General features: G+C 42.8%; 3 protein-coding genes across 4 annotated transcripts; 2 read left to right on the top strand and 1 right to left on the bottom strand.

The window, feature by feature from the left end:
- Positions 1 to 96,135: 96,135 nt before the first annotated feature.
- LDAH (lipid droplet associated hydrolase) lies at positions 96,136 to 216,384 on the top strand. The gene is made up of 7 exons (XM_063078711.1): positions 96,136 to 96,172; positions 111,894 to 112,049; positions 121,358 to 121,501; positions 138,361 to 138,530; positions 172,469 to 172,703; positions 201,476 to 201,558; positions 215,478 to 216,384. Exons 2-7 carry the CDS (start codon positions 111,896 to 111,898, stop codon positions 215,667 to 215,669), a joined length of 978 nt encoding a protein of 325 aa, XP_062934781.1. The 5' UTR covers positions 96,136 to 96,172; positions 111,894 to 111,895; the 3' UTR covers positions 215,670 to 216,384.
- A 14,768-nt stretch (positions 216,385 to 231,152) lies between these two features.
- Positions 231,153 to 235,295, bottom strand: GDF7 (growth differentiation factor 7). Its single transcript, XM_063077579.1, has 2 exons — positions 234,914 to 235,295; positions 231,153 to 232,114 (listed from the first exon to the last, which is right to left on the bottom strand). The coding sequence occupies exons 1-2, from the start codon at positions 235,293 to 235,295 to the stop codon at positions 231,153 to 231,155; spliced, it is 1,344 nt and encodes a 447-aa protein (XP_062933649.1).
- A 14,809-nt stretch (positions 235,296 to 250,104) lies between these two features.
- Positions 250,105 to 277,589, top strand: HS1BP3 (HCLS1 binding protein 3). Of its 2 annotated transcripts, none has more exons than XM_063078289.1 (7): positions 250,105 to 250,187; positions 253,368 to 253,533; positions 257,320 to 257,527; positions 259,686 to 259,905; positions 269,331 to 269,491; positions 270,812 to 270,947; positions 275,398 to 277,589. In XM_063078289.1, exons 1-7 carry the CDS (start codon positions 250,156 to 250,158, stop codon positions 275,654 to 275,656), a joined length of 1,182 nt encoding a protein of 393 aa, XP_062934359.1. In that variant the 5' UTR covers positions 250,105 to 250,155; the 3' UTR covers positions 275,657 to 277,589. The 2 variants fall into 2 exon arrangements, with proteins under 2 accessions (XP_062934359.1, XP_062934360.1); XM_063078290.1 differs by lacking the exon at positions 250,105 to 250,187 and adding an exon at positions 250,737 to 250,756.
- The last annotated feature ends 10,769 nt before the right edge of the window (positions 277,590 to 288,358 follow it).

The raw sequence follows: 288,358 nt of genomic DNA, 5'->3' as shown, positions 1-288,358 counted from the left end.
GACCACTGTGACTTCCCAGCAGTCAGGCCAAAGTGAGGCTTCCACGGGACAGTCAGTTTTCTGCCCAGTCCTGGCCAAAGAAACCATCAAGGCAGAGAGAAGATGAGCAAAGGTTATCCATAGTGTGAGTGACCTTTGAGTTCTAGAAGGTTCTAGAAAGTGTTACAGCAACTCAGGACCAGTCATGATTATAGGCCCCACCCCCATCTACTCTACCCACACTTCTTCCTTTTACTCGGTCTGCCCAAAAATCTCCCCAATTAGAAATCAATTCCATTTATCAATCTCTAAACATTAAAAGGACCGTTAGGATGAGTGAGGTAGGCTGTCTGTCCTTCCCTGCTGAGTGTGAGTTTTCCTTATCAAATGTCTAGCTGGGACTTGTTGACCTGAAGGAACAGAAAATGTGCAGGTTGATTGGGAAGAGGTACTTCCGGAGCTGAAGCACTTGGGGAAAGAGGGCATGACTTTGGGTTTTGAGCAGCCAGAGGTCAAAATGAATGGGAGAGACAAGTGCGAAAGAGAGACCCAAGACAAGGACAAATGTCACCAACTAAAAGCCCAGGCCATCTAAATTCTTACGGTAGAGACAGACATGTCTGGGAAAGGGAAGTGCCCACCTGCTCAGAGTGAACGTATCAAAGCTAGAATTGAAGGGCCTTTAGGCCCACCACTTCCTGACTGTTCACTTCCCAGCTCCTGTGGCAAGTGTTGAAATTGCCCTCCCATCCTACTGGAATCTGCAAAAAATCACCCTGGGAGGAAACCACAGCAGAGAGAAATAGCGCCTGGTGGGCCATTTGTCAGTGGGAAGCTTCAGTCTCGGAGCTCCCCACCTGGAACTGAAGACTGCCCGGAAAGAGCAAGCCCAAGTGGAGCCCTGGCAGGAACAGGAACATCCCTCATGGCAAAGGAATCAGATGGAGCTGCAGAAGGAGTCACACGGCGTGCAGCAGCATGGCATCTGAACTAGGGGTGCATCCGCGTGGGCACATGTATATGCATGTGCATGAGAGCACATATGAGGGTCTGCACAAGGGCTGTCACTGCCACAGACTCTTCTGGCTTCTGGTATTTCTGCCTTGAGCACTGGGAGCAGCAGCAGCAGGAGAGAGGAGATGTGGCCTTACCCCTACCATATGCACCCCAGAAATGGCTTCACTGATTCAGTCGTCCCCCCATCAGAGATCCTTGCACTCATGATGCTATGTCCTCTTCTGTGCAGTTTACCTCCCTAAGAGACCAGAAGTCAGGAACCTACAAAAAAGGCCCTACATAATGAAAAAAAAAAAAATTCTGTGGTCACCGGGATTTCAGGGGATGAAGGAGGGAGGGCAGCACAGAGGATTTTTAGGTCAGCAAAACTGTTCTGTAGGACACCACAGTGGTGAATACATGACCTTATGCATTAGGCAAAATCCATAGAGCTGTACAATAGAAAGAAGAAACCCTCATATAAAATTAAGTTAATAATAACATACCAATTTTGATTCATAATAGTAACAAATGTAGCACACCTACAGGTCAATAATAGGAGAAACTATGTATGTGGTGGAGGGAGGGTATGGGAACTATCTACTTGCTGCTCAATTTCTCTGTAAAACTACAACTGCTATAAAAATAAAGAAAAAAAATTAATAAAGGCCCTACAGGGGTCTGGCAGGTAACATAAATGTCTGAAGTGTGACTATCAAGAGACCGTGGCAAACTGGAGAAAGCATGCACCCCATTGCACACACTCAGATTTGTGTCAAACACCATGCCGACAAAGAAAGCACACCTCGTGCACCCCCTGCAGGTGTGAGGGCTCCAAGGCTAGTTACAGTGAAAACTAAAGTTCATATAAAAATAATGGCAAATAATAGCACTGCAATGAATAACCAGGAACTTCTCTAAAACAGACAGAAATAGAGACAAAAAGAGAGAGAGAGAGAATCCTCACAACAATCCCATGAGGCAGGTGCTACTATTACTCCTTTTATAAGTGAGGAAATCGAGGCACAGAGATATTAAGTAACTTGTCCAAGGTTACACAGCTAGCAGTACCAGAGTCAGAACTTGAACTTAAGTATTCTGTCTGCAGAGGCACTAAAATTGGACTTCCTGTGAATTCAAAGGGAATTTACTACACAGAGGAACAATTATTTATGTCTCTGGCCGTGTCCCTACAAGGTGGCCTGGAATCCCAAGCACACATCCAGGGATTTCCAATCCCTACAGAGACTAAATCTCTGCCAAGAATTTCCTCTTTTCTCCACAGGGTTTGCTTGGTGGATTAGCTGGGTAATTGTGTCTGTTCTCTGCCTTCCTCTGTGCAGATGGATGTGGTGACCAGTGAAAGCCAACGTCGTTCTGACTTGAGGGCCAAGACTTTGCCATGGCAGGCCACAGACATCATGGAGGCAAGTCCCCAAGCCTTGGGGATCATCACCAAGAGGTTCAGGTTTCGGGGAGATGATCACTCAGGTTCCTCTGGGACTACAAGACAAACTAAAATTAGGGTCATAGGGCTTGTCTTAGTCAGTCTGGGCTGCTATAACAAAATACTATAAACTGGGTATCTTAAATGACAAGCATTTATTTCTCACAGTTCTTCAGGCTGGGAAGTCCAAGATCAGGGTCCTGGCAGATTCAGTGTCTGGTGAGGTGGTGACGGCCCTCTTCGGGCTTGCAGAGGGCTGCCTTCTTGCTGTGTCCTCAAGAGGCAGAGAGAGAGCAGGCTCTGGTCTGTTCCTCTTCTTATGTAGACACTAATCCCATCAAGGAGGCCCCACCCTCATGATCTCATCTAAACCTAATTACCTCCCAAAGGCCCCACCTCCAAATACCATCGTACTGGGGGTTAGGGCTCCACCCTATGAATGTGGAGAGGACACAAACATCAGTCCACAGCAGGGATGACAGTTGAGTGCAGCCCACAGCCTCACGGCCACTGAACAAGGCATCTAGAAAGAGCATCCATGCTTATCACCCCCTCATGACAGCCCCCTTCCTTTCTGTCCAACCACCTGCTTCCTGGCTAAAGGCCTGTACTGTAATTCTGAGGAGCCTCTGTCCTTTCTTCCAAGTCTCCATTCCCAGACCATTGCGTAGCCTAGACCTTCACACCCACTCTTCAGGGAGTGTGAGGACTTTGAGCACAAGCCAGAGGGTAACTGGAAACCCCTTTCCTCTTGTGGTTCCCAGATTCACCCCCTGAGGACCCACATATTCTAGCTTGTTATTGAACTCATTTGCTAAAAGCCAAATAAAGAACTTGCACCTGAAAAACACTGAAACTTATTTGGTACTTGGCGTTCCAGGGTGTGAAACTGGGGGTTAATCCTCTACTCCTGCACCAGGGAGAGTGCTGAGGAGCCAGGAAGCAGCTTTCCAAAGCACACAGCTGGCCCTGGATATCTTCCCAGCACCGCTGGAGAAAAAAGGGTGGATCACTCCACAAGGGCCAGGCAGCCATTGCCCCCCTCCCCCCGCCTCCAGGCCAGGGCTCCAGCCAGAGTGATCTGCAGCCCGAAGTCCCTGTCACTCCTGAGGCCTGGCACACAGGTTGGGGTGGAAGTGCTGCTGCAGCCTGAAGCCACCACCACCACCAGCTTGCAGTGGCATTATTTAATCCTTTCCATGGGGCGTGGCTTGTGGCTATTATGACCATATCAAGAGCCAAAAGAGCTGTTGGAGTGATCAGTGATCCAGGTATCCATTGCTGCTCAACCAGCCACCCCACCCTGATAGTACTAAGCAACGATCATTTATTATATCTATTTCTCACAGTTCCAGGGATTGACTGGGCCCAGCTAGATGGTTCTTCTCCAGATCTCTCATGCAGTTGATCTGGCAGTGGCTGGAGCAGTAGACATCCCAGAAGCTCCCTCACTCACGTGTCTAGTGGTTGAGGACACTGGGACCCGCGCAGTGGCTGTTGGCCTGAGCACCCCAAAACAGCCCTTCCACATGGCCTGGGCATCCTTACTTTAGTCTTTGTATGCTCTGTGGCAGGAGATATGGGGGAAGGAGGTTTAGGCCATGATATCCACCCTTCACCAATTCAATTTCACTCAGGAGATGGTGCCTCCAAAATCCAAAAAAACGAAAGAAGCACAGGAGCTAGCACGAGGCAGTGTAAGCAGAGGGGATGAGCTGAGTCGATTTCAGCAGAGAAGGTTGATGCACCGAGACAGTACACTGGGAATGGGACACAAGCTTTACACCGTGGGCGCCATCTCTGGTGCTGCTGTTCTTCCCACGGCTGTTAGCACGTGAGTTTGTTTTGTTTGTGCTTGTTTCGTTCTGTCTTCATGTCAGACTGGTGTGAGTAGAGCAGGTAATGAAAGTAGTGTTGGCACCCAGAGTAGGAGCAGAGAGGAAAGATCCAGGATGAACTGACTTCCCCCTCCCCCCTTTTCATCACTTATTCTTTCCATGGAGGGGTGAGGTTGGCCCACCCGAGGGTGTCTGAGCAGACCACAGCTAGTATTCGGGATGTAGGGAATAGAGCTAGCAGAGGAGACTCTGTCTAAAGCATCAGGAGCTGATACAGCCAGCAGGGAAACCAAGCCAGATCCTTAGACTGTGTTGAGGGTCAACCAAACTTGGCAAACCAAGATTGAGCCCAAAGTGTGCGAGCTGGCCTGAAAGTGATGGACAGCCAGGAGCCAGAAATGGCTGGAACTGGAATTGAAAAAGGCTTCCATCAGGAGAAACATGAGAGGGTATGGAGTGCTCGGCTTTGCCTTTGTTGTACTTTAGTCACTTTGGCCATGTAGTGTTTGGGTAAGTCGCACTACAAAGCAGCCTGGTCTCTGCTTAAATAATAACAATAATAGTAGAGATTCACTAAGGACCCACTGTGTGGCAGGTGCTCTGCTAAGCTCTTTCTGTGCCTATTTCCATTAATCCTCTTAACAACCCTATGAAGGGTTTTTATTCCCATTTTATAGATGAGAAGGCTGAGGCTCAGAAAGAGGAAATTGTTTATAATCAAGTTAAGTAGCAGAGCCAGGACTATGAACCCCAGCAGCCGGAACCAGTCTTCACCTCCTGTGACACCTACAATGAGACTGTGATGTTGGTGTCTTTTTTCCTTTTTTCCCAAGGAGAAAATGGAACATAAGTGACTTGCCTAAGGTCAAACAAAGCTGGTAAATGGCAGAGGAAGGATTTGGACCCATTCTAGAATGTTCCCCAATCCAATCTCCTTCCACTGCTCCAAATGCTCTTATCGGGGGGGGGGGGGGGCGGGGTGTAGCCTCCTCTTCAGCTCAGCCTGACCTGGTACAAAGTGAAGGAGGAAACGAATATAAAACAGAGCTCAGCATTGCCCCAGAAGGGGGAAGAAAGCAGATCACGGATGGAGGTGAAGGGCAGGGCAGGGAGCAATGCTAACTATATGCCATCTCCCATTTTTCACTAAGGAAAAGAAAATCACCTGTCATTTTTTTAAATTACCTGTCCTGAAAGGGGAAGGAGCAGGTACTCCTAAGAGCTAGACACCTGCTTTCCTCACCGTCTGCTTCCAATCTGCTGTCTGGCCTGGAACATGCCTCCTTGTTCAGGGATGTTTTAAAGGGGCCTTCCTCACTGGGTCCAAAGAAAACATTCGTTTTGATTACAGAAAGAGGCGCATCTGCTAGCCTGGATGTGTGGGAGAGCCCATAATCCCTGCATTTTACCTCCTATTAGCCATCTTCTCCAGGAAAGAAATGTCCTGCTCTTTAAAGTCGAGGCCATAAAATTGTGACAGCTCGCTTGCAAACAGAGCTGGTTTTGGAACATGAAACAGCCCTTCAGATAAAATATACAACTCAGGTGTGGGAGTGAGAGGACTGGGGTCTTAAAACTGAATCAGTTGTTAGTTACATTTTGTTTTATGGATCTAGCTGGGCAGTTCCCTACTGTAGAGTATCACTAATTCCAACATTTTGGACATATTTCCCATTAGCCCTTTATTTGAAATTTTATGCTTCCCCTCATAAAAACCTTCAGCAGATTAATGTGCTTGGGATGTTTATGTATAAGTACAGCTGGTCTCCCTTCAAGTTGTTTTTATTATTGGGTTGCCTGAGTTTGCCTTTTGTGTAGCAGCAAAAGGGTAGGACTGCAACCCACCAACCAGCACTGTCTTAAAGAGATGAGGAGACACACAGCCAGGTGGGGTTGGGGCTGATGGAGGACATCTGATGGCCTCTGAAGTTTGCCATACAGTGAGGCACTTGGGAGCTCCCTTTTGCTGACCGCCATCATACACATTCAGAAGGGGCTATGTGTGTGTAGGGGACCTGTGCCAGCCTTCTTCATCCTCCAGGGCACCTGTCCTGTGGACCCCTCCTTTCAACACATTGGGACGGCTCAACTGTGTTCAACCAGGAGCTAGTCTCCTTTGAACTGGAAAAGAAGATCACATTCTCACCAAGACTGCAAATACTACTGTAATCTTGAATGAACAATCACCACTTCTTCTGCAAGATACGTGAAGATACAATGTCTTGTAAATTTCTAAATTTGTACTTTCTTTTCTCCATCCTCCTGCTTCATTATTTTTGCACTAAAGATGAACAATACCATTATATTTTTAAGGCTAGGTCTTTATCAGATTTGTGTGTGTGTGAATTTACTAAGGGTCACCAGATTGCATGTTTTTATTGTACATTTGGCTTCTTAGTTCCCATGCATTATAGGAAAACTCTTTTGCAACATCACTGATAAATATTTTCCCTCTATTATCTGCCCCTGGGACTGGAGAAACACTGCCCTTTGGTTGTTAGAAAGTTCTGCCATTTATTGGCTTTAGATCCTTCTCTGTTCAGTCCTTCTCCTGCCTTCTGGGGCCACATGTTCTATTTCCTCTCCTTTTTTTCCCATGGAGCGATGAGAGGACCATGACTAGACCCCCAAATTATTCTTTTCCCCAGCCAATATGTCCTGGTGCCCTCCCATGCTCTGAGTGAGAACACAAGTGAGTACTTGCCAAGTTGAATGTTTTCCATCTTCCTTGGAATGATGGGTTCTTCTGTCAGTAAGATCACCAGGCACTTGCCAACCGTGCCAACCATTAAGCAGTCAGGTACTCTCAGCTAAGGCCATCTTTGAACTCATGCTTCTGGGCTCCAGAGAGAAATATTTCTTATCACTCAGATGTCTTTCAATTACATAGGCAATTTCTGAGACAGAAGACATTGAAACCAAAGAAAGAGGAGAAATCTTCACACTAAACTGCAAGAGATTGATATTTACCTTGCTCTTGCTCTCAAAGATGTTTTTGATGTCCAATAGCACAAGAAAATACAATCCAGGGGTTACATATTATGTGATCTGTGGAGAGACAAAGGCCCCATCACCCCTATATTCTCCATGAGCCCCTCACCTCCCTGCTTTGTCATTGGTGCTCAAAGGCCATCTGATTCTGGCCAGTCCCTAAAATCCTAGAGGACAAAGGGAAGCAGAGGTAAAAGCAACTGTGGTCATGATCTCAGGTCACTCAAGAGAAAAGATGAACAGTTGTTAGTATAAGTGATATCTTTAAAATATTAGTGATTTTAACAAGATATATCCCTGGAACCTTAGAGTTTCTGTTAATCATGGCCAGGCCGAAGGCCCTGGGAGGTTGGGAAGGGCACAGACCCATCTGTCCAGCAGCTGGGTCCTAGGTCACTCCATGTTTTGGGGCACTCACTGGGCCAAGTCAGTGCTGCACTCCTGATAAGGTATTCCAATTCATATACAACCTCACCTCCATCTGCCCCTAGTCAAACTCCTGGGTCCAAGTCCTTTGTTTCCCCCAAACTGACCAAGCTTCCATATGGCAATTGCTTAAGAAAGAGCAGAACTTCAGCAGGAAGAGTCTGCAAGCAAAGCTAGGCTGTTTCCCATGCTGGCCACCATCAAGTTGGGCGCTCAGACAGGTGAGGGCTTGGGATGGCCAGGCAAGACTTTCTGAAGAAGAGGCCTGAAGAGGGAGGCTGAAGAGGCAGTGCTTGGGGAATGGTAATGGGAGAAGACTGCTCACCTGCCGGCAGCGTATTTGCAGAGGGAGGGAAGCGCAGGTACGGAGGGCTGGTCTCCATGGCTCAGGACTCCAAAGCTCCCCCCCGAAAGGCTGGGGTCTGTGCTGATCTGTCCCACCAGGCACCATGCACACATACTCAGCTTGATGTGTCCCAAGAGCATTGATACTCCTTGATCTTACTTTAGGGGAATTAATCCTCTTGCTGAGTAAAGCTATTTGATGCATCTCACTTATGAGGAAGATGCTAAGTAAAAAAAAAAAAAAAGCCAACCATCCTCCCATAAAGATTCCCGAAGCCAATACAGCCTCTGTGAGTACTACCAGGTGAATAGGTGTGGGAGGTGAGCACAAGGGAGGCAGGGTGACAGCATGGCATGAAGTCCTGAGGGAAGCAGGATCCAAACAGGTCTTGGAACTGTATATGTCCTGCATGACATGCGCAGGCCAAATTCTAGGGCTTCCACTGCCTCCAAGAGGGTGTGGACAACAGGCTGCTGGCACGAGACCAGGAGGAAGAGAAGGGAGGAACAGGTATCCTTGGGGTCTGTTGAGGGTGGTCACAGCCCTGGAGGTGGCCTGGTAATGCTCTGGGGGCTCAGGATCCTGACCATCTTGATGTCTCTCTCCTTCAGGGAGGGGCAACTAACAGCTCCGGACGTGGGTCCAATGCAGTGCATCCTCCCCTGGCATTATCACCTAGGGACAGCCTCCTGGTCCCTGGTTCAAGCTCCTGCCACCTCAGACTCCCAGGTCTGTCCTCATAACCTTTTCTTTATGCAGGACATTCCTGTTCTGATTTTGTGTAGTCAACTTTTAAAAAATAGGTTGTGGCACAGTTAACACGACTGTTTGCTTTTTGCAAAACAGTGAAAAGCACCCATTATACTGTCCCTTTAACATAAACAGGCCGCTAGATTTATCCTTCCATCCCATCCAAACAGACTTTTTTTCAGATGATCTTTAAACTATACACAACAGTTAATGAAATGTGGGGAAACAGTGTCAGCTACAGAGGAGCGTGGGGGAGACCAAATGGGATCACAAATGAGAGAGCTTTGTAGAGCATCACGTGTTGGGCACGCTGAAGTTGTTGTCACGATTATTCCCACCAGGCCCCTGTTCTCTGCAGTCTGGCCCACCATGGCACCCTTTCCTGCCACAAGGGTCTCCTGCCTGGACTCCAAATTCTTCCCACAGAAAGCTGACTATAGGAGTACCACCGAGTGCTGTGAGGTTCGGGGAAAGTTACTTCACCTCACTGGGTCTGTTTCCCACCTGCTCAGTGAAGGGATTCCAGAGCTGCCAAAAGACAACTCTGAGTTCCCTTCCAGACTTATCTTCGACAAATTATTGGTCCTGCTTTGTCTATTGATTCCCTAGGGAGGACAAGAGATCCTACAGGTTTTCAGGTATAGCTGGCCGGACCTTTCAGGTCACTGCAACTAGATCTAAATGGGACATATAATATTCACACATGTGAAAACAGTCACCAGGCAATGAAAAGGACCTAGAGCACCTCACTTTGAGTTTCTGGGTTGCAAAAGGTGAGGGGAACTCCATGAATTCTCTAGCTCGTGTTTCCCTTCAGATTAGCAGAAAAACCACAGAAAAATAAACCGTGTCAATCAGTCCTGCTGTGTAAACAAATGGTTGATGATAAGTCATGAGACAGTTTGCATTTCTTTATGAAATGGCAAGTGACAAAGATCCAAAAACAAACCTCTTTTATGGTTACTTGGAAAAGGAACAAGGAAAGCATTTGCTTTACCTCTGGGAGCTGCTACAAGCAGCCTCTGGCTCCCTGAACAGCCTCTCTAAGCAACAAGCCTGTGGCTCTTCTACTGCCTGAAGCCAGCTTGGAATCCAGCAACAGCCTGCAGTGGGCAAGGGTGGGGCCACTTGAGTCCTGGCTCTCCAGAGGCTTCCACCCTCAGAGGCAAGACTGGAACCTCCTCCTTAGGGCACTGCTAGACCTTAAAGCACCTTTGGGAAATTAGAAAAAGACACCCCTATATTCAACATGTAATCTGACTTGGCAGAAAAAAAGAGGCTTTTGCAAATTAGAAAAAGGTGGCTCTACCTCTAGATCAGTTGTATGCAAACTTTTTCCGTTGAGGGTCTGATGGCAAATATTCTAGGCTTTGTGGACCATAAGGTCTCTTTCACATCTACTTGACTCTGTCATTGTAGCACAAAAACAGCCACAGACAACCACAAATGGGCAGAATATTTTTATTTCCAAAACCAGGTGGTGGACCTGATTTGACTCATGGGCCATTGTTTGCCAACCCCTGCTCTGGATGGATGCAGCCCTGCACCAGGGCTTGGCAAATGGAACGTAGGCTAAAACTTGTCCACTGCTCATCCCTTTGACTAGGTACCCTTGTGCATAACCAACACAGCCCTACATGTTGGCCCTGCCTCTGAATCTCCAAGATGCTGGGAACCTAAGGGGACAAACTTCTTAGACCTGGAATGGATCACCCCAGTGAGTCTCAGCATCTCATTCATTCCCCCATTCTCTCTTGCTTCTTGCTCCAACAGCCTCCAGATCTTGGGGTCATACTGGTCAGAATGCCAACTCCTACAAACCTGAACCCTTTCCTCACTCCACTGAGTAGCCCCAAGCCCGTGAAATGCACTCAGCTTAGCTTTTAAAGCCAGACCACTTCTATTACTTGAGGAGATAAAGACAAGGTCTGCAATGACAGGAAATCCAACAAAGCCAAGTCACAGGAATTCTCAGAGGAACAAAGCCGTCTGTCTCCTGAGGCCTCTTCTCTGGCAAAATGCTGATTAACCAATGAATAATTGGTTGGGGTAGAAAATTAAGATGGTTGGCAGACATGAGTTATTTCTGGACATTTTCCAGTTTTTTCCCCCAACCAGTCAGCCAATTATAATTAAAATATGGCAGTGGTTTTGTGCATACCCTAAACAGCTTACAACCTTGCAATGCAAGCACGGTCTACAGAAAACCCATCTCTTACAACACCGAAGAGCAGCAGCAGCAGCTCCCAGGACCACTGGTCTGACTTTAAGTGGAATATTCTGTTATACTACTCACCCTTGATTTGACCTTCATAAATACCAAAACTTTACCATCCTGCATCCTGATATTTAATTCTTTCCTGTCGTCTAATGAGGCATTTTGTCAGAAGGTCGCTTTTCATTTACAGCTCTGAGACAGACATATCATTTTAATGACGCTTCTAACTCAGACCAAGTAATGAAATTGTGGACAAGATTACAACACGTGCTGGCCTGGAGACAATGGCCACCCTTAGCCTTAGCCAGGCCTTTGCCGGATCACAATAAAAGAATGACAAACAGCCAAGGGGGCTGGCATTCCTGCGTAAGCAGCAGACTCTGGCCGATGTCACTCTAAATTCAATTATCCAGAAGAAAGTGTGGATTCATGTTAATATATTTTACAAGGTCCTATAATTTATCATCCCTTGTTTTTCTTTATGAATAACAGATTTTCCCTCAGTTAAAGAGCACAACGGGGGGCTGGTTGGATGAGGGAGAGACTAAGAGTCACTTACTTTTTCGTCAGTTGAACACGAGGGCATACAAATTCTTCTCCCTAAGACAGCATGGCAAGGGTCCAACAGGAAGAGGTGCTGGGGAAGTACATGGTGGGGACATGGATTGCAGGTGCCCACCCACTTCACACTGGGAGAGGGTAATGAGGCGAATGGAACAGCTCTAGTTATCAGGGATGGTTGACGGTAATCCCAAGCCCTGCCCAGGCCCACAGGAGGGGACAGCATTTCTGACCTCAGCAGGAGCTGTTAGACACCACCCAGAATGCAGCTCAGGGAGACATGAGGCTGGATGCAGGGGTGAGGATTCCATATCAAAGACACAGGGCTCTGATGTGGTCAGGGAAGGAAAAGCCCTTTCAGAGAGCTCGCTCACAGCACATGCTGTCCTTGGACATCATCTAGGAACTTGTTTCTCTGGCAGGGGCCAGGGTTTGCCCAAAGACCTCGGACAGCAATGCTTCCTGCCATGCCACTGTCCCTTCTTGCCAACACATGTGGGGAGAAATTTCACACAGGCCTCTTTCACACTCCTGAGGTCAATATCACACGCTGGTTTGACAAGGAAATGGAGCATCATGTTGTAGCTGATGCCAATCTGGTCAAAAGTATCCGTGGAGGCCCTCGGTGTAAGAGTGTGAAGAACTGCTGGTGGCTCTTTTCTTGGATGGAGAGGTGAGAAGTAAGGACGGGGCTCTCCAGAGAGGAGACGAGTGTCTCCCGTCCCAGCTGACGGTGACCTGTGGAACTTCAGACAGACCGAGTGCCAGCCCGGTGAGCTCTTCCCACAGTGATTGGGACATTGTATCTCCCAAAGACGAATATCTTCCACCCCAGTGCTCCTCCCCAACATGATCTGGTAACTCTCCCACCCCCTTGAATCTAGGAGGGCCCTTGACCTCTTTGACAAGTAGAATACGGTGGAGATGTCATGAGGCCAGTTCTGCTTCCTGCCTGTGGCACGCTGGGTCTTGGGATGCTCGCTCTGAGAAATTGGTCACCCTGCTGTGAGGAGTCTAAACTCCTTGGAAAGCCCAAATGTAGAGGAGGCTCCTGTTGACAGCCCCACTGAGCTCCTAGCTGACAGCCAGCATCAACTGCCGGCCATGGAAATGAGCCATCACGGATGGGCAGCCCAGTCAAGCCTTCGGATAATTTCGGCCTCCACCATCTAAGTGCATTCATATGCAAGACCCCTAGGGAGAGCAAGCCAGCTGAGCCTGGTCAATCTACAGAACTGCGAAAGACAATAGTAAATGATAATGAGTTTCAGTGTAGTTTGTTGCATATCAAGAGATAACCAAAAGAGTGATATTCAAAATATATGTTATGATATGGGCACTGATCAATCAGAATAGATGGTGACTGGCAGCAGGGCCAAAGCAGGTCCCTTGGAGACTTCCTGCTGTGCCAGATGTTTATCTTTTTAATTTCTGGATTGTGAGGAGGTCCAACAATTACTGGGGGAAGGACCAAGCTGGCAGAAAGGCACTCAGAGACATTGGGGCAGCAAGCATTTCCACATTTTAATAGCAGTTACAGACACACTCACAAGCACCAACTGGGCATCAACCCAGCAACCCCTACCCTGCAGTTCATGCCTGCATCCTTACTGGGCTGTATCAAATATGGGACAGCAACCTACAGCTGCTTCCAGGAGAGGACACAAAAGTAGGTGCCATTCCTAGAATCCGAGAGTCCCCTGAGAACCCAATACTGTCGTGTTTTTTAGAGCCTTTTTCTATCCATGATTGCATTTGATTTTTATAGTGATCCTGAGAAGTAGAGATTACTGGCCCCATTTGGCAGGTGAGAAAATCTGAGGTCCAGAGAAATTAAGGAGAAATGAAGGCAATGATGGAAAGTGTATAGGTCAGGACACATTATTTCTAGTTCTGGTTTTGACATCACTTCACTCTAGGGCCATAAATCAGTGCTGTGACTTTCTGGTGTCTACCCAACTCTAAAGTGGGAGAGATGGAAAGATGCTCCTTGGGGATTCAAGTTACATCTGGCATCACCATTCTCTGGCCTTGTGACTTGTTCTAAGGTCACCAGGAAGGGGACGGCAGAATCAGGACATGGTCTCAAGTGCTTGACTCCTCATCCCATGCTCCCATGACTGTCCCCATGGCTGCCTGCCTAGAACACCTCTGCCTCAAAGTACAGTGGGGCAGCCAAACCCTGTCCCCAGCTCCCAGACAGGAAAATGTCTCCAGGTTCAAGCCCAGAAAAGAGTTTCTCTGCTTGTGCCTCTGCCCCGGCACTTCTGTCCTGATATCCAAAGACTGAATTCCCACCCTCATGCTGTGAGCAGCTCTGAGCCTGCATTTTAGGAGCTGACTATGGGAATGAAGAAAGAGGAGGGGTAGGGGAGAGGAGATGAGGTGGGGCGTTCTCTCTGACTTTTAGTCAGAGCTGCCCAGGCTAGCTCTGAATAAATCCCACAGCCACCACACAGGAAGCCCTTAATCAGGGCAGACACTATCTCATTCAGGGGTCCAGGGCCCCTGTCCTGAGTTAGTCCAAAGGCAGCATCAGGAGGTGATGAATCTCTCCTGAGCTTGTGTGGTTTCCAGTAAAGCATTCCAGAATCTGAAACCGGCTTCAAAGGAATATGTATCTGCTCACTCCCTCCCTGGCTGGAAATCAGCACAGGGCACCTTATTCTTATTAGGCTGGAGATGTCTTGGACACTAAGCTTGAAAAATGCACCAAGGATCCTGACACAGATGGGGAATGGTGTGGCTGTGCAGAAAACCCCATTGTTGGCAGCACCAGACTTTTCTCTGAACGATTTTTCTGAACAAGTAATTTAATTCCTCTCCATCTGACTGTTTCCAGCTTTGAAATGGAAATGAGAATTTTTCCATCTTATAACCTTTCCATACCTGTGAGGCTGGATGGAATAGAGGGGGAGCTGAGGCATCTGTTACCTGCTGCAAGGGGCAACATGTCCATCACCAGAATCAAGTGTGAGGGCAATGCCCAGGGAAAGAACAAAGAGTGTCCAAAATGGGGTGTCAGAGGACAGGGGTCTGAAGTGGGAATCAGGCTGGAGAACCTGGAAAGACCAGGTTGGTATGAGCAAATGTGATTGGCTAGGCATGTGGACAAATTCCTGAGGAGGTACCAACACACCTGCTCCTTCATCCCCAAGTGCATGTCTGTGGTGAGCAGGACATTAAAGTGACTAGGAAGGGACAGGTGGGTATTATTTATTTATCCACAGCTGACCCAGATGTGACCAGGCTCCAGCAGGTGTCCCACCTCATGATGGTTAATTTTATGTGTCAATTTGGCTACACCATGGTACCCGGTGTTTGGTCAAGCTCTAGACTAGATGTGGCTATGAACGTATTTTTTAGATGTGATTGACATTTATATCAGTAGACTTCGAATAAACCAGATTATCCCCCATAATGTGGGTGGGTAATCTCATCCCATCAATTAAAAGCCGTAAGAGAAAAAAAGACTGACATCTCCCAGGAAGAGGGAATTCTGCCTCCAGACTATCTTTGGAGAGTATTGACTCTCCCCTGTGTCTCCAGCCAACCCTGCAGATTTGGGGCTTGTCAGCCTCCACGATCACATGAGCCAATTTCTTAAAATAAATCTTTTTCAATAGATAGATAAATAGATACACAATATAGAGATAGAGATATGTAATTTTTTTATTGGTTCTTTTTCTCTGGAGGAACCTGACTAATACACACCCCTTGGGTGTATCAGTGCTGAGCTTTCCCTATGAAAAGAATAAGGAATATCAATGCTAGGAAAGACCCAAAGGCAGCAGACTGCAATGCCCAATCCAAAGACCAAGTCCCTCTGCAATGGCCCTGCTGAGACATAGTGAGAGATGAGAGCTCACCCTTTCCATTTGCAGACAGCTCTTACCACAGATGTTCTTTGTTCTATTGAACCAAAGTCTGAGTTCCTCTGACCCGTCCTGGCACTCATGGCCAGATGGGTTCTGTGATGACATTTGTATCCACAGCATCCCAGCTACCAGGAGGGAATCATATCAACAACTTCCTCTTCTGTCCATACTTACACCTACCTACACATTTGTCCATATTTACACTAATTTTTATCTTCCTCCTTTTAATTTCCAAGTTATTTTAATCTCCAAGGAATCTCCTTCCTCCTTGTCAGAGACATCTCAGTACTCTTGATTCATCCTCTTCTCCTCTTCACTCCTTCCAGGACTTCACTCTCTTGATTTTCCCATAGACCCCATTCATACTACCCACACAGCTAACTCTGGCTCTTTCCTCAAGGCTCAGCTTCCTACAGGAAGCCTTCCATAATCTCCAGGCTCTACAAAGTACCTTTCCTCTGAATTCTCACAGCTTCCGGTATTTGTTTCTCTAGTACAATGTCTCTTTTCAAAAGTACGTATTCATATTTCTATCTCTCCCTTTGAACTACAAATTCCTAGATTATAGGGGCCATGTTTATTTATTGGTGCCTTACTTATGTAATCCAATTCCTGACACAAAATAGGTGCTCAATAAATGTTTATGGACCTGAATCTCACACTTTTCTGGTTTTCATTTTCCATATAACACCATTCATTCATTTGTTCAACACCTACTTATTGAGTAGCTGTTATGTACCAGGCACTGTTCAAGGAGGTGAGGGTATAGCAGTGGATAAGACAGACAAGGTTTCTACCCTCAAGGGACTTATACTTTGGTTGGGAAAAACTGATGGTAGAAAGCATACAATTACAGAATACAATCTTGTGATGATAAAAGTGCTATGGAGGAAATACAAAAGGGTTGCTGTGCTAGAGAGGACTTAGAGGAATGACTGCTCCATAAATATATGTGTAAGGAAAGTCTTCTCCTGAGGAGGTGACATCTCAGCTGATACATGAATACAGAGAAAGACCAGCCATGGGACGAGGTGTAGGAAGAACTTTCTGGCCAAGGAAAAAGGAATGCAAAGGCCCTGAGGCAGACACAAGCATGGCTTGTTGGAAATGTAAGGTCTCTGTGGCCATGGAGAGTGAAAGAGAAGTGGCTAGAGTGGCGTGAGGTTGAAGAAGTAGTCAGTGAGCAGGTGATAAGAGCCCAGTGCCAGGCTCTTTATCAGACCTCTGCCTCAGGTCACCCAGCACATGTAGACATTCACCCCCACCCCGGTTCTGTTCTCTGCCTTCCTCTCCTCTCACTTGACACATTTTCCCTGCTTGATCTCTTCTCCCATCTCCTAAACCGTGTCCTCTTCTCTGATGATTCCCAAATCTCAGCCCAGACCTCTCTGCTGAGCTCCAGAACTGTGCACTCAACTCCCACATGTGAAAACTGAATCTGTCATCACCACCACCGCCGCCCCCCACCACCTTGAAAACTGCTACTCCTCCTGATGAATGGTATTACCCTCCATCCAGTTCCCCAGGCCATTAACTTGTTGTCAAGGATGACTGCTTTCTCCCCCTCCCACCTCCACATCCAATGATCACTAAGTCCTACTGCTGTGTGGCCTCTTAAAATTCTCTCAGAGATAAGGTCACTGCCCTAATTTAGTACTTGCTTCTGACTTGAACTACTCAGACGGTCCCCACTGGTTTCGCTGGTCACGTCCACAGTCTATCGAGAGGATGCTCCAAGTAGCCACCTCCCAACCCATGTTTAGACTCTTACTAAAAGCACTATTTTTCTACTTCTTAGAGGTGATGAGAATATACTGGTGTAGTTGACTCTAGGGCAGCTTCTTCCAAGGCTTTTCCCAAGCCAGGCTCCTCCAGGCATCTCTGGGATGCATCATCCTTACAATCTGAGGTCTGCTCAGAGCCTTAGTAAATCTTCCCATACCAATCTGGAGAGCCTAAGCAACACCTTCTTCCACTCAAGCTTATCCAGAGGATCCTCCTAATCACTAGAATGGAGGCAAAGAAAAGTCCCCCAGGTGGCCTGGATGGGCTTTCAGGCATATTTGCAGTGTAATGTGCCCTCTGGGGGAGTTGGCCTGAGCCATCAGCACCTTGGAGAGCTCCAGCTCTGACCTCTGTTGGGGAGCTAATTGGACCAGAGTCCTGGATTCTTCTGGGAGTGAGGGGGAAGGGAGAGGGAAAAGGGTTGGTGCTGAGCACCTCCATTAGCCAGATACCCAGCCTAGCGATTTCAGGGATCTCAGAAGTACAAACAGCCCTGAAGTTGGCCCAGACTTGGGCTTCAGAAGCTCTGCAGCCTCTCCTTAGGTGGTCCACTAGAGGTTGGTGGTTATGATGCTGAGCCATGGCCAAGCCAGTTTAACACTGAAGATGAGTGCTCCCCAGGAATTGGGGCCCATAGTGCACAGGATTAATTAGCTTTTATTATTTTATTTCAGGGTAATTGCCCATGAAAAGACAAGCCACCTTTGTAACTCACCCCATCTTTCCTGCCTGCTGCTATTTGTGCCTCATGTGGTGGAGCTCAGCTCTGCTGTTCTCACTGTGGATGTGCCACAGGGTGAACTGGGCAGCAAGTAATTTAGGGATGCAGAGGCTTCCACTGACCTCTGGGTCAACACAGCAGGGCCTCAGCCATTTGAGCGAGGGGCTGTTGCCTTTTGTCACATGCTCGGGGAACTCTGGGGAGATTAATACACTGGGTCTGTCTCAGCAGCTGTTTTTTATTCCTATTGGATCAGAAGACTCTAGGGCTAGGACAGAAGGGAGGCATAGGCCTCCAAGTGAGGAGTATACATCTTCAGTGGAGAATGAGAAAATGTCCTTCTCTCTGGAGTTACTTCAAGTGTTCCTGTGCTCGCCTTCTCTCTTTCCTCAGATCTAGCCCTGCACTGCCTCATTCTCTCTTCTGCCCCTCTCTAACCTGCCCTGTGCCCATGTCACAGCCCTCCTGGATTCCCGCTGCTTAGTAATCGCAGCCTTCTATTTACTTACAAAGTGTTTCACATTCTCCAATGTCCCATCCAGTTTTCACAACAGCTCAGGGGTGTAGGTCGGACTTTTTCATATCCCAACTTAAAAATGAGCAATCTGTGGGTCAGACCTTAGGCAACTTGCCCAGACAAACAGGGCTCCTGCCTCCAGGTGACTGTTCTTTATAACTTCTTAAAAACTGCCACCAATGCAGGACCCCACTGTGGTGCCCTGAAACACTTCAGCCTGGGCTTGTAATGTTGCCAGTGAAAAAACATTACACAAAAAGTATGAAACCTACCTTTTTAAGATTATACTCATCTGTCTGAAATATGTCAAAGTCCGTTTGTTATTCTCTGCCTGCAGAACACAAACAAAAAACCCAGAGCTCTGGAAGTTTGTCAACAGCTTCCTCTGAGGTTTTTGAGATTTCCTGGGGACATTTCCACCCCCTCACACATAAAGGTCAACCAAGCTCCAAAAGAAAAAGCTAGTTTAAAAAAAAAACTAATTCATTGGCAAACATTTTGATCTCTGTTTATTCTATCAGGCTTGCCTTTAACTCTTCATGTAAAATCTCCTCAGAAAGAAGGTTCTGAATCCAATAAAGGGAGAGGTATTCATCTGTGCCCTCATGTCCTCATGCCTGAGGGATGTGGCCATACAGGGAAGATGTTCTTAATTAGCCACAGAAATTGTGGGTGGGTGGGGGAGAGGGTTCACATCAGAAGCAGCTGTGCTGATGCACATGTTGGTCTCAAAGGATAACTTTTTCCTTTAAGTTTGGTTACAGTATGTCACTTGAATTGTAGCTTTAGCCATACTGGACCAGCTGAAACTCAAGGACACATGGGGTACCCTGAGTTGAAAACCAACAAACTCATGGTCATCTCTCTCTCTCTCTGTACAGGTCCCTGGATCTTTAAGACAAATGCAACATCATCCAGAATTGGCAAATATTATTGATATGGCAGGAACACCTTATTCTCTAACGAGGAAAAAATAATCTAATTTTTTTGTTGGATTACCTTTGAGGCCCAGTTAGAATTCTGCTTTGAATAACAGATGTGTTCTTGGAGGTATGAGGGTAAATCACTTTCTGTGTATGTGAATCAAATCCTATTTGACATTTGCTCTTTAAGAAAGCTCAGCTCTGAGCCTTTTTACAAAGAGAGGATCTCTGTTGCAAGCTAAAAATCACTCATAACCTTTATTAGTTAAGGATGGTCAGATGAAGTGTTTCCCTGACCCAAGGAGCAGAAAATAGCCCACGGGGTTGGGCTTCTTCCTGGCCTTCTTTTTCCTGCCCAGTCAATCTGAACACCTCAAACTTCCCTTTGTTATTTTCTCTCCTCTGCTTTGAGGGGTCCTGTCCTACAATTCCAGCCTCCCAGGGCCCTCATGCTTTCTCTACTCTGTAGAAACATCTGCTCTGAAGGAGGAAGCAATCACAGTCACTTAGCCCAGCATGACAGTCAGACCCAGAGATCCATCTTCTGTGTATCAACATCTCTACCCTACATTCTACTGGGGCAGGAAAGCCTCTGTCTCCTGAGAAGGAGTTTCGAGGCTCCTCGGATGAGCAGGTGGAGAAAGAATGCCTGGGGACAGAGGAATCTCATGGGGACCATTAGCTTATTCTCTCTACAAGTAAGAACAACCCCAGAAAGGGCTGACTTCAGGCAAGAGGGGTCAACCTTAAAATGCCACCAGAAGTTGGGTGCTGAGCTCACCAGGTGGAATCTGCAGTTAGGAGTGAGAGGCTAAAGGAAAGACAGCAGCAACTGTCAGTGAGCACACACGCACAGGAGAGCAAGACCTTCTTTTGCCTTCTTAAGTGAAGAGAGGGCAAACTGAGCTCCCTCTGTGACTCTCACTCAGTGACACTTAGTGATACTCACTCAGTCATGGCTCACTGGGGAGTTGCCATCTGTGAGCTGGGAATTCACAGAGGTCACTCCTGCCATCTGTGGGAGGCACAGAGTGACATTGGCCAGCCAGGAAAAGTAGGAGTTGGAAAAAGAGGCTGCACGGCTCTTGATATTCAACCTAAACACTTGGAAAATGACCCATCATTATTGCCCTAAACTTTCCCATACGCTCAACATTATTAGAATTTCTCCTTAACAACACAAATCATTCTCAGGATCTGGGACAGCTGTATGAAAAAATGTTCTGTTCCCCACCCTTTCCCTTGAGTTCTTATAATGAAGGTGCTTAGTTAATGCAAATTACCAGCTTTGCTTTTTACTTTTCTAACAGATGAACAAACATAAAATCATCTTTACAATACAGGCCCTGCTGGCCAAATCCATTTCAATTATCTATCACCAGCACAGATTTCTCTCGGTGCAAGGGAGAGACACTGATGAAGACTTCCGGGTCATGCTATAAATTCTAGTATGCAGCCTGTTTCATGCTCATCACTAGAATATGAGAAGACCTCAGATATAAACCAAACTATAGAGCTGGAGAGTCTAACTTATTAAAAAAAAATAACAACAAAAACACATTTTCACTAATACAAATTAAGAAAAAGTGATAAAGAATATAATTGAAAGAGGCCCGGAATGGGATGTAGGAGGCCTCAGTTCTCACCCCATTCCATCACTGTGTGGCCATGATATGTCCTTGTCACATGCCAGGCCCCAAATTTCTCACCTGTGATGTACAGCGGTGGATTCAATCAGCATTTTTATATCATGTGCTTCAGACCATAGAGACCCAAGAAGTTACTTTATGGGTTTGAGAAATTTTTTATTTCAAATTTTGTATATAAAACATAGTTTTAGCCATTGATAATACTATGATTTAAAAATATGATAGATGGCATAGCCATTCCTAATACTGTGCAGGGTGACAACTTACGTGATAGAATAACTCATTTTTTGTGGCAGTCTCAGTACAGGACTCCTCCCGCCACTTGTCTCATTAATGGAAGGGCACTGAGTCTACAAGACAAACGGGCTCTAAACAGTAATCATTTGCATCTACTCAGCATTGTGAATTAGGACTTTCTCCAGACTGTGAAACAAAATGAAATACAGAAGCAAATTGGATTCTGAAACCTAAATAAGACAAGGATCACCAGAATACCTAATTTCTAATTTTTGTACGGTTGAAAAAAGCCTCACGTTGTGCTTTTTTTGTCATAAGCTTCAGATTATAAAATAAGTATATTAGTTTTGTTTGTGGGGGGGTTTTTGGCAGCTGGCCAGTATGGGGATCTGAACCCTGGACCTTGGTGTTATAAAACTGCGCTCTAACGAGCTGAGCTAACTGGCCAGCATAAAATAAATATATTAGTAAAGGTGGTTTATTTTATTTATTTGTTATAATCTTGAAATTATAAAATAACTACCTTTGTCAACATGATTTAATTAATTTATTGTTAATCAATAATACATATGCATATATTCATAAAACAATGCTTTGTTTTTGTAGCTTAAGTTCCATATAAAAGTTCATTTGAAAAAGTAGTTCCAGTCCTTTACAAAGTTTAAAAACCACTGGACTAATTATCTCTAATTTTCCCCCCAGCAAGAGGATACTTTATTCAAATCCTTCTCTGGGGATAGGAGAATTGTATGACTTCAGAAAGTTTCTGGATTAATCAGAATATTCATAAGAAAAACAAATAAACAAACAAACAAACTTGATTCCCACATCTGCAAATTGCCCTGAACAGCTTTGCTCTTCCATGGTAAAGTGTTACTGCTGAGGCAGGGTTCAAGGTGGCCCTAGCGGTATGAGCTCATACTCCATGCCAGTTATTGTGCTAAATGCAGAATTCCAGAAACGTGGATTCCACCCCATGGATCTCACAGCCTGAAGGTGGCTGACAGTGGCACAGGCAGAATGTGCTCAGGACAGGGAGGGCACCTAGCCTTGTGTGAGCATCTGCTCCCTGCCATACTGTGCAGTGGGCATGTTATACACATCATTTCCTTCATTCTATTTATTGCTACTCAAAACTCTTTGCAATAGTTTCTCCCTCTTACAAAGAGGTCATTGAGGTGGTTACCCAGGCAGTGAGTGGCAGAAGCAGGTCTCAGGTCTTCTCCACCCCCACCAAAAAAACAAGCTCCCCGTGAGTGGTGCACAGCATCTCCAGCTCTTCGGTGGGGGGTCCCGAGGAGGGGTAATTCATGTCAGGGAAGGCTGCAAGGAGGAGCTGGCATCTCAGTGGGACCTTGAAGGCGGAGTAGAAATTCTCCAGGAGGTAGAAGAAAAACTTTCCAGGTGGAGGAGACTGTGTGAGAAAAACACAGAGAAAACAGCTTTAGGAGAATGGCTGTTCAGGGCGTGAGAAGCATCTTAGATGGCAGGAATGAGAGGTGAGGGTGAGGACACAGGAACGAGCCAGGCAGGGTGGTGATCTTGAATCAGAGACTGTGTCCCCTGTGCGAGAGACTCAGCCTGGCATTCTGGGTCTCAATGCCACCTCGTCCTCCCAGCCTCATCTCCCCCCAGCCTGGCACAATGGCCCTGTCCCCCAGCGATTCAGACCAGAGATTCAGATTCAGATTCTGTGCCTTTGTGCCCAGTGCTTTGTCCATGCAGAGAGCTCTCCCTAGCCCGCTTCTGCCTGGGGAAGTCTTACTGTCTTTACTGTCTTTCCAGCCCCGCCAGATCCTACCTCTTATGTGCAGCCATCTATGCCTGATCCCTTTAACCAGATGTGATCCTCCCCACCTCTGAACACCCAGAGTGCTTTTATTGGTTTAAAATAGGACATCGGTGGACGATCTCACAGAGAACAAGTTGTCTTGGCAAGAAACATTCTTGGGGAAAGATACTGAAATGGAGGGTGGGCATCAGTCTCAATAACATCACGATGTCGACCTCACAATCTAGTCAACATTTCGAAGCCAACAACTCCTGTCCCCAGCTCTCCAGCCCCTGACCTATCCCTTGTAGCTCTAGACACTGGAATCTCTACGCTTGAAGATGAGCAGGACCCCTGCAGAGCTGGGCACAGACCCGGGAATAGCACGCTCTGACCCTCCTGTCTACATTGTTGGGACATTTCCTTTCCCAATGGCAGAGATCCTAGCATCTAGGAGGTGCTTGGGAAATGTTTGCTGAACCCAAATGAACTCTAGTCCCAGCTTTTCCAAGTCCCATAACACTCCTATGTATTATTCATCTTTTCAAGCAACTCAAGAACCTCCAACTATGATCATATTTGTGACTTGTAGAAAACATTGTCATCTTCAGATTAAACGTTAAATTTAGTTTTTCTAACATTCCTCCGAGCAAAAAATTATTTTCTTTGCTGCTCCGATTTCTAGGCCATTATACAATGGCTTCAGGCTGCACTCAGGGCCCAGCTCAGACCACCCAGCAGGGCCACACTGCAGCACCACACAGCCAGAACTATCCTCACCGGGGGCCTCTGTTCCTGTGATTCCCTGGGTTCCCTCCCCAATTGCCCAGCCACTGAGCATGTACCCCTGTGAGACCAAAAGGCTGTTCAAGTGCTCTTAACTCAAATGAATTCAGTCTTCCTGGCCAAATGTTTTGCATGAACTCTAGCCCTGAATAGGGGACTGAGGGCAGAGTGAGTCCCATCTCCTTTGCTCAGATCCCTATGGCCTGGCACAGAACTGGGCACTTAGAAGTGCTCCAGAGAGACTCATTCTCCAAGCTCTCTCTATCTCCGGTGCAGACAGACATGGAGCTGGGGCCCAGAGCTCTCTTTTACTGGCCCTGAGGGAGGCATTCAGAACAACCCTCCAAAACAAAGCCTGGCCTTGGTGGCCAGCTCGGCATGCACAGAACATCAAATGGCTGGACATGAAAGGGCTGAGGAGGATGCTTGCTGGAGAGGCACTTAGCCCGGAAAACCTGAAACCATCCACTTGACTGAGGGCCGCTAACCACAGCCTCAATGAATGATTAATGATTATGGCCAGAGCTTATTGCAAACAGGCATGTGACAGCAGAGCCACTATCCACCACAGGACCTGCCCATGTGATTGATGAGCCACCGAGGGGTACAGAGGCACTGCAGGGGGAATGGGCCAGCTCAGACTGCAGCCGCCACTGAGCACCCACCCTTGGGGGAAGCTAGAGAGTGACCAGTGCCCATGTTCTGGGCAGCAGCTTATCTCAAGACTGCCATGTAAGTGGACCTGCACTACCTCCCTGGCAATGGTGGGAGGGTGCAGGGGCCTGGGCTCTCTCCACTAATGAGGGGAGAGGTGCTAAAATGGATGCGATGGGAGCTGTGCAGGGGTCCGTACATAGTGCAGGGCACTGGGTGGTATGATGATAGTTCTGGAGCTATGTGGAGGATGCAAGGTGCTTTGAGAGACAGCTGAAATGCTCTGTGTGAACAGAGCAGGCTGCAAAAACATGCTACCTGGCCTGAGACACCTCCCCTGCACTCTCCACCACTGCTGCCAGACAGAGGCAACTTCCCCCAGACCTCATATGCCTTTTCAACAGAATTTGCAAAGGAGAGAAGAGGGCAGTGAAGTGAAATTCCCACTCTCACACCCTGTCTCTCCCTCATAGAAACAGTCCTCAGCCAGAGAGACACTTTAGCACTATGTCCTCAACCGCTCCCAACCTGATCCCTCTAGGATGACTGGCCAGGCTTTCTGTTTCTCCTTCCAAAGCTGGTTCATCAGGATGCTGGCCCTGGCTCTCTGGTACATAGATTTGGTACCAACCAGCTGAATTCGTGGGGCAGGGATTGTGGGAGATGGAGAAGGCACAGCCCTTGCCTCCAGGGGTTTGAGGTCTCGTTAGTGAAACAAGCTTCCCTCGTGTGAAACAAGCTCAGACAGAACAAAGCATCAGCCCAGATGTGCTGCTAAGAGGGACAGTGTTGTTGGGTTGAGAAGCTTTTGGGGATGACTGGGGAACCTCAGAGGAGCCCCCTGCCAGGCTGCAGGCCTCTGCCTGGGGCAGAGCCTCTGTCCAGTTTGGGCCACCGAAGCATCCAAGGCCAGCACTTCCCATGTGGGCCTCCAAAGGTACCTCTGAGTGGAAGCTGCAGCAAAGTAGCTCAGCAGGGACCCAGACCTGGCCCAGGACTGGGGCTCTCAGATGACCCACAGAGCCAGCAGGAGCCCAGGAACGACCCTCGTGGGGACCCGGCTGCTCCGCAGACTCTGGCTCTGTTTCATCTTAATACACTCCTGCGTGTACCTGATATCTGATACTCATCCTAGAGCATGCAAATCTAATAAATTCTTGGCTCCTGCAAGTTTCTTTAAAAAATATAAAAGAGGATCATATATAAAGAAGTTGATTAATATACACCCTGCTAAAACAGCCTGGAACATCTGTGTATTAAGTTCATTTATTAAATTACACCAATCTGTATTTTAATGAGTGAAAGATACAGTACTTATTCTGTCATCCATCAAAATAAACTCAGGAAATACTTAACATTATAATCATTTTTCTTGTTTGAACACGAGTTATGAAATATGAATCCCACACTAAGAATGCTGGACTTGCCATCGTGATCAAATATGTTTTCACAGGTGCAGCAAATATTCAGTTTTCATTTCTTTCTCCAACTGTTGAAAATATAAACCATGTTTTCTATTTCTTCACTGGGTAACATTGCCTTCCCTCCACATGGCACCCATTATTACAGACTTATTACCCCACCGTCTTTTTTTCCCCCAAACACACTCCTAAAGTTGCTTAGTAATGAAAACACAAGCTTCTGTGGGGCCCTCGGCAAAGGCTCTTCCCCAACAGGGCTCTCTGGGCTCTGGCTGGGGCGCTGCCCTTTTCTTCTATCCTGGTGACACCTACATCCTTTGGTTAGAACCTGGGTTTTGAAAGCCATTTGAAGCAAACAGTGCATTTGGTAGAAACACTAAAGGCAACTGACCCTCAGCTTCACTGTTGCCCTCCCCCCAGCCAGAGAGTTTCCATGTCCACTCCTTGCCCCCTGGAGACCAGTGCATTCAGGGGAAGGGCAACTTTAACATGGGCTGAAGCCTCAGGGGTGAGTCCATGCTTTACCTATGTCCAGTTGTCCTCAAACCTGAAGTCCTGGAACCCTTGGAGCAAAATTCTTAACACATAGCCAGTTTGCAGGAGCTGAGGAAGGCCAGTCCATCTGCCCACTGTCCGTGGAAGCTCACTGTGACAGAAGATTCTAGAGAAAGCCTCCACCTGTGGAATCTGCTGAGCAGCGCCAGCCCACAGAATGAGGCTGAGGAACCAAACTGCAAGCTGGCTTCTACTGAACTCACTCAGCAGCCCCCCCTGGCCAGAAGGTAAGTCTCACACTTCCATCGCATGGCTCCTGCCCTTCTCTGATTTCATTTCTGGCTGCCCTCACCTAGTCCCTTGACACATGCACAACACACACAGCTCACTGTCCAGCCTCCTGAACTCCCGCCTGCTGGAGCACAAATCCTCCACATTCGCTCCAACCCCAGGCTTTGCCCACACCATTCCCTCCGCCTGGAACACCCTTTGCTGTTTTCCCTTTTCTTCACCTGCTTAATTACCTAACTTTGATGTCAGGACTTACCTGCTGGAAAAGCCTCGTGGAGGGAGCCACTCATTTTGGCCACTAGGAGTCAGGGAAACCTCACAGAGGAGGTGGCAGGAGCCCACGAGCCAGAATTGTGCCGGAAGGGAAAAATGGGGAGGTATCCTCGGGAAAGTCACCCATGAACAACGGCGAAAGCAATTCTGTGGGTGGTGGAGGGACAAAAGAGAGATGGGGGCAGGGAAGATGGGGCAGAGAAGAGAGCCTGGGGCCCGATTAGGGAGAATCCTGTGAGCTCAGCTATGGGATTTTATGTTATAGGCAATGAGAAGCTTGTGAAGGGTTTTAAGAATTCAAGGGATGTATTTAGATTTGCATTTTAGAAATGAAGGCAACACAGGATTCGGTGTAAAGAACAGGTGTTTGCAAGAGAGCCCGGAGCAAACAGAGAGGCTAGTGGGACACTGTTAGAATAACAGAGGCAATGCAGAGCAATGCAGGGACAGCACACAGGAGGTGTGCAGTAGGACTTGTCTAGGAATGTCACTGATCACCAGGCTCTGGTGAGCACCCTGTTCTTCTGGTCCCAAGGGACCCAGTCTCCTCAGTCTGACCTTCTAGGCCCTGGATCTATCTGGCCCATGGCCTGAAGGCCTGCTGATTCTTTCAAGATGCTAGCCTAGCGACACTTGCTCCCATCCCACATTCCCACCCCCTCCCACTCCACTCTCACCACCAACAAAGCCCTGAACCCTGAAACAACATCCTACTAGATGAGTTGAGAGTGGGGTTTAGAAACCCCATAGAGAGATGGGGAAAGTCATATATAAACAATTTACAGAAAGGGAGCTGCAAATAGCTGGTACTCGGTGATATTCTGAGCAGTTACAACAGATACTGCACAGGCTCTGACCAATCAGAACAGACTCTGGATGAATCACTGGGGCAGAGTCCCCTGCAGTGTTAGGCACGCTCTGGGTACTGGATTATGGAGAAGCCCACCGGGTCCCAGTAGAGGGACTGGGTAGCAAGGAGGAGCACTGAGGGGCTCAAGCAGTGGCTGTTTTAACAACAGATTCCTACTGGCTGAATATCAGCTTTAGTAATGAGCACATAAAGAGATGTTGAAACTCACCAGTAATTGAGGAAATGCAAATTAAAATAACAAGATACCACTTTCTTGCATCAGGTTGTCAGGGAGATGTGCGCAGATTCCCATTCAAGGGAGGGAGCACAGCTAGCTGGCAGCCTCGCTGGGGTTGCCAGCTGCAGTGGAGACAGTGGGATAGAAAGGCCTGGCCACTTTGGCCCCATGCAGGACATTGTAACGATAACACTCACTCCAGACCTTCCGGCTGGGTCTGCCCAGGTTTCCTGTGCCTGCATCATGGTTTAACTTCTCCCTCTATCCAATCTTACTTCCTCCCTCTTCTCCTCATAGGTGTTGATCCCTCATTATCACCTTTTTGCTCACTAAACACCATCTCAGTGTCTATTTGTGGAGATCCCAGCCTGTGACCCAGAGAAAGTCAACTCTCATGCTGGTGGGAGAATAAACAGGCACAACCACTTTGGAGAGAAGTCCAAACTAAGTGAGATTAAGTGTTCCTGTACCCCACAATCACATGCCGGAGTGTGTGCCCAGAGAGCCTGGCTCACCCACCTCACCCACCCTCATGGAGAGGCAGCCCGTACCACCAGCCCAGCATCGTGTCTGGTAGCAGGCAGGGTATTGCAATCTCGGTTTGTGTCATGGGGAAATGGGTGAGTAACATGGAGTGATGAGCACATGTGGGGATTCCATGCGATGGTCAGACATAGAGAAATGTGTTTACATACAGCAACATGTGGAGTCTTCAAGTCCAAGGTTGAGTGAAAAACAGCAGAATGCAGGACCAGGAGTTGAGTGCAGCCAGTCTGCTCAGGCAGTGGCCTCAAAGAGCCCCAGTAGGCACAGGCAGAAGGGAAGAGTTGGTAATGAGCAGGATACCCTTGTGGGCAATTGGGGTCTGTCCTACTGGTACCTCTGGGGGGCTGCCTAGAGCCTCCCCCAAATTGTGAGAGAGCTGGGATCATCATCACGTTGACTGAGGGAAGCCCCCAGGGTCATTAACTGCCCTGCACTCCCTGCCTGCCCTACTCTTACAACCAGAGAAAGCCCTCGGAAAGTCCCAGGAGCACCATAAGAAGCCACTGGCACATCCAGGAACTGTGAGTGACAAAGGGACTTGGGCAGGCATTGAGAGCAAGTGATCAGGTAGGAAACAGTGAGATTCATAGCACAATTCCTTATGCAAAGCAAAAGTATGTAAGTACATGCATTAAAAACACTAGAGCGGTGTTCTGTTCAGCTATTCTACAGCCCCTTGGTGAAGGAGGCATCCCAACACTGGTGATACTGACAGCCATGACTGGTCATGTGTGGTCACAGCCCAGGAGAGAAGGACACTGCATACCAGGCTGGGCCACTCGGGGGTGGCACTCAGGAGCAGAGAGAGCCAGCAGGGGCTGTAGGAGGCAGACTTTGTAGTAACAGGAGGGTGGGGTGCCCCCTGGTTCCCTCAGGAGGAAGTGATATTCCACGGGCCAGCAGGGAGGTGAATCCCAATAGGATGAGGACCCGGTGGGAAGCAGCTGGCCCAGCTGTCAGGGGAAGTAGCCAGGAATGGAGTCTTTCCCACTGCATGGGGGCATATCTGGGCAAGCAGGGGAACATGCAATGGAGCCCTGGGAGGCTCAAAGATGTCAACGCAGCACATGGAATTGCAGACCTCACACAAGAGTGGGTTCCTACGGAAGGAAGAATGGGATAGAGATTGGAAAAAAACAAAACCAAAAAAAGACAGGTTTTGCTGTTCGTGTGACCTGAGCCTCAGTTCTGTACATTTGAGGCTCTCAGAAGTAAACAATAATATTTAAAAAAAAAAAAAAAAAAAAAAAACAGGAGAGAGGAAGAATGAGGCCCAGGCTAGGGTAGGGGCGAGCTCTGCTCTCAAATACAGCCAGGCTGCAGGGGGGTCTGTGCCCTGCAGGCCAGAAAATGCTGTTTGTTACGAAATGTCCTGGGAGCGATTGCACACTGAGATAGCAAGCAGAGAGGGAAGTAAAACTTCAAACGAGTTTAATGGCTGAGCTAAGCCGGTTGGGTGGTAGGCGGACTTGCTCCTTGTGAGAACTGAGCAGGGATGGAGCAGGACAGGAGGCAGTGTCAGCTGAGGGCTCAGCAGGCTTGGGACTTGTCTTCTTTGTCACTCGGACACCTTCCCCTAGGAAAACGGTAGAGTTGCCTTCCAGAGTCCACAGGGAGCAATGTGAAGACCTGGACACCTAATAAAACATAATGAGGCAGGTTATAATCATGAAGAGTCTAGGCATCAGGACTTTTCAGAAACTTTGACAGGGACAAGGCTGAGGTCAGCCACTGCAGATACTTCAGCCTGGCCTGTATCACTGGGATGCGGGGGAGGGCGGCAGATAAAAGAAGGCCGTGTGTCCTCTGAAATCCAGCAGGAAGCCAAGGTCAGGCTGCTGTACCCACAGATCTAGCACCCCCAAATCGAAGCCTGCTTTTCTATCAAGGGAGGCCACCAGTCACTAGTCAGATAAGTAGTTCCCTGTCTCCACCCTCCTCTTCCACCATGGCATGGAGTCTCCTGGGCTAGAAAGCCCCCCAAAGCCCCAAGGAAGTCTTTCTGTGCAGACCTGAAAGTGTAACACCGCTGTCTGTCTGTCTGTCTGTCTGTCTGTCTCTCTCTCTCTCTCTCTCTCGCTCACACACACACACACACACACACACACACACACACACACACCCCACCCACCCAGCCACACACACTCACAGAGCAGTGGCCTAAGGAACCCTCAGAGCACACACACCTGGTATAGCAGAGAGAGCCTTTCAGACACCTGAAATCTGGAAGAAATCTAAATTCCAGTCCCACACCCACCTCTGTCTGTGTCCTTGGGCAAGTCACTAGGAGACTCACTATGTGGCCTTGGGCAAGGCACTTCTCTTCTGAGCCTCTGTTTCCTGACAATGAGAACACAGTTCACCTTGCTCAGCTTCACAACTGAGTGGAAATCCAGCAGGGTATTGGATGAGAAAGAACTGGAAGTAGGAAACCCTGGACAACTTCAGTACAGGCAGAAGCTACAGGCTCCCTGGTCGTGGATTCTCACAGAAACTGAGGCAAGGACTCCAGGCAGCCGAAAGGAAGAGAGCCCAGTTCTTCTGTGGATCAGACAGGAGCTGGGGTTCCCCCTACAGCTCTCAGTTGCCCCATCCACGGGGCCCACATTTCCCGTAGATGACACCTCCCACTGCCCCACAAGCTCTCGGCTGATCTCACTGGCAGTGGTATTGACAGACATTTGTCCTACTCTCTGCTTTGATTTGGAAGCTGCAATGATGTTCATAATTGCTCCCCAAGCCACTCAACCAGCTCCATGGTGTTTCCCTAAAACGGGATTTGCACATGTCATGAAACAAAACCATCTTTGAAATCAACTCTCAGAAGCCACTCTCTGGAAGTGGTCCAGTTCATTTCTTTTTTCCTACAGGGTCATGGACATAAATCAGACTTAGATGTGTCCAAAATGAATTGACATATACATTATTCTTGAAATATACAGTTCCAGATTGTGTTTTTTCCACATAGGCAGCAAAATGCCAAAGTGGAGGCACCAGAGTCTGATCTTACTTAATTCTAGCCCAGCAGTTCTCAAAGTGTGGTCCGTGAAGCTCTAGGGTCCCCAACATCCTTTCGGGAGATCCATGAGGTCAAGACTGTTTTCATAATAATACCAAGACAGTGCTTGCCTTTTTCTGTGTTAACATTTGCATCGGTGGTGCAATAGCAATGGTGTGTAAAACAAACAATGGTGTGTAAAACTGCTGGCATCTTAACTTGAATGTGGGCAGTGGAACCAAGTGCACAGGCAGTCATTGTATTCTTCACCTCCACACGCTCACAGGACATTTTTTAAAAAGAAAGAAAGCTTTGATTAAGAATGTTCTTGAAAAGCCCGATTCCTGCCCTGTCTAATATGGTTGCCCTGTGTGGCTATTGAACACTCTGTCTAGTCTGAATTTAGAAGTGCCATGAGTGTATTTCAAAGACAAGGCAAGAAAACAATGTAAAATATCTCATTAATAATTATTTTATATTGATATACATGGAAATAATATTTTGGATATATTCGATTAAATAAAATACATTATTTTTTAAATGTCTTTGCTGAAGCTGTAAAAATTACTAATTTTATTAAAGCTAATCTTTTTAATATTCTATGTGATGGAATAACTAGCACTTCTGCCATGTCCTATAGTACCATGTGGGTTGGCTCTAGAAAAAGCACTTGTTCCATTGTTTGAGTTGGAAACTGAACAAGCCTTTTCTTTTCTTTTCTTTTTAATGGAGAACCACTTTTACTTGACAGAGAAACTGACTGTGTTTATTCAGAAATGGGTACTTGGCAGATATTTAATTGAAAATGAATGAAGTGATCTTGTCACTTCAAAGAAAACTAACAGTTTTTGTTGATGATGATAAAATTCAAGCTTTTAAGTGAAAATTAGAACTTTGGAAAACTTGTATCTGTAACTATGAGCTTGACAGCTTTCTAATATTTACACACTTTTCTGATGACATGGGTGATGATATTAATGAATGTGATTATTTTATATGAATAAAATGTCTCAGTTAACATTTGGGAGATCTGCATAACTCATTGAATCAGTGTTTTTAAAATGACCAATCTAGTATGTTACAAAATCATACATGGGTAAAATTTCTATTCAAAGGGCATGATAAACCTGTGGATGTTCATGTAACAGAGTACAAAAATTTTATTAATGTGGTTTCAGATTTCATATCGTAATTAAGTCTTAGATATTTGGTATAGAAACACAGAAGAGTGTCCACAATGACCAGAAAAGACTAATAAAATACTCTTCCCTCTTCCAACTATGCTCATAGATCTGTGCGAGGCTGGATTTTCCTCACCAACTTTAACCAGAACGATATATCTCAACAGTGTGAATGTAGAAGCAGATATGAGAACTGAGCAGCCTTCTATTAAGCTATATCATAAAGGGATTTACAAAATGTAAAACAATGCCACCCTTTTCCCTTAATTGTTTTCATAAAAATATATTACTTTTGTTAATATGTTGTTTGTGCCTGGTATTTTTAAATAAATTGATAAATACTTTTTAAATTTCTCAGCGTAAGTTTCTAATACTATAAATATTGATAGATAGAACCCACATAAACAAGAGCCTTCAGGGCCCTCAATGATTTTTAAGTGTATAAAGAACTCTTGAGACCTCTAAAGGTATTTTGTCAACTCATTCTTTCATTCCCCAAATATTTGTGGAACATCTATTCTATGGAAGATTTTCAGCTCATGTTGGGAAAACAGAGAGTGATAAAGCACAGACCTTCTCTCAGGAAGCTTGCAGTGTGGTAAAGAAAACAGCTAGTTATGACACAAAAAAACTAGTCTAACAAGCAGCTCTGGGAAGATTCCATAACCCAGCTTGGGTGAATGCAGATGACTTCCCCAGGGGAAGTGGTGCCTGAGGTGGGTCTAGGTCGTAAAGGATGAGATCACACAAGCAGAAAATAAAGGCTCAGATGAGCCAAAGGAGACGGAGGGGAGGTGGTTAGTTCACCAGAAGGAGGTTATTTTAGGGCGGTTTAGGTAGGCAGTGGGGAACAATGAAAAGGTTTAAGTGGCAGAGTGCTATGGTCATATCTGTGCTTTTTAAATATATATGTGTATACTCCTGCAATGGAGAGAATGAATTATCTGTGAAGAGACCAGCCACGGGGAGGTCAAAAGGCGACTACAATAACCCAGGTGAGAGAGGATGAAACTTAAACTGGCCTCAAGAAATGTTGAGGGGTAAAATAGACAAGAATCAGAGAGTGGTTGGCTTTAGCAGTGAGGGAAAAGGAGGAATCGAGGATATCCCCTGGGTTCTAATTTTAGCGAGAGAGGAAGGGCTCGACCACCTGATAAAAGAGGGAGATCTAGGGGCTAAGATGTTGAATATTTGTTTATGTTGGTAATGAGGTGCCCAAGAAACATCTAAGGAGAAATGTCCAGAAGGCAACTAAGGTCTGAAGCTTAGAGAAATACAGGCTGGAGACCAGAAAGCCTTCAGGACACAGGCAGTAGCTAAAACTATGGGCATGAATGAGGTTGTCAAGAATGTGTATTGATGGTCAAAAGAGAGAGTAACCTGGGCTAGAATCCTAAGAAATGAAAGAATTGGGGAAGATGAGTTCATGAGGAAGATCCAAGAGGGAAAAAGCAAAGAGCCCCCAGGACAACCAAGAGATGAGCTGTCATGAATGAAACTGAGCCTCAAGAATGAGGGAGTGAGTTAGTGTCAAATGTAGTGGAAAAGTCTAGTAAGACAAGGACCAAAAGTGTTGATTGGTTTTGAAAGTTAGGAAGTTGATGGCGACCTCAACAAGAATGGCTTTAGGAAACTGATGGAAGCCAGACTGCTTTAGATTCAGAAGTTCACAAGAAGGGAAGAGATGGAGGGTGTTTCAGTGCTCAGAAACGTGAGTGAGCAGGGAGAAAGCACCCAAATGTCAAAGAAAGGAGTCAGGGTTGTCGCTACTTATTCTTGTGGAGTTTCGTTGGTCTGTTTAATACCCAAGAAACTTGGACATGTCTATAGACTGAGAAAAAGAACCAACAGAGAGGGAAAGAATGAAGAACCAGAAAAAATTGAATTGTACCAGGTCTCAGAAGTGAAGGGAGGGATGAAATACAGAAGGCAGGTGGAGGTGATGCCTCAACCTGTCCAGCTTCAAGGAGGTGGGTGTGAGGGTGGGAGTTTGTGCGGGTGTGAGAATAGGGGTGGGTGTGGGCATGGGAGTGGGAGTGGGTATGGGAGTGGGAGTGAGTGTGGGTGTGCATCTGGGAGTGGGTGTGAGTGTGCATCTGGGAGTGGGAGTGGGTGTGGGTGTGCATCTGGGAGTGGGAATGGGTGTGGGTGTGCATCTGGGCATAGGAGTGGGAGTGGGTGTGGTTGTGGCTGTGGGTGGAGATGCATTTGCAAAGAGTCCAGGTCAGGGAGCTGGAATTGCTCATGCCTCACAGCCTCACTTCCCTAAAAAAGGAGGTCATATACTTAAAGTGATAGTGGAAAGAATTGTTAAAAGTATAATGAGAACAATAAAGGTTTGGAACAATTACCTTGGGTAATACAAATCAAAGCCAATGTTTCAAAGCCCTCTTAGAATCAAAGGGTCTGAGCTAGATCCAAGGGGAAAACATGAAATTTATTACAACCACAGAAAGCACACCTGTCTGGACCCAAGCGATGGAAGAATGCTTTTGTTTTTGGCAAGGCCGGTGTTACGTAGACAGCACAGCCAGCACTGGTGGTCTACTGAAATGCTCATTTGCCATCAGTTCAGCTGGCATGCAGCAGACTGGGCATGGGTACTGATCGTAGCATTGTTGCTGTGCTCTTTCTAATCATCTCCTGTTGGAGTCGCTGCAGAGTTGATTAACTCAGCTTCTCACTTTCCTTTTCTGATAAATGTCAGGAGTAAATCCTACCTCATGTGTTGCCTGCGTCGGCAAGAAGATATTTCTAAGGTACCTGGCACCTAATGAGCATTAAATCAATGGCAGGTATACTCTTCTTCATCATCATCATCAAAGCAAGAAACTAGGGCTGACTCCACAGCCTTATCAATTCCATAGACACAGACTCATTTCCAACATGTCTGCACAGTTCATTGCATTTCACATCCCCACACACACTGGGCTGCTCCCTTCCCCCTGATGCTTCTCTCTCCTGCATTTCCCCAGAAGGCTGAGGGTCTTAGACGTTCTACTTCATTTCAGAAAAGGAGCAGGGGAAGAAAGAGGTAAAGAAAGAAGCTTAGGACACGTGCAGGAGTGAGGTGAGAAGGAAAACAAATATTAATTTGTTTTATCTATAAAAATAATTAGGTATAGAGAAGGCAGAAATAGAGGCATTTCTCACTTTACGCAGTAGGCGAGCTCCTAAAAAACAAGTACTGAAAAACAAATCCTATCTCCTCGTGGAATTACATGTCTCATGGAACAATAACAGCTACTTCTAGACATGTCATCCCACTGCCACTAAGATCCCATCTCCCGCTGTCTGGATGCAAGGCTGGGTGAGTGTCTAACTTCTCTACATCTGCTTTTGTGGCTTGATGGAGCTAGAGAAAAGCTTCTGGCACTGACGGCAGAGGGGAGGAGAGGAAGCCAAAAATACCAAAAAGCAGGTGGAAAAGGTTAATCTTCTGCTTGTTTGTCTCCTGTCCCTTACTATGAAACAGAGTCCATCTCCCACCCAGCCTTGAGTTAATGTGAGCAAAAATAAAAATATTTTAATATCTCACCCAGGAGGCATCTGGCATAAAGAAAAGGGGATGGAGAGGAATATCCCACATTTGTATGAAGAAAAAGTTGGCAGAGCATGCACTCACCCTAACAGTGCTTCCTGCCGGGGGTGGGTGTTCTACCTACCTATGAGAACCTTTCTAATATACCCACATTTTGCATAAATATATATGACATTTGTAGTCAGAAGAACAGTAAAAATACTTTGTGTAAGTGGAGGCATGGAGAGTTGTTTAAAGTGTGGTCAAAGACATTTGCTTTGATTCCTAAAAATGCACATGGGAGTGTGGATGAGAAAGCTCTTAGAGGACCACTAAGAGGGGACTGGGTGACCATGTGCCCTGGGCAAACACAAAAGCCTTCAGAAGAGAAAGAAGTAGAAAGCAATCACCAAAGAGAAAGGAGAGGAGAGAGAAGAGCAAGGGGTATCCGTGATGGCAGCCCTGAATGCTGGGCTCGCAAACACAGATTATGTGGCAATATTACTGTTCACATGGAAGGGGTTGCTGTTGTCATTATTATTAGAGGAGGGGGATGGAACCCTCTAAAAGGCCAGGCATATAAAAGGGACATCCCCAAATCAGGAAAAGAGGAAATGTTAACAATTGTCACAGAGTTATAGAAACTGAAGAGCTGAAAGAAATCTTACAGATTATTCTAGTTCAATCCACTCATTTCCCAAGGAAGAATCAGGGACTCAGAGAAGCCTGGGGATGTGTTACCGTCAGGCTGCAAGCCAGTGCCAGAGCCAGGACCAGAATCTCGGTGGCCTGCTCTAGCCCTCGGCTTGCCTCCTCTCATCCTGAGTCGTGGCTGGTACGGACCAGCCTCGGCGGCCACGAAGCCCTACAATGCTGCGAGTGAACCTCACTTCGAAGTCAGAGGGTGGGCCTGGATTCTAGGCACAAAAAGGCCTTCTTGCTCCGACTGGAGACAGGCTCAAGTCTCAGTGGAGGGGATGCATGAGACAGCAGGGGCTGGAGAAACCCTCGCCCCATGCTAGTGGGGAGCCCCCGGCTCCCTGACCACAGGGTGAAGGAGTGTGTGAAGTCTGAAGCTGACTTGACCCTCCCAGATGCTTTTCCTTAAACTGGTTTTACATTCAGTGACATCTGGGCTCGGCCTCGCAGCCCCTCACCCCACCCAGTAGCCTCACGGCATTCACTGGCTTCTTCCACAGCATGCAGGCGCATGATAGAATCACAGAAAGGGGAATGGAGGGTTGGGGGTAGAGAGATATAGGAAGAAAAAGCAAGAAAAGGGTCTGATTTGTACCTCCCTTCTCCTACTGGGGGTGTGGAGACCCCCAAGCCCTCAGTCCACTGTTGAAATGTGCAATTCATCTGTCTTTTTATTACTTCCTGTCTCTTTTGAGTCCCCCTCCACTGGGGTGGCAGAGGTTTAGTCTCATGCATTCCTTACCCTACCTGCTTTCTCCAGGACTGTGCCTATGCTCTGGGAATCTCACTCAGTGCTAAGGGGCTGGGTGAGGAGGTAAAATCATGCCAGGAGGGCACTGCTCCTCAGTGCCCAGTCCACACAGGTCCTCAGCAGGATGTCCCCCACTCCAGGCATACAACCCTTTAGACTGACTATCCCCTTAGCTTTTCTGTGCCATCCTTAAGGTCACCAGACTCACTTTATGCCATGGTGAGGCAGGGGAATCATCTCAGACAGATGGCCAACAGGTGACACAGAGCCGTCTGCCAAACCTCCTTCGCCCAGGTGGACGGAAGTGGGAATCTCTGCTCTCATTCAGAATGTCCCCCCCAATCTTGTCTGTACTTGAGGTCTTCGTTATTGCTCTGAGGGTATCAGCTTCTGGAAATGTGCATCAAGACAACTCTGTTTTCTCTGCCTCCTACTTTTCCCATCTCTTTCCTGAGGGAATGAGCATAAAACAGCACAGTCACTTAAACTGGCTAAGTAGAAAGAGAAGAGAAAAATATTTAACTATAGGGGGAAACCCCCACATAAGTTAATATAGCAAAATGTTGTCATGCTGTACATCACATTTTTATAGGGTTTGGATGTGCAAGAAAATTCTTCATGTGTGCTGAGTATTTGTGGACAGGAATGTCACAGAAGAAGCTGAGAATAAATAGGGGGTTCAGGGTCTTGGGGGAAATGGTACTAGGGAGAAAATCCTCCACCTCTTATCTTTTCTCCTCAGGAGGCCATAGAGAAGCCTGGGAGGCTGTGTCCAGGGGTTGAGGGCACCAGAAACACCAGACAGGATGAGGGGCATGGAAGCCTTGCTGCAGTGCCTCTGGGCAAAAGGTTGACCCTCCGAGGTGACACGTTACAACAAGATATCCCATCCTCTGGGCTGACACAGCCCAGGAAAAGAGAGAAGGACTAGCAAGCAGAAGGGCTGCTTTTCAGCCCGACAAGCCCCCTCAGCCAAGCCAGCTGAACACAAAACTCTGGACCCTAAGTGAGAACCAGCTACCTTTCATTACAAAACATACTGTATTTTAGATAAGATTACCAGTCAACCTGCAGAAAGGCATGGTTTCATACTTAATAGTCACGGGTAGTTAGAGAACTCAAAACCCAAAACAACGAGGTAATCAGACATTGGCTCTGCTTCTGAGTACCTTGCTTTGGTTGGTTAGTTGGTTGAAGGGATCTCCACCTCTCAGGTAATAAGCCAAAACTTGAGAATGAACCATTCAGAAAGCTCTGTGCTCAAAAGCGTACTTGCTACTGCTCTAAATGCTTTTCACATGCCTGGGTATCTCTTCTCCTCAATGTAAATGTCATGGGACACTTTCCAGGCAACACAGAGCTTCACAATTCACCTCTCAAGGTTAAAAAATGATAAACAAGAACAGGGAAAAGAATAAAGAAGTTAAGCCAACCCCTCCCGCACATGCTCAATTTTCTGGTAACACAGATCATATCTGAAGCAAAAGCTGCTTCTAATCAAAGGCGGTTGCATAGCTATTATAATACTTTCCACATTGGATTTTAACCAGTGCACAGTACATTTGGAGGCCCGCACATAAACAGACTGGGAGCTTGAGGAGGTTTGTGCTCTCGAAGCAAAGCCCACGTATACACATGGAAAGATAAACTTCTGAGCAACACCTCCTGCCCCTGCTCATAACAACCCAGTGCAAAGTGGCCATGCAAGTTGCCAAGTTCACCTGCTTCTAGCCCACTGTTCACACTGGGAGATGAACTGCTCAGCTGAGGCGCTTTCCAATATCGGCTTTGGGAGGCACCGGTGGCATGGCCCAAGGACTCAAGACACTGCCGAGGGAATGCCCAATGGGGCATGTCCTTGAGGACTCAAGTTTGAAGTTCTCTGGGATTCATATGTCAGGGAGATGGTTTGCTTCCAGGGGAGAGGCTATCTGAGCCAGAGTCCCCCCATCATCCCAGAGCCACAGAGGGCTCCGCTGCATGCCGGTCTCCCTCGAGAACCTGTCCTGGGCAGCAAACCACTTTGTCCCTCAGCTGCAGCTCGTTCCTCAGCAGACTCTGAGAAGAGCGGCCCATCGTCATCCTCAAGAGGACTATGCGTGTGCCAGATACGGCTTCACTTTCCTCTTCCAGAGCATACAAGATGATGACATTTTCCAGCCTCCTTCACAGTCAGAGGGAGGCGTGTGCCTGAGTTTGTCCAATGGAATATGGGTAGAAGTGATGTGTGGCACTTCTGGGTTAAGGTAGTGGAAGGCCAGTGTGCACTTCTGGGTTAAGGTAGTGGAAGGCCAGTGTGCCTTCCCCCGGGTTTCTCTCTTTCTTTTCAGAGTTTGCATATTTAGGATGACATCATCATAGGTGCAGGGAGCCAGGACCCCTGAGTTACCACATAGAGTATGGCCAAGAAGAGCCATTAACATCCCATCAGATTCTGTAAGAAATCAACTTGTGTTGTGTTCAAGCAACTGAGTCTGCAGGATCACTTGTCATAAAAGTTAGCAAAGGTTACATTCAGTAGCACAATGACTTTCTGAGGCCACTAAAACTAAAGCTAATTAGCGCTCCTTTACACCTGGCTCTTCTTTCTGCAGAGCCCAAGAACGCCTTGGACTTGATGGTCTGTAAGGCTGAGAGGGCGTTCTCTAAGGAGGGGCTTCCTGAGATGGAAGTTTTCAGAAAATTCCTCTCTAGGGAGTTATTTCTTTTTCTACTTCCTCCTCCTCCTGGAGGTTAAAAGGGGGACTTGGGATAACTCCGTTTCCATTGCCAGACAGATAAATAAATATGTTACACGTCAGGTGGTGACAGGGGCTCTGAAGAAGCATAAAAGAGAGTAGAGAGGAGAGAGTTATTGTTTTATATGAAACAAAATTCCTCAGAAAAAAGTGACATTTGAGCAAAGATCGTAAGAAAGAAAACGAGCCATGTGAACATCTACAGGAAAAGTGTTCGAGGCAGATGGAACAGCAGGAGCAAAGTCCCTGGGGCTGGGGCATAATCTGAGGAAAACTGAGGCATCCGGGGTAGCTGGAGCAGAGTTAAAAAGTGGCAAGACAAGGGCTCAGAGGGCCGACCAGAGGCAGATCGTGCAGGGCCTCGAAGGCCGGGAACAGGACCTGGATTCTCCCTGAGAGAGCTCTGGCTCTGTTCTTTCCCTCTTCAGATTCTCTGTGTTACAGTTTCTACCCAGCAGCCAGAGTGACTCTGCTACAACCAAGTCAAGCTGTGTCACCTCTGTGCTCAAAAATCCCCACTGGATCCTCACTTCAGAGTAAAATCCAGATGCTTTATGAAGGCCTCAGGGCCCTCCTGCCTGCTCTGGCCCCCACTGCCTCTCTAACCTTGACATCCTCTCACTCTGCTCAGCCGTGGTGTCTCCTTGACATTCCTCCAAAAATAAAATAAAATAAATGCTTTCTGGGGGATAGCACACCTCCTCCACAGATGTGTCCTCAGACCTGCCACACGGTATGCGCTCGGAAATAATGACAACTCACATATATTGGGGGCTAATGATGTACCAGTTACTTTTCTAAGTGTGTGACAAATTTTAGCTCTTTTAATCCTCACAACAATCGTAGGAGGTAGATATTATTATTAATATTATTATCATTTTAACCATAAGAGAAGTGAAGTAATTTGTCCAGGATCACACAGCTAGTAAGTTGCAGAGCTGGGGAGACTTAAGTCAGGTCTAACTCTAAATGTTGGAAGGGTGGGTGGATGGATGGTTGGGTGTGTGAGTGAGAGAGTGAGTGATAAATGGATAGATGGACAGACGAATAAACGTATATAGTGTTTACTGACTCAGCCAAGGTGACTGAAGTTTTTCCTTCCAATAACCCCATGCAGGCAATGACTTTATCAGATGAGGAATTTCAATTCTAAGAAGTCAGATTGCTATTAGAACAGAAACAGCTGGCCTTTAACTTGACCTAGAAAGGAAAGGAATCCTCGGAAAGGTCTGAGATTTACTCTCTAATAATTATTTATCTTTGGTGTTAATGTCCCATTTCTTGCCTAGGAGGGGCAGAGTCTGCATCAATGTTTCAGATCCCCTGTGATAGTCTAACACAGCTTAGGGAACAGAGCAAGAACCAGGCTTTAAGGTTTGAAGGCTTTTCGATTGGGAGGGAGAGGAAGGTCCCTTTAAGAAAAAGGTTTTTGTAGTAGGAACATAAGATTAGGCAGAGTGCCTTGGAAGGGATCCTGCGCAAGTGAGGGACCACGATAGATACGTAACTTTCATCAGCTTCCCGGCAAATCCTCCCCTGCTGCATGCAAGGAAGGAGTTTAGTCCCTGTCCTTATGGATGAGGATGATACTGGGTGGGTCAGTGCTGGTCCTGCCACTGGTAACCCCAACTTCTGCCATTGTTTCTCACCCAGAGTTGCTCATCTGAACCACAGAACATGAAAAATTATTTGGGTGGCCATTTCTCCATTCTTCTGAGGATGGGATATGTCTAGTACCATTCTAAATGCATCCATCTGACAGAAATCGGTTCATTATATAAATTAATATATAGACCCTCAATCAATGAACAAGAAGGTATAGCCTGAGTGTTAGGGAGCATGCGAGATACAGAAACACAGGCTCCTGTAGAGTTTACAACCTGATTGAGAAGGCTCTGGTTTTGCACATGTAGCTGAGAAGGGGAAGTTAACTCTGCCTCTGCAGATTTGGCTCCTGGATGGCTGGGCTAGCTGATGGCGCCCCACAGACAGGGCAGCTTCCACGTGAAGGATGCTGCTGCTGGAGGACTGCTCAGCTGTAGCCTGCCTCCAGTTACTCCAGGATAGAAGAGACGAGAGGAGTAAACAGCATGTAGAAATCCATGCAGAAGGAACTGCAATTTAAACCCTCTGAAAAACATAACTAAGAAATTTTGGAAAATGTGAGGGTGGGTTAGATGTCAATGAGGGATTAAGATAATTTTCATGACACACAGCCAGTCATGCCTTTGAAGGAAAATGTGATCAGTGCCTGGCTATGGATTATTTCCATGTGTTTATTTGTCAACAACCTAATAAAATAATACAAAAGCTATGAAGATATCCCAGCCCTAGATCTGCCAACCTGGGGTGCTAAGCAGCCCACCAGGCTTGAGGAAGCTGGGGTCTGTTTCATTCCACTGCTCTGAGACAAACCTGCCATCCTCAGAGCCACGATGACAGGGATTCACTTCATGGAGACTTTGTCTTTTTCTCCATTGATTTTTTTGTTTGTTTTAATGAATATTCATGAGACACAAAGCTGATTTTCACGCCTTGTGCCCATGATGTGAGGGCCAGATTCATACTGGCAGCATACTCATTACCATAAATTGCATTTGTACCCCGTGTCCCCCACCCAATCATCACCAACCTCCCTCCCTCTTCCCCTTTCCCCCCAACTCCACTTTGTAGCCCAAGGAATGTTCCCTCCCTCTACAAGAACAATGCCCTACTGTGGTCGTTCTTTTCTTCCTTCTTTCTCTCTTAGCTCCCACATATGAGTGAGCACATGTGCTATTTATCCCTCTGTGCTTTGCTTGTTTCACTTAACATAAGTTTCTCCAGGCTCATCCATGTTGTTGCAAATGGGCATATTTCATTCTTTCTTAAGGCAGAGTAGTATTCCATGGTGTATATATAGCACCGATTTCTTATCCAATCACCCATCGATGGACATTTAGGTTAGTTCCATGTCTTGGCTATTGTAAACAGAGCTGCTATGAACATGGGGGTGCAGGTATCCCTTCAACAAGATGATTTCCTTTCCTCTGGGTATACCCAGAAGTGGAATTGCTGGATCGTATGGAAGATCTATCTGTAGTTGTTTGAGAAAACTCCATACTGTTTTCCATAGTGGTTGTACTAATTTACAGTCCCACCAACAGTGCAGGAGTGTTTCCTTCTCTCCACACCCTCGCCAGCATTTGTTATTCACCGTCTTTTTGATTATAGCCAGTCTATCTTTTTCTCATTCTTCCCCAATGCAAAGAGACCCTGAATACCTTCTTCCCTTTGCTGGGGCCTCCTTCTTTTATGTGGAAAATGGCCCAACTTTCCTATCACTGTAAGGATTATAGAGAAGATTTGTTGTTTTGTTTTTTAGTATAAAAACAACTGATTTGATAACAATTGAAAGACCTGGTGTTCCATGGGCTGACACTCTGAACCTTCAGTACTGCAGGGGAATGCTACATGGCACTCCTGGGCTCTACTCCAACGGGGTAGTGGTCTGACCCAGGATAACTGAACTGACACTGGCTTGCACTCCCTGACAAAGATTTGTACTCATCTTCTAAATGTTTTGTAGTGTTCAGTAGGTTATAACGATACTTTTATCAGAGATGCTCTACTTAAGGCCATCAGTCTCTTAGGGGTAAAGAAAATAGTAAAATTATTTAGAAAGACATAGAAAATAACAAGTTTGTCTGTCCAGCTCAATGCTTAGGTGTGTCTGGGCCATATATTGGAAAGAGATCCTCACTAGATAGTGCCTAGTATTTTATATCATCCTGATATTTCATATAGGACATCTGGCAAGATAATATGCTCGTTCTCGGAGCCCTAGGCCACACAGTCCCCTGTGTCTCATTTTGATGGCACCTCCTGATGCTCCCTAATGGTCCAAGGCTTCACACACACCCAGCAATATGTGGGCATTGTTAGGGAATGACTTCCCAGTCTGGCTCTGAGAACCAGTTACTTCAAATTTAATTCATTCCTTCATCACTCATTCATTCATTTATCCAAAATTTTTGGAGGCTTTCAATATGCCAGGCATGACAGGAAGCCTCGGAAATAGATGAGCAACCCTCAGGAAGCATGCAGCCCAATGGATGAGACAGAGGGGTCAATAGATGACAATGACAAATGTGAAAAAGTATTGTATGACGGGAGGGTATACAAAGGCAGCACAGAGGAGGGGCTGGGAAATTCAGCCTGTCGGAGATGGGAAGAGCTCAGAGGGCAAGACACTTAAGCAAGAATTGTCCAGAGAGAGAATGTGATGGGAGTTCCCTGGAGAGGATCACTAATCATTGCCAGGTGTCTTGATTTTCTTGTTCTTTGTGGGACCTGACCATACAACAGTTTATAATTATAATTGTGTTAAACCCTCAAGACTCCCTAAAACACCAACAGTGACTGCCAGAATTGGCTGTTTGGAGCCACGGTGTCTGGCACTGGGTGGCTGTCCCTGGTTCTGCAAGCACTGGGCCCTAAGTCAGCCAATCCCAGAGCAGTACTCTCCCAGGTCCTTCTCATTCTAGAAAGATCTCTGAGCACCCAGTGTGAGACAGGGCCTGTGTATTCCTGGTCCTTGTATGGACATGTTAATATCAGTTATTGTTCAATTTAGAAAATAAGCTAGTGGGTCTCTAGGGCCCTTTCGCCTGCTCCTGCACTTGCCCATGCCTGCCCTGAGGCTCTTTCCTTTCCCTCTAGGGTGCTACACTCTCTCACTGTGCTGCCCTGAACACAGTGACCCCCCACTCCTGTTCTCTAGTAGAGTGAATTTCAAGGCTGGCAGCTGGAGAACTGAGGCTTTGCATGCAGGAGTCAGGGAAAGTTTTGAGGATGGTGTGAAGATGGGAGGACAATGTATTTTCCCACACATGCAGGCCATCTGTTCTACCTGTAATTACTTCGGGATTTAATTCTTTGCTTTATAAGGACTTCAAAATTAACTTTTCTCTAGTCTGTGCTGCCAGTCAGCAACTCTCCCAGCTTGCTCAGGTCCTCCACCAACCAGACACTTCAGTTACTTGCAGCTATTGGGATGTGGGTTCTTGAGAAGCTCCTTAGGATAGAGGCAGGTTGCATAACATCCTCTGGAACTTGTCTCAGCTGCAACAGGCCTTGGGCTCAGGATGTTTACCCTCAGCACAGGAGTGTCCCATTGTGCCCTTCACTGCAGAGGCCTGGCCAAAGCACTAGGGAATAATTTGCCTGTGATATGAGGACCAGAGAGCTGTGGATGGATTCCACAGGAGATGCAATATCTAAGGCAGAGGATGAGGTTCCCATGATGGAGAGTGGATGTGGCCAGATGGTTGGAGGGGAATGAAAGGACCAAAGGGCCACAATGCAGTCATTCCAAAAGGAAGCAGTTGCGCCAAGCACCAGATGCCCCAAAGAGATCAGTTAGACAAGACTGAAAACGTTCGATTCAGGAGTCAGGAGGCTGCGAATGAGCTTAGCAAGAGCAATTCCAGGAAAGTGGTGTAGGCGGCAGTCAGATTACAGTCACTCAGAGCAAATGAAGGTGGGGCTCATGGCACACAATGGAATTTACTAGTGCAACTGAAATGTACTCTTAAAAATGGTTAACATGGTAAGTTTTATGTTATGTATATTTAACCTCAAAAAAAAAAGAATAGGACAGTCAAAAAAGAGAGAACAGGAGATAAAGAAAGAACTGGGATGGAGATGGGAGAGAGATGCAGTCAGGAATCTCTGCTTTGTTTGAGAGAGCTCCTTGAGCATATTCATAGGCCAAGTGAAAGGAGCTGCTAAAAATACATGACAGAGGACTCGATGGTCTCAAACTAGAAAGAATGGGGAAAATGAGGTCAAGGACAAAGTAGAGTGACTGGCCTTGGAAAGGAAGAGGATTCATGTCATCCTCCAAAACCAGAGGGGAGGAAGGGAAGACAAGGAGCAGGAGGGTGGAGGGGTGGTAGGAAGGAAGTCTGGGCTCCTGAGCCTGCCACAGGCGATGAGGCAGCCTGCAGGGCTGAGGAGCCAGCATGGCGGACAGTGTTGGAACCACCACCATGGGCTGGATGAGGCGTTTACCCAGAGACATGTGAAGGGGCCTATAGTTTTCGTGCTGAGCTTATCAAGTAACAAAAGGAAATGAGAAAATGCTTTTTCTGGTGAGTCTTTCTGTCTAGTCTTGGTCACTTGCTCTCAACTGTGCTCTCAGGTCCCTGGTCCTGACTCCAGCTACCAGAGTCTCCTCTGGAGGAAACCTAGACAATTGCTCCTGAGCCTTCTAGGTCAGTGTCTCCTAGAAGGAGGATCCTCCAGGCTAACTTGGCTAGAGAGACACCAATGAGACTCAGACTGGACTCCCAGGCTCAGTTCTGGTGCAACCAGACACAGGCCTGAGGATGATCCCAGGAGTAGACTTGTCAATGCACCCAGCAGAGCTGCTGAGACCAGGACACCTGCAGTCACTGTGCTTCCTGTTTATCAACGAGGATGACAAACCCACTCCAGGCAGGGCCAGACCAGTATCTCTTGTTGGTTTCTGCTTTTTCTCTGTCACTCAGTTTTGTGATTGCTACTATTGCTGTTGTCATCATCACTATTACCATAGCTGAATTCAACCCAATGGGATTTGAAATCCAACATGGAACGCTAGTGCAGCACATATACGCCTGCCTCGTATATTAAGTTTCTGTTTTATAGGATTAAAACCAGCTGAAGTCTGAGGGCCTCCTAAGGCCCACTTGACTACCTTCAGGCACCCTGCTGTGGTTTGCCACCCACGGCAGAGAAGACCCTTCTGGGATGCAGACGGCAGGGGCTTGGAAAGGCTGGTGGGCGGGTGGTCCAGAGAAGCCTCTAATTAAAACTCTTCAGACCTGTAGCCATGGGTCCTAACCTCTGCTTCTCAGAGTCAACATGGCTCAAGTCCCAGACCTTAGGCAGGACTGACAGACAAGAAGACCCAAGAGGCAAAATCCAGGGGATAAGGCACCTGCACTGAGGAAGGGCACAAGAACTAGTGCTGGGGAGAGGGCCAGGCCTGGTTTAAGGGTGAGGTTCACTGCCATTTGCAGGCTGCAGACATTCGCACCAGCACAAGAGAGGGGCAAAAAGAGAAAAAATTGAAGATAGCAAGAGCCATCATCATGGTGTGGGTTCAATCAGCAGGAATGACCTCTGGGAAAAGGAACACTAAGTGCCCCCACCCTGCCCCTCCCTCACTCCCCCTCCCATCTCACTCCCCTCCCCCCCCCACGAGATTTTCTCTTTGGGGAATTACAGCAGCATCCTTGGGGCTCTGGGCAGATCTGATGGACCTTGTGGCTGGAGCACTGGAGTTCACTCCCCTGCTTGCTCTCAGAGGCCACAGCAAGACTTCGTACGCTGAAAGTCCCTCTCCATGGAACAATTCCCTGTCAGAAACATCCATTCATTCAATAAAGCAGATTATTGAATTCTTAAAATGCAGGGCCCCTGTAGAGGTTTTACTCCAAGTGCTCTTTAGAGATGGTTTTCACACTGTGCATGGGTTTCAGATCTCTGTCTGATAACTAGTGTCTTAGACCCTTCAAACTGCTATAACAAAATGCTGTAGACTGGGTGGCTTATAAACAACAGAAATTTACTTCTCACAGTTCTGGAGACTGGGAAGTCCAAGATCAAGGTGCTGGCAAATTTGGTGTCTGGTAAGGGCCCACTTTCTGGTTGATAGATGGCACCTTCTTGCTGTGTCCTCACACAGTGGAAAGGTGGGCTAGCTCTCTGAGGTCCCTTTTATAGGGCACTAATCCCTATCATGTGGGCCTCACCCTCATGACCTAATCACCTCCCAAAGGCCTAAAACCCTCACCTTGGAGGTTAGGTTTCAACATAGAAATATTGGGGGTTCATAATCATTCAGTCCACAGCAGACAGAGAGCTAGGGGTGTGTGGTGCTGGAGTGATGAGTAGAGAGCTCCAACAGGATGAGGGCCTTGACAAATGTCTCACAGGTATAATGATTTTAACTTCACAGCAGACTCCAAGAACATTTTAAGACCATTTTCAACTTCAGCATTCCAGAGGCTATGATGAGTGTCCCTAGAACCAGGATTCCAACCCAGAACACCCTCGTTCCAAAGCATGTGCTCCTCCAGCTTTCCTTCAGCCTGCAGTTCTCTCATACATGCTCCTCTAGGATGGCTCCCAGACAGCCACATTCCCTAGTTACCTTAAGAGATGTGTGTTCTCACTGTCTGTGCTTAGATGTAGTAGGTGTCACCAGATCTGCAGAAATGAACAGAGAGGAAATCAAGCCTCCTTGCTGCACAGGTCCTCGCTCTCCTGGATCAGTTTTTGTTCTTTCCTAGAGGAAGGATCCAGACAGAACACAGGAGCCAGAGGGCAGAGTGTTTTCAGAGAAGCTCTTGCTGATATCATGAGAGGCTGAGTGGACAACTGGGAGAGCTGGACAGAGACTCCAGCTCATCCCAGCGGAGTAGCTGAATGTCATTGTGACATTCCAGAAATAGGAATTTGTTTCTTATAGGAAACACAGACTTAGAAATAAGAGGAATAAACCTTTATATGGAAGACATAGAAATTTAAGATCAGAAGAAAAGAGTGGCAAAAAGAGAAAAAATACAAGCAAGATATTAGAAATGAAGAGAAATCTTATGAAGATGGTAGGAAATGAAGAAATGAACAATGCATGAGAAAGAGGTCTCTGGAGGACACCTAGACTCCAGTTTGGGTTTTCTCCAAGATTAAAGAAACTCTAAGGGCTTCTCTGAGATCTAAGCCTACTTTGACAGGCCACAATTGAAGAGGGTCATCCAGGCTTCTAGGAGCATGTGCACTTGAGGAAGTTTGGTGATACTGAGGAGGAGTGAGTATGGACTCAAGTCTAACTGTACTCCACTGTACAAGACCCTCTCATCCACTCAGTTAATAACTGCGTGGGTTCATGTCATATTTGTGCAACTTACAGCCTTGTGACTTTGGACAAGTTTGTTTAAACTATTTGGATCTTTGTTTCCTCATCTATGAAACGGATCTATTACCTACCTCATTTAATCATTGTGGAATCTACATTAAATATGCTATAAACACCTAGTAATATACCTGGCATACAGTAAATCCTTAATAAATGTGGTCATTCTACTTATTCATCTGAATTTCCAGCACTTAATTATGTTTCCTGGAGCAAAATGTCAAAGACACTAAAAAATAAACTCAAAAACCAGGCAAAGGCCAGTTAACATCTAGCGAGGTCCAGCTGAGCTTCCTTACAGTGGTTTGACAAGCTTTAAAATGGCCTGAAAATAGATACCAGTGCCCCCAACCCCCACCACCATTAAATAATGTGGTGATTATTGTTTTAGCTTACTATCCCCTTCATGTGGGATTCTGCCCTTGTGAAATGGCATGCTGTAGACTGAGTATTAGTGAATCCTGGCTTGTTTCTCCATTGAATGAGCTGAACAACTGGAACATGGCGTGTTACACTCTGGGCCCCAGTGTCACTGTCATTTAACCTCCATAGTCAGAATTACCTCAGTGGCACAGTGTGCAATGTGAGTTTGGGTTGAATATGCAAAGAACATGTGATAATCTCTTCATTCGATTGGCTTACAGTGAGGAAGACAAAGTGTTCCACAGAGCAGACATTCAAATTAGTTGTTTACTGTTCTTTGCATTTTTATTGGGGCAAATGAATTTCCAGTGGTATTGCTCCTCTGAAGAGATCATGGAACTTAGAAGGGAAATGCACATTTTTACTTTGCATTCAATTTTCATAACAAATATAAGTAAAATAAGGTCAATATATACTTAATGTGTGTATATATATATAACATGCTATATTAAATACATAATGGGCTTTGTGTATATATATATATGTATTATATATAAAATATTACGTGTGTATAAAATATTACAAAGAGCACACAGTAACTGTAGCAGAGGCAATAATGCTCAACACATGGCTCATTTGTTCTGTTCCTAGCCTACTTCTGCCCAATGGACTCTGGTCAGAAATGAACTTGTCACTCTCAGACCCAGTCATAGAAAAGCAGATCTGATTTCTCTATGCTCCTCTCTTCTCCTGCATCTGCAAATGTGGAATGTTCTAAATGGATGTAGCTACAAGATAGTGGAGCATTCACCAGCTGGATCCCAGACACAGAGGCCCCTGTCCCACCCCATCCCACCCCACCCTTTTGCTGACTAACACTGGACAGGTAGCACAGGGGGTGATCCTTTGCTGTGTTAAGCCACTGGGATGTTGCAATTAATTTGTTATCACAGCAAAACCTACCTTATCCTGGCTGATATGGTAACTATTCCTTGGAATTCTCTAAACCAAACGGCAACCGGAGCTTTAAATTCAGGGTCAAGTATAGTAGGCTTTAGGGGCAATAATTGCATTCTACTGCTGTTTTCTCAAATTTATTTCTAAAATCAAGTGAAAACTTTCAATTTTATTAAAAATACTTTAAGTATTTTCCTCTTAAATCTAGACTATTTTTTTAAAGTCTAAACTCTTTAATCTGGATGAGGTTTACATAATTTTAAAACCTTCAAAGTCCTCTTATTCTAGACTTTCTTGCAAGCAAAGGGACTTTCTACAATAACTAATAAAGACATCCTCAAATCTCCAGAATTAGAAGGCAGAGGACTTGGAGTTGAGTTTCACTTGTATTACAGAAGAAACTCACCAGATATTTTTGTAAAGTTAAGATAGTTGAGCTAATGTTTATAATGTAAATAAATAATAATAATAATTTTAAAAACAAAGAAGTTCTCTGCCAGCTTGATGGTTTACATGAGACAAAATGGAATGGGGTAGGAAGCATTTTTCACAATTCATCGAATCCAGCTGGATCCAAGTGTACAGGAGGAGGCAAACATGTTTCTGTGGTTAGAGTTCAAGACCATGAAGTGAGAGAAAACGTTCTGCTTGCTGATTCCTTCCACTACACAGGTGTTTTATGAGGTTTAAACAGTTAAAACACTTTGAAGATGACAAATGCTTAAATGTTAAGCATTATGATTACCTGAAACTATTATTACATCAATTTCTAGTGTAATCAAGTATTGTCATTGGAAACTGCAAGAAAATCCAATCTTTGGAGATTTTCAGCTCTATTTGCAGAACAAAGAGGCATGGGTATCATTTATTGTAGGTACTTTAGACATGTGAACCAAGAGTACTTAGACAGTGAGTGAGTATTTCTCGTTTGCCCATATTTCAGCTAATGAGAACTTTGTATTTATTGGCAGGACCCAAAAAGCAATATGGTACTTTGGGGAGGAAATAAAATACAAGATTTAAATTCTACAATAAGGAGAAAGTAAAATGGAACCTACCCAAACATTTCAGCTGAGATTAAAACCCCTCTTGGCTATTTGAATAAATTGCTCTTTAAGTAATTAAAACTGTAACCTATGATCTTTAGTAAATTCTGGTAATTTCTATGTACTCAGTTTCAAGTATTTTCTGACTGGCTTCTTTCCAAAGAGTACACCTGTGTGTTAGTTGAACAATGTCTTACTGAAAGATGAAATTAACTAATTTTGTTTGATTTGGATCTTGGTTAAAACTCTAAAGTTAGACATTTATATGCAGAACCACATAAAGAATACTAGCTTAAATTATTCCACCAGGGACTATAATAAGATTTCCATTTAGCTAATAGAACATTAGAACATGCTTAGCTAATGAAAATGATTCATCTCTGTTTTTCTACCAAACGCAAGAGTTAAAGGGGGAGACGAACCATTATTTAGGTGTAGACCTTCTAGTTTTTTAACTTTCTTCTCTTCCATGCTACGTCTTCTCCTTAAATTTATTCACTTTGTTTTTGAACTTTGAAAAGTCCTTGATCTATTTTAATTCATGAAAACCCAATAAAACATTGTTTTGATTTTAAATAATTAGTCTTTAATGCCTTTGATCCCCTTCTTCATGTGAAATAAAAGCCTAATGATTCCTATTAAATGAAAGGAATAAAGTTTATCTCGATAACTATTTTCATTTTACGAGGGCAATTTAAGTTTTCACTTTTGTCCATTAATTACATAGGGATGCCATAAATGTTGGAAGATGGGACTTGTTTCTTTCTAATTCTGATTGAAATTGCAGTTATCACTTTGTACAGAATTAACAATGACTGAGCAGTGGGTGCCACCGTCCACCCCTTCACAACCCTCAAGAGTACGGGTTTGTTCAGTAAGAATCTGAAGCCCTTTACAACTGTGCTGCAATTTCTGAGCAATCGAGCTTTCCAGTGAGACTTGGTGCCAGAATGGCCTCCAGGAGCCCTCATCTTGCTGTCAGAACATGCAGACTCTCCTGACAGGTCGACGTGGTCTTTACCCCGACGTGACAGAAAGAATGTTGCTGGCTTCCTCTGCCATGATCTCTGGGGCCCTAGACAATGATCTAGTCAGGACTGGGAGGGAAACCTTCATTTAAGAAAGGAGCCTTTCATTACACCTAGCAGGCCTCCTAGGTGCTTCTCAAATGTTTTGCAAACTGCCTCGAGTAATGTAATGAATGTCTGTGATTTTTTAAAATAACTATTTGATTCTAAATAAAATATTAGGAAAAAATAAGAATAGATGAAATTAAGTGTAGAAGTAGTTATCACGAGAGAAACATTAGACAAAAAAGAAGTAGCGCATGCATAAGTGTGCTAAACATGCATCGGAATGGAAGGAAGGACCAAGTAGGCACTAAATATTTACTGGGCATGCTATGGGTCAAATTTGCGTGAGACACTAAATATTCATGAGATCTCTAATTAGCCATTTGGCAGTGGGACCCATTTAACCTCCACTTTTTCTCAACCCACTACCCAGTTTGGGGTGCTGTGTTACTCAGCAGCAGTACGAGGGGTCTTCAGAGAGTTCATGGAAAGATTTGTATTATCTTTTAAGTCCATTTTTTCACAAACTTTTTGAAGTACCTTTGTATTCATGGCTCGCTTTGACCCAGAGGACACTAACGCACTGCAGAATTGTCGCCCAAAGAGTAGTATCTGCATCTTTGAAAGTCACATGTCTCCAGTTCACAACACTTTAAACACATGCATCCACGAAGTGCCTAATTGTTTTTACATACAAGGGTACTTCAAACAGTTCATGGAAAAATGCAGTTTAAAGATAATACAAATCTTTCCACTATTTGGCTATTTGAATAAATTGCTCTTTAAGTAATTCATTTCCACAAACTTTTTGAAGTATCCTCCATTATATACACACATATATATACCTATATATATAGAGAGAGAGAGAACTCTTATAAATCAATAAGAAAGCATAAACACAATAGAAAGTTGGCAAAAGTTATAAACTTATAAACATGCATACTCACAAAAGAAATATATGTTAAAAACACTTATTTTAAAAAGTGTGTAAGGTGGAAGAGAGAGAAGTGGAATGAGGGGACAATCTGGCCTTCAGATATTCCCACGGCCGCTCCAGCACTGGCTCCTCCAGCGTTAAAGAGGGAAGAGGGAAAGGAAAGGCAGAAAGATGCTGCTGTCCCCTCTGTGCAGGTTGCTGGGGCAGTGGAGGGGACTCAGTGCTGGCTCCCCCGAGCAGCACAGATGTGGTTCCTTGGAAGGCCACATATTTCTCTCTTATTAGGGTCACCTATATATATATATGTATATACATGTGTGCATATATATATATGTGTGTGTATAGACATATATACATATATACAGGTATCTCTAGGAGTGTCTTATGTATGCTCAGTTACCCACTGAGATTCCATGTGGTTTCTCCTGTTCTAGCCCTTTCCTTGGAACACTAGAAATCCTCTGCTGCGAGGCTTTCACAATCCCGAATGATGTTTCCCTCCCCAAAACAGGGAGAATAAACCACTCCAACATTCTGCGTCACCCTTTGTCACACAGATTCTAGAGAAGCAAACGGCCACAATTTTTATGAGGGAAATCTGTCATGGACCCTTCTAAGGAGATTTAGTTGGCAAAGACTCTAGAAGAGCTCGCCTGGAAGCAGCCTCACAGCATGACAGGTGGGGAAAGTACTCGGGTTTACGACCTTCTGCCTCCTTCGTTTCCTTCTTGATTCTTTTTTTTACCTTATCTTCAATTTACAGTCTAGATACTCAATGTACATCATGTCACAGGGGAGCTTGGTAGAAATGCAGAATCTCAGCTCTACCCCAGACTAACTTCATCAGAATCTGAATTCTAACAAGATCCCCAGCTTATTCCTAACACTGAAGTTGGAGAAGTAATAATTTACAGGGCAGACTTTGTGGATTCTCTGCTCCAGTTATTCATATCTATGTTCATTCCTGGCTGGCAGCTCTAGGAAGAAAAGCCCTGTTCTTCCTCCTTCTGTCTCCTTCTTCATTAGACGCCACATGTACAAAGCTGTCCTTGGCAGCATTTTGCTCCCATACCCATTTTTCCCATTTTCTGTTACCCTTCCATGTGACCTTTGCTGTTCCCCGCCTGTTGATAACTGTCTGCACAGGCTCCTTGGGTTTGTTTACCCTCCTCCCAGAAAGACTGAAAACGCACCCCAGGGATCCGCTGTGGCCAGCTCAATGGGCTCTGCCCTGCCTCTTCTCATGCCAGATGTAATCATTCCCAGAGTTCAGAGGTTTATGACTCGTTTCTTGTAGTTCTAAATGTGCGGTCAAGATGCCCTGGTGTTGAGTTGGCAGGACAAGTGGCTTATTTAAATATTTTTCCAATTCTGCTCAGAGCACTTCCCCCATATCACTTGTATGGGAATATGAATGTAGTGAAATCAAGAGGATCATATCAGGCTTGTCTTTAAACTTTCATACTAATTAAGTTACTATATACTGGCAGTTTCCACAAATCTTAAGTCTACTCTGAAAGAAATTGTACCTGGAATTAGTCCCCCAAATCTTTCCCTAGGTATTTAGATATATGCTGGGAGTGTGATTTTGCTTCTTAGGCATGACAAGAAATTGTATTTGAAGTCCTGAAAAGGCAAAGATGACTTTTGACATTTCTGGAGTACTTGGAGAATCCACCTGCATCCCCAAAGTTTAAATGCTTTCATCTGAATGCCCATGTGCACACACACACATACACAAGCACACACAGCTCCTGTGACTTATTGTGCAAACTTATCTTCCCCTTCAGAGATAAAAATATAAAAGAAACACAAATATTATCTCTTGGAGGAAAAAACTAGTTTTAAAACTGGTGATGTTATGCATCTTATAGGCAATAGAATAAATACCAAGGACAATTCAGCCGACATCACTGGTTATACAGTTCAGATGATACCCTCTTTATCATACCGAAAACAACAGTTTTAATTAAAATTGATAAGGAACATAGAAGATTAAATTTGACTGGTGAAGAGTGAAATAGAAAGTAGCCACTGTTCATTCTCCTCTGAGAAGGTAATAAGCACAGGATAAGAGAGAGTATAAAAAGGTATTATAAATAGGTTGAAGACAATGTCCTCCCATAATCTGGACAGCCACCCAGACAAACTGAGGCCATGTGGGACTCTGATTAAAAGAATAACAGTCCCAAAGAGCATTCCTTAATAAGACCAAGGAGACATCTGGGCTCTTTCTCCAGACTCTTATGTCACCCAGAGTGGATGTCTGTGCCTTAGATCCAGCTCCAGAAAACAAGTTCTCTAGTCTAGCCATGAGGACAGAGTTACTCAAAGATCTAAATATTCAACAACACAAACCCACCCTGCTTATCTAACATCAATAAATAGTCACTCTAAAAATCAAAGCCAACATTCATACAGGAAAAAAAAGAAAAAAATAGATAAATTGGACTACATGAGAATTAAAAACTTTTGTGCATTAAAGTACACTATCAACAGAGTGAAAAGGCAACTCACAGAATGGGAAAAAATATTTGCAAATCATATATCTGTTAAGAGGTTAACATCTAGAGTATATAAAGAACCCTTACAACTCAACGACAAAAAGACAAACAACTCAATTAGAAAATAGAGATAGGGCTTGAATAGATATTGCTCCAAAGAAGATATGCAAATGGCCAACAAGCACATAAAAAGATGTTCAATATCTTTAAGATACCACTTTATACCTACTAGCTTGGCTACAATTTTAAAGAGAAAAGAAAAGAACGTGTGTTGTGAGAACGTGGAGGAACTGGAATGTTCATGCATTGCTGGTGCCCCCTACCCATCTCTATTGGCAGGGAAACAGTAAAAGCAGAAAACTCACTCGCTTCCACAACCCTGTATTCCTCTGGAGCACATGTCAGTTTCCTAGGGCTACCATACAAATTACCACAAATTTGGTGCTTTAAAACAACAGAAGTTTATTCTCTCAGTTCTGGAGGCCAAAAGTTCACAATCAAGGTGTCAGTAGGGCCACACTGCCTCCAAAGGCTCTAGGGGAGAATCTTTGCCTGCCTCTTCCTGCCTTTGGCGGCCCTGGTGTTCCTTGGCTGTGGCAGCACCTTTCCAGTTTCTGCCCACATCTTTGCATGACCTTCTTCCTTGGGTCTCTATGCTTGTGCATCTCAAGTGTCCCTCTCCTTTCTAGAATTAGGACAGCAATTATTGGATTTAGGGCCCACTCTAAATCCAGAATAATCTAATATTGAGATCCTCACCTGCTAAAGGGACACAAAAAATGATTACATTGTATAACGTTGAATATACCAATTATCCTGATTGAGCATCACATATTGCATACAGGTGTTGATATTTAACTCTTGTTACAATAAAAATAAATTAAATAAATATGTGTTGAAGGAGGATAAAAAGAGATCCTCAATTTAATTGGATCTGCAAAGACCCTGTTTCCAAATAAGGTTACATTCAAAGTACCAAAGGTTAGGACGTGGACATATCTTTTGGGGGGCACAGTTAAACACACTAAAGAGGGTATGGTGGTTTTAAAACATGGTCCAAACTTCTTCAATTGTCTTTCCATCAAGAGGGCTGCTATGGTCTCTCTCTATGAATCTGGGTGACCTTGTGTCAGCTTCAAACAATACTGTACAGAGGAAGTAACACAATGTGGCTTTCAGGGCCAGGTTATGCAAGGCATGCAGCTTCTGCCTTGTTTGCTGGACACTGAGCCACTGTGCGAGGAGTCTGACCACCCTGAGCAGCCACGCTGGAGAGGCTCCAAAATACTTAGGGAGCAGCATGCAAAAGACACGAGAGGAAAAGCTTCCATCTGATCCACCAGCACAAGATGTCTCATTAGCACCTCGTGCCCCACTACAGTCCTCACTGGCCACACGTGGCTGTTGAGCACTTGAACTGTGGCTGGAGCAACTGAAGAACCAAATTTTAAATATGAGTTTATTTCAGTTAATCGAACATTAGATTTAACGTAAAATATGACATTACTAACTTTTATACTAATTGCATGTTGAAATGATAGTTTGGATATATTGAGTTAAATAAAACATATTATTAAAATTAGTTTTACCTGTTTTTTCCCTTTTCTAATGTGGCTATTAGAAAAATTTAAATTAATTATGGCTCACACTCTATTTCTATTGGAAAGCACTATTCTAGCATCATCTCCAAAACATTCTGGAGCCCAGAGCTGGTGTGACATTGGGCAGTTGTCTCCCACCTGGGCCAAGTTATTACTTCAACCAGTAACCTTCTATGGGCTTTCCAGGACTCTATTCTGCACCTGATCTTGAAATAGACCTAAAGTTCACAAGGGGTCCTAGTGGAATTTTAAGGATATTTTGGAACAGAAGCAAAGGCTTTTCTTTGCCTGATGCTCCTTTGGGGCACTATGGCATTTTGGAGAGATTTTAGTTAACCCACCTTTAAATACCAACTATGCTAATTATTAGCTGTGTGATCTTAGGCGTGTTTCTGAATCCCTCTGAGCAATGTATTCTTCATGTTTAAAAAATAAAATGTTTACTGCGAATACATTTAACCTGCCCTGCTAGACCTGTGAGTTTCTTAAAGACGTGATATGATCCCTGCCTTGCAGAGCTATTGTGAGGATCAGGGATTAAATGTAAGTGTAAGTAGCCCAGCATTTAATACTAAGTAAACAAATTTATTTTTAATTATTATAATTTAATAATTATTAAATTATTAATAATAATTAAATTATTTATTTAAGTAATATTTAGTGACCAAGAGTTCTTACAGGACAGGAGAAAAAAGCCCTGGAGAAGACAGTAGTGACTAAAGAGCTCACATGTGTGTGTGCACGTATGTGTTGCTGCCGAAGGTGTGGGGGGTGCAGAGACAGACAATAAGCAAATAAACAAATAAATGCACAACACAGGACACAATAAGTACTGTGAGGAAAAATAAGGCAAGATAAGCAGCTGGTGAGTGACAGGGTTAGAGAGACTGGTTTGGGAAGGCATCTCAGCTAAGGGAGCCTCCACTGAAGGTAAACCATGTCTATAACTTAACTTTATCAAGTGCCAGGCCTACAGGCAATAGTCTTTCGATGGAAACCCAAAGTGTTTCTTCTTAGTGTCCTTTGGCACTGCCTTATTTCACTTTTTTCTGTATCTACCTATATTATTGCTTTTTTTTAATCCCCCAAAACTGATCTTCCAACCTCAGAATGAGCAGACCAGTGCAGTTTCTAAGAAAACAGTTTAACTAAAGCCGGTTGGCCTAAAAAAAATTCCCTCTAAAGCCAATTTGCATAGAGCTAACTTGCTCAGTGGTCTCTTTACCATAAGCTACTTTCACCTACCTTTCTCTTAAATGTTTCACTTTTAGAGCATTTCCTATGGAGTAGGTCAGCATTAGCCTCTTGTGAAGCTTTATGTTTTTCTAAAAGTTCTTCTGTTAGTCACTTGCTAAAGGTAATTTCTGCCTTATTTTCATGTTTCTAAGAAGCATTTATGCAATTATTTGCATATGATTTATCAGATTGATTCCTTTTATGATTTCTTACCTCTCTTACCATTTTCTTTGTTTTTTTCATACCTATGTTTCTCTACAAATTTAACACAAATTAGCCTCACCTGTACTTGATGCAATTCATGAGATAATACAATTTTGACAGAGGCAAACTACTCTATGGAAAGCTTCCTAGTGGTAACTTTTTACTAGGTGTTTCTAGGTTTATAACAGTGGAAAAATAAAACTACATTACCTGTAATAATGTACCAAGTGACCACATTAAACCCATTTGGATCTTAAGGCTTAGAGAGGTTGAATTGCCATAGCCCACACGTGTGGATGAGACTTGACTACAGGTTTTTTGATTCCAAACTCAGGCTTCAATTAAGCACTCTACACTGCTTCTACCAACAGTTTAGCAAATGTCCTTATTATACTACTAATGAGTTTTAAAAGGTACTGTTTATCTACCATTTGCTCAAGCACTATCTGATTTGAACTTCCAAATTGTCATTCCTTGTTACCATTATCACTTTAATGAGGAGGAAACTTGGTCGAATGAATGAACACATTAATTATGTGAATCGAGGTTTAAAAACAGTCCAGTGATGAAAATAAAAATCGAAATCAGGAAATAGTTGAACAAACAAACATCCTGCGTTGGGACATTTAAGCCAGGGGTTCTTGTCTGGGGCCTATTTACACCCTCACTGGACATCTACCAATGTCTGGAAACATTTTTGGTTGTCACAGCTTGGGAGAGGGTGCTACTGGCATCTAGTGGCTAGAGGCCAGGGACGTTTCTCACATCCTACAATGCACAGGACAGCCCCACAAGAAGAAACTATCCAGCTGCAAAATGTCTATAGTGCAGAGACTGAGAAACCCTGTTTTCAGGTGTAGGGAAAGTGAAGATAAATGGTTAGCGTCTCTTGGGAGTTCTGAATCTTGCCAAGCATTTGATGTAAATGATAACTGTGTACATGCACCCAGGTGTTCCTTGGTTATTGTCTAATGTAATTGCACATGTGCACCCAGGTGTTCCTGGGTTATCAGACTTAAGTACAAAGGACGAATGGCTCTGATCTACAGTGCCCCCCCCGTGGGGGTGGGGCAGGCCACGTGGGGTCTGCTACTGCAGGCTGTTGCTGCCACCGCCACCTCTGCTGCTGAGAAAACTGAGGACTGAGCTCTGTCATCTGCAAACGGATCCCGGTATCTTTCCCAATTACCTAGCTCATGACCTGCGTGTGAGAGGTCTGTCACACAGTCTGTACAACGGGTTTGAAGGGTCTGTGGGCCCGAGCCCTAGCAGTACAATTGGCTATATCAGCAGGATTCGGACAATTGCCTTAGCCAGACATAAGGGCTGCTTGTTTGAGTTACTCTGAAGACTGAACTTAAAGGAAATACTCTGTCCTGTATGATCTATTCACCAGCAGGGCTTTTGCATGTTTTGCCATTTATACTCATGCTCCTATTTCAGAAGGAAATCTACATTCCCAGATTGGCTTTCTCTGCCTGAAGTCTCAGCTGAGGCTTTGTTCTGTTTCTCTGTTCTGTCTGGCACAGTTCTCTCTCCACTAATTCTCACTATGAGCTTGACTCTAGCTCTCAGTGGAAAGAAAGGCCATTACTGCCTCAAGTTTTGTCTTTGCTCTGAGACCCATTGCTTGGGTGAGGCTCCTAGGTCAGGCAGAGTAGGCTCAGTCTCTGACCCAGCCTACTTCTTCTCCAGGCCAAGGCCAATCAGGAACCAACAAGGCAGGGGAGGGTTTTCTGTTCCTTCTGTCTTTCCAGCCCAGTGCTTCTAGCATCTCCAGTCTTCCTCTTTCCCCTCCCTTCCCCCACCTTCAGACAACTAGTGGAATCCTACCCCATCTGCCAGACAGGCCTGCCCCACCTGCTGCTGGGCTTCAAGACTCATTTCTTTCAATATTCCCTTCAAACCCCATTCTCTGAGAGGGTCACTCAGGAAAGATTCAAACTGTTAATTACTGCTAGTAAATGAATGACCCCTTCCAGGCTGAGCTGCTTTTTAACAAAGAACCCTGCCTTAGCTCAAAGGAGTAAAGTGCTCACTGTGGGGAAAGGAACATGGTGATACAAAGTGCTTTGCCATCCTTTCCATCACTGGCTTTTAGAGCTCCTCCCTAAGACTGAGGCACAGGGCATTTCTAATGCCTGTCAGAATGATGGTGAATCATGCTCAGAACTCCAGACTACCCAGTTGGTGGCTGGTGGTACCTGCATGAAACACAGGGCTTCAGACACTAAGCCCAATCTCTTCAGTGAGACAGCCTGCATGGTGGGAGGTGTAGAAACCTTGCAGCCCACCTCAGACTCTTCCTTATGTGTGAAGTCCCTCTTCTGCTTGCACCAAAATATAGCCAGGCCAGCAACCCAGAAGAGGAATCCTGTTCCCCACTTTGGGGAAGGCACTTTATCTCCTGTCCAGTTTCCTGGCCTTTGGAACTGTACAGTTTGACTCAGTTCAGAGTCCTGAACAGCTCTCTCTTGTTAAACCCTGACTTATAATCATCCAGCCAGCATCTTCCTTCCTAAGATCCTCAGCAGATGCTTTCCCCTTAATAAAGGACAGCCAAGCTTTCATTTGTTTGATGTTTCTGTTTCCTCCCATTCCTTTCTGGCATGGGAAGATTCCAGTTGAAACAGCTCACATTCTTCCTCCAAGTGCTTTCTCTGTTCTCTTTTCTCTTTGAGTAAAGGTAATTATAAAAAAGGCAAAACAAAACTTGGAATTTCACTGAATAAAGTGCAAAAACATTTAAGAAATGTGCAAAGATCCCTAAGGAACACGCAGTCTAGAGGGGACACAAACCACAATTAAATAGTCTGAAAACTGCTGTCATTGAAATATGCCCATGAGACTGTGGGAGAGACTACCTGGGCAGGGTGGCAGGGGAGGCAGCGACAAGTGCACATAGCAGGTGTCACCTGACTTCATAACTAAATAACGTCTTCAGGTGAGAAACATTTGCTTGTTTCAGTGGCACCACTAGTTTAATGAATGATGGTTTTATCTCTCACTGCATGCGTGACTTCAAATATCAGTGTTACTTGTGTGCATTACTTTACTAGAAAATCAAAGTTTTGAAGTGATTTTCCATATATCCCAAGAGATAAACTATAACTGAGAAAACGTAGTTTTTGTTGTTGTTTTGGCCCCAATTATGCCCTACTTTATTTTCTCAGTTTGTTGACTTTCACCATGGATTAAACCTTACCTGAGCCCAGATGAAGTTCTAACACTCCCTACAGCCACTACTGCCTTCATGTCATCATGTTTTGCATGGTAATCATTGCCAAGTGATTGGCAAATGATTTTTGTTCTACCTGGGGCAAAGTAGGACAATTACCTAATGCACCTGCACAGATGGCATGAAAGTTATTTAGGAACCTGCCTTGATATTGTCACTGCTATCCTCATTCCATTTTATTATTCTCTCCAGCTCAACCTCCTTAACCTAGTTAGCCACTCCCTGCTTTCCCTTTAAACTCCCACATTGTTTCTATCATACTTAATACAAGGTTTTGTTTTGTTTTCACAGGACATTTATGTGTCCCAAATAACTCTTTCCCTTTTAACTAAATCAAGCAGCAAAGCTCCCAAAGTTCCACTGGTTTGGAATGTTCTCCACTCACACATTCAGGGTGTAATACTCCAAGATTATGGGGATTATGATCAATCATGTATGGTCCTATTTTAAATCAGAAGTGGAACCAGACAGACTGACTCTAAATAGAGCCTGTCTTCCCTAGCACTTCACACTAAGCTCTCCTGGGTGGCCTTGGCCACCATAATACAAAGAAAGCCATCCAGAAATGTAAGGGAGGGAGAGGTTCCTACAGTCTGAGGAGATATCAGCAAACTGGAAAGATAGGGGATGGAGCTGGACCTTTAAGGCTGGCTAGAATTCCAAAAAGTGTAGAACAGGAGTGTTGGGCTAGGGCTCACAGACCCTACAAACCTGTTGTGCACAGACTGGATCACAGACCCCTCAAACCCATTCTGTGCAGACTGGGTCACAGACCCCTCATATATGCCATGCAGACTTAGTCACAGACCCCTCATATGCAGGTCATGAGCTAGGTAATTGGAAAAGATCCTGGGAGCCATTGGCAAGGTTGATGTGTTCTATTTGAATGCGAACTCAGCCCCCAGCCTCCTCAGCAGCAACAGCAGCAGTGGTGGTGACATCCTAAGGGCCCTGTGGATTACAGCCGTTTGTCCTTTATGCTTAACTCAGATAACCCAGAGACACCTGGGTGCGAGTCAGATAACCAAAGAACACCTGGACGCACATGCATAATTATATCAGACAATAACCAAGGAACACCTGGGCACAAGTGCACAATCAACATATTTACATTAAACAGGCTAGGTCATGCTCTGCAAGATTCCGAACATCTGAGGGAGGCTGACCAGGATTTGGAGTATAAGTGACTGGTGAGGACATTTACTGGGATAAGGAAAAGAAAATTGGGTGTTGGAGGAGGATAACAGGTAAGCCATGGGCATGTTGCATTTGAGGTGCTTTAGAGACATCCAGGCTAACTGGCATTGGACAAGCAAATCTGGAACTCAGTAGAGAGATCTGGGATAGAGGTAAAGTCATCAGTGTTTACAGCATAGGTGAGACAACAGAAATAAATGATCTTCCAAGAAGAATGTATAGGCAAGAACAGAGGCAAGGGGGAATCCTTGGGGAACATCAAAGTTTGCTGCTAGAACCCATTGTGCCCATTATGATTCCCAGTGTACCTCCAGAGCCTAGCACAGGCCTGGCAAAGAGCAGGTACTCAATAAATGTGTGTTAGGTGATGGAATGAATGAATATAACAAGGCAGGCTACTTTGTCACAGGAGTGCACGGAGATGGGTGAGACCTCACCTTTTTTGCTCATCAACTAATACCTGTCAGGTTCCTGCTTCTCTTGTGGTTTCCCCTTTCAAAAAATAACACGATGTCACCCAAAGCATTACAAAGCTTAAAAGCCTTCCTTTCAAGTGACCTCAACTTCTGCAGTGTTTGCAACTCCCACGTCTTCTTACTGACTCTTCCGCAGTGCTTTTGTGTTAACTCTCTGCTTAAGGAGGCAAGGCAGGGCAAAATGAAACTCCTTTGAACTCCAGACACTCTTAACATTCTCTTCCACCAAGAGAATGCTCAGATAACCAAAAACCTTCGGGTTCTTCTGGGACTGTTGCATTGGTTCATTTAATTGATTAATCCATTGTTTTCTAAGAGCTGGCACAGTACAGCATGTGGGAAGAAGACATCAGGGGGTGAGGGGGGGACTCAGCCCCAAGAAGCTCACAATACAGCTAAAATGTGTGTATGTGTGCACCTGTGTGACTGTTCAGTCACAATATAACCTACAAGTAAGCACTGTGTTCTGTGGGCCCACGTAGAAGAATAAGCCTAATTCTGTCTTAGAAGTAGAGGTAAGGATGGAAGATTATGGAAATCTTCACAGAAGAAAAGATATGAAAACAGAGCCTTGAAGGCTAAGTAGGTCTGTTTGGTGGTTTGTTTTTTCAGGCAGAAGGGGCCACATAAGCAAAGATGTAGAAACACAAGAAGGCCTGAAAGTGGACTGTTTGAAACATGGGAGATAAAGCCAGAGCAATATCCCAGAAGGGTTTTAAATGCACGTGACATGATTGAATTTATGTTTTGGGACGACTGTTCTGGCAGGTAGTGTGGACATTGGAACAGAGCCTGGAAAGATGCCTGAACAGAAAGCTTTATGCCAAGTGTCTCCATTTCACCCTCCTGCCTCACAAAGGCCTCAGGAGGCTGAATCTCGAAGACTGACATTTGTAAATGGATGGAACTATTAGAAATGGTTGTAGACCTAAGTGCGCACATGAATGTCTTTGCAACCACCAGAATGCAGGGAAGGCACTTAAGGCAGGAGAGGGGTGTCAAAAGGAGGCTGCTCAAGAGGCAGGAGGGAGGGAGGTTTTGGTGATGGGGAGCAATAATTAGCCACAATGTATATCGACAAAATAAAAATCAAAAAAAAAAAAAAAAAGAAGGTAGCTCCAAGATTGGGTCTCACTTGTACTTACAAGTTTTGGTTTGTCATAAATAAAATTTCTTCTAATCACGCTTAGATTTACACTTAACTCCTTAAAGCCACTTCTGTGTTCTGGGAAGTCTGCCTTCTGTATCAGCATTGGCCCTGGCTCCATCCCCAGCTCCAGAGAAAATGCAAAGCTCTCTTAACCTCAAGGAACCCAAAGGAAGAGTGCTTCTACTTGGCATAGTTCTTTCACCAGGCTTTACTCCTAGTAACCTACATTTAACAACTCGGTTAACACACAGATAGACCATCATGCTGTGAAATTCAAGTGGGATTTGCAAAGAACACTTATGGCCTGATGAAGTCCCTAAATTATATCTTGGGATATGGGTTAACCACCATATAGAGATTCAAGAGTCTTAACTGTCCAAAACCATTTTTTAAAAATACTGATCTAATTGCTGTTGGATTTAACTGGCTTTTCGTGGATGTTCTTTAAGCAGCTTGCACATATAGATCTAAATAAACTAGAGATTAAATGATGGAATTTCTAAAGTAATTTCTTAACAGCCAAGATCTGAGAATGGGAGTTTTATTCTACAGTTCAAGACGCACAACCCTCCCGTGTCTGGAAACAAGCACAGCTGTGTAAAGGACTGTCATTTGCAGCCCTGGGAAACTTCTTCTGCTTGTTTATTTTCTCTCAGGCTCAGAGAATAAAAACACATTGCTAGATCAGGGCTTTGGAAAGTGACTTCTACCCCACAGTGGATGATGGTGTTGGGTCAGTTTCTGCATCAGGAAATTTTCAAACAATGATGACAGCCAGGTGTGTGCCTCCGAGTCCCACCTATGCTTTCCTTTATTCTCAGCATCTCCTCTCCCCTGGTCTACAATGAAAGCTCCAGGGGGAGAATTCAAAAATTTCTCAGTAAGCAAAAACCCCCACTGGCTATCCAGAGCACTACCATCAATCCATTTGGTGCAGAGTGAAGAAGAGAGGTATCTCCTCTAGGAAAGCTTCAAGGATTTGTAATTTCACTGCATATGGGAGCATATGCTAAGCATCTCTCTGGAAAGAGATGAAAACTCATTAACTGGTAGAGCCAATGTTACCACTTACTTCCATTAAGGGTTTTATTATTCCACAAAGCTTATTTTCATGTCATATCTAAACTCAAAATTTCAAGTCATTTCCCCCCTCCCCAGGAAGTCTCTTCCAATGTTCATCAAATTAATTACATTTTAAAATATTTTTAATATAAGCCTATCATTTGTAACAGCCTATGAAATTGAACTTTTTTCCTTTTTCTTCTTATGCTTTAAGTTTTATTTTCTCCTGATGTTATAATGAGAAAGAGCACTTGATGAAGAGTCCAGAGGGCAGTGTTTCAATGCAAATAATGCTGGAAAACCTTAAAAGGCCAATTAACCCTTCTGAGGTTCAGATTCCTCACCCCTCAAGGAGAAAGGAATTTTCTGAGCTGCCTTCCTTATAAGACTGTTGTTTCAGACAGGAACCACTTCTGTGAATGCAATCCAAAACCCACCATGAGCCAAGGCAAAGGGAAGGAGTTCAAATTTTTCATAGATATTTCATATCAGACATTATGTAGTTTTGATATATTTAGCTTCCTTTGATATTATCCATAACTTTGGTCCTCAAATATTCACATGCTTAGAATTAATTTAATAATAATCTGGCACTGCTTTCTACAATATTCATAGCCAACTATGTAGACAGTAACTTTTTCACCTGAGAACTAAAGACTTAAATGGCGGGCCGGCCCGTGGCTCCCTCAGAAGACTGCGGTGCTGATAACACCAAGGCCACAGGTTCGGATCCCATATAGGGATGGCTGGTTGGCTCACTGGGTGAGCGTGGTGCTGACAACACCAAGCCAAGGGTTGAGATCCCCTTACCGGAGATAAAGACTTAAATGGCTATTGCTCCATATTAAAATCTATTTAAATTATAAATTATATGATATCAGATCATCATCTAAACCATTTCAGATCTAAGAGATTTGCCAACATTTCCTCATATACTGTCTACCACTGTCTGATTATGTTTTCAGTCCATAAATATTTATTAAGCAAATACTCTGCAGCGTGCTAGCTGCAGAGACCCACACAGCTGCTGGAAACTAGGAAGTAAGTTAAAGAGGAAATTAAGGAGGAGCACACATTATAGATTGTGGATTTTAGGAGGATTTTGTGGGGAAATTTTTCCTTTTTTTTTTTTTTAAGCAAAGCTATGTCTTCATGCTTCCACACTTAATTATTTAAAATTACAATGATTTTCAAAATGTATTTTTGGCAGCAGAGATTATGTTTGGTCTGGTAATGATCCCATCACCTTTCTCTTTTAACCAACAGCTCATCTAAAACCTTTTACGAAATCCAGAACATAGGAGAACTTACAGTGAAGTCTGAAGGATAAGAGACCCAAAATCAGCTGATAGAAAACTAAGCTTTTCTGGATAGAGCCTGCATAAAATCTTTTGCACTTATGTAGAGACCTGCTCAGTGCAATGTCTGTGGAATTGACTTCAAAAGCTCCAATTGCCAGAAATAACAACTGCACTAGATCAAGTCCAGGAACATATATTGGGACTAGAAAGAGGGATTTTCCAAAAATCCAAGTTTTACTCTTATCTATAATATTGCTGATAAATGACAATGCTCGCATGTGAAGTCCTGGCACGTTTTTGGCTATAAATGAGCCATGTGGGGGATGTAGGGGGAGGGGTAGTGGAGGGAAAGAGGTAGATTAGCGGGTACAAAGTTACAGATAGGTAGGAAGAATAATTTCTGGTGTTCTAGGCTGACTATACCTAATAATATTATATTGTATATTTCTAAATAGCTAGAAAAGAGACTCTTGAATGTAATCACAAGAAAAGATAAATGGTTAGATATGGATATGCTATCTGCCCTAAGTGAATCATTATACAATGTATGCAGGTATTGAAACAACACACTGTATCCCACAAATATGTAAAATTAAAATTAAAACTTTTTTTAAAAGAGTCATGCGTACAGTGAGTATAAGCTTTCATGCCTTGTCAAGTCTACAGAATGGAGACAGCAAAATGGGTACCTCATAATGGTTAATGACCTCCTAATGAAGTTCATTTGTGCACTGATAAGGACTATATAAATGTTCCTAATTAATTAATGAGATTATTTAAATTTCATTTCTCTGTTAAACAAATATCTCTAATTCTGAATAGTATGCTTCTGTTCAGGTTTTTATCTTGAGAAAAATTGGAATTGTTAGCTAATCACATAAAGAATTCAAGCACCATATTTTCAAATTAAGCCTGCTTTTGCTTAAAGTCTTTCCTTTAAAAATATAGATTCAACTAAGTAATCTATATTTTATTGCATTTTAAGCTAGTACAGAAATAATCTTAATAAGTAAAAGTTAACATGCACCATTCTGTAACACAAAATTAAATTCTTTTTCTCTTTGATAAATCTGGTTTTACATATAGTGGCTCACTCACTCTTGAACTTAAAAAATAAACAAGAAAAAAAAAAAAAAAGATGGGAGGAGAAGCAACCTGCTGGTGCTATGAGTAAATTTGTAAGGCAGCTAATTCAGACCTCTTCAAGAATGCACCTTATTGCTTTATGGATCTGCTTTTAGCAACACTAGTGAGTTAAGTGGTTTACTGATCATAATGTAGTGATCATTTTCATTTTCAATAGCTTGAAAAGAAAATACTATGATCAATAAGAATAGGAGTGAGGTGGAGGTGGGACACCTGACACTGAAAAAAACAACTACGGAAGCACACTGAAAGGGGGCAAAAAAGAAGAAAAGAAAGATAACTAACCCACATAACTTAGGAGCACAGTGTTAGATGTCCAGTCTCAGGAAGAGCTGAGTGTGGGAGAGAAGGGCAGAAGCGCACGCAAATCCTTCCGGTTTGCAGTAGGTTTGCTTATTGCAAAGGTATCCTAACTGTAACAGAGGATTGAGCAAATGAGTAGATATGCCAATGTTGTTAGGAGACAAGTTTCTCCCTACGGAGGAAGAGAGTCAAGATATGGAGGGGTGAAGGGAGGCCAGAAAACACCCTGTGGGCATGGGTTGGAATTGGAGGTATTAGATTGAACTTATGATTTCTAAAATATGTATATGTAAGTGTATATCCATCTTTATACTTGTATGTGTACGTATGAGTATATGTGTATATACATGCATATGTTTCCTAGCTCTGTCCCCTGAAAGAACCAGAAAACAAAGATACTCCAGTAGCAAGGAGCATACCTTAGCACCCATGACTTGGTCTCTAATATCATTCTCCACTAAAATGAACCAGGACTCCCTGAAGAAAAGGTTGATTTCAGGGCAGGTACAAGATAAGCCTGAAACAACTTATTAAGCCAGAAAGTGCTGAAAAATATTATGGAAGCATGTCACGAGGGCACAGCAGCCAGCTTGAAGGGGCTCCCAATAGTCAAATGTGGGCCAAGTTGAGTACTCAAATAATTAACTACAGTAATTTTAAACCATTAAGAAATAAGATTCCATGCATTCATAACAATAATGTGTAAATACATAGACAAGGGAAACGGAAGTCTCCTGCTTTCAATAGAATCCCGGGGACCTACTAGTCAATGTCAAAGGAGTCCTTGGTTAGGAAATCATTATTTTACAACCATGGTGGTAAAGAATCATCAATGGATGGTAAACTCAGTGAGAAATTTTGATGAGGAGCAGGGTATTGGCATGGTTTCACAGACAGGATGCTTACCAGTTGGAAAGGAGGGGAAAAGCAAAAATTGTAGCATTGTAAAAGTAAGCAGCACCTTAACCAGGTGATCAAAATTAACACCAGCAATGAGGGATGGATGGAAAGTGTGCACCTCCAGACATGATACCCTGAGAAGGAGACATCACTTATCCAGTATTCTGGCAGAAATTCATAACCTCCAATTAACCAGGAAGAAACAACACACAAGTACAAAATGGGAAATGTATTGTTAAAAAAAGTTAGGGAGGCCTTCTATAATCTTCAAAAATGTCAATGTCTTGAAAGATAAAGAAAGTCTGTTTAAATGTTCAAGATTAAGGAGGCTAAAAAGATGTGACAACAAAATGCAATACCTAACCCTAGGCTGGCTCTTGCTTTGGAGGGGCAAAATGCTCTAAAGGACATTATCCGATCAACTAACAAAATTGTAATATAAATGGTAGAATAAATAAAAGTGTTGTATCAATGTAAATTTTGAAGTTGACAATTGTGCTGCGGTTGTGTAAGAGAATACTCCTTTTCTTAGGAAATATACAATAGAGTAGCTAACAGTAAAAAGGCCATGATTCATGTAATGTAATGATTCCGGGGAAAAAATAATGTATACCTGCAGAAAAGGAAAAGAGAATGAAAGAAAAGAGAGAGTGCAAATAATAAACCCAATTGGGTTGAATACTGTTCCCCAAGAATTCATGTCTTTCCTGGAACTTCTGAATGTGACCTTATGTATAGATGAGGTCATGCTGGAGTAGAGTGGGCTCTTAATCCAATATGACTGCTATTCTTACAAGAAGAGAGGAAGAGACACAGGGACAGATATGCACAGAGGGAAGACACAGGAGGAACACAATGTGATGGATGCAGAGCTGGGAGTGATGTTTCTACAAGCCAAGGAAGGCCAAGGATTGCTGGCAACAGCAGAAGCTAAGAGAACACAGAACAGATTCTCTCTAAAGCCTTCAGAAAAAGCATGGCTCTATCAACATCTTGATTTTGGACATCTAGCCTCCAGAATTGTGAGAGAGTAAATGTCTGTTGTTCTAAGCCACCCAATTTGTAGTGATTTGTTATAGCAACCCTAGGAAACTAATATAAAAGGCAAATCTGGGTAAGGGCTTGTACTGTGGTTTTTGTGTTTTGTTTTTGCAACTTCTTGTAAGTTTGAAAGTATTTTCAAATAAAAACTTTTTTTAAAAAAATGTAAGAGCAAACAACAAAAATGAAACAACAGGGTTTCTAGGAATCTTAGGGCCTTGTTCCGTTTCAGTCTCCCAGGACTAAGGCTGAGAAAGGCTTATCTAGAGATTTGTGAGTGTGGCTTTTGTTTAAAGGAGAGGATTACAAATTGATACACAGAAAGCTCACAACATTTCCAAAGGAATTATATCAATGCAGACTGAAAACAAGAGATGGTGCAAAATGAAAATAGGCCATTGAATTCCCAAACTCCCACAGGCAGGAAACAGGCTTAGGAAACTAGTAGGCTTCAAACACAGGCCATTTCTTTTGGAAAAGGAAACGTGACTCCGAGTGCCGAAACCAACAGCCCAGAGCCCTGGAGGTCAACCCCCAGACAATAGAACAGAGCCCTAACCAAGGAATCTGCAGAATATGCTTAGCCAAATCTCAGGATTGCTCTGGAAAGTAACTGCTATGTGCCTCTCATTTTTCCTATTTTTGAATGGGAGTCTGTAGCAGCTCTCTTACATTTGTCTCACTATTGTATATCAAAGGGTAAGGGACAGAAGACATGCCTCTTCTTTTCATAGGTCTCTTGATTAGAAAGGGGTGATACTCAAGGAGTTGTGCCCAAGGAATGGTACCATACCAAGGAGCCTCGTTTGCATCTGCAGCTGATCTGGAGGATGACACTCTGGATTTCAAGCTGATTCTTAAAGGGAAGAGACTTGGTGGTCCCGGGCTTGAGTGTATTTTGCATATGGAGGGTTGGAAATTGTTGTGGCCAGAGGGTAGACTTGGGCAAAGGGTATTTTTAAAATATAAACACAACAAATACTGTCATTCCACGTGCTCTTATTACAATGTAACTTTGACCTTTCTCCCATCAATAAAGGAGGTCTGCAATAGGGTTGCCAGATTCAGCAAATAAAAATACAGGAAGTCCCAATAATTTTTTAGTACAAATATGACCCAAATATTACATGTGACATACTTAATACTAAAAACCATATTTGTTATATTCCTGAACTTCAAATTTAATTGAGCATCCTGTATTTTATCTGGCATATCTAGAATTCCTTCCCCTTAAATTAGGGTGGGCTTGTGATTACAGCAGAAATGATGCCTTGTGACTTCCAAGCGTAGGTCATAAAAGGTAATACAGCTGCCTGGTTCTGTCTCTTGGGTTGTTTGCTCTTGGAGTATAGTTGCCATGGTGTGAGGAAACCCAAGCAGCCTGTGGAGGGGCCCACAAGGAGAGGAATAAGGGCTCCTGGCCAGCAACTCTGGCTAAGCTCTCAGACAACAACCAGTACCAGCTTGCTGCCCGTATGAGTGTATGAGAGCCATCTCAAAAGTGGATCTTTCCTCCAGCCCATAGTTGAGTTGTTCCACTAAGTTCTGCCCAGTTCACAGATCTGCGAGGATAGGCTGGCAGGCTGGAGACCCAGGGAAGAGTTGCAGTCTGATTCCAAAGGCAGTCTGCCAGCAGAACTCCTTCTTGCTTGGGAGAGGTCAGTCTTTGTGCTATTGAGGTCTTCAACTGATTAGATGAGGCCCACCCACATTACGGTGAGCAATCTGCTTCACTCAAAGTTTGCCTATTCAAAAAAAGAAAAGGAAAGAAAAGAAAAGTTCACCTATTTAAGGGTTAATCTCATCAATAACATCTTCCTAGAAACATCCAGAATAATGTTTAAACAAATACCTGGGCTCCACGGCCCAGCCAAACAGACACATAAAATGAACCCTCACATACATCAAAACCTCACAGGTCAGGACTTGTCTAAACCAGAACTTTTCTTCTGGAGAGGCCTCGACACTTTGTAATGTACAAAATCACAGGAAAGCACAACAGAAGATGCTCTTTGCTGCCAAAATTTACCAATAATTGGCATTGATGCTAAGTACCCAAATCGCAATGCTGGGAATATAACATCCATTTAGATGCAGAATGGAGTTGAAAACTCATGTTAAAGAAATGCCTACTTAGCTCTTTTGCCCATTTTTTAATTGGGTTGCTTGTTTCTCTAAGGAAGATATACAAATGGCCAACAGACATATGAAAAAATGCTCAACATCACTCAGCATCCGGGAAATGCAAATCAAAACCACACTGAGATACTATCTAACCCCAGTTAGGATGGCTAAAATCCAAAAGACTCTGAACGATAAATGCTGGCGAGGTTGCGGAGAAAAAGGAACTCTCATACATTGTTGGTGGGACTGCAAAATGGTGCAGCCTCTATGGAAAATGGTATGGAGGTTCCTCAAACAATTGCAGATAGATCTACCATACGACCCAGCTATCCCACTGCTGGGAATATACCCAGAGGAATGGAAATCATCAAGTCGAAGGTATACCTGTTCCCCAATGTTCATCGCAGCACTCTTTACAATAGCCAAGAGTTGGAACCAGCCCAAATGTCCATCATCAGATGAGTGGATACGGAAAATGTGGTACACCTTACACAATGGAATACTACTCAGCTATAAAAACGAATGAAATACTGCCATTTGCAACAACATGGATGGACCTTGAGAGAATTATATTAAGTGAAACAAGTCAGGCACAGAAAGAGAAATACCACATGTTCTCACTTATTGGTGGGAGCTAAAAATTAATATATAATTCACACACACACACAAACACACAAAAAAAAAAAACCGGGAGGGGGGGAAGAAGATATAACAACCACAATTACTTGAAGTTGATACGACAAGCAAACAGAAAAGACATTGTTGGGGGGGGAGGGAGAAGGGAGGGAGGTTTTGGTGATGGGGAGCAATAATCAGCCACAATGTATATAGACATAATAAAATTTTAAAAAAATTTTTAAAAAAGAAAAAAAAAAAAAACTCATGTTAATGCCATACAAAAACTAACCCAAGCGGCAGGCATGTTTATCAGAACCCCATGAACTATAAGGGGAGGGCAAGTTATACACTTGATAAAAGTTACGCATGCTTTAATGTTTTGGTACTAATGACCAGAGTGTCCAGGGATGAAAATGGATGGGAGGGTTAACTAATACTTCCACTTCCCTCAGTACGTTCACTGCTCCCTGCCATGTGGAGAATGGAGAGAACAGACCATGCAGGGCTGCTCTAGCAGGATTTCTGGAACATACCAAACAAGGGATGGGCTAACAAGAGCATCTCTTCCTGTCTTGTGGGAATCACATGGAGGGAGAGGAAGCATCTTGCTTCCAGGGAGGTCTTCCCACAGCTCTCTCATCTCTACACTTTTATGCCTTATGCTGGTCCCCATCCATCATTTTGCTTAAACATATTTTCCCTTATTAAAGGGAAAGGAGGGGAACTCCTTATACTACATACCAAAAAATACCCCAAAATAATCAGGGTAGAGAGTGACCAACACTTTATGTCTTAAAATATGTCTGTTTTTACTACGTAGAAGCCTACTTCAATTTGGATTGACTCTAGAGAATCAAGTGCCAGATACCTGGACCTATAATGCTTAATTAGTTCATGTCCAGGGACCCATATCTCACACGTAGAAGAGGACTGACCATATCCACAGGTCCCTGCCTCTTTTAAACACCTTCTACATGGTATTCTTTCCCCCTCACTTCTTTCTCCAACTGAACACTCATTTGTCCTGAATTCCTATGATGTTTGCACATTATTTTACCCACTTCTTTGGTCAAAAACATAATCAATGTTGTGCCCCACATGTATGTATAATAAATTATCTTAGGGCCGGCCCGTGGCTCACTCGGGAGAGTGTGGTGCTGAGAACACCAAGGCCACGGGTTCGGATCCTATATAGGGATGGCCGGTTGGCTCACTGGTTGAGGGTGGTGCTGACAACACCAAGCCAAGGGTTAAGATCCCCTTGCTGGTCATCTTTTTAAAAAAAATAAAAATAAAAATAAATAAATTATCTTAAAAATGTTTTTTTTTAAATAATAAATATATGCATTTTTAACTTTAAAAAAAAAAACACACTCAGTCCAAATTGGGCCACCTTCCAGAAGTTTGAATAAATCATTTAATCACTTAACATCCCTGAGCTTTGGTTTCTTCTTCTGTAAGAGTAGCAGTGATAAGATGACAATTGCTATGTCTGCTTCACAGATTGTTGATGACCAAATGAGACAAATTGGGGGAAATGATTCAAAACATTTTTATAAAAAGAAAACCATGCAATATAAAAAAATCATATTGTCAGATCTGCCTTATACTGAAAAAGCTCAGAAAACAGAAGTTTTGTCTGTCCTTCCCTCTCTTTCAATGACTTTACCCATCCATTTTTCCAAACTCCTAAGGTTCAGCCCCTGTCCTTCAGGCAGCGACCTCCAAATTCAATCCTTCTGACATATTACTGTCATATCCCTCTTCCTAAGCTATTTATGTTTAGAATGACATTCCTCTATTCCAGAATTATCATCTTGCTTTTCTGTAGGATAAATGTCAAAGGCCTCCATTTAACTTATCCATCCTTATCTTTCACTTTTTCCTCTTAAAATTTTCAGTCCAAGCAGAATCTTCTCTCACTTTTAACCATTCCAATGCTCTCCTTATACTATTTTTCTATCCTGGATGGCCCTTGCTTTATCCCATTGTAATAAAAAATCAAATGTAGTTTATAGTGCTCAGCTCAGGCATAATCATTAGAACAAGAAAGTGATGTTTTTGTCTGCTCTCATAATAATACTATTTCCGTTAATATCTATGAATGTCCAGCCTCCCTGTACACAGGAATCTGGGCAAACTGCTTTGTTAGATTTATAAGCATACCTTTTCCTTCAGTACTAAGCCCAAAAGGGTAAAAGAATTTTATTGATCAAAAATGTCCAGTGACTTAAAAAAATTAATACTTGACTAATCAACCAAATTGCCCTCCATTTACATCTAATGTTGCGACCACTTAGAGCAATTGAAAAATTTTTGTATATTTTCCGTATGTGTATATATATATATATATAGAATATATATGAATACTTCAAAAAATTTGTGGAAAATCGAATTAAAAGATTATATGACTCTTTCCATGAAATTTTTGAAGACCCTTTCATGTGTGTGTGCATATGTATGGGATTTATGTATCTAATATATAATTTGTATGCTGAAATCAATTTGCTAATAGATATAAAACTGATTAATATTCTATAGCACAAAAAGATATTAATGTTTAGGTTTCTCTTTTCTATAGTACAGAAATAGTTTATCTCTACCAGACAAAATTAATTTGCATTGCTATGGACGACAATCATATGCATTGCAAGTTAACTTCTACTCTTACAGAAAGCTGATAGACAGTCAAAGGAGCACACCTGTTTACAATCAAATAATCCCCCCCAGCGTACATAAGATAGCATCCAGCACTCCATTGAAAGGACACACATCAATCTCTTTTGCCCGTTTTCATGTCTTGGATAATTTTTCCTGATGATTCCCATGGGTAACATTCCACAAACAAGTATTATGGGAGGAAAGAAAACAGAGGTGGTCTCTAGTTGGATGGACCATAGCCACAGAATAAAAAAACAAGAAGAGCAGAGTTAAAGCTGAAAGAGCTGATGCCCAACTAAAGTGCCATGAGTGGACACAGGTGATCCCCTTCCAACTTATGACTTTCAATCACCTGCTTCTAGGACACTTCTATCACTGCAAACAACGCTGACTCCTATCTGCAGTTCCCTAACAACTTCCCGACATGGTCAGACAATTGAGGTGTGCTTTACCACACTCCAAGATGTGACAGAGATCTTGAGCTGATCCTGTTCAGTTCAACCTAAAACTAAGGTCATAGAACTTTTTCTCTGACTTGCCACCAAACTTACAGACCAGGACTCTGCTTTCCATTTCAGAGGGATTATGAATGTCCTAGGACATCAAGTAAGAGCTAGTCCCACACAGAGTAGGTTGGGTTGAAATCAATCAAAAGCTCTGAAGAAAGCCATCACTACTTCTGCTGAGGGGCATGAATGGCATGCCAACTGCTGCCAAGGAAATTTCTCATTAAGAAGTTAAACCCAAGAGCAGGTAGCATAGCTCTTAAATCCAAGGAATATTCAAAAGGAGACTATATAGCCCATGGGCATTCACTTAACTCCTTTATGACTCGTGGGTAGTGAACACCTTGGCTGCTTGCTCAAGTGGGACACTGAGTGGACTCCGGTGCCATCTCTCTTCCTTGCCCATGGTCCATCCCAGTTACATCAAGCTCACCCCTAGTCAATTGCATCTCCTTCCTTCCTCTCTGAACCTTCTCGGCCTATGGAACTTCCCAAGTTTTCTCTTGCTGTGTAGTCTTCCAAATCTATAGTCTAGTCATTTGATTTGCTCCCCTTTCACTGAGGCTTAGAGTTTTCCAACACAAAAGCAAGGATCACCTTCTTTCTATTTCCTGCTGTGTCTTTCCTACCCTGCTACAGGGAATGTGGAATGCCCACTTCACTGGGAGAAGGGCCAGAAGGACACATCAGTAACAAAATTAGATTAGCTCTTATTTCAAAGCATTATGCCACAAACATTATTTCAAAAGCATGAAGCAGATATGAGATACCAATGAACGAGTCAGAACAAGTGGCAGTTTAACAACTCCATCTGCAGATGCACTTAGAGTGAACATTTCTCTTTTAGAATACTGTTCATTCATTCACTCAATGTTGTTAACATTTGGAAATTTTGGAAATTTTAAGTTCGATAATTGCTTTGACTAAAAAAAAGTGTGATGCATAAAATATTAAATAACAAAACAAGTTAAAAAATCATTTTGGAAATGAACACATGCGAGTCAACATGGGTCAGAATTCACAGTGGATAAACTAGCTTCCAAGCTCAAATTGTCATTTTGAATTGAACAAACACTTGTGAAGAACAAAAAACTATATATCAAAAAATATATATATCAAAACTGACTAAAGAGCACTAGGCCTTTCAATGCATTCAATGCTGATGGAAACAAACTTTCATTTCTATGCAGGTAGGATCAGGTACAGAAAATCCATATGCTTCTTAATTGAAAAAGGTACTTTCCTTTCAGATCCTTAAGTACAAGTAAGGTGAGACAGCAAAAGAAGATATCAGTGAGAACAAAAGATACTTTCCTTCAGGAGAAAACTGGTTGGTAGATGGAGTTGGAGGGTGGGAGGGACTTCTTTGTTGGAATCTTATTCACAGGGGCTTGGAAAAACAGATGAAGAAGTTTTAATGAAAACTGTCATTCTCCCAACATTCACTACTTGAAACTATGGCTCATGGACAACCTTGTGAATTTGATTTAAAAAAAAAAAAAAACTGAGGATTTCTTCTCCATAAAAATACACAGGCACATAATTTTTAAAAATTTATTTTATTTCATTGAAAATTGATTGGGCTCTGCCCCTGACATAGGCAAGTTTATGTAAACTCTGTGGATCTCTGTTCCTCACTTGTAAAATGAGAGGGTTGGACCAAATGACCTCTACGTGCCCTTCCAGAACTAATATAGGTTTTCATAACTGAAGGGAAATTCAGCATTCCTTGATGGAGGATCTCACACTAGAAGCAAGCACTCTTGGTGCAAGGAGTCACTAGCCCCTTGACCCACTCTTTCTCTTGAGTTCTCTCTTACTCTTGTGGTTCCTGGTTGATTCTTGCTGCTACCATCATGCTGACTTCAGAAGGACTCTGCATACCCTCAGGCCTGAGATGAACACAGACCCTTGGCTTGGCTTTTCTGAACAATGCTTAAATAAAGCTGAAACACTTAAAATGGAAATACACAGAGTGGCACGTATCTAGAATAAATTGACTTATATGCTATGACTTATTCTCACTCTGTGATCCACTACAGGGGTCCCAGTCAGCCAAAGTCCCCATCTGCCCCCAGGGATAAAGAGGCAATCTTGAATACTTCTCACCTGAAAGTGTCCTTATGGAAACCTAGACTCCTCAAAACTCAGGCTCAGAGAGAGTGAGAAAGGCCCAATTATTTCTTTTATCAACTGAGGCCAACCTTACACTTGTTCTGGTCTTACATGAAGACTTTGCCTCTTCCTGAGATGACAGACACCAAGAATACCCTTTTGGGAAGATCCCATCCTCATCTTCCCTTCCCCCACCTCCACCACCAATTCAAGAGTAATGCCCTGGCAGGACTCAGTATGATGGTCATGTTATATTAAAACAAAACACAGTAACCTCAGCACTCCTACAGGAAAATAATACAGTGGGGAAATAGACCAATATTATACATTTTGGTAAATGCTATAATTCAGATGTGTTCATCAAGATTAGAGTTGGTGCATGTAAGAGAAAACCAAAAGAAGGGTAGGTCAAACACAATAAATAAGCCTCTATCTCTCAACTAAAAGTAGTTCACAAGTACACAGTCCAAGGCTGGTTTGGCAGCCTTACAGTGTCAGTTCCAGGATTTTTCCATCTTTCTGCTCCACCATCTCTAATGCCTGGTGTTAATTCTCAAGGTAGCTTCACAGTCCAAGATGAATGCTAGAGCTCCAGCCAATAAATCCACATTCCAGGCGGTACGAAGAAAAAGGGGGAAAAAGACAAAAAGGGCCAGTGCCAGCTATCTGTCTTCCTTTGGAGAAGATTTCTTAGAAGTCCCACCAGCATCTATTTGTGTTTCATTGGCTGGAGCTTGATCTCATGGCCACAGGAAGGTTGGGAATCAGGCACACACACACTCTAAATAAAATCAGGAATCTTTTATGAGGTAAGGAGGGGACAATGGATGTTGGATTGGAGTAAACTAGCCACGTCTGCCTCAGCAGGTGTGTACAAGGTGCAGTGAGAGCGCTGGAGGGTGCCCAAGGCAGGCAGGAAAGGCTTCGCTGAAAAAGGAGCATTTGAGCTCAAACAAAAGGAACAAAAGGAATTCATTAGCTCCTGGTTGATGAAAAACAACACAAATAGGATATGTAAAGACAGAGGAGTCAAAATATAGCCTGCAGTGAAACTAGGTAGTTTAGACTCCTAGAGTGGGGACATGAGACCAGAATGGGAGTTTAGGGTTAGGTCATGAAGACCTCAGTGCTGGACAGAGGAGTGTGGGTTCCACCTTGTAGATAAGAGGGAGCTGAGTAGCAACTTTAAGTATGTGAGTGATACAGTCCGATTTTCACAACTGAAAGACCTTTGAACACTTACCCTAGGATATGTCCTTCAGCGAGTGGTGTAAGGGGAATTCTGTCTCATGCCAAGGGGTTCATCCCAACGGAGAGTCACGAATGGGTGCTAAGAACATCTCTGACGATGGGAGAAAAGGAAGAAGGAGCAAGGCAAATAATTGGGACTTCCTCGCAAAAACAAAAAACACATGCACGTACACACACCCCAAACAAATTCACACAGAAGTCTTGCAGTGAATGCTGGGCTCGGATGAACAGAAAGGAAGGAAGAAATTAAGAGATGGATTAAAAAGGAACAGATCTGATCTATTCTTTTGTTCTGTCATTTATATCAGTCTCTCCCCTCCACCCAACACACACACACGCACACACACACACTCTCTCTCTCTCTCTCTCTCTCTCTCTCTCTCTCAAATCCTATCTCACCCTTCACATAATGGACAGCCAATTTTTTAATCAAAAGCCATTTTTAGGATCAAAGAGAAACATATTTCTAGGCGGATAGTATGTTAGTTATGTCTTGTAACATTATATGGTGAAGAGTATTCAACTAAATTTAAAGACAATATTCACCAAGATTCTCAAAAAATCAAATGCCTTCAAATCCAGGGGGGAAATTTGAATCTTTTTTTTCTTCCAGGATATTTTTCTCAAATACTAGCGGAAGTGCTAATGAGACACAGGCCTCCTTGCCATCTAGTGACAAATGTAATAGTTCACATGAAACCACAGAAAATGAGTCTATTTAAAAATGTCAGATACAACACTAAAGGAAAATTCAGTCTTGTATTCTTTCCTCTTGATCATAGTCTAATAGAGACAACTCAGAAATGATTTCTTCTGAACTTGGTGATATTCATGATTGAAACAGTGTTGCTAATGATAACAATGTGTAGAATTATTACATGGAAAGTACTAATAATGCAAATCATGTGGTCCGTAGCTACATTTCCCCCGCAGATGATTTTTTCCTAAGCATATTTGATTCCTCAGAGATTAGCATACTAAAACTCACATTTGTACTTATATAAAGAGAATTTAGGTTTCTCAGAATACAATTAGACAATTCACCAAATTTTTTAAATTTGCCAATTTTGCCATGTAAAATAATGATAATGTCATGCAGGAGATATTAAACCAAAAATACTATTTTCAAATATTTTCGGCACTGATATATTTTTGCTCAGATTTATCTATGAGACATAATGTTAAAACAATTGTAAAATTATATGAGTACTTGCTAAATCAAAAGCAAATCTCTTAATCTACGGTGTCAAAAATACGGTGCTCACTTTGGAATCTTTAAATATTACTTGACTTCTTGACTATGACTTAAGAAAAAGTTAGAATACTTTCTTTTCTCTATTTAGAAAATTTTTTACAAAATTACCTTTATATCTCATACTGTTTGTATATTTGATAGTTACAGGAAGCTACTTTTCTCTTCTGTAAAAGAAAATATTTATAAAGATACAGTATATCACTATTACAGGTTATTTCCATTGGGCTTAAGGAGTAATAAAATCAGAATTTTAAAATTACAAATAAGAAGAGGCAGTGCTCTTTTTTCGTATTAGTGAATTTCCAGAATCATGTCCCAAAGATGATGGACATAGAGCAATAGAATTTCCTCAAAGAAACAGAGTTGGAATAGGGGAACTTTTTTAACCAAAGACTTGGGATCAAACAAGTCATGACTATATCTGCAAATGTGTCAAAATGTGTCCACAAATATGTTAAATTTATATATGAAAATGTATAAATTTCATAATAATTTAAATAGCAAAAATTGTGTTTTGAGTCTCATAAAATATACTTACACACTGTTTGTTCAAAAGATATTACTATACTTATGTGTGTGTCATATATTATATGCTATATATATTATATATAATATAATACATACAAGTACATATAAAAGACATATACCTACATATTAAATACATGGAGTATCAGACATTTTTCCTAGCTTTTGCTGCAATAACAACCCCTAAATCTTACCAGTTTATAACAACAAAGGCCTATTTCTTGCTCCCATTACATGTCCTTTGCTGGTTGGCTGCACCTCTACTCCACGTCTTCTCTGGGACACAGGACAAAGGAATAATCCCAAGTTGGGACATGCTGATACTGAGACAGAGAGAAAATAAGAATGGCAGAATTCCGCAATTCTACAATCCCACTATGGACCATTTGCTAACATTACATTGTCCAAAACAACCTACATGACCAAACCTGATGTCAACAGTGTGTAAAGCACAATCTCTCACTGTGAAGGGCAGAAAATTCTTGGGAATAACTTTAACGTTTAAGAGACTTCCTGAAAACCTATAAGGGGTCCTCAAAATGTTTAAGGAAAAATTGTATTTTTTTTAAATTTAATTTTTCCACGAATTTTTTTGAAGTACCCTCGTATTTATCCAAAAGATAGATCACCTGATTATCTCTTTCACAGGACAATGATCTCTCAATTGAGCAAATCTTCTTGTGTATCAAATAACTGTTTACTCATCAGGACATCAGAAACATGGGATATAAGTAAAGCAAAGCTCAGAGGAAAATTCATAGCTGGAAAATTTATATTTACAAATAAGACTCAGGTTAGAAAAAAGATTCCCAAGGGAAGAATTATGAATAAAAAGACAGTTAATAATGAATGTGGGAAGAGAAACTTGTAGAACTAATATGTAAATATGGGAACTTCTTCTACCAAAAAAACTTTTAAATATATAAACATAAACCATTAGGTCATCTGATCAAGTGGTGAAATGGTAAATAGTACAAAAGTACAAAAATTGGAAATGATTCATAAGGAACTACTTTTCTCAACCCTAAGGAAATAAATCTGAGAACCTGAATTAAAAAGGTGATTTTACTTCATGTGGGTGGCCCACCACAGCCACCACAATAACCATGTCTGCCGCGAAAGCGTCTAGATGCCACAACCACCACACAGATGGCCTGCCAGCCACTGGAGTGCATTGCCACAAGGAGAGTCACCAGCAGAGATAAAGAAAAGAAGAGGATGTCTCTCTCCACAAAGCCCCTTCCAGAGTGACAGAAGAAGCAGCTGCTCTATGATAATATTGGGGGACATGATCACACCTCTCAGCATTGGACAGATCATCTAGGAAACAAATCAACAGAGTAGCCATTATTCTTTCAGAAGAAGAGAAGAAATCTAGGGCAATTAGAGGGGGAAGGGGGGAGGAACAGGGGATGGGGAGAGATTGGACATAAAGAATAATTATGATTTGTAACAATATATATGCTAGTAATATTGATTTGATCAACATATCTCAATGTTGAACCCCCAAAACATGTATAATCAATTTTTGATTCAATAAAAATTTTAAAATAAATAAAAATAAATAAATAAAACAGAAAAAAAAGGTGATTTTAGGAAAATATGAATTACTAATAGTTCCAATACTATTTTAAGTTTTTTCGGAACATAGAAAATAGAAACAAGGAAAACTTCCAAATTCTTTTTATGAAGCTAGTGGATTACTGGTAGGAAAAACCCTGAGAGAAAGCCACAGATTAATCTCACTTAAGAATATTAGTACAAAATCCTACATAAAATATTATCAAATAAAATATAGTGCATGTTAAAGTAATACTTTATCATTTTTATATCTTTGAGGGGACCCCCAAAATAGTATCCGTTATCTCAATCTAGGTTCTGAAAGAAAATGAGAAATAGAACTAGGAATTAAAACATATGGAAACAAAAATATCATCTTTATTTCTGACAAAGGCTATGTTAGGAGTCGTAGCTAGTCTGAGAGTGGCAAGGGCTTGCAAGGTGAACCCCAGAGTGAGACAGACTTACCCATGCAGTCACAGGCAACATGCTACTGGAATGGAGACTTGCCCAGGTTATTGTTATTTCGTGGGAAAACAAAGACCTCCTATACCCTTGGGAAGCTAGCTCTAAGAAGAAGAAAACAGATGGTTTAGGCATTCACAGTTTATTCTTCCAAACTTTTCATATCAGGCAAGTCAGTCCACTTTCCCTGGGGCAGAGTGAGAGAGGCCAGGAATGTTATATTTTGACAGCCTTCACCATGGAAAGAAATCCTGGGAGTGGAAAATACATTCCAGCTTTTTGGTTTTCTTTTTCTTTTTCTAAATTAATTTGATTTAAACATTAGCCTATGGTATACAACCATCAGGAGACAGACCTCTTAAGAGAGTCTGGCTGCTACCCTCAGGAGGCTATTACACAATAACTGTTCTTTGGGTGTCCTTCAGGGACTGCATATGGGCAAAGTGGATCTTGCCCTCAGAAGACTATGAACTGACTCAGAGGAGTACTCTTTAATAAACCCAAGGACATGCAGTACTCAAGGCTGAAATTTTATTCTCCATTCTGTTTTTCATTTTAAATTTAGTTCTTACTATGCTATCTAAAATAGCTCATCAGAGATTTCTGCAATGAGATTAAATGACAATATTAAGGTACCCCGATAGTAAAATGAAAACAGTTTTTGTTACCCTAGAAACCCCTGATTAGAGCCATGAGGATGCAGCCCGCCAACTCCATTTTTAAGAAATTGACTATGTACTGGTTATTACAAGATATTTAAGAGTTATTGTTGGGCCGAGCCCGTGGCGCACTCAGGAGAGTGCGGCGCTGGGAGCGTCGCTCCCGCCGCGGGTTCGGATCCTATATGGGAATGGCTGGTGCACTCACCGGCTGAGTACCGGTCACAAAAAAGATGAAAAAAAAAAAAAGAGTTATTGTTAATTTTGTGAGGTGTAATAATGGTATTGCCTTTCTTTATCAGAAAAGTTCTTATCTGTTAGACATTCATGCTGAGGTGTCTAAGATTAAAATAATATGATGTATGGAATTCACTTTTAAATGTTCTAGCAAACAAAAAAATGGTGAAACATACTGTAGATGTAATAAGTGATAGACTACAGATATATTCAAAGTATCTTGAGTGCACAGGAGCTCAAGTCTTCCTGCGAAACTTAGGACACTGAGATTTGACTGTTAACAGGTAGGAATTTTCTGGCCTAACTGGGGTAGGGCTATCAGGGACAGGAATAGTATTCTGGGCAGAGAGCATAGGCTATGTAAGGGCACAGAGGTTTTCGAAAGCATGTTGAAATAGACATGAAGGAGCTCGGGACAGTTCTGCAGTAGAAACTGTGCACAACCCTCAAGTGAAAATACTTGAGGTAAAAGTGCTATTCGTCTTGATTATACAGAGTTGAGTCCAGTCAACTTTTCTTCACAGGATCATGCCATTTTAGACCATTGTATATAATTACATATTTTTAAAAATTAATCTCCTCATCTAGGATGCAATTTTCTCTCTCCCTTATGCAGATACTATCTTTCAAGGCAGGACTCAAGAATTCCCTTCAGACAAAAGCCCTTCTTAACCAATTTATAGTTCACTGAACTCCCCCTCTTCTTAAGAGCATGCTATTCAGTTTGTACTTGACGATGAGTTCACGGACAGTATCAGTACAGTTTACATGGCATCATCTCACCTCCTCGGCTAGATGGAGTTATCTCAAATCAAGCCTAGCACAACGCTAGGATGTTATGAGACACATCACATGGGGCATTCTCTAAACATGGGGAGTGGGTGGGCTGCCAGGAAAGTTAACACGTCTACTCAAATCCCACAGGTGCTCTTTGGAGTTTTTATCTCAGCTCCATGATCTAGGGAAAAAATATACAAGACAGAGGAGGAGAGAGACAGAGAGAGGAGAGGAAGGAAGGAAAGAAAATGAATGTGGGTTCCTGATATCCCTGAAATGTTGCAAAAAAACAGATGACCAAAGAACTAAAAGTTGGGAGGCTTTAATAATATTGGAAATTCAACATTTCCTTTAAATTTTTGTTTAACTCTGTCTGTTTCAGTTAAGGATACTAAAGAAAACCATAAATGAAAATGGGATCTGAGAATGGATTTGAACTCTGTGCCAACAATGTGACTACATTTTGGTGATTAGGACCTAGACTGTGGAAAGGCAGACAAAGAGGAGACTCTTGTAAAGGTATCTAAACCCAAAAAAGAAAAAGTGTAACAGAGAAACCATAACAGTATTTTGGCAACAGCGAGTACTCTGAAGCTTGAAATCTACCTACCTGATATTACTCACTTGTTTTCAAAACAGAAATGGTCTGAGACTTCATTTAGTTGTCATACCTATTAGTCTCTAGGGCTAGCTGGATAGCTCAGTTGGTAAGAGCATGATGCTGATAACACCAAGGTCCAGGGTTCTGTCCCTGTACCCACCAGCCACCAAAACGACCAACAGCAAAAACATACTAGTTTCCCATGGCTTCTGTAACAAATTATCACAAACTTAGTGTCTTAAAAAATGCAACTGTACTACCTTATAATTCTGGAGGTCTGAACTTCAAAACCAGTTTCAGTGGGCTAAAATCAAGAAGCTGGGAGGCCTGAATTCCTTCTGGAAGCTCTAAGGAAGAATTAATTTTCTTGCTTTTTCCAGCAATTGGCTGCCGACATTTCTTCCTCCACCTTCAAGCCAGCAGCGTGGCATTTTCCAATTCCCCTAAGACTATTGTTTCTACCATCACATTTTCTCTCTTCCCTCCTTCCAACGTCATGGTATATTCTCTGATTGTGATCCTTCTCTCTCCCTCTTATGTAGATCCTTGTGATTACACTGGGCCTACCTGTACAATCCAGGAAAATCTCCCAATCTCAAGATTCTTAATACATTTTAATCACCCTATAAAGTCCTTCTTGTCATGTAATGTAGCATATTCACAAGGTTCCAGGGATTAGGACACGAACATCGTTGGAGAGCCATTATTCAGTCTACTACATTTGGATAGACAGATAGTATGGAAAGGCACTTTGATCTATGACAAATTCCATTCTTATTTTACTGGGGAATATAAAGTCTCCATTAAAAAATAAAAAGGAATAATTTAAAAGTCCTGTAGCAGTATTATTGGCCCACAAAACCTTGTTGAATGAAGCAATTAGTTTCCTAGGAATCCAATAAAATGGGAACATACTGTACTCTGAAGGGATATTCTTCTGTAGCTAGTCCCAATCTCTACTTTGTTTTTCATTTATAGAGATGGTTGAACTACATTTCCCATATTTTTCTTATCTTCACCCTACTCTGCCCTGCCACTAAAAGCTTCTTTATGGTGTGGTTTCACTGAGGGGTACTAATGGGTTGTATCATGGATTAAAAAAAAAAAACATTAGGAGCTGTAGTTACACTATACTTGTATATGGTGACTTACGTTGAAAGTCTTAAACTAAAAATATTATTTGAGTCTCTCTCTCTGATAAATATATATATGAATATATATGTGTGGTGTGTATATACTTTTTTGTATAACTTTTGATGGCAGGAACATCTAAATGTTGGTGTTTGCCATTCTTTTTTATAATTCAAGTGTGCTAGAGTTTAGATGTGTTGTCCCCTCCAAAACGCATGTGGAAATTTGATCCTGAATGTGGCAGTATTGGAAACTGATTGTGTTATGGGGGCAGATCCCTCATGAATGGATTAATGCTCTCCCTGGGGGAGGGGAGGGTTCCTGAGTGAGTTCCAGCTCTATTAGTTCCTGTGAGAGCTGATTGTTTAAAAGACCCCAGCACCTCCTCTTTCTCTTGCTTCCTCTCTGTTGCTTCCTCTCGTCGTGTGATCTGCTTATGCCTGCCCTCTGCCTGCCATTTTCCGCCATGAGTAGAAGCAGCCTGAGGCCCGTGCCAGGTACAGCTGTCCCAGAATCGTAAGCCAAATAAACCTCTCTTCTTTATATATTACCCAGTTTCAGGTATTTCTGTTATCGCAACACAAAACGGACTAATACAAAGTGCCCCTATGAAGGTAGTGCTATCAATTAACAGTCCTTTAGCAAGAATCTCCAACTCTTACAGTTCCAGTGTGCTGGCTTTTAGGACCATCTCTCTCTAGGTCTCCACATAATTAAATGCCAGGAAGAACAGGTTGGCTATAATAGGAGAGTTAAATTTGGCTTTATCAATTTTTAGCTATTATCTCTACTCTATGTAGATTTTTTTAAAGATTAAAATAATAAACTTTTTTAAATTAAAAAAAGAACTCATCTTGATTTTTAATTTATCTTAAGATGAATCATTATTTGGATCTGTTTTCTTGACCTAAAGTGTTTGAAAAAAATTAATGTGGATCTCAGAGCACACTAATGCCATTTTGCAAAGGCTGAAGTAAACAATCATACATTTAAAAGCATTTAGAATTATTTCGTCTTATAAATGTACAAATAAGAAAATTAACTACTAGAGCCAGTGGAAAACCACAATTCAAAATTCACTAACCATACTACAGCAAGGCTATCAAGAAAAAAACTTAACTAACATCATGACTTATCTTTAAAATATACATGGAACAAAAATCTTAGTTATATTCTACACTTAGAAAAAAAATCTTAATTTCTTCCTTTTACCTCTTTATTCTTACTTTTCTTTTTTCCCTCTTGTTCCTTTTTATATAATCATCAATCTACATATCCTAATTCAAGGAGTGTCTAAACCAAGAGTTTCCACTTTCTGTGTAATGGAATAATAAGGATAAAGGGAAAATTTTTTATTAATAAGCACAGGTCCTTCCCCCGTTCTCAGGACATCCACCAGAATTATTTTTTCCTGCCATAAAGGTCCATGTGTTTCCCGGTTCTCTTACTGTCATTACTTTGGTGGGACCTTTAGCCCTTCTGCAGAGTGTCCCCACTACTCCCTCACCTCTGCTAATGGGTCTGCAACAGTTATGGAGGTTCCTAGGAGTTGTCTTCAAGGGTTCCCGCATGGTTTATCTCAGGCATAGCAGAAATGAAACCTTTCCTCTTTCTTCCTCTTCAGTGACATTGTCCACAAAATGCCAGAAAGGTTCTGTATGTTCTCCTGTGACTTCTTCCCTGTAAGTGCTGCACGTGGTTGACGCTCCCCTGAAATCATTTTATGTTCATGGTACAGTGTCCCGGGATTCTCTGCTCCACAAGAGGCACCTTTCCTCCCTTTTACTTTAGTCCTTGGTAGTATAATCTGTCACAGTGGTTCCTGAGGAACACTGCCTTAGAGTCCCAAAATCTCTCTTCGATTTTGTGGGAAAATTACTTCTTTCTGCTTACTGCTAGAGTGTGAGGCTGGTTCACAGACCCTTCTACCCAGGCCTGTGCAAGTCCTGAGCCAGGTAAGTGAAAGAAAAACTGAGCAGCCGCTGGCAAGTGGACATGATTTATTTTTAGACACAGGCTCTGCAACCAGCGTTTCAGAGCTGCTGCCTTCCTTAATGAAGTGTACACACACAAAACCAGCAACAGCCAAAAAGGGGTACAACGCACCATGTGCACTAACTCTATCCTCATGCAACTTGTTTACAAAGGATGTACTGAATCATCCCCAGGTGGATATGAGGCAAGGGGGCCTGACCAAACCAACTCCACTTTCCTCACATATAGTCTTCTCTCCTTAGGTCTCAGACATAAGTCCATATGTATTGAGCAAAGAGGAGCCATTGATCTGAGACCATCATCTTGAACTCTGTCCTCAAACTTCTCTTTTCCTTCTAGACCTACGTAAGGCACTTAGCACAGAACTTTGCAAACAGTTAAAATTATTGATTGTCCCCCTTCTGCCCATGATGTGGGGGCCAGATTCATATTGGGACATACCCATTACCAGAAATTGCTTTTGTACCCTTTTTCCCCTTCCAATTATCACCCAATCAGCTTTGTATCTCATGAATATTTGAAATAAATAAATAATAAAAAAATAAAATTATTATTTGACAAAAAGTCTCTCTCCTTCTGATCATTGATTTACATTTCTCAGAGTTCCATATTTATCCAATTCTACATAAGCCTCTATTTACATTCTGGAGCTTTCTTTTCATAAGTTTTTCCTTGCCAACCAATCACAAAGTTAAATAGTCAGAAAACCTAGCACTGCATCTTTCTGTGGCCACAACTAGGCCAGTGAAATGCATAGCCAGCCCCTCAAATATTTTATAATGAATCCCCAGATGTCCCTGGAGTAGGTCAAGATGTATCAGTCAGGATGCTCTCTGCTGGAAATAACAAAACACAACTGAAACTGACCTAATAACAAGGCTTTCTTGGCTTAGGCAACTGGCAAGTCCAGAGATAGGCAGAGTTCACTCCCACATAGTGGAGCAGGACCCTGCCTCCATTTCTCTGTGATTCTCTCCAAGATGTACTTCTCATTTTGACTTTTCATCATGGAGACAAAATGTCTGCAACAATTCTAGGCATCATATTCATACAGCACATTATCTGCAAGGACAAAAACACACCACCTTCCCCCTCCACTTCTCCCCCTCCCCCAATTTCCCAGCTTCACCCTGGCAGAACAGTCAGGTCACAGATCAAGCCTGCAGCCAGTGACTGAGGTCTAGGATGGGGAATGGAATTATTAAGCCATTTGGGGCCCATCAGGAGCGCCCTTCTAAACACATGAGTTTAGCAGGGGAAAAGATGAGTACTGTTAGAAAGGGAAAAGGAGAAATTGATGCTAATGATAGCAACAGAAAAAAGTGCCCACTATGGCACCCATTGCTTCAGTTTTGTTTACCTAAAGGCCATACTGTCAGCTGAAATGTCACTTTCTAGTCCATGTTTTAGCTAGAAGTGTGCTCAGCTTTGCTATCGAACCAACTGCACCATACAGGATTACACATTTCTGTGCCTTCCACTAAGATCTATATTGGATTTCAATAGTTATTTAATATTAGGAAAATAGTAATAATTATAATAAACAGTATTTTGACTTGAATATGAATCAATAGTGAATTAGAGCAACTAATTTAAATGCACTGTTTTATACCTAAAACTAGTAGTATTTTCTAAAATTTGCAGTTTTAGAGAAAAAAATATTTAAAAATTCTATGTAGGAGTTAGATAACAATTCAAAATAATATTGCAGAGAGAGTATCAAGGGAGTATATTATTTTCTAATGATAGTTCAGAAAATATGAGCCATGAATTCAGAAAGAAAGCAAGAGATATGTTAGATTGGAATCTTTCAGAATTCTCCCACTCACATTATCCCATATTTATTCTTCTCTCCATGCACATCTCTTTTCAAAATTACCTCCTAAGAGAGAATTTTTCCTGCTTTGTGATATAAAATAGTGCACTGTTGTAGTAGTCAGTCTCCAAGATGGCTCCCAATGATCCCCACTTTCTAGAATCCATGCCCCTGTATAATCCTCCTGTAATGGCTGAATTCCTTGTCCTTCACTTATTTTAATCCTTGTTTTAGCTTTGCAGTTGGAATCTGCTTGCATGTGAAAAATATCTAGAGTTACGTTAAGGGTTAACAGCTGAATGCACTTCTGAGCTCTGTGTTTCTGTGGTTTATAAGCCTGTCAGTTCTTGATTTTCCTGTTAGTGAAAGACTGAACTAAACCTCAACTTGTTAGATTTCCTGTGTGGGTGAGAGACAGGGTTGCTCTCTGCCTGGTCGTGGGGAAAATACGATAGTTTAGTTAGGCTCCCTCGGCTCAGGTCTGGTTGGGGGTCGAGCAGCACATTTCTTGTAAACAAGTTTTGTGTGGGTGGAGTTAGTGTGCATGTGCACCCATGTATCTTTTTAGTTTTGTTGCTATTGTGTGTTCTTAAGCTTGTGAAGCAGAGCTGGCCAGCAGAGCCCATGTCTAAAAATACAGCATGTTTAATCTGCTGGCAGCTGCTCAGTTTTTCTTTGGACTTTGCTGGTGGCAGTTGAGTTTCTGAGTCTCTCTTTGTACTGCCTAGCTCTTAAACATGTGTGTGCTGAATAAAGACAACTACTACTTTAACCAAGGTGCCAAGGACCTTTTTGCTGGTTACCTAGCTCATAGACATGTATGTGAAGGGTTTTTGAACAGGCTCGAGGGGTCTATGAGTTCCAGACCCTAGCTCTGGCTCTACATTGGCACTGCAGAAAGCCCCCTAACCACATCCCCAGACTAATGCCCTCTACCCAAAGAACCACCTATTAGAGACCCCTGATTTGAGTAACTCTGCCTGGATACAGACAGAGATCCAATAGGAAAGCCAGCTTGCTTGCTTGCCCGAAAAGTATATAACTCCAGTTCTGCCTGCAGTCAGGGCTCTGAATTTTGTAATACTAGTTCCCCTGAGGCCTGCTTGCATTATAAATCATCTGACTTCTCCATCTCTCGGAGGGACTGTGTTTCCTTTGGCGACTCCTTTCCATAACACTACCACACTGACTAGCACATGGAAGTGACAGGTGATGTATGTCACTGAGGGAATGGTATGTCAATTCTGAGATTAGGTTATAAAAGACTGTGGCTTCCATCTTGGGTGTGCTATTTTCCTCTCTCTCTCTCTCAGATCTCTTTTTCTGATGGAGGAAAGCTGCCATGTTCCAAGCAAGCAGCACTATAGAGAGGACTACATGGCAAAGAACTGAAGCCTCTGGACAACAGCTGGTGAGAAACAGCATCCTGCCAACAACCATGTGATGGAGTTAGCAGTGGATTCCCAACCCCAGTTGAACCTTGAGATGACTATATTCCTGATCAACCAGCTTGACTTCAACCTCATGAAAGACTTTGAGCTAGAACCTCCCAGCTTGGCTGCTCCTGGTTTCCTGATTCTTAGAAACTGTGTGAGATCACAAATGTTTGCTGTTTTAAGCTGCTGTGTTTTGGTGTAATTTGTTAAACAATAGCTAACGAATACACCCCTCACTTTCTACCTTTAACCTTGCCTTTTAGTTCCTCTTGTACTGTTATTACATAGTAAATTATTTAGTTGTTTATTGTGTGTCTGTGAGAGCAAGGACTTTTCTCTTTGGGGTGCCTTTGTATCCCCAGCCTGGAAGAGTGTTTGGAATGTAACAGGTAGCCAATGGAAAAGGAGTAATGAGAGTCTAAAATTTTTATGCAAAAGGTGAAAATGTTTCATTATGGTTTTAAAATTAGTCTACAATGATCTAATTCTATTTGTGTTTATAGTAGACATGGTTGTGAAATGTCTGTCCCATTCACTACGATCCCCTTACTCATGATAGAGGGTCAATGTGACCACAAGCACTTGTCATTGATGACTGTACTACTGCTAGATATCAGACACAATCTGAGTCCATCAGAAATTCTCCCCTAAGTATTTTGAATTAAAACCAAAAGAGTGAGCGAAAAGAGTCTCTGTGCAGCTGTCCTTCCGTATCAACCTGGACAGGCTATGTCATACTGTGGTAACAAATAAAAGCAAGAATCTCGGGAGCCTCATACAGAAAAAAATTATTTCTTTTTCACAATATGTGTTTATCACAGGATGGTGAGTAGACTCTATGCAGCAATAGCTACGGAAGGACACAGGCTGTTGGGACAGATACCATCTTGAATGTTGCCATCACCTTGACAAAGGAAAAAGTGAAGCTTTGGAGGACCTCGCACAAATAATCAACTGGAAGTGACACACCATTTTTCCTCACAATTCACTGGCCAGAACTGCTCATATCTCCTCTGCACCCCTGCCTCCCTTTACCCAAGTATAAGAAAAGTCAACCCTACCATATGTCTAGAAGATAGAAAGTAGAAACAGGTTGAATAGCAATAATGATTCCTCAGTCTACAGCATAATTGCATGAGCCACAAACAGCCATATTTTGACATGTAGCCTGTGGATTAAAGAATGATAAAACAGATGCCCACAGAGAAATGAAGCCAAGAGATGAAGATGGAACTCTCTGTCTGGGTTCTGAACTATTTTTCAGATCCCATTTCCACTTTGTACTGAAGTCTGGATGCATTCCTGCCCTTGGAGTGGGAGATCCTTTATTTAAGGATAATATTGAGCACATTTGGCGAGGAAATCCCTGTCTTAATAGGAACTAGAAACTAGTATAGAAGAGAAAATACATATATAAATGCTCCACAATACGGGTTTACCTGGAACACGTGCCAAATGGCTTCTGTGGGCTTCATAAGGCCCTCCATTCCACTACTTGACTGAAGCATTTGAACACAGATTTACAGCACATTTACCATGTATCAGACCCTATTTTAGCTTTAGGGAATACAAAGATGAAAAAAGAAAGTGGTACTTGCCCTCTAAGATCTCACAGTCTGGTGCTCATGACAGACAAATAAGCATCCTAATAAAAGAATGCAAAAAGTGATACAGGAGTATAAAAGAGGAGACCTCACACCTGGGGGCATCTGGAAAATGTATGTTGCTTCATGTATTGGAGTTACTGGAGGAAGGGGGGTGTGGGAAGGGAAAGGAGAGAAGCAACCCAAGCAGAGGGAACAGTGTGTGCAAAAATATGGAAGCTTGGCTGGAGAGAGCATGGGCATTCCAGAAATGGCAAGGAAAGAGCGAAGACATGGAGAGTAATTGGGAAGCTGCTGCAAGTGGTCCAGGTGTGGAAGAATAAGTGCTTGAATCACAGCAGAGGTAACGGGAACTCATTCAAGCATAATGTAGTATACATATAGGGTGGTAGAGTCTGACTTTGCCAAGTGACCTTGGGCAAGTTACTTAATTTCTCTGTGCCTCATTTTACAGTATGGGCAAAATGGAGATAACACTGTGGCCATATCTGGAAAGATAGACTTAAAAACAAAAAAAACTGCTACCCCTTGTTTAATTTTTCTGGCACAGGCTTAGTGAAATCAGAGACATAAATTACATGAGGCAATGCACCACAGATGAATATGCAAGGAGTGAAAGAAATGCTGCATTAGTGAACCATGCACACTGGAATTTTGCACACATTGAACTGTGCATTAGTAATGAGGGACACCTTGGACATATCATGCAACATCATTGTAACGTAACCAATCATTTATTGTATGTATTTCTGTTTCCAGACTCTGGTCGTCATCACTAACCTCATTGGATTGCTGTGAGGATTAAAAATGAGTTAATCCATGAAAAGCTCTTAGCATAGTGACAGCTTTTTTCTAAACTCATTAATTGTTATCTTTTATATCTAGGAAGTGAGCTAACCCAAGAGGGAAGGAGACGAAGAAGAAGTACCAGTTTACTTCCAACTGGTGGTGCCTATCCCTGAGATGCTGAATACAAAAGGAGCCAAGGTTCTTTCCTATATATGAATGAGAGTCATTGATGATTTGCCGGTCTACCTGTCTGCTTCTCTTGCTGGCCATAAGACTGTCATATTCACTATAGCGCATTTTGGGGCAAATATATACAGACCACCTACGATAAGCCAGGTGCTGAGGCTACAACAGTTCACAAGACGGATGCGACCTTCGTCTTCACGAAATTTGGGTGTGGTGAGTTCTCAATACCTCTGGAAGGGAGACACTTTTAGCATTTCCCTAAAGTGCGGAGTATCAGAGGCCGGCCATACTAATACTAACAAACAAAGTCGACAGAGAATCAACTCTCCTGTATATGTGGGGAAGAGAGGAGATGCACCGGTAATGAAGAAAGAGAAAAATAGACTCAGGGAAAAAAGGCAGGGGAGGGGAGTGAAGAACAAAGAACAAATGAAAGGGAAGAGAAGCCGGGACTATATCAAGTATGACAGACAATAAGAGGAGGGTAAAGTTCAAAAGAAAGACAGGGGAAAATCCCTGCAGACCACCAGCCCCGAGCCAGGGCGAGGAATCGCCCAGCACTCCTCGCGCCGCGCGCCCTAAAGGCGTCAGCTTCCCGGAGCAGCGCGGCGCGGACCTGTGACATCACAGGGAGGTGGGACTTCCGGCCTCGGTGCCACCTTCCCAGGACTGTCTTCAGGGAGAGCTGGTCGCCTTCTAGGGGGACAGGTGAGGTACTGCTCCCCGCGCTCGGGGTGACTTTGCCCGAGGAGGAACGAGCAGGCAGGCACGCTGCAGCCGGAGCCCCTGCCCCTGCAAGGCGCCTCGCAGAGCCCCAGCTGCCCTTGGCCAGGCGGCCCGCAGTGGCGGAAACGACGGTGCTGCGACGGCTTCGGCGTGCAGAGCCACCTGGCCAGAGAGCCTCTTGGGTTGCTGGCCCGGCAGGAGCACCTTTTCTACGGCTAAATGCAGCCTATCTGTGGGAGAGGTCTTATAGCAGTTGCCTTGGGAAGTAGAGGCTAGGACGTTGGGCAAGCGACCGCGACGAAGTGGCCAGGAGAGGTCAGAATCTGGGCAGGAGATGTTCTTTGCAGCAGACATCTGGTGCTCACGCTGATGTTTATTCACCTTTAAGGACTTAAGTGTAAACTCTCACCCTTGGGTTTGTTTGCTTGTGTGTTTTTCACGCAAGATAGGATCCAAATTGGGACGCTTGAATCCTTAATTCATTAATTCATTTCTTCCCTCGCAAGTAGTTACTGGACACTTTATTCACAAAAGTTTTTTTCTTTAATTTCTTTCTGAAACTGTACGTTGGTTGTCTTTGTTGGGTGTTCTCCCATTTTTCCACCTAAAGGTGAAAGGCCTGCAGACCTTGTAAGGCCCCTCTTCCCAGCATGAAGGATCCTAAGGGACAATCAAGGCAACACACAGATGCTTCTCTAAAATTGGTATTTGGATAACTTAAGTCCTTCAAACTGGATGACTTTTCTTTTCTTTCTTACAGATTGATCCCCTTTCAACATTTTCTCACTCATATAATGTATTTAGGATTAAGTGCTTAATTCCAAAGTCTACTTTTTAAAATATACTTCAACCAAAGGGAAATTATTATTTTCAATGAGTATATTTAATATTTAAGTAGAGAAGTCTGTACAAATTTGTGAAATTCTTGGCTTTAACTTACGTCTAGAGGCTGAAAGTTGCGTTCTGGCACATTAAAAATTTTTTTGCGTGTGTGAAGTCTGATGTAATAGTTGGTGACTTAGAAGCAACAAAGGAGTTATGAAAAAAATTGTCAGTTTTTCAAGTAAAGATAATTCAGTTCATGAGTGTAGTTTGTGCTTTTGTTTTTATATTTCCTCAGCAGTGATGATGGGTTTTATGTTAATCAGATAAGCTTGCTTTTCTGACCCAATTGCACAGATTTGGGAAGAATCTTAGTGGGGTTAGTATGAGGTCATTCAGACAGTGAAATTAGATCGTGTAAAAGCTGTTAAAAAGAAAAAAAAGTTGTTAGAATTTCTGGCCTGATGACCACTTATCAAGGAGGAGAATCTTGATATAACATACGTCTTACTCGTTGCCACTTGAACTGTCTCCTAGTATATTATGCAATTTGTTCTTTTGCCTCTTTAGTATTGCATAAAATTTCAAAGTAATATGTGGAACTGGAAAAATAATGATTTTGCCATTTAAAGTCTTTTGACCTTGGACAAAAAATATAAAAATCTTTGACCTTCAGCTTCTTATTCTGTTAGTTGCACTACCTATTTTGCAGGCCTTGTTAAGGTCAGATGAGAAAGGATGAGAATTTACTTTGCAAATGAAAAGAACTACAAAAAAGAAGGTGGTTTGGTTGCAAGTGGTGAGATAATCATCAAGTCAGGATATAGAAAAGGATTACTTCCTCTGACATGTTATTCTGGCGAAAGATGGGATGGATGCAAATTTAATAGCTATAACAAACTATAAAAAGGATTATGTTTATGCATCTAAATATTATTTATTTATATTGTAAAATATATATAACAAGAATTTCCATTTTAAGCATTTTTAAACATACAATTGCATGGAATTATTTTCACAATGCTGTGTAACTACTACCTCTATTTCCAAAACTTTTTCCTCATTGTAAACATAAACTCTAGACCCATTAAACAATAACTTCTCATTATTCCTTCCCCTCAACCTCACCTCCCTCCCCCACCTCCCATTTCTGGTAAGCTGTAATCTACTTCTGCCTCTGAAATTTTTTTCTTTTTAATTTTTTTTTTCCTAATCGACCCATGTTTATTGTGTATATATACATTTGTATTTAATTGTATATATTGTATATATGTATGAGTACAATATGATATTTGAATACATTATACTGTGTGTAATGATCCTATTGGGGTGTTTAGCATATCCATCACCTCAATTGACTTTCAACTGTATGTTTTGAAGTTTACATGGATTTGTTTGGTAAAATTCCTGATTTTTCTCTTTCATATTACTTATACCAATTGCAATTAAATACAGTCATGCACCACGTAACATTTTGTTTTTAGTTTTATTTTCAGTTTTCTGAAGTTTGACTATGATGTGTCTTGTATTTCTTTGTATTTATAGTACTTGGGGTTTGCTCAGCTTCTTGAATCTGTAGATCTATGTCTTTTGCCAAACTTGAGAAGTTTTCAGCCATTATTTCCTGGAATAATTTTTCAGTCCCAGTCTTTGAAACTGATTATACAAATGTTGGATCATTTGTTATTGTCCAACAAGTCCCTGAGGTACTGAACTTTTTTTTAGTCTGTTTTCCACTGTTGTTCAGACTGAGTAAATTCTGTTGATCTATCTTCAAGTTTGTTGATCCTTTTCTCTGTCAATTCTACTCTAATATTGAGCCTGTATAGCATGGTTTTTATTTCAATTATTATATTTTTCAATTCTGTAATTATATTTGGTTCTTACTTTTAAAGCATTTTATCCTTCAAGGAGAGCTATTTTCAGTATCTATGTAGTTTCTTGGCAAAATTAATGACAGTTTTAGATTGCAAGTATTTGTGTATATAAATATATCATCTTATTCAAGATTTTAAAGCCTCTGCAGCATTACCTCTGTAATTAGCAGAAGCAAAATGGACAGATGTAAAATTTCTCTGCTTTTCTTGGCCCAGACAATTCCTTGTTGGAGACCCTAATAAATGGGGAACAAGGGAGGAAATGAAGAAGAGAATTTAGGTCTTGGTAAATTGAAAATTGCGTGTAGTATCTCACTAGCAGGTGGAGTGGGAATTTTGAAACTCTAGAAAAAGGAAACCAAGAATCAAAAATGAAATGAAAATTTTACCTTTGCTCATTAAACTTTTAATGTTTTGTGATGTAGTTTCAGATTTTAAAATCTCCCTCCCCTTTCTCTCTTTTTCCTTGACTAAAACTCAAGATTTTAAGTAGGACAGGTAACTTTTAGTGGGCATACTTAAGATTTAGTTAATATTGAATCCTGGGATTTATCAATTTTATTCCTACCCCTACTATATAATTAAAAATTAATCATGATGGGCCCATGGCTCACTTGGGAGAGTATAGTGCTGATGACACCAGGGCCAAGGGTTCGGATCCCTGTGTACGGATGGCCGGTTGGCTCACATGGGAGAACGTGGTGCTGACAACACTTAAGTCAAGGGTTAAGATCCCCTTATCAGTCATCTTTTTAAAAAATAATAATAATAAATAAATAAATAAAAATGAATCATGGATCCAATTGCCAGATTCACTGACAGAATAGCATTGTGTTTAAGTTCTTTCTCAGTAAGTCTGAAAAGCTAATACTCGGAAAAGAATTATTTTAATTCAGTGGGGGAAAGGATGGTTTCTTTATTAAATGGCATTAGCACAAGTAGCTTTCCATCTGAAAGAAAATAAAGTTGGATCCTTATATAGGTGGATTAAAGGTTTAAATGTAAAAAATAAAATACCAAAAATTAACAAAAACATGTAGACATCTATATGTAAAATATAGGAGCCCAGAAAAGGCTTAATATCTGTGGTATACAAAATTTTCTTACAAACTGGTGAAAAGATAACTCACTTAGAACCTGTGTAAGTGATATGAATAGACATTTCACAAAAAAGAAAATCCAAAGGCTAACAAACATGAAAAGATGTTCAAACACACTAGTAGTTAAAGAAATGCAAATTAAATAATGAGGTACTTTATACCCAGAGATCGTAGTGGTACCACTTAGTGACGATAGGATTGTAGAAAGAAGATTCCTTCTTAAATTGCTAGACGAAATGTTATTTTTACATTCTTTTTGGAATGTTCAGGTAATACATAAAATTCAACCCAGTAATTCCACACTTGGGAATTTGGCCTATAAAAACAGAATACTGGTACATAAGGATATATGTAAGAACATGGGGATTTAAGGGTACTCATTGCAGCATTGTTCTTAAAAAAAACTGGTAACTGATTGAGTGCCTGTCAACAGGGAAATGGTCAGACATGATGGTATATCTACATTACAGAACCTTTAAAAAAAATGAATTAGAGTCATACTGTTAGTCTTGGCAGGATTTCCATGTGTTATTAAACACAAAAGCAAAGTATATAGAAATGTTTATACTATGCTCCTATTTATCAAACAGTAACAACTCATTTATGAAAAAATATATAAATGCTTATATATATTTGTATGTGATTATAGAAGAATATGGATGACTTATACTAAGTTCATAGCATGGGTTTGGTAGTGATATGGATGGAGGTAACAGGGAGAGGTAGAGTGGGAGGCATGATACAAAATATTTTTAAAAATTGACCATTTAAAAAAATTCCAGCATGACTGATATCTCATTTAAATAAAATTATATGTGTGCATATAAGTAAAAGTTTTAAAACAAAGAACATGAGCTCTGGAGTCATTCAGACTTGTTTGGGTTCAAATTCTGGCTCTGCCACGTTCCAGCTTAGTAGTTGTATGACCTTAGGCAAATTGCTTAATGTCTTTCAATCAATTTTCTCCTCACATATTTTGTTGGGGTTGGAGGAGGAAATAACAGTAACCATCTCATAGGTCTATCATCAGGACTAAATTATATAATATCTATAAAACTCTTAGCACAGTGCCTGACTTATCAGAAGTACTCTAAAATGTTAAGTCCTTGCTATTGCCTCAGTTCTTATGCATGTTGACATTTACTATTTTTAAAATTTCATTATTATCTGCTAACTTTCTTGAAACTCCCCTCTGGCTTAAATGACTACATATCTTAGTTCATGTCCATTTTTAATGTTCCTTTTCATTCTTTTGCTGACTTCTTTCTTTCTATGGGTTAAGATTTAGTTAATATTGAATCCTGGGATTTATCAGTTTTATTCCTACCCCTGCTGTATACCCACAATACAGTAGCTTCTTGTCAAAGAAGCTTTTGAGTTAGGATGACCAGGAGAATAGTGGTGCTATGTATGCCAACAGGGGAGTCAAGATGTAAAGTTTGTAGGGCTGATTTTATATATATATATATATATATATATATATATATATATATATATATATATATATATATATAACAAGGATATGCACATTTATTTGTTCAAATAAATACAAAAACTGAGTAACAGATGACTATCACAATACTCTATAGAAGTAGGGCTTCAAATTTTCACAAAAACGAGATGTAAAACTCATTAAAATTTACATATTTCATTTTATAATTCTACAATTATTTGAAAAGTCTTCCAAAAGTATGCAAATATCTAATTTCAGCAGAGGAAGATGAATAAACTTTTCAGAGGCAAATTAATTTCTTTCTTTCTTTTTTTTTTTTTTAAAAAAAAGATGACCAGTAAGGGGATCTCAACCCTTGGCTTGGTGTTGTCAGCACCACACTCAGCCAGTGAGCCAACCGGCCATCCCTATATAGGATCTGAACCTGTGGTCTTGGTGTTATCAGCACTACACTCTTGAGTGAGCCACGGGCCAGCCCTAGAGGCAAATTAATTTCTAAGCAAATCAACAAGTCTGCTTAATCAAAAGAAATCAGAACAAAAGTTAAATAAGTTTAGCAACATAAATTGCATAAAAAAATCAATAAAACAATACAAACACAAGGGCACTTCGAAAAGTTCGTGGAAAAATTGAATTGAAAGATAATGGAAATCTTTCCATGAAATTTTGTTTTGTTAAGGAAATTAAGAAAACTCACAAATGTTTGGAAATTAAATAGCATTCTCCTAAATAAAGAATGGGTAAAAATAAAAATCACAGGGAAATTAGAGAGGACTTTGAGATAAAAATCAAAACACAACACATCAAAATTTATAGGATGCAGGGCTCATGCAGTGCTTAGAGGAAAACTTATAAACACCTATATTAAAAATAAGAAAAATCTCGAATCAGTAATGTGATCTTCCACCTTAAGTAAATAGAAAAAGTAGAGCAAATTAAACCAAAAGCAAATGTAAGTAGGCAGTAACAAAGATTACAACAGAAATATGTGAAATAGGGAATTAAGAAACAATAGAGTAAATCAACAAAACCAAAAGTTGATTCTTTTAAAAGATCAACAAAATTTGCAAACGTTTGTGTAGACTGACCAAGAGAGAAGACCGAAATTAATAAAATCAGAAATAAAGTAGGGGCATTATTACATTGTCACGATGGCTTTTTTTTTTTTTAATTCATCAATATACAGTGTAGTTGATTTTTGTGTCCCTTTACCAATTCCTCATCACTATGGCCTTTTGTGGTGGTAAGATTTAGTTTCTTTCTCTTTCTCTTTTCCATTTTTGTTCCACCAGTGGGTTTTGTTCTTCCTTGTGTATTCGCGGTAGTGATTTTTGTTTTTTTGGATTCCAGATGCAGGACTTCCTTGAGGATTTCTTGTAGGGCTGGTCAGGTGGTGGTAAACTCCTTGTAGGGTTGATTTTTGAAACAAGATGATTTTGATGTTTGATATGTGAAGTTTGACACATCAATGAGGCACCAGATGAAAACACTCAGTAGTTGGAAGAATGGGATAGAAACCTTGAGAAATAGATAGAAGGATTTTTCTATGTGGCTAATTCTCAGTGGACATAACATCTAAGAGAAAGCACATAGAGAAGGGAGCCGGGGAGGAAAAGGTTCTCACTAGGACTGGAGGTATCATAGAAGCCAAGATAGGGGAGCAGCTGGACAAAGCATATCTCTACTCTGCGCTTTCTGTGGCTCCCACTGTCTTATGGTCTTGTCCTTTATTTTCTTGAAACTTACTGTGTTTGTAACTGAACCCAACTTCCTTTCCTCCAATGAACTTCCCCTTTTATTTCCAACTTTCTATGGGTAGTGCTTCCATTCTCCCCATCTTTGCCATCAAAATCTAAGTCATCTCTGTCACTTTCCCTTCCCTGGCTCTCCATTCATAATTATTAACAAGACTTTAGTCTCCCATTCAATCCTTTTTCATTTCCACTCTTGCCCTCATTTCTTGCTTAGATTATTTTGATAGCTTCCAAACTCTAGTGTAGTCTTTTGTTTTTTCTGCCTTTCACATTCTTTTAAAAGAACTATCAAGTCCTCCCCTTTTTAAAAACAGTCAGATTCCCTATGCCTCCAACATTTTCCCAAACTGTTCTGAGAAAGAAGGTGAGATATTAATGGGAGAGGTTAGTAGGATCACCATCAATGAAATATGATCAAAACAGTTTTAAAAATGTTGTATATTATGTCCCCTTCTTAAAGGTTCAGAATTCTTGTCAATGTACTTTGAAATGCTCTGCAGAACTAAAACTTACATATCTTTATTTAATCTAATTTGGCAGATTGTGTTTTCCAAAGATGACCACAACAATAACTCCTGTACCACATGCACTTTGTACAACATGACTTTGATACTCCTCCTATCTCAATTTTTCTCCTTTTGAATATGGTGGGCTTGTAGCTAACATGGAAGTGATGCTATGTGACTTCTGAGACACTTGCTCTTGGAATCCAGCTTCCATGCTCTGAAGAAACCTAAAATACCCCATGGGGAAAGACCAGATGGAGAGGGCATGTGCAGATGTTTTGGGCCAGCAACCTATGTGACAGCAGCATGTCACCAGACATATGAACAAAGATACTTCCAGATGACTCCTACTCCTAGTGAACAAATCACACCCAGCTGTTGAGTCTTCTCAGCTGAGGCCCCAGGCTTTGGATTAGAAACAGGCTGTCCTAGCTGAGCCCTTTCTGAATTCCTGACCCACATAATCTAAGAACATAATAAAATGGTTGTTTTAACCACTAGTTTTAGGGTAACACCCAGTATTTCCTGAGAACACTTTTTTTTTTAACTGCAATCAATAACTTAGCTTGTGATACATCTTCCTTGGGAGACCTTTTCTGTTAGCCTGGCATTCAAGGCCTCCATAGCCTGGAGTAGGACAACTCCAGTACTGGTCTTTTATTTGCAGCAAATCAGTATCCTACCTGACCAGTATTTTCTTTAAACAGTTGACCCTTAAAAAACCCAGGGGTTAAGAGCACCTGACATCCCATATAGTCAAAAATTCGCCTATGAGTTTCCCCATGTCATTACTTTAGTAAAATAACTTAAACAGTTAAGTAGTTGGCCCTGTGGAATCTGTGCATATGAAAAGTCAGCCCTCCATTTACACAGGTTCTGCATATAAGTGGACCCACACAGGTTAAACCTGTGTTGTTCAAGGGTCAACTGTAGTTTCAATATCTGTATTCTCTGGCTCTTCTAGAAAGCCCTTATATTTATTTGCCATCTGATATTCTCTTTCGTGAAACGTCTGTTCACATACTTTGTCCACTTTTCTATTAGGTTTTCTCATTGATTGTACAAGTTTTTCATATATTCTGGATATGTGCTTGTTGGGAAAAATCTATCTATACATATAATGTATATGTGTGTGTGTATACAGATCTAAAATACAAATAGATATTATACATAGTTAGATTTTTATATGTGTGTATGTATACTATGGGTGTTTCTATGTGTGTAATGTTATTTGTTAATAATGACAGGTTTCTTTCTGTCTAATCCATACATGTTTATTTCTTTTTTGTGTCTTACTGTATTGGCTGGAACCTCAAGTACAATGTGGAAAAGAAATGTTGATAGCAGACCTGTGTGTCTTGATCTCAAACTCAGAGGGCCTTTCAGTATTTTACCCTTGGTAAAATGTTTGCTGTAGGTTTTTTATATTTATATTAAATGAAAATAATAAATTATATATATTTTATATTCATATTTCATAAAAGAAAATCCCCCTATTTTTTCCCCTTTTAAAGAGTTTTTCATGACTTGGATTTTATCAAATATATTTTATGTATTGGTTGAGATGATTATGTGATTTTTCTCCTTTATCTGTTGATGTGGTAAATTAAAATGATTAAATTTTGAATATTTAAATAACTTTAATTTCTGGTATATACACAATTTGGTTGTCATGTGGTACCCTTTTATATAGCTCTAGATTTGGTCTGCTAGTATTTTGAGTAGTTTTTGCATCTCTGTTCGTGAAAGAGATTGGCTTATAAATTTCCTTTCATATAATATCCTTTTCAGGTGTTCATACCAAGATTTGCTGGCTTCAAAAAATAAGCTGGGAAGTGGTCCCTCTTTTTCTATTCTCTCAACAATGCTATGCAAGATTGGTATTATTTCTTAAGTGCTGACTCTGTCATCTGGACCGGGAATTATGAAGTCAATGTCTTTAATAGATATAGATCTATTAAGATTCTTTCAGTCTTTTTGTATCTGATTTTCTAGGAATTTGTCCATGTCAAATTTATTGGTATAAAGTTCTTCATCTATTCTTCTATTATATTTTTGATGTCTGTAGACTCTGGAGTGATTTTGCCTTTTTCACTTCTGATGTTGGTTATTTGTGCCCTCGCTTTTCTTGATGAGTCTTCTCAGTCTCAGTCTTTGTAGGTCTTTTCAAATAACAAACTTTTGGGCTTGTTAACCTTCTCTATTATAAACTTTTTTTCCTATCCCATTAACTTCTATTCTTTATTACTGTATTTTTTCTATTTTCTATTTTTCTATTTGGACTTATTTATTTTTTCTAATTCCTTAAGCTAGATGGTTTTAGATCCTTGATTTCCAGGCTTTTTTCCTAATATATGCATGTCTTGACTTCAAATTTTCCTGCAATAAATCTAACAAATGATGTGCAAGATCTCTACATAGAAAGCTATATGCTTTGCTGAATATTATTGAGAAAAAAACTATGTATTGTGTAGATTTTGATGTCCTTTTTTTTTGTTCTCTATTACTTCTCTGCTTTATTCTCATTTTTATATTAATTATATTTTCTGTTTTCTCATTTATTCACTTGTTGCATATTCTTGTATAGTTCTTTTAGTGGTTACTGACTTTTTGAACAGATTAGAACTTTTTTCCTCTGGCTTTTCTAATTCCCAATGAAAGATTACTTGGAAAGAAGCCAGTTGTCATTACTAAAGCAGATTCAAACTTAATTTTAATGTACATTTTAAACTAAAAAATGCTTTCTAATTAAAAACAACTACCAGACTCACCTCTGCTATAACCAAACATTTAATACATACAGATCACCAGTATATCAATGTTTGCTGTTAGGCCAATTAAAAAAAAAAAAAAGAAGAAACTTTAAATAAATATTTTTTTTATTATTTTTTTTATTGACTCAATTGGTTATACATAGTTTTAGGGGTTCAATGTTGACATACGTTGATCAAATCAATATTACTAGTACGTATATTGTTACAAATTGTACTTATTCTTTATGTCCCTTGTCAAATCTCTCCCTATCCCTCTCTCCCTCCACCCTCCCACCACTGATAACCCTAGATTTCTTCTCTCCCTCTGAAAGAATAATGGTTACTCTGTTGATTTGTTGCCTAGATGATCTGTCCAATGCTGAGAGGTGTGTTCAAATCCCCCAATATTATCATAGAGCAGCTGCTGCTTCTGTAACTCTGGAATGGGCTTTGTGGAGAGAACCATCCTCTTCTTTTCTTTGGTCTCTGCTGGTGACTCTCCTTGTGTCAATGCACTCCAGTGGCTGTTGGACCTCTGCATGGTGGTTGTGACGTCTAGCCACTTTTGCGGCAGCCATGGTTATGGTGGTAGCTGTGGTGGGCCACCCACATGGAAGTGATGTTTAGGTATGCTCCTTGGTGCTGGTGGTGTGCCTGGTTGGGCAGGGGCATCCGGTCCCCGGCTCTATGCCCCGGGTGGGCCCCCGAGGCAATGGTGGTGTGCCTGGTTGTGGGCAGGGGTGTCTGCTCCCTGGCTGGATGCCTCAGGGCCCCATGCAGGGCCCCAAGGTGCTGGCAGTGTGCCTAGGCCAGAACTAATTTTTTGTCATTTGCTTACTTCTAAAACAGGGGAACTTCCTGTCGGAACCAGTACTTGAGCTGTGTGGTTGAGCTAAATTGCTGCTTTGCTGCTATTTCCCTAGCGAAGGCTTTTTGTGCAGCTCACGGTTGAAAGGTTGCCTTTTAGGTACTTCTGGCTCTCCTGGGTGGTGTAGAAACTCAGATCTGGGCCTGAGTTTCTTCATCAAACTGCACCCCATGCAATTCTGCATTCCCAACCAGTCTCCTCTGAGTGGTCCTGCGCTGATTGGGGGTCAGATCAGCTGTCCTTGCTGTGTGTGTCCCAGTGTTCTCCCAGTGGGCCCATCTCCCCAACCGCCCATGCTCCAAACACTTCTCATGGGATGGGTGTGCACCTGTCCCTTGCGATGACTCACCAGCCTCTGAATGGCTCCCCTTTTTCAGCTGTTCTGGCTCCTCACTCCTGCCTGGGTCCACGGAAACCCTATTAGTGGTCTTGCTGTCCTGGGGGCCACCAAGGCCCTCTTCTCCCCTGCTGCCTCCAAGCAACTCCATCCAAAGGGCACAACTGCAGTTTCTGCCAGCTCCTGCTGCATGTGCTCAGCAGCTCCAGCCTTAAAGTGCCCATGACCCAAAACGTTCCAAGCAGTTTTTTCTTTCTCTCCTTGTGGTTTCTCCCACCTTCATGAACTCTGTAGGTTTCTCCTCCTCTTCACCTGAGCTCTAGCGGCCCCAGCTTGGCTGTTGTTACATCTTTATAGTTGCAAATTGGTTGATTTGTGGGAGAGAATGCTGCTGAGAAACATTTATTCTGTCATCTTGACTGGAACTCAAAATAAATCTTCTGTTGACATTTTTGTATATATTTGTTCTTCTTCTATTGTAGTTTTTTTTTTTTTTAAAGGTGACCGGTAAGGGGATCTTAACCCTTGACTTGGTGATGTCAGCACCATGCTCACCCAGTGAGCTAACCAGCCATCCCTAAATGGGATCCGAACCCGTGGCCTTAGTGTTTTCAGCACCACACTCTCCTGAGTGAGCCACAGGCTGGCCCCCTTGTATTGTGTTTTGATATCAGTTACAAATTTCGTATCTCTGCCATGGGCCTTTAAAGTTTTAGTCTGCACTTGTCCAGTCACCAAATATTTTACAAGTAGACTTAACACCAGTGCTCAAGAATAGCACTAACTAATTGCCAGTCAAGGTTCAGACACATGCAAATGTATGATCTGCTCTGTATAATTGTGGGACAATAACACAGTCCACAACTTACATTGATAGTATGATGTATAAAATTTTTGGCATTTGAAGAAATTTTAGAAGTTTCCTGTCCACCTTATAAAAGGGTACTTCAAAAAGTTCATGGAAAATAGAATTAAAAGATAATGTGAATCTTTCTGTGAACTTTTTGAAGTACCCTTAGATATGTGATAAATAATACAAGTTATTATTAGATATTGTTAGTGCTTTAACTTTGAAAGAAAACGATCTTACTACCTCTTTTTCAAGTTTATTGTAGTTTAATTGAAGACTATCTGGACATTGCAACAGAAGCTTTTAAAAAAATTTTATTATCTGCAGTTTTTTAATATGAACAAAGCAGAATTTTTACTGAGTATCCAGAATAAAATGCAGACATTATTTGGATGCTGAAGCTAAATAAGATACAATTATAACTCCACTTTCAAATATTTTTGTTCATTAGTACAGCCTCATTGTTCTCATTGGCTGGCTTTATAATATATAAATATTTATTCTATAAATATAATTTATTATAAATATTATAAATATGAAATTATACTGATCAAATGCTTCTTTTCTTTTTAAATATTGTCTAGGTTTGTATAAGATTTAATTGCCAAAAAAAGAGTTGCACAAATTGCATCCACACTTAATTTTTATCCAGCCTAAGTCATATTGCTTGTCAAAATTGATTTCATTAAAGATTGCTTGTAGGCCGAGGCGGAAGGCGGGGCCATCACCCTTTAACAATATATAATTACAACACATTCTTTGTTAAAGTGACACTTGTTTGCAGAACAGAATTACCTTGGATTCTTAGGTAAGGAAGAGTTTGAATTCTCATACCTCAAGTTTTTCTTTGCTTCTTTTACATGATTGTGTGAGATTCAGAAATATAAGTAAAGTAAAATAAAAGATGCTTTATAAATAAGTATGTTGACTCCATGTTTCGCAGTTGTACTTTACTTTAGTTGTTCTAGAGTTGCAGTCACTTTTTTAAAAAAATTTTTATAGACTGTGCTTGAGTTTCATATCTACTTGAATTGTCATTAATTTTGTGGCAAATCAAACTCCCAAGATGTTGTTTACTTGAAGTCAAGAATTTATGTGTTGAGTGGATATAATAACTTCATTGTTAATAACTTAAAATTCTCTTCTGGCGAAGGTATTAAATTTGGCCAGTGTCTTCACAGTCACTGCTCTAATTTAATATTGTGTATAACAGCTAAATCTAATATTGTTTCTAACACATTATAAATGTCAGAAGACTTTTATAAATATACTGTGTTTTGTGGTAGTTTTGGAGACTGGGCTACAGTGACATTTATTAGTGACTAAAAATCAATTCATAAGAAAAGGTGAGATGATACTTTTATATATTGAATCAGTAGATATATTTTGAATGGAGAGGGGCCCCTACTTTTTAAGAGATTTTTTGTTTTTCTAGTATTCTTTTTTAAGAAAATCAATTTTGGACTTTTGGTTAAACTTGGAGGTTAGAACATATAAGTTTATTTCTTCTTCCTCCCTAAATTCATGAAATTGACAGTAAAAGTAATAAAGGCATAAACAAAGAGTAGAATAGGCAACATAACATCAGCCTAGAGAAGTGAAATGTTAGAAAGCAAATGGATAAATTATAACCAATTTAGCAGAGCAGAGCAGTTTTGAAGGAACATAAAAGTTGATCATAATATTGAACTACAATTTATTTTACCTTTCCCTAATGTTGAGTCATATATATAATTTTAGTGTCTGTATCATGGTTTATCATAATTTACTTAAATATTTGTCCATTAATGACCATTTAGGTTCCTCACCTTTTCACTCTTATAAATAGCATCGTATTGCAACAGTCTTAAAAAAATATTTTGGATCTTTTTTTTTTTTTTTAGATTTGATTCCCCAAAAGGACTGAATCAGAATTTGTGCCTTTTATGGGTATTGACCCATGCTGCCAGGTTGCTTTCCAAAGGCCATTTTCATTATTACCATCAGTGTGTGAAATTATCTGTTTATTTACCCAGCATTGTATCTGCCATAAGTTGTTAAGTCTGGGGAGCGACAGGTGGTGCTTTCAGTGAGTTTCTCGATACTGGAGCTGTGGGAGAGCGAGGCATGACATGAGTAACAAGTTTTACCAGATAAAGATTAGCTGGCTACTTTTATCACTGCCACCTTATGATAAAGGCAGGTGCTGTGAATTTAGAGGAAAAAGAGGTTTCCTTTACCTGGGGTGCTCAAGGAAGGCTCCTGTAGGAAGTAGAATTTGAGCTGGGTGTAAGGTGGGAAAAATTTACAGAGAAAAATTAGCATAGACACATGAGGGGTATATTGGTCTGGATCAAATCAGGAGACAGAAGCCACACAGTCACATAAATGGTTGGTTCAACATTTATGGACATAAAGAATATTAAGTTATGATAGGGGGAAAACTATAAAGTTACTGCATAGAGAACTCTGAAAGTTACCCTAGAGCTTGAGGGAAAGTACCCAAGGAAAGACAGAACTGAAAGGAGGTTTCAGACCTCATTGAAGGTGTGGCTGCAGCTCCTCGGATGGTGGAGAAATCTGCTGTGTTGCGTGTGCTAAAGCTGGTGCACAGTCACTGTGTCAGCACATGAGCCAACACTGGTGGGGGGCGTGCAGGGGGGGGTCAGGGTGTTGTTGCAGGTGCAAGGCCTGGAGCACATGGTGTCTGTGTTGGGAGGGCTGCAGCAACAGCCCTTGGCTCCCAGGTGAGTTGAGGCTGTTAAGTGGGTACAGAGGGAGTTGGAGCACCACTTCAGGTACTGCTGAAATTGGAATTTGGAGTGGCCTCCCAGTGCAGCAAAGTAGAGCACGATTGTGTACAGCTTGGGGCAGAGCAGTTCCAGGCTGCTGCCGTGTGGGAGAAAGGTCAGGTGGCTGGCTGACAATATAGAAAGACTGTAAAGGAGTTCACTACCCCTCTGTTCTGGGGAGAATGCAAGGGCAAGCCATAACCTCTGCACTTTTCACCAGTCTTCACCAGGTGAAAGGGAGAGGGACCTGTCTCAATGGTAAAGCACAGAGTCATAAGAGAATTCCAGCAGAGGGAAGGTGGAAGTTATTGTCATATTGGACAGGACAGGAGAGCTGTGGGACAGGATGATGTGATTTTGATTTAAATCCCTCTATCATCTGTTATTTTGCCAAAGTCGTATCTCCCCATGTCTAACTACTCTTGTGGTTTGTTTTAATTTGCTTTCAATCCTATAATCCATAATAGCTGAATAGTCTTATATCTCCCATATGTCCTTGTGGCATTTCCTTCTAGGTATATTGAAATTTGCCTTTTTTATATTTGAATATTGTCTTTGGCTCAAGGTTTTACATTTTACTGACTCTTCATATTGCTTTTCTCACCTATATAGAAATGGACTCAGAAATCAAGGAAGAAATTCCTGTGCATGAGGAATTCATTTTGTGTGGTGGAGTTGAAACCCAGGTTTTGAAATGTGGGCCCTGGACTGACCTCTTTAATGATCAAAGTGTCAACAGGCCTAAGCTGCTTATTTTCATTATTCCTGGTAAGTATAAAAGTCTAGATGAGGAGACTTTGTACAGATATGCGTAAGTATTTCTGATTTTAAAAGTATTATTATGGGTTAATTACAGAGAATTTGTCTTTTTCGTGACCGGTACTCAGCCAGTGAGTGCACGGGCCATTCCTATATAGGATCCGAACACGCGGCGGAAGAGTCGCGGCGCTCCCAGCGCAGCACTCTCCCTAGTGCGCCACAGGCTCGGCCCGAGAATTTGATAAATATAGAAAACCTGATGGAATGAAAATCACTCGACCTATTGATAACAGCCACCCTTAATACTTGGGTGGCTGGGCTTTTTGTTTTTTTCTATGCATTTACATTATGTATATGTTGTCTATTACATATGTGTATATTTTCGTGGGTCACAATTGGAAGTATATCATACATGCAGTTTTTTAATCTGATTGTATTTCTTAATATTTATAACTTTTGGGGTTTTTTTTTTTTTGCTGGCTGGTGCAAGGATCAAACCTCAGACCTTGGTGTTATCAGTACCATGCTCTACCAACTGAGCTATCTGGCCAGCTATTATATTTAGAACTTTATCCTTTTTTTTAAATTTTTTTTTTTACAGTTTTCTAAACTTTGTTCTGCCTTATTTCAAGATGACTATATGTTTATTATAGAATGTTTGTTTATTCTTGGATTTGTCAACTGGGTTGCTTGTGACTTTTGCTAGATCACTGTCAATAGAACATTAGGGGTAGATGCTTGATTTATTGCAGGTATTCAAAGTGCTTTTTAAATTGTGAGTTTGGACATATGCCTTTGTAATTCATTTGAGGTTCTTATTCTGTGAACTGCTAGTTTGAAATCCGTGCCCATTTTTCAATTGTGTTATCAATGTTTTTCTTATTGATTTGTAATAGCTCTTTATTTTATTTTATTTATTTTTGATTGGTTATGAATATTCATAGGGTACAAAGCTGACCATCACCACTCATGCCCAAGATGTAATAGCCAGAACAATACTGGCAGCATGCCCATTACAACAAATTGCAATTATACTCCATGTCCCCCACCCAATTAATCCTTTACCTCCCTCCCCATACCCCTTCCCCCCATTCCACTTTGTATCCCTAGATATGCTCTTTCCCTCTGCAGTTCAACACACCACTTTGTTCTTTCTTTCCTTCCTTCTTTTTCTCTTAGCTCCCACTTATAAGTGAGGACATGTGGTATTTTGCCCTCTGTGCTTTGCTTGTTTCATTCAACATAAGTTTCTCTAAGCTCATCCATGTTGTTGTGAACGGCAGAGAGCATGTTGCTGATAACACCAAGGTAAAGGGTTTGGATCTCCTTACAGGTCAGCAGCCAAAAAAAAAAAAAAAAGGAAAAGAAATAGCTCCTTATTTTAAAGTAAAGTTGTGATTTGCCTGTCATGCATGGCAAGAATCTTTCCTGGTTTGTCTTTTGACTTCATTTACAATATTTATTTGGTTCTACAGAAAGTTTCATTGTTATGTGGTCAAAATTATCAGTCTCTTTATTTAAGACTTCTGGGTGTTATTACTTTCTTAAAAGGCCTTCCCTACTCCAAGATTATAAAACAATTTTACCAAGTCTTCTATGTTTTTACAGTTTGATTTGTAATTTTTTAAGTCTGTTGCATTTATAATTTAAGGGCAGGGACTGAGGAAGGGCTCTAGTGATCTTCCCCCTCTTCTTAGATAGCCTACTACTTGGTCACAACCTTTTATTATATAATCTTTCTTTTCCCTATTGGTTTGCAGGGCTAGCTTTTTATTTATTTTATTTATTTTTAATTTTTTTTTTTTTTTTTTTTTTTTTTGTGGCTGTCCAGTAAGAGGATCCAAACCCTTGACCTTGATGTTGCACAGCTGCCATCCTGGAGATTCATGTCACTTTATGCTGGGTTGAACTCCCCTTTTTCCTAGATTCCATATTTTCCTCTTTCTTGGTTTACTCCCTTGTTTTTGGTGGAGCACATCTTCTAGTAGCTTCCTGAGAAGAGGTGCAAGGGAAGTCATCTTCTAAAGATGTCAGAAAATGTCTTAGACTTCTAGATTGGAAATAATTTTTGCTTAGAATTCGGAGGGTGTTAGTTTTCCGGGGTTCAGATCTGCTTATGAGAAGTCTTGGTATCATTCTGGTTTTGGATCTTTTGTATGTGAAGCTTCCCCTAGTCCCCCACCCCAGTTTTGAGACCTTGTCTTTGTTCTAAGATTCTGAAATTTTACAGTGAAGCACCTTGGTGTGGATATTTTTTCATACATTGCACTTGAGTTTTGTTGGGCTCTTTTAAACCAGAAACTCATATACTTCAATAAACTTCATATACTTCAATTCTAAGAGTTCTTTTTTCTCTTTTTTCTTTTTTGATAGTCTCCTGTTTCATAGGTGCAATATCATTTTCTTTGTCTTGTTTTCACTGGGTTCCTTTTTCTGTTTGTTTGTATTAGTGTTTATTTTTCCTCACATGTCTGGTAATCCTTGACTACCCAAATCATTTGTAAGAGGAAGACACAAAAACCTGATTGGAAGTTTTGTATTTAGGGTGAGGCTTGTCCACTGGTGTCTTTCCAAGACACATGACTTTCTGTACTAAAACTGAGACAGTCTTGGGCAGAATAGGATGGTTGAGTCTTACCCTAGGGTGATCGGGTAGGGACCCAGCATTTTATTGGGGGATTTCCATCTTTCAGTATTTGAAGCTCTTTCTCAGATTGTTCAGTTTTCCCAGGAAGGAATGCTCCAGTCTCCTGTTTGAAGAGTGTAAGCTTGTCTGCTAATGTTCAGAGCTGAACAGGGGAAACGAGGTTGGAGTTTCATTGTTTAGTTACACGTAATCTAACCTCTTCTTGGTGTGGCACTTCCATTCTCAGCTGGGCTAAGATTCCTAATCCAGAATCTTTCTTTGATTTAACCTTTTCTGGGAATAAATTTTCAGTCTTCTGCTGGGATATAACAGTCTTTTTGGAAATCAGTCTGGCAGCATCTCTTGAAAGTAAATATATATATGCTCTGCCAACAATAAGGTAGAGTTTAAAATTATCGTCAAGACAAGTGCTATTTTATGGAACAGATTTGGAGTCCATGGGATAGGATAGGCTAGAGAAAATAGGTAGAAACATTGTCTTGGACTGGAGAAGGGATATCCTGAGGCTGGAAGGCAGGAGGTGAATTGGTTACTAAAAAAACGGAGGTGTGTGAAGGCATATCAGAGGGAAGTGAAGTAGTTTCTGCCTCCTGACTTCCACTTTCTCTGTTAAGAGTTGAGGTCATCTGTTGAGAGTGCGGATTGTGGAAGGTGAGTAGGGGCCTCAAGGAAAGTGGTCAGTGTTTAGAATAGCAGATATGTACAATGAAAGGAATTGTTTATCAAAAACCATGCAGTTAGCTCAGTTTGTTAGAGCACAGTGTTAAAACACAAAGGCCAAGAGTTCGGATCCCTTTACTGGTCGGCTAAAATAAAAAAAACAAAACAGCACAAGCAGATGGATTTTTGAGCAGCTCTGTGATTTAATAGCAGGTGTATTGGTAGTGAGGTCTGAAAGGGCAGAAGATTGAGCTGGCAAAGAGGTATCAGAGTTAGGATGTTAGCCATTTCTGGCTAACAGTTGATGTCAGGACAAGGAGTATTCCTTGAGAACTTGTGAGAAGTGCAATTTCATGGGCCCTATCCCTGACGTTCTGAACCAGAAAGTCTGGGCATAGGGATATCTGTGTCTTAACAAGCCCTCCAGGGGATCATGATATCCACACCTGATCTAGGGTGTGGCCATGGGAATTGGTTGCTTAAGATTCGTGTAAGTGAAATTCTTTCGATTTGATCACAGTAATGAATTATGGGACAAAGGTTTTGGCTTAGTCAATCCAACTGGATTTGAAATCTCCTAAGACATGGCAAGTGAAACTCTTTTAAGGGTCAGGGTTTTCAGGGAATATGTGAGTGACTAAAAAGTTGATAGATGAGAGTACATGGCTTGAGTCTTAAAGAGGAAGTAGTTGTTACAGTAAGGTGAAATAGTAACTGGAGCAGACAGCCCACTTTACTTCCCCACCTAGAGGTATTCATTTACTCATTCATTTATCCTAGGTGCTAAGAATAGTCTTTGCTCTCATTGAAAATAGTGAGTGAGGCCTCTATTGAAGAGGCTTGAAAGGAAGAGAGTCCAACACAGGGGAGAGGCAGGTTTGAGATATGGTGAGGAGATGGAGGGAGCATTCAGTGAAGATGCTGCAGATGGAGGGAAGCTTAAAACATTTGTTGGTTTATAGTCTCATTGTTTATGGTGCTTTGATGTTTTCAGATCACATTTCCTTTCTTAGAGTTCTTTCATGTTTGCCCTTCTATTCTCATTGCTGCACTTGTCCCTTTTTCCTTGAACGTCTGAGAGCTGTAGGTTGGTGCTGCTCATTAGTTTGTGGAATTCAACAAATTATATTTGTTTTTCAGCCTAGTCTATTTGTGCTGTGGGGAAAATTGGGATGATAGTATTTCAAGGATTGTTAAGCCACTATATACACCATGTTATGTTCATCTCTTATACACTGACATAACATTTCATTTTAAATCACTTTGCTTTTGCAGCTAGCAAAATTAACTCTTCACTTTTAAGTTAGTAATGGTAATGAGGTGTGATTTATTGGAATCCACAGATTGAAAACTAACTTTTAATTTACTTTTATCTTTCCAATGAACCTTAGATTTAGAATTTCTAAGCTACATCCTCCTTAGACTTTCTTTAAGTAGTGAAATGAGCAAAGGGAGGCAATTTGAGAACTCGCTATAGAACATACAGAATCATTATAATTCTCAGGTGATTATATGGGGATAATAGAATCAGGTGAAGTGTCTCATGCTGACAGCACAGTGGTCATTGCTGGGCTGGTTGAAGTTGTTGGTGACGGGGGACATGCCCAAGGCCCCCCACCACCCCGGTTTGGGAGAGCCCGGGGTACTTCCTGCGGCGGCTCGGTGATTGTCACTGGCTGGTTGTGGGTGTTGGTGGGGCATGGGTGAAGCCCTTGGCCCCAAACTTGGGACCGGTTTGAGTGTTGCAGGGCATGGCTGAGGCCCCCAGCCATACCCTTTCTCTGGTTTGATAGCCCAGGGGACTTCTGGTTCTTCTAGGTTTTATAGCTGTTCTTTGGTGATGTGAGACTTTTACTAGTTAATATCAAACTTTTTCTCTGGTCTGTGGGTATTTTTTTTTTCTTTCAGTTGTGTGTTGGATTATTTTCTGTTCCTATCACTTAAACCAGTTGGCCGTCCTTTGCCTGCTTCTAAAATGGGGGAACTTCCTGTGGGGACCAGCACTTGAGCCCTGTGGTTGAGCTTAATTGTTGCTTTGCTGCTGATTCCCTGGGGAAGGCTTTTTGTGCAGCTCAGGTTTTAATGGTTGACTTTATAGGTACTTCCAGGACGCATGAGATCCAGTTCACCTGGATTGTGTAGAAACTCTGGTCTGGCCCTGAGTCTTTTCAGCAGACTGCACCCCCTGCAGTTCTATATTCCTGAACAGTCTCCCCTGAGTGGTCCTACACTGACTGGGGGGCAGATCAGCTGTACTTGCTGTGCCCCACTGTTCTCCCGGTTGGCCCGTCTCCCCCACCACCCTTGCTCCAAACACTTCCCATGGGACAAGCTGTGCCACAGTCCCTTGTGGTGACTCACTAGCCTCTGTGTGACTCCTTTTTTTCAGTTGTTGGGGCTCCTCGCTCCTATGTGGGTTCATGGGAACCCTATTAGTAGTCTTGCTGGCTTGGGGGTCACCAATGCCCTCTTCTACTCTGCTGCCTCCAAGCAACTTCATACGAAGAGCAAAGCTGTGGCTTTTGTCAGCTCCTGCTCCATGTGCTCACCAGCTCCAGCCTTAAAGTGGCTGGGGTTCGAAAAGAACCTTTCTCTCATCGTGGCTTCTACCACCTTCATGAACTGTATAGATCTCTCCTCCTCTACTCCTGAGCTCTAGCAGCCCCAGCGTAGCTGTCATTGTTTTTATAATAGTTGTAAATTGGTTGATCTGTGGGAGAGAGTGATGCTGCGGACCATCTATTCTACCATCTTGGTTTTGTTCCTGTGTATCTTATTATGACAATGCACTTTCATAGAACAGTAGTTTCATATTTTCTCTAGAGAGACTACAAAGATAATTCAGTCTGTCTTTTAGCATACTTGAATGAGTGAGTTTTTTTTAATATTCATACTTGGATTACATAAAATATACAACTTCACACATAGATGTATTCTACTTATAGTACTGCAGTAAGTTAACCTACAGATTCAGGAATTCTGATTCATTTCATTTCATGCAGTTCCTGTCATTGTAAGGTTCATCTATAATTATACATGCTACATTGTTAAGTATGATCCTGACAGGAGAAAATTTCCATTTTTTTCCTGCATCTATTAAAAGGATCATATGTTTTTCTTTTTCAGTTTGTTAATATGGCAGGTAGCATTCATTAATTTTTGAATGTTAAACCAATCCTGCATTCCTGCAATAAATCCCACTTCATCATGATGTATTGTTCTTTTGATGTTTTGATGGATTCAATTTACTAGAATTTTGTAGTTTCTGGAAGAGTTCGTGTAGATTTGTTATTATTTTTAACTTAATGTTCAATAGAATTCACCAGTGAAGCCATATGGACCTGGATTTTCTTTGTGAGAAGGTTTTTGACTAAAATTTCAATTTCTTTATTCGATATAGGGCTATTCAGTTTAAATGTTTCTTTTTGAGTGGGATTTGGTAGTTTGTCCATTTCATCTATGTTGCCAAATTTATTGCTATAAAATTTTTCATATTACCTAATTATTCTTTTAATACAGAAAAATGTTTTTTAATGTTTTATTTTACTCTTATTAAAGCATAATTGATTATACATATTTGTGAGGTACAGAGTTGAATATCAAAACCTGTGTACAATGTGTGATGATCAAATTAAGATAATTAGCATGTTCATCATTACAAAATGTAATCATTCCTTGTGTCTATTAACCAATTTCTCACTAACCCTCCTCCCCCTTTCCCACTTCTAGAAACCACAGTTCTCTTCTCTCCTTCTGAAAGTTCAACCTATTATTGTGATTTTCTTTCTTCCTTTCTTTCTTTCTTTTTTCCTTTTATTTTATTTATTTATTAAAATTTAAATCTGATAATGCCTTAACTCTGCTTAAACACTTCCGGTATTACTTAGATTAATCTAAGTCAAATTTTCTATCATGGTCCACAAAATACTGCACAATTGTATTTCTCCTTTACAACCTCATCTCATACAAACTTCTATATCCTTCATTATACTTTAGCCACTCTAATATATTGCATGTAAAGAGAGGAACCAAGCATCATGGACTCTGTTTCTTCAAGAACCAATCTGTTTATTTCTTGAGGACATTTTTTTCCTCCTTTTTTCTTTTTTCTTTTCTTTTATTAAAAAATAATTGATTAAACATTTGTGGGGTACAGAGTTGAATATCAATACCTGTGTATAATGTGTGATGATCAAATTAGGATAATTAGTATGTTCATCATTACAAAATATAATCATTCCCAAAGAGATTTTTAAAAACTGAAATTAGTGAAAAGAATCCTAAAGTTTATGAGACCAGGCTAGAAAATTCAGAAAAAGAAAAATAAAGAGAAGGGATTTGTCCTACCAGTTGCCAAAACAAACAAACAGAAAAAGTAATAATTAAGACAGTATGATACTGGCAGAGGAGGAAAGGAAAAAAATAAATGGAATTATTTGGAATCAGAATTAGTGAACTAATGTAAGAATTTAGTACTAGTTCAGAAGACATTTCAAATCAATGTAGAAAGAATAGATCATATAATAAATGGTCTTGGGCCACTTGGCTAGTCACTTGGAAAGAAGTTGGATTGATACTTTCTACTTTCTACTACTAAAAAATATTCCAAACTTATTGAACATTTAAATATAAAACGTCAAACATGCCATCCACAGCCACTGTAGATGTTACAGCCCCTGTGCTGGTACACCCCTCCTCCCTCCTTTCTCCCTTAGCTGCACAGTGGCCAGTAAGCTAACCAAAGAGCATATTACTGCATTTGAAGAAGTTTTTACCCTGTTTGACAAAGATGACAATAGCATCATCACAAAAAGTAATTTGGAACTTGGGTCACTAGGTCAGAACACAAGAGAAGTAAAATGACAATGTAGGTGATAAGGCTACTAAATGTTACTATTATAGTGAAGACGGAAGTGATTGTTTATATCAGTGCATCAGAACTATGACGTAATTGCAAAGAGCAGAAAACCTAAGACCTTGAAGAAATGGATAAATATACTGGGGAAACAGATGTTGATGGAAATGCACTAGTAACTATGAAGACTTCACACAGATGATGATTGCAGGATGAAAACCCCATTTCACTGTCATTATTCCCTACAGATATGTCAGATTGAATCTTTTTTTTTAAAGATCACTTATTTATTCTGTTTCTTTATAGTGAATCTTTGTCAAAAATATCTTCTGTACACATACAAGAAAGATCTACATGTAGTAGTTGATGGTCTTTTCCCCGAAAGATCAAACTACACATCTGTTTACAATATAAGTACTTGGATAAATGACAAGGAAACACTTAGTAGACTCTTTAAAGTTCTCTTTGTGCACAATTCTTAAACTGAGTTGGCTGGCCTATTTTTCTAGTTTTCATGCAGCTGGATAACAGCATAGTTAGATCTTGAAGGGCCTTATAGGCAGTATTAATGACTTTAGATTTTATCCGATGACAATGGGAAACCACTGAAGGATGTTTTAAATAGGGTATTGCTAGAATTTTATTTGAGGTTTGAAGGTATCCCTTTCTGGGTACTCTGAATAATGGATTCCAAGGGGACAAGAGTAGAGAGAAGACCTGTTAGGTAGGAAACCTAGTGGAAGTGATAATCACTAATGGACAGAAGTGGACAAATTTGAGTTGTATTTTGGAACCTAACTTGACAGAACTTATTGGTGAATTGGATGTGAAAGATAGGGAAAAACTAAGAATGACTCCTAGTGTCTGGACCTGAGCATTTGGCTTATGATTGGTGGTCCTGTTTAGTAGATTGAGCAACAGGGAGGAAGAACTTATTTGAAACATTGGGAGAACAAAGCAGAAACAGAAATTTTCTGAGTGGCCATTCCCAGCCCTAAGGTAGAAATGGTATCAAAATTAAGGTATATGTGTAAACTGTCACCAAATTTGTAGAGGAAAGTGGGAGGAGAAATAGACCCTTCTTTTCTAGTCTGCATGTCATCTTTTGTGAGTTTATTGCTTTGATTAATCTAAGGTCTGTGTTTCTTTTCTTAGGTAACCCAGGTATGTCTGTCTTCTACGTGCCATTTTTAAAGGCTTTGTACTCTTTGACAAACAGACGCTTTCCAGTTTGGGTTATCAGTCATGCTGGGCATGCCTTGGCCCCCAAAGACAAGAAGATTCTTACATCTTTGGCGGGTAAGTCCTTGTTAACATCTACTTTTCAGTGAGTGGGTGTTTGTATCTCTAGAAAGCCTAGCAAGGTTAAGGGTTACAGCAATGAAAACCTCTGCTTGTGGCGTTAGGCCCATCATGCCACATTCTAGTGATTTTACGGTTTTTAGAGACATTTTAACTCTTCTGCAGGTAATTTTCTACAAGAATTTGGGTAGAGCAAACAATCTATGACTTGACTTCTTTTTTTACCAATTAGTAATCAATGGTGTATATATATATGAGGGGTCTTCAAAAAGTTCATGGAAAGATTCATATTATCTTTTAATTCTATTTTTCCATGAACTTTTTGAAGTACCCTCGTATATACTGGTTATGTATTATTTTTCCAGGGTTGTACTAGGAGAAATGGTAGAGAAAAAGTATTATAAGCCATGGTCTTTACTCTAAAGAAGGTTTCTCACGTTTAGAGAATGATTAGGTGACAGACTCTGGCCTGCTGATCATGTGGATACCTAAGGAATAAAAAAGGAGAGAACACAGTATGGCTTAGAAAAGACTTTATGGAGTAGGTGAGTGTCTTGATCAGTTTGGGCTGCTATATCAGAATACCATAGACCGGGTAACTTAAACACAGCAGAAGTTTATTTCTCATAGTTTCTCAAGGCCAGGAAGTCCAAGATCAAGGTGCTGGCAAATTCGGTGTCTGGTGAGGACCTACTTCCTAGTTCATAGGCAGCTCTCTTCTTTCTGTGTCCTCTCATGGTAGAGAGAGAAAGCAAGCTCTCTTGCTCTTGGGACTCTTAAAAGGGCAGCAGTGCCATTCATAAGGGCACTACCCTCATGACCCCATCTGATCCTAATTATTCCCAAAGACCCCACCTCCTAATACCACACATTTGGGGATAAGGTTTCAACACATGAATTTGGGGAGATGGTTTTGACAGTTGAGCAGGATTTGGATTTGGGGTATGGAGGTAGATGCAGAGGTATAACAAGCAGAAGCAGCACAGAAAGGAAGGAGATTTAGTAGGTATGTTACTGCTATGCAGCGCAAGTTTGAGAGGAACCCTGAAAACTAGGGAGAGAGCTAGGACTCCATGTGGTAGATAGCTGGTAGGCTTTTAAATGGAGGAAATAATATAGAGATGCAAACTACCTGCTTTTAATTTAAGAGAATTCTAGCATGTTCACCCTTCCCCAAAATAAAAAATGAGAGGAAGAAAGAAAAATATAACTTAAATTTTCTATAGGTATTCCATTCAAAGGGCTTTTTGTCCTAAGGGGTTCGCCTTAGTTAAATTGAGTTGAGAGAGAGGTAGCTGCAGCTTCATTGCCTAATTTGCTTCAGGTTCTTATGTGTCTCTCCTGTGGTATGACTTTGTGTACTTATTGAGCTTCTAAGTTTTAAACATATAGTACTATAAAGTTATATTTTACATATATACTCTTATATATTCATGATTCCTTTAGACATTGATGTATAAGTTTGAATACACATAAACCAGTACTCTATGAATGATCTGATATTCAAGGCTACCTTTGATTATATTTGTTTTTAACTGTGTACTCTGACTTCAACTTCTTGTTACCAATAGACCATGCTCGGCTTGCCCTCTTCACTAAACAAATGACTTGAAAGTCCAAAAGTTGATGCAAGGATTGGAAGGTTTATTCAGATTACCGGTATTTAACTAAATGTCTAACTAAGCAAACAAAGAGAAAAGAGGAGCAATGGGGTCCATTTTATCCTAGTCCCAATCGGCAGAGCCAACCTATTCTGCTGACACAGTAATTGATAAAAGCAGTTCTCCCCACTGTTGTTGACACAGAAAAGTACTGACTAGATTTAAATCAGAGAAAGAAAGCATAGCCGGGAGCCCTCCAGGGTGCAGCTATACAGAACAGCAGAAGAGGGCTCGGAAAATCAGAAACAGCATAGCTGGGAGCCCTCCAGGGTGCACCTACATAGTAGCAGATACAGTCCAACCAAACAGCAGAAAAGGGGTCAGGAAATCAGAGAAAGGTAAAGAGAATTTTAGAGGCTTCTGTACTTCCAGTCACTGCATGGCGTGGGAGTGAGTCTCCACACTCTCATTAATCCCCTATTGGGGGAACCTGCTCAAGCAAGATCTTCATGGTGTAGGACTGGCCTTCCCTTCTCTGCTAGTTACCTGTCAGGACAAGCCACTGTCGACCAGAGGGAGCATGCGTCTCACAGGTTAAGAGGAGTTTAAGCTGTAGTTGTCTAGCAGTCACTTTAAAGAGGAAGAAAGGGGGGGGGGGGGGAGTAAAAGAGAATAAAGCATTGCCTTGTCAGAATTTAGGCTGGGGACTCCAGGAGAGACTTACCAGCAGTAGAGACGTGGGAGCAAAATAGTCCCAGTGGCCACTTGCCTCTTGTAGCTGGAGCCTTCTCTGGTGCCCAAAGCTTTCCAATTTTCACCAGTGACTAAATTAGGCTCTTGGATTCCAAAGTCATAGAAATGAACAATGTACCCAGCAATAAAGCAAGCGATGCTTTATTAAAAGAAGAAATAGACTTATGCATAAGAGGGGTAGCAATAGTAAAGCTAGTCCCCCGAGGGAAGCTGTTCGGGGTCTTTTATCGGGAAAGGAGTTAAGCGGAACAGACAGTGTCACTGGAGGAGGCCCATTATGTTCTTCCTGGTTGCATTATGGGTGCATGCTCAGTAGGTCCAAGATGGCGGTGTTGTTCATCATTGTCACAGCAGGAGGGTCATTGTAGTAGTCACCTTGAAGCTTTTTGCACAAGTGAGAATTCCTCAAGGAATCTTAAGGTTAATCTGTTACTTAATTTTTACAATTACAGTAAACAAGCCTTGGGGAGAGTTTTGCAACTCAGTAAATATGTTTCCTCTCTTATCTCAGTCTGTTTTATCAGGGCAGGCCTTGGGGTAATCATTTGCCCTGGAGGTCTCATGACTGAGGAGTGGAAAAGTAACAAAGTGTCCTCTGCAGGGAAAATGGAGTCAGTTTGGTTCACAGGTCTAGCCTTATTCTGTTTCACTCTGACCCTCTTATCACATATTATTTTTTTATTCTGTTTTGAAATTTGCATATAGTGGCAATAAATATGATTACATATGTGAACTCTTCTGAACAATATCTAAAGAAGATAAGTTTATTAATCTACTATTAATTGGGGTAAATGTTGCAGGTCAGATAAACAGCACCAATTTATCTAGTTTTATCTTGATTTTAATCTTGTATTTTGGAGGTGACTCTAGCTCTGGTGAGTAATGTTGTACAATTTGTTTATTTTCAAAATGGATTAGCTTTATTTTGTTTTTATATCAGTTATATTTGCTTAGTATGAAAAATATGGACAATATGGGAAACAGTGAATAGGAAAGTAAAAAAAATCAGTGTTCTATAATTTAAAGTTTGAAAAGAAATGCTTCATTATGTTTAGTTTTAATTGTACTTAAACATTTTCAACCCCAAATCAAATAAACATTAACACCTTGGCACTGAGAGATGAGATTTAAAAATGCCTTTAACAGTAGTTCAGCAGTAGTTCAGGGGTTTTGGCTAGGCTGAAGTAAGCATCTAGGAACTGTAGCCCCAGAGAGTATATTTTAGTGCTTTTTTTTCCCTGAGATAATGTCATGATGAAGTGTGTATGCTAAACCATAGTAAGATAGTTGCGTTTAGATTCTGAGATTTTTTTTTTCAATGTTTATTTGCTTCTTATTACTTGTTCAAAAATTTCAGTTGGTGTTACATTATGTACCAAAAAAATATTTAGTGTAGAATGATTTCAAAAACAAATAGTGGACTTCCAATTTCAGCTCTGACATATAGAAATTGAAATTTGTCACTCATATTCTCACAGTAAGAAAAAAGCTGAACAAACTGGGGAAAACCAAATAAAACAGGGGAGAGAAAAACAAGTACAGAAGAGGAAACTGAAACCTTTGGCACCTACAGCTAGGTCCTAGCCACGTTAACATACAGTATCACACTAAAGTACTACTTATCCCAGTTCCTATTACCTGATATATCACGTGCAATTTTAAGTAAAAAAAAACTACAAGGCATTGTAAAAGGCAAGGAAAAACAGTCTGAGGAGACAAAGCAAGCATTAGAACCAGACTCAATTAAGAGCTTGTTACCAATTTTGGAATTATCAGAAAGGGAATTTAAAATACCTATGATTAATACGTTGAGGACTCTAGTGGAAAGTATAGCATGCAAGAACAGATGGGTAATGCAAGAAGAGAGAGAATCAAAAGAAAATTCTAGAAATGAAAAACACCAACAAAATGAGAAATGCCTTTGATGGGCTCACCAGTATCGTCAGACGCAGCTGGAAAAGAATCAGTGAGCTTGAAAACAGGTCAATAGAATGTTCCCAAACTGAAATACAAAGGGGAAAAAAATAAATAAATAAATAAATAATGGACCATCCAAGAACTGTAGGACAATTTCTAAAGATGTAACATATGTATACTTGAAATAACAGAATGAGAAGATAGAATGGAGTAGTTGTGGAAGTATTTAATGCTGGCCAACAAAACAAGGTCCAGGAAGCTCAGAAAACAGTAAGCAAGGAAAATACTAAAAATCGACACCTAGGTTTATCATATTTAATTTGCAGAAAATGTTGAAAAAAGGAAGAGGAAAAAATACCTTGACTATAGAAGAACAAAGATGAGAATTACAGGAAACTTCTCAGAAATCATTCAGGCAAGAAGAGAATGGAGTGAAATATTTAGTGTTGAAAGAAATATACCACCAACCTAGAATTCTGTATCTGGTGAAATTATCCTTTGAAAGTAAAGGAGAAATAAAGCTTCTTTCAGACACACAAAAACTCAGGAATTTTATTGCCATAGACCTGCCTTGCAAGAAATATTAACAGAAGTTATTTAGGGAAAAGGTAAATGATAAAGGTCAGCAACTCAAATCTATATAAAGAAAGGAAAAGCATGGGAGAAGGAATAAATGAAGGTTAAAAAATAAAAAAAGATTTATTTTATTCCCAGCGATCTAATAGATAGCTGTTTGTTCAGAGTAATTAAAGTAACAGTGTATTGAGTGATTATAACATATGGGTAAGTGAAATAAATGTCAGCAATATTATACGGGATGGAAGAGAGGAATCAAGAATACTCAGTTATAACACCTAGACTAAGGGTGAAGTGGTATAGTGTTAACTAAAAGGCGTTTACTTTAAGTATATGTGTTAGTCCATTTCTGTTGTTTATAATGAAATACACAGAACAGGGTGATGTTTAAGAAAACAAAATTTATTGCTTACAGTTTCAAAAGCTAGAAAGTCCAAAGTCCAGGGAACACGTCTGGGAAGGCTTTCTTTGGTGGTGACTTCACTGACAGCAGGGTATCACATTGCAAAATGGCAGAGCAGAAAGAGCAGAGACTAACCTCCTCATTCACTCTCTTTTTAAAGCCCTCAGAACCACACCCCTGACCACCATTATTAATCCATTCACTACTGCATGGTCCTACAATCCAGTCATCTCTTCAAAGCTCCACCTTTCAATTACCATAATAGGATTCCCACCCTCTTAACAGTCTTAACTTTACATATTAAGTTTCTAATATGTAAAACTTGGGGGACATAATTCAAGCTTCCCTGAGTTTTGAGGGGACATAATTCAATCTACTTTAGTATATATTGCAAATTCTAGGGAAACCACTAAAAAAAATAAATAAGGAAGTATAATTTATATAACAAGAATAGAGAAAATGGGATCATATACAATGCTAAATTTAAAGCTAGAGAAAGTAGAAGAGAGGAAGATAAAAAAAGAAGCAAAGAATAAGTGTAACACATAAGACACTTAAAAGCATCATAGATATTGATCCAACTATGTCAGTAACCATTTTAAATGTGTATGGTTTAAATACACCTATTAAAAGACACAGACTGTCACAGTGGATAAAAAAAAATATCTAACTATATTTTTTCTACAAGAAACGCACTTTAAATATAAAAACCAAATAGATTACAAGCAAAGGGATGTAGAAAGATATACCATGCTAGCACACTAATCACAGGAAAGCTGGAGTAGCTATTTTAATTTTAGACAAAGCAGACTTCAGTACAAGAAAAATTTAAGGAATAAAGAGGGGCATTATTAATAAGTTCAGTTCTCGAAGGAAACATAACAATCTTTAACATTTATGCACCTAGCAACAGAGGTCAAAGTGCATGAGGCAAAACTGACAGACTGCAAGAAGAAATAGACAAATATACTATTATAAGTGGAGTATAGTTGATAGATCTAGCAAACAGAAAGCCAGTGAGGATATAGTTGAACTGAATAACACTATCAATCAACATGATCGAATTGACATTTATAGATGACTACTTAACCCAGCAACAGCAGAATACATATTCTTCTCAAGTTCACATGGAATATTCACCAAGATAGATCACATTCTGGGCCATAAAACACACCTCAGAAAACTTTAAAAAAGTAAAAATTATACAAAGACTGCTCTTAGACCACAATGGAATTAAACTGGAAATTAACAACAGAAATATAGCTAGGAATTTCCTAAATATTTAGAGACTAAACAGACTTCTAAATAACACATAGGTCAATGAAGTCTCTAGAGTATTTTAAAAATATTTGAACAAAATGAAAATGGTAATACAACTTATCAAATTTTGTAACATATAGCAAAAATAGCACTTAGAGGGCAATTTATAGCATTGACTGCGTATATTAGAAAAGAAGGAAGATCTAGGCTTCCACCTTAGGATAATAGAGACAGAAGAACAATTTAAGCCTAAAGCAAGAAGAAGAAAAGAAATTATAAAATGAGAGCAGAAATCAATGAAGTTGAAAACAAGGAATCAGTAGAAAATATCAATAAACCAGTAGCCAGGCTAACTAATGGGGAAAAAAGAGAAGACACAAATTACAAATATCAGAAATGAAAGAAGGGTGATCACTACTGATCCCGTAGATATTAAAAGGACAATAAACTTAGGTGAAGTGGGTCAATTTCTTCAAAGACATAAACTACCAAAATTCACACAAGAAAAAATAGATAATCTGAATAAGCCTATATCTATTAAAGAAATTGAGTTACCAAAGCCAGATAAGGATGCTTGCTACAGGAAAAGAAAATTACAGACCAATATCTCTGATGAACATAGATGTAAAAATTCTCAACAGAATAATAGCAAATTGAATTCAACAGCACATAAAATGGATTATGCACTGATATAAAATGGGATTTATCCCTGTGATGCAAAGGTGGTTCAACATATACAAATTAATAAATATACCACATTAAACAAAATGAAGGAGAAATTCATATGGTCATCTCAATTGATGCCAAAAAAGCATTTGACAAAGTTCAACATCCTTTCATGATAAAAATTTTCAAAAAGTTTGTTATAGAAGGGAGGTACTTAAACCTAATAAAGGCCATGTATAGGAACCCTACAGCTAACATGATATTCAATGGCGAAAAGTTGAAAGCTTTTCCTCTAAGATTGGGAACAAGAGAAGTGTGCCCACTCTCATCACTTCTATTCAACATAGTACTGGAATTCCAAGCCAGAGCACTTAGGCAAGAGAGAGAAATAAAAGGCATCCTAAAAGGAAAGGAAGGAGTTAAATTGTCTCTGTTTGCAGATGACATTATTTTGCATATAGAAAACCCTAAAGACTTCACCAAAAACTGTTAGAACTAATAAACAAATACAGTAAAGTTGCAGGATACAAAATCAACATACAAAAATCAATTTTGTTTCTATATGCTAATAATTATCTGAAAAAGAAAGAAAAATTTTCATTTACAATAGCATCAAAAATAATAATAAAAAAAAATATCATGGGATCTCATTTATATGTGGAATCTTAAAAAGTTGAACTCATATAAACAGAGAAGAGAATGGTTGCCAGGGGCTGGGGAGTGAAGGAAATAGGAAAACGTTGGTCAAAGGGTACAAACTTTCAGTTATAAGATGATTAAGTTCTGGGGATCTAGTGTACAGAATGGTATATAGTTAATAATACTGTTTTGTATACTTGAAATTTGCTGAGTAGGTCTTAAATTAAAAAAAAAAAAAAAGAAAGAAATCAAACCAATAATTAATAACCTTCCAAATATGAAAGTGCCAGGATCAAATGGTTTCATTAGTGAATTCTACCAAACATTTAATGAAGTTGTACCAATTCTCTATGATCTCTTCCAGAAAATAGAAGCAGAAGGAACATTTCCTGACTCATTCTATGAGGCCAGCATTACCCTATTATTACCAAAACCAGATAAAGACATTTACAGTTTCCAAAAAAAAAAAAAAAAAAAGGAAAACTATAGACCAATACCTCTTCTGAACATAAATGCAAAACTCCTCAAGAGAATATTAGGAAATCAAATGCAACAATGTGTAGGATGAATTATACACCACAACCAAGTGAGATTTGTTCCAGGTATGCAAGTCTGGTTCAACATTTGAAAATTAATATAATCCATCACATCAAGAGGCCAAAGAAAAAAAATCATATGGTCATGTCAGTGGATGTAGAAAACATATTTGACAAAATATAACACTCATTTATATAAAAACTCTCAGGAACTAGGAATAGAGAGGAACTTCCTCAACCTGGTGAAGAACAGCTATGAAAAACCTATAGCTAACATCATGCTTAATGGTGAGAAACTGAATGCTTTCCCCCTAAGATAAGGAATAAGGCAAGGATGTCCCCTGTCATCACTTCTAGTCAGTATCGTACTGGAATTTCTATTTTTATAGCTAGTGCAATAAGACAAGAAAAGGAATTTAGAGATATACAGATTGGAAAGGAAGAAATAAAGCCATCTTTGTTTGCAAATGAAATGATTGTCTATTTGGGAAATCTCAAAGAATCCACAACAACAAAAAAAAGTCTTAAATTAATAAAGCAATTATAGCAATATTGCAGGATATAAGGTAAATATGCAAGTGTCAATTACTTTCCTATTTAGCAGTAATGAAAAATTGGAATTTAAAATTAAACACTTTACATTAGAAGCAGGGTATATTTTGGAAGGTAAGTAAATACTGATTACTTAGCAGTGAAAGATTTTAAGAGCAATAGTGAAATGAAACAATATACAGATTGTATTGCCTTGATTAAAGACATCTATTTCAACAACCATCATATTGAAATGTGACTGAAAGTGAATAAGATGTATAGTAGATACTGGCTGTGCTGTGCAGTATTTTTAGTTACATCTTTATTGTTTTAAGTCATTTCTTAAAACTAGGAATACTATAGTGTTTCCTTTGTCAGGAAATGTTTTTATGTCTGCTTAGAATGTGCTCTTGCTATCTTGTGTTTGGAAAACAGAGGTGTTAAAAGAATTCATGCTAAACTTCCAAAAGCTGCCAGCTGTCTTGGCCTGTTATCTGAGCTCTGGCAAGAGAAGAGATAAGTCAAAGACAAAGGGATCTAGGAAGTAGTGGAAATGTGAAGGATAATTCCTCTTTTGTTGTGTTCAAACCTCTTAATGGTGAGTAGCTAGCATGTCTTATTACTACATTCTTAACCTTGGTCAGAAAGGCCATCCATGGTAGAGAGAAACTATATATTAAATTACATAATTAGAGCAACATCCAACTGTCACAGTGAGCTGTCAGAAGTCATGCTAAAGACAAAAGCAAACATTTGAACAGAACGTGAATAGCAACTCTAAAATTTGAAAATAGACTCAAAGGATCACCTTAGATCAAGGATTCTCAAACTTTGGCATGCATAAGAATCACCTGGAGGATTTATTAAAACACAGACTGCCACCCTCGAGTTACTGATTCAGTAGATCTGGGGTGAGATCTGAGAATTTGTATTTCTGACAAGTTCCCAGGTAGTGCTGATGCTGCTGGTCCTGGGACCACATTGTCAGAACCACTGCTTTAGATCTTCACCAGTAAACGCTGATGAGGAAAACCAGTAGAAACTATCTGTTGTGTGTCTGAATTTCTAGGAAGTGTCTTTAACTCTTGTTTTAAATTGATATCTTATTATTTATAACTTTGAGTACGCTTATTGCTGTTTGGGCTGCTTGTGTATTGTTAATAACTTAGTAATTAGAGCCTGGGTTCTTTGCTACATAATGAGAACAGTGCCATCTAGAGGCTTTAGTCCTGAGGGCCACCATAGAACCAGAGGAAGCTGTGGTTTCTTGAGGGGGTGGAAGGACAATTCGTTATCAAGGATTGACAACCTGCTAGGTTATTATGTGTGGTGCTACAGGGACATATATACAAAAAGAGATAGAAATGCTAATCTTTACCTTTTAGATTAGTAACTGTCCATCTGTGTTCTAAGTAGCCCACAAGTTCTGTGAAGGCTGAGAGGGGCTCAGGGCCTCACCAACCCCGCCCCCATTCAACCATAACAGCTCTGCTTTCATGTTTCACACATTGGCAGTTATATTTGCAAATAAGTAGATTTGCTTTGGATAGGAAGGACAGATATAATTTTTGCTTTGGATGGGCAGGACAGATATAGTTTTTACCACCCAAGATTATTGTCCTAAGGTACAGGTTTTCTAATATGCAAAATATTTTGTGAAAAATATGTAATCGTTGAGACAAAGGACATAAGTTATAACCACTCATCAAATATTGAAGGTATGTTTTGCTTCCTATCAGCACATGTTAAAATTATCGATAGTTGGAAATAATATTCTAGTTGTAACATTATCACAATCACAAATTGAATATAATTGGGAGAATAGATGTTTACCAGTGTCAGAAGGAGTTGATTAAAGAAAAAATGTGTCAAAAGAAAATTTGAGGAATTAGAAGTATAAACTGTTTTCTGACTTTTATTTACGATATAGAGTCACCTTACGTGATGGAAATTCATTATCAACTCTTTCAAGTCATTTGTTGAAAAAATATGAAATTGAAGCCAGAGATCATACGATCATACTGGCTTAGCTTGATGAAGTTTTTTCTTTTTCTTTCTTTTTTTTTTTTTTTTTTTGGTGGCTGGCCCGTATGGCCCTGTGACCTTGGTGTTATAAGGTTGTTCTCCAACCAACTGAGCTAACTGGCCAGTCCCTCATACTGGTTTGTTTAGCTTTAGCAGATAAAAAGTTTACCTAAAAAAATTACACAGTCTTGCAATTAATGACGATTTGAGGCCATGCTTCAAACCACTCCCACTGCAATCCTCTAAACAGAAAGAGAGAGAGAAAAACCAGTAGAGCTTTCTCTCTTGCCTGGACCCAGAATGACAGAGGAACATGGAGGTAAGATGGAATGACTGGATGAAACCAAGGCCAGGATATTAGTCAATCAAGTCTCAGGGCTCATAGCCACTGGAAATGAAAGCAAATAAATCTCTAGGTCATTAAGAAAACCAAAGGGCAGAGCAAGGGAAGAAGTTAGGAATCAAGCAAATTGTTAGAATCCCAGGGCAACGGAAGGACTAGGGAGAGTCAGCATGGCAGTTAATGTCCTATAACACAGACCATATCGGACTGCTCCTCTCTTTGCAATCCCTAGATATCCTCTCGCTGCTCACAGAGTGGAGTCCACAGTCCTTGGTGTGATGTTCATCATCCTACTTGATTAGTTGCAACCTTCCTTTCTAACCTTAATTGTTCCACCCCTTCCTAGAACCACAAATAACCACAGGACTCATGACTGTTTCCAAAGTAACACCTCACAGTTTTATGCCTTTTGCTTTTGTTGTTTGCTAAGTGTATAACATTATGTTGTCCTTGATGAATCTCTCTCTCATGTTTCCCATATTTCTCCAGTTGAAGTCCTTAGCAGATCATTGGTTTTGGTCAAATGGAAGACATAATTTGATGACTCTGGTTTTCACCATCTGTTTGGAGAAGAATTAAGATTTATTTTATAAGACACGTGCTTGGGGTTTTCAGCATTTTTAATTTTTTTTTAAGTAAGATAGCAGTTTTAAATGGAATGCCTATCTACCATCCCCTCACCATGTTGCATACTTTAAAAGATAACTGAGTTGCACCAATGTTTAGATAGAGGGAGCTTACAGAATACTTAGGAAGCTAGGGACAGATGAAGCCTAAACTGTGAGAATGTGTTTTCACATCAGCTTGTTAAACTCGGGGCACAGTTATAAAAGGAAGGCCTTTGGATTGGTGATTTAAATAAACATAAAGAATTAGGGACACAGTTCTCTTCCAACTGCTTCACTGATATTTAGCGTGAAACCAGCCAATGTCCTCTGGGGCTTGTGTATTCCATGTGGGTAATAAAGAAGCGAACAGTGGTTTTCCCTATGAAATAGATGTAAGATATCTAGGAAAAGCATGTCAAAGCATTCTTATTTTTTTAAGAATTTTTTTTATTTTGAGAAATTATTAAAATCATGGAAAAGTACATACAATTAATATTACCATCCAAGATTCTGTTACTCACAATTGACAGTTAGCACTGCCATAATTACTACAATATTTTTTGTTAACATAATAAATGAAATAAAACAATACAGAAAAAGTAACATCTTTTTTGTGTCCCATCTCTAGTTCTGCTATCATGAATATTGAGTAAATACTTCATGTCCCTTTTCATATCTTTAGTTATATATTTGTAAATGAACAACATATGATATTGTCTTGTGTGCTTTTAAAAATTTACCTGAGGAATAAACTGCTCAAAGCATTTTTTAAAATGTACTTTACAAAGTACTATTTTTAACCTTTTAATATCTACATGCAGGTTCTTTAATTAAAGTTATTAGTAAGAAATAGTTTTGGAATAATGATGGGGGACAGGATGGAAGATTTTAGTAGTTGAGAAAATTCTGATGTGAGATGGAGAGTTACTGTCTGTGGACTCAGTCCTAGCAAAAGGCTCATGTAAGCATTAACCTCTAGTTTTGTCAGTTCTGTGGTCGTAGATGACTTGTAAATATTGTTCGTGTGAAAATATATAGGTAAAATTTTATAATCAATGTTTATCTAGGTATACATATAACTGTATATATAGTTAAAATTATATAATTACATTTAGACTTATGTTTGCATTCAAATATGTAGTTAAATTTATATATTATGGTTATGTGCATGCAGTGAGGAATATTATCTAGTTATTTATCTTGGATAACTTTGAGAAGGGTACTAATACTTTCTATGAATCCAAAGAGTTATTATCTTTCTATCATGATCCAATGAAACCCTGTTCTTTTCAAGCAAATGTTTGAGATGCTTACTTCAGCATTTTATAATTGTGTTTTTATTTATGTCTGTTTCCTCTTACTAGACTGTGATCTCCTTGAAGACAAGATAGTTTATATCTATATTTTCAATATTACAAGGGCCAATTAGTCACTGTTTTCTGTCACAGTAGTCAATTTAGTTCACATAAAATGGAAGAAAATAATAGTTATCAGATTTATCTATGTCCTGAGGCTATAAGGGATGCATAATATTTTGATCCAAAATTTACAAAAATTTTAATAACTGAAGCAATGAGTTTGAACAATTTACTTTGAAAAGTAAGTGTGAAGTACTGATATTAGTTAATTCCTCTACAAACTACTTAGGAACAGGTTATATGTACCTTTTGAAGTGAACTCTAGGTTGATAGGTGAACTGTGAAGTGAATTCCAGTAGAGATGGGTCTAAAAAATAGGTTCAGGTTCTAAGAAGGAACTGTCAGTATCATATTCAGGACCGTTTATTGATAACGATATGGTGAATTGGATTACCATCTCTCAATTCAGGCAGTTCTCTCTTCAGAAATAGATTATGTTTCAAATGTGCTCAGTTTATTGTAACTTGAAGTATATTTTCCCTTTAAAAAGAATGGTGTAAATAATTTCTGCATTATCATTTTTCTGATTTTGATAGAAATGAATGTAATTTTTTACTGCATTTTATGGAAAGTTAATGATTACTAGCATTTTTCCAGAATATCTTAAAATAATAATAGGAATGAAAGTATATAGTCAAGTATAGAGTTAATTCATTTTTACTGAAAGATAACGTCCAGATAGCACATTTTAAATTTTCTAACATTGACTATTTATAGGAAGTACTTTCCCCATTAATCTCATTACTTAAGCAAACACTAACAGGTAGTGTGTTTATCTTGAAAATCCACTGAGTGGTTCCCAGAGGTAAAGCCAGATCTACTTCTGAAATATTCATCTGAATACTTATCTGAATTATAATGTTCATTAAATTTCATCTGAAATGTAATGTTTTAGGAACTTATTTCTGGTGTCAGTGAAGTTTTAAAATGTTTATTGCATTTAGTTCAATTTTTTTCTTTGCTCTAACCATGTAAATGTTCTTGGTATACAAGGGGTCTTCAAAAAGTTAATGGAAAAATTCACATTATCTTTTCATTCCATTTCTCCACGAACTTTTTGAAATACCCATGTATGTTTGGGGGAGGATTTAAATGACAGGAATTGAAATGATAGCAATAATAGCTTTCCTTTATTAAACAGTTTATTCCAGACACTTAAACAACAGCCCTAGGAGGCCAGCATTATTATCTTTATTTTATGTATGAGGAGACTGAAGCCTAGGTTGAAGGATTTGCCCAAGTCACACAGTTAGGAAGGTACTAAGCTGGGATTTAGACCCAGATTGATCTTGTCTCCATTGCCCCTGATCTTTGTACTATACCGTGCTATCCCAATGAAAGGAAGGCTTAACTTTTTTTAATTGAAGCATATTGATTATACACATTTGTGGAGTACAGAGATGAATATCAGTACATATATACAATATGTTATGATCAAATCATGGTAATTAGCACATTCATCATTATAAAACTTAGTCATTTCCTTGTGATGAGGACATTCAGTCTTCTCTCTTCAAGCCATTTAATAACGTGCAGTAAATTATTATTAATTATAGATGCCTAGCTTGACTATACACCCATAGAACTTATTTTTTCTATCTAGGTGTTTTATGTTCAGTAACCAACGTCTCACTATCCCTCCCCCATCCCCCATTCCTGCCTCTAGTAACCACAGGTGTGCTCTCTCCTGTGTATTTTGCAAAAGAGCTCAGTTTGCAAATATTATAAGATTTTTGTTGCTGAATATCAGAGAATCATATGATCACTTTTGGGTACAGTGATTAGTGAAGATATACTGAGAGTAGCTGAGTATAAACTATTCAAACCTAAATATAATATCCAACAAATAAAATGTCTGTTTGGAGCCATTAGGAGCCCTACTAAAGTCAGATTTCTAGATTCTGTCTCTTCCCAATTCTTTTTTATGCTGAACTTCCTTGTTGAATGGAGAATGAATTATAGGCTGGCCTGGGAAGAAGGGTTAGGGCAGAACATGTCTTACCTGGAGGTTAGTAGGACCACAAAAATAGGGAAGTGAGGTTTGTTGATTCAGTAAAAAGCTTTGCAATAACTGTATGCAAGACTTTGGTGAAGAGAGATAAGCAAGATATATATTGTAAACTAGGAGTGAATTAGAAGTAGTATGGTGTGATAAACAGGATGTTGTGGAAACTGAAGAAAGGCTACCTTACTCCCCACATATTGAATCATACAGAAAGGCTCCTCAGTGGAGATAACACCTGTTGCAAGTTTGGAGGATGAATAGGACTTCAGACTAACAAGAGGATATGATGAATACTGAAGGAAAAAAAGACAATGTTCAGACAATACTGAAGAGCAGTCCTTCATAATGAGATTTGAATGAGCCATACTGATTATAGTTTGCATCAATATCTTGCAAGAGTAATAAGAGCAAGAAATTTAGTATTCCAGTGATTCAAATTTAGGAAGCAATTGACTACCTTGTGATATTTTGAAATATTACACCCTGTCATTGGGGTTGTGTATATGTTCATAGGGAAAACCTATTGAAGTTTTCTGTACACATGGAATATTAGAGCTGACAGCATCCTCAGAGAGCATCTAGTTAGCTCATGTTTCACTCAGCAATCATATTTACTGTGTCTTAGTCACAGAGGACACAGAGATGAAAAGAGGGACCTTGCTTGCAAGGAACTCATGGCCTAAGAGAGGAAATAAACACATAAACAGACATTATACAAGAATGATAAAGTGCTATAATAAAAGATTCGAGTACTGTTTAAGCACAGAGGAGGGCTCATTCATTTATTTTAAGGATTATCTAGGTAAAGTTTTAATTAGATCTTGAAGAATCCAGAAAACAACAGTTCATTTGTGAAAGGAAGGAAGGATATTTCAGGTCAGGACTATGCTGGTTAAAAGGAACAGTTTTACAACATTTCTAATTAAGTTTTTCAATCTGAATTCTTTGAGCAAAGATTATCTAAAATAATGAAGCAGCATCATGGACTTGCTTAGCTGTCTATTAATAATGTAAGTTAATTTAAAACAGTGGTTCTCAGTGTGTGGTCCTGGGACCAGTTCATCAATATCACTGGGAAAATTAGAAATGCAAGTCCTTGGGCCTCAACTGAGACCTACTGAAATCAGAAACTCTGGTGATGGGTCCCAGAAATCTGTTTTAACAAGCCATTCAGGGGATTCTGATACATGCTAAAGTTTGAGAACTACTGACCTAAGCTAACAGTAGTTCATGGAATGAATAGTTTGAAGTTCATGTGCTTTGAGAACAAAGAAACCTGGATTTGAATCTTGCCTCTCCCACTGAATAGGTCTGTGACTGTCAGTCTATTACCTAAAGTCTATGAAGCATTGAGATTTTTGCCTGTAAAACAAAGATGATAATAACTTCCTTCCCAGTATCATTGTGAGGGTTAATCGACATAATTTGAGTGCCTAATAATGTAACCATCGCACTGTGTAGGCTTTTGATAAATGGTAAGTACTACTATCATTATCATTATTTTTAAGATGTTTTTCCAATGAAGTGATTACGTTCACTTATTGAACTAAACAGTGTTCATATTTTTATTTTTAGATCAAAATGCTCAAGAAATTAAAGACATTTATGGACTGTGTGGTCAAATAGAACACAAACTGGCTTTCCTGAGAACTCATGTGCCAAAGGAAATGAAGCTTGTGCTCATCGGCCATTCAATAGGTTGCTATATTTCTCTTCAAATGTTGAAGCGTGCCCCTGAGCTCCCAGTAAGTATACCTTAAGAGGTGACAGTGAGTGCTTGAATATGCACATGCACAAACTTTCAACTTTCCTTTGCTCTTTTTTCTTTTGATTAATTGATAAATAGAACAGAGAGTGGAATACTTGGTAGATGCCTTTATCCTTATCTCCATATTACTGTGGGCCTTTGTGAGTATATGTTTATGAAATTCTCATAATGTTCTAAATAATAATGCTAAGGGAGATAGGAATTTTCCAAATGAATGTCTTTGAATCTAGGGTTTTCTGGAGTTCTTATATTACATATAACTTGCTGTCTTTAATAAAGGAATATTTAAGAGCAGTCACCAGCTAAGACCTAGACAAGTATCTGTCTTTATTTTTGCAAATGTTCATGTGTTTGTTCCATTCAGGAAGAATAAAATTTATCATCATCATCGTTGATAGACAAACATTTGTCTGTGGAACACTAAATCTTTATTTAGTCACAAGTCGTAAGTCTGGATCTTTATGTGTTCTATAACTTGGCAGCCTTTTTGAGAAATTCATTCATTCGCAAACACTTATTGGTTGTCACTATGTGCCAGATATTAAGTATGACACCGGAGACACAAAGACCTATTTAAAGTGCCCAGGAAAACAGATGAACTACAAGTGACTTAAAACAAAAACTTGTACTTTCCTAACATATACCGTTGCAATGGCCTGTTGAATGATGCAGTTCACAAGATAATTTATTCCTTCATTCAACAAACATATTAAGGATTTGCCATGTGTCAGGCACTGTGTTATGCTTTGAGGACATCCCAGTGAATAAGACAGTCTTTGAGGTAAGACAGCCTAGAGTCTAACAGAGGAGAAAGACTATAGTTGTGATAACTGCTGTCATGTATAAGAACAAGGTGTGTGGGAGCGTGAGGAGATCTGTTTAACCTAGTAATCTGAAGGCAAGATGGGAAGTGACTCCTTCACGGCTTCTTTCTGCCCTAGGGTGTTCACTTGATAAAATATCTCCAGTGGGTCTTGGAGCTCACTAGGAATTTGCTCCTTTTCCTGCCAGCTTAACATGCTTACTTCTTATGCATAATTGCCCTCCCTGGCTATGTTTTTTAACACCAAGTGGAGGTTTTTCATTTTCTCTTATTGGGTATGAGAAAATGTAGTTTTCATTTCTAAGTGTGAATTCAGTACATTCAAGATTGCACTCCATACACCATGTTATTGCTTCTACTCTTGTTGGTTTTTTTCCCTATATAAGACTTCTTAATCAGAAAGCAGGCTTATATTTTTGCTTTTAGCATTTTGTGTGGGTTCTAATCTTTTTTATGCCTTTGGAATCTCTACTAGAACTATGTTATGTGGTTACATCTTTACAGTGTCCAGCCTTGTCTTTTAGTGGTTCTACTTACACAGTTGCTGCTTTAGAACCATTACACCTAGGTTCAGGTACTGGCTGTCATTTTGTTCAGTGTGATCTCGGACAACTTAGTGAGTTGTTTTTCCAATGAAGTGATTACTTTCACTTACTGAATTAAACAGTGTTCATATTTTTATTTTTAGATCCAAATGCTCAAGAAATTAAGTAAATTTATGCACTGTGTGTTCAAATAGAACACAAACTGGCTTTCTTGAGAATTCATGTGCCAAAGGAAGTGGAGCTTTTGCTCATTGACCATTCAGTAGGATGATGAGCACAAGAAATTTTGAATATAGTTATATTCAAAAATATAAACCTCAGTTTCCTCATCTGTAAAATGGGATAATAATATGTTCTCCAAAGATTTTTGTGAGGAATTATGTAAAGTATTAAAAATGATACCTGGAATTTAAAAGTTTCATATAAGTATAAGCTATTATTATTAATATGGAAATGATAGTAGAATCTTTGGCTCAGTCATTAGCTTAACCACTGTATTAGTTATCTACTGCTGTATATAAGATTGCCCCATAACTTAGCAGTATAGGGTGATACACATTTATTCTCTCACAGTTTCTGGTCAGAAATCTGGCCACAGCTTAGCCTGGGTCCTATTGTTCAGGGTCTCTCATAAGACTGTCATCAAGGGGTCTTCCAGGGCTGCGGTTTCATCTGAAGATGTGACTTGAGAAGGATCTGCTTCCAAATTTGCTCACCTGATTCCTGGCAGGATTCAATTTCTTGAGAGTTGTTGGACTGAGGGCCTTTGTTCATCTCTGGAAGTTGAGTGGAGGCCACCCTCAGTTCCATAACATGCTGGCCTCCCTCGCTTGCTTCATTAGAGCAAGCCTGGGAGAAGAGCCAGAGAGAGAGTCTGCGGGCAAGATGGAAGTCACAGGCTGTAATCTAATTACAGAAGTGACATCCCATCACTTTGCTGTATTCTTTTTGTTAGAAGCAAGTTACTAGATCCAGCCTGTACTCAGGGGTAAAGAATTACACAAGGGCATGAATACTAGGAGATGAGGGTCACTGAGAGCCATGTCAGAAGCTGCCTACCCCACCACTCTAAAGTTAGGATTTCACTTGTCTGGTGTACAATCAAGTATGTGGATATAAGGATATGTATATATAAATTAAAATAATGAATTTATTTTCTAGTGTAGACAGTTACTTGGTCCTGTCAAAATGTAGTATACTGTGTGATATGAAATATAATTTTTGGTTATTAATTTTGCAGGTGTTTTAAAAGCTTTAAAAACATTTAAAAAATTACTTCCATATTTGAAATAATAGCATTACTATTCTATAAATATAGGGAAGAAAATATTCATTTCTGAGTTTTTCACTGTCTATTAACTTTTTCACATATATGTCCTTTTGGTTTTTATTTGTTTGTTTGCCCCAAATCCATTCTGCATATAATGTATGGCTTCTCTAGTGTTTTTGAGAAAACAGTTGTTCGACACATTAATGTTTGTTAGGAAAGAAGTACAATGCATCTTAAGATTAATGTATCTTCTCCTAGCTTCTTCAGCTTCTTACCTTCCTGATTAGTGCCCTTCTTTCAGGTGTTCTTGTCCTTACAGGAACAGTGGTAAAAAGGGGGAAAAAAAGATAAAACATGAGTTTAACCTAGTCTGTTTGTGAAAACATAACTCTTACTGTGATTATTGAGTTTTCAGAGACATGTGAAACTGTGCTTTTATCCTCTCAAAAAGGGTGTATTCTAGAAAATAATGTGTGCAATAAATTGTCCATAAAGGAGCAGTGAACATCTGTATGAGTTTATTAGTCAAAAGTTTATCTGGTTTCAATTAACTACATTGTTGAAATCCCCCCCACCCCCCATTAAATACCTGGGCCAGATAATATTGGTGGTGTGATCCCTGCTGAAGTGCTGAAAGTTTAGTGTCTCTGGGCTACTCTAAGACAACACAGTGCCTGTATGTCTGAAGTTAGCATGATATGCTCCATTTAAGATGCATTTGACAATCAAGTAAGTTTGTGTAAGCCAGTGTTGCAATCCCTGATCGTTTTGCCAAAAATAAGTTAGCTGTTATGTTTTATAACATATGAAGTGTGATAATAAGAAACTTGTGTTTCCATCTCTGCTGTTATTCTTACCAGAATATTTGACTCCCATAACATTTTGAGGACATATGTGTAGTTTAGTAGCTGGCTTATTTGGCTTTATTTTGGTTCAATTCTTCACAATATTTTTGTAGCTAATCATAGACAACTATGGTCTTAAGTAATTTTAAGAGGCTTATTGCATGTATCAGATATATTGTCTGACCTATATTTTATTATATTGAAAAAAAAATGCCTCTTCTAAAAATCTGGTATTTAAATTTTTTTACTTGTTTTTTTAAGCAAGTTTGACACATACAACTATAGAAATTCTTCAGATATTTTAACAGAATTTAAAAAGAAGCTTGAGAAAATAGGTAATTGGAAGACTATTAAATAGTAGCTGTTATGACTTATAATAATAAATGCAATTGTTTTTAGACCCATAGGATCTTAGGACTGAGATGGGCTTTAGAGACAATCTAGTCCCATCTTTCATTTTATAGGTGAGAAGTGAGAGAAAGTACCTCGCCAGGATTCAGCCTTGGCTTTTTCTGAATTCTGGGGTAAGGTACACTTATGTTAGCTGTGGGTATAGAGAGAGTCCAAGAAGGTATCTGATGGCTCTTTCAAACTTTGAATGGTATCATATCCAAAGAGCCTACAGATATTACTGTACGCCCCAATAGTATGCATGACTAGATTCATGTGACTCATTATGTTATAGCTTAAGGAGAAGGAGACCTTGTGAATACTCTAGCAATTGGTGGGGGGCAGGTGACATGGAAACCAAAAAGTAGTCTAATCACCACTATCTAGTATCTTCTTTCTTTAATCATCAATCCTCTGTATGCTAAAAATGTGCCATCTGATTCTTACCTGGGCTCTCTCTGCACTGACTCGTAGGGTGAACATCAAGTAATTTAACTTTGATTTTCTTCTTAGAATTTATATAGCATTTAATGATAACACTTCCTCCCCTTCCACAGATATTAGATCCATCACAGACAATTTTTTATACTATTTGGCCTTTCTTGGGGAAAATGCACAATAACAGAAAGATTCCTTTGTCTGTCTGGTTGGCAAAAGTATCCTCTCTAAGTGAAATTTCCAGATTACTTAAACTTACTCCTTTAAGCACAAACTATTTTATCCAATTAGATGACAATTTGTCTAAATGTATTATTTGTATGCCTTCTTCAACAATGCATATTGATTATAGAGGAATTTTTTCTTAGTGATTCAAGGGCAGTGATGTTAACAGTATCATTTTGATAGTGTTATGCTAGAATATAATGTAGTCAAAGGAATTTTGTCTATGTCCTGAAATTTCTTGTGATAGTGCTTTTTTCTTTTCTTTTCTTTCCTTTTCTTTTGATGTCTCCTGTCTCTCTATTTTATAGTTTTTCTATCTTCTTTCTTAGTATTAGGTACCGTTTCCCTTCCCTACTTCTAATTTATTGCCACAGATTTGCTATGGGTGGAAAAAACAGATAATCGTGTTATAATTTATCTCAGTAAGAATGAACAAGTCCTAAATAAAGGTACAAGAGTAAAAATGACAAAATTAAGTTCATGTGTGTTGTTATCACTCAGAGCCTTTTTCTTTTACTTCTTTTGGGATCCCGAGAAAAGAGTGTTTTGGGTGTTTTAGATACTCAAAATTTTAGCAACTCAAAATAAATCACAACTATAGCTGGGAAGCTTGAAAAGCTTTACTGAAAGAGTTAGAATAGCATATTAGATCATATATATGTTGATTCAGGAGTACATTTTGTCTTTATTAGGGGAAAAAATAAATTTAAATATTCCTCCAACAATGAGGTTATTTAGACTGTGGTGCACTTACACTATTCTGCTGAACTTTCATGTTTGCAGTCAAAGTTAGACATGCTTGTAAAAAAGCATTCATGTAACATCACTAAGTTGTGTTCAACAGTTGAGATAATCTGGAGGGAGGGAGAAGAATAGGAGATAATTCATTTGTCATAGTAACTGTTGTCAGAGTCCTGTCCCTAGATTAAGTGATGAGAAATGGAAGGCAATATGAGGTTGTACTGGAAGACTCTGAATGCTTTGAGGGGAGAGGTGTCTTCTAGCCAGAAGGGTCAGAAAAAGCTTCATGGGAGAGCTTTTCCAAACAAATACTTTACAAATACTTTAGAGTATTTGAACAGGGCTACTGAAGGATGAGTGGTGGTGTTACTATGCATTCTAAGCAGTGGGAACAATATGAAAAAAGAATGGTTTTTGTCACTGGGTACATGCAGTGGTCTGATTGGGCTGCAATATAGTTTGCATGAAGGGAACAGTAAGATATGAGAACACAGGCTGACAGAGGTGGATCTGACCTTCCTAGCTAGATAGAGGTGAAGTCTATTTCCCTTCCCCTTGGAGTTTAGGCTGTACATGTAACTTGCTTTCCAATGGGATGCAATGGAAGTGATGTTCTGATACTTCCAAGCCCTGACCTTAAGGAGACTGGGGGCTTCTATTTTCCCCCTCTTGGCCAGCTGCCATGTAAGTAGTCCAACAACCCTGAGACCACCATGCTGTGAGAAAATCCAAGCTGGTCACATAGGAGGATCATGAGGCACCAGACATATGAGTGAAATCTTGGACCTTGCAGCCCATCCCATCCACCACTGAATGCAGCCAAGTGAGTGACCCCAGCCAATGCCACATGGAGCAGAAGAACCATTCAACTGAGCCCTTTTTAAATTCCTAACCCACAGAATCATGAGAAATAATAATGGAGGTTTTAAACCATACTTTTGGGGATGATTTGTGACATAGCATTAGATAACTGAACCAAGGTAACAGAGTTAGTTGAGTCTAACATAGGTGGAAGAGGATGAGGACTTCAGGCTTCTGGTATTAGTAATTGGAGGATCTTTGATGACCTTGAGGAAAACATTTTTAGTGAAATATAGGAAAAAGGAGGTTACAGGAAATTAGGTGACAAACGGATAGTGATTCAGGAATTGGCCAGGGAAGGGAAGAAGCTGGTCAAGGGAATATTTTTTTTCCTCTTTGTGGGAGAGAATTTAACGTATGTTGAGGGGAATAGCCCATAAAGAGGTGTTGAAAATGGAAGGGAAATAGGAACGTTTGTTGGAACATGTCTCCTTTTATCTGTCTTTTAAGCCTGCACAGTTGAAAACTAGGAAAATTGATTTTTTTCTTAATCTTTGTGTCCTTGCAAAAGTGTATCCCCCCAAGGCAATGGGGAGAATATACGTAACTTATACTTTTTTCTTCATTTTAGTCTAAAAACCTGAATCAATTTTTTAAATTGATGTTATTGTCATTACTAACCATAATTATGCCTAACATTCATTTGAAATTTACAGAACATGTTCACATGTAGCAAGGTCATTTAACACCTAATTTTTCCCATCTTACAAATGAGACTGAAGTTCCAAGTAGTTATATCTCTAACCCATATGTCAATCAGCTAGTAAGTGGCAGAACTAGGACTCTGTGTCCTGTTTTCTAACTTTCTCATCATGTGCTTTCCAGATGAGTTAATTAGAAAGGTTATGATTATAGATGGTTAGAGTCAGATACTTTCACAAACCAGCAAAACCTATTTGGCCTAAACTTAAGATTTCTATTATTGTTTCTTTAATACTTGAGTTCTTCATATGTGCAAGGAGGATTTTAGTGGGAAGCAAGTGAATGCTTTTGGGAGGTTCAAAGAGAATTGGGAGAAATGAGAGCACGTGTGAATGTTCTGGAGCATTGGCGATAAAGGGAGTTGGTGTTGAGGCTTGGGCCAAAGGCAGAAATTGAACCAAAAAGACTGAATCAGAATCCTAGAACTGATCTGGGGACAGAAGGAGATAGAGTGTGAAGGAAATTGGAGGATTCTACAAACATAGTGCACAGTAGTTCGACAGTTGTCTCCATGTGACCCATTAATAAACCCTGGTGTATGAAAACCACAGGGGGTCAGGCAGTCAGCTAACGACTGTGATTTGGGAAAGACTATCCACTTCAGAATACAATAAATCTACTCTGAGAAAAGTTTGTATATGAATATGATGAAATGCTCTTTTTCCTGATCACTTATGCATGTATTTAAATGCAAGTATATTTGTCTGTTTATGTGTATGCTCACACACGTTCGTTATCATTTCTGAATTACTCAGCAGAATACCTTGCTGCAAACTAGACACATGGAAAGTTTCAACTTTTCAACTTCAGCCATTTTTTAGTTATGTGCATATTTTTTAAAATCCTGAAATTGCTTTCAAAGTGGAAAAATTGTGTGGGCTTTTTTCATCCTCTCATAACTCAAAAACTATTTAATATATTTTTCTCAAACTTTGCAAAAAAAAAAAATTCACCTTGGGCTGAAACCAAGCATGGAAAGTTTCCCCACAAAGGGCTAATTTTTTGGAAAGCTGCAAGAAAGTGAAAATAGGGATTTATAGTAGAACATTCATCATGCATGTTAATACTTAGTACTTTATCTAATGCATTTCATCTGAGAATTTCTGGACACTTTTCAGATTTAAATATTGAGCCATTTTAGTATTTGTATATCTTGATATACTGTCAGATATAGAAAATTTTCCCTATGCTCTCAAATATCCAATATCTTGGGAGGAAATGAGATGTGTTTAAAGGGACAGGTAGGGCAAATGAAGTGAAGTAGCTACTGGCCAGAGAAAGCCATACACTCACTGCCTAACACATTTTATCACCACCTTCTCCTGGCCTAGAAGTAGTCGTAAGTAGAATACAATAGATGACATTAGGCACTTATTCAAATATCTAAGCCAGTATTTTTCAAAGCAGTATCAACATCCCTTGGGATCTTGTTAGAAATGCAAATTCCTGGACTCCATGCAGCCCTACTGAATCAGAAGCTCTAGGGCTGGGGCCCACTGATCAGTGATTTAACTAGCACTGCAGGTGATTCTGATGCATGCCCAAGTTTGAAAACCACCAACCTAAGCTTTCTAAGAGCTTGGAACGTAGAACACATTGAAATGCCGTGGACAATTAAATCTGTCCTTATTGTTTCTGTGACATGTCAGCTCTGTCTTCTCATATCATCTTGTGGAAGCAGGAAGAATACAAATCAAGTTCCCTCCCTAAAGGAAAGGTCTGTTTTTCTGCATTAATGTGCTCTAGCTCTTTACACCTATGACTTGTCCACAAGCACAGAGACCGCCTTGGGTAAAGGTGCTGATATCCAGCTTGTTAGGGGTAACAGCACTACCAAGATCTATTTTCTCATTTCCTTGAGTTATCAAGGTCAAACCTGGGATAGGACTATATTTTTCATTCTTATTTTCTTGAAATCTTAAGTTCCAGGATTTAAGTGGCAAGGTATCAGAGGTCTGTCAGTGGAAGTTGATTTAAGTCCTGCTCTTTTGTGTGCAAACTCTTAATCTTATGCTTTGCAGCGACCCTCTGCAATCCAGCAAATGCCAGTGTCTATATTTTTGTGTCTTCAAGCACTGAAGTAGTTGTGCGTGTAGAACTGTAACAAATTTTGAGAATATTTTCCTTGTGAGGGGAAGCTACCAGTCTGGCATATGTGGAACTTATGCCCCAGTGTGTTGTAAGGATTGAAATTTAGGCATAGCCTAAAGGAATTTGAGGAGTTTGAAGGTATGTCTAGCTGCAACCTGTCTCAGTAAAACATAAGCTACATCTGCTATATAACCTGTATGTTTATATATAATATAGAATATAATGAAGAATATAGCTATATAAGCTAATATAGAGGGAAAGTAAAGCTAATATAGAAGGAAAGGAAAAAGCAATAGGCATATTTTTAATTGATAATTTAAAATTTTATTATGAAAAATTTCAAACAGAAATTAAAATAATGTATAATAAATCTCTGAGTACTCATTATCCAGATTAATATGGCTACTAATATTTTGTTACCTTTACCTCATTTTTTTTCTTAAATATTTTCAGGTAAATTGTGGTCCTCATGATATTTCACCCTTAAATATTTCATTGTGCATCTTGAACAAATGACATTTTCTTATATAACTACCATGTCATTATCACACCTACCAAAATCATTGGTGATTCTTTGATCATCTAATATGAGGGTACTTCAAAAAGTTCATGGAAAAATAGAATTGAAAGATAATACAAATCTTTCTGTGATCTTTTGGAAATACCCTCACACAGTTCATATTCAGATTTTCTTTGTCCCCAAAATGTGTTCTTATAATTGGTTTGCAAGATGCTTCTTTAAATTGAAGGTTTTTTCTAATTATGAAAGTTAATATATTTGCAAATTTTAGGAAGACAGAAAAAAAGTTAAAAAAATAAAGGTGTATTTAAAGATTGGTAAAAAGTAGTGTCCAGAAGAGACTTAACATACAAAATGAACCACAAATTGCTTTTATAATGCAACAAATGGCTTCTTCAAACAGAATGTGAAATTGGCTTAAAGAAAAGTATAGATATATTTCATAGTTTGTTATAGAGAGATTTGGTATGAGAGTTCATGGTCTTTTTTTTTTGCTTGTTGTTGATTTATTTTGTTGGTTGGTTGGTTAGTGTTTTCTTTTAATTTTAACATTTATTTGTACATATTTTTGGGGTACAGTATGTTGTTTCAGTACATGCATATACTGCACAATGATTCACTTAGGGTAGATGGCATTGTTTTGTACTTATTAGTCCACCACTTTTCTTCATCCTCCCAACCTCTAGTAATAATTATTCTACTCTCTACTTCTATGAGAATCACTTTTTTTTACCCTTAGATTCCACATATGAGTGATACCACATGGTATTTATCTTTTTGAGCCTGACTTACTTCACTTAACATGATGTTCCATCCATATTGCTGCAAATGATAGGATGTCACTTTTTTTCATAGCTGAGTAGTATTCCATTGTATATATATATACCAGTTTTTTTATCGATTCATCTGTTGATGGACATTTAGGTTGATTTCATCTCTTGGGTATTATGAATAGTGTTGCGATGAACATGGGAGTGCAGGTGTCTTTTTGATATATTGATTTCATTTCCTTTGGGTGTATACCCAATAGTGAGATAGCTAGGTAATAGGGTAGATCTCCTTGTAGTTCTCTGAGGAACCTCCATAATGTTTTCCAATGTGTCTGTACCAATTTACACTTCCACCAGCAATAAAGGAGAGCTCCTTTTTCTCCACATCCTTGCCAACAATTGTATTTTTTTGTCTTGTTGGTAATAGCCATTCTAACTGGCCTGAGATGATATCTCATTGTGGTTTTAATTTGCATTTCCCTGATGATTAGTGATGTTGAACATTTTTCATGTGCCCGATGGCCATTTGTATGTCTTTTTCTGAGAAATGTCTGTTCAGGTCCTTTGCCCATTTTTTAATTGAGTTATTTGGTATTTTGCTGTTGAGTCATTTAAGTTCCTTACATATTTTGGATATTAGCCCCTTGTCTGATGTGTAGTTGGCAAACACTTGCTCCCATTCTGTAGGTTGTCTCTTCACTTTGCTGGTAGTTTCTCTTGCTTTGCAGAAGCTTTTTAGTTTAATGTAGCCTCGTTTATGTATTTTTGCATGAGTTGCCTATGCCTTTGTAGTCCCACTTAAAAAAGCGCCGCCCACTCCTATTTTGTGTAGTATTTCCCCTGTGTTTTCTTCTAGTTTTTTCATAGTTTTGGTCTTAAATTTAGGTCTTTGATCCACTTTGAGCTGATTTTCATGTATGATAAGAGACAGGGGTCTAGTTTAAATCTTCTACCTGTGGATATTCAGTATTCTAAGCTTGATTGGTTGAAGAGGCTGTCTTTTCCTGACTGTATATTTATGGTACCTTTGTTGAAAATCAGTTGGCTGTAAATGTGTGGGTTTATTTTGGGGCTGCCTATTCTATTCCATTAGTCAATTTGTCTTTTTACGCCAGTACCATTTTGTTTTGGTTACTATGGCTTTATAGTACATTTTGAAATCAGGAAGTGTGATGCCTCCAACTTTGTTCTTTTTGTTAAAGATTGCTTTTGCTCTATGGGGTCTTTTGTGGTTCCATACAAATTTTAAGACCATTTTTCTATTTCTGTGAAGAATGTCATTAGTATTTTGATAGGGATTGCATTGACTGTGTTGATTGCCTTGGAGAATATAGACATTTTGATGATGTTAATTCTTCCAACCCATGAACATGGGATATCTTTCCATTTATTTGTGTCCTTTTCAGTATTTTTCACTAATATTTTATAGTTTTCTTTGTAGAAGTATTTCACCTCCTTTGTTAAATTTACTCCCAGGTATTTTATTTTTTTGGTAGCTATTGTGAATGGGATTACTTTCTTGATTTCTTCTTCAACTATTTTGTTGTTGGCCTATAGGAAGGTTATTGATTTTTGTGTGTTTATTTCATATCCTGCCACTTTACTGAACTCGTTTATTAGTTCCAGTAATTTTTTGGTGGAGTCTTTAGGGTTTTCTACATATATGATCATGTTGTCTGCAGATAGGGATAGTTTGACTTCTCCTTTCCAATTTGAATGCCTTTTATTGCTTTCTCTTGCCTTATTGCGCAGATTAGAACTTCTAGTACTATGTTAAATAAGAGTGGGGAAAGTGGGCATCTTTGTCTTCTTCCAAATCTTACACAAAAAGCCTCGAATTTTTGTCCATTCAGTATGTTATTAGTTGTAAGTTTGTTGTATATGGCCTTTATTGTGTTGAGGTACATTCCTTCTATACCTTATTTGTTGAGTGTTTTTATCATGAAGGGGTGTTCGATTTTATCAAATGCTTTTTCTGCATCTTTGAAATTATCTTTTTTTTTTTCCTTCATTCTGTTGATGTGATGTATCACATTTACAGATTTGCATACATTGAACCATCCTTGCATTCCTGGGATGAATCCTGCTTGATCACAGTGTCTGATCTTTTACATGTGTTGCTGGATTCTGTTGGCTAGTATTTTGTTGAGGATCTTAGCATCTATGTTCATTAGGGATATTGGTCTGTAGTTTTCTTTTGTTGTGTGTCTTTTTCTGGTTTTAGTATGAGGGTAATGCTGGCCTTGTATCATGAGTTTAGAAGTATTCCCTCCTCTTCAACTTTTTGGAAGAGTTTGAGAAGAATTGGTATTATTTCTTCTTTGAATATTTGGTATAATTCGGCAGTAAAACCATCTGGTCTGGGGGTTTTCTTTGTTGTAAGACTTTTTATTACTGCTTCAATCTCATTATTGGTCTGTGTAGATTTTCTAGTTCTTTATGATTCAATTTTGGTAAGTTGTATGTATCCAGCATTTTATCCATTTCTTATAGGTTTTCCATTCTTTTCGCATATAGTTGTTTGTAGTAATCTCTTATAACCCTTTGTATTTCTGTGGTATTAGCTGTATATCCCCTTTTTCATTCCTGATTTTATTTATTTGAGTCTTCTCCCCTTTTTTCTTTGTTATTCAAGCTAAAGGTTTGTTAATTTTATCTTTTTGAAAATCCAACTCTTTGTTTCATCTATCTTTTGTATTTTTTTTTAATGACTAATTCATTTATTTCTGCTCTGATCTTTGTGTTTTCTGTCCTTCTACTGATTTGGAGTTTGGTTTGTTCTTGCTTTTCCAGCTCCTTGAGTTGTAACGTTGGGTTGTTTATTTGGAGTCTGTCTTCTTTTTCAGCATAGGCATTTATTGCTGTAGACTTCCCTCTTAGAACTGCTTTTGCCGTATCCCATAGGTTCCAGAATATTGTGTTTTCATTTTCATTTGTCTCCAGAAATTTTTAAATTTTCTTCTTGATTACTTCTTTGACCCATTCGTTGTTTAATTTCCATGTATTTGTACAGTTTCTAATGTCCCTTTTGTTGTTAATTTCTATTTTATTCCACTGTGGTCAGATAAGGTATGATTTTGCTTTTTTAAAATTTGTTGAGACTTGTTTTGTGTCCTAACAATATGGTCTATTCTAGAGAATATTGCATGTGCTGCTGAGAAGAATGTGTATTCTGCAGCTGTTGGATGAAATGTTCTATAAATGTTAAGTCAAGTTGGCCTATAGTAGAGATTAATTCTGATGTTTTCTGGTTAATTTTCTGTCTGGATTATCTCTCGTTTGCTAAAAGTGGGTCAGTAAGTCCCCAGCTATTATTGTGTTGGAGTCGGTCTCTCCTATTCGGTCCAATAGTAATTGCTTTATATAACTGGGTGTTCCAGAGTTGGATATGTATATATTTAGAATTGTTATATCCTCTTGTTGAGTTGATTTTTTATCATTTTTTACATAATGGCCTTCCTTATCTTTTTTTACTGTTCTTGGCTTGAAGTCTATCTTTTCTAATATAAGTATAGCTACTCCTGCTCTTTTTTGGTTTCCATTTGCATGATGCTTTCTGTTTAGAAAACTAATGAATTGTCTATTGTCTGAAAGATTGTCCCACTAAGATATAGAAGCAAAGAAAGACAGGCCAAGGCTGTGTTGTCACAAGAACTTGAGCTGGCCAAGTGGCTTTTCCAAAGGTCACAGAATATGTAACTACAATGGTAAATTAGAGAAGTAGTATTCAGGGCAAATCTAAAGGCAGATGGTCCAACCAGCTTGTCTGAATAAAGGAAATAAATAAAGAGAAATAGAAATGGGAAGAAATTAAATCAGAGTGGGTGGCATGCTTGAAGCAAGGGATAGGGGGAGAAACCTTGAGAAAAATTTTGGGTTATAGGGATATAGTGGAGGGTATTCATCTCCAGAAAATTTTTAGCGAAGCCCTGGAGCTTTCAGATTTTCAGGCTTCTCAACTTTAAATTCTATTCTATGATTTAAAAGCTATCTGGGGACAATGGCTTTCAGTTCTAATCAACATTTCTGATGAGGTGTCACTCTGCTAAAAGCATACATTGCCAGTGAACAACAGCCAAAATAGGAGACCTTTTTATGTTTATGCTTGGTTCTTAAAGAGCCCTGTTGGCTACATCCTTGGCCAGGGTGAGAGCCATCTTGGCTTGGTCAGTCATTACATTCTTTTTGGTTTCCATTTGCATGAAATATCTTTTTCTATCCCTTTGCTCTTAGCTGCTGTGTGTCCTTATTTGTTGAGTGAGTTTTCTATGTGGGCCTGGAGGAATCCTGCCAGTGGATTCTAAGGCCTGTGGGCTGGTATGGTGCACTCCAAAGCCCTTTTACCCTGCACCATTCACGCAGGTTTATGCTAAGGGTGCCACTGCAGCAGTTTTCCAGCTTGTGTGCCATCTAGTCCCCACCTCTGTACTGAGCTGACTCAGAACAATAGGCCCTGTCCGCACACTCTCTCACCATTGCCTCTTGTGCCTTCATGAACTCCGCAGGTCTCTCCTCCTCCTCCCCCAGCTCCAGTGGTTTCAGGTTGGCAGTCATTGCTTTTTAATAGTTGTAAATTGGTTACTTGTGGGAAGGTATGATGCTGGGAATTGTCTATTTCACCATCTTGATGACATCACCACAGATTTTGAATTCATGATCTTATATAGGTCATTTTAAAGCTAATTAGCTTGTCCCTTGAGTTTCCATGCTTAGACTAGAGAGAATAATGCAGCACTTCTTCTCAATTTTATTTTTATTTAATAAGAAAAAAAATGAAAATTTGAGCTGTTTTTGCTTTGTTATTTATTAAGATATAAAAATTTATTTAAGATGCCTAATTCCCTTGTAGATATTTACAGTAATTAAAGATCAAATTACTATTAAATATTTTTATTATTATTATTATTATTTATTATATTACTATAATTATAATTTATGAATGTTATTTAATCCTTATAACAACTCTTCAAAGGGGCTATATTATCCCATTATATGTAAGTAAACTAAGACTTAGAAAGGATATAAGTAACTTGCTCAGGGTTAGCCAGCTAGTACATAGCAATACTAGAATTTAAACCCACGCGTTCGACCCTGAAGTCCCTGTTTCTTTAGTCTAATGGCTAAAAGGTTAACTTCTTATTATAAAGAATTTGTAGAAATCCATAGAAAAAATAGCAACTTCTCAGATAAAAATACAAAGTACACAACAGATAATTCACTGAAGAAGTAGCTAATAAAATATATCTGAACAGGTAAACACCAGGTGGGTCATAGTAGTTACCTCTGGTGGTTAAGGGTAAAGGTTGTATTAGAGTAGAGACTCTACACTGTTTCTATTTTTTTTCAATGATCATGTGTTATCAGAAAACATAATTCCTATAAAAAAATGCTTATACCCTTTGAACCTACTAATTCTTTTCTTTGGAATCTATGTTAAGAAAATCATCTCAAAGACAAAGAAAACACTCATGTAAAAATATTATTTGTTATAGCAAAATATTGGAAACATCCTAATGTCCAACTCTAAAGGAAAGGTTAAATAGAGTATGGAATGTGCAACTATTAAAATTATATCTTCAAAAGACATTGTAATACATAAAAGTTAATTATAAAACATTAAAAAGGACGTAGGAATATGTAAAAATATATAGAGAGAATATATCAAAAGAAAACATACATGGAAAAGCTTGACAATAAAATTACCAAAACGAATGTATTATGTATTTAAGTGGCGAGTTTTGGGATGATTTTTTTTCTACTTATTTTTTGTTTTTCAAATTTCCTGTAATGGGGTATATTTCTTCACTATTGTTAGTCGCTTAATGGTAATGCATATTCTTTTTTTAAAAAGAAATTTGATCGGGCCGAGCCCGTGGCGCACTCGGTAGAGTGCTGCGCTGGGAGCGCGGCGACGCTCCCGCTGCGGGTTCGGATCCTATATAGGAATGACCGGTGCACTCACTGGCTGAGTGCCGGTCACGAAAAAACGACAAAAAAAAAAAAAAAAGAAATTTGATCATATTACTTCATAACAGAAAGTTGGTCTACTTATAGTTTATATATATAAATATATATCATATTCATTTTAAATATTGTCCAGTTCAGTGCAGTCCCTCTTAAGGCTCAACCAAATTAACCTATAAGGCCCATATCAAATGCCAACTTTCTTAAATCCTTTTGGGCACAAGACAAGTTATAAATAGAAAAAATGACAAATAAGTAATAAGCCAAATATGCCACTTCCTACGTGAAAACTTTCCTGATTGCTCTGACTGAGTATAGCTTCTGCTGCTTTTGAGCTAATCATGTTGTCTAATATTAGCTTTTCTGTAGTGGCTTGTAGCTTAAGTCTAATTTTTATTATAGCCCCAAGGACAGGAACTGGATCTTTTTCTTCTTTGCACCTTTGCAAGTTCTAGCATAGGATATTACTTTCCCTTACACATTCCAAAAGAAGACATTCCTTTCTTTTTCTTGTTTTACTGGATTAATTAAACTATGTGGAAGTTACAACTTCAGCAGCTGCTACTCGGTAAAATTCTCACTTGGTTCATAAAGGCCACTGACTTCTTCTGTTCATATAAATTACCCTAACCACATGCAGTGACCTTAAGGAAATAATTGTCCATTTGACAGTGAAAGAGGGTACAGATCAGCGGCAGGAGACAGCAACTGTATTCATCCAAGGGAGCAATACTAATTCAGCTTCTAGAAGATAGAACTGAACGATATTATTAAGGCCTTGGAGTAAAGATTTCTTAAATTGGACAGCATAAGCTTTTGTAGAAAATACTTAACATAAGAGGAAAGAGGTGAGGAATGTGGTGGACAGACTGTAGGGTGGTCTCCCATAATCTGCACTTCCTTAATGTTCATACTTGTACATAGTCTCCTCCATGTGTGTGGGTGTGGCCTGTGACTTGCTTCTAATCAACAAAATATGGTAGAGGTGACAGACAGGATGTATGTGATTACATGTATGTGGTTTACATACATATGATTGTAAGGCCTGTCTTGCTGAAGTCTCTATCCCTTGCTGGAGAGATCAAGCTGCCATCTTGTAGGTAGTCTATGTTGAGAGGCCCGTGTGGCAAGGAATTGCAAGTGGCCACTAGAAGTTGAAACCAACCTCCAGCCAACAGCCAACAAAAAACTGAAGCCCTTGGTGCTTTACTGCGAGGAATTGAATCCTGTCAACAACCTTAATGATCTTGGATCATTACACAGTCAACCTTAGATGAGCCCAAGACCATAGCCCCAGTTGACACCTGGATTGCAGCCTTGTGAGACCCTAAGCAGAAGACTCAGCTAAGCCATACTGGACTCCTGACTGATAGAAACTGTGAGATAACTAATGTGTATTGTTTTAAGCCACAAAGTTTTTGGTTAATTTCTTTCACAGCAATAGATAACAACAAATCAAGAGGAAAGTAAAAGGATAACAGCCTGCCCAGCCTCTTATCCTGCCCCTCTTCCCTGCTCTTAACCTATGTTTTTACTCTTCCTACTCTACTCAGTTAGCTAGGCCTTTGGCTTTCCTTGCAAGTTTTTTTTTAACACTGACTTTCCCAACCGCCTCTCCATCAAAAATAGTTTGGGTTGTTGATAAGTACTCATATGCCTTTTTATGGTCTGCCTCATGATTATTATTTGATGTAATAACAAAATCACAGGTTGGGATTAACATTATTCATCCTACTGCTTGGGTGAAGCAGACCTTATTTGAAAGTATGGCCACATTCAACTTGCATCTGATCATGAGGTTCATAGTAGAATATTAAGAGGCTCTGGGGGGCTGGCCAGTTAGCTCAGTTGGTTAGAGAACAGCCTTAAAACACCAAGGTCACAAGTTCAGATCCCTGTACTGGTCAGCTGCCAAGAAAAAAAAAAAAGAAGCTCAGGGGTGTGAGTGAGTGGCCCACGCTAAGGCAAAGGTGTTGTCTATGTGAATACCTTTGCAATTGGATGGATGCAGATCTTGAAAAACATAGCCTGTACCTTGCCACACTTAAGCATTGTTCATAGAGGGGCAAATTCATGGAATCTCAGTGAATAGAGCATAGCAGTCTGAGAAGAGATAACAAAGAGGAGGGTGGAAACGGATGAACAAAATTCTGTGACATTGCCTTTTTGTGGCTATTGCTTATTCCAGCCAGAAGCTTCTTTCTAGGTCTGTTTGTGGAGATGAGAAATATGAATGTAATCTTTAAGGAAAGAAAAGGCTCTCTACTATGGTTACCCATTATGTATGAGATGGTTTACACTCCCTTCTTGCTTCTATGGAAAATCGTTGAAACAGTATGCGACATAGCCTACAAAAAAATCCCCTGAAGTGGAAGAAACTTAGATGTGGAATATAAAAAGTGGTTCTCATAGAAGCAGAGAATAGAATAATGGTTACCAGAGGCAGAGGGGTGGGGAAAGTAGTGGACTAATGGACACAAAACTATGTTATCTACCTTAAGTGACTCATTTTGCAGTATATAATACATACACACACACAAATCTGGATAAGTACCATAAAGGGAAAAAATAATATGAGGTATATGTTCAATGGTGGTTTTTGTTTTTTATTTAATTTTTTTACTTGTTATGAATATTCATGAGATACAAAGCTGATCATCACCCCTCATGCCTGAGATGTGAAGGCCAGATTCGTGCTGGCAGCGTGCCCATTACCACAAGTTGCATTTGTACCTCGTGTCCCCCACTCAATTATCCCCAACCTACCTCCCCCTCCCCCATCCCCCCCACTCCATTTTGTAACCCAAGGTATGTTCTCTCCCTTTTCAAGTCCAATGCACCACTCTGGTCTTTCTTTCCTTCCTTCTTTCTCTCTCAGCTCCCACTTACGAGTGAGTACATGTGGTATTTATCCCTCTGTGCTTTGCTTATTTCACTTCACATATGTTTCTCCAGGCTCATCCATGTTGTTGCAAATGGCAGAGTTTCATTATTTTTTATGGCAGAGTAGTATTCCATGGTGTTCTGCTAGGTTTCCTTTACTTTTTTTACATCTTTTTTTTTTTATGGAATTCATTTAATAAGGCATTAGTTTTTCTGGATTGGATCTCTGATTTTCTTTCCACTATCTCTGTGCTTTGAGTGAGATTTCTTCCACTCTTAATCTTCCAATCATTTCTTTTTAATTGAAAAATCCAATTTTTTAAATTAAAGTCTTTTTTTAATTTTTAAGAATATTAACTTATTTTGAGTGTTCTTTTTTTTTTTTTTTTTTTTTTTTGTCTTTTTCGTGACCGGCACTCAGCCAGTGAGTGCACCGGCCATTCCTATATAGGATCCGAACCCGCGGCGGGAGCGTTGCCGCACTCCCAGTGCCGCACTCTCCCGAGTACGCCACGGGCTCGGCCCTTGAGTGTTCTTTTTATGTCCCATTCTTCATTTGTGTAATACTTTCTCTCATCTGTAAATAAATTATAATTTCTTCTGATCTTCATTGTCTTTTTCTTTGAGTTTCCTTTATATTTGTCTTGCTGTCTCTCTTCTGTGTTACAGGCTTTACTCTGACTGCCAATCTGTTGTTTCTTATTTATAATTAGGGTTGTATATTAAATTTGTTATTTGGAGGCTTTGTGGAGGCTGAACTTGTCAACACATGGACTTATGGCCTTCACGGTAGGGTGAGTAGATACAAGTCAGCTTTTTTATCAAGGATCCCCAAATGTCAGTATGATAGACCATAGTCAGGCTTGTTTTAAGGTGATTATGGAGATATTTGACTCTGGTATAGCCAGAAGTCCCATTTATAGCAACAGGGTGCATTCCTACATGCTAAGGTGTTACCCATCACCGCCCCCCCCAGCCACTCACGTAAAGAATGCAATCCAGGGATGAGAATTGTTAATCAGTGAAGTAATTGTGTCTGTTTTAGTAAGATTTAGTATTTTGGCAAACGTGTTAATTTGGGGCCAAAGGAAACATACAATTTTTCCCCCTGAAATCAATGGATGAATGGCAATTATATATATATATATATATATATATACATATATATATATATATATATGTATGTATATATATATATATATGTATGTATGTATGTATATTTAACTTATTGGAATATGCTCTATAAGGACCCTTTCAGAGGCATTTACCCTCTTAGACTGAGGGAGACTGTATTGTGGTTTGCCGTTACAGATGTCCCCGAGATTTATTAAAGATGGAGGTATGTCTATTTCATGGTTTTCTTATTGCTTTGGAGTGTTTTTTCAAAGGACAAAAGGAAATATCTTCATGTCACAATAAAAATCTGAAACGACATATTCTGGGGTTTTTTTGTTGCTTTTCTGCGGGGAGGCTAACCAGTACAGGGATCAAACCTTGGACCTTGGCATTATCAGTCCTATGCTCTAACCAACTGAGCTAACCAGCCAGACTGAAATAACATGTTTATATCTTATAGGAAGACTAACTAAAAGCACTCACAAAGCACTTTCCCTAACAGAGCATACATTTTTGATGCAGTAACTATATTTTACACGGAAACTATATTCTAGAAACCTTTCCTAAAGGTTGTACAACATTAAAGGAAATTATTTTACCTTTAAAAGGCATGTGGAACTTAGTTGAGAATATCACAAAATTATTTCAAAATCAGTTTCCTTTGATTTATGGTGGCAAACATGCGAACTTTCAATGCATGCATTTGCAAAGCATCAATTAATTCTATTAACTGGAGATATTGTCTATATTTACCGAACAATTTTCTAGGTCCTTTGAAGTGAATGAATCTTTTAGTTACTGACTAAAATTTGAACTGGTAACAGTATATGATTCTCAGTTCCATCATATAGCATTTGCAGATGCCATGGAGCATTTTTGATTTGATAAGCTAGGGCCTTATTTGTATACAAAGTATTCTTGAGAGCTGGGAGAGACATCTAAAGGCTATCAGGAATGCTGTCCAATCCTGTTAGGAGAGGTAAGCATCTTACCAGAGGCAGACATCCTTTCTCTGAGCTCTTTGGAAACTAAGACCTCAAGTTCATTGAAGCAGTGGTGGGACTCAGGAACCTACTTGGGAATTGCTGAGCCTAGGAGATATTGTGGCACCACCAGGAGGGATGTTGCCTTCGTGAAGCCAGTGTGTCTGGGAGTCAGAAGGAGGAGGAAGAGCCCCTTTAGGGACCTGCAAAGAAGGAATAAGCATAAAATATGTCTTTGATACATCTTAATTTTTTCCTGAGCTGACTTTGGCAGATCCTTTCCTATTTCATTATCAAAGCTGGGATGGGGATTTGTGCACTTCCTTCAGTCATTTTGGTCTAACCTTTTGCCCATGAGTTAACTGCTTGTATTGCCAAGTTTTAGTCTCTAACTCTTGAGGTCTTAGCTGCTCTAACTGATGGATTTGCTTTTTGCCAGATAAATGGAAAAAGAAAGCCACACTTTGTGCATACCAGTTGACTTCTGAGAAGTGGGGACAGCTTCTGTGGCAGAAATCCCTTGTTGTCTGATGCTTTGGCATGTCCCCAGTACATACCTCCAGCTAGGGGCCTTTCCACTGTGTCACACTACCTCTTAGTCTGAAACTCTGTGAAGCATACCTTTGCTTCATCTTAGTACAGGTGTAAAGGTCGTATTTAGTGTATGGAACTGAAGTGTACATGATTCGCAATGTCTTTCAGCAAAGTTAAATGGTGAAGAATTTTTTTACAGATTCCCCTGAATAACCCTGTACTCTATCCTAAGCGCTTTGCTTGTGTGGGTACTCAGTGACTGTCAAAAAATTTTCTTTCTGAGACCCTTTTTACAAGGTTCCGAGGCCAAGATAGACAGGAGATTTCTAGTACCTGTTTTATGTTTCCCATGTCTTATTACCAATCGTGCATTATTATAGATATCTCTCCCTCTAGACTTTAAGTTCACTGAGGGCAGAGACTTTCTTTTGTTCACTAGCCCTCAGCACAACATCTGGCATATTGTAGGTACTCAAGATATCTGCAATGAGTGAACAAATATGAACAACTCTTAGGCTTAATAACTGACTCTTCATCTCAGTCACTCTAGATCTAAGCTTTTGAAGACTGAGGTTTTTAACTATTTGCCATACAATTGAGATTTGTTTTGTTTTGTTTCCTGACCTACACATAGTACTCCAGCTCCAAGTTAAGAGCTGCCAAATGGCAATTCATGGTCAGCAAAGCTGTCCTTTCACATTTCTCTGTAGCTTTGCCATTGAGAACCATGGCCTTTCTAGGCCTGATATTGCCAAAGGCTATAGTAGTCATGCGAGAACTTTGTAGCTGTAGGCATGAGGGTGAATTTGCTACTGTTACCATTCACTAAATTCTGAGGCTATCTGGAGAACACTGTTCAATTCAGAATAACAGGTGCTCCATTGGAGATTATTGTACTACAGAGCAGCTTGTAAAGAATCATCTTCAGTGAGCATCATTATTTTCTGAATGAATTCTCAGTAATTCTGAATCTGAACAACTCAAAAGGAAGAAGATTCCAAGAGATTTCAAGCTGAGATTTCATTTTGCATTCAAAGTAAAATAAATGGGGCCGAGCCCGTGGCGCACTCCGGAGAGTGCGGCGCTGGGAGCGCAGCGACGCTCCCGCTGGGGTTCGGATCCTATATAGGGATGGCCGGTGCACTCACTGGCTAAGTGCCAGTCACGAAAAAGACAAAAAAAATAAAAATAAAAAATAAATAAAATAAATGTGAATCTCATGCTTTACTTCTTAGGATATGGGGTTAGTTATTTCTGAAGCTAAATTATTTGAGATACTTGTGAAGATTGGCCCATCTCTAATAATAATAGTAGTGATTGGTTTAACCATAAGGAAATTGTGTCTTCGAGCAATAATGATTACAAAGAAATTCTTTTGTTTAGAAGTATATAGTGTATATAAAGATTAATGACATGGGCTCTGAAGTGGCCTTTTTTGGTTTTAATATCTCATCTTTGTCATTTTGTACCTGAATCTCAGTTTTCTCATCTATGGATGAAGAAACTTATTTCATAGGGTTGTTATAGGTATTAAATGAGATAAATGTATATAAAGTGCATTAGTGTATTACTAGAAAATAGTACGTTATCACTACTACTGTTATTGTAAGTACATCCCTACTGTGGGGCACATTCCTGTCTCACTGATGTATGAAATTTTTAAGACAGAATATGGGGAAGATCTCAAAAAGCAAGCTCATGATGATTAAAGTATAACGGCATTTGCAGTTTATAAACTTCGTACTTGTTAAATAAGCTGAATAGGCTTATGTTTCCAGTCTGATTCTAAGGAGAGGAAAACATGGCCTTCTGGGGAGAAGAGATAAACCAAACTAGGATGATTTCTAGATCTACACTTTGACCGCCAGCAACTTTATCTTTGAAAGCTGTCTGGTTTTTATTGCATGTTCACTAAGACATGCCTTAACAGTGCAATCATATAAAAAGAAAAACTATATGCTGTTTTCTTGTTTTCAACTGTACAGTGGGGAAGCACCCTGCCCTTACTGCAGCAGGTGGGCCAAACTAATAAACAAATAGCAGTGATGCCATTCTTTTGAAGATGTCAGAGTACTATTTGTTGTGGCTTCACTTTGTGGTAACACATAGGCATCATTGCTGCTTTCCCAGGAAAATGAATGCATCTGTAATTAACTATCTAAGTTGTAAACTTTATGAAGGGTTTTTTTTAGATTTACTCTTTCGTTTTTTGGGGTTTTTGTTTGTTTGTTTTTTAAGGCCTATTTAATGAAACAGATTGCACACAAACCACACACACCAGCCATCCCTATATAGGATCCGAACCTGCGGCCTCGGTGCTCCCAGCGCTGCTGTGCTCTCAGTGCCGCACTCTCCCGAGTGAGCCACGGGGTCGGCCCCTTAACTAACTTTCTGAAAAATGATTACTACTGTAATAATAATAATAAATTCAAGAAAAATAAACATCAAAATGCTATCTCTAACCCCCACATGTATCCAGTATAAAAAGTCCAAGTGTGCACATTTACTTTCCTGTACTGTTCAAGAAAACATGATGTGTTTCATTATCAAAAGTTAACTCTGGTACATTTCAAATGAGAATGTGAAATATGTGGCAATATTTTCTTACTGTAAAATGAATTGACAGCCTGAAAGTTCTTTCTTTAATGAGACAATAACAAGAAAATGTTTTGTCATGTACACAGATTTGGAAACCTTTTCTGCACAGCTGTGTTATAAAATTAGGCGTACTTCTCTGATTTGGATGATTTTTTTTTTTTTTTTTTTTTTTGCCAGTAGATTTCTAGATGAGGAATAAAAGAAAATTTTATTACTGTGACTTATCCTGTCAATTTTAGACTATAAATTTTATTGAAATTATCATTACGATATCAAGGAAAAGTAAGTTTAATCCATCAAGAAATAACTGTTGTTCTCCAAGGCAAGAGAGGAAAACCATTCTCATCAACTAAGTATTAATTGTGATAAACTATGTTTGGTCGTCGTATATTTTCGCAAGGCAATGATACATTCAGAGTACATACTAGAACTTCTTTACTGTTTTGGTCCATTCTCATGATTTCAGAGTGCACTTTAATTCTCAATTTGTTATTGATATAGATCAACCAAATACAGCAGTTGCTCATGTATTTTTACAGTTTCTATTGCATGCAGTTTTGTTTAACATGGATCATAGTAAAGGATCATTTATCAAAATAATGGATTGCTTCCTGTTTCTGCCAGCTGATTTGATCAGTCTGAAGTTCCTTATGTACTATGGCTTACATAGCTAGTATGGAATCTGTATGGTACATGTTTTAGTTTGACAGTAGGTGAATTAACCATTTATATTCTCCAATTCTTTGACGACATTTTAATAAACACACGGAAGCCCCTTACTTTTAAGTGAATAAACTTGAAACTAAAATAGCAACGAGTTACCCTACACGACTCAATTACCAGATTCCTTGGAAAACAGATCATTTTGTCAGTTGATTGCTCTGGTTTAACAAACAAACAAAGAAACAAACAAAAACTGTGGATTCAAGGGGGAAAAAAAACCCAAAATACTTCTTTCTAACTTTGCCATTTAAAATGTTTGTAATGTGTTTTATATATTTGTCTTCTTCCATAAACAGATTCTTTCCTAACACAGAATTTGATAGTTTTTAAGAGTCTTAGTTCTGAATATTTTCTCTTATCTATGGTGGTATTTTGAATGCACAATGTTTAGGGAATTAGGATTAAATGTACTGATATCACATTATTCCCTGAAATTATTTTTCAACCAAGTCTCTGATAGTAGTCGGTTGGGTTATTTACTAATATTTTTTAAAGTTGTATGGAGAAAATAAGATTGAGAGTTGAATGGTTGAATTACAGTTAGTAGCGACTGCAATATTCAGTCACATCTGATTTTCCAGGTATCACTTACGGGACAGTTGAGGAACCTAAAAATAAGCAAAAATACCTTTGTGCTTTCAGAATAAAAAGCCCGAAGAACATATGAGCCCCATGGCTTAGCATGTCTTATTTGAAGCTTGCTAACTCCTTTTTGTTCACATTCTCAACAAGCTGGTTTCAAAGAAGAAACAGAACTTACACATTGCTCATTGTCAGCATGTGCAAATCTACATAACATTTCATCGTGATATAATATATTCCACTGAAGGATATATCCTAATTTATGTAACTGCTCCTAATCGTGGACACTTATTACCAGTCTTAATAATTCTGTTTTTCAGTTTTCACAACTGTATTTATTGAGTAACTCTTTTTTTCATCACTGATATCTTTATCATAAATTTAATTTCTATATCTGTTCAGGTGTGTTTCTAGACTCTTTTTTTGTTCCATCAAGCTGTGTGATTATTTTTTGTTTGTCTTTAGGTGGCTGGCTAGTACAGGGAACCAAACCTGTAACCTTGGTGTTATAAGGCTGCACTGTAACTAACTGAGCTAACTGGCCAGCACTGATAAATGTGTGCTGGCTTTTTCTTTTTCTTTTTTTTTTTTTTTCTTCTTTTTGGCAGCTGGCCAATACAGGGATTGAACCCTGCACCTTGGTGTTATCAGCACCACACTTTAACCAACTGAACTGACCAGCCAGCCCAAGCTGTGTGATTCTTTTCTGGTATCAAATGGTTTTAATTATTGTAGCTTCATAATATGTGTAATATTTAGTGCATTTTGTTTTCCAAATAAACATTAATATAGTTTGTCAAATTTCAAAATAAGGATCATCTTTTGATATTTTAATTCATATTAAATTGAACTGGTAGATTAATTTAGTAGGAGAATTTATATCTCTTTTGCAGTAGAAGAACAAAGAAACATCCACTGGATTTTAAAGTTTCTTTAGATAAGTGTAGTACATTTCTTTTTACATTTATATGTAGCTATTTTTATACATGGGATTTTTTTTTTAAAGTTTTAAATGTAAGCTGCAAATAATAGTCATTTTGCCGTTCCAATATTTATAATTCTAGTTTTATCTTGTCTAATATAATTGATTTAGTACTTCCAAGACAGTATTAACAATACAACAACCATAATAATCCTGTTAACACCCAAGTCATATGTGTACTCCTGTTTTCAAAACCTTTCAAGGTCTTCCCAGCTCACTCAGAGTAAACAATCAAAGTCCTGTTAGACCTGACATCATCTTTCCCTGCTGCAGCCTCTGTGATTACAACTTGAACTGCTCTCCTCTTCAAACACTCTGCTCTGGCAATACCATTCACCTGCCTCTCAGACACACCGCATTAGCTCTCTATCTTACGGCCTTTGCGCTTGCTCTCCCTCCCCCACTTACATTGTTTCTATGTCTTGGCTATTGTGAATAATGCTACGGTGAATGTGGGAGTGCGGATATATCTCTTTGACAAATTGATGTCATTTCCTTTGGATATATAACCAGTAGTGAGATTGCTGGATCATATGGTAGTTCTATTTTTAATTTTTTTTGGAGGAACCTCCATACTGTTTTCCCATGATAGCTGTGCTCGTTTACATTCCCACCAACAGTGTGCAAGGGTTTCCTTTTCTCTACATCCTTACCAGCACTTATCTTTTGTCTTTTTGATAATTGCCATTGTAACAGGTGTGAGGTGATATGTCATTATGGTTTTAATTTGCATTTCTCTGATGATTAATGACGTTGAGCATTTTTTCATATTCCCGTCAGCGATTTGTACGTCTGTTTTTGAGAAATGTCTATTCTAGTTCTTTGCCTATTGTTTAATCGAATTGTTTTCTTGCTGTTGAGTTGTTTGAATTCCTTATATATTTTGGATATTAACCCCTTGCCAGATGTATGGTTTGCAAATATTTTCTCCCATTCTGTTGATCATCTCTTCGTTCTGTTGATTGTTTCCTTGGCAGTGCAGAAGCTTTTTAGCTTGCTATAATCCCATTTTTCTATATACACTTTTGTTATCTGTGTTTTTGGGGCCATATCCAAAAAAATTATTGCTTATATTAATGTCATGGAGCTTTTCCCTCTTGTTTTCTTCTAGTAGTTTTCCAGTTACAGGTCTTAACATTTAAGTCTTTAATTCATTTTGAGTTGATTTTTATATATGGCTTGAGATGAAAGTCTAATTTCATTCTTCTGCATGTGGATATCCAGTTGTCCCACCTACATGTATTGAAAAGACTGTCCTTTCCCCATTGTGTGTTACTATGAAAAATGACTGTCCACAATAGAAGATTAAAAAGAGACGGTTCACAAAAACCTCTCAGGGCCTACCAGGAAAAGTGCGTTAAGTTCATTCGGAAGAAGTATAAATAATAAAAGAATTGGTAAAGCAAATCACTGATATCTGAAATCAGAGAAACAAATTCACAGCTAAAGTTAAACACAGCCAAAGGTTTAAACCTACATTGTAGAACAGATAGGTGGTGGCACTATTTAATTTATAAAAAATGACTTGGAATGAAAAAATATCTTCATGATTTTGGGTTAGAGAAGAGTTTCTTAAACAAGGCACAAAGAACAGTAACCACAAAAAGAAGAGACTAAATCCAAATTAAAAATGGGCGAAGGACTTGAATAGACATTGTTTCAGAGAAGACATATAGACAGCCAACAGGTATATGAAAAGGTGCTCAACATCACTAATAATCAAGGAAATACAAATCAAAACCACGATGGTATATCACCTCACACCTGTTAGGACAGCTATTAAAAAAATAACAAGTACTGGTAAGAATATGAAGAAATTGAAATCTTTGTACACCTTGTAACCCTGTTGGTGGGTATGTGCTGCTGGTAGGGGGGTAAATTGATACAACTAATTTGGAAAACTGTTTGGGATTATCTACTAGAACTGAACATATGCATATCATATGGCCCAGTATTTGTATTTTGAGGCAATATAGCCAACAGAAATATGTGCACACGTTTACCAAGAGACATGCACAAAAATGTTAATTGTACTTCTGGTTTCCAGTTCAAAATATAAGGAGCCTAGAAGTTACCACTTCATTCTAACAGCAAGTAAAAAGCTGAACAGACTGAAAAATCAACAACTCTTCTTAAATTCATAAGGGAGGGGATGACCCAAGACAAACCACTGCCCCAAATGTTGGAGAGAAAGGCTGGTGAGTACAGGAAGGGAGTCATGGCTTACCAGAGCAAACTCATGAGCAGAGACCCATGTAGGAACCGGTGCCAGGGTAGGACCCAAACTGTAATTGATGAATTGCTGCATGCTTAATTTGTACAACTCTGAAACTTAAAAATTCCAGGGAATCCCAATCATGGGGAATCACATGATTTTGTGAGATTTACTTCCAAGAGCCCAGTCAGGTTCTCACAGTGAATATTGCAACTCAGAAAACACTATGCAGAATAAATGACCAAAAAAAAGGGAGAAAAACACTACAGCTAGGCATATTATTTTCAAACTACAGAAAATTGAAAATGAAGAATAAATTCTGAAAGAAGTCAGAGGGGAAAAAAACCTTACCTATAGGGGAACAAAGATATAAGGTCAGCATTACCTTCATACCAACACCAGATAAAGACATTACAAGAAAAGAAATCTACAAACCAATATCTTTCATGAATATAGATGCAAACATCCTCAACAAAATTTTAGCAAATTGAATCTACAATATGTAAAAAGAATTATAAACCGTGACCAAGTACAATTTATCCTAGGTATGCAAGGCTTGTTGAACATTTGAAAATCAATTTAGATCCTGCAACCCCACTTCTGGGTATTTACCCAAAATATTTGAAATCATTATTTTGAAGAGATGTCTGCACTCTCGTGTGCATTGCCGTACTATTCACAGTAGTCAAATTATAGAATCAACCTAAGTGTCCATCAACAGATGAATGGATAAAGAAAATGTGGTATATGTACACAATGATATACTCTTTAGCCTTTAAAAAGAAAGAAATTTTGTAATTTTGCATCAACATGGATGGAACTGGAGAACGTTCGCTTAGTGAAAAGAGCCAGGACAGAAAGACAAATACCACATTTTCTCACTTACACGTGGAATCTAAAACAAACTCAAAAAAGCAGCACATAGAATGTTGGTTACCAGAGGCTGGTGTGGCGGCACAAATGGGAGCAGTCAAAGGGTAAAAACCTTTAATTAGAGAGAATAAGTTTTTTCTTTGATATATATTGCACAGCATGGTGAATATAGTAAATAATAGTGTACTATACATTTCAAAATCACTGAATAAATTTCAAATGTTATCAGCACAAAAAATGATAAATTTTTGAAATGATGGATATGTTAACTAGATTGATTCGGTTATTCCATAACATCACTTTTTACCCCATGAGTATATACAGCTATAATTTGTCAATTTAGAATTTTAAAAGTTTAAGAAAATAAAATTAATGTAATTCATCACAGAAATACGCTGAAAAAGAAAAATTTCATAATCATATCAGCACATGCAGGAAAAGCATTTGACACAGTGTAACTCCTCATGATAAAAACTTTCTTAGTTTTTATCCTAGTTGATCTTTATTCCTAGTTTATTCCTAGATCTTTATTCTAGTTTGTTCCAGTAAACTAAGAATGGAAGGGAACTTCCTCAGCTTCACAAGGAATATCTACAAAAAACCTATAGCTAACATTATATTTAATGGTGAGAAACTTGACACTTTTCCACTAAGATCAGGAATAAAGCCAAGATTTTCCCTCTCACTATCCCTTTGTAGCATTCTACTAGATGTGCTTGCTAATGTAATTAGTCAAGAAAAGGAAACAAAAGGTATACAGATTAGGAAGGAAGAAATAAAACTCTTTCTTTGTAGATTATATGATTGTCTATGTTGAAAATCTGAAAGAATTAACAGCAGCAACAAAAATTCCTGGAACTATTAAGCAATTATTGCAAGGTTGCAGAATACAGGTGTAATATACAAAAGTCAGTTGTTTTCATGTTTACCATCAATCAACAAGTGAAATTTGAAGTGAAAAAACACAATAATGTATACATTAACACCCCCCCTCAAAATTAAATACTTAGGTATAAATATAACAAAATGAGGAAAACTGCAAAACTCTGATGAACAAAATCAAAGAAGAACTAAGTAAATTGAGAGATATTCCATGCCCATGGATATATTATTGTTAAGATGTCAGTTCCTCCTGACTTGATCAATAGATTCAGTGAAACTCCAATCAAAATCTCAGCAAATTATTTTGTGGATATTGAGAAACTGATTCTAAAATTCACATAGAGAGGCAAAATACCCAGAATATTGAAGGAGGAGAACAAAGTTGAAGAATTGACAGTACATGACTTTAAGACAAGACTTTAAGAAAGCTGCAGTAATCAAGACAGTGTAGTATTTGCAGAAGAACAGACAAAATGATCAATGGAACAGAATACAGAGTCCCAAAGTAGACCTAGATAAATATAGTCAACTAATCTTTCACAAAGGAGCAAAGGCAATATAATGGAGCAAAGATAGTCTACAACAAATATTGCTGGAACAACTGGACGTCTACATGCAAAAAAAAAAAAAAAAATCTAGACACAGACCTTACACCTGTCATAAAATAGCTCAAAATGGATCATAGACCTAAATGTGAAATGCAAAGCTAAAGAACTCATAGAAGATAACATACCAGAAAACCTAGATGACCTTGGAAGTAATAATGAGTTTTTAGATAAAATACTGAAGGCAGAATCGACGAAATAATTAATGCGTAAGCTGGATCTCATTAAAATTAAAAATTTCTGTGAAAGACACAATGTCAAGAGAATAAGACAAACCATGAACTGGGAGAAAATATTTGCAAAATACACATCTGATAAAGTACTGAGTACTGTTATCCAAAATATAAAAAGAACTCTTAAAACTCAACAATAAGAAAAAAAGCCAACCCTATTGAAAAATGGGCCAAAGACCTTAACAGACACTTTACCTAGGAAAATATACTGTTGGCAAATAAGCATATGAGAAGATGCTTCATATCACATGTTGCCTTGGATTGAGTGTCCCCCAAAAACTTGACTCCCACTGTGACAGTGTTAGGAGAGTGGGAAATCCTATTGTGGTAATTGAAAGTAGGGCCTTGCAGAGGTGATTAGACTATATGACCATGCTATAGTGAATGGATTAATAATGGTAGTTAGGAGCATGTTTTTGTGGGCTTTAAAAGGGGAGCATGAAGAGTCCCTCTCTCTGTGCTCCACCAAGACCTTTACCAGCTGTGTTCCCTGATCTTTGGACTTCCCAGCCTCTGAAACTGTAAGCAGTAAATTTTCTTTTCTTTATAAATCACCCAGTTTCAGATATTCTGTTATAAGCAACAGAAACGGACTAATACACATGTCATCAAGGAAATGTAAGTTAAAACAACAGTGAGATACCACTACCTATTAGAATGGCCAGAATTCTGACAACATGAAATGCTGATGAGGATATGGAGCAGTAGGAACTCTCATTCATTACTGGTGGGAGTCAAAATGGTACAGCCAGTTTGGAAGACAGTTTGACAGTTTTGTGTAAAACTAAACATGCTCTTACCATCTGATCCAGCAATTGTGCTCCTAGGTATTTACCCAAAGGAGTTGAAAACTTGTGTCCACACTCAAGCCTGCACATGGGTGTTTATAGCATCTTTATTTATAATTGCCAAAACTTTGAAGCAACCAAGATGTCCCTCAGTAGGTGAATGGATAAATAAACTGTAGTACATTCAGACAATGCAATATTATTCAGCTCTTAAAAAATCAAAAACAAACAAAAACCTTTCAAGCCATGAAAAGATATGTAAAATTTTTAAATTCATATTAGTAAAGAAAGAAGTCAATCTGGAAAGACTAAAATAAATAATTTGTGGTATATACATACCATGGGAAACTATATAGCAAAGATAGTGAATAAACTATTGCCACATACATCAACATGGATGAATCTTATAAACATGATGTTGAGTGAAAGGAGTAAAAACAGGACAGCATAATGTATGATAACATTTATATAAAGTTCATTAACAGGCAAAAATAAGCGATAGTATTAAGGGATGATAAGTATTAATGTGAAACAAAATAAGAAAGTGATTATAGTATTAATGAATTATAAATATTGATATAAGGAAAAGCTTACCTAAGATGAGACCAGAGAAAGGAGTTGTGATTGGAAGATGCACAGACAGGGCCTCTGGCAATTTTTCTTGACCCACCTAGCCATTCATTTTATAATGATTTGATATGTTGTATGTTTATGTTTTGTATGTTATACTTAACCATTTAAAATGTGGTTAAAAGAAAAAGTAAAGTCATAATCTCCATTCTCTTTCCCTGCTGTACGATCTGTTAACATTGTTGATCTATTCCATTTATATTACTCTGTTAATAGGGATTATGCTAGGGCCAGCCCATTGCTCACTTGGGAGAGAGTGGTGCTGACAACACCAAGTCAAGGGTTAAGATCCCCTTACCAGTCATCTTTAAAAAAAAAAAAAAAAGGTGATTTTGCTTACCTACTTTGACTTTTCTGATCCCCCATAGATATTATTTTCATGTATTAATTTTGAAAATGATAATATGGTAAATAATGTTAAATTTAAAATAGTTTTAGTGATGTTCTTTTTTTCTTTTGCAGTACTATTAGATTATATTTCCTGATATTCTGATAAGTTGAAGTGATATTTTTGTCCTTAAACATTTTCCCTTGCTAAATAAAAATTCTCAGCTTTTTTTGTACCTGACTTGCACTTTATTAAGGTTAAATCAGTTATTAGAAATATATTTGGTCCTATGAAAGACTGTCTTTGGCTGGTAAGATTAAGGAATAGAAGAGCTTTCCAAAAGTGAACTGTCTTCACATACAGTCAAAAAAAGAAATGCTGAATAGAAATGGAGGCTTTTTTGTGGCTCTGCTTTCTTCTGGTATCATCATTAGTTAATTAAGTTGGTATAAGTACTAAAATTATATATTAATTTATACTTTCAGCAGTCCTTCAAAGGAATTGTGAATTGCTACCAGCATCTAGGAGGTATTTAGGAATCTGATTCCTCCCCACCCTGGAAATTAACCCCAACACCTCAAGGGACACCCTTATATCCTACCTATATTGGTTATGGGCAGAGAGGGCAGTGTGGATGATGGTTCTTCTCAGTCTGAACAGATCTCTAGTCATTTTGTAAAACTCAGTCATTTTTCAATACTATATAGAAGAAACAATAAAGTAATGGGCTATTCCTTAAGAAAATTTCTCATTAAAATATGTTTCTTTATTGTAGGTAATTCGCTCCTTTCTGCTCTTTCCAACAATTGAGCGAATGTCTGAGTCACCCAATGGCAGGATTGCCACTCCACTTTTGTGCTGGTTTCGATATGCTGTCTATGTTATTAGCTACTTGTTATTTAAACCATGTCCTGAGAAAATCAAGTCCTTGTTCATCAGAATGGGCCTTCAAGCAATGAACCTAGAGTGTGAATTTTCACTGATGAATGTATTCGAACCTTTCTGCCAGGGTAAGCATGTTTTAAAATGTATATATTTATTCTTGTGTCAGAAAGTGTTTAGAGAATAACTTTACACAGTGGACACATATCAAGCAAAGAATTATTTGTTGGGTATTTTTCTCTCCCAAAAGTCTAAAATTAGAAATAAATAAAATTGAAAATAGGGTGAAGCGTGTTCTGTATGACAAAAAGATAGTAAAGCCTCATCAAGCTTTAATTTCACCTTATGCTTCTGATTATCCACTCTAGCTGTAGGACAGTAAGAAACAATTCTCTTCTACATAGCACATAGTATATATGGAGTCCTTGCAAGAATCCAAGGTCTGCCTTATTAGTTCAGTGGGAGTACTTTGCAAGATACAGCCCAAGGAAACCAGGCCCATTATTTCTATAGAGTTAACAGGTTATGCTTTTATTTTTTCCTTTTAATGTTTTTGGAGGGGTTTTAAGTTATGAAAGTAATGAATAATCATCATGGTAATACATTTTAATACTGGGTGCTTTGCTGATTGTATTTTCTGAATGAGCCAGGGAAAGTTTTTGCTACTTTACATCTTGGCTTCAATGTTGTTTTAAGATGTAATCTATATTTTTAGGTAATACTAATTTATTCTGTATTTATAAATGACTTTTATAATAAAATAATAAGAAATGACAGAAAACAAAGCCCTAATGTATTAATGATTACATTGAATGTAAGTGGTCTAAATATACCAATTAAAAGACAGAGATTGTCAGAGTGGATAAAAAACATGACACAACTACAGGCTGTTTTCAAAAAAATGCAGTTCAAATATAACAATATAGGTAGGTTGAAAGTAAAAGGATGTTTTCAAATCCTTTGGATATATTCCCAGGAGTGGGATTGCTGGAAGTTCTATCTGTAGTTGTTTAAGGAACCTGCATACTGTTCTCCATAATGGCTATACTAAATTACAGTCCCACAAACAGTGCAGGAGGGTTCCTTTCTCTCCACATCCTTACAAGCATTTGTTATTCTCTGTCTTTTTTATAATAGCCAGTCTGATTGGGGTGGGGTGATATCTCAGAGTGGTTTTGATTTTCATTTCCCTGATGATTAGTGATGTTGAGCCTTTTTTCATATGTCTGTTGGCCATTTGTATGTCTTTGAGAAATGTCTGTCTATTCAGCTCCTTTGCCCATTTTTAAATTGGATTGTTTGGGGTTTTTTGCTGTAAAGTTTTCTGAGCTCTTTGCATATTCTGGATATTAATCCCTTGTCAGATGCATTTTTTGCAAATATTTTCTCCCATTCTGTAGGATATCTTTTCACTCTGTTGATTGTTTCCTTTGCTATGCAGAAGTTTTTAGTTTGATATAATCCCATTTGTTTATTTTTTCTTTTTTTATTTGTGCTTTTGGGGTGTTATTCATAAAGTCATTGTCCAGTCCTGAATCCTATAGAATTTCCCCTATGTTTTCTTCTAGGAGTTTTAAAGTTTCAGGTCTCATATTTAGGTTTCTAATGCATTTCCGAGTTGATTTTGGTATATGATGAAAGGTACAGATCAAGTTTCATTCTTCTACAAATGGATATCCAGTTTTCCCAGCACCATTTATTGAAGAGGCAGTCTTTTCCCCAATGTATGTTCTTGGTACCTTTTTCAAAGATCAGTTTGCTGTAAATATGTGTGTTGATTTCTGAGTTCTCTATTCTGTTCCATTGGTCCACATGTCTGTTTTTATGCCAGTACCATGCTGTTTTCGTTACTAGATATTTGTAATATGGTTTGATGTCAGGAAGTGTAATGTCTCCAGCTTTACTTTTTTTGCTCAGGATTGCTTTCGTTATTTGGGGTCTTTATTGTTCTATCTGAATGTTAGGATTGCTTTTTCTGTTTCTGTATCATTGGTATTTTGGTGGGAATCACACTGAATCTGTGGATGGCTTTGGGTAGTGTGAACATTTTTACTACATTGATTTTTCCAATCCATGAACAAGGAATGTCTTTCTATCTCTTAGTGTCTAATTTCTTTCAGAACTGATTTGTAGTTCTCATTATGGAGATCTTTCACCTCTTTGGTTAAATTTACTACTAGGTATTTTATTTTTTTGGAGACTATTGTAAGTGAGCTTGCTTTCTTGATCTCTTTTTCTTCTAGTTTGTTGTCATAGGCATACCTGCACTCCCATGTTTATTGCAGCTCTATTTACAATAGCTAGACTATGGAACCAACCTAAATGTCCATCAGTGGATGATTGGATAAGGAAGTTGTGGTATATATACACAATGGAATACTACTCAGCCATAAAAAAGAATGAAATTCTAACGTTTTCAACAACACAGATGAGCCGGGAGAAAATTATCCTAAGTGAAACAACCCAGGTACAGAAAGAGAAATACTGCATGTTCTCATTCATCACTGGGAGCTGAATCCATAAGTAAACAAATGAACAACAAAGAGAAACAGAGAGAAAGAAAAAGACAAACAACAATCACAGTAATATGTTGAACTTCTAGAAAACTAGAGGTGGAAAAAAGGAGGGAAGGAGGAGAGGGTGGGGGGCTAATGAGGAATTGGTCAACAGGCACAAAGAATGATTGCATATTGTAATGATAAATAAGCTAACTATACTGATCTAACCATCACACATTCTACCCAATTACTGAAAATCAATGTATCCCCCACATTTATGTATAATAAAAAATAAAATTTAAATTTAAAAAAAAATAAAAGGATGGGAAAAGATATATCATGCAAACATTTGTAATCAAAAGAAACTAGAAATGGCTATATATCAGATAAAATAGACTTCAGAGCAAATAAAACTACCAGGGACAGGGAGAGACATTATGTAAGAGTGAAAGGGACAGACCAACAATAAGAAGTCTACCAAGAAGACGTAGCAATCCTAAATGTACATGCATCAAACAAGAAAGCTGAAAAATATATGAAGCAAAAAAAGATAGAACTGAAAGGAGTAATAGACAAATCCATAATTATAGTTGAGCACTTAAACAACCCTCTCAAGATGTGATAGAACAAATCAAGAAATTAGCAAGGATATAGGAAAACTGGACAGTAATATCAACCAACAGAATCAAATAGACATTTATAGAACACTTTACCCAAAACTGAATACACTTTCAGTGTTACTTTCAAGCACTCATGGAACATATACCAAGATGAACTATATCCTGGGCCATAAAACAAATTTCAACATATTGAAATAATTGAATATATAATTGAAATAACACAGAGTACGTTCTGTGACCACAGTGGAATCAAACTAGAAATCAGTAACAGAAAAACAACAGTTAAATCTCCAAACACTTGGAAACTGAACCACCTACTTCCAAACAATCCATGAGTCAGAGAGGGAATCACAAAGAAATTTAATACTACATTTAAATAATGAAACTTAGTGAAAGTAAAAATACAACATATCAAAATTTTCTGGACACAGCTAAAAAGTGATGAGAGAAAAATTTATATCTTATATTAGAAAATGTTTACATTACAAAAAAGAAGTCTTACATTAGAAAAGAGAAAAAGTCTTAAATCAGTAACCTAATCTCCAACCTTGAGAACCTAGAAAAAGAAGAGTGAAATAAACCCAAAACAAGGAGAAGGAAGGAAATAACACGAATAGAAGTCAGGGAAATTGAAAATAAAAAGAAAAACAGTAAAGAAAATCAGTGAAAGAAAAAGTTGATACTTTGAAAAGATCAATAAAATTGACAAACCTCTAGCAAGACTGATGAAGAAAAAGAGGATGAAGACACAAATTAACAATATCATATATGAAATAAGAGATATTACTACAGACTCTACAGACATCAAAAGGATAGTAAGGATTACTGTGAACAACTCTACACTCATAAATTTGACAACTTAAATAAAATGGACCATTTCCTGAAAAATCTCAAACTGCCATAACTCTCCCAAGATGAAATAGGTAATTTGAATAGCCCTATAACTGTCAAAGAAATTAAATTCTTAATTTTAAAACTCTTCAAAAACGTTTCCAGGTCCAGATGGTTTTGCTGGAGAATTCTACCAAATGTTGAAAGAAAAATTAACACTGGTTCTATCCAATCTTTTACAGAAAATAGAAGAGGAGGGAACACATTCCAATTCATTTTTGAAGCTAGTACTAATACCAAAACCAGACAAAACAGTACAAAAAAGGAAAACTATAGCCAGTGTCTCCTATAAATACCGACACAAGCATCTTTAGCAAAATATTAGCAAATAGAATTTAGCAGTATATAAAAGAATGATATATCATGACCAAATGTTTTTTTTTTTTTCCCCAGGGATGCAAAGCTCGTTCAAAATTCCATCGATATATAGTCTGCCATATTAACAGGCTAACAAAGAAAAATCACATGATCATACTAACTGATGTAGGAAAAATAAATAAATAACACATTTTGAATGTTTTCTCCCTAACATCAGAAACAAGGATTTGCCACTCTTATTCAACATACTACTGGAAGTTCTAGTCAATCTAATAAGGCAAAAAAAGGAAATAAAACACACACAGATCAGAAAGGAAGAAATTAAACTGTTGCTATTTGTAGGTCACAAGATTGTCAGCAGGTCAACACAGGATACAACATAAACATACAAAAATTAGTATTATTTCTATACACTAGCAATGGAAACCAAATTGAAATTACAGTACCATTTACAGTTATTAAAAAAAATGAAATTCTTAGGCATAAATGCAGCAAAGCACATATAGAATTTATAACCTAGAAACCGTAAATACTGACGAAAGAAATGAAAGAAGACCTAAATAAATGGAGAGACACACCAGGTTCATGGATGGGAAGACCCACTCAATACATTAAAGATATCAGTTTTTCCCCAAATTGATATGCATGTTGGTGGAGGGCTTGACACATAGATCAGTTGATATTTGACAAGATTGCAAAAGCAATTAGATGAAAGAAGATTGCCTTTTCAACAAACATTGCTGGAACATTTGGCTATATCTAGGCAAGGAAGGAAGGAAGGAATGGGAGGGGAGTGGAGAACCTTACACCTTATAAACTGAAAATAGATCATGAATGTATATAAAAAACTTAAAACTATAATTCTTTTAGGAAAAAAATAGAAAATCTTCAGGATCTAGGATAAGGCAAAGAGTTCTTAGACAAAAAAGCATAATTCATAAAATGAAAAATTGATAAACTGGACTTCACCAAAAGTAAAATGTTGGTCTATTAAAGACTCTTTTAAAAGGACAAGCTACAGACTGGAAGAAAATATTTACAAACCACATATCCATCAAAGAGCTGTTATCTAGAGTGTATGAAAAACTCCCCAACCTCAATAATAAAAATCTAAACAGTCCATTTAGAAAATGGGCCCAAAACATGAACAGATGTTTTACCAAAGAGGATATACAGAAGTCGAATAAGCACATGGAAAGATGTTCAACAGCATTAGCCATTATGAAAATGCAAATTAAGATCACAATGAGATATCATCACATGACTGTCAGAATGGCTAAAATAAAAAATAGCAACAGCAAATGCTGGTGAGGATACAGCAAAATTGGACCACTCATACATTGCTACTGGTAGTATCAAATGGTACACCCACTCTGGAAAACAGTTGGGCAGTTTTTTAAAGAATAAAACTTAGCTACCATATGACCCATCCATTGCACTCCTAGACATTCATCCCTGATAAATGAAAACTGATATGTATATGAATATTTATAACAGCTTTATTTATAATAGCCCCAACCTGGAAACAACCCAGGTGTCTTTCAGTGGGTAAAAGATTGAGCAACTGGTGGTACAGCCATACCATGGAACACTACCCAACGATAAAAAAGAACAAACTATTAATACACACAACAACTTGGATGAATTTCTAGAGAATTATGCTCAGTGAAAAAAATCAATCCCAAAAGGTCACATGGTTCCATTTATATAACATTCTTGAAATGAAAAGTTGTAGAAATGGAGAACAGATTAGTGGTTGCCAGGGGTTAAGAGTAAAGGAGGGTAAGCAGGGAAGTGGATGCAGTTATGAAAGGGCAACAAGAGAGATCCTTGTGATGAGGGATTCTTTAGTATCTTGACCATCTCAATGTCAGAGTCCTGGTAGTAATATTATACTATAGTTTTATAAGATGTTACTATTAGGAGAAACTGAATAAAGAGTACACGGATATCTCTATTATTTCTTACACCTGCATGTGAGTCTACAGTTAAAACAAAAGTTGAATTAAAAATGAAAAACATTCTCCAGCTAGCGACTCCATTCTCCTCCCTGGGATAGGTGTTTCCTTCATCCTGACTGCCTGAATTAGGTGCTTCTGGTCCTTGAGACACTGAGAAGGTTGAAGACGCAGAGCTCCAGGACTAGGCAGCTACCTGTGCTTTCCTTATGCCTCCTTAGAAATATTTTCTAAACCCAAATCAGAACATGGGATATAAGAAAGTTTTATTTGCTTTTCTATTTATATATGAAAAGTTTAGGTACAGCAATAAAATTACACAGACATATATTTAGTGAATATATAATACATTATATATGACATGTAATCAAATGTTTAATGTTTTAATTAAAACAGGTAATTATATAAGGTTATTTTCCATTTTTTCTACAAAAGAGTTATAAACACCCTCTTGGAGAAGTAGACTCCAAAAGCTACACTTGAAGAAAGGAGTCTTCCTTTTAGTTGCAGTGATTGACCTCCTACTGCTGCATCTTCCAGCAGCGCCAAGTGCAGGCAGCAGGGAGCAAGACAGTTCACCCTCTCCGACGAAGGCAGTCAGTCACATTGTTGCTGGGCTTCCTTTTCCACACAACTGTAGTAGAGTTACACCATGTGCAAAGTAGACTCTATAAACCAGACTGAACATTCAGCCACATTGCTACATCTCTGTTCCAAACAACTAACTTGCAAACAAACTTTTGGAGCACAGCCCTACTATTTCCTTTTCTTTCTATTTCTTACTGTTCCTTTCTTTTTTTATTTTATTTATTTTTTTTTTTGGTGACCGGCACTCAGCCAGTGAGTGCACTGGCCATTCCTATATAGGATCCGAACCCACGGCGGGAGCATCGCCGCACACCCAGTGCCGCACCCTACCGAGTGTGCCACGGGCTCGGCCCACTGTTCCTTTCTTTATCATCCTTTTCTTCTCTGATTGTCTAATCCCTTGGCTCTAGATCTGGCTTTCTGATGTCCAAGTAACCAGTACTCCAGGGGTCTCTGTTGTTTTCCCATTACCCACCTAGTCTGTGTAACTTTGGGTAAAAGGAAGGGAGGTGAGAATTACCGGTCTTATTTTTCTTTGGTTTCTCTGTTCATTCTCTACTTGGGTACTTAGTTCAGACTCCTATTAGTGACTCTAGGCTGATCATTAACCAGGCATGTCAAACATCCTAGCCAGCCTCTTCCTACCTGTCTTCTCTGGATCCCTAGTGCCACTCTTGCCTCCTCTTGCAACAACCGTCACAGAAGCTGCTTTTGCCCAAGTTTGCCCTGGCCCTCCCTTAGGTGCTTCCTAGTACCTTGCTTACTACAAATAGAGGAAGCTCTCAGCTGAGAGAGAGCAACACTCAACAGAAGACCCTAACCTTTGCAGATGATCTGTGGGCTCCACCAGAGCTTATGCTCTATGAATGGTGAAGGTTACCAATACTCATACCAGTCACTTGGGTTGGTGGCATGGTTTCAGGTTACACGAAGACAGGGGTTATCAAGGGAAAAGAAGACCAGGTCAGAGATCATTCCCATTGGTCCTATCTGGTCCAACCAGATATTCCCGCTGACAACCTGCATCTCTGTGGCTTAACTGTCATCCAGACGATGACCTTTAGCTTGCCAGCTTGACTTTTAGGAGGCCTTGCAGTGTTTGCCTATTATGTAACGTCTGTGCTTCAATAGAAATCTTACAGAAACAAATGGAGGAAGTTTGCTAGTCCAAGTGGTGGATAATAAATCCTGCCCTATCTAGATAGAAACTGTTTTTCTGTATCCTTTAGTTTATACACACATTTTTTTGTTGTTGTTGTTGTAATCACTGAAAAATTCAAGGAACCAAAATATTCAAATATTTCAAATGCTGCTGCCCTTTTGGCAAAGATGGCACATCTTCCTGCAGGCTGGAGTTCTGTGACCTTAGAGTTCTTCGTGTGCGTGAGTGAAACATCATTTCCCATCTAGCATTCAGAGAAGAGTAGCCCTGATTCAGTTAGCATACATTATAAATTTTATCACAGTGTTCATGAGTGTAATTTGTGTAACTAGATTGTTTTAAATGTAATTTTTAAAGAACATATGGATTTTTTCCTTTAATTTTAATTCTGGAATGCTTGCTACTACATATTTTCTTTAGAGCAGATGTTCTTCCACTTCACGAGAAATGGACTTTTCACTGAGACAGCTAAATTGGATTTTCTGATCAAAGTTAACAGAAAATGTATTTTAGCTCAGCAGTATCACAGGTCAAAATAATTAACTTTTAAAAATATTCTGGGGTATTTTTGTTAGTTAAGCCAAATTGATGTTTTAATTCCTTTCAGTTATCTAACTAGAAAAACATGGTGCAGAGACCTCGGGAATTCCTGGTGGGTTATGTTACTTTGTTGAATACATTCTTGTAAAAAAAAAAAAAATTCGTAATCTTTTCTTTCCTTAATCAATAAGGAAATAACTTCTTAAAACATTTGTAATGGTATAAAGTGAACTGAACTATTTAACTGTTATGAGCTGACAACATAAGGTTCACTAAAGAATCACAAATTTTTTTCTCAGAATATTTTTAATTCAGTTCCAGGATAATTATTTTTCTTTTTTTTTTTATTGAAACATAGTCGATTTTTTGAATAAGATGAGACAAGACTCCCATGTTACCTATTCTCTCACTTACGTGAACAGCTTGTGAAATAAAATATGTTTATAAAACCCAGCTGCAGCTTTTAACGATTCATGGAAGTTTATCCAAAAATTTGGGAAAGAAGGAAAAGTTTTTTGTTTTTAGTGATTTTTTTTTGGTCATTTTTAGGATTTAGGACAAAAGGTGATTAGATATAGTACTAGGATGTCATCTCTGCTTTAGAATTAAATAGCCCAATGAATAACTTACTATTATTTCTAAAGAAATTTTTGTTTATACTTTAAAATTATCTGCCAGTCTAAAAAGTTGTATTTTTAATTTATTTTTTAATTGACACATAATAATTGTACATGTTTATGTGGTTCAGAATTATATTTCAATACAGGTATACAGTGTGCGATGATCAAATCAGTGTAATTAGTATATTCAGCACCACAAAAATTTATCATTTCTTTTTTTTTTTTTTTTTTTTTAATTTTATTTTGTCGATATACATTGTGGCTGATTATTGCTCCCCATCACCAAAACCTCCCTCCCTCCTCCCTCCCCCCCCAACAATGTCCTTTCTGTTTGCTTGTCGTATCAACTTCAAGTAATTGTGGTTGTTATATCTTCTCCCCCCCCCCCCCCGGTTGTGTGTGTGTGTGTGTGTGTGTGTGAATTTATATATTAATTTTTAGCGCCCACCAATAAGTGAGAACATGTGGTATTTCTCTTTCTGTGCCTGACTCGTTTCACTTAATATAATTCTCTCAAGGTCCATCCATGTTGTTGCAAATGGCAGTATTTCATTCGTTTTTATAGCTGAGTAGTATTCCATTGTGTAGATGTACCACATTTTCCATATCCACTCATCTGATGATGGACATTTCAGCTGGTTCCAACTCTTGGCTATTGTAAAGAGTGCTGCGATGAACATTGGGGAACAGGTATACCTTCGACTTGATGATTTCCATTCCTCTGGGTATATTCCCAACAGTGGGATAGCTGGGTCGTATGGTAGATCTATCTGCAATTGTTTGAGGAACCTCCATACCATTTTCCATAGAGGCTGCAACATTTTGCAGTCCCACAAAAATTTATCATTTCTTTGTGATGAGAATATGTGAGCTCCTCTCTTCTAGCCATTTAAAAACATACAATAAATTAGTGTTAATTATAGATACCTAGCACTACTGTAGACTACTAGAACTTATTTTTTCTGTCTACCTGTAATTGTGTATTCGTTAACCAACCGCTCCCTATACCCCTCTCCTCCCCTTCCCAGCCTCTAGAAACCACAGCTCTGCTCGCTACTTCTATTTCAACTTTTTTAGCTCCCATATATGAGTGAGACATGCAGTATTTATCTTTCTGTGCCTGACTTATTTCCTTTAATATAATCCCCGGCTTGTCCATGTTGCCACAAATGACAGGATTTTATTTTTCTGTATTGCTCCATAGTATTCCATTGTGTATGTATACCACATTTTTTTAATACATTCAAAGGTGGTTGGGCACCTAGGTTGATTCCATATCTTGGCTATGTGAATAAAGCTGCAGTAAGCATGAGGGTGCAGAAAAGTTGTATTATTTTTTAAAAATCATACAACACCTTGAGTTATGTTTTTCACTTCGGTGAACCCATTGTCACTTAGGTAAGATTATCTGTTTGCAGACTAAATAGATGGTCATAATAACCAGAGTCCTGGCTTATAGAGAAATAGGTAATAAATTATGTGAATAATAAACATTTCTCCAAATTATGCAGAAATTTTAGAATGAGAGAATTACTTTTTTAGGTCTGGTTTTCACATTGTTAAAATGCCACACTTGGCACCATCAGGAAAGGTAGAAAACAACCTGGAAAAAAATAAAGAGCTGCTGAATAATTTCCACTGTAAGAAGCCTTCATCTGGGTTTTTGAGCATGTCTTGTCCTACTTGCTCTTTTGACAAACCCTCCTGGTTGGTGCCTTAGGACCCCAGCCGTACTCTGCCTGCAGCTCATTCTGCATGGAGCTCTGCTGGAGAGTGTGCTACTCTTGTCTCCAGGATCTTCCAATCTCACAATCTGTCCTCTACCCCAAGCTTTGCTGCCATGCAGTTCTGCTTGGCACAAACATCTTTAATTTTCCTACACTCAGCAGACCATGCCTCCCTCAGGGATCGTCATAAGATGTGCTGGAAGGGACTATCCTTGGAAAGACTCTTTTTCAGTCAGCTCCTACCTCTGCCTCCTCTCAAGGAAGCCCTAGATACATACAGATATGGCATGATTCCTCCCTTCTCCCCGATTCAAGTACCAGAACCTCATAGGAGGTTAAGCACAATGTCAACCCCTGTGTTATGACCAAAAACACCCAGAAAGTTCAAAGGCCCTATCTTTATTCCCTTTTATCAGCTGGGATTGAGTTTAACTGTAAGATAACAGAAAACTAAATTATAGTGGCCTAAGCAGATAGAAATCCTTTTTCTCATGCACCAAGAAATCTAGGCATAGGCAGTCCAGAGGGAGATGACATCTCATCAGTGCCATCAGGGATGTGGGTTCTTTCTGTATTTCCACTCTGTCATCCTTAACACATAGACCTTTCTCCTCATGCTCATCATCTTGTGCTCACCTGATGGCTCCTATAGCTCTAGGCCTCATGACTGACATTCAGACAGAAAGAAGGGGAAAGGGGGGAAAAAAGCAAAAAGCTTATTCCTGATTAGGCTTTGGCTTATTTAGAAAGAGAAGTCCTCACCCAGGAACTTCTCCCTATAGGTTAGTAGCCAGAACTGTGTCACATCACTTCCTATAAGGGATGTAGAGAAATCACATGTCTTTACTTTCCCAGGGTTCAGTAGGGAAAGTCAAGGGAAATTAGGGATTTTTTACTGGCTTTTGGATAGTTACATCATATCTACTTCATCTCCACTCCAAGATGGTATTGGGACTCATCTTCCATGGACTTAATCGCAGAATACCCTACCTACCAAGAACGTAGCTGAGACAGTTAACTCCATTCCCTGTTCATCCAACTAAAATCCACCATAGCCATGTTCCTCCAGAGTGTCTTTGGGCTTCACCAGTCCAAACAAGATAACTTCAGACTGGGGTCTACATTTTATTTTATTTTACTTATTTTATATTTTTATTTTTATTTTTTATTTTTTTTTGGTGCCTGGCCAATATAAAGACCTGAATCCTTGACCCTGGTGTTACAACACTGCATTTTAAACAACTGAGCTAACTCGCCAGCTCCCTACATTTTATTTCTTAATTGCCACAGGTCCTCTTGGAAGTATGTCCAGATTCATCTATCCACAGTTGAGCCCATCTCAGTTTGCATGATTATTGTTATATCTTTTATTTTAAAGGGAGTTTAAAATAAAACTTCCTGCTATTTCACCTCTATTTGTGTGTCTACTAATGTCTACTCTCCCCAGCCACCCTCCCATCATGGAGGTAATTATACCAAACCCTTTTCTTTACAAACATCGGGGTATATTTTGGACATAGAGAATCTGTCAGCCCTTTTGAAGAAGGTCAAAGTGACTAGCAGTAGTATCTCAGTCAGAACAGTCCAGGAGTAATAGTCACATTTTACACTGCAGTGTACACACCCACATAGGGTAGATTTTCTACCTACAAAATTCACCCATCCTAATTAAACCATCCTATCTCTAGTAGTTCCCTGTGCTTCAACACCAACAATTCTCTCTGCCCAATATAACGGTAAAACCAGACAAGCGGGGCATTCTACCACGGAATCTTACTAGTGGCACTAGGCCGTATATATCACCAAAACAGCAGGACAACTTGGCTTCTCACGCCCAACTTCTACTTCAGAAAGCTATTCATGCATCTCCTTAAAACCTTCCATTTTATTAATTGTGGTTTTACTTGCCTCTGCATTGATCTTGGCTACTATTACTAGTGCTTTATGTGGACTAGTTTCTGGCCAGACTCAACAGATGCTCTTAGAAGCTCTTGCCCTCTGGCCTGAAATTAATTGTCCCACTTTTATACCAGTACCTGCCAGCTTGACTTACCAATGTCAGTGTTTTCAGACTCCAGATCTGGTCTCTGGACCACTGGACCACTTCAAATAAGGCAACAGGCTTTTCCTTCTCCCCTTCCCCAAAACACTAACCAAGTAACCTCCTGCCTCATTCTCTTACCACTTATTTCATTTAACAACCCTTCCTTACTGACACCTACTGTGAACCAAGTGCTCAGATAAGCACTGGAGAGAGTAATGAGTGAAATAAAGCTCCTGCCCTTGAGTTTCTGATGGTGTGGTAGAACACAGAAAGAATTTTAATACTTCACAGTAAGGACTATCATAAAAACAGGATGAATGGTAATAAGAAAGGAGAGATCAGTTCTACCTAGATAAGTAATGAAGGAGAAGATAAATGAGTTTGGACTTGAAGATGAGATTTCTCCAGAAAGACAAAATGGCATCAAGATAAGCAATAGAGTGAACAGAAGGCAGCCTCGTGTTGTTCATTATGTGTACCTGAGGAATTCAGTGATAAAATCTGACCTGTGAGATGAATGCCCTATTGATCTTTCAACTTTAGCCCTCATTCATCTATCTCAGACCTTTTAGCCACTCTACTGTAAGGTGAAGTTCTGTAGGAATTTTTGAACACTAAGCAGATTTCAGAAGATTATATTAGCAAATAAAATAGAGTATTAGACTCCTTGGTGAGTCTTTTTTTATATACCTGTATTTACATTTGTAATGAAGCAAAAGTAAACAATTAACATTCTTCTAAATCAATCACTTTCCTTCATGTTTTTATTTCCATTACTGCTGCTACTAGACATTTCCTTCACTGTGGTGCTTGAAATTCTGAACTCTGCTGGGTTTCCAGGAATGCTGTTGACAGTCATTGCCAAGAGAAATGTGTTTTCCACTTAGGAAATTACACTTCTATTTGGTATTATTATTTCTGACCACTGTGTTGTGTTATGAGCATTTCAGAAGAATGACAAAGGTGCCTTCCTCAGAGTTAATTACTGGAAAAGAAACTGGTATTCTACTTTTGAAAGAAAGTATATTTAGATGGGAAATAACCAGGAAAAAAATAAATAAGAGTAGAAATAAAGGTAGGATGTGGTATACATTCCCTATTGAAAACATAATGTACTTATGCTTAAAACATAAATGTGTTCCTCCATGAATTTTCACAAAACAGATTTCCACTCACTGCCTCCCCACTCGAGAATCACCACTGCCTAGATCTTAGAAGGCTCCCTTCTACCGCAGCCAGTCTTACTCCATCTTCCCAAATGTAACTGTTCTCATGGCTTCTATCAGCATTATTTAGTTTTGCCTGTTTTTTTTTACACAACCAGACTTATATAATGTATATTCTTTTGTGTCTGGCTTCTGTCATTCAACATTGTATTTGCAATATTCATCCATGTTTTTGCATGCAGCTTTAATTCTTTTATTTTCATTACTGTATGCTTTTTCCATTGGATGAATGTATTGCAATGTTTCCAATTTGGGACTACTAAAAGTAACACTGTCAAGAACATTTTTATGCTTGCCTCTCAGTAAATTTGCACAGGTGTTTCTATTGGGTCTTTGAAGAGGAAATGCATAGTTCATACAGTATGCATGTGTTCCACTTCAGGAGATAATACCAAACGATTTACAATGTGATTGTACCAATTTATACTCCCACCAGCAATCTATAGGAGTTTTTGTTGCTCCGTTTGCTCACCAACACTTGTCACTGTCTGGTTTTTTGGTTTTTAGTTTTTTTTCTCGTCAATGTAGTAGGTATGTAGTGGTACCTCACAGTGTGTGTGTCTGTATGTGTGTGTTTTAAAAGGTATTTTACTGTATTTTAAGATGTTTGTTCTTAATCAAATAAAAGAATTCAATTTTTTAATTTGATAAGGTTTTTTCTTTATAAAGGCAGAAAAGCATATAAATCAAAAATTGATCATTTCTTATGGCAATAAATTTGTCTGCAAGTCCATTTGGCACTCTAGCATATATCATATTGGAAGAGTTTCAGATTTTTAAATTTACATTTCTATAACTAATGAACCTTTTCATAATTTGACTAACTTGTGAAATTCCTGCTCAACTTTGTTGCCTGTTTTGATGTTTGGTTGTCTTCCTTCTTCATATTGGTTTATAGGAGTTTTAAAATATATTCTGGATACCACTACCTTTGTTGTGTGACACATATCTTCTATTCTGTGGATTCTCTTTAATCTCTTAATGCTGTCTTTTGCTGGAAAAAAACAATCTTAATTATAATGTAATTCGATTTATTAATCTTTTGTGGGTAGTGTCTCAGTGTCCTGCTGAAGGAATCTTTTCCTATCCCAAGATCATGAAATATTCTCCTGTGTTATCTTCTAGAAATTTAATTCTTTTGCCTTTTACATTAAGATCTCTAACCCACCTGGAATTGATTTTTATGTAAAGTACAAGGTAGGAATCAAGTTTGTGGGGTCTTCCTCCTAAGAGTATTCAATTGACCCATCATCATTTAGTGAAAAGACCGTGTATTCATTTTTTATTTCTGTGTAACATATCAGTACAAACTTAGTAGCTTAAAACAACACCTGTTTATTAACACCCAGTCTGTAGGTCAGAAGTCCACACTGAAATTAAGTTGTCAGCCAGGCTAAGTTTTTATCTGGAAGCTCTGGGGGAAGATCCACTTCTGAGCTCATTCAGGTTGTTGGCAGAACATCCAGTTCATGTGACTTTAGACTGAGGTCCCCATTTTCTTGCTGGCTGTCAGCATGGGTTCCTCTCCGCTCATAGAGGCCTCTCTCGGGTTCTTTCCATATATCTCTGTCTTCAAACCAGCAATGGTGCATCTGATGATTCTAGTGCTTCAAATAGCTGACTTCCTCTTCTGCCACCAGCCAGAGAAAACTCAGATTTTTAAGGACTCACGTGGATAGGTTAGGCCACCAGGATAATCTCCTTTTCTTAAAGTTAACTCTGCCAGATGACATAACCTAATCATGGGAGTAGTATGTTATATTCACAGTTTCTATCTGCACTCAAAAGAAAGGGGATTATAGAAGGGCAAGGAATATTTGGGAGTCATCTTAGAATTCTACCTTATGACAAAACACCTTTTTTTGTTCTATTCTGAAGTGCCACCTGTGTCAAAAATCAAATAGCATATATATGTGGTCATTTCTGGAAGAGTTTATGTAGAATCATTATTATTTTTTTCCTTAAATGTTTGGTAGAGTTTACCAATGAAGTGATATTGGCCTGGAGTTTTCTTTGTAGAGACATTTTAAATTATAAGTTTAATTTCTTTAATAGATACGCAACTCAGATAAGATTATTCAAGTTTACTATTTCTTTTCAAGTAAATTTTAAATTTGTGTCTTTATGCAGACTTTGTCCATTTTATCCAAGTTGTTTAGTTTTTTGGCATAAAGTTGTCCACAAAATTACCTGATTATCCTTTTGGTGTCTGTAGGGATGTCACCTTTCTCATTCCTGATATTGGTAGAATCTTACGTCTTATGTCTTCTCACATTTTTTCCTGGTTGGTCTGGCTAAACGTTTATTGATTTTGCAGTCTTATTGAAGAACCAGCTTTTGGCATTTTTTAAATAGTTTTATTGGTTTCTATTTCATTAATTTCTTCTGTGAACTTTATTTCCCTTATCCTGCCTACTTTGGAGTTAATTGCTTTTCTTATTCTAGTTTCTTAAGGTAGATACTGAGGTTGTTGATTTGAGATTTTTTCTTTTCTAATATAGTTTTTTAGTGTTAGAAATCCCTCTCTAAATACTGCTTTGGCCATGTTCCACAAATTTTGGTATGTCATATTGTGACTTGCTTCTTTCCCTTAACTTAATGTTTTTAGGGTTAATTCGTGTTTTAGCATGTGTCAGTGCTTCATTGTTTTTTATTGCTGAATAATATTCCAGTGTACATTTTATTTTTTCAGTCATCAGTTGAAGGACATTCAGATTATTCCACTCCTTGGCTATTATGAATAATACTATTATAAACATCTATATACAAGTTTTGTGTGGACTTATGCTTTCAATTCCCTTGGGTATATGTGTACACATAAAATTGCTCAGTATATGGTAACTCTATATTTCACATTTTGAGGAACTGCCAAACTATTTTTCAAAGTGCCTCTCCCAATTTACAGTGCCACCAACAGTACATGAGGGTTCCAGTTTCACTGAATCTTGTCAACACTGATTATTGTTTGCATTTTTTACTATAGCCATCCTAGTAGGTATGAAGTGGTATCTCATTATGGTTTTAATTGCATTTCCCTGATGGCTAATGATGTTGAGCATCTCTTCACATGCTTTTTGGCCATTTATATATCTTTAGAGAAATGCTTGTTCCTTTGCCCATTTTTAATTAGGTTATTTGTCTATTTATTGATAAATTGTAAGAGTTCTTTTTATATTCTGAACATAGATCCTTATGAGATATACACGATCCTCTCCCATTCTGTGGGTTGTCTTTTTACTAGCTTGATGGTGTCCTTTTCAAGCACAGAAGGTGTTAGTTTTGATGAAGTCCAGTTTATTTTTCTTTTTGTCACTTGTGATTTTGGTGTTATAGCAAAGAAACCATTCTCTAATCTAAGGGCACAAAAATTTATTCCCTTTTTTCTAAGGTTTTATAGTTGTTACATTTAGGACTATCCTTCATTTTGAATTAATTTTTGTATATGATGTGAGGTAGTGATCTAAAGTTTTTCTTTTGCATATTTATGTCCAGTTGTCCAAGCATCATTTGTTGAATGTTTACCAGTTTTATAATCCTTGTCATTTCTGTATTGGTTTCAATTCATCATTTTTCCTCATTTTAGATTGTATTTTCCTGCCTTACATGCTTGGTAATTTTTACGGGATCCCTTACATCATGAATTCTACTTCATTGGTGTTGCTTTGCCTCCCACAGATTTGTCACCCTTTTTCCCCTGGGTGAGAGAACCACCAAAGATCACTCAAAGCCCATCTCTTATGAGCAGTGAGAAGCCCCGAAATGGGGTTAATCTCCCGGAACCCTCAAGAGACAGGCATTCCTTCCATTTGTGAAATTAACCATGAATTGGGATTCTCTTCCTGCATTTATTCTCCAGACCAGGAAGTTACAGGAAGAGAACATAGGTCAGATTTTTGCTAAGTACAGTTTAACAAGTTTAACAATAGAAGCTGGTAACATTCAGTAAGACAAGCAAGGTGACATTCTATAATGCAATTAAGTCAGTCCACTAACAAAAGCTCGATTTTAGCGAACATTCTCTTCTTACAGCAATTTCTGAGTATCTTTACATATCAGTCAGTAACCTGTCTGTCTTTGAGCCAGCAACCTTGCTGTGTTACAATTTTTTATCTTACAACAGAGACTATATAGCCTGGGGAAAATTTCCTGTCCTTTGCAAGGTCAATATTTGAAACTGCAAGGCTTTGGAAAACCAGGCTCTGTGAAGTACATTTGTTTTATGCATCCTTCACAATTGGATGCTGGATATTTTTGCACCTCTGCAAATATTCTTGAGCTCTGTTATGGGACACAGTTTTGTTACTTGAAACAATTTGATCATCTGTGATTTTTCTTTTAAACTTCATTAGTTGGTACCAGACCAGCATTTAGTTTAGGGCTAATTTTACCCCACCACCAAGATGAAAACCTCTCTGAGTCCTCTAGCTGATGGTAGAAACAATATCTATTCCCAGTTTAGGAACTGTTTCCTTTAATTTCTTCAGATGGTTCTTTCCTCACCTTGTGATAGTTTCTCACATGATTGTGCTGGTCAGTACTTAGCTGAAACTCAAGGGGAACCCTCTGCAGATCTCTGGAGCTTTCTCTCATTCACTCACTCATTGTTACTCTTTCCTCTCCACTACTCTACCCTGCCAAAAACCACTGCATTAGCCTCCCTAGACTATCAGCTCTGTCTCCTTTTTTCAAAATGTACCTGGAATTCATTTTAATCAGGTATGGTAAGGTGACAGACATGGAGTGAACTGCCTTTGAAAGAAGAGTTTATTGCTCCCAAAAGGAGGGGCATGCCATACCGGCCAGGGCACACAGGGAAGCACACCACACTGTTGGGTCCGGAGGCAAAAGGAGCACACTACAGCATGGCCCAGAGACTTTATTGTGGTTTTTGAGGGAAAGAAAGGGTGAGGCAGGTAAAGTAGCTGAGCAGACTTAATATTGGCTAATTTGAATAATTTTAGCAGCTCTGCTATAGTCCCTAGTTGTCTGGTACCTGTCCCTGGAGTGATTTAGAGCAGGGGAGATATTGGTTTGGTGTGAGTTTTCTAAAGGAGGTGGTTGAGTGTATGGGCTTTGTATTGGTTGATTTGCATGTGAAAGGCGTGTTCACAGAGAAATCCTTTGCTATCTTTATTAGCTAACCCTGAGAGGGGCAGTCTCTTCCCCAGCCAGTAAGGCCCCCTAGATGTCAAAGCATCATAAAATACAGAAAATAAAAAACACGATGAATACACTTCTCAACTCAGGGAGATTATCAAGCTCTGCTTGTGTTACTCCTTCTGGCACTACAGCCTGGGAGGTTTTCAAACAATAAGCTGAGGTGGTGCTAAGAGTCACCTCATTAAATTTTCTTTTCTCAGGGTTCACTATCTTTTCATTGCCCAATGTCCAGTGTCTTGAAAACTTTTTCTTCTATATATTTTACCTGTCTTTTTTAGTTGTTTTTAGGTAAGAGGGTAAATCTGGTTCTTGTTACTCCTTCGTATTCAAAAGTAGAACAACTCTGTAAGGTCATTTCCATTTGAAATTAAAATTCATTTGAAGTTTTGGGGAACAAAGAACCATTTTGAACAGCTTTGGCTTCTGTATTAATAGCTTAGTAATCTTCATTAACAGATTATACCTTTTCATCTCTGAAAACAGTTTTGTTTTATAGGATCTGATACATATCTCAAATTTCCTAAGGAAGATTTTGTTCTGTTTTATAAGCAGCTAAAGTGAGAAATTGTGTTAGTAACAGTGATTGAAGTTACTAAATCACTGAAGTTTCTGACTTACAAAACTTTATTAATAAAATGCCAACCATAAGGTATTGAACCACACATTTAATGCTACAATGAAATATGCTTCAAATTTATACATGTGGGGCCTTGAAAGACATCTCTCATGGATGCCATGCACCAAAATTGGGCTTTGCCTAACACCACATCAGAGCTTGTGGGGCATCACATAACAATTCCCTGGAGACCTTTGCATTGTACATACAGCCCTCTGTAATAGAAATGAGGCCTCACTGAAATGGTAGAATTTCTGATATAGGTACTTATTACTAGTTACTTAGTTAGTAGGTAAGGTATAGGCCTCCATTACCATAAGGGCCATTCTTTTTTTTCTTTGCTATTGTGAACTCCCATAGATTCTGCAACTTACCAAACTGGTTTTCTGGCTAAGAGGGATCAAAAGGTTGATCTGTCAGTGAATGCAAAGAGTGAGTAAAGAAAGTACAAAAAGAATGCCTTTGGATCTGAAGGTGTTAAGGCCAAATCTGGCTATAAGTCTTTCAGCACAATTCAATAATTCTTGATTGAGCATCCTCTATGTATGCAACCCAGATCAGGCTCAGAGAGAAGCCACATGGATCCAAGTCTTCATGAGAAGCAGTAAATACCAATGCCATGTGAATGGTACCACTAAATACTGAAGGGATACAGGAGAGAAAACAAACTCCTCTCTTAGAGTGTTAGGCAGAGCAAGGTAGAGAGAAGATAGAGAGCACCTCTGCTAAGCCTTAAAGGATAGGTGGGCAGAATTTTAGTAGACAAAATGCCATGAACAAAAGGGTAGAAGAAGAGGAATTTAATGTGTGTTTAGAGGATAAGTAGTTCACATTGACTGGAATGCATGTAGGCTATAATTGAAAGAGCCAAAATTGAAAGTAGGGATCAGAGTCCGTGGAGGAAACTAATGGGAGGTACAATGAAAATGAGAATTTCCCCTTCCATAAAATCTGTCTTTTCCCCATGGTGTTCCCCTACACCTTTCCTTTCCCTTAAGTCCCCAGCAATATCCATTTTTCATTCCTTCACTTCTCCTAGTATCCAGTTGCTAAGCCCTATAAGTTTTACCTTATTTGTAGGTGTAGAACTGCACTGTCCGATAAGGTAGACATTAGTCATATGTGGCTATTTAAATTTAAGTGCAAGTGAATTAAATAAAATTGAAAATTCAGATCTTCAGTTGTACTGGCCATATTTTAAGTGTTCAAGAGGCACACGTGGCCAATGGCCACCATATGGGACAGCACAGAGAACATTTCCACCATCATAGAAAGTTATGTGGCACAGCACTACTCTAGAGTATACTCAAAGAAGGCAAGATATAAAATTTCATGTTCAGTGTCACTTTGTGAAAACTGAAAACAATAAAATTTAAAAGATTTAAAGGAAAGGCATTAAAATATCAACAATGATTACCTTTAGCTAGACTCTTGATAATTATTTCTTCTACTCTTATATTTCTTCATTTTATATAGAGAGCACATGTTTATAGTAGGAAAATTATCTTTGATTATTTATTCTTTTCTATACTTTAAGCACTTTGGACCACATTCTCTCCCCAACTAGGTAGTATAATAGTATTCTAACTAGTTGTCTACTTCCAGGCTTGGTCTGCTGGTAGTTATCTTGTTATCTGTTATTAAAATGATATTACTAAATCATATTAGGGCATAGTGCTCAGCCTCGTGGTAATAAGACAGAACTCAAACCTGTTGTTTCTTCAGGGAAAGAAACACGTCCACCCATCTTGGCTAAACTGAGCCTATACTGCAGATAAAGTGCCTTTGGAACACCTTCTAGAAATCAGAATCTTAGCTGGGGCTAGCCTGTCCGTATTACACTCTGTACTAGCCACATTACATAGGAGAGCTGGTAGGTGGATGGCTGTCCATCAGGGCCTGATGTAACAGGAAAGAGCTGGTTATTCTGATTGCATCTAAGAGGGAAAGTATTCTGCTACTCATGAGTAAACAGGGTATGTCATGTCCAAGGACAAAGGATCTGAACTCTCAAAAAGTCAAGGATAGAGGAGGAGACATGAAGAGATGCTTTTCCTGAACTTTATAGCTCATATTTTGTAGGGGCAATAATAGGATATAGAAGCCCAGTTTGTCAAAAAGGAAATAGAAAACAAGTATCCCAGTAGGAAAACATGGTCTTCACCCTGACAAATATCTTAATTGAAACTTTTTCAAATCAGTAAGACAGCCTTCCGTCATGAGTCCACAACTAACAGATACAGATGAGGGCATCAGATGTTACTTTTACAGTATATTGCTTCATATAATACAAGTGAATCAGATATTTCCTCAACATAAAAGAGTCCAAAACAGAAATGCAGGCTGGGGGAAAGGGAAAACTTAGAGGAAATGGATAAGGCACTGAACAGGAAAGAGGGAAAAAAAAAAAAAACTTTTAAAAAAAGCCCTCTAATTTTAGAAAGATGATATAGCATCCATAAACCAAACAACAGAATGCTATGAAAACAGAAAGAGAACATGAAAATGTTCTTGGAAGTTGAAATTTTTACAGCCAAAATAAAAATTTGATAGAGGGTTAGAAGAGAAAGTTGAAGAAATCTCCTAGAAAGTAATATATATAGAAAAAGAGAAGGACTATAGAAGAAAAATCTGACCTAAAGGATTAATCCAAAAGGTCCAACCTCCTACTTAGTAGGAGTTGTAGAAAGAGAAAACAGGAAGAAATTATCAAAAAAATAATAAGAGAAAAAATTCCAGAACTAAAGTTGATGAGTCCATACAATGAATGGTCCCACTGGATGTCCAGCCCAACAATGAAGGAAAAAAACAAGAGACATACCAGGTGTATCCCTAGGAAACTTCAGAATGGCAGAGCTAAAATGAAAATACTAAGAGCTCCTGGGCTTGGGGTTAAGGGGATGGGAATAGGGATAGGATTGAGGGAAGTAGTCACATGCCAAGAAACTAGAATCAGAATCTTTAACCTTGAATGCTGGAAGGTAATAAATTTGGAGAGTAAGCCATTTTCAGCTTAAAATTCTATACACAGCCAAACTGCAAATCAATGTAAGAAAAGAAAAAAAAAAAAAATCACATATGTAAACACTTATAAAATCTCACTGCCGTGTACCTTTTTATTAGTTACTGGAAAATGTGCTTCAGTAAAGTGAGAGAATAAACCAAGAAAGAAAAAGTCATGGATAAAATCCACAAAACAGAAAATCCAGTCCAGAGAAATGGCAAAGGGCAGTCCAAGGATGATAGCTAAACAGCAGGCCTGGAGAGCAGCGGTCCAAGATTAGATCAGGAGAACGGAAGGCTCTGCAGGGGAGGGGATAGGGTGGATGAGCTCTTGGATGTGTTTGGACATTTGGGAATAAAATACTGTTAGAAATAGGGAAGATCTGATGGATTTTTGAAGAAAGCAGGGAATTTTCCTTGTCTATCTGAATAAAAAGAAAACAAAGGCAGTAAATATTCTAGGTAAGACAAAACAGTGTACAAAAAAAAGAAACATTGTCACCTGTTGGAAAGGAGGGAGGGAAGGGAGGACAGGCAAACATCATCTGGGATTCTATCAACCAGAGATGATCACTGTTATTATTTTATCCTTCATCTTTTCAAATAAATTTGTACCACACATGTCTATTTTTACAACAATGGGATCATATTCTACTATTTGTAATTTGCTTTTTTTCAGTTACTATTATTTTTAAATATTTATTTGACATTATATTTTCTTCTGCAGCATTATTTTTAACAAGTTATATATTATTAATTAATTGAGTGGATGGACCATAATTTATTAACCAAGTCCCTGTTGCTTTAATTTATTTGGTTATTATAAATATCTTGGATTATATTACAGTAAAGCAAAGATAGCTCTGACTTTGGAACTAGGACTTAGAGCCCTTGTATTCCAGATTCTTAGTGTATAGCTGTGGTCTTGGTTTAGGAGATAAGGCCAAGAAAATGCAGAATTTTTACTTCTATACATATTTATGCTAATATCACAGACAGACAGACAAGAATGATAAAGTCTCACCTATTAGAATTATATAATGGCTATATTTAAGATGTTTGATCTTGAGGAGGCACCTTGTTCTTATGTACATGATATACAATATATGAAAACTACTAGTCTAAACTCTAAGAGGGTGGGGATTATTCTTTTTGGTCACTTTGTGTCTGGGATGTAATAAGTGCCCCATTATGAGCAAAGAAACTGGTTAAACCCATGAATTAAGATAATGTAGATGTTTCTAGTATGTCTGTGAAACTAAAGAAGTAAATAAAAAATTACTTATAAAAAAAAGTAAAGGCACTTTGAAAAGGGCTGATTAATTACAAATACTTATCTCCATTTCATTGTAGTATCTGATGAAAATTATATTAAAGGAAGCTTTTTAGAGTTCATGAGGGAATGAGAAAGAGAAAGAGGCCCTTAGCTGATAAGAGATTTCCATGAGTTTATGGAAGAGAGAGAGCAGGAGTAGGGGAAGCTGATGAAGGATATAGAGATCTAGAGCTCCCAGCCCCACTGTCAAACACAATAGCCACTAGTCATATAAAGCTATTTAAATTTAAATGAATTATAATTAAATTAAAAATTCAGTTCCTCAGTCATGCAAGCCACATTTCAAGTGCTCAATAGCCATATGTGACTAGTGGTACTGTATTGGAAGCACAGATGTCAAACATCTCTATCGCCACATCAAATTCAGTTGTATAACACTGGCTTAGAAGATGGCACATAAGAATTCTCTAAGAACTTGAGACTCAGAATTCCAAGTATGAGTAAGGAGGGGTGAGATTGAGACATGCTGCCCCCACCCATGTCATCTGGCATTGCATGTATAGCAGCCAGGCATCATCCAACCTCTAGACCAAAAACTAAATAAATAAATCAAAGTGTTCTTTAGAAATACTGAAGAACCTAGAGGGAAGACCTTCATATATTTTGGCATATGAGAGCCTTCTTAACCTTATAATAATTCTATAATAGAGTTTTACAATCAGTAAAACTGGACCACGCACACTGCTTTTTACTGCATTTCTCTTAAAGACAACTTAGGATCACCGAACATTTAAGGAAACCTCCCAACATGGAAGAATATGAGCAAAGTAAAGAAATAAGTGATGTTGGAGTGATGGAAAAAATCAGAGGAGCAGAAGAAAACCATAAAGTTATGTGTTATCCAAGATCAGAGAAAACAGGTAGATTAAAAACAAGAATAGGGCACTTTGAAGAAGAAATCATCAGAGACTGTCTTGGGTTGAAATTTAACTCCCACTGTAACTGTTGAGGGTGGAAAATCCTGTTATGGTAATTGAAAGGTGGGCCTTGAAGAGGTGATTAGATTGTAAGACCATGCCCTAGTACATGGATTAATAATGGTGGTCAAGGGTGTGGTTCTGAGGGCTTTAAAAGGAAAGCAAGTGAGAGTCTCTCTCTCTCTGCTGTGCCATGTGAGACCCCTGCATTGTATAAAGCTACCACCAAAGACCCTCACCAGATGTGTCCCCTGGACTTTGGACTTCCCAGCCTCTGAAACTGTAAACAATAAATTTTGTTTTCTTACAAAGTACCCAGCTCTAGATATTTTTGTTATAAGCAACAGAAATGGACTAATACAGAGAACAAAAAAGATCCCAGGCAAATTAAAAGTATGATTATCAAAATAAGTATTTTATTAGAAGAGGTAGAAGATAAAATTAAGGTTAAGACCCAAAAAAGTAGAACAACAAAAAAGTTAAATATATGAAAACAGGAAAGATAAGAGCCATAAAGGAGAACAGTGAAAACCATGAAGAAGCAGTTATCAATAGTTTAAAAAAATTTCCCAGAACTGAAGAATACAGTGAATTAAAAAAAAAGAGCCACATCACGGCACATCATCATGAAATATCAGAATCATCAGTAATCTACAGGCAGTCTTAAAAGCGGCCAGAATTGTTCACACACGCGCGCACACACACACACACGCCTTCAAAGGAGTGAGAATCAAAGTAGTATCAAGCTTCTCATTAATAGTGGATATTTAAAGATAGTGGAGCAGTATCTTCTAGGTTCTGAGGGAAAGTGATTTTCAACCTGCAATGCTCTAACTAGCCAAATATCAATCAGTCAAGTGTAAAGATTTAAAAAAAAAAAAAAAATGACTTTCCCAGACAGGCAAAAACCCCAAAATTTTCTCTCTAGTACTCTTCCTTAAGAAGTTATCTAAAGATATGCTCCCTGTGAGAAATGCCCTCACCTGTCCAATGCCAAAGGATGGACATGGAGACACGAGATACAGTGAAGCGAGACTTTAATTATGGCCTTGCAAGGAAGGCTCGGGTGTCAGAAGGGCAGGCACATGGAAAAGGGCTGTAACAAGCAATTTATTTCCTAGTACGGAAGTCCCTATCCCCCCCTCCTCATTGGCTGTGAGTACTACAGGGTGCATAATCTTCCCAGATGGTGCTTAAAATTATTACCCCCTTGCAAGGAATTCCTTTGTCTGGGGGCTCAGGACAAGCAGAAAAAGTCCAGAAACAGCAGGGAATGAAGAAAACAGTGGGTGCTAGTAACTAATTACCATGTCAAGGAGAGCCTTATCTGTTCAGAGACTCTCTGGGAAAATGAAGAAAACAAAAGAGGCTAGGAACTAATTACTATCTCAATAAAACACCCTCAGATTAAGTCATTTCTGAATATGAATCACTTAGATTATTTTCTTACACGCCCCCAAAATGACAGAAGAAATGACAGACAAGGAAGGGAATAGGACCTTGGCCCCTTGCTCCCTACTCCTTGGCAGCCACATTGCTCTTTGTACTGTTCCTCAGGCACAATAAGCTTTCTCCCATCCTGTTTTCTCTTTCTGGAATGTTTCTTCCCCAGGTATCTGCATGACCCACTTCCTCATTTCATTCAGGTCTCTGATCAAACATCCCCATATCAGAGAGGCCTTCCCAGTGCACTTTACATAAAATAGGCCACCACTATCACTGCACAGTCTCTTGAGCTTATTTTATTTTTTCATAGCACTTTCTCACCATCTGTTATACAAGAGGGTACTTCGGAAAGTTTATGGAAAAAATGTGTGAAAGATAATACAAATCTTTCTATGAACTTTTTGAAGACACCCCATATTTGTTTGTCTGTATTCACCACCCCCAACACTAAAATATAATTTCAATAATAGACAGTTTTTCTGTCTTATTTGTTGCTCCATCTTTAGTGCCTTGAACAATGTCTGGCATTTAGTAGGTGCTCAGTAATCTTCAAATAAATAAACAAATGAATGCTCTTGTTACCAGAGAGGGCATGTTGCCTGACTCACTTGAATAAACAAATTAATTAGCTTGGACTTAGAAAACAGTGGGAACAACCCAAGAATGTAGCAAAGGGAAATTCTAAGTTGGCAGTACTCCAGGTTAGAGCAGAAGTTCTGAGGGTCCTGACAAGAGGTCTCCAAGAAAAAAATGACTCAAAAGAATACCTGATTGTGTGGAAAGTTAAAAAAAAAAAAGAAAGAAAGACAGCTATAACAAAGACGAATATTGGAGACAGGAGCTATTATAAGAACAGAAATGTGGTTCCATAATCTACTTGGCTCATCAGTGAACAATATTTAGAAATAAAAGTATAAGTGTATTATTTAAGTAATAATAGAGGAATTAAAAATAAGATATAAACATGTTGAGAAGATGGCAGGAAGGAATGTAAGGGCTGTAAAAGTGAGCTAAAATTTGTCTATCATAGCAGCTCAGCCAAAGTAATGAATAAGTTACCATGAAATAGCAAGATGCTCATAAATGTTTAGAGTTATGGATACAACTAGTAGAACAGCTGAAAGAGTTAAGAGAGGTTTCCTCTAGGGACTGGGTCTAGAAGTAGGAAACAAAGGGATAAGAAACTATTGTTTTTCACTATAAATATGCTGTATTATTATTTGATATGTATGTAACCTGTAAGTCTTAATTTTAGGTAAGGCTAACCATTAGACAGATAAAAATGGAATTTATGCTTTGAGACTATTAATGAAAAGAATTTTTTTTAAAGTCATCATCCACACTAAAGGTAGTGGAAAGAAGAGCTGGAAGTAATAATAAAGCATAGGATATAGAAAACAAGACAACTGCAGTCAAACCAAATGTTTTTGATGTCAATATACCTGAATATAAGTCCCTTTATTTAAGAGACTGAAACTTTCAAACTTTTTAAAGAAGTCCACTTACTGATTTCCAGAGACATACTTAAAACAAAATGGCAAAAGATTGAAAATGAAGGGAAAGACAGATATATGAGGCAGATACTGGAAAAAAGAAAGCAAAGTAAAATAATAGTATCAGTCATAAGTGAAATTCAGGACAGAAAGCATTGAATGAAAATTTTCTTACCGGTACAAGAATGCCATGTAAATTCACGTTATCTCTGGCTTTCTTCCTCTTTCCAGGTAATTGACATCTTGAAAGTGAGGGTCACTTTGCTCATTTTGCAATCAGTATAATGGGATTAACCCCCATTAAAAACTCCTCCCATTAAAACTTTAGAGATCCTATAAACCTAGTTTAAAAAATAAACATTCCTTTTAGTTTCCTTTTCTAAAACATTGACAGTTTCATGTCAGTAACTGTGTGCAGTTGTCCTGGTATACATGATTAATCTGTAACAATTTGTGCTTCTAGTCCAAAGAACGCATATTCCTCAGGTATAACTGCACACATCGTGTGCTGTGGTATCTGACATTAGGCTGTCGGACAGCTAAACTTTGCTATTGAGAATTCAGGCGAGGTTGAGAGAAGGATCTTTTGTAGGACATGCTGTTGTTGCCAGAGACTGCATGTTGCCTGACTCACTTGCCAAAAGAAAAGGGAGGAATGTGAGTTTAGTAAAATTAGTTTGACATTCGTGTTTGTTCTGTATATCCTAACTGTTTGACTTTTTATTTTTTAAATGTAGCAAATGCTGTTTACCTTGGGGGCCAAGAAATGATGGAAGTGGTGAAGAGAGATGATGAAACCATAAAGGAACATTTGTCTAAGGTAATCACTTTAGTGCTACAAGGGACAGCACTAAATGGGCAGAAATATTTACTGAAAACAGAAGACTAGAATTTGTTAGAATCCGTAAGACCTCAGGGGAGGTAGAGTCAGACAGAGTTTTACTTCTAGTTAAAATTAATGTTATCTTTGAAAGTTGCATAGAGAGTAGGTAAAGCTGATAGCATAGTTATCAAATATCTTTTACCACCTGTTTTGTTGAATTTATTTTTAGAATTAGTATTTCTCTATTTTATCAATGCATTTCAGCCTTTCTAGGCCTTGTCTTGAGAAGACTCAATAATATTTAAAGAATAAATGAAATATTGAAATATTTATATTCAGTATTTCATTATATTATAATAATATAATATTGAAATTATATTATATTGAAATATAAATAAAACACTGGAAAAGAACTAACATTACATATAACCTGATGAGCCTATCTTTCTTATTCTTCAATGCACCAGAGTAGGAATGTCCCTCTCTGACACCAAGAGCAGTTTTCTGAAATATTCAGTATTTGTCAATTACTCCTGCAAATTTTAGAATCTTGCAAAACATATTTGGAAGCACCAGTCTCTGAAACTATAAGGGGACTATGATTTAGAATATGAGCACCCTAGAATCTGAGTGGCTTTGGTACTCCTGCAGCATCATTTGTCTGTCTGTCCATCCTGAATAGGATAGAGTCGCAGTGTTTATAATATGATAGTCACCTTGCCAAATGTGGTTATTTATGGCTAATCTGAATTGAGATGTGCCATGAGTGTAAAATACACATTGGATTTCAAAAACTTAGTACCAAAAAAAAAGTTAAATATTTCATTAATATTTTATATTGGTTACATGTTGAAATAATATTTTAGATATTTTAAACAAAAAATATTATTAAAAGTAATTTTACAGATTTCTTTATATATTTTAACATAGTTACTAGAAATTTAAAAAAAAAAAAAAAAAAGATGACTGGTAAGGGCATCTTAACCCTCCGACTTTTGTTGGTATCGTCAGCACCACACTCTTCCAAGTGAGCTAACCGGCCATCCCTATATAGGGATCTGAACTTGTGGCCTTGGTGTTGTCAGCACCACACTCTCCCAAGTGAGCCACGGGCCGGCCCTGTTACTAGAAATTTTTTTAATTACATATGTGCCTTGCTACTGGACAGCACTAATCTAGAGCTTTACAGTCAGTGCCAAACTATGACATCTCCTAGGTGCAATGAAATGATCCCTACTGAGTCTAACTCTTACAGGGCCCAGGATCCTACAATCTTCAAGTACAGTCTTCCCCACTGGGCTTAGAATGTTTCATAAACTTTGAGATATTTGACTTAAACTTGCCTACAGTGTTAATTCATATTTCTATAACCTCCCAATACAGTTATCTTAAAGCAAGAAATGTATAGGTTCTTAAAAAAATATTTTGGAATATTGAAAATATTCACTCAGAGAGGACTGTCTTGTGGCTGTAATGGTCATCATGTTTCCAAAATAGCAATTGGCTAGAGATTGAAACTGTGAAAGCAGAAGGAAGCCCTCACTAGCTGAGTGGGAAGGGTCGGGGCCTTAGGAGGACTCACTCTCCAGGGCTTTCAACTTCTTCCAGCCATTGCGGGATGTGAAAATACAAGAAAAACAGTTTTTTATTTTTCAGTTAAATTATAAGTGAATCTGTTTCAAAAATGCATTTAAGTTCTCCAGGTTGGAAGTTCATAAAACAACTCAACTCCCAGTTAATAAAAGACTGGCAGATGCTCACTTCCAAAATTCTCACTTGCTCAATGACTAGACCCGTGTCAGAGCCCGTCTGACCACCTGTGGAAGCCAGCTGCTGTAAAATAGTCATCATTTCTGGATTCTCTTTGTATGCTGTGCTCAGAAAAAGGTCAGAGAAGAGTGCTAACTTATTCTCTCCTAAGTTAAATCCATATGCAAGTGTAATCATTCCCAGATAGCGGTCTGCTCATGGTAACTGTGTCAGGGCTCTAAGTTTACTAAAACTTTTATGGAAGAAATATGGAGGTATAATGGTAAATGGCAGATATTTCAAGGTTAGCATTAATACACAGTCCCAGGAATAACTCACAGTCACACTCCTGGGAATAGTTTTGTTTCATTTTTAAGATAGCATTAAATGTACTTGTAGAATTTGGGGAAACAAGACATTATTTAGTTTAATGATGCAAAACTACCTTGCAACTAATTGATTATCCTTTCTACCAGCTAAATTTGAGCTCTCCACTATAATATAATTCCAATTCCTAAGTGAAACTAGGTACAGAGAGACAGGAAGTTTATTGCAACTTTTTGTTTCTGTAATGAAAAAGAGGAAACATGCTGTAATTTAATATTGGTAAAATTTGGATCAACATAATATGTCCCAGTCTGCTTGAGAAAATAAGGAAACTTAACAGGCACATAGTTCTAGGAAGATGGTGGGCATTGTCTTCTGTGTAACAAACACATTGTACGTTCTCTTCTGTGTTACAAATAAAAAACATTGTCTTCTGTGTTACAAATAACGTTGAACTTGAAAACCAGATCCCAAGATTAGAAATATCCCTATTTTAGACATATAGTCAAGAATACTCTGTCCGTTTCACTCAAACAAAGATATTCAGAAACTTTGTGTCTGTCCAGGCCGTACAATGTGAAGAGTTTTTGAGCCACACATTTTGTTGGAAAAATCATTCATATATCTCAGTTATTCAATTTAAAGCAGTTCTGAAAAATATTATCTTTGTGCCATCCAGCCAGTTAGCCATAGGAAAGTTAGCCTAAAAATAGTGTCCCTACTGTATCTATCATGCAGATGGTTTTCTTATTCTCTCTCCTTCCCTAGAAAACCATCATAGCATAATCAGCTGGCTTTGGTTCGAAATTCAAAATTTCTACTGCTGGATTTCCATTGTCCCCATGAAGAGAGCTTTTTATATTCTTGGGGGAAATAAGCCTTTGTAACTCTGAAAATCCACTGGGCTAATTGTCTTCCTGATAAGGTCTAGAGACTTTATACACAGTATTGAACAGTTGTATCAATTTGCAGTGCTTCAACACCGGGTAAAGTTATTTCTCTTTCCTGGAGCAAATGTATCAGACTCATAGTCATTTCCAAAAGAGTATACCATGATTTATGGCGTTTCTTATTAATATTATAGTTATGTTATTTCTTCACCTGACTAAATCCAATTTGTCCTTTAAAACTTGGCTATAGTGTCCTCTCCAAAAGGCCTTCCTCAGGCCCTGGTTTTGGTTGGATGTCCTTCCCCTTGCCTCCCTTCACACCTTTGTAAAGTTATAATACTGCATTTATCATACAGTATTTAAACAGTCAGCCATCTCCCCTCCCCCTCATTGAGGTAAAGAGCTGTGATTTTCTCATCTCAATATCCCTTAAGACCCAGCACAATTCATGGTACCTGGTAAACAATCAATAAATGTAGGCTAAATGGATAGAAGACAGCTGGACAGATGGGGAAGCCATTAGTGTAGAGTCTAAACCTTTTCTGTGCCATGGATCTCTTTGGCTGTCTCATAAAGTATTTGGACCCCTTCTCAGAATGACGTTTTTAAGTGCGTAAAACAAATACATGAGATTACAAAAGAAATTAATTATATTGAAATATAGTTATCAAAATATTTTTAAAATAAATTTGTGATATAGTAATATGTGCATCTTTATTAACATATTCTCCTCCCACATGAAAATAATGAGATATAATAGCAGTCAGAATTACTATTGCAAATTTATAGTGGTAAGTGTAAATAATTTTTTAGTATCTAATGCAAGTTTACTGTGATTTGAAAATATCCTTAATTTTTATAGGTGAAAAAATATAGGCATTACTAATACTGCTATGGTTTGTTGCCTGCATTCATAATTGAAGGAAATACTAAATTATGGGTAGAGGTTAGCAAAATAAAGATGTAATTTTTTCCCAAGTTTACATAACCCACTGCCCCCCACCCATGAACCTGCATGGACCTATAGACTGCAAGTGAAGAAGCCCTACTACTTTAGAGAAGCTAGAACAGGTTAGGTAGCACGGTAGTGTGGCTCGGGCATTTGGCCTTAGAACAAGAAGCCATGATATGCTGCACTAAAGAGACTAGGTTATATTGAATTACTGGGGAGCCATTGAAGGGCTTAAGCAAGGGGGTAATAATCAGGGTGATACTCAGAACACTTGACAACCATATGACATAGGTACTGACCAATCAGAACATATGCCAGCTGTGAACAGTTCAGAGGTACCAGTTCATGTCAGCTCTAGGAATATGGTGAGAGTAACAAATGAAAAGTACTATTTTTGGGGAAATGTGTGGCAGAATATTGGCAAAGAAGCTATCTGAGGTGGGGAGACTATTTACGAGGCTTTCACAAGATCTAAGGCAGTGGGATTAGGGGATGGAAATATTTAGGAGGTAGAGTCAAAGGCATTTAGTACTGACAGGATATGAGGTCATGGAGGTGAAGGAATCTAAGATGATTTCTCTGTATCTGGATCTGCAGTAAGGCAGGGAATATGAGAGGAGAAGCAATAGCACGTTGTGGGAGCAAGTAGTTCATTTTAGTACTTGTATGTGAGATGCCTGTAGGACATCCAAGTGGGCACATGTCTGGCAGGTAGCTGGTTGTATGGGTTGAAGCTTAGAAGAGTAGTTTGGGCTGAATTTTGATTTGGGCCTGATAAGGCTATAGTTGAAGCTGTGAGCATGGATATTGGCAGCCTAAGGAAGTATGCAGTATAAGGAAAGGAGACATCTAAAGATTGATCCTTGGGGAACGCAGCTGAAGGGCTGAGAGGAAGAAGAGGAGCCAGTGAGTAAGATGGGAGTGGAGGGGGGAAGGGTGGGAATGAGAACCAGGATGGAATAAACCAAGGCAAGAGAATCAACTGTACACTTTCGCCACCCCAATCCCAATTTTTCTGGAAGCCTCTAGGGTCTGCTCTGCTTTATGAGGCACCTGGTGTGTCCAAGGCAAATAGGAGGTCAGCATTCCCTTGTTCTGTCATTGTTCTAAACTGTAAGGGGATGTATGTCTCATTCATAGAAAAGTAAATTAGTGTTTGGTTTATAAACTTGAAGTTTTAATTTAAAACTCACTTAGGAGGGAAATTCTAAACTGCCGTGACCATCTTTGGCCCGGGCTTATGGAAACAGCTGGTGTGTGCTACTGCCAGACTGAATCTGAACATCACTATCAGTCAATAGGAGTCTGAAAGTGTCCCTAGAGAGAACACATGGGGCACAGGCTTCAGATGCAGGTAGGCAGCGGCGGAGGAGCTGCCTGCTGGATGGCACTGTTCCTGCCCCAGAGGAAGGCGGGGCTACAGTGTGGTTTGGGAAAGGGGCAAAGTACCCTCAGGAACAGGAACCCCTCTGCTCTGGCTCCCCCATCCTTCTTAGCCTGCCTTCGCCCAGAGGTGCCTGTTGCCTTGGGGAACAAACCACGTGCAGTTTTTTGCAGATTTGGGCATGCAAATCCTTCTGACATGCACACGTCCTGCTTGGTGGAGCATAGGAAGTGCTCCCTGGGCCAGCTAACCAAGACTGCCTTTCCGCCAAACCTCGTTCTGAAACGGATTGTGTTAGTTCTGCCTGTTTAATTTGAAGCCTGTCCAGAATGTCATAATCATCCTGGAAGTAGATAGGTTTCTTTTTATCTCAATCAGTTTGACCTTGAGAGCTTCATTTGAGGCAATCATGTTAACATACCCTTGAGTTCTCCAGTGGAGCATGATTGGAAGGAGGTGAGTGCTGGAGAGCAGAGTCCTCAGGGCCACAGCCTAGGTTCAGACTCAGGCTCCACCACTTGCTTAGTTATGTGACTTTGCTCAAGTTACCAGACCTAACTGTGCCTCCTTTACTTTATTCATCAATACAATGGTTAATAATAGTATCTATTCTCATACAGTTGTTCCAGAAATATAATGCTGATTCATACCTTGTAATTCAGACCATGCAAGAGTGTGTAGCACGTACTAAGCATTCAACAAATGTTCGTTATTACTATTAGCTAAAACTAAAGTTATTTATAGCCTAATATGCCTCTGAGTACTTTTAAAAGACTATATGCCTATTTCTCCCCCCACACACCCCTTCACATATTTTCATTTTATAATGAAAGATGTTAGTGATATTAAGCATGTGGCCAAGAGGCCCTGGAATACCTGAGTCCCATTCTAGATCGTAGCCACCACTTTCCATAAGATGCCTAAAGGAGCTGTTGTATAGAAGCCATGATGAAGGAAAGCACAGTAGTACTTAATTTTTACCAGGACTTGGGCCCAGTACCCTGGTGCAGAGAATCTGATGAGCTTGGCTTGGCCATTTCTCTCAGTTAAGTAAGACCATTCCAGAACATCTGCCACTTTCCTGAGGCATATAACAAGGGAGCAACAGTTACACAAGAGGATAAATTGTCTCAGTGCCTCACCAGAGGAAAGTAGATGCTTTGGGTCGGCTTTTTCCTGCAGTCCCATGTAAGAAAGAGACGAAGCTAATCACTGGCTGGCCTTGTGACTTCCATGCAGGAAGGAGTGGATTCTGGCTTTTTACCCATTAGCCACACAGGAGGGAGAGAGGCCTGCTCTGCACAGCTTTGGATGCATAGTTAGTTGTTCCGGCCACCAGGGAGCAGTCCAGGGAGTGCCCCAGTAGGACCTGCTACCACTCCTGTGGCACTTAGGTTTCCACATCTCCCCTAGGTCCTGCAAAGGGAAGCAGGGTTCCGTGGACCAGAGATGTTGTGTTTTCACCTCCATCCTCGGCCACTTTTTTTAGTCTTTGGAGATTTTAAATCTCATTTCTCATTTTGGAGATTTTAATTCATGTTTATTGGCTCAATAATGGTAATTGAGCCAGTTAGAGCTAAAGGGAAGAAAGGAAACAAGGTAATTGAAAATTAAATGTCCTAAATCAAATGTCCCTTTCTTTAGCAATTCTGCAAATTTCTAAAAATAGTTGCTCAAGAAAAAGAAAAAAAAAAAGCAGTGACATTTTAAAGCTTTGTAGCTGCTGTGTCCCTGAGAAGAATAAGATTTTTTAATAACTGAAAGGAGATGCTTGGATTAAGAATAGGTTTCCTTTAACGTTGCAAGGTCAAGGCTTAAGTGTCTTTGACTCTGAGAGGAGGGGAGAAGCAGAAGCTTGTTGCTGCCATCTAGCCAGTTCTGTATTCTCCCCAGAGATGGAGATGCATTGGAGGACCTAACAGTTTGCACCTGAGCTGGAAGGGGATGAAAACAGAGAGATGAAAGCAGGACAGGGAAATCTAGCTGGGAGGCCTAGATGTATGGGTACTAATTTGATTCCTTCCTTGGTAAGCAACTGGCTGCTTTACATGTGACCTTTTGCTTCTTTAACAAACAAAAAACCTGGTTTGGTCGGAGTTATTTCAGAGAAGGAAAGAAAAAGTGGCAAAAGCAGGAATGACATCATTTTTCTTGACCTGTCAAAGTATAGCAGAGAATGCCTTTCTGAGCATCTGCGTCATTCCTCTGTGCTTACTCTCGCCAGTGCTGGCAACACAACAGATCAGGGCACTATAACACATAGACCTAGCTAGGAAGCCTGTTAATTCAGCTACAGCTCTTTATGAAGTGCTGACAAAGGGAGCCTCGCACAGCCCAGGAAAGCAGAGGACATTATCTCAGCTGCTGCAAGAACACGGGGGCCCACCCTATGAGCCCTCCAGGGAAACAAGTAACAGTCCCAGAATGTTGGTGCCATCCTTCATTTTGGAAGATCCTCAACCAAGGATACTCAAATAGCACTGCAGCTTAGGTTCCAGGTCTCATTTATGAGGAAAAGTAGTTTTTATTTTAAAAGTAGATTTAGAGAATCCACTCTGTTAGCTGGGTGTTAGTGGTGGCTTAAGGATGGAGGATACGCTTTACTGCTTATTGGTTGATGCCTTATCTTCCATCCATTCTATCTTTCTCCACAATCGTTTCTAGGGAAAACAACATATATATTTTGGATAATGAGTAATGTATATAATAAAACGCCTTTGTTTTTTTAAAAAATGTTTAATATTTATTGTGTTTTCTGAGCCTGACTTATGTCAAAAGCAACTTAGCAGAGGAAAATGTATTTTCTCAAAGGCCAATTTAAGGTCATGTGGCTTCTTTTTCCTCTGACCTGGGCACAACTCCCACTGTGGGTAGGAGTCTGGACCGACTCCTCACTTCACCCCACCATTGTACAATCAATTTCTAGGAGATCCCTTTGTCCTTGTCTCTAATGCAGCTACTCTTTAAGAGTGCCTCCTGTGTGTAAAGTACTTTGGCATGCTTTGCTTTCTGATCCCCACCACTATCCCACAAGGTAGGCATCTCTATCCCAACTTTACGGGGGAGTAAACAGGCACAGAGAAGCCAAGTAACTGATCCAAGTTCACAGCACTAATAAATGGCAGATCCAAGATTCCAGTGTAGCTGGATATGGCTCAGAGACCCAGCTAGTTTGTACCAAACTTGGCTACACAGTGAATTATGATTGAAAAGCTTCTGAAATTCAGTTTATCCATCTATTAGTCCATTTCTGTTGCTTATAACAGAATACAAAGAACTGTATAATTTGTACAAACATGAAATTTATTGCTTACATTTTCAGAAGCTGAGAAGTCCAAAATCCAGGGAACACAGCTGGTGAAGGCCTTGATGGTGGTGACAGTGACCCAGGGGTTTCACATTGCAGGAAATGGCAGAGTGGAGAGAGAGGTAGTTCCTCATGTGCTCTCCTTTTAAAGCCCTCAGAACCACACCTCTTACCACCATTATTTTAATCCATTCACTATGGCATGGTCCTACAATCTAATCACCTCTTCAAGGCCCCGCCTTTCAATTACCATAATAGGATTTCCCACCCTCAGCAGTTACAATGGTGATTAAGTTTGGGCAGACATTCAACCCAAGGCAATCCATAAGGTTAACAAAAAATATATACATATATATACACACACATACATTTCTTAAACTATGAAAAACTTTAATTTTATCAGACGTGCCATTCTAGTAATGCCTGTAGTCCTATTAGGCTGTTGAATAGAGAGAAGTAATTCAGATAGAAATTTTTGTGTGTGGCTTTTTTCATTTTTAATATTTTAAGATGTTATGACATGAAAGTGATTTTTGTTAGTTATTAGCTAAGTCGTGAATTGGTTTTTAATATTTCTTTGTTCTTACAATAAATCCTCTATTAATAATGCATAAAAGCCTGCAACGCAAAATGCAATAAAACAAAGCTTTGTTGACTCCCTCGGGGCAGAATCCAGGCTTGCCTGCTGGGGCTCCCGCTTTGTCCATATGTCTGTCTGCCTGTTGTGTGTGAGGGCCCATTTGTATAGGCCTATTCTCTTCCCTAGTCTACAAGCTTATCCAGGGCAGAGACCATCTCATTGACTTCTGAATTTCAATCACTTAATCTAGTACCAGATGTGGGACAGGTTCAGATTCATTTTGGGTGGAACTCCTTTGAATCTGTCAGCTTCAGCAATTTACTGGAGAATAACACATGAGAAAAAAAGTGGGGGGAAAAAACACATGAGAAAAGACAAATGTGGCTTCTGTGTGGGGACCAGCTGTAGCAAAGTACAGGGACATTTTAGGAGGGGTATGTCTCCTTAGTGACAAGTTAAAGGAAGAGTTAAAGCAAAATAAGTCTACTACACAGAGACTATAGTAACCATAATTCCACTTTTCTACAGAAAACACAAGAGGAAAAACAAAACCACAGTCCTGGGAAATCCAAATCAAGAAGAACTGAGAAAGTTAAATTTTGTGTTTAATAGCAAAAAGGGATTACTTAACATTGCACCAATTTGGAAACATAAAAATTCCCATCTCAATAATGTATACTTTTTATCAGCTCTCAGGAGTGTCAAAACAAGTGCTAAGGAGAAATAAACTACAGGAAATAATATATTTTCTTTTAACCCTTGAATATAAACATCCTGCTGATAGCCTATGATTCTTAGTTAACAACAACTCCAGTATTTTCACAGCAGTTATCACCCCCATGACACGCAGTGCCTCAGAAGAACCACCCAGACTTTAGAAGCCTTTAAATAAAGGTAGCTGAGTTTGCTCCTGTCAGTGATTATCACACACTGTCAGTTTTCATATCCTGTTTAGCACTTCCCAGTCTTCAGGTTTTGTGTTTTTATAACATGGATCAATTCAGTGAGAATTGCAAATAGTAGTAAAAGGTACTAGTTAGGAATGTTGTCTCTGGATTTATAACCCACCTTTACAACTGACTAATTCCTTGAATTTAAGCAAGTTAATTTTGCTAAGCCTCAATTTCCTTTTTTCTGTAAAATAGGTATAAAATACCTTCCTCAGAGAATTGTGGTAAGGTTGCAATGAGGTAATAAGTGGAATGTGCTTAGCACAGAGCCTGGTACATTATTCTCAGTTTCTATCCGTTCATTATGATTCATTTTTACACACCAATATAATAGTGTATCCACTTAACTACTATGTTTTGGGGGTTAGTTATTTCTCTTTTTTTCTTTTTTGTCTTTTTCGTGACCAGCACTCAGCCAGTGAGCGCACCGGCCTTCCTATATAGGATCCAAACCCGCAGCGGGAGCATCGCCGCGCTCCCAGCACCACACTCTCCTGAGTGCGCCACGGGCTCGGCCCTATTTCTCTTTTTTTCTACTTCACCTGTCCTCCCTTATTCCCCACCACTACTTCCACACACCCAATACTTTTTCATTTTCCTGTTTAGGGTTACAGGTGCAGAGTCCTCTGGTCAGAACTATTGCCTGTGATTTATAATGTATAGGGAACAGGAAGTATCTCAAGCCAGTGTACATAAAGGCATTAGATAACCGTGTGTTTTACTTGTGAGCCAAGATTTTCATAGAGAGACCTTCAGTGAATACGGCCTGGAGAAGAACTTTTAAAACAAAACAAAATTTTAAAAAACCTCACCCACAATCAATTAGAGATTTAACCAAATGGAGCCCACTCTGCATGCCCAGTGGTCATGGAGAATTGAGAAATAAAATCAGATGAACACATGGGAAATCTACAGTTTTCACCATCATGCTGTCTTGAAAACTGGTACCACTTTTTATTGAGGTTTCTAGGACATGCTTTGGTCAGTGTGTACCTCATAATTCCTTGGACATGATTTGTGTCTTGATACCGGTAGGTATAGAGTCTCTATAATCCATGTTAATTACCCTTGCTCAGCTGTCTAACACCTTCATGCATGAGGGAAGGGAGGATGTTTGCCTGGTGATGAGCACCCATCAAGTTGGACTTCTCATTGGAAACACTTCAAGGTGTAATTGCCTTACTGAAAAGTAAATGTCAAGTTCTTCACAGAAATAGTCTTTTTTTTTTTGAAATAAAGATGACGGGTAAGGGGATCTTAACCCTTTACTGGGTGTTGTCAGCACCTCACTCTCCCTAGTGAGCCATGGGCCAGCCCCAGAAATAGTCTTTGAAAAGTCAGGCAGAAGGCAGAAAGCAACAGCAGGTGCATGCATTGATGTTCTTCTTGTCAAGGAGACTTTCTTAGAGGAAGTATTTTCTGCTTTGCTTTCCATCTAGCCAGCTTCTGTATTACCGTTTTCACAAGACTTCACCACTGTAGTGAGGGTCCCAGAGTGGCTTTCTTAGTGTCCAGGTATCTTTAGGCAAGAGCATGCACTGGAGAAATGAACAGACCTGACAGGCACAAGCCCATGTCTCAATTTTCAGGTTTCTCAACACTGTTTCATGCCCTGAGGAAGTGCTGAACAATTGTGCATAGTGACTGTTGCATGTGCTATTTCCTGAATATAATTTAAAAGATTCCTAGTGGTGAGTGTAGGGAGTGCTTTAGAGAGAACCTAAAGTTATTAGTCCTGTTGGTAATTAATTAATACCTGCAAATAGCTTGTACTCTCAACTTATATTTCAGGGGGAAGCTGTAGCCTGGTTGTTGCGCAAAGATCCTAGAAAACATCTTTCTATGACTAGCTAGAATAGCTGCCCACTGTTTGTGAGGTAGCAGCATTTTAGAGCTTTAGAAAGAGCTGAGACCAGGAGGAAGAACCAGGCAACCAGCGAGGCTTCTCCTATTCTCCAGGAAACTAAAGAAGTTATTACTCTGATAGGAGCCATGGAAAATGAGTTTTAGTTTTAGGGACTTCGGAGTGCCCACAAATTGTTGAAGTGAGCAAAATAGGAGAATGGGAAGAGTAAATTAAGTGATATATCTATAAGCCTCAGGTCCTCTGCAGCATTCAAAACTGGAATGCCAGGTGACAACCAGAACCTCCATGAAGTGATTCAGAATAAGTCTGCTACTCAAAGTTTAGTTAATAATTTACTCTCTAGACTACTACATTAAGTATTTTCTTCTTTAAAGCGTTTTTTTTAAACTGTCTCTTTAAATATTGGTTAAGTCATAGTGGTACTATAATAAAGGACAGTATTTTCATAGGAGCAATCTCAGCTGTCCCATATTCAGATCATGAATTTAATGATTGAGAGTAAAACCATACAGTGGACAATAACACCTGTTTCCTGTACCCTCCTCCCCCTGCCACTTGATCCCCTCCAATCTCTCTTCTCATGTAGCCAGAGTAATTTCCTGACATATAGACCTTACCATGTCATTTCATGTGTAAAGTCTTTTGTTAGTTCCTGTGGGCTCCATAATAAAGTGCAACCCCCTTAGCACATGCAGAAGGTGGCTGTCCATGACCCCGATCTCCCTCTGCCTCTCCAGTCTTGTCTCCCACTACCCTATAATCCAGCCATGTTTCATTAATTCCAATTCCCCAAGCATGCCATACTCTTTCATGCTTTTGACTTTGCTTAGTCTGCTTCCCACAGTGTGTTCCCCCAACATGAAGTCTCAGCTCAGGTATCAACTCTCTCAGGAGTCTTTCCTGCCCACTGCTTCCCACCAGCTGCTGCTCATCTGGGCTCTCGGATTGTCTTGTGGACATGGTGTCTCCTGTCTCCACTTACCCAAGACTGTCTTATTACCTCTGTTCACCAGGTTCCTAATACAGAGTAGGTGCTCAATTAGCACCTGCCAATCAGATTAATGAATAAGTGATTAAGTGAGTGAATGAGCAAATTTGGTATATAATGAAAGCTGCAAGTGAGTGTAAAGGGCTAGAGCCAGGCATAACTTTTTTTGTCATAACAGATGCCATAGGGTCCTTAAAGTTTCATTCTTATCTTTTGTGGAAATTACCACTGTGTGTCTTTCTGAATATGAGATTCTGAATATCAGGTGTATGTATGTGTGTGTGTGTATATTTATCTCCCATACATATCCAGTGTGGGTATTAACAAAGCCTCAAAGGAGGTTCAGTCCCCATTCAGCCTGCTTGCTGTCACCTGAAATATAACACCTCCCCACTGAATCAACATACTCTTCTGCCGCGTGGAGCCTTTTCTTAGAAATTTCATAAACTCTCTGAGGATACTGATCGTTTTTCATCAGTCACATTGAAAAGCCTTAGACTATCTGATTCATCTTTGCATTCATTCAACACACATGTCCTATATGCCTGCCATATGGCTTTATGAGACCTATTAAGTTGATTTAGTGGTGACTAGCCACTCAGTGACTATGTCTCCTGACTTTCTTCTCACCTGCCTTTTCTCTGGTGTCCATCCCAAACTCGATACACACAACTCTGCGGGTAAGTCCTTTTAGTGAACTATGGATGATCTATCACACAGTCGTCTCCCTGCATGGGTTTCCTTCCACCCGACTCCTCTGAATACACTCCTGTAAACCGTGAAGGCCTGCTGGCTTAGGAGAGCCACGCTCTGGAGGGAGCCTTGGGACCAGCTGTCTTCAGAGCACTGCAGGCTGCTGGCATCATATCTGTGTCAGGAAGGGAAAGTGTTTTCTCATTAAATGTTTTGTCTTCTCTTTTAGCTTACGTTTTACTATGGTTCCAAAGATAATTGGTGTCCAAAAGAGTACTATGAAGACATCAAGAAAGATTTTCCAGAAGGAGATATTCGACTCTGTGAGAAAAATATACCTCATGGTTTTATCCTCCATTTTCACCAGGAAATGGCTGAAATTGTAGCTGACTGTCTGAAGGATGATCTCTCCAAAATATAAATACGGACACAAGGAAACAAGCACCTACAGCCAGTACATGGAGGCAGTGGGTTCACGATACTTACTATGTAAATGTTTCATTTTGATGCTTGATATTAGAAAAGAAAAAAGTGAGAACCTCTTGACTTAAAAACTACCAGCTCCCAGCTCCCCATGCTACAGGATGAAGTCAACGTAGTTGATCATTCCATAGGTTTAACAACACATTTTCCAAGACTCAGGGAACACAATGATCTAAACAAGATGTCATGTTTACACAAGATGCCCAGTAGCACCATATGGTTTATTTTGGTAGGCAGGATCCTTGCAGACAAAAGAAAATCTAAATTTAGTTGATTTCAATTGAGTTACATTGTAGAGTAGGCTCTCCTGGAGAAAATCATGAAGTACGTGGTAGAAAACATAAAAGCGATCAGTAAGTGTTAAGTGCACGAGTATAGTCAGATATGTGAAGTGTGTAAGATCATGATGAGCATACACTCATGTTCCAGGAGCGGGAAGTGATGAGCAGTGGGTATTAGCAGTGGACCTGGGTCTCCTTTAAGGACAGAAGATGAAGGTCATCCCAGACTAACTGCATAGATCTTGACTGAGATCATCACTGTGACTTCCCCATCTTCCTGCTTAGAAAATAAAGTTCTCCAGACATTGCTCTGGTCATCTAACCAGATAAAGAGTTGTTGGAGGATCCCAGCTACACCTCCTGCCACAGGACAGCCAGGAAGCTCTGTACTGAGCCTTAGCCTGCCAGGTTATGAACTCCTTACAGGCTCCTCTTCTCCAGAGGAGAAGGGGAGGTGCTGGGCTGTTCCAAATTAGGCCTGGACGTGCCAGCATGTAGTTGCTCCTTCTGTGATTCCTGCAATAAAACTCTGGTGAAGACCAACAGCAGGCCAAGTACTGTGCTAGCCATTGGGGATAGAGTTTTCAGCTACTTTACAATTCTTTTCTGCTGAAAATCTTCTAATAAATAATATTTGAAAGGGTGCTTTGAATTGCTGCATAGAGCATCATGGTAAATTCGTTCTCTATTTCTGCATTAGCTTCATTTGTTGGAAAGAAATTGTTTTGCTAGTGAACCAAAGCAAGCCATCAAATTATGTGAATTCAGCTTTTCTGGACACATTGAGGACTGGTAGAGAAGAAGCATGCTCCCTAGCCTAGAGTGGGCTGACAATATTGCTGCCTCCCTACATTCACTCAATCCTGAAACCTTAAAAGCCAGTAAATCCCACTGACTGCAGCGATGGTTGAGGATCGATCCAAAACATTCCGTTTTCTCCTAGAGGAAATCCCTCATGGCCTTATCATTCCTTAAGGACAATGGGATGTTGTCCTTAATCTCAAAATCTGAACTCCCCTGATGAAAAATTCAGCTCTGATATGCTGCTACCCCAATGGTGAGTGTTGAATGAGTTATTGCCCTCTGGCATGGCTTGTACATCAGAGCAAGTGACTTCTCAGAGAGAAAAGCCAAGCTCCAGACAAGGAATGTCATTAGCCCCATGGGAAGAGCCAATAGATACACAGGCCATAGGTACCAGGCTGCACACAGAGTCCTTATGGGCATCTGTGTGGGGAGGCCTTCTAGAAATCTGATGTTAGAAGCTGGGACTCATGGTTCTGAGTGCCTTGCATACAGGAGATGCTCAATAATACTAAATCAAAGCTTATAAACAAATACTGGGTAAATCATACCTACTGGGATAAAAGAGTAATACAGCTTTTTTTTTTTTTCCTCCAGCTACTAATTTACAGTATTACTCTATTTCAAAAGTCTGTGTGTATGAAGTATCTTATTTTTGGCTTTTAGAGCTTAAAAAAGGTACTGGCTCTTCGTTCCTGTTTATCATGTGCACACCAAATGAATTTTTGAAATAAATGTTTTACTAGCACTTATGACCTTGTCTGCCTGATCTCTGTGTTTTGGGGGGAAGAAGGTAAAATTTGAGGAATTCTCCTGAGTTAGACCCGGGTCAAAGTCTCTCTATTAAAATGGAAAGCCACTTTCTCGTTGCATCTCTTAGAGGGGAAGAATCAGATTTCAGGAGACTGAAGTTCATTTTATTTTATTAGGAATTAATCAGAAGACTAAAATTGATCAACAGTGGATGAAATCCATTTTCCAGAAGCAGTTCTGCCTGAATGTCTCAGTCAACCACATGGGTGGTTTTGATTGAAGATTTAACTTCTTAAGGGGTTATCCAGTGCTGACTGGGAAGCATAAGCCGGGCCTTGACCAGTGTCCACAGCTGTTCCTAGTCTGCTCTGGGCCCTGTGAGAGAATCTCCAGAGGCAGCCGTTGTGGCTGGCGTGGCCTGGTGTCCAAGGCGGCCAGGGCCCTCTCACCGTCACCTGTCCACTTAACCCTAGAGCACCAATGACTTCCAAAGGCTCGATGGTTCTTTATTCTACATTATATTAAAACACAAACAACTCTAGATAAAAGGAGACTAAAGAGACATGACAACTCAACACAACAGCTGATTCTGGCTTGGATGTTTTTGTTATAAAAGACATGGTTGGGACAATTTGCACAGATTGAATCGGGTCTGAAGTGTAGCTGGGAGTAAGATGCCGATGTTAATTTTTGGTTTCAGTTTGTACTGAAGACACTGAAGTATCTGGGGGCAATGGGGCACCGTGTCAGTTTACTCTCAAACGGTTCTTTGTACTTGCAAATTTTGTATAAGTTTGAGATGGCTTTGGGATTTATAAAAATAATTATTTTTAAAAACTGACATGCTCTCTCCTCCTGTATCTGTCATTGCTTCTTTTCCATAAAGTAAATTTCTTCCTCTAGGTAGTAAACAGAGACCCAGGTTCAGATCCTCGATCTGTTGTTTATGAGGTTTGTGATGCTATATAAGACTTCACATCCCTGAGGCCCCAGCTCCTCATCTGTGAAATTGGGATGGCAACAGCAGTTACCGCAGTTTTCTGGATTTGGAGAGAGATTTTTGTTTGTTTTTAATGGAGATAAAAATGAAGTCATGCATATAGCATTTAGCATCTTTCCTGGCTATGGTAGATGCTCTATAAAATGGTCCCTAAAGGAAGAGGATAGCAAACTTGTTTTTCCTTTCTTCTGTCTTCAGTGCAATGGAAGACCCCATCTCTGCTTCGTTCTACGCAGCCTGTACTAGATTCTCGCAGCGTTAGCGTTTCTGGCTCATGTACAGGGGCCACGCTTGCTCGCCTCGCTCAGGGTTCAGGCCTCAGGCCAGGCAGGCCTCCCACACACAGCCCAGGATGCTCTAACAGTCGATTTAGGACAGATATGGGAAGCAAGGCATTTTTTAGATAGCATGGGACACCCTCCTGGCCTTCTCCCAGGAGAGAGAAAGTGAGGATATACTTGGGCTGCTCCTTCTCTGCGGGGGTGAAGGGGTGCGGCTTAAGGAGAGGTCAGAGGCTGGGTCTGAGTGTGCTCTGGGAGCAAATATACTTTGCTCTGGGAGCAAATATTCTTTCTGAGGACTTGAAAGAAGCTCTCCTGCAGGAGTGCTAAGGACAGAAAAGCTTTTGTGAGTTTCCTTCGAATCATTCTCCAAGGGACCTGAGATTCCTGCCGGTGCTCCATACAGATGTAGATAAGTAATCACATTGGTCCAGGTGGGGAGCAGCTGTGGGACATGGGTATGGCCTCTCTCACCAGACCGAAGGCATCTCCAGAGCAAGACTGATGTCACCAAATGTGATGCCAGGTGAGTCTCCAGGTGCCATCCGTAGAGCCACGTGTGAGGGCTAGAGAAAGCTCTAGGTTGCCATAGTTCTATAAAATAAACCTCCCGAGGAGAGAGAGAGGAGGAAGAAGCTGTCCCTAGTCGCAGAAGAACAGGTATAGAACCTGTATGGGTTTGGAATAGAGGAGAGTGAGTCCAGATAAAGGATCTGCTGCTCAACACTGCACTTCCAGTGTCTCATTTAGGCCTTCCAGTCCTGGGAAGTTTTGACTGCCCATTTTACGGATGACTACTGAGGTGCAAAGGGAAGTGGTTTGCTCAAGGTATCACAGCTAGTGGGTGACAGAGCTGGGATTCTGCTGTGGTTTGACTGTATCCCCCAAAGTTCATGTGTTGGAAAGGTAATTCACAATGCAAGTGTTGGGAGGTGGGGCCTAATAGGATGTGTTAAAGTCATGAGGGCTCCACCCTCATGAACGGATTAATGCTGATTATGAAGGGACTTGAGGCTGCGAGTTTGATCTCTTGCTCTCGTGCTCTCTTGCCCCCTTCCGCCATGGGGTTATGCAGCCCAAAGACCCTCATCAGATGCCAGCCCCTTGATCTTGGACTTCCCAACCTGTAGAACTGTGAGAAATTAATTTCTGTTCTTCATAAATTACCCAATCTGGGTATTATGTTACAGCAACACAAGACAAACTAAAACAGATTCCATGTCAGGCCCTCCCTGTAAATTCTATTGCTGAGCCCTCCCTTCATCCCCTTTTCCACTGCATCCTGCTGCCTCCTGGAGGCCACAGTGGGAAGCCTGGCAAAAGTAGAGGGTTGGGAAAGGGTTAGAGTCACATGAAGGGCAGATGAGGACCGCATTGTCAAGGGAGGCAAAGAGTAGGTAGTTGGTGACAATTGAGTAGTTTTAAAAGAATGAAAGTTATAACAGAGCCTGGTTTTCAGAGTGAAAAAATGCATCCGGCCCCCGCCTGCTGGGAGTCAGCCCTGAGGCTGCAATCACTTGCGCCTCTGCAACTCTTCTGCAGCCACCTGGTACTCCGTGCCGCTGACAAGGTAACTTCCTGGTGGCTCCTCTGTATGTGTGCTGTGCTGTTAAACCTTGGGAATTACTGCTCCAGCTTTGATAATGCCCATCATCCACCCCCACCCCTCAGACTTGGCCCAAAATACTAACCGCTCCTGCCTCTCAAAGGAGCCCCCACTCCACGCCTTCATGATCCCCTGGCCATGTCTCTATTGAAGCGCTTACAATTATTGCAGGAATTATTTCTTTACAAGTCTGCCCCTCCCTATCCCCGCCCGCCTTTCTTGTCCCCAACAGCATAGTCCTAGAAGATGGACTTGTGTCTTCATCACCTCTGTACTCTCAGGGCTTATAGAATAGGGCCTGCTATGCAAAGTGCTCTATAAATTCTATCTTAATTAATTAAAGTTTCTACCCTACCTAACAGGCAAACTCTCAAGAAATATGATCTTGCAGTTGGTCAGACTATCAGGAAATCATACCTCAGGGCCTCTTCATCCTTAAAACTGCATATGTCAGTGGAAGCGTGGACATGGACACTTGCTCTTTTATTTCTTAAGTGTTTCCCAGCAGAGCCATGCACAACTAGGTCAGATAGATTCAAGGACATCGACTGTTCCCACCTGGCACTGGGGGACTGCAAGAAAGAGGGCCAGTATACCTCACAGCCCATTCATCTCAGCTGGTATGGCTACAAGTATCACTTCCATTCTTCCACGATTAGAAAACCTCTGGGGTTTGGGTATTAGCAACTACCAAATACATGGTTTATTACTTGTTGAGCACTAACCCAGCACAACACCCCAAGTGGGAATTACAGCAACAATCCACTAGACTGTGCTCTGGGACAGAAGAGCATTTTCATTTTGCATTGCATTCCTCAAACATTCTGGCAAAGGTGCCTGTGCTGACCTCCCCATGTTGGGACAGATTTCTATGCCGGGTAAGTCGATGAGAAAATTCCTCTTCCCTGGGATGGGAATGTGACCCTGTGACTGGGCGCCCATTACAGCCAGGGGGTGTGGGTGCACCTGCAGGGTCTCGCTCCCTCACAGAGGGACTAGAATCCCGCCTCTGCAAATCCACCCTGCTCAGGCTCTGCAGAACATCTGGGCTTCTTCCTACTGGCCACTGCTGAGGGCCGCACACCTGCATGTCATTTAGGATTCGGCAGACGCCCACAGCCTTACAGTCGGCTGTTGCACATGGACACGTTGCAGTGGACGAGTTTGTCCCAGAGCACTGTTCCTTCTGAGCAGATGAGTGTGGGCTTCCTAGGGCACCGGAACCCAATGCATCCATAACCACATTAGGCACCACCCTCAGGGAAGCAGCAGTTGGTGGCATCTTTGCCTCAGCCTGCTTGGAAATGAGCAAGCATCAGGGGCAGACCCAGGACCTATCAGGGCCAGGGAGGGAGTGGAGAAGTCAATCTTAGCTTCCTTTTATCACACCAGTCATTGCAGGGCCTTTTAGACTTGCTCTCACTGGTGTTTGGGAAATAGGTTAAAATTTTAAATGCCCCCGATTTTCCTTTCTCCCTGTAACTGCCCCTTCTCTGCCAAATGTATACTATCCTAAGCACAGACTGCTGGGGCAGACCAAGTGGAGACTGAAAAATAAGAAAATGAAAATTTTTTGACCAAGGACTCCATTGAACAAAGCATGATGAGACTGCAGTTTTCAATGGCAGCGTCACGCAGCTTATACATTTATTGTACCTACCAAATGCATTAGCTGAAAGGGAACACAATTTTTCTTCCAATGAAGGAGACTCTTATTTAATAGTAATGAAATTAAGGCGCAAAAAGAAAGCAGGCTTTCTTGATGTGTCTTTCACTAGAGAGAGAAACTCACCTGATGGCAGGAACTTGCAGTGACATACTGTGGGAACACTGGGTTCAGAGCGAACACATGCTGCCGTCACTCTGACGAAAAGTGGGTCACACCAGCAGGCTCCATATCCCCAAAGAGGTAATCCTGGTAACAATTCATTAATGAATAGAGTCCCTGTCATCTTCCCACAACTGCTTCTCTGTCACTAGTCCTCCCCCAGAAATATTTAAGGAACAGATGAAGTAGCTTTCCCCTTCATTCGTAGGAAAAAGTCAGGTGTGAGATCTGGGAATAGCCATAGAATGCTATGTGGTTGGTCCTATCCTGCCCCATCTAGGAAAGAATGCTGAAGAATCCAAGGCTGTGTCTCTGAGCACAGGATCTTCATACTTGTTTCAAAGTGAACTTAGCAAAAGGGCTCTTGGATTTGCTGTAGGACTTAATTGGTTCCCCTGAAATATATAATTGCAGAGGAAGCTGTTCAAGTTAGATTTTGTGCCTTGGGACTTGAGAGGCATATCTGTGCAGCCTCCAGGGTGGTAGGGCCCATGTTTTCTGGAGTGAGATAGGTCCCACAGCAGCCCAAAATGTATGAAAACAGAAAAACTATCCACTCCAACTGTGTTTGGAATGACAGTGCTCACTCTTTACAGACTACGGTGCTCACTTCCCAAAGAGAATGTTTCCCACTGCATTTTGGCCTCTTTTCCCCGAACCCAAGCTTGACCTTTTTACTTTCCTATGCAATGACTTCATGCAGTGCAAAGCTGTGCACAGTGTCCTATGCAGTTTCACACCAGCCACAAAGACCTAGGCTGCAGCAGCACCATGCCTAAGGTCCCCACCTCCCCAGCTCCACATTTGAGACCATGATGTTTCAAGGGGGAATGGTCAACATAAAGACAAGGACAGGCCTACCATGTAGCTCCCCCTGCTTTAATACAGCCATTGCTAATGCCTGATTGGTTGACTGCTCCTCTTAATTGCTGAGGAGTAGGACTCAACTAACACAGAAAGGATGAATAACAAAAGCTGAAAAATTGTTCTGTAAAGACCAGTCATGAGCAGTTTTATGGATAAAATATTTAATCAACTTATCTGTACACAATATTAAAATGGTTAAAGAAGAGTAGGTAAGCATGTTTAATATGCTTAATATATACTGCTATATAATAGTCAAGAAAAATAGAGATTGCTGTTTTACAGGTCATTTACATTTCAATATGTACATCTATTTAAATTTGAGGGTACATATACATGTGGATTTATACTGCCCTTGAAGGATTCCCTGCTGGCTGGCCTGGGCACAGGCAGCATGGCACAATGGCAGCTTTTACTGCCCAAATGGCCAGGCTGGGCAGCAGGGAGATGCCCGATCTGCAGCCTGCAAGCCTCGAAGTTCTGCTCTGGCCAAGCCAGGCTGGAAGATTGCCAACAAAGATTTCAGTTTGCGTTAAATGAGTTTTTAACCGCCCCCCCCCCCCCCCCCCCCCGACCACCACCACCACCACCACCAATCTCCTTCCTCCCAAGCCAAGCTGAGAAACGGTGGGTGTCATTGCAAAATGAAAGGAACTCCTACCCCCACCCCCACCCCGCCCCGCCCCAAGTAATTAATTTTGTCTTTAGCTGCGGAGGGAATGAGCCTTGATGGCATTACCACCACTTTGAGTTTTGCCATTTCCTTAAAGTCACAGTACTGGAATCAGATTAAATTAGCTTTTTAAGCTGCAGGCCACTCATCATGTGCAGAATTCTGCTGCCCACCTAGGGCCTCCTTAAACAGCATCACTTTGTAAGCTGGTGTGGGAGTTCTGCAGCAACCTTCCCAATGAAAGGATTTGCTTCTTTATTTATATATAAGAAAAAAAATTCTTTTTTCCAAACTTTTCAGAATCCCTTATTGTCATCTGTTAAAGGGTAAGTTGCAGTCAGCATATTAATCCTTGTAAAAAAATGCATTAACTTTTCATTTGGGGTGAAATACTTCCAGCTAAAAGACCCAAAGTGGCTCAATAATGATTCTTTGTCAAAGAAAACATAAAAGCTATTTGCACTACAGTATAAAGTGAAATACAAAAATAAAATTACTCCAAGGGTGCTCATGTTTAATCCGTGATTTATCTGAGGTGGAGAATGCCAGAGAAATTCCCCTCTCAACAGTCTCTGTTCCTGGCTTGGAACGCTTGAGCGTTTGCCAGCCAGAAAACACGTTTTATCCCAAGCCTTCATCCTCACTGAACTGTGTCATCATTTTCTAAACAGGATGCTGAATGGCTGACTTTCTCTGCCTCTGAAAGGTCCTGACCGAGAAATGTAAGTTGCAAGGAAACAAGCCCTGCTGTGGGTGCCCCCTTTCCACAAGGCAGCCTACAGACCTCAAGCCAAGCTGATGCTGCCCCACACTACAGGGGAAACTAGGACACGCATATGCTTTCTGGCCTGGGCAGCCTTCAGTCACTCAGAGATAAGAAGATGCAGTCAAGGAAGGGCCCTCAGCACACCTTGTCCCTGCTTTGCAGACTCACCCCCCTGAGAGATGCAGGCCAGGGCTGCCTATCATCCAAGCGAGAGTCTGAGAAGCCAGGTTCCTTGGGAAGAACACAAGTACTTTAAACAGGGACAAGTCGTGTGCAGTTGCAACAGATTAACTCACTGGCCTCGGTGCTGTCCCTTCCCATCCTGCAGCCTGGGGAGTGTCCTCAAGGGAAGTTTAGCCTGTGGGCTTCTGATCAGTTCCTGTTTGCTTCTAATTCAACAGGACTGCTATGAGCACACCTTACCAGAAGTCTCGTCTTGGTCACCCCCGCACACCTCAGCCTTTGGTCACCTCTAGATTCTGGCAGCCAAGTGTCTGGGTAGAGTCTAGGTGGGACAGGCATCTCATCTGGGTCTCTAGATGCAAAAACTAGATGCAGTTATTGCCACTGTTAGTAAAATGGGGCAGTGCAGACATGATTCTACAAAGCCAACCACTCACCCACCTCCTGTCTGGCCAAGTCTCCAGCTACCACTGCACTGCAGTCCTGTTTGCCAATAATTCAAAAGGTGCAGAAGCAAAACAGCCAACCACATCCCAGATGGTCCACACTGCCATGCCCAAAGATGACTGGGTTAACCGAGGAGCTTTTCTTGTTTTTCTAGACAACTTATGTCAGTATCCCATTACTGACTTAGAAAAAGGATAAAAAGTTTCAGCACTACAACTTCTATCAGGTGGTTCTCTCTGAAATGAAGAGTTTCCAAACTAGCAGAAGGAAATTTATCTGACAAAAAGAGCAAAAGTGTGATTCTTACACCAACATGCCATGCTGTCCTGCCAGCAAACTCACCTGACTGTGCAGAAACACCTCTCAGGAAGTTTCCGTGCACGCTGCAGCCCTCTTGCCATTGTACGGGATGTATGTAAAAGAAACCAGTCCTCTCTTCTGCCACACAGACACACACACCATGCACAGATGCTGGAAGAGGCCCGTGAGGTCTGCCCGGGCAGGAGGGAGCAGACCGCCGCACGCTGCGTGTGCTGCTCTGAGTGCGTTTGCACTTCTGCAGCAACTGCGAGCATGACTGTAATCGCAGACTGAGCATTCAATGACCTCACATTCCTCCACTCCACTCTTCTCAGGGTGCTTTGCTGTAACTGCTGCTGCCGCCATGAGGCACCAACCCAAGCTGTTGCCAAGCCAAGTCGCAGGCCTGATGGAGGCACAGCACAGGTGCTGGCGTCTGCAGGGCAGGTGGGAGGAGGCCAAGCCTGGTAGAGCTGGGTGCATGTTCACCATGAGCAGAGAGCACCTCTGCAGGACGATCAGAGCTGTGAAGCACCTTCTGAGCCCTTGATCACCCCATGGACCTGCTAGGCTAACTTCCAGCCCTCTCCTGCAGCCTGTGTCCATGCAGGTGATTTCTCAGGCTGGGGTGGTGGCCCTGCTGAAAAGAACAGGCTTCCCTTGCCTGTAGAGCCTTGCTCTGGGTCACCATTTGTGCAGTCCTAAGCTCTGGCTGCAGATTAAAGTCCAGAATGGCACAGAGGAGGAAGAAAACTCTGCTCCAGCCCAAATGGTCAGGAGGTTTCAGGTACAAAAGGCCAAACTATCCAAAAAATTAGGAATATCTTTTTTGACTTCTCCCTTCTAGAGTGCTTCTTAATGTCAAATTCTGCCACCATTTTCCAGGCCATGAGAAGGAAGAGAGAAATTCTTCTGATGCCTGCTCCTGGGTCACTCTCCTGGCAAGCTGGAGCAGGACCTCAGGCCCAGACATGGGCATGGCAACCTCAGGGAGCAGTCCAGCCTGGGACAGGCTGGCTGGCCTTGTCCAAGGCCTCTGGGACAGTCCCTGATCCCTGTCTGGGCTGCAACAAGGCACAGCCTTTCCTTTCCTCCACTGCCCCAGCAGAGGAACCGGCAGCAGGTAGGAGCCTTTTCCCAGCACTTGGTCACAGAACCATCTCAGCCTGAGTGTGGCTCTGCCCACCACCTTGTAACCCAGGCAGAGCTGGGTTAGCAGTGCCCCTCAACCAGGGCGCACAAGACAGCTCCTGGCTTCAGTGAGCTGAGCCTACCCCTGAGGTCCTGGCCCCTTCCCTGCACCTGCCTTACCCCAGACAGAAATCAAAGCAACACCCATGAAGTACAACAGAGGCTAGTAGTAAAATGGACAGACACACACACACATGCACACACAAAGGCAAGAGCTGCAAAACCTACGACATGTGGCTCTGGCACTGGGATTGGGAGGGGACCTTCTTCAGAAGTCACATTTGCTGTGCCATTAAACTGAGTGGACAAAGCAAAATCTTAGGACCATGGGACCGGACAGAAAGAGAGAGGTGGCAGCCATACTTGCCTCAGCCCTCTCTCAGGGGCTGCCCTATGGAGGCCCAGCCCCTTGAGGGGCCTCCCCCCGTGCAGGTGCAGGCCACGCTGTGGGAGCAGTTCCCTCCCGGGAAGCGGAAGCCCACGGTGGGCTCTGATGAGCACTGCTCAGACACACCAGTGCCTGGTTACTTCTCACTCGCTCCCAAACTTTTATAACTGCTGGGTTTGCCCGTCTGCTTCCTCTCTTCCCATCCCAATCCAGACACTTTCTGAGAGGCCAACTCAGGCCCCTCTGACAGACTTCTGCTTTCGAGAGCCTTGGTCCTCCCAGCCCATCAGGCAACCTGCTTGAGGCCACCTGGCCTGAGACCTCCTGGCCTAAGGCCCACTGAGAGGGCCCTGCTCTGTGGGATGGAGGGAGGTCTATATCCCTGAGATGACGTGCTCTCAGGAGAATCAGCAAGACCCCTGGCAAACAGGGCCCAGTGCGACTACAGTGCTTTCTGTGCTCAAGCAAGGAAAGAGTGTGACTTCTTCTGTGCACGAGCTGCTCTTGGAAAGAATTCCATTTTCTCCGTGCTTTAAGAAGAAAATCTGTCTACACCCCCTGGTTGTTTTCTGCTGTGAGACTGAATGAAATTGCAGACAGGATAACTGACTTGTAGGATATGAATTGCACTCCTGTTCCACCCACAGGGGTATCAGTCCTCTCTTCAGTATTCACGCAAGGCTTCTGCTGCTGCCAACACCATGAAAGCTGTCGGGGAGAAGTGACCTCACTGGGCTTCGAGGAGTTTTGACTCTACCATTACACAGTCCACACCTCTTATCCTTCCAATGCCACTTTAGCAAGACGACGCCAGGGAAATACAGCAAAGGGGAACATATATCTAAAGAATGAGCACGGTGCAAGCCTGGCTTCCCCACGCTAAGACAACCAAGCCTGCCACCCTCTCTAGAAGACCCAGCCCAGCGACTTGGAAAGCCAGAACTCAGCAAGGCAAGCATTGGGGCCTCAGTGGAAATGACTGCCTGCCAGTGCATAGGTCTCCCTTAGTACAAAAGTTCTGGCTTCAAGCAGCAGTGACCAGACTTTCCTGGTGTTTGGCAGACCCAGCACCAGTCCCCTTCGGGCCCCAGCTGGCCAGCCCCAAGTTCCCTAAGCAGGGATGCCAAACCCTACTCACTAGCAGGAAACAGTGATTTGAATGATTTCAACTAGTAGTGCACTGTTCTCCCCAACAAAATGGGAAATTCTATCTACTTTAGGATGGAGTCGGGGGGCGGGCTGCCTTCACTCATAGTCCTGACACACTTTCCCCCCTTGTCAGCACCAGTTCTACCATCGATGGTGACTGGAGAGTCCAGCTGGGGATTCCAATGGAGCAGCGAGGATTATGCTGGTCATCCTAGACCCGGTCGCCACTGCCTAGGAGACAGATAGTGCAGGGTGCTACCAACTATGCTGGCAGAATCCTTTTCTCCACATATTGGCAAAGCCAGTTTAAACCACTTGTGGTGGCCCTTTTGCTGTCATTTTTACAAAGTGAAACACATCTTCTTCATTCACCTAGTAAAATGGACTCTGAGATGCCAGGGGGCTGGCAGAATTGGAGCAGGGCACCGTGGCCCCTAGTGGCTCTACTCAGCTCCAGAGGAAATCGGAAGACATACCTTTCATTAAGTCAATAAAGAACACAGAGAGCATCAGGGTCATCACTGTCAAAGGACAACACCCCTCCCCTGGGGTGTGGCCCAGACTCAAGATGCAGGGAGACACCTACTTCCTATATCACTCACAACGTATTTTGTTAGAAGGTCATCAGAACGAAACAGGGAAAATGAACTTTTTCCTACCATAAAAAGCTCAGGCTAAATCAAGACATTTCATCCCCCCAAATTGCTTTTCCTAGTCACTAAAACAGTATCAAGATGTTTTTTATCCAAAAATATTAAATACCCTAGGATTTCTTCAAAATAATATGTAACTGTAATTTTTCATTAATCTCCTTTCTAAACCTTCTAATACTATAACTTTTAACACTTTGGGGCCTTTTTTTCTATTCTTCATTATGACAGGTGTCAGAGCAACCACCATGCAATCACTATTAAAACCATCATCTAGAAAAGAAGAGTGAGGCTTCTCTGGCAAAATCCACAAATCTAGGGACCATCTTTGACCAGTTGCTAAAATAAAATGGAATTGTATCAGAGCAGCCACTTTTGGATTTTTTTAAAATTTTAACCTGAAGAAACTGTTGGGTTTTCTGGCTATATATAGCTACTCACATAGCCACAGCATATAAATTCACATCGTAAGAGAGGGAAATCTTAATTTTAAGAATAATTACACATTTTTCCCCCTTTGGAGAAATTTTACAGGATGAAAAGGACTCAGATGGGCCCTTAAATAAGTTAGCTGTATCTAAATCTTTAGTCTCTTCTGTCTCTCTCTGTCTCTCCCAAGAGTATAATCACTAAGAATTAAAATGTGTATACATTGTCCTAGACCTTAGCATCCAAGACAAAGGTGGAATGAATGCCTCTCTGGGACCCTAAAGGAGAAAGCCCAGCACAGCATAAACAGGAGTACCCAGGAGGGCTGTGGGGGTTTTCCAAGAAGCCCTCGGAGCCCCAGACAGATGGAGTCCAACTTGTTTCTCTTCGCTCTCCCAACCATTTACAAAAGGCCACAAAGGATTCCCAGGCATAAAAGAATCAAATGAAACAATGAAGGCATGTTCAAGGTCACTTTTACATGGAGAGAAAATCCTACCATCAATAAGACTCTTTGGGGCAAAATATAGGAACTGGGGGATCGGCTTCCATCTCTGCTCCCCCGCCCCAAGTCCCTGCCCATCTGAAGGGGCCACAGCAGCCAAGTCCTGGAGCAAGGAGGGGAGGAGGCAGATCTTCCTCCTGCTCTGAAGGTCTGGGTTGTGAACTCGTCTGACAAAAGCACTTTTGTGTGGCTTCACTTCCCGTTACTATCACACTGCCAAAACCTACAGCAACAACACAATGAAAGCAAGTAAAAGCCAATACAGACTTGATAGGTAAGCACGAGCACACATTGGTGCACTCTGAGGATGCCATTTGCAGGGGGCTGTGCCCACCTGGCAGGCAAGCCTGAGCCCCCCCTCTGGAGCCGGCCCGGGAGACTCTCAAGCCCTAAGAGTCTCTTCTCCAGCTTCTTAAGAAAACTTCCTGGCAGGTATCTAGAAAAAGCTGCAGCTTCCCACCGCCCCTCCTTCCAAGACACTGCACTAACTTCCTCCTGAGCGCCTCCAAGGCACCGCTACCACCTCCCTCTGCCCAGCCGGGGAGCTTCTGAACCTGGCAGATCCTACCCCACCCCCAATGTCATGTCCGATCAGACCTACCAGTTTAAAACTTCTCCCCCATTTCACTTCCCCCAAGAAAGAAAAATATTCTTTCCATTGTCTAGATCATTCCCAATTGGAATTGATAAAAGGGGGCGGTGCTGACCTTTGCGGAGATGTGGGAAGCTGCAGAACGCATTCTTTCAGACAAAACTTCCCTTTCAAAACTAAGGCTGGGGCACGTTAAATTTTAAAAGTTAAAGAAAAAGGACACTTTTTGCAGCGGTTCCTTCCTATGGTCGGTCCCAGGGTGCGACACCGGCAACTCAGCCACCTCAGGGGATCACGCCCCACACCCAGCCAGAAACACGAGGGGTGAGATAAAACGTAGTCTGATACCCCTTCAATTCACCCATTCTGGAGCCCCAACTTCCTAACCCGTTTCTACCCGATTTAGTGCCTGTTACTGTAGCATCAACACAAACAACCTCCTCTCCCCCAAATGGGGCAATGGGCACAATGGTGATCTCTCCGCAAAATGCTCGTGGCTGTGACATTCGGCAGCGGCAGGTCATCTCTTCCCAAGGCTTTCGGATGCCGTCCACCCTCAGTGCGTGCAGGAGTGAACGAGTGTGTGGGTGTGAGTGTGAACGTGTGCTTTCCTCCGTGCGGGCGCTTGGCCGGGCTCCGACGCGCACCCAAGCTCGGTCACAGGCCCGGCCCGCAGCTGCTCTTCACCCGGGGTCCGCGGTGGCGCGACCGCCCCCTTCCCGGCCCTCAGGCTACCTGCAGCCGCACGCCTCCACCACCATGTCCTCGTACTGCTTGTAGACCACGTTGTTGGCGGCGTCTATGTAGAGGATGCTGATGGGGCTGAGGCGCGCGGGCACGCAGCAGGAGGCCGGCGCCGCGTCGGGCGCCATGGAGTTGAGCAGCGTCTGAATGATGGCGTGGTTGGTGGGCTCGAGGTGCGAGCGCAGCGGGAAGTCGCAAACGCCCTCGCAGTGGTACGCCTCGTAGTCCAGCGGCGCGATGACCCAGTCGTCCCAGCCCAGCTCCTTGAAGTCCACGTGCAGCGGTTTGCGGCTACAGCGGCTCCTGCCTCTGCGCCCCTGGCCCCGGCCCGCGCCCCCGCCGCTGCCCTGAGCCGCCCGCGTCCCGGCCAGCGCCGTCCGCCGCCGCCTACGGCCACCGATGGGTGCCTTCGGCGACCCGGTGCCGGGTCCCGGGTCGGGCGGCGGCTCCACAGCTAGAGCGGCCCCGAGCGCGCGGGCCTGGGCGCGGATGTCCCGGAACAGGCTCTCCCTCCTCTGCGTGCGGGAGGAGACGACGAGCAGCGCGCGCTCCTCCGCCGCCGCGCCCCCTGCTCCCCGCCAGCCGAAGCCCAGCGTCCGCAGAGCCAGCGGGCTCCGCGCCTGGCCGGCCACGGCGCGCAGCAGGAGGCAGAACGCGCGGGTGGCGCGCGGCTCCCGGCGGTGGCGCCGCACGGCGTCGGCCACGTCGAACACCTCCCAGCGCGCGCCGTCCAGGGGCTCGGCGGCCCGCGAGTGCAGCAGGCGCGGCGCGCGGGCGGCGCCCGGGCACGCGGACAGCAGCAGCAGCGGCGCGGGACTCGCGCCACCACGGCCCGGCTCCGGAGACTCGCGGCGCAGCACGCGCAGCTCGGCGCCCACCACCTCGTCAGCGTCGGGAAGGCTGGACACGTCGAACAGGAAGCTCTGGCCGGTCTCGGCGGCAGGTTCGTCTGCAGGGGACCCGCAGAGACAGAGAGAAGGAAAGAAGTGAGAGCGAAGCCCGCACTCCCTCCGGCCGCGGCACCTCCGAACCGCAAGTGGCCCTGCCGCCCCTGAGCCGGCGCCCGCCCCCGCGTCTCCGCCCCAGCCTCAACGCTGCCAGCCTGGCCCACAGCAAAGGGAGCCTTCGCCGGCACTGTCGGCACCAGGGCTTTGGGCCATCGTGCCGTGCGTGAGTCCCGGCACGGCCACAACCCACGGATACCACACATCGCTGAGCCTGGGGGCCAGGAGCGCACCCCCGCACCCGGGACCCGGACTGACGACCTCTCCAGTTCCGCTGCCTCCTCCAGAGCCATGGGTTTGCCGGGACAGGGTCGGAGGCCAGACCTCCGGGCCAGGAGGACCGAGGCCCGGTGAGCGGATCAGAAGCCGGGCGCCCCTTGCTGAGGTCGCGCGCTGCGTGGGGACCGCTCGACGTTAACCTGCTGAGCCCGCGGGAGAGCCGCCGCGAGTTCTGGCTGTGCGAAAACGGAAACGTCCTGTCCCCCTGAAAACTCTTTCCTCTTCTGCCACCTCTCTCCCCCTACCCAGCCTGGACAAACCCGCCGACCACCACCTCCCATGCAGTCTGGGGCCCGGCGGGTCGTCCGGAAGGGGAATACGGCAGCAGGCTGCAGAGACTCCCTGGTGCAACCTCCTCTCTTTGCCGAAGGGGACCTGAGGCCCAGATGGGGCCAGGCTCGCCCAAGGTCGCACAGCAATGAGCGCGGCTGGTCGCGATCGAGAACCAAGTTTCGGCTCCTCCAGGCGCCCCGCCGCCTCCGAAGGAGGGGGAAAGGCGGCAAAGGAGCCCGAGGAACTGCTCGGAAAGGGGACGGCCTTGCTGCAGTGAGGGCAGCGGCCGGGTGAGGCCTCAGCCAGGGCCCGCTGGTCCCACCGCGGGCTTATTCCTTCCCTCTCTTGTAACTTATCGAGGGCTTGGGTTTTATTTCTGGTTGTGGGCACTTTTTTTCTTTTGGGGCTCAGAAAAAAAAAAAAAAAAAAAGTTAAAATACTACCAAGCAGCAGATAAGGAGCTCCCTTTGAAGGGGGTCATATGGTTTCGTTTTACCCCAGACTCAGAGAGACTGAGGGATTTATTTGCTCACCAACTACGGATGCCAGGCCCTGATGCCTTCAGTCCGAGGTGTGGACTCTGTCTGTGGCCTTTGGGGACCCCAAGCAACTCTGCTCCAAGTCGAAGCTCAGGGTGGAGAGGGAGGCAGGAGAGTCGCTGGGCAAGTGCTCCCCTCCCCTGCTTTCTCCCAAGGCCTTGCCTGAGCACTTTCTCTAACTTCCCCTGCAGCCCCTCGCCAGCCTTCCCTCCTCCCGGCCCTAGCTGTGCTCCCCCAAGAGGGAGGAAGGAGAGGCAGCCGCCCAGGCCTTGCCAGCCAAGTGGAGCTCACTGAGTAAAGGATTTAACTCTGGCTGATGCCATGGTATACCTAGCTTGAACTAACCCTGTGCACACACCACACACACCACCTCCTGCAACCTGGGAAACCAAGAGGTAGTGGTAGCCTTAAGTCTGAGGCCTGCCCTGGCCCTGTGCACCAGGACTGGGGCTTCCCATGAGAATTCAGCTTCCAGTCCAGATGTCATGTCAGGCCTCAGAGAATGCTTGAGAGTTCTGATGAACCACAGGGCCATGTGGGCCCAGGATTTCCATGCACCCAAAATAAAGCCGTCTGTGCTAGGCATTATGTGTGTTGAGGGTGGGGAGGATGGATGATCTGTTTTCCCAGGCTAGGACCCAAAGTGCACAGCCTGTCAGTGGCTCCCGGCAGGGTCCGCCTCAGACCTACAGCACTTACTTTTCAACCCTATTCGCCATTCTTTCCCTCCTGCCTCCCAGGCTGGGTCTCTGGCTGGATGGAATTAGGGCCGAAATTACTTGCATTTCCGCCTGAAATTAGTTAAATTTTCCCTATCTGTCTGCTTTAATGATTTCAATGGAGATTAATAAAATCCAGATGACATACAACAACCACCACGCGTCCTCACCCACGTCTTACCTTTGGAGGGCCCAGGGCAGAGTAAGGTTGGGCACTTGGTCCAAGAGAGGCCTGCATTCCTGCACGGTCTCCCCCAGCGGCCTCTCTTCCCCACACAACCAAGGCTCTTCCGGGGCCCAGCACAGGTCACACACATTGCTTGCTACACACTTTGCCACCACCCTAGCAGCTTGCCGAGAAGGGCCCTTCCTCATACCTGGTGATGAGACCAGCCTCTCCCTCTCAGGGGTCATTTATTTTTGTCTGATACCTGCCTCTGCCCCGGATTCCCCTAGGCTTTTCCCAATTTGTGCGGATCACAAGAGACTGGGAGCTGCAGAAATTGCAGCAAGGACGCAGCCACCACCATCATCATTGCGCAGTCCCTCTCGGGACCTCCGAAGTCCCCACTCCTGTCCTCCTTTCTTCTCTGAGGGCCCTGGGACCGAGGCAACTCCAGACCCTTCCCCCCAAAAAGAGGATCTTGGACTCAGCCTGCTTCCTTGATGGGACCGGCTGGCCGGCAAGGCCAGGGCACCCCGGCACAGGAACCCGCTCAGCCCTCTGGGGCCAGGCCCTGCGAGTTGCCGCGACTCGCGCCGCAATCCAGGCGCGGCTGCTGCGGGTGCGTTGGCCTTGGCGAAGTTTCTTTCTAACAGCTGAGGCCGGGACGTGGGACCGAGGCCCCGAAAGGGATGCAGCAGGGCACGACTCCGGGGATGGTCTCAGCCCAGGACCGGACGGGATGGGCGGGCGCAGGAGAGGCTTAAGTACCTTGAGTCGCCTGGTCCACGAAGCCGGTGACTGTGTCCGCGCGGCCGTGGCCGAAGGCGGAGGTGGCGGCTGCCCCGGCCGGAGCCCTCCCGGCCAGGCTCCGGTAAAGCGACATCATGAAGTGGTGCGGCACCACCGAGCCGTTCCTGAAGCCGGAGCCGGCGGCGCGGCGCCCAGCGCGGGCCCCGGACACCGCGGCGGCCGGGACAGCCGAGGCGCCCGCAGCCGGGGCGAGCGTCCTCCCGCCGCCGCCGCCGCCCCCCGAGCTCCAGGCCGGCCCTGCCCCCGCCGCTCGCAGCACAGCGGCCGCTTCCAGCCCGTCGCGGGGGCGGCAGGCGCTCAGCAGCCAAAGGCACAGCGCGGCGGCGGCGCCCAGGTCCATGGGCTCCGTGGGCCGGCCGGGCGGGCGGCGCGGGCTCCGTGGCTCCGGAAAGTCCCCCGGCGCCTTTTGAACATAGTGTTTAATAATGGGGGAAGTGTGCGCAGCCAGCCGCGGCCCCCCCGCCCCTCCCGCCCCACCCCCGCCCGACGCCCGGAGCAGCGCCCCCTGCTGAACACTCTGGTGGCAGCGCTGCGCCCCCCACTCGGGCCTAACGTGGAGTCCAGGGCAACAGCCGCCTCCTTCCACCGCAGCGCTTTGCCCCTACCCTTGCCAAGCCAGTGTCACGGCCCAAGGCTCCCGCCACAACCGGGTGCCACGCCTCCCCTCCCCACGGCGATGCGACACTCCTCCCGTCGGCCCGCGCTGCGCCCGAGACGAACGCGCCCTCCTTGGTTCGAGGCTCCGGGGCACAGCGCGTCCCCGCCCAGCTTCTAACCCACTCCCCTGCGGTGAGACACCCGCCCCCTCCCCCTCCTATTCCGCGAGTGCCTGGGACGCCAGAGGTGGGGCCGCGGAACGGCTCGGCCCCTCCCGGCCGCCTGGCACCGCGACCCGGTGGCCGACGCGCACTGAGAGGCCACAAGGGCGCACGGGGCGGCCCCGAAGGCGTGTTTTCGATCACCGGTTCGGCGGTTCCCTACCCTGCCACAGCCCCCAAAGGATCGGAGCCGGCAGCCGGAGCAAGGGAGGGGACCCGTATGGGAGAAAGAGAGGGCAGGGGAGGGAGACAGATGGACATGGACGGACCGTCGGAAAGGAAAGATCAGGGCGTGGAGTTTGCGCGTAAGCGGGAACCAAGCTGTTAAAGGAGCTCAGGAATCGCGAAGGCAGCCCCGGGGTGACGAGGGGACCCCAGGGCGGAGTGGCGCTCCGAGTCCGACTGTACGCCGAGCTGGCGACCTTCAGCCCGCCTTCCGGGTCGGGCCGGCTAACGGAGAGCGGCCACCGGGTATGTCCGGGCGCGGCCAGAAGCCGGGAGGGCGGGCGGCGAAGTGGCGGCTCCGTGCTCATTTCCCCCGCCGAGGTCACAGCTCGGGTCCCGGGGCGAGTGGAGGGGACGCCCAGCGGCGGCAAAGCTCCGGAACACGCTCGCGCGGGCGGCAGAGCACTTGGGCCCGCCGCTGGCAGGGGCACGTCCCGGAGGCCACGTCTCAGGGGGACGCGCAGGGGACGGAGGTCATCGGCGGGTGTCCGCTCAGCTGCAGCCGGGACATCCCGAGTGCGAGAACGTCCAGCGGATCGACGCGCCGCTGTTAGGAGGACTGAGGGCCTGGGCCGGGCGGGCCCCCGAAGAAGGGCAGGTGCGTCCTTTCCCTTTAACATTGCATTTGCTACCGAATCCGAAATCTAGACGGGGGAGGTGCGTCCCGATCACTTTGAGCGGGCCATCAGCGTCAACACGACGCCGCCAGATCCGAAGCCGCAGCGTGCGGATGCTCCCCGGCCAGGGGAGCTCCTGGGCCAGCTGCGGCCACGCTCCCGAGTTCCCCTGCACCACCGCTTCGTCCCAAACCAACTCCTTAGTCGTCGCCATTCGCGCCACCGCGGAGACTTGGCGCTCGCTCAGCTTGGGGTTGTGAGCCACTCAACACTCAGGGACGTTTGGGGCCTGGCGGGAGAAGCCTGGCGAAGTTCAGCACTCATGACCCCGAGGCCGATCAGGTGGGCGAGGAGAAAGACCTGAGATTAGCGTGGGAGGGTCTGGACAGGAAGGTCGGACCTGGGGGCCAGGGTCAGCGCTGCCAGCGCTCAGGGCCTTACCATTGCCAGAAAGCGCTACTGGGGGCGTGGGGGCTGGGATGACCAGGTTTCATTAGCACCCCCTGCCTTTCTGACTGGGGTTGAGAGTCAGCGACCAAGCCGTGGTCACACGTTTCCCTCTCTTGGGGCGCGAACAAAGTGGCCCTGCAGGAATCGTCGCACACCAGCTGTCAGTGCCCCCCTAGAGACACTGGTCAGCAGCAGGTGTCTCTGCTGACACAAGTGCTGGGTCCTACTGTCTTACTCAGCCTCCTTTCCCCCTGTAGCCCTGCTGGCAAGGTCTTTGACTGTTTTACAAATCAACTCTTGACTGTGATTTATGCAAACACCCTGGGAGCCCTGGGAGTCCTGGGTCTAGATGTGGCTTTGACCTTTGGCAGCAAGCAGCTTGCCTTGTCTCAGCTTCAGTTTCCCCAGCTGTACAAAGGAGAGCATGCAAGAGTCCTGGCACAGTCTGGGCACAGCAGGTGACAAATGCTTTTTGATTACAGGACACCCTGCCCTAAATCCCTGCACTCTTGCTGTCCTGGCGGGAAACTTAGTTTCTATGAGACTTAATTTACTCATTTGTAAAATGGGAGGATTCTCACCTCAAGAAATTTGTGTGTGGCCAGGATAACAGGCTGGCACTAAGGAGGCTCAGTCCCCCTGCCCCCAATTTGTTCTGAATCCCAAAGATGGTTATGGCAGAGAGAGAGGCCAGTCATACACACTGGAAGCCTTCAGAGAAGAGACAACCTCTCCCACCTGTGCTTCTTGGTCTGTACAGTGAGGGCAATCCTCTCTTCCTTCCTTCCTTCCTTCCTTCCTTCCTTCCTTCCTTCCTTCCTTCCTTCCTTCCTTCCTTCCTTCCTTCCCTCCATCCTTCCTTCCATCTTCCAAGTTAATACTCATTGTCAGGTCCTCTTGTATGTATTGTGGAGTCAGCAATGCACAGGGCAAACACATGGCACTTTAGTATGGGCAGAAGACATAATAAACAGTAAGCCCATAGATGTGCAGTGTACTGTCAGGTGGTTCAGTGTAAAGTCATGAGAGACCAGGGCTGGGGGAGCTTTTTGACCAGGAGAGGACACATTGGAGCCAAGCCCAGAAAGGAGAGAGGCGTAGAGGATGTTGGGCTTTGGCTGGCTCCCTCTCCCTTCCCACCCAGAATGATGGTCACCATTTATTATCCCTTGAGCATGGGCATCATGACTACTGCTTTGCATGCCTCGTGCCATTTCATTCCCCCAACTAGATAGTAGTACTCCCGTTTTGTAGATAAGGTTGAGTCGCAAGGAAATTGAGCACCTTGCCCAGGGTCACCTGGTGAGTGGCAGAGCCTGAACCATTTGTGTCTGCCCAACCCTTGGCTTCCCACTGCCCGGGGGGATGGGACTGTGAGGGCTTCGGTCTGCCAACCCCAGTGGAGAGGCTGAGTGTTCCTGCCATTCCTCTTTGGCTCTCTAGCAAATTCTTGGCAGATAAAGGACCTCTGAGGTCCAGGTGAAGACTGTGAAAGTGTTGCCCGGGGGATACTTTCCTGCCTCTGCTGTCAGCTGGGAGCTTGCAACACCTGCCATTGAAGACACAGCCTGTCCTACCAGCAGCAGGGCCTGCCTGTGACCAGGTCTCTGGTTGCACCTGGACGCCCATGAAGGAGGCTCCATCTGCATGCCCTGGCTGAGGAGAGAGAAATGGGAGCCAGGAGCTACCCAGCCGTCTGTCCCTGACTCCATGAAGCTTGAGCCCTCCTGGTGAGCAGGTGGTCCTTGCTGAGCCCACAATCCCAGCCTGGCCCAGGCCCTCGTGGGGGATGCAAGGAGCCTTTGGTAGGTGGCAAGCTGTGCCCTAGGCACTAAGCACATTGTGAGTGGAAACGCCTCCCTCGGTCGCCGCTGCAGTCACTGGAGAGCTGATGATGAGGCCCAGAGGCAGATGGCAGGAGCGGGATTCAGAGGAGGCTGGGAGGAAACTGGGGACTGAAGTTCTAACTTTAGTTCTTCATCCCTCTGATGACCACCCCAGACTTCCAGACTACAGTTGTCTCCTCTTCAGAGAGAGGAGGCGAGGCTGGCCCACAAGCGGGAGCAGGGTGAGCAGCCTGGCTGCAGGATTGTTTCTTGGCCTCGGTGAGGAGGGGCAGCTCCCACGTTCTCACCCCAGACCCTCCCCTTGGAGAGCGCCTTGCTGCTCATCCATTTCTTGCAGAAGCTATTTGCCCTCCCTGAACACCAAGTCCCTGATTCTGAGCCACAGAATCTCAGGATCTGAAAGAAACTTTTGGGTAGGCCAACTTTTTATGCCAGGCCTGGATCATAGCATGTTGCTCCCCAGACTGGGCTTGCACACCTGCAGAGACAGGCACTCCCTACCGCAGGCAGCCTCTGAGTGTGAGGAAGTTCTTCATCCTGCACCTGCGAGAGCCACATCTCATAAAGGCACCTTTGCTGTTGGGAGTTATGTCATCTGGGAACAGGGAACACTGGGTTGTTGCCACTCAGGAAGTTAGTCTTGGATCCTGCCAGCTAGAGCCACAGTGCAGTGTCCTTCAGGCAGCTGCCACCTGCTCAGCCTTCCAGCGGGTCTCCAGCCACACCCAGACATCTGGCTCCAATGTCTGATGACAAGAGAACAAAGGGGTCTCTTAGAGGTGACCTGCTCTGTAGCCCACATTATCCACATGAGGAAGCCAAGTCCCAGCAAGAAGTGATCAGCAGCCTATCATTTGGCATCAGATCCATTTGGGATTGTGGGTCGCCCCTGTGTTCCTGGGCCTTTGCTTTTTGTCACAGCCCAGTGGGTCTCAGCTCTGCTCAGGGAACCCTGTAGGTGAGGCATGATGAGGGTCAGCCTCTGCTCTGTCCATTGTTGGGGGGTGCTGGGCTAATTTAGAACATAGAGCTAATGCTCCTGAGAGTCAAGAGACCTGAATTCAAATCCTACCTCTATCCTTGGGCTGCAAGTCCCTCATCCTTCCTGGCTTATAGACCTCCCACATGTACAATGAGGCTGACAATCAACTGTCCCCCAAGGGTCTGCGAGTGAAAAGTGGAGGGAGTGTGAGGATCGGTTCACTGCCAGGTACCCAGCCAGGACCCTGTCCACAGTCTGTATCCACCATAGCCTCTGGCCTTTCTGACTTGGAGCTGGAGAGGGAGTTAGAGGTGAGGAGGCAGGGCCTGGATTAGGTATCCTGGGAGGGCAGGAGAGGCAAATGGTGACAATGGCTCACAGAGCCATCTACCCACCGTCTGCATCTGGTGATGCCCGGAAACGGGCTGCAAACATCTCCCCCAGAAAGACCTGGGGCAGTGGGTTTGAGATGATTCCAGTGGGCTCTGGCTCAGATCCCTTGTGATGCCCAGGCCAGGCTTTCTCAAGCTCAAGGTATTTCCCATGCTCAAGCCATGGCTGCCTCACCCCAGGTAACCCTGAGCAACGGCTCTGGCATTCACACTGGGGTCGTGCAGCTTCAGCCCCAGCCTGCTGGGCGTGGCCTGCTCCTGTGCCCCGAGCCGCCAGGCAGGGGAGGGAGGCCACAGAGAAGAAGAGAGAAGAGTGGCTTCTTTCTCAGAAGCCTTCCACAGGGGACATCTCAGGGCCCCTAGGTTTGGGACAAATGACAGAGGGCTGGCAGACACTGCCATCTGCTGGTCCTTGTTGTAACAGCATCACAGTGTGGCTGAACCTTCTGCCTGCTGGGATTTCGAAGATGCCGCAGGCAGGGAAAAGACTCAGGAACCAATCAATGCTTGGGGACTCTGCCGGTGAACAGGCTCACCTGGGGCTGTAAGATGTCCTCGGAGATGAGGGGCAAGGACCGCACGCCTCCTTTGAGACCATGGTAAAGACCTGGCTTCCAAACCACCTTTATGACCTTAAGTTAATTAACCTCTGTCATTCTGTGTCCCCTCGTCTTTAAATGGGGATGGGGTGCCTACCTAACAGGGGTGTGCTGAAGAGGAAACGAAATGCAGTAGTGAAAGTCCTTATCACAGTGCCTGGCTTAGTAAATGGTGGCTTTTATTATCTGGGTACATCCTTTAATTAACTAGTTGGAATTCTAGTTAATCTAATCTATCCATCTAGTCTCCTCTGTATGTCCACTTGTCTTTGAGGCATTTTCCCTCTGTGGACTTGCCTGTCATGGATATCAGTATTCTGAGTGTTCTGGAGTTGCATCTCAATTAGATTTTCTTAGAGACCTTTGTGGACAAACAAGATTTTTTTCTAAATAACTTTTGGAACAAAAGCTGCTAACTCTTTGTGCAATAGTTTGGAAGGCCCAGTCCTCCAGCCTGGATCAGACAGAGCCCAGGGTTTCGGTTCTAGACACACAATGATTGGGGGGACCAAACCATCTTCAGCACGGGAAGATAGGGGCTGACAGGGTCAGGAGTAGAGTAGGAGGAACAGAAGGTGTGTCCCCTGGTCCAGGATATGAGATCTTGAAGCCACTCCTGAGGATGAGGTCAATGGGAACAAAAGGTCTTCTGGGTCCCGCAGCAGAATGTTGAGCAGGAGCACCATGGGGCTGACGGGGATCCTGGTGTCGTGGGATTGTGCAGGCCTTCTCACTTTTTCTGGCCCACATGACAAAGGTGTCCTTGAGATTCTTCTGCAGAAGCAGTCCCTGAGGCTGCCCTGCAAAGGATGGAACACCTGCAAAACTGGGGACTCAGCCTTAGGCCATGGCAATGCGCATGTGCCCCGCATTTCCTAGGTAGCTGATCCACCTACAAGAAATACATTAATTTAGGGCGGCGAACCAGCTGGGTTCTGTCCTCCCAGACTTCATTCCAGGCTTGGGTAAGGAGCTGTAGAACTTCATCAAAATGCTTGTCCTGATGGCAGGGACACACATCTGGAAGTTAGTGAAAACACTGGGTAACAGAATCAAAATCAAAAAAGTTACCAGCAAATCATGGCAAATTAAAAGAACGATAAGATAGCACTTTGTCTTAATCTGTAAGGTTAGCAAAACTGAAAAAGATAAAATCCATTATTGGTGAGAAGATGGGCAAATGGGCACTTCTGTATACCGTGGGCAGGAATATAAGTTCATGGAGACTTTCCAAGAGCAATTTGATAGCATCAACATTTTAAAGAAGGAAATTTTTACATTCAGCACTTTCACATGTAGAAATTTAATTTAATGTATAGATATACTTGCACAGGTGAAGATAAATATACAAGGATTTTTTCAAAATTGAGATAGTAGTGAAAACTGGAAAAGAACAAAATGGCATTTAATAACATAAGGACAAAATAAATTATAATCCACCCTCACGGTGTTCACTATTCCCCTGTTATAAGTTAGATTTACGTGTCTGGCATGAAAAGATGCCCATGATATGTGATGCCAAAATACAGCACGGGGGGGGACAGATTCTCAATTGTCTATACCAAAGGTAAAGCCATGCTGATGGACATGTTTCTGTCCCTCCGTCACTGTTTTTTGTGTCTGTCACTGTCCTGCCATTCCAGGCCCCGTATCTCCTCAGGAATCCCTCTGTCTTCTTTCTGCTTTGACCCACATTTTTACATCATCAGTCAAATTTCCAGGAGGGACCTTCATTACCAGATATTAGAATAAACTAATTCCCGAATAGCACTGGAAGCAGAATTGCCAGATCATGAGAACAGAATAGAGAGTCCAGAAGCAAATAACAATATTTGAAAATATTTAGAATATAATAATAATGACAATTCCACTGAGGGAAAAGGAAGAATTGTTCCAAAAAATTACCAGTGTATTATACTAGGGATTAACTTGATTAACTTGTACTTCATTAACTAGGGGGAAAAATTGACTCTTATTTCATGACATAAGCCAAAATTAACTCCTGGTGAATCAAAGAATTAATTGTAAAAAAATGAAACCATAATAAGCATATTTGGAAAACATGTATGAATATTTATATAGTCTGAATAAGGAATACTTTCTAAGTATAATTTTCCATTGTAAAAACTATCAAGAGTAATGTCCATGGTAGGAACTTCATAAAAATCTTAAAACATGCATGTAAAAAATTCTAAAAAACAGAATTGACCTTAACCAAATGACAACTTAACATCACCAATCACGGGGGCATTTGGCATCACGGGCCCCTGAATGTGATCCCCAATGTAGCACAGTTCACCTGCACCGGACCATGAGAAACAGTCAGACAAATCCAAACCAAGGAGTGTTCTGCATCATTGACTTGGATTCTTCAAAGATGTCAGTGTCATGACTGATGCAAAAGGCTGGGGAACTGTTTTAGAATAAAGGAGACTAGAGTGACATGATAATTAAACACAACGCGGGACCCTCAGATTCTTTATTGGGAGTGGGATGTAGGGGGTGAGGAGAGAGAGGGAGCAGTTGTAAATTAAAGACATTGTTGGGACAAAGAGAGGACAGAGCAGACACGGCAGAGGGTTAACAGTTGTGTCTCCAGGACTAAAGTGCTTATTCCTGCAGCATTGGCGATGCTGTCAGCCTACCCCTCTGCTCAGTCCACCCTGAAGTGAGGCTAGCTGGAGAGACCCGCCTCGCCCAAGGTCAAGGCCCTCCGGGGTTGCCCACATCCAGTGACTGGTCGATGTGGGGGTGTAAAGGCCCGCCCCCTTGTCCCAATTCTGGACCACCTGGCAGGGCCAACCCAGCTGCAGAGCTCCCTCCACTTCCCGCAGATGACGCCTTGGAGCTGGTCTCCATCTGCAGGGACCTCTCCTGTGAGATAAGGTGGAGCATTCACAAATGTGATTATGAATCCTCCAACTTTTCTGTGTTTGAAACTTTATGAAAATAAAAACTTAGGAGAAAAAAATAATTAAAAGACAAACGGGATAATATTTATCACAAAGGATTAGTATTCTTAATATATAAAGCATTTGTACAAATCTACAGGAAAATGACAAACAGAGCTTTTTTTTTAAATGTGCAAAGGTAATAAAAAGAAGAGTCACAAAGAAACACAAGACTAGCAAACAGGTGAAAATACATTCAACCTCACTTGTAATCATGTAAATGTACTTCCAAAGCCAGAAATATAATTTTTCACTTACCACATTTGAGAGGATTTAAGAAAGTGAATCTGGCTGGTGAGGTTTGGGGAGGGTGTGCTCCATTTAAACCCATTTAACACACTGTGTCCCTGTGCCCCCAAGTTCTGCAGCCTTCTACAGTATCCACACAAAGTGGCAGATTTGCTGTGCACAAGGAACCCTTTTTCGTGAGGACTCTCTGGAGACCCTGCTTCCACAGCCAACCCAGCTCCTTCCAGATTCCTATTGACTTTGTCCCTTCCCGGGACTGTGGTGCCCTGTGTGTTCTGCACCCCACATTTTCTCTGTTTCAAAGACCACTTCCCTGAGACTAATGTGCACAGTGGGCCATGAAGGCTGGAGGTGGGGGTCCCTGGAGGAGCCTTACAGAGCAGGACAGGACTCAGGGTAGCGAGTCTTCCCACCCTGGGCCCCCTCCACCTGGCTGGGCTGTGTTCTCCCTCCACAGCCCCACCCACCTCTCTCAGAGCTGCTGGCAGACTTTCTTTTACTTTAAAATGCAAAGAAATGAACCTCTGTGTCTCTTCTAATCTCCTGAGACCCTCTGCTACTCAACAATAACTGCACACTCATGAAACAGCCTTCCTCCTAGTGCATCTGGCTCAAACATCAGCTAGCGTTTCAAGGACCATCCACACCCAGTAATCCCCCAGCACCACCTCCACATCACGTATCCACAGCGTAAGAACGGGATAAGTTAATTACAGCACATCCGCACATGCTATTCTAAGTAGCCATTTAAAATTATGGTTTTGGAGGTAATTTAATATGGAAGACGTTTACAAGGTGGTAAATGAAAAAGCAAGTTTACAAGATGATATATCCACTAAGATTCTCTATTGTTTAAGAAATATATCTAATGTACAGGCATTAAAAAAAAAAATCGGGAAGGAAGGAACAACAAAATGTTAACAATTGTTATGTCTGGTATAGAACGAGAGGTGATTTTTCTTCCCTTTTTTTTTTTTTTTTTTTTTTTACTATCCCTATTTTCTAGTTGTTTTACAATGAGCATGACTTATTTCTATACAATACTTTTTAAAAAGTCCTCTGCTTTGTCTGCTTCAGATTCTGGCTTCTAGAAGAGGGTGCCACACCCTCCTCAGGCCACTGGGAATCTGCCCTCTTCAAGGTCAGGGAAGACCTTTCCCTCTGGCAAGGATTCTTTGCTTGACCAAAGTTTAGTCAGTTTCCTGAACCTTCTAGGCCCATCTATGCACTTCCTTGCCTTGTAAAATCCAGTTTTAGGAAAAACCCTGTTAAGTTATTTTAGCAAGAAACCCCTACCCTCCATATCTGATCACCTTCCATTCCTGGTCAAGTCCACCATCCCCCAGGTGATATCTGATCACCCTGGCCTGCCTTCACACCAAGAATCCTAGGTCGGTTTAGCCAGAGGTTAAACCCTTACCCCTGAGGTTTCCTCTTGGTAATCTTCAATTCACTGGCCCCCACCCTGCCCTTTAGCAGTAAATTCTCACTTGCTCTGGCTTTTTTTTCACACCTCCTCAACTTTTTTGACTATTCGGCAGTGTTTGGCATTGCTGATCATACCCTGGCCCCCTTCCTGAAGTACTCTGTGAGTCCACTCCCTCCTTCCTCTTCAGGATGAAATGTAAGCCCTTTTGCATGGCACTCAAGGTCCCCCCAAGCACAGGCTCCTAATGGCCTCTGCCCACTCCTCTCTCTTAGTGATCTTGCCCCATGCCACTCTCTCCAGCTCCCCAAGCACACTCTGGTTCTCTCAAGGCACCTGGCTCTGCACCACTGCCTAGAACACACTATCTCTTCTCTTTCTCCTCTGCATTCATCACCATCTCACATGGAGCAGATTTGAGGTCAGGCATTACGTATGTACTTAGAACTGTACCAATAAGGAATTCATTGCAGAAAACCCCACTTAGAGTGTAAGATCCATGCACCATGCACAAACCCCACACGCTGGGATAGCTCACCTCACAAAGACCAGGAGACAGAGTCCGATGCAATCAAGCAAGAAGAGTTTATTTCCAGCATGCTGGGGTCACTCAGCATTCAAGACATAAGCGACCCCGAATTTACAATACAAGCAGCTTTTATACAGTTTTTCTGAACAGATCTTGTGACAGGATGAGTTGTTGGTTATCTGTGGCGCCTTTAGGTTTACAGGTGGGCTTTAGCAGGCTGGCACCCCAATAGTGCATTTCTCAATCGTTTATCTTCCCTGGGGCCTGGCCAGGTGGCCTTTAGATAAGGAACCAGTCATTTCCTGGAACCGGGTGGGGGCTATTAATGTTTAGTGTGCTCGGTTCTGACCCTTGTATGGCCCCTTAGAAGCTGCTTTGCTTAAGCATTTTTTACAAGACTGCGTACATTAAGGTTATATTTTTCTACAATTCTACTACAATTTTCTATGCCCCCCTACAAGAGTGGCTTAGGCACTCACGCAAGGAGAAGTCTGGAGAAAGAGTCCAGGGCTGGTGTGGTAGTTCATATGCCATCAGGTCTCCAGGCTCTTCCATCTGTATTGGGAAGGGCCCAAACTCATGTTTGTGCCTCATGCTGGCAAGATGGCTGCTGTGTCTCCAGCATTGTATCCCCTTTCCAAGTAGAAGTCAAGGAAGGGGCAAAAAGTTTTCTCCTTGCAAGGTAAACCCTCCACAGGGACTTCTCTATATATGGCTGGACTTATGTCGCATGGCCCCTTCTAACCCCAAGGTAGCATGAGCGTCTTACCTTTCCAGCCTAAATGGTAGTAAAAAGTATGCAGAATGGGGTTGTGAGTGCCTTTGGGTTAGCTAATCTACAGTGCCTGCCATATGTTTTGTCTCATCCCAGTTACATTTTATCTTATTTAATTCACAGCAATCTATGAATTAAGGATTTCTGTTACCCTCATTTCACCAGTGAAAAAACCAAGGCCCAAAGAGATAACACCTACATTTTCATGACCTGGGTCTGGCACCACCTGCTCCTGGAAGAAGTCCTTGTATTACCCAACCCCAGGCCGAGTTAGTTATGTGTCCTGCACTGTGCACCCATAGCACCCTAGACCTGCATCATTATTGAAATCTCCAGCTGTCTCAGAGTGGTCTGTGAGCCCCCAAAGTGGTCTGAGAGCCCCTCTGGACAAGACTGTGCCTCCTCCTGCAGCCCCTAAGCCCAGAGTTATGCCCATGAGCATTAGCTATGTGACAAACAAGGTGGTGACCATGCTCCACGTGGAGGTGCCCAGACACCTGCATCTCTAAATCACCACATTAAAGGACAGAGACAAATCAGCAGGTCCCCAGAAGACCCACCCCACCAGAAACAAGGGAAATGTCTGTGCATGGTGCAGCCAGAGCTCAGCTCACCCCCTGCAGGCTGCAGTGTCTCTAACTGACCACACCGCCCCTGAGGCCCGGGAACTTTCCCAGTTGAACACTGAGGCCTGGAGTGTTCCTCCCAGGGCAGTGCAGAAAGGAGGAATAGAAAATCCTTTGCAATGTGGTTTGTGTTACCGTAGCTTCAGCCATGGAAGGGGCTCCTCGAGTCAAGCAGGAAGCAGAAAATATCAGATTTAGATCCCACATTCCATGCATTGTATACAATTATGTGCTGAAGCCACATAGGGGCACAGATACACAGAGGCATAAAATGGGATTGCTATTGGGTATGGGCTCACTCTGTCATGGAAAACAAGTTGTGTTCTTGACAGACACCAGGTGTGCTGAGTACCCCTGTGTGGCATCCCTGGGGGCAGGCGTGAGGTCTGTCTCTTTTGCTTACAAGGTATTGGTGACAGGCATGCTGCCAGCTCCAGCAGTGATGGGAGTCCCTTTCTTTGCAGCCCCCCACCTCTGCTTATCTCTGGAATGTAAATGCTTCCCTAGACCCATCTCAGCTGTCTTCTCGCTGGGTAGGCTCACCCCAACTTAGATTCAACAGTCTCCTTTCTACCCATTCGTCCCACATCAGTGTCTCCAGCCCAGGTATGCCTCCTGATATCCAGAGCCATGGATCTAATCTTTTCAATGTCCCCAGGCCCTCAAACACCACCTGTTCAAAACAGAACCCATCATCCCACCAAAAATGTGTTCCTTCCCCAGGTGCCCTGCCACAGATAATGGTCCACTGTCCAGCCCCTCGCAGGAGCCAGACCATAGCTTAACTCCTCTGCCCACATTTATTTGATTCCCGAGTGGTGACTGATTCCATCTCTCAAGTCCCTCTCCTGCGTGTCCCCTCTTCTCCACCTGGGCACCCCCCACCCTAGTTCATGGTGCCATCACCTCCAGTCTGAATTGTTCTGCAGTTGTGCACATCTTCTTGCCTTCAGCATCACATACTCCAAACCACTGTCCACAGCTTAGCTGGCCAGGCCACATCTGTGCCCACAATCCTCCGATGGCATCCCGTCAGCATCCAGATCAGTGCGAAACCCTGAGCTTCGTGCGCAGGCTCTCCATGCCATGGCTCCTGCCTGACTCTGCCCCTTGCTCCCTGACATGTTCCTTCCTGTCTCTAGGGCTTTGTACATGATATTCCTTCTCCTCTTGTCCATCCACTCTTACTTTGTCAGGTCTTACTTGGATATTGGCTCCTCTAGAAAGCCTTTTCTGACCCCTACCACCCCTTCTGCAAGTGTAAGGGCAAAGAAGTCCGTTGAAAGCAGCAAATGTGTCTCATTCCATGTGAATTCTTAGCACCCAGCACACTGCATGTGTTGGATAAATGACGGCTCGCCCCTCTGGCACCACACCCAGACTCGTGGAATGAGGAAGCCCATACCGTTTTCTGCCCAGACCCTGAACTCCCTTCCTCTAAAGTGGGGCATGTCAATGTAAACAAGACATGGGGGACCACTAGCCCCCATGAACCCCGTCGCACAGCAGACGGGCGGCCAGCAGGGGGAGCAGACAGCAGCTGCTGCACCCATCCAGCTCTCCCCCTGCAGCCTCCAGGCCTCCCTCACAACCTTCCTCCCTCCGGTCACCCTTGCACTCAGTATCGCTCGTCTTGTCTAGAAGCAAATCCGATAAGGCATAGGAATGTATGTATTTATTCAAGAGATACATTGGGGAAAGTTATTTTTCCATAATTTCTTACTATAAGATTTCTTCACTAAAATCTAAGCTGCAGGTAATGACGATGTTGGTGATGATTGTGGTGGTTGGTAAGCTTAAAAAACGTACCATTACCCCCTCATGACTTCAGGTGTCACCGAGTCCCCGCTTCTGGTGCTCTTCGTTGCAACAGAGCAGGGGCAGCATGTTGCACCTTTCTCCTGCCTTTCTTCCAGGCTCAGCTTTTCTTGTCCTGGGCCACTTCGGCAGGTGACACGACCTCTCTGTTTCTCATTCCATGGAGAGTTGCTTCTGTCATGAGCAAGTCTATCACGTTCCACCTGTCTCTACACCTAAGCCCTCTCCTGAGGGAAACTGGCCCCTGTTGTCCTGGCCCCAGCCGGGGACCCAAGGCAGGCATTAGAGCCAGGCAAGGGTTGGGGGGCTCCACCCGGGGCTCTGTCAACTACCAGGGAGTGGCTCTTAGAAGACCCTCTGTAAGAAGAGTGCCTGCCAGGTGTGGAGTGAGCGGACGGTAGGAGGGACAGGGCACCTTGAAGAGAGGGCAGGAAAGGGGAGGCCGCAGGTCGTGGCACACCCCGAGAGCGCGCAGCCCGGGGCTGCGTCGTCGTGTTCACTGTAGTCCCCAAACCTCCACGGGCCTGGAATAGACACCAGGTTAGTGGATGTTTGTTGACTGCCTGCCTGATGGACTGAAAAGGCTATGAGGGAAAGGCGAGAGTCGTTTTGCAAAGGGACTAGCAGCAGAAACTGAGCAAAGTCCTGTCTCTTTAGTGGCTCGGTATCAGAGCGACACAAACACTGATGTGATGTCACGCCGTGCCAGGCCCTGGGCCAGGCGTGTTACAGGAGCTGCGGGTGGGGGGCGCGCTCCACGCCCCAGGTCACCGCAGGCTGCGAGACGCACGGCCGCGGCCGCCAGGGGGCGAGCCGCCCAGAGCGGGGCGGGGACACGGCGACGCCGGCGCTGCCCGGTCCCGTGACCGCGCGCCCCGCCCGGAGCCGCCGCCGTCATGCAGTCCCCGGCGGTGCTCGTCACCTCCAGGTGAGCCAGACCCCCGTGCCCGGCGCCGCGGCTCGGAGTCCGGGGGCTCCCGGGCCGAGGGGCAGGCGGAGGCAGCCGCCCCGGGACCCGCGGAGCGGCGGGGTCTCCCCAGCGCTCTCGGTGGCTGGGCCGGGCCGGGCCCTCCGCCGCCCTGCGGGAGAGGTGGCGCGCCCACCTCAAGTGTCCCCGTTTTACAGATAAGAAAACCGAGGCCCCCTAGAGGGTGGAGCACTCACCCCAGTCCTAGTGGAAGGCCTGGGACTGGCCGGTCCCCTGCAGGCGGCCAGAGAGGGGACCCCGCTTCCCTTTTCTGCCGACCCGTGTTCGTTTCTTCAGTGCCTGAGCATCTGGGTCTCCATCCTTCGGCGCTCGCTGTGTGCCGGGCCCGGTGCTGGGCTCGGGGGGCCGGGGGCCGGGACATCAGACGGGCCCTGCAGGGGGAGCTACGGTGAGGGTGGCGGGAGCGGGTACGAGTTCGGGTTGCCATGGGAGCACGGAGCGGCGGGAACCATGCTCCTGGGAGGGCAGGAATGAGGCCGCATCCTGCAGGGCGAGTGGACTTAAACCAGGTGAGGTGGGGGGGTGGCCACGGCCCAGGGAGGTCGCTCGGGAGACCCAGCAGGGACGCAGCGCGGGTCCACCCTGATCCATCCTGAGGACCCAGCCCAAGATGGATCCAGGAAAGTCGGGGAGGGACGTGGTTTTACTTTCTCCCCCCTTTTAAATAGCTGTGAAGTGACTCACTTCAAGTGTTTTCATATACTCACCGTTGAGCCTCCTACACAAAATCTTGGGCTAAGATGCCAGTTTATTATGTAAATGAATATCTGCATTGGCAGAATAGGTTTCTCTGCTGCCATGTAAGTCACCTCCTCTTGCTGGGCCTCAGTTTTCTTTTCTGCAAATCGGAGGTTTCAGATTGGCAGGTGAGAGCAGCAGCAGCAGCAGGCATCCCTCTGTCACACACAGACAGACCTATGGGGCTGACTTTGGTCCTGGGTGCTTGGGAAGGGGGTGGGTGGCCTCCCTCGTTGCGAGCCTGGACTAGGCTTGTTAACAGACACCGAGTGCTGGTGGTGGTGAAGGCCCAGTGAGTTGGGAGCGGTCCCTCTTCCGCGCAGGCACCAGCAAACCCAAGGAGCTTGCCTGCAGGGGCGTGCGCATGCCATAGCCTTGCAGCCAGGCACACTTCGCTGCCTGGTAACCCTTTAAACCCTTAACCCATTGCTCCACGAGTGGGTTAATCCATTCATGAGGGCACAGTCCTCATAGTCTGTATTAGGCCCAGGAGCATCAGAGTCAGAATCGCAGGAGGGCTTGTTGGAAGGGAGATTGCGGCCCCCCCCCCAGGTGTTCTCTTCTGATTCAGTTTCTAACAAGTTCCCAGGTGATGCTGATGCCGGTCCAGGGACCCCACTTTGAGAAACCCACATCTAGGGCAACGTAGGGTTGCCAAGCCCAGTACTTTGGCTTGAGGTTTGTGGCTGTGATAAGTTTCAGGCATGACCAGGAGGTGTGTTTGTGTCTGTCCCATTCATGTTGAGCCACTTGGATGCAGGGGCAAAGGAAGCAGAGAAGGGAAAAAGTGGCCTTTTTCCAGACCAGTTTGGCCTTGGGCGAGAGGTCAGGAGAGCTAAGCTGAGGCAGAGTGACTGCAGCAATAGAGTGGGACTCTCGGCTGGTGAGGCGGGACACAGTGGGGGAGGGGGACGTGGACCATGGATTATAGCTCCTGGTGCAGCCAGAGAACTGTCAGACATGGGATGCTTTGGGGGAGCTGGACTGTTGGAGGTGCCAGTCAGGGGTGCCACCACTGAGAGGCCCTCCCCTTACAGCTCAGGCACCTTCCTCCCTGTCCCTTCCACCCACTTGTGCCTCGTTTACATGATGATCCTTTATCACGCCCTGTAAGAGGCCCTGGGCTCACAGCATCAGGCAGAGAATGCCATCATTTGGCTACAGGTGGAAGAAGAGCGCTGATTGGTTTGTGTATTTTTAATCTCACAGCGTACATCTGGCCCTCTCTGCGCTTTAACACCTCCCTGAAGGCAGGTCAGCCTGGGCCTTCCTGGGTGATCTGTGCTATTCACAGGATGCCTTACACTGAGGGACAATGTTTCTCACGTGCGTGGGTCTGTACACTTGTTGGACATGCACACGCACTGCATAGGTAGGCGTTGACAGCTGAGCATGGGGTGTGAGGAATCGTGTGGAAGGAGTACTGGACCAGGGGGCGTCTAATGGATTAGGATGTGATTCCATAGAGGGAAGAGCCTTGACCCAGGCACAGCTTAAGCTCCAGAAGCCCCTCCCTGCTCAGAGCATGAGCCCCCTTGCATTGCAAAAGCCTGCCTGGCACAGTAGGTGTGGGCCTCAATGATCAGAGCGTTCCTGGCACGTCCTGCCAGAGGTGTGTGTGCCATGCACATATGTGTGCGTAGGTCTGTGCTGCACCCTTATATAAGATAAGGGGTGCATCTAACATCTTTTCTCACTTCCAAGAAAACATCTAACTACTACTTTGTTCTCCATACAGTTAATGTATTTGAGTAGCATTTAAAACTCTCCAAGAGCTTTAATGTAGAGCCTCGAGAGAGAGGTATCAGCTGCGCAGATGAGGAAATGGCCTTACCAATGCCTCGCTGGGCTCCAGGGCTCATGAGGACCCAGTCTCCAGTGGCAGTCCCATTTCCCCAGCTGGACAGGCTCTACCAGCTCTCCTGGCCTCTAGCGAGCTGCAGAGATGCGGCTTTCTCTCCTGGTTCCCGGTGGGATTTCATTCCCACATCATCTACACAGACCCAGGCACTTTCCTTGGTCAGAATAGAGCCCCAGGGTGCCACTTCACAAATTCTGCAAAGCTTACATCACGTTTGTGTGAAACACTTAGCCCTGTGTGATTTTCAACAATCCCATCCTTCTCTGTTTTCCTGATGGGAATAGACCTTCGTACCTGAGCAACCCAAAGTCAGGACCCAGGCCCAAGGCCCAGGAAGTCAGGCTTTATGAGGAGTGGGCTGTGTGGCCTGGAGCAGTGACTACTGAGAACCACTGAGGACAGCCAGCAGAGCAGCCTGGGACCCAGACCCCACCAGGCCACACCAAGGTCCTGCTTGCCTTTCACTCAAGAACCCTGTTGACCTGAAACTGAACTTCATTTGCCTTCATTTTCTGTGGCAGGCAAGTCCAGAATGTCCACACAGGCCTCGATCTGACCGTGCCCCAGCATCAGGAGGTGCGGGGCAAGATGATGTCTGGCCACGTGGAGTACCAGATCCTGGTGGTGACCCGGCTGGCTGCATTCAAGTCAGCCAAGCACAGGCCAGAGGACGTCGTCCAGTTCTTGGTGAGCTGGGGGCTCTGGCCAGGATGCTCTGAGGGTGTCCAGGGTCCAAGAGTTCGGGCGGGCAGACACACCTGCCCACCAGTGTGCGAGTAGCATTAGAGAGCAAGCACTTGTCTATCCAATACTCGCTCGGGGCCTGGGAGTGCCAGATAGTGTGGGATGATAAGGACATGAGCGTGAATCAGATGCCTACAGTTCATGGGGAGACAGATGCAGATGGTGGCAGGAGCACATGGGGTGTTGTGGGGGTGTAGAGAAGGGGCACTCTACCCACCCTGGGGAAGGGGCTTCAGAAACCGCTCAGAAGAGGTGAGGGCTAGGCTGTGTTTTAAAGAGCAGTGGGGCTAAACAGTAGAAGGAGAAGAGTGTCCTGGGCAGGGGCACAGCCATGCAAAGGCACAAAGGTGGGAACAGCGTGTTGTGTAGGGAGCTCCAAGCAGTTGAATGTGATCCTGGGGTGAAGTGGGAGAAGATGAGGGTGGATGATGGGCAGAGTCCTGGTCTTGGAGAACCTGCAGGGAGCCTGGGCTCATTTTGCAGCCAAGGATGAGTGTTAAGGAGAGTGATGTGGTCCCATTTGCCTTTAACCAGCCAGTCTGGTGGGAGTGTAGAGGTGGGTTGGAAGGAACAAGGCAGGAGACCAGGAGCCCCGTTATGAGACCAATACAGTAATCCCCAAGGCCAGGGCTTGGGGCAGGCCAGAGTGGTTGGGATGGAAGGAGGGAGAGAGCTGACAAGGTAACATGCACATAATTTGCTGGCTGATTGATTCCACCAACTGAAATAAGGAGCATGGTGGAGGGTCAAGACTGAGGGGGCACGTTGAGCGTGAAGCGATGGATGGATGCACAGGGCTGGAGCTCGGGATGGGGTCAGGCCTAAGTTGCAAGCTTAGGAGGTGTAGGCTTGAAGGTGATGTTAAAAGTCTAGGAGTGGATGAAGTGGCCTAGAGAACAGATGGGGAGGGCAGAGAGAAGGGCTGAGGGGGAAATGCTGGGGATACCAGCAGTTCAGGGGTAGTCAGGAAGGATGAATGTACAGTCAAGGCAGAGGAAAGAGAACTGGACATCTGTGGAGTCACAGGAAGAGAGAGTTTCAAGAAGCGATGAGATCACAAAATCATTTATTTATTATTTACTGATTTGTCTCTTATAAAAAGGCCTGAAGCTGGTGACCAGAAGAGACAGGCTACAGGGGTATTAGGATTAAGGTAAAATGAGCTAGACTCCCACAGTACATAGGGGGAGCACCTTGCTGTAGGTTTGCACACAGGTTAGCTCTGAATCTCCTGGCAGCCAAAGCAAAAAGGGAAACAATGAATTGCATTACTCTGGTGACCTATTAAAAGAGACATCAAATTCTAAGAGAAACTTATGACACAAACCTTTCTTTAAGAGACATTCAACAACATCAGTGGTAGTGTCTGAAACAGCAGTGCTGTTTTGCACGTGATTGCTCCTTAGACTGACGCTTGGTGAGAACCAAGATACGTCAGGTGGTGGCTCTGGGTCTGCATTGCTCTGGGTCTGGTGGCTCATGGCTCTGCTCTGCAGTGTAGTTTGCAGCTGCTGGGAGTCTGACTTGACCCAGGCTGGACCTCAACCCACCAGTGTTTTCAAGGACAGGAGCAGAAGAGAATATTTGAGATTGACGTCCCTGGGCATGCATTGAGGCAGCATTCTGGGAGCCCTTGAGGAGCACCAGGCTGGCCCGCTCAGTTCTGTGCAGAGCCAACCTTACCTGGAGATGTACATGAGGACGTCTTTAACAACTCCATGTCCCCCACCAGCGACGCCTATACCCCATGGAGTGTGTGCCCATTCCAAAGGGCAAAGGAGGACTCGTTTACTTACTGTGGAATCTGGAGGTATAGCCCAAAGTTGCATACCCCAAGCCTGAAATTTGAAGTTTTATGACTTCAAATAGATTAAATAATTAATGAGCATTCTGCATCTATTCCTTAAAAGGGCATACGTGTTTTAATATAAATATATATTTAATTGCTAGCAATGGAGCAAAACCAGCCTCCAGGAAGGGGCACTGTGCTGGAAGTTTTGCAGACACCCTGCACGTGCTTGTGGTGCGGGCATGCACACACCAGTGGTAGAGGGCTACAGGGTAGCATCACTGCCCAGTGCCCAGCACAGTGCCTGGCACACAGGGGCACCAGATGATGTGAGTGCCCACCCTCAGCCCCCTCTGCACTCAGTGCCTCTCACTTGGCCTCCTCTCGTGGCTGGTGCTGGTAGCTGCCTGAGAAGCCCTGTCTGATGGGTGTGGGCCCAGCATAGGGTGGGAGCCTAGACTTAAAGCCCTGGCCCCTCACGCTGTCAGTGCCCTGGAGATGGAGGCTCTGGGAACTTGGGCTAGGTGGGTCTGTGGGCTGAGCCTGCATGGAGCAGTCAGACCAGCAGGGGGCGCTCGGCCCCCACCATGGCCTGCTCTGCCTGCCGGGTGGGAGTCTCCTGCTCCTCAGTTGGACTGGGTGGGCCTGTGTTATCAATCACTGTAGGTGTGAGAATCCTCTTACCTTTCCTTAGGGCTGTTCTCAGGGAAGCTCTGGAGCCAGGCGCTTATGCTGTCCCAGAGAACTCCCTATTTGGAGGGTTCTGAAGTCCCCCAACTACCTCCTGGTGTCTGGAATCTTCCTAGGCTGGGGGTCTGGGTGATGATGCTGCTTAGCCAGGTGTGTGCATACCAGACACACCCTGTGCCGGGAATTTCTGGGCCTCTGGGTGTGAGGGCATCAGAATGCCGTGCCATGCAGTGGCACACAAGCATTCCAGTGGGGCACTGGGGGTGCAGCCCGGGCTGGGGGTGCAAGGGTAAGCTATCCATGCCCTCACCCTTCATGCTTCCACAGAGCCACTGGAGAGACAGGCCAGCCTCTGAGGAGAGTGCAGAGGAGTCCAGGATTGAGGGTGGACGTGGTGGCAGGTGCAGTGTGTGGCACAGAACAGCTGACTTTTCTCTGCACACCCACATTTGGTTGTACAGACCACAGTGGTGGCACCCAGCCCACTGCACTGTGGCTGCTCACCCTGCATGAGCCTGGAGTCCATTGGGGTGTCCTCATCCAAGGTAAACAGGCAGTGAGAACTTGACAAGTGAGCCTTAGCTGCTGAGGAGTTGGGAGAGGCCGAGGAGGAGGTGGCAGCCAGTCTCTGGCCCTGCAGGAAGCCGAGTGCTGCCCTCGTGACTCGGATGGCATTCGGGACCCCCTTGTGACGGCAGCTCTGGCCTGCTTCTCCCAAGTCCCAGCATGTAGAATCCTGGCTGATGACAGGGCGGAGGGCCTGCTTTGGCAATAGCTAGCTCCACTGCCTGTAAGGACAGGCCCCGCCGGAAGGCTGCTGCTGATTCACAGGAGAACCAGCAAGAGGTCTGTGCTGAGAAAAGGTGACTCATGGTTGCAGAAAGATGGCCTGGCAGCCTGCCAGGTGGTGAGCTCAGCCTGCTGCTGTGCTGAAAGCCCAGGGTAGAGGCAGTGGCCATGGTCACCTGCAGGCCGGGCAGGGCTCCTCATATCAAATATCTACCCAGGCCTGTGACAGCATACAAAATGGCATTATTATGGCATCTTTCCTTTGGGCCACTAGGATGTTCGTAATTGAGCCTGCCATTGGCTGGGAGGGTTAAGGACTGGAGCCTGTGGTGGGGAGATGGGTGGAGGGGCCGAAGCAGCACGCCCCGGGCACACGTGTTGTGGCTACCAGCCCCCTAGGGATGCCTGATTGGAGCAAGAGAGGAGTTCTTCCCTCTCACTCTTCACTCCTCTCATTCCAGGTCTCCAAAAAGTACAGCGAGATTGAGGAGTTTTACCAGAAACTGAGCAGTCGCTATGCAACAGCCGGCCTCCCTGCGCTCCCCAGGAAGGTCCTGTTTGTGGGGGAATCTGACATCCGGGAAAGGAGAGCCGTGTTCAATGAGATTCTGCGCTGTGTCTCCAAGGATGCCGAGTTGGCAGGCAGCCCAGAGCTGCTAGAATTCTTAGGTACCCGAGGCCCCACCTGCACCCCTGAGGTCTCCCCCACCCAGAACTAGGCCCCGGCTGGGCGGGAGTGGGTCCACAGCTGCCCTCTGCAGCCTGGAAGCTTCGGCCAGGCTGTTGAAGCAGATGGGCCTTGCCCACATCCCTGGGCCAGATGGCGGGCAGGAGGAGACCCGGCCTCAAAGGACTATCTGGGTTCCACCTGGGGCTCCCACAGGGGGCACTCCCCATGGTGTGACCCCACCCAGGGCCCCACCCCTAGAGCTCCCCTGATCACCCATATGTACACACACATATGCACACATGCCTCTGCTTCCTGCTGGCCAGGGCCTGGCTCCTGGGGATGCCTCACTCTCAGCCTGTGCCCCCCACAGAGACAGTCATACACATGGCTTCAGGCCAAGGCATAGCCAAATCGATCCAGCAGTCCCTTCCCAGTAACAGGGACCTTAAGCCCTTCCGGTCGATGTCCTGGGTCCCCTCTCTTTCCTTTTCAGTTTTCTCATCTGTAAGATGGGAAAGCAACCTGGCTGACAGGTGGCTGTGATGATTAAGTGAGCTGATAGGTGCGTGTGAAGCACTCCTGTCACCTCGGAACCCCAGCCCTATCCCAGTCTCACCCAAATGCCCCCAGGGCAGGTCACGTGCTCATATGCCCCTGACTTCCTCCCCTCTTTGGATCAGTCCATTAACTTTAACTCTTTTCCTGATTACTGTGGATCTCCTAGTCCCACGAGACAGAAGGGAATTTTCAAAATAAAGAGGACAGCAAATAAACCAACTTAACAAAAAGCAAGGGGAGGAGAATGAAAGCATAGCCAGTGAATGCACAGGCCTGGGACTGGACAAGGTTGCAGAGCTGTGTCTTGTATCCACTTCCATGCCCCTCACACTGATCTGGGGTCTCTTCTGGCCCCATTTGCTCCGAGGTCCCAACCCTTCCCTCTTTGCCTGTCCCTGGGGCTGTGCAGACTATGATAAGGTGGCTCTGGCCCATCCAGAGCTGGAAGAAATGCTCAGGGTGTCCCGGCCCCTCTGTTATGGAGAGGCAGGATAGGTTGGTCTGTGCCTCAGTTTCCTTGTCTGTAAAATGGAGATACAGTTAGAATCTCTCATAAGGTTTTTGTGATATTTGAATGTAAGATGCTTATTATATGATGCTTATTACATGAAATTGGAGGTTCATGAGATTTTTGAATGGTATTTTCACATTCGTCTGAATAAAATAACGGAGCATCGAATAATACAATCATTATCAGTCAGTACATCCTCTGTGCCAGACACCAAGTTCTTTACCTACAGGGTGGTTTTTTTAAGAAGTGAATGCTTTCAAAGATCAACTACCCAGTAACTACTCAGAAAGAGATGAACAGTAGTCTAAACCCACGCTTCTCAAACTATCCGTGGGGGAAGACGAGCTTTTCTATTCCCAGCCTGTCACAGACGGACACTTTGCAAATGCAAACCCTCCTGCTTGGGCGGTGTGATGATGCCAGGCTGCTATGGAAATTCTTGAATGCTTGCTCTCCTTTTCTGTACCTACCTCATCGTGGACTCTGGTCTGTGGAGCACACTTTGAGAAGTGCTGGTCTAAGCCAGTTTGTAATGGAGAGATTGCAGTTCTGGAACCTTCCACGTGTTCATTCTGTGCACTTATCAAGTTTAGTCTAATCGCCCAGATTCTCAGAGGAGGTCTCCATCTCCAGTTGGATTGACAGAGCTCCTTGCCAAGCCCCACGCTGTAAAGCAGTTCTGGAAGTGCTGGTTCTGTTTGAATTGCCCCGTACGCTGGCTGGTTTACCCACCGCTAGCCCAGTGGACGTGGCTTGGCCATCCCTGCGGTGCAGACAGCCTCTGGGCCACAGAGGTTCAGGAACCCCTGCCTCTGACTTGCCCTGAAGCTGCCACTTGTGACTGTTGTACTCCAGGCTTCCCTGGTGCCCGTCAGCCCACAGGGGGCCGAGTGAGCACTTGGTTGGCCCCTGAAAGTTATCACCTCCCATCCCCCCAGATTCACCATCCTAGCTCAGGGCAGTTCGGTCCTAGGAAGCTGCAGGAAGCCCTTGACCTCTGATCCTGGCGCAGGAGAGTGCGGTATGGCAGGCGCGTCCTCTGCCTCTGGGTGGGTATCAAGTCCCTTCTCTTCTGTCTTCGTCCACAGGCACCAGATCCTCAGGTGCTGCAGGTCTCACCAGCAGAGACGCCTCTGTTCTGGAGGGCACAGACAGCCAGGAAGGGGACGAGGAGGAGGCTTTTGACTTCTTTGGGCAGCAGGACCGAATGAGGGGTGAGGGTCCTCCCGTCCTGGACCTGAAGGGTGAGGATGCAGAGAAGTCCGTGGAAGAGGAGGAGGAGGAGTTGGATCCCCTGGGCATCATGCGGTAAGTCTCCTGATGTCGAAAGGGTCCCCTTCCAGCTCGTTCCAGGCTTTCTGGAGATGGTGCCTCCCTTTCCCTCCCCAGGGAGTCTAAGAAAACCCCTGTGCTTCCTGGGTCACCCGCTTGTAGGGGTCTGGGCCATGAGACCCTGCCCTGGCATGCTCCGGAGACTGGCTCTCTGCGTGCCCTCATTGTCACCTATGTCTTTGGGGCTGGGCTCAGGTATCTCCTGCCCCTGCCTGGTCACAGGGAGCCCCTGGCTCTACACTGAGGCCTGGCAGAGCTGCCCCCCTGACAGCTCAGAAGTCCAGGCTGCTGCATCCCCCCAGCTGGCACCAGGAGGCCTGGGCTGTCCTTCCAGCCATGTGGCTTGTGGTTGCGACGTGGCTCTCTGGGCCTGCCTCCCCACAGGGAGGAGGGGACGTATGACCCAGAGGTGCTGACTGCATGTGATGTGAGGAGGTAGAGTGAGCCCCAGGGCACTCTGGCCATATGCCCCTCATGTGGACACATGTGCACACTTGTGCACACACACACACGTGCAGCATGAGCACCCTGCCTGGAGAAGAGGCAGGCCAGCCGTGGTCATTCCTCTTGGGGGTGTCTTACTTTTCTTGCCCCTCGTCCCTTCTTTCCTGGCCCTCTGGCTGCATCAGCCAGTGAGGTGCTCCTGATCCCCTCTGCGTGGACCACCCTGTGCTGGGGGACAAGACTGAGATGTTGGGGCAGGACGTCCCCACCAGAAGGAGATGGCTTCCCTGAGGAGGGACCAGGTGGCTCAGCCTCCCCCAGGGTGCTCGCTTTTTCTCTGGGGCCCAAATTTGGTGGGCTGCTGTGGAACGAGGTGGAACTAAGGTGTTCCGAGCACCTACTATGTGCTGGGCATCGTACTCTGTACCCTGTACCGATCTCGCTGACTCCCTGCCTCGCAAGCAGCCACTATCAGCCCATTCTACAGATTAAGAAACGGAAACCCGCAGAGGCCAGGTGCCCTGCCCGAGGTCGGACGGCTGGTAAACGATAGTACAGGGCTCTGAACCAAGTTTAAGATGCTTGTCTCTGGAGCCTGGGCTTGAGTCCTGTCCCTCGTTTATTCCCCTCATTTATTCTATTTCATCAGCAAAAGTGGGGTTATGATAGTACCTGCCCCCTATGACTCTTGTGAGGATTAAATGCATCAACATAGCATTGACAGTTAGCTACCCTCATGGCCCTGTCTTTCTATGGAATCAGACCTCAGACCCAGGGACACTTCCCTGCCAGGACAGGTGGGTCCTAGAGACTCATTGACGCGTTCAGTCCGCAGATGAGGGGGACTGTCTGTAGGTCCTGCTCCAGAAAGGATTGAGAGCTGAGCAGAAGTCAGCCAGCGGCAAGTCCAACTTATAGGACATGCAGGATGCGGTTCTAAGAGTGCTTCCCGCTCCGCACAGGCCTTCCTCTGGGACAGGAGGCATGAGGGCTGGGCTGTGCAGGGGTGGGACCAGCACAGAGGGGATGAAGGTTCACATTCAGAAGAGATGTTCAGGGAGCCGCAGCAGAGACAGGACGTGGTGCAGCGAGTGCCCGCAGCCAGGCCCCTCCTGGCCTTCCGTGGCTGGCTTTGTCCTGGAGGGGGCCAGCAGCCCCAGGGGACAGGCATCAAAGACGGCAGGTGAAGTCTGTGATAGCCACTTCTTATCAGCCCCGAGGGCCCTTCGTGGGCTATTTTAGTGAGCGTAGACTTTGTCTGAACTCATGCTCTTCGTTGTTCTAAGTAACCGCACACAGCACCAAGCTGAGATGGACTTTGGCGCTTGGCGCCAGCCTTTGGCTTGAAGAACTTGCCTACAGAGCGGCTCCTTTTTTGGGTAGGAAAATGCTCTTTAGGGTTGGCAAGTGCTGCCTTGAATTTCCTACTCACTCCAGTAGCGGATTGTCAGGGGGGATGTGTCAGCTGGCCTGGGACCACCTGCCCCCCTGTTCCCTCCCCCAGCTCCTGAATCCCAGGAACCCTTAGCACCTAAAAGGAATCCTTGAGTCTTAAAACCCTCTCCTACCAGCTTTTCTTTTAAGGACCCATGTGACAACAGTTGGTGTCATCACATCCGTCAGGAACAAGAAGTACTGTTTTTGGAAGCTTATTAAATGCTGAAAACTGAGTTAGCATTAGCTAGCCTTAGCTCATGATATCATTAAGGCAGTATTTCTGAAACTTTTTGCTATGACTCACGGTAAAAATGATATATTTTTTATCCTGACCCAGGACACAGATGTGTGTAAACATCAGATAAAATGAAACAAAAGTTTTGAGAACTCATATGAAAACTTAGTGTGTTGTACTCTGATATTTTCTATTCTATTTTATTTTTTGTGAAAAGGTCATGATGCACCAAATTACTTTCAAGATCCATTATGGGTACCGTTTAGGAAATGGTGCTCTGGGAGGCCTGTACAGGTTGAGCATCCCTAATCCAAAGATCCGAAATCCAAAATCCAAAATGGTCCAAAATCCAAAACTTTTTGAGCAGCAACATCATGCTCAAAGGAAATGCTTATTGCATTTTGGATTTTGGATTTTCAGATTAGGGATGCTCAACCAGTATGTAATCCAGCAAATATTCTAAAATCATAAAAAATCCTAAATCTGAAACACTTCTGGTCCCAAGCATTTTGGATAAGAGATACTCAGCCTGTACTGTCATCAACCTCATTTTGTGTATTAGGAGACCGCAGTTTGGAGTCAAGCGGTTTGTCTACATTCATACAGCCTGCAAATGGCAGAGCCAGGACTGGATGCCATCTCCAGTCCAGTTTCTCAGCAGTCTGGGGGATGGACTGAGCCTTAGCATTATCCCCCTTTCACAGATGGGAAAATTGAGGACAGAGTTGAGCAGGGACTTGGCCAGAGTCTGGTGTGTGGCAGAGCTGTGCCTTGAAGTCGGGTTTCAGCTTCAGCCTCTCCTGGACATGCAGGTGGGCCTGTTGACACTATTGCACAGAGCCCCCCACCCGGCCCTTTGGGGGGAACATCCTGTTCTTCACAGGCAGCGTCTGTTCCACATGCATCTCTGTCCATCCTGTGCCCTCAATCCCTCTGCAGACACAACAGCCCTGGCTCCCCACCTGCACTTGTCCGCCACCCCCAAGCTCCCATCTGGGCCTGGCTATGGGCTTTCCTTGAGTAGCCACTGTTTCCGTGTGACAGGCCTCGGTTCTTCCCTGCCGTAGCCGCAGTGAGGTGCTGTTGCTCCACTGCAGGGCACTTGGGCGGGTGGGAGTCGCCAGCACAAAGCCCAGCCGGGTTGGTCTGTCTCTTCTTTGTCTTTTAAACCTGGTTCTGATTAGGGAAAAGAAGGCGGCATGTTATTACACCATTAGAGAGCACGTAAAGCTAGAAAAAGCCCTCACACCAGCCCATCCCGACACTGCTACTCCTCTTATTTTCTGGGGTTTGCGTCTGACCCTGTCCCAGCACGAGCTGCGTTACTGCAGACATAGTGCACGTGCCTCTTTAGACTCTGCTTTTTCATTTACTGTTCTGTCATGGTACCACTCCATGTCGAACATAGCGTTCGCATTTCACTTAATATTTTAGAGACTACACAGTTCTGAGAACATTGAAGTTTTACTATAGTTATTCTGCATTCTGCTGGAAATCCTTTGCTAGAAACATTTTTCGTTGTGATCCAAATAATACACAATTAGTATAGAAACACTGAAAACACAGTTAAGAGTCCTTTCCCCGTGAATGCATGTACTTTTGAACATTCACGTCTTATTACAAAAATGGCATTGTGTTGTATGTGCCATTCCTTAATTTGCTCTTTCTCAGCTTATGTACTAGATCTTTCCAGATCAGTAAATATACTTCTTCATTCAAGCTCTGTGTTAGCTCCTCAGTTTGATGTGTTGTAGGTGGCATTGCCAGGCCTGTGCTTGTGGACACTGTGGTGTTTTCCATACTTTTTTGCTATTACAGGCAATAATTCAAGCAGCTTTTATGTGTGCAGAACTTCTGTGCTATTGAGCTTTTGCCCCACATGCGTGCCCCAGAGCAAGGTCCCCAGGGCTTCTGCCACGCTTTGGTGTACCACTCCAGTAAGGATTCTTTAGGGGCCGAATCTCCTCTGTTGGGAGGGCTGTTCTGCTTTCCCAAAACCTGCCCCCCCTTGGTCGATTCCTCCAGCCTTTTCCCATTACCCCCTACCCTAGGGGACTGGGGAGCCCCCCTCCAGGTCCAGGCCTTTAAGGACTCTCAGCTTCCACAGCACAGACTGGTTCCTGTCTGAACACGCCTGCCTGTGAGGCTGGGCTTCCCTGACTTCCCCTCAAAGGTGAGAGTCCCATTCCATGGTCAAGTGGCAAAGCTGGATGTTCTTTGGAATGCTGTGTTTTACTGTAACTTTTTATATTCGTACAGATTTTGCTTCATCTTCTATAAAATAACCAGGTGTGTTTCAGTATAAAGATAATATTTTACTCTCTATATTTAAATGAAGTCATGTTCTGGGGTGATTCTGTGGTTGAGAATGCCCTTAGCACACTGCCAAGTATCTGGATTTGCTAACTCAAGATTTAGAAGCAAGGCAATGCCCCAAGGTGGGACCCTCGGGGTGAATGCCTCTCCTCCAGGAGTCACCCTCTGTGATTGCTTCTCCATGGAAGTCCGTTGCCTGGTGCTGCTGCAAATAACATTGTCCTGGAATGGATTTCAGAAGTTCATTTGTTGGCAGTCCAGAATTTTCTCTAATTGAAAAACAAATAGCTAAATTAAGTTAAACTCTTTGTTTTGTTTTGTTTTGGGGGCTGGCCAGTCCGAGGATCTGAACTCAACCTTGGTGTTAAAAAGCTGAGTGAATTTAAGATAAAAATATGAAAAGTGCTTTATTTTAAAGTGAGAAAGTTGCATTCTAGGAAAAGAGGTTGATTTCCATATTTGGCTGAGCATCACCCTGGCTTCGAAGATAATGGCCATGTGATCTGTGTGTCCCTGCTGCAGAAGGATCCACAATCCATCTTCTAGGAAGACCTGGTTGAGCTGGCTGTGTTCAGGGTGATGCTGCTGCAATTCCCGTGCCTGCGGGTCCTTGGCAGCTGCCCACTGGTGATCTTCCATGGTGAGTGGGCACATCCAGAACAGCTCCACAGCCTCCCCAGGTGGCCAGAGAGGTGGATGCTCTCATGTGTCAATCACTGTCACCAGAACTGCCGAGCCACAGGGAGCAGGGCCACTTCTTGGCCTGTCACAGCCTTGGAGCTGACAGGCGCAGCAGCTGCCGCCTCTCACCCGCATGTGCTGCGTGCCCGCCTGCAGAGCACAGCTAGTTCTACGCGTCTGTCTTCTGTCAGGCACACACAGCTGGAAAGCTGGTGTCTGTCCTTGCACACACGTGTGTGCAACACAAACGTGCTTACACAGGCCTGGGCCCGCGAGGAGCCCCCACTGCTTCATACAATCTGTGCTGTGCCAGTCTCATAACCTGCACAGATTCAGATGACCCTTGATGTTCCCGGGGAGCCAGGCACTGCAGTTCCATTCGCTGCAGGCCCCTGTGTTTGATGCCCAGCTGCCCTGGCCCTGGCGACAAGTCTGATCATTACTAGCTTCCTGTAGATGAAGGGAGAAGAGGGGCATCCTTTGTCACGTCAGCAAGGGGCTGTGTCTCCTGTTGGTACAGAGGGCGGGCGCCCACCTGCAGACAGCTGGGTGGGCGCTGACATAGGAGTGGAGGAGGGGGAAGAGCATGGAGAGCGAGGTGAAGAAACAGCTTCAAGACTGAGTGACTCGCCTCACCCGTGAAATGACTGACCCTGTCACTGAGGTCACGCTCCAGCGGCACCCTAGACAGCTCCCTTCCACCAGCCGGTCCCTTTCACCATCCAAACTGCTCATCCATTTTGCGTTCAGAAGTGCTCCCTGGCCTGATCTCTCCCCACACTGCCACTGCTCCCCATGTCCAGGTCCTGGAGGACCATGGGCAAAGCTTACATGGGGCACCTGGCTGGCCGTCACTGCCCTCGCAGCACTGCCCTCGCCCTGCTGTAAACCCCAGGGGTTGCTTGCTATCCAGAAGCATCTAGATTCCCAGTCAGGCCCAAGTCACGCCTCCTGCAGGACCTCGTGGAGTGACTTACGGTTTTTCTCCCTGAGAGCTGTTCTGCCCTCATACCACCGAGTTCACCGCCAGCCTCCACCTCACCTCCTCCAGGAAGCCCTCCCTGAGCCCTCAGGCTGGGTTGGCTCCTTCCTCTGTGTCCCAGCTGTGACAGAGCGGAAAGCCCTGTGTGAGAATGGTCGGTTTGTCCCTGGGACTGAGCAGCTATGAGTGTCTTACTCATCTCTGTGCCCTCGTCCCCCAGTGCAGGTCCTTGCATGTGGGAGGTGTCCAGTGCGTGCTGCTCATAGAAGGCACTCATCAGGGAATGAGCGCGTTGCTCACAGAGCAGCTGGGGGCTGGAGGTGACAGCAGCAGAGGCGACCATGGAGCAGGCGCGGCGCACTGGAGGGGCTTGTCCGAATACAGTCCCAAGACTGATGCCGGGGCCCATCCCTCTTCGCTCCCTTTCTCCTGCTCCCTGGGGAATAGGGAAAAATAAATCTGAATTAGAGAGGTACTGTCACCCTGTCTGTCCATCTACCTGTTAATCCATCTGTCTGTCCTTCCCCCGCTCTTTCCTTCCATCCTTCCTTCCTCCCATCCTTCTATCCAGTATTAATCAAACGTCTGCTCTGGACCAGGTGCACTGCTAAGTCCTCAGCCTGTGATTTTAGGGCCAGTCAGGACAGCTCCCTGGGGCTTTTAGGCACCACAGCTCCATGTTGTCTGGTGCGGAGAGTTGGGAGACAGGATGGCCGGGGTGGGGGGGTGGAGCACCGACGGTGCCCGACTGAGCAGCCCCCACGCGCCGTGCATTCGCTCTATTGCAGCTCAAGGCAGCAAAAGATCAAAAATGCCTCCTGGGAGAAAAATAAGAACATGAATCCATTTTGAGAGGAAAGCACACAGAAGGAAAGTTAGTCCTAATTTGTGCCGGCAGGGCCAGAAGTAGGTGTGAGAAGTGAGCTGTGATACCCGCCGGCTTCTCCGGACACCCTCACTGGTTCTCTCTCACTTTCTGTGCTTCCTCTGACTTCTGAGCACTGCAAAGCCTCCGCTCCCGAATCTAGTCCTGGGAGCTGTGTAAGGACCTGTGGGGGTTGTGTTTCTGAGCAGGGTGCCGGGACATGCACTGAGAGGCTGCCCGCAGTGGCCGCAGAGTGGCCTGCCCTGCCTGGGAACGGTGGCCTGGGTGTGGGTGCGGGTGGGGTGGGGGCTCTCTGCCCTTCACTGCTGTGGTTCCTGCCAGATCCAGGAGCGGGGGCCAAGTGAAGGGCTGCTGGGATGGATAGTCAAGGGACAGAGAGGCATGGCTTGCCCCCGGCTGCTCTGGTGGCTCCCAGGCCTGACTGGTCACTGGACTCCACAGCAGACTCAGCCTCCAGCCTGCCTGGGCATTTGACTTGGTAGGTCTTGGCTGGGGTCATCTCCTTTGGCCTGCCCCAAGGGGTCATGGCCTCTTCCCAGGGGTCATGAGAGCTGAGCTGGCCCGGCCTGATGGTGAGAATGAAGGGAAGTGTCCCAGTAAGTGCAGGCAAGTCCTGACCCCTTGAGGTGTGAGAGGAGCCACAGCTGAAGGTTACTGCAGAGCACATGCTCTTAGGATGGAGCGTCTGCCTCGCTCCTGGTGCCACAGAGTGCAAGGATGGTGCAGAGCAGAGGTGTCCCGCTGGCTGTGCTGGTATGGAGAAAGTGCAGAGATGGGCAGATGGGGCTTCCTGGCACAGTCCCTGCTGAGTCTCCCATCGCAGTCACTATCTCTGAAACGTGACACTTTCTCAGAGAACAGCAGGATCAGTCCTGTTATCCTATCCTCACCCCCTCCGTATCACCCTCCTGCTCATGGGACATTTGAAGGAGGCAAGAGCATAGGACTGTGAGTGTGACTGCCCTGGCCTGCTGTGTGGCCTCGAGCAGACACTCAGCTGCTCTGAATCACATTCCTCATCCTGCAGAAGACCCCGCAGAGACTGGGCCCTGAGTGCAGGGGGGTGCTCTGTCCTGTGGCCTTCCAGCAGGTGCCTTCCAGCTCTTATAGCTTCTGCGTGTCTCAACTGCAGCTGGACTTACTAACTCCAGACTGTGGGAATTGTCACCTTGGAACACCCTGCCCCTCCAGCACCCAGGGCCACCCTGCTATTTTTATCTGTCGCTGGTTAATCTGTATCTTGTTTAGGGTAGGGCCAACCTCTTGGACCAGTTTTGCCACATAGTGTTGCCAGCATGAGCTCAGACAGTGACCTCAGCCCTGTGGAGCTGAGACGCACGGAATTCCAGTTTCCAGTAAAAAGTATATTCTCGTTGTTTGCAGGAACTTTAAAACGGCTTATATAGACATCAGCAGCATGGATTGGGTCAACTTGATAAAATAAAACCGGTTTGTTGGTTGGTTTATTTATTTATTGGTGGTATTGCATACAGTGATGTGCGTAGATCGGGAGAGGTCAGCTCCATGAATGTTGACCAGTCCACTGTGTAACCACCTCATCAAGAAATAAAGCACTCCCATACCCCAGAAGTTTCCCTCATGCCCTCTCCTCATTTCACACAGCAGGGTCTGGCCACAGTGGGACCTCAGCCAGTCAGCAACTGAAGCATAATGGGACCTGGAGTGGCAGAGCCCAGTGGGGTTCAGTCCCTGAGGGCTTCCTGAAGGAGGGGGCACTCGCTCAGTGTTTACAACTGAAGTGTTTACTAGAACGATGGCGGTCACAGCACTCGAGGGAGGGGGGTGTGCGTGGAAACAAAGAGGCTACTTTCTGCCCTTTCTGGGCCCAGACCCTGTCCGCCCATCTCCAAGTGGCTGTGGAGTGTGGACCCGGTGGTCACTTCTGCACTCAGAAGCAGAGCACGTTCTCTGGCCCGTGGCCACTCAGTGGGCCCAAGGCTCAAGTGGGCCTTTAGGGTTGGGGCCCGTCTGGCTGGTGGTGTCTAGTTCAAGCCCCACCTGATCCTCCCTACCCCTCCTGCTAGTGGTTGGCTCCCACGCACGGTGCTTGGCCACCTCCAGTAGCAGGAGTCTCGCTACCCCATTGTCAGATCATTGGACAAGCTGCCTCCTCCCACCTCCCTCTGCTGGCCTGGCTGTCTCCCCTGAGGAGGGTGGACCTGTCTTTCCCTGTTGCATGTGACAGTATGTTAGAGATCTGAGCACCCCTCCAGTCACTCCACCCACCTGCACTGCTCTGGTTAGGCCACTCAAGCCTTCCTGTGGTCCCGTTCTGGCCATGTCTTTTCTGGCCCTCAGCATCCAGCAGGTCCTCAGCTGGACCAGCCATGTGGGTCTGACCAGGACAGCTGAGCTCTCACGAGAAGTCCTCACCTTGTATTTTGTCTGTGATTTTGCAGCTCCAAAAAGCCCAAGAAATGCCCCGAAGTGGCAGTCAAACCCAAGCCTTCCCCCCGGCGCTCCATCTTCAATGAGGAGCTGGATCCTGATGAGGGGCTCTTTGGCCTAGGCAGGAAGCTCTCCCCACAGGGCCCCTTGGAGGACGTGACCCCCACAGATTGTAAGTAGCACCCCAGGGTGTGTTCTCTATGCTCTTGGTGTCCAATGGTGATCAGCCTCTGTCACCGGGGGGGGGGGGGGGGGGGGCTTTGAATCTGCCATGCATGAATAGACGGTCTTCCCCATGTCCTGCCCAGACAAGATACAGACTTGACTCATGGAGGTTTTCTGCTGGAGAGATCGAAACTCACACCCAGTGTCCCCACCACCTGAAACATTCTGGGGCTGTACAGTTATTCTAAACATCACACAGAACAGGAGGGTGGTTTTCTTTGTTGCTTTACGTGGTGCCTTCATTATATCTGCAGCCAGATGTGGGCTCTGGGCCTCCAGGCACCATCTGGGTAGAAAGTAGATGCTGGCCTTCCCAGGCTGTGTGTGCAACTCTGTGCAATTTAGATTGACAGATTTTAGATTGCCTGCATGTCCCTGCTCTGACTCTTCCTCATGCCTGCCCAGGTCTTCTTCCCTCCTCCAGGGGAAAGGAGTTGATGTCACTCATTAAATCATCCAGTGGTTGGTGATCCTTCACCAAAGGCCAGGCCCAAGAACAAGCTGAGGAGTAAGGACCTGGCCCCAAGTCCTGTGGGGAGACAGACCATCACCTGACAATTGCAGAGTAGCAGAGTCTATCAGGACTAAGCAGAGATGTCATTCCCTTGGGACTCCAGGGAAGACTTCCTGGGTGGTGTGGGGGTGGGGCACCCTTGACCTGGATCCCAAAAGGTCCACCGGCATTTGCCAGGCATGCTGGAGAAATGCATTGCAGGAAAAGAGGCCATGATCTGCTTTCTCAAAGGGCAGCCTCAAGCAGTTCAGAGGGGAGGGTGTGGGGAGGAGACCAGGCTTCTTGAAGACTGTGATCACAACAGTCCCCGCCACTGTGCCCCAGCAGACAGCAGCCCTGGTCGGTGGTTGGTGTTCAGTAAATGGTTGCTGAGAGACGGGTGCAGTGATGGGATTGAGCTAAGAGATCCAGCTAGACTGGATCCTGGGGAGCCTGGTGCAGTGAGCGCAAGAGGCCATTTCCTCCTAAAAGCAGTGGGAGGTTCATGAGGACATGAAACCAGAGTGATGCCATTGGCTGACTCTGGCCCTGTGCTGGAGGCTGAGGCCACAACAGAGAGGGGCCCTGGCCCTTGCTGAGCGGCTGTCCTCTTGTCCTCATCCAGCCCCCACCTGTTCTCTGGTTTTCTGCCTTGTCCCTTGCTCACCGTGTCCTGTGTGCCAGGAGGCTAGACCAGGCTGTCTACCCCCTGCTCCCCGGGCAGCTGAGGATGACCAGACTTCTCTGATCACTCTGTTGCCATCTCCTCCGCAGCCCTGAAGCTGTTTGACGATCCTGACCTCGGTGGGGCTGTCCCCCTGGGCGACCCCTTACTGCTGCCAGCTGCTTGTGAGAGTGCAGGGCCCACGTCCAGCCTGGGCTGCCAGGATGCCTCTGAGGAGCTGTTCAGGTACCACCTGTCCCCAGCAGTACTTTGCCTGCTCTGAGGGTGGCCTGGACAGAGCCAGGGGTACCTGACCCTCTGTGACAGCCTCTGAGGGAGGGAACCCAGGCCTGCCAGAAGCAAGAGTCTGTGTGTGGGAGTGGTTGGGAATGGCCAAGAGCTGGCAGAGGGGAGTCAGGAGGCAGATCGGCTGCCCAGGACAGCTCAGGCGGATCCAGAGAGAGATCTTCACGTGTACAACCAGTCTTTTTCTTTTCACACTTATATTCGAATAGTTTATATAAAAAATAATGAAATGACACAGTTGCAAGAGCAAGTATAACTGGCATAAGCAGAGTTGGGAACAAGGGAATCTGTGGGTAGTGTGCACTCACCCAGAGGAAGCCGGGCGCAGATGCACTGGGCCGTGGGTCCGCCGGGAAGGTTCACCAGTAGGTTCTACAGCGGGAGGGGGAGCGAGGCTGGATCTCCCACACGGAGGTCGGTGGGCAGAACCCATGCAGAGGACGGTTTCTGCTGACTGAGCGCTTGCTGTGTGTCAGACAGTCAGTGAGACGTTCCACATGGCATTCCGTTTAATCCTTGCAATGGCCCTCTATGGTAGGTGCCGTTGTCTCTATTTCACAGAAAATGGAATGTGGGAGAGGTCACTTGCCCAAGGCCACAGCTCCTGCCTGCGCGGCCCGGCCTCTCCACACCATGGGGGCCTCTCTGAGCACCTGGAGGAGAAGAGCTGGGAGATCAGCCTGCCCAGATGGGGCCACCAGTCCTCCCTGGGTGTATGCCAGCTGCATTCTCTCAAGCTCAAGGTTCCAATGTCTTCTGTCCCCATCCATGTCCCCAAGGACACAGGCTTGGAGAAAATTTACAGGAAGCCAAGCTGCCTCTTTCCAGGAACGGTTTAGGTGGCACCGAGGTGTGCAGTCCCTGGAGGCTGTCATCTGCACCCCTCATTAGCAGCCTCAGGCTGTGAGACAGTCCTGTAAGTGTCCACCAAGCCTGAGTCATTGCAATGGCTTCTCATATTTACTTCTCCCCAAGGACCCTGGCATCTGCTTACTCTCATTCTGCATCCTCGTTACTGACATCCCGGCAGGCTGGGAGGAAGCAGGATTATTGTTATTTCCTTCAGGGGGAAACCAAGGCACCGGGAAGTGGAGTACTAGAGGCAGCCCTGGGGAGTGGAAGGACCAGGGTGAGCACATCCTAGAGTCAGAGTGTCCCAGTGGAGCAGCTCTCGTGGGACCTTTCTGGCATGTTTATTCTAAATCTGTTACTTACCAACCTGTGTTTTGCAGAACACAGTACAGTGGGGCATAGAAGGTGTAACCTTCAAAGTGTTCTGTAGCCAGATGTGTTGGGGAAGTACCAGTGTCCAGCAGGACTTCTACCGCCAAATACCACGCAGCATGTCACTTTCTCATTGGTCCCCAGGACCTTTCCTTTGTCATGCCTCTGAGCATCCCACAGAGAACTTGGGTGTGTCCTGCCTCCCTGATTCACTTCAACAGACATCTGGTACTGAAAGAATTACCTTCTTGCCAGGCAGTAGTCGGGCTTCCTTTCTGACAGTCACTCTTTCGTTTATGTGCCCACCTGTCACCATCCCATCACCATCCCATCACCAGCGCAGCCTCAGTCAGCCCAGGGCAGCTAGGGTGGTATGCCAGGTGGGGTTTGGCATCTGAGAAGCCTCTGCTCCCTCTGGCTATGCAGCCACACCAAGGCCGGGCCTCCAGTTTGGCTCTTTAGCAGAGTTCTGTCCTCTGCAGGGACCCAGGGAGGAGACGTGGGGCTGGGGTCTCCTGAGCCCCCTTACCCCTCACTGGTTGACTTCATGTTGCTGGACCTGGAAGAGGGGGAGCGGGAGCTTGCCCAGATGGAAATGGGGTGCTTGGAAAGGGGGTGCCTGTATCCCGAGAGCAACTAACCGCCTCCTGCTGTGACTGCCCACGGCACACCTCCCACCTCAGAGCAAATCCAGGTTCTGATTTGTTACAGAGTCATTGCTCTGCTAAGCAGTATAATGCCGAAACCTGACACAAGCTCTCAGCTGCTGCTTTTTTTTTCCTACCGGCCTCTGTTTGAGAACAATTCAGTCCCTTAGAGGTTTTCCTGGGCACCTCAACTTCCACTGGAGGATTCAGGGGGAGCCAGCACCCACCATGGGCAAGTGGGGGAAGAACTGCCATGTGGCGAGAGCCCAGCACATCTGAGCTGAGGTGGCCAGGAGCAGGCTGTCCATGGGGGACGCCTCCCAAAATTGCCTTGAATCCAAGGCAGCTGCTCTCTTGATGAAGGATGCCTTTTTGTTCACTTCTCTGCTGTCTGAGCAGGCTCTGAACTCTCTGTCTGAGGCCTGTGCCCCACCACAGGAGGTGGCCTGAGATGCAGGCAGGGCAACCCAGAGCTCTTTCAGCAACTAGTTCCTGGCAGTTAGCCCCTCTGGGAGGCTGTGCTGACCCTCTCACACTCATGTGGGCCTCTGCCAGGTAGTGCCAGGAGCTTTCAGACTAAAGGCACCTCCTCTCAACCCCTGTTGACGCAGAGCCGGACCAACCGCCCACGTTCCTGCCATGAGGACACACTGCCCAGGGCAGGATGCTTCTGCTCTGGAGCCTGCCAGTTTCCTCCTGTCAGTTCTCATTCCCACCTCCAGACCTTTGCTCTCTGCTGCTCCCTTCTCCAGAAGTCCCTCCTTCCTCCCCCTATTTATGCCAGGCCTACCCTTCTTAAAGGCCCACTTTCCCTGGAAGCCTTCCCAGCCTTCTTCGGCCCACATGATGACTCCCTTCTTGGGACCTCAGCAACTTCTTTTTGGACCCTTGTGCTTGTGTGGATTTCATCTGACCGGCCAGTGCCCTGCGCAGATGATGGAGGTGACTGCTCCTTCGTATCTTATGCGCGCTTTGTTCAGTGCCGCAGCTGCCAGCAGAAATCAATACACGCGGCACTCCCTGACATCTGTAAAGCCGTCTACCTCCATTGTCTTATTTGATCCTTGTAAGAATCCCCGTGGCATTGGAAGAGCAAGAGTGACCCCCACTGTACAGACAGGGAGGCCGAGGCCACTGATGAAGGACTGGAGGGCAAGGAACAGAAGCCGGGCCTCCTGCCCTCCGTGCCCTGCTCACTGTGCAGCACTGTGCCACCCTGCCCGAAAGTGCCACTGTTTCCATCTTGTAGATAAGGAGACCGAAGCTTGGGGGGCCAGGTGGCCATGCCAGGCTTCTCCCTTCAGTGCCCTCCCTCACCAGCCCCCGGTGTGGCTGAGTGATGCCCACAGAGGTACCCATTAGACACAGGAGAAACTCCACCTGAGGAGAGCTCGTGTGCAGACGTGTCTCAGGGTGGCCAGCACACCCTAGAGAAGCAGCCACCTGTGGGCCAGGTGCCGTTCATCGTCACACTAGCTGTGGGGCACACGGCAAGGCCCTTCACCTCTCTGTGCCTCAGTTTCCACTCCTGTAAAAAGGAGCCAATATCTGCTGCCAGACAGCGTTTTGAGACTATTGAAAGAGTGAATGAATGTGGAGAGGCCTGGCCGTAATAGGTATTTGGCACAGTGTTGAGCAGTTTGGTCTTCTGCTGTGCATCTGGTTTCCAGAAATCAAGTTCGTCCACCAGGAGCTGGCAACAGGAGCTCCCCCAGCCCAAGAGGGCGGAGGCAGGCAGTTGCCTGTCCTTCCCTTCCTGCCCGTCAGTACCTGGGACAGTCCTGTGTGTCACACTGCTGCGGCCTTGGTTCCCTTCTGCCAGCAAACCATCAGCTGTCAGGGGCCATGACAAAGTCTGTGCGGGCCCTGGCTGAGGCCATCTCCAGCCCTTGCTAGGCCCCATCTAGCACCTCTGTGATCCTCAGGGGCACTATGGGCAGGCAGACCCCACTCCACAATGGCTCCAAGCCCCTCGTTTATTCTTTCTCTGGTTGAACCTTGTTTGGATGAGGGCTCAGCTGCTGAGGTCAGACAGCCTGGTTCCCACGCTGGCCCTGTGACATGTGGTCATCTCAGCTGGGTTGCAGCCTCCTGGGTCGCCAGCACTCTTATCTGCGAGGTGGAGACACGGGTCACACCTCCCCACAGTGGTGTTTTGAGAATGAATAAGATATTGTGTCTGCAGTGCTGGGCACAGAGCAGAAGTCTGGGCGTGGCAGCTGGTAGTTATTTCTAAAGGGTTTGGGGTGAAGTCCCCTAAAGAGACCAGCATGTTTAGAGTGGGGTCAGCTGAAGGGCAACTCTTGAGAGGCTACCTAGGGGTTGGCTGTGTCCCCTCTGTGCTGCAGGGTTGGAAGGAAGGAGAACCCTGCCCTACAGTTTCTCCTTGGAGCGGGATGAGTAGACAGGGCTGGTCCCCAGGAGCCACTTAGCACCAGATGGGGAGTGACATTGCCCGGGAGTCTTGCTCCTTTTGTGAGGGGTAGTTGTGCTCAGGGCTTTTCTCTCTGATTCCCTAGAGTTGAAGAGGACTTGGACCAGATTCTGAACCTGGGAGCTGAGCCCAAACCCAAGCCCCAGCTTAAGCCTAAGCCACCAGTGGCAGCTAAGCCAGCACTACCCAGAAAACCAGCTGTTCCCCCCAAAGTGGGCTCGTCTGAAGCTGTGGTCGGGCAGCGGAAGCAGCAGCAGCAGATCCAAGCCATGGACGAGATGGACATCTTGCAGTACATCCGGGACCACGACACACCTGTCCAGTCCACCCCCAGCCTCTTCTGACCATCCCCCCCACGCTGGCCTCTGGCCCAGCTGACCCTCCCACGTGGGCGTGCCTGCCGGGCTATGACCTCCATCCCCATGGGACCCAGTACTGCACTGTGGGTTCGGAGTTGAACACCCTTTTCTCCTGGGCTGTGGGGTCAGAGTGGAACCCCTGCAGGGTCAGAGAGCAAGGTAGCCATAGGAATTGGAGCCCAGGTTGTCTCAGTCCACGTGGATGCAGAGGGGAGAGTGTGTGGGGAGGCCTCACTAACCATAAGACATGCAGGGGCCCCAGGGAGGTGTCACATGGCGCAGGGAGACCTCATGACCATGGACTCTGCAGCCCCAGCACAGGAGGGAAAACCAGCTGGCATGGGCCTGGGGTCTCTGCTGGCATGGCTGCCGGGAGCCTGCAGGCTCTGGGTGGGCCTCCCAGGAAGGGGACAATGACCAGGAAACCCTGGCTGTCTGGGGTGTTCTGACATGAGTCTCCTCTAGTTACCAGCACCAAAGGGAAAAGCCAGGCTCAGCCCTGCCTCTTGGGTATGGAGGTCCCACTGCCAGGCCCCAAGGCCTCCTCCCTTTTCCTTTCCAGGACAGGCCTGGCCAGCCCATGGCCTCCTTGGGCCTCTGGGCAGAGCCAACATCCACCCTTGCAGCTCTCAGCGAGCAAGTCACAGCATGTCCCAGAGCTCTGCCCAGGCCTGGAGCTTGGGACAGGCTTCCAGCCGGTGCTGCCTCCTATTCCCAATGGGGCACAAGGCTCTCAGGCTTCTGCCCTGAAGCCTTCCCTGTCCTCAGGGTCTGGACTTCCTCAGTGGCCTTCACTGGAGGAGCCGCCTTCCCAGGGAGAAAGAACTGTGCGCAGGGCAGGGCCAGTGCCTTAGACTTCTCCCAGACCCCCGGGCACCCGAGACTGGGCACCACGTGGTGCTCGGGAAATTCTCAGTGAATGAATGACGTCTAATGAGCAAAACATCAGTATGTCTGTCTTGGATGTATTCTTCATGTTCACAGCTAGTTTTTAATGAAACACAGTAGTTTTTAATGAAATGCAAACACTGCTGTTCCTTGGCTCTGTCCTGCCTGGCAGAGGCACTGGAAGGGGGACTAGGCACACCCCCTCCCCACCCCCCACCATTCCTGATAGGGGCCAAGAGCCAGTCCTGAGGGAGCCCCTGGTGGACATATGCCAGTCATCTGCTGTGATCATTCTCTAGTGTCCCAGCTCCTGTCCTGGGCCAGGGCCCGCTGGGTTGGGGGCACCAGGTCTCATCTATCCTTCATCTCACTGTGTACGTCATCAGCTGCCAATTCCTCAATAGGTCACCCACCCTCCCTGGCACCTGTGCAGAGTGAGAGGAAATAGGTGGTCTGGGGCAGAGAGCTGAACTCCTTCCCTGCCTTCCCCAAGCCTGAGGGCTCCCTCCCTCCCCAGGGCTCTGAGTGGCTCTAGGACAGTTCAGCCCCAGCCCCTGCTTCCCTTTTTCATGTCCTCCACCATCACTTCCCAGCACCTTGCAGAGGAAGGCCTCGATGGGAGTGGGGAGGCGAGGGGGCCGGGTCTTCCTCAGAGGCCACCCAGCTCCTGCTGGCCCCAGCTCTCCCTCTGGCTCTTTCCCCTCCCCACCCTCCCCTCTGTGCCCTGGATGCCAGCTCCCTGCCCCTCCCCCACCTGCTTTGGATGATGTGTGACCTAGGAGCAGAGGGTGCGGCAGGGCAGCCATGGTGGCTGGCCTCTGGCTGGGGTGACTGTCGGACCCTGGACTCCACTCTGGTGTGGATTGAGCCACAGTGTTCCAGCCTCTTCAGTGTCTTGCAGCTCTCTGGACACCCCTGCAGAGATTTGTGCTTCCCCAGATACTGACGCTCCAATTGTGGCTTGTTTTCTACTACAGGTCTGTGACCTACTGGCCCATCAGTGACACCCACTCATCCAATAAAGTCTGTCTGTGGCTCATTCCAGCAAAAGTGATGTTCCTTTCTGTGCCTGGGCTGATGGGAGATGGTAGAGGCAGGGGTGGAGGAAATTGTTCTTTAAAACAATGGAAGCTGCCCTTGAAGGACCCCAGGGTCTGCTAAGGCTCTGACCTGGCTTCCCAGGCTGCTGCTCAGTAGAGCAGGGCAGAGGAAAAGGATTCTGGTCATTCTTTCCCACTATGTAAACTGAGGCACAGGGACTAGAGGCCCAGGCCCAGTGGGAGTCATGGGGCCAGTAACTGCCCAGCCAAGACCTGTAAAGAAAGAGGACCCTTTCCCTCTCCAGATCGCACCTCCCTTCTCCCCAGAATGAAGACTGGTTTAGGCTTGGACGGCCCTGAGGACTTTTCAGCTCTGCCATCAGACAGCCCTGCCCGATTCCCACTGACAAAGCTGTCCTGGCCTTTGCACTTCCACCAGAGTTCAGCTTCTGAGATGCTACTTCATCCCGGGGACCCAGAGATTCTGAAGCAGACAGTTCTGCAGACAGACATCCGCTGGAGAACTAGAAGCAGGTTCCCAGGGAGCTGGGCAGGCCTCGTGCAGGGCCAGTCCCTGAGCTGATGTTGTGGCCTCACTCCGGCATGACTCGGCTTTAGACCTTGTAGCTAAGACTGAATGCGAGTCTTGAACTCCATAGGACAGGGAGTTGGGCCATTCCAAGAAGCACTGCTCAGCCCAAGAGCCTGCAGCTGAGAGTCCACATGGACAGGAAGCAGGTTTAATTTGGGCCAGCAGCATGTGTTTTGAAACTGGCGTGGGCCGCGGACAGGACATGCTGTCTATGGCGGGGGTCCAGTGTCTCCCTTCCTGTGGGCATTGTTCCTCTCAGGAAGCCATGAGGTTGGCCACTTCTCCCGGAAAGTCCCAGTCTCAGGCCTGTTCTGGCCAAGCTGGTGTCGTGGGCCCCGCTAGAGAGCACCCACCCATTGAGCTCTGGTGTCCCGTGACCCCAACAGTGCAACATGTCTGGAACGTGGCTCACCCTCATGTGCTAGGTGGGTGGGCCCTGAGGCTCCAGCCCTCCCACCAGTCACAAACAAGACAGCAAAGTCTGGCTGCTCTTTGGGGACCTTCAAGCCCAGCTGGCCTTCATGCCCAGCTGCCACCTGGGCATTGTGTCAACGTACTGTGTGATGAGTTTAACAGCCAGCATTAGGCTGAGGTGGACAGTCAGGCTCAGTTCCCTAGCTCAGCAACTGTCCAGCTGAGCATATCCCGGGAAAGAGAGGAAGGCAACAGAGCTATACCACCGTGTCCCCTGGATGGTGGCCCTGGCTGGACAGCAGGCACATCCCGGTGCTGCTCTCTCTGTGTGGGTTGATGGCTGCCTGGAGCAGGCAGGGTGGACACTCAGAGAGGCAGAGCTTTCAGTGTCAGGCTGTGGATGGCCCCACTCACTGCAAACTCTGATGGCTCCAGACCATTCCCCACCCAGCACCCGAAGGCCTTGCAGTTGGGGGAGCTGACCGAGGGGCCGTGGAGGGCCAGTGGTGAATGGTGCCAGGTTCAGAGGCTCAGCGGTCAGGCTCTGTGGGAATGGAAGGACCTAGTTCCAGTTCAGTGTGGCTCTGTGACATCCCCTCACCCACAGTGCCGAGTGAAGAGACTTACGCTGGGCCCAAGGGAAGGGGCCAGACAGACTACTGTAGAGTTTACTCACGCCTGAAGGGGTTTCAGTGGACTGGTCACTCTAGTTCCTCAAAGAGGGACCCCTGCCCAGGACTGGCCAGCTCCTAACAGGAAGTGACAGCTGTTGGGTGGGTGGTCCTAAGGCCTGTCAACTTCACTTCAGCCGAGCCGCCAGCCCCAGGAGTTGACCACTGATTTCCACACCAAGCATGGCCAGGACACGGTAAGCACGACATGGTGAGCTTGAGAGACTCGTCCCTGTCCTCTGTGGCTCTGGCCACTGGCGAGAGCCAAGGGAGTTCATTCCTGCGGGGTCAAGCTCGGTATCAAGCCACAGTTTCTGGAGTAGGATTATGGGCTTACATGTGACCACAGTGAGCATCATGTCTATTGACACTTTCAGAGGCCTGAGCCTCTGTGCCAGCTCAGCAAGAGCAGCAGCCTCTGAATCGTTTTGTAAACAAAGCTGGGCTAGCTCCCTCCCGCCCGGCCAGCCAATCACAGCGTCTGCTTCTTCACATGCACAGCGCATCCAAATACACTAAGCACGGAAGTGGCGCCTACCATATGCAGCACCAGTTCCTGGCAAGCTAGAGGAAGTAGACACGGGAAAACTTGAGCCATTAAAGCCAGTTCTACCAGGGGCCACACTGAGCCCCCAGTTTCAGATCTGCTCTTTGGGTCTCCTGCCCAAATATCAGACAAGACTGAGACATGGCTCCTCCTCCACACAGACTCCCTGCCTGTGGTCCCCCTCTGCCACCCACCAGCATGCACAGTGATATGGATTGTGTCCCCCAGGTGTTATGTATTAGTAGCTTGATCCCTACAGTGACTGTTAAGAGGGTGGGAAATCCTATTATGGTAATTGCAAGGTGAGGCCTTGAAGAGATGATCGGATTGTAATCTAATGACTTTAATCATTAATTTGATTGATTAATTAATTAGATTGTAATCTATGCCATAGTGAATGGATTAAAAATGGTGGTCATGGGCGTGGTTCTGAGGGCTTTAAAAGTAGCGTGCATGAGGAGCTCGCTTTCTCTCTCTCCTCCATTTTCTGCTATGTGAGACCCCTGGGTCACTGTCGCCACCACTGAGGCCTTATCAAATGTGTTCTCTTGAGTTTGGACTCCCCAGCCTCTGAAACTGAAAGCAATAAACTTCATTTTCTTTATATATTACCCAGTTCTGTGAATTTTGTTTTAAGTAAAAGAAACGGACTGACACGCAGTTTGTTGCATGCAGCCTGAACACAGGTTTTGGTCACTGCCTCAGTTTCCCAAGGCTGCTGTAACAAATCACCACAAACCAAGGAGCTTTAAGCAACAGAAATTCGTTCTCTCACAGTTCTGGAGGTCAGAAGTCTAAAATCAAGGTGTTGGCAGAGCCACGGTCTCTCCAGAGTCTCTAGGGGAGGACGCTTCCTCGCTTCCTCCTGGCAATCTTTGGAGTCCTTGACTTGGAGCTGCATCACTCCAGGCTCTGCCTGTCTTCATACTGCCTTCTTTCACATGTGTCTGTCTTCACACGGTGGTCTCCTCTGTGTCTTCTGTGTCGGTGTCCAAATTTGCCTCATAAGAACACCAGTCATTGGGTTAGGGCCTACCCTAATCTAGTATGACCTCATTTTACCTTAATTACATCTGCAGAGATCCTATTTCCAAGTAAGATAATCTTCACAGGTTCCAGGTGGACAGGAATTTGAAGGGACACTACTCAGTCCAGTACAATTACGTCCTGTCCTGCACATGTGGCATTCAGAAGTAAGCTGAGGCAGGCTGCGTCCCTTCCTGTCCTGCAAAGCTGAGGCCTCAGTGCCAGCCCCCGTGAGCTCTGCATTTCAGCAGTAACCTGCCATCTCCTCCCTTTCTGTGGAGGCAGCCGGAGAGGAGTATTTGTCAGACACCTACCTTGTGCCTCAGTTGGAGAGTTCCACCAGAAGTGTTAAAATCTCTCAATCAAACATTGTATCTCTTTATAGAATAGTGAAGTGACTCTTTAGAGCAACATGTGACAAACTGGAGAGTCGGTGACGCTCACAGTGTTCCTTCCTCCTTCTGAATGACAGCACAGCTCTGGAGGGGGCCTTCCGTAGCTGGCTGGTTCTCCCAGGCAGCTGCTCCTGGGCTTCCCTCCTGTGTCTCCCATCACCCTCTCCCTGGGCCTCTGAGGAAGTCAGAAAAGGCTCAGACGAAGCTGGACGCAGTCAATGGGAACCAAAGGCTGCTAGAGCAGGAGGGCTGTGAGCCCACTGGCCGGTCTCAAGGGGTCTCCCTTTGCCTCTGCCTTCCCAAGCTGGTATCTTCCATTAGAGAGACCATGCTTGATTTCTCCACATGTGTGTTTCTGGTTTTCCTTCGGTTTAATAGCCACTTTGCTGATTTCCTCTAACGAGTGCTCTAGGTCCTAGTGGGTGATTTTTTTTTAATTAGAAAGTAGAACAGCTGATTTCTTGTCCATCTGTTTCTCAGACCATCAGAAGCAGCCAAGAGGTTGCACCTGACCATGTGCCCACTTGAGGGCCTTGTTTTACTTCCCAGGCTGGTTTTAGGGCTCTAATTAGGCTCCATCTGATTTTATGTGTGGCCCTGGGATTCGAACCTGGGTCCCTGGACTATAAAACCCACAGTCCTGGAAATTGAAAATGGTGCAGCACTTTGGAAAAAATGTTTGGTAGTTTTTAAAAAGTTGAGCATACACTTACCATAAGACCCAGCAGTTCCGATCCTAGGCATATACCCAAAGAGAAAGAGAAATATATGTCCACACAAAGGCTTGCACACAAATGTTCTTAGCGACTTCCTTCATCACAGCCAAAAAGCAGAAACAACTGAAAAGTCCATCAGCTGGTGAATGGATAAACTAAATGTGGGATTTCCATACAATGGAATATTATTCAGCCATAAAAAGGAATGGAGGATTGATACATGCTACAATATGGATCAAACTCAAAAATATTATGCTAAGCAAAAGAAGCCAACTCAGAAGGTCACATAGTGTATGATCTATTTATATGAAATTTCTGGAGCAAATCTACAGAGACAGAAAGTAGATTAGAGGCTGCCTCAGTCTGGTGGTCAGAACCAGCAGTGGCTGCAAATGGGAACAAAAGATCATTCTTGAGGGGCAGAAGAGTTCTAAAATGAGATTACAATTGTGAGGTTGCACAATTTTATAAATGTCCAAAAATCATTTAATCATACACTTAAAATGGGTGATTTTTATGGTATATAAATTATGCCTCAATAAACTTAGAAAAATTTAATGGCTGGAAAAAGAAATGAATTCATGGGCCGCAGAGTATAGTGGCTAAAAGTCTGGGTCAGTTCCTAGCTCTGTGGTCTCCCAGATGTGTGACCCTGGGCCAATTACTTAACCTCCCTATGCCTTGGTTTTCTCATCTGTGAAATGGGGATAGCAATTGTAGCTGCCTCATTAGGGTAGTTATAAGGTTAAATTGAATTCATATTTATAAAGTTCTTGGATCAATACCTGGTGCATAAGGTAGAAGAGCACTGCAAAAAGTTCATGGAAAAATAGAATTGAAAGATAATACAAATCTTTCCACAAACTGTTTGAAGACCCCTCATATGTGAATAAATAATTAAAATTCTGTTGAGTTGTTACTCGGTTGTCTCGTGTGCTATAAGGAATTCTAGAGTTCGTGTTCTCTATCTTCATCTGAGCAAGGGCCAGACATTTGGGTGTGGGGGTTACTGTGTGGAGGGCGGGTGTAGGTGGGAAGGGAGGCTGTGCCATTTCGTGCCAGTCACTCATCTCCTCTGAGCCCATCTGCCTGCCTGCCGGGTGGGTAACAGGGTCTGCTCCTGTTGCCTCACTGTGGGGTGGGGACATGGCATAGGCACATGGAAAACCATCTGAGGCCCTCAAAGGGGTCCTGGCACTGAGGGGCCTGGTGTCTGGGGGCCTCTGTGATGTGACCAGGGGGCTAGATCTGGTGGGCCATGGAGAGCTACAGAAGGGAGGGTGGATGGAACATGCTGGAAAGGAGCCATTCTGACAAGGATTCCTAATAACCTCAGCAGGGCTGTGTCAGCGGGGAGCTCAACCCAGTTCACCCCACTCTCCAGACCATGTACAGCTTTCCCAGCACCATGGAGATGAGGAAATAAACACATCGGCTTCCCTCTCCTGATCTTTTGTTCACAGCAACTGGCTGGGGGTGGGAAGGGAAGGTCAAGTGGAGAGAGGCTTCCAGCAGCGCTGGCTGCCCGTGGCCTCCCCGCACTGAAGAGGGTGTGGAGCTGCACCTTCCCCTTTACCCCTCGGGCCTCCCCAACTTCCTCATCAACTCTCTGTTCGTTCTGGGCAAGGGGGACCCAGCATCCCCCTTTCCTTTGAAAAGAAGCCACACACACGAAGACTGACACACGCATGTTCATAACAGCCCCACCCCCACCCCCCAAAGGAAACAACCCATGTCTCCATTCCCCGGTCAATGGACAGACACGCTGCTGCCCGTCCACACAATACAGCAGTGCGGTGCTACTAGGCAAGGAAAAGGACACAAACGTCTCACCGGTACAGCACGGATAGACTGCAAACCCCAAACCGGATACTGTATGATCCTGTGTGTATGAACTTCTAGAAAAGGCAGAACTGTTGTGAAAAAAGCAGGTCAGCTGTTGCCAGGGGCTGGGGGTGGGCTGGCCCCAGGGAGGCTGACCGCAGGGGGGTGTGAGGAAACGTTCTGGGACGATGGAACTGTCCTAAGGTTAATTAGAAACATTCACCAAAACTCATCAAAATGTGCACTTAATATGGGGGAGTTTTGCTATATGGAAATCATACCTCAATAAAGCTGTTAAAGCAGGAAGCACAGTACAAAACTGAACATACTCTTACCATACGATGCTGCAAATGCTCTCCTGGGTACTTACCCAAAGGAGTTAAAACTTGTGTCCATAAAAACCTGCGCACGGATGTTTACAGCAGCTTTATTCATGACTGCCAAAACTTGGAGCAACCAAGATGTCCTTTGGGAGGCCAATGAATAAACAAACTGTGGACATCCAGACAGTGGAATGTTATTCAGTGCTAAAAAGAAATGAGCTATCAAGCCATGCAAAGACAAGGAGGAATCTTAAATGCATATTACTAAGTGAAAGAAGCCGGTCTGAAAAGGCTACATACTGTGAGTCCAACTATATGACATATATAGTTTTGCCTGAAAAAGACAAAACTACAAAGACAGTAAAAAGATCAGTGATTGCCAAGGGTTGGAGGGGAGGGAGGGATGACTAGGCAGAGCACAGAGGACTTCTAGGGCATGAAATTCCTCTGTATGATACTGTAATGGTGGACACATGGTGTTATACATTTATCCAAACCCACAGAATGTAGAGCACCGGGAGTGAACCCTCTGCAGACTGTGGACTCTGGGTGGTCATGATGTGTCGATGCAGGTTCATGGCTATAAAAAATGTACCACTCTCATAGGGACGTCTAGTGGGGGAGGCTGCGCATGTGGGGGCAGGGAGTATGTGGGAACTCTGCTTTCCATTTAGTTTTGCTGTGAACCTAAAAATGTTCTAGCAAAAAAAAATTCTTTTTTAAAAGGAACCCCAGAGAGGAGGCACCTTAACCCAGAGGATACCTGCCACTCCCAGATGTCAGCCCTGCCTCCCCAGGCCATGTTCTACCTCCAGTGATGTCCCCCACAGCCTCCAAGCTACCCTGGTCTCCAAGGAGGCTCAGCAAACATTTGGCAGTGGTAGGGGTTTCCGGTCCAGCAGATGGGAAAAATGGAGGGAAGGCACTGGGGGGCACCCTATGAAGGAAAGGACATCCCCAGAGTCCTCTGGAGAAATGAAGGGTCAAACTGCCCAGTTGGCCAGGAGCCCTGGGCACCGGCTGGTCTTGGTTCCTCGAAAACACTTCTCTCCTCCTCTGTGTGATTTCAATCTTTCCTTCTTCTTCCTGTAGTTGCCCTGTGCTGTCCTGAACAGGCAAGTGGAGAGGATTTATTGCAAGGTGGCCTTCCAGAAATGGGTGAGATGCAGCTGAGCAGACCCACAGAGCGGCCAGCCCGCCCTCCCTCCTGTCTCCCCTCCTGGAATGAAGCTGAGAGGAGCCTCAGGACCAGAGAAACACATCCAGGATGCTCCCCAAAGCCCTCAGAAGCTCCAGGGGCCTGGGCTACATGGGCCTCAAGAGGCCAGCCTTCCTGGAGGAGACCCCAGTGGTCCCCTGGGCCCCTGGAGCATGCTTCGAAATCTCGGTCCTGGCAAGGTCTCCACTAGGCCCCCCTTTGGTTTGGTAAGTCCATGGGCCTTTGCCTGCTGGGGTCAAGGAGGTAGTGCTGCGTGCTTCTCATGGGCAGAGAGCAGGGACTAAAGCCCTGAGAGCCCCAAGTTGCTCACACAGCCCTGTTACAGCAGCAGGCCGGGGCGCCTGGTGCAGCTCTGCTGGCCTCCACTGTTTTGTTTTGTCCCATGGTTAGGCAAGGACTGTACATGCAGTGAAGCTACTAGGGACTTGACACGTGTCATCCCTTGTCCTGTTCATCTAAGCCTAAGGTGGTATCATCGCTACTAAATGAGAGGTGGGTCCGGCTGTTGCCCCTGCCTGTTCCTGAAGTCATTTTTTTCTTGGCATTGGTGCTTTTGCTCAGCTTGAGGGGATCCCCATAGACCTGAGGCTCAAGGGTCCTAAGTCTAAGGAGCAAAGAAGAGGGAGCCTGAATCCAAGAACTGGGTCCCCAGGCTCATGTGGAGATCAGGACCCAGCAGAGCAACCTTCGCAAAAATGGAGAAGCTGTGGACAAGCTCCCCAGGCCTGGACTTCAGTCCACTGATAGTGATCTTTATTTCTTCTATGGAATATTAACTTCGTGTTTTTCTAATTCTTTTCAAATTAATTTTGAACACATATTTTTCTAGAAAATTGCTCACTTCATCTAGAGTTCAAACATAGATCCTTCTCTCTTAGAATTTTAAAAATCATCTTATTTGTGGTATTAATCCAGTTTTCATTTCTATTGTCATTAATTGTTTATCTCCTTTTTATTGGTTATATTTATGAGAAATATATGCCATTGGTCTTTTTAAAGAGCTAGGTTTGGTTCTAGAGATCTATTTTACTATTTTTTTCTATCAAATTTATCAATTTCTATTTTTAACTTTATCATTCATTTCTCCTTTTAGTTGTCTTTTTAGTCCTTTTTTAAAATCATAACAAGTTTTTATTTTCCTTTCTGTTAATTTTTAAAAACACTTCAGGTTACAAAATTTCCTCTAAGCACAGTTTTGGCTACCTTCTATACCTTTCCTTTATCACGTAGTGTTCTCATGGTCATTAATTTTCAAGAAATCTAAATTTTCAATTTTTATTTCCTCCTTAATACTGAAAAGCTGTTTGTGCTTCTGTTTCCAAGGCTTTCTCACTATTATTATTATTCTGTAATTAATTTCTAATTTTATTGAATTATACTCTGAGAATAGGAATCTGTACAATGTCTACTTTCTGTAATTTAAAATTTTTTCTTTGCAACCTGGTATATAAACCAATTTTTGTAAATGTTCAATGCATATTTGAAAAATATATATTCTATTTTTAGAATATATATAGTTTTAAACTTACTGATTATGTTTCTCAGAATTCTGTACCCTTATTTACTCTAGGTCCACTTGACCCATTATTTCTGAGAGAGGATGTTAAAATGTTCCACTCAAACTCTTCTGGGAGTTGGTTAGTACCAGTCCTGGATGAGGGTCCCAGCAGTTTCTGGCCTGGTCTCAGAGAAGTGCTGAGGGATCCCGTGAGGATATGACCTCACATTAGCCAAAGGAGCTGGCTTAGCTGGAAGCAGGAAGGTGCTGCTAACAGTACTGGGCTCATTCTGGCTTCTGTCTCTGAGTTTATGCTCCCACTCGTGTGTGTGTGTGTGTGTGTGTGTGTGTGTGTGTGTGTGTGTGTGTGTGTGTGTGTGTGTGTGATTGTGGGGTGTGTGTGGGTGTGTGTTTCAAGCCATTGCCTTCAAAGAGATGCCTGGCCTCAGGGGGCATGAGCAGCAGGGCAGTCAATGGATTCTTAGATATGACACCAAAAGCACAAGCAACCAAAAAAAAAAAAGATAAATTGAACTTTATCAAAATTACAAACTTTTCTGCTTCAAAGGGACAAAATATTTGCAAATCATGTGTCTTATAGGGATCTAGTATCCAGAATATATAAAGAACTCTTACAACTCAACAATGAAATAAATAACCCAATTTAAGAAAGGGCAAGGGATTTAAATAGACATTTCTCCAAAGAAGATACTTATATACAGAAGGTCAAAGGTCAACAAACACATGAAGATATGCTTAATGAATGTCATCAGGAAAATGTAAATCAAAACCACAGTGAGATACCATTCATATCTACTAGGATGGCTAGAATTTTTTTGTTAAGGAAAATAACACATGTTGGTGGTATGTAGAGAAATCAGAACCCTCCTACACAACTGGTAAAATGGTGCAGTCACTACAGAAAACAGTTTGGTGATTTTGCAAAAAGTTAAACAGAATCACTATATAACCGGCTCCTAGGTATATGCCCAAGTACATACAATTCCACTCCTGGATATGTACCCAAAAGAATCAAAGACAGATGTCCCAACAAGACTTGTACAAGAATGTTCAGAGCAGCACTATTCACAATAGCAAAAAGGCGGAAACAAGCCAAACGTCCATCACCTGAGGAATGAATGAACAAAATGTGTTATGCCCATATAGTGGAATATTATTCTGCCATAAAGCATATAAGGTACAGCTATAAAGTATCAGTACACAAAGCACCGATACGCAACGTGAGTGAACGTGGAAAACCATAAGCTGAGTGAAAGACGCCAGTCGCAAAATGCCAAATATTGTGCAATACCATTTACATGAAATACCCAGAATAGGTGGAATCAAAGAGACAGAAAGCAGATGAGTGGCTGCCAGGGGCTGGGGAGAGGGGAACAGGAAGTGACTATTTAATGGATATAGACTTTCCTTTAGAGGTGATGAAATGTTCTGGAAGTATATGGTGGAGATGGTTGTACAACATAGTGAATGTGCTAAACATCACTGAATTGTACACTTTAAAATGGCTTAAATG

The sequence above is a fragment of the Cynocephalus volans genome, chromosome 14 (assembly GCF_027409185.1).
Source record: "Cynocephalus volans isolate mCynVol1 chromosome 14, mCynVol1.pri, whole genome shotgun sequence".
In the NCBI taxonomy this organism is placed as follows: Eukaryota; Metazoa; Chordata; class Mammalia; order Dermoptera; family Cynocephalidae; genus Cynocephalus; species Cynocephalus volans.
Note: the sequence above shows the minus strand (reverse complement) of the source record. Positions and strands in the feature narration are given on the sequence as shown.

What these genes read in the sequence shown, in the direction of transcription:
- LDAH (XM_063078711.1), top strand. Translation starts at nt 111,896, where the DNA reads ATGGACTCAGAAATCAAGGAAGAAATTCCTGTGCATGAGGAATTCATT. An exon ending in ATTCGAACCTTTCTGCCAGG is followed by an intron (nt 172,704 to 201,475) that starts GTAAGCATGTTT and finishes TTTTAAATGTAG; the next exon opens with CAAATGCTGTTTACCTTGGG. An exon ending in TAAAGGAACATTTGTCTAAG is followed by an intron (nt 201,559 to 215,477) that starts GTAATCACTTTA and finishes CTTCTCTTTTAG; the next exon opens with CTTACGTTTTACTATGGTTC.
- GDF7 (XM_063077579.1), bottom strand. Translation starts at nt 235,295, where the DNA reads ATGGACCTGGGCGCCGCCGCCGCGCTGTGCCTTTGGCTGCTGAGCGCC. An exon ending in CGTGGACCAGGCGACTCAAG is followed by an intron (nt 232,115 to 234,913) that starts GTACTTAAGCCT and finishes GGTCCCCTGCAG; the next exon opens with ACGAACCTGCCGCCGAGACC.
- HS1BP3 (XM_063078289.1), top strand. Translation starts at nt 250,156, where the DNA reads ATGCAGTCCCCGGCGGTGCTCGTCACCTCCAG. An exon ending in AGAGCTGCTAGAATTCTTAG is followed by an intron (nt 257,528 to 259,685) that starts GTACCCGAGGCC and finishes CTTCGTCCACAG; the next exon opens with GCACCAGATCCTCAGGTGCT. An exon ending in GGACGTGACCCCCACAGATT is followed by an intron (nt 269,492 to 270,811) that starts GTAAGTAGCACC and finishes TCTCCTCCGCAG; the next exon opens with CCCTGAAGCTGTTTGACGAT.